Here is a 288358-nt window from a genome sequence, read left to right on the forward strand (position 1 = left end):
TTAAAAAAATGTTGTTTGCAGTATTTTTGGTAGCAACCGCTACGTGGAGCTTTCGCTTGCGCGTAAATTATAAAATACTGCTAAAAATTATTTTAGAAAGCAATGCCGGTAACATTAGCGAAAGCAGCATGTTGCTAAACTTTTTTCAGGCGCAATTGCACATTTCAACGAGTGCTGAAAACATTAGGAATGAATAAAATAACAAAAAAAAAAAAAAACATTTGACCTGCCCTTTAGGTAATTCAACATTTTTAGACAGACCCTGCGTTTTTTTGCCAATTTTTAGAACAAAATTAAACATTTGTAAAGCAAAATCTAACTACTAAAAATTAAAGCATTCAATAAGTAGCGATGAAACTGAATAGAGAGCGAATGTTTAATCAAATTACAAAAAAACAACAAATACTTGTTAACACTTTCTATAGGCATAGTGCAATCTAATTATAAATAACTTAATAAAATGTGTTTTACACAAGAAAGAGAACTGTTTTCGCCGTTCAAAATATGGTTTACACAAGAAACTGAAATAAAATATTCGCTTTTGAGAACTTTTTTCGCCGCCCGAAATTTTCAACCAAAGCGCCTTATATCAATCGCGCTACTCTCTTCTTACTACTCATATTATCAAGACTCTTCGGCCCATTTCTCCACCTTAGCTATTTATGTTTTTTCATGCATCTTCTTTTAATTCGCTCTCCACTTTTGCTAGCTAGATAACTTAATAGTTTTCTTTTTTCTTTAACATCCATCCGCTTAATGCGCTTAAATACAAAGTAATTAGAAAGTAAAGTAAACCATACAAAGACAGATACAATCGACATTTAAATTATTGTATGTATTAGTTTGCTCTCTCTTGTTTTACTTCATGTTGCTTTCTTGCTTTACCTTAAAATTACGCCCAATATACCCTAAACATTCTCATTTTTTTTAACTTTTATTCTTTTAGCCCCATCTCCAACCGCCATCCTCGTAGATACGCCCACCCACCCATATCGTCCTTCACCACCATCATCACCATCATACTCCTTGCTACGTGTTGTTTGTTTGTTTGTGGTTTGTGTGTTTTTGCTAAGCTTAATCATTCTTTACGTTTGACGATTTTCTTCCAGCGCTTGCGTTTTGTCATACGAAATCCAACTCGGAGCGAGTCTTGTACATTTTACGCTCCATAGTGCGTTCGAACCACTTTTTAATCTCCGCCACGATCAACACCGACGACGTGAGCGAGACTAAAAAGAGTATATCGTAGGCGGAGAGCGCTTCCGTTTGGAATACCATTTGTAACGGCGGAAAATAGATGACCAACATTTGTCCGATAATCGAGAAACCAACAGCGAGAAGGAACATTTTGTTCGTGCATAAGCCGATCTTGAAGACACTCTTCGTTGCCGAACGACTTGCCAATGCATTGAACATATCGAAAAAGACAAAGCATGTGAATGTCATGGTGGTGTCGCGTTTCGTTTTGCCCATTGTGCCGTCGGCCATTTCGCGCTGAAACACCCAAAGCGTGCCGAGCACAATGATGCTGGCGCTAAGCAACACATTCACAATCACCGATTTCGTAATCATAGGTTGTTTGACATTACGTGGCTTTTGCTTGAGTACATCGTGGTCAACCGGTTCGACGCCGAGCGATTGCGCTGGTGGTCCATCCATAATAATGTTAATCCAAAGGATTTGCATAGCGTTCAGTGGGTTGGCGATGCCCATAAGAGTAGCGAGTGCGATCAGCGAAAGAGCGGCGATCGAAGTACTCAGTTGGAAACGCACAAAATTGCGGATGTTGTAGAAGATTGCTTTGCCCTCCTCGATGGCGGCGCTGCGTTGCGGGAAGATATGGGAAAGTTGTCAGTAATTAATAAGAGATGTCAGGCATCATGATAAAGAAGTAAATGTGATTAGATAAGTGCTTGTTCAGTAAAAAAATGCATTGAAAGTGAAATTAGAAATTTTTTACAACAACGAAAATGCATTAAGGATGAGAATGGTTAATTGTTTATCTTCATGAATGGCGCATAAATTATTTCTTTGAAGCCGAAAATCGAATTGAGACCTGCGGCACTTAAGAAATATTGGAAATAAAGTCCTGTTAACTAACAATAGGCTAATTTTGAAATATTCTAAAAAAATGTTTTTTTAAATTAAAGTAAAACCAAAGTTATTTAGTTTTTCCCATTCCTTTTACTAGCAGCTGCAAGCCGCACAACGAAAACACATCAAAATGTCGGGCATTTGTTAGATGGAGGAAATGCGCCCCAACCTCAAGAAAAAAAAATTATAAAAATCCACGAATTTTTTCAATTCCTTAAAACTTTCAATTTAGTACCTTAAAATTTACTAAGCTATAAAACTCCATGCCAAAAATTATTGTATATTAGAAATTCTAAATAAAAACCGTAGAATTGAGATGAATAGTATTTTTGTAATTTTGTCTTTCATTTTAAAATTTGATTAATGTTTTTTGTTAAACAATGTGCTATACTTCTGTACAAAAACAATGAACATTCCAAAAAAAAATAAACAAAATAATCGAAACTTCTCAAAAAGATGATGTGCTATCGTGTCGCTGTCGCATCTACTAATATTTTGCCACCTTTAAAAGCTACTTACATTATGGTGTGGAAATCATCATTGACCAGTATCATATCGGCGGCTTCTTTGCAGACATCGGTGCCGTTTTTACCCATAGCTATGCCGATATCAGCCTTCTTCAGTGCGACGCCATCATTGACACCGTCGCCTGTCATGCCGACAATATTTCCAGTGCGTTGTAGTGATTTCACAATCGCCAGCTTATGACGTGGCGTGACGCGGTAGAAAACGCTCACATTATTGGCGACCTTGTCCAATTGGTGCTCATTAAGTTGATCCATCTCTTGACCGGAAAGCGTTTGCTGGTGAATTGTATCAATGCCAATAAGATTTGCTGTAAAAGGGAATCAAAAATTAATCTTCTATAGTATTATTTTAAAACATGGCGCTTATTCTGACTAAACTACAATATGTACAGATATGAAATATATATCAAAAGAAAGGTTTTGATGAGCATATTTCCGGAAAATTATAAAAATTAAAATTGGTTAATTTGTTCATGAAATATTTGCGTGTAAAGTTATCAAACTTTTCATAGCGATGTCTATGCAAAGCGGGATGACACACAAATATACGCATATATATGAGTATGTTTGCTTTGTTCAGCTCTCTTTCAGCATTGTATGGGCAAAGAACTCTTTAATCTTTTGCGCGATATTCACCAAAATGAGACGCCTTTTGGTGGGAAAATTATTATTCTGGGTGGAGACTTTAGGCAAGTTCTACGAAGTACGCGAACTGGCATAGTTGGTAATTGTTTAAAGCGTTGTTCTTTGTGGAAATTTTTTATATAATTTAAGCTCACAATCAATATGCGTAGTCAAGAACCCGACTATTGTAATTTTCTTTTGCGCATAGGACACGGCGAAGGGCAAGACAATGCATCCTGATCAAATTCTTTAAAAAAACGGAAACCTCATTGACTGGATTTTCCAACCAAATAATGGAATAATAGAAATCGATAATTTAAATGTCCATATTATGTCCAAAAAATGATCAATGTGCCATCATAAACTCGAGTATAGTCAATATGCTACCTGGTCAAGAGCGCACATATCTCAGCGCTGATACGATTGTTTCACAAGATTCACAAGATCAGGTAAGATTCCCTGTGGAGTTTTTACACTCCCTCAATTTTTGTGGAACTCCGCCGCATAAGCTTCAATTGAAAATTAGAACAGTGATAATGTTGATTCGCAATTTAAGCCCAGCAGAAGGATTGGTGAATGGCACACGACTTATCATAAAACAAATGCATTCGAATTTTTTACACGCGGAAGTGTTATGCGGAGAGGCTCAGGGAAGGCGATTTCTATTGCCTCGTATACATTTGCAGCCGAGCGAAACCACACTCCCTTTTACGTTGAAGCGCCGCCAATTTCCCATTATAATAGCCTTCGCCATAACAATAAATAAGGCTCAGGGGCAAACTTTATCAAGGGTGGGGCTTCATTTAAAGGAGGATTGCTTTGCTCACGGCCAACTTTATGTTGCGTTAAGCCGGGTTAGATCCTGGGAAAATATACGAGTTCAAATGGGCAATAACGAAAACTTGACGTTGAATGTAGTTTATAATGAAGTAATTAAAAAAAAAAATTCTGATTTAACAGAAAAAAATTTTAAAAATGTTATATGCATAACTTCTTACATATTACATATGAATAAAAATATACACTTTTCTAATCATCATAACTTTTAATATATAAAAGTGTCACATATGCTGTTTACTTTCCGTGGGAAAAAAGCCCACCCGATTTTCGGGGGTTACATACTAGTTACTTAAATTAAAATTAAGTAAATGCTTTAAAATTTAAATTTATAGGCATGTGAAAGGAAATGTTGGAGCTTTAAACATGTATTCTTTAATAACCATTAAAATGAATATTCAAAAATACTTATTTATCAAAAAAATGAAGAATGGTGCAGTGCAAGTGGGACAGTGACAATGACTCATCGACCTAAGTCTAGTTACACATAAAAGCTAACCGGATTTCTGCACTAGAAAGTAACAAATAAATACTGTTCAGCTACTGGCGACAGAATTTATTAAATCACCCTATATATTACCATAAGGGCTATTATGACGTACTTAAGATGCGCTTGCTAAATTTGAGCCCAATATTCCTAACATAAACCTAAGAAATGCTTAAAGCCCAATTAATAACAATCAACCTTTCACACGTCCTTTGAAAAATAAGAATATTTCACTATCTGTTTGTTTTTTTTTTCTTCTCAATAATTTGACCTCTTTCATGGCAGCTCGGCTATTCCTATTACTGCATACTTCTGAATACCCTCGAAGGTTTGCCAGTGACTACCGAGTGGCGAAAGTTATTTGAAAAAAAAAAACTCTTCTATTATTGAATGCTTCACACAGAGGAGGCATTGAGCATGGCACCAACCGAACGATAGTCACGAACAAGCTCTCTTATGGGCTCCCGCAATAAATAAATAATAAACTAGCCGTGTGCCGCGTATGTGTGTGTGAAGCTCAAAATAATTACTGTTCGCTCTATCCAACAACCGGCTGCTTCATATTTGCTTTCAACGTTTCTGACTTTTTCATTTACATTGCACTAGTTTCATTTCTGCGCTTTCATTTACTCATTAGCACCTGCCACAAGCAAGCAGCACCACCATTTCGTGCAGTTTTTCATTAACAACATTCTTTAATGAATGCCGCTCCATCTATGAACGTACGAATATATTTCATTGACTTTTAAAAGGGGGGTACAATTTTTCTGCCACTTCACATTGAACATTTAATATCTCCTTCATTTCTATGCTTCATCATGCGAGAGTTTCTCTGGCGTCTGTATTTCTTATCAGTTAATATGGCTCGCTTTTTTGCTCACTGCTTTTGTATTGCCGCCCGCAGCAAAGAAGTGCAACGCTCTCGGTGTACGTCTGTGTTGTCTATGAAGTTGGCACGCCGCAAGGAATGTGCAAGTGCACCGCACTCGGAGTTGCAGCTGAGCCCCGTGAGTCTGGCTGCAGGACGTTTGCCGCCTGATTACTGCCAGACTGACTGTTGGCTGCTCATTTTGTAGTTTTGCGATTGAAGTTTTCAGTTGTCCTCTTTTGCTTTTCTGTTTTTCACTATATTGCTTCATTTTTTATGCACTACCATTGCCGTTTCCGACGCTTTTCGTTGTTATCGGCATTGTGTCCGTGCATTTCCTTCTCGCCTGCTGTCGAATCAAAGCCATTGCAGTGGCTGCTATATGAATTTTAATTTTTACGTGATGCAACATTTCGATTGGGCGCTTGGCGAAGGAGAAGTAGGAATACGCCACCACACAAGGGCTTCGATGATGAGTGTTGCTCGTAGTTATGTACTTACAACGATTTTTCCTTTAAGAAGTAGTAAAATATTTCAGGCTTCACTAAAATCTTGCACGTGCTGAGTACAAAATATTTTCTTCATATTTGTGCGAAATGTATTTCGAGTGCAACGCGCATTTCTGCTGTCAGTTTGGCTTGCAGCTTCGTTTTCTTACTTTTTTAACTTGAATTGCTATGCTTTCTACTCTCTATAAACAGATACCTCACTCTATAAACAGATACCACCTCTCACTCAGCCCCTTGCACTACTTTAATAATGTGCCATCTTCATACAAACATAGAAACGCAGTTCATATTGCACTCACTGCTGCTCTATGCTTATACAGGCCTGCTTTGTTTTCCTTTTTTATTGCTTTACTTCATACTGGGGGTCCTGCTGTTTTTCGCAACACCGACAAGTTGAAAGTTCACGTTCACAAGTGCATGCGCACACAAGCAAGTGCACGCTGAAAAACAAATGCCCTGCAGGGAAAAGCCAAAATCAAGGGTTCTTTCAAAAGCGAAAAAACTAACTCTCTATACTGGAAAACAAAAGTTGTTGATTACAAAAGATGTTGATATTAGAAAATACAAATTTGAAGAAGTCAGCATATTCACCTATCTTGGCTACAAAGTGACAACAAATAATACAATGAGTCTTACATATGGGCATATGTATCACTTAAAAAACTTTTCAAATCAAAACTACTTAACAGACCTTACGAGCTGACACTAAATAAAACCGTAGTTCCACCGGTACTGTGCCTTGGAGCTGAAACATGAGCATTGAGTGAAAAGGTGAAGACAAAACTACAGGCATTTGAAAGGAAAGTTCACAGAAAAATATTTGGCGCAGCCAGAATTGCACAAGACGAATGGCGCATACGAAGGGGGAACTAATCAACGGTGTTACATTAAAGCGCAACGAAATCTATGGCTAAGCCACGTTATGAGATTGAAGAGTACAAGAGCCCAAAGGAAAATACTGGAGGCGAATGCATACACAAATAAAGCAAGAGGAAGACCCAGATGGCGATGGATAGATGATGTGAAAGAAGATCGGGAACAACTTAAACTGAGGAACTGGAAGGAAAAGACAATGGGCAGAGCACCATGGAGTTGTACTCTTCAGCAGGCCAAGTCTCACAAGAACTGTAGCGCCAAACGATGATGATAAATGAAATATCACCAAATCTCTAATTTTTTTGGTGGAGATAATCATCCGCATGAGTCGAAAATTCAAAGATTTATGAAAAAATTTCAAAAATTTGTTTCGAGGTTAGAACTGAACGTTCTGGTGAGAACATTGCTGCTGTAGCGCAAATGGTTTCTGAACAACCTTTAACATCGACATCTCAAAGTTCTCAACAATTAGGCATTCATGAATCGACGGTTTGACGGACTTCGGCTGGTAGTATTCTAGTACGAAAGGAGTATTTTTCCCTGTAGGGTACTCACAGAAATCAGCTCATACATACACACAAATATATGTTTACAAGCAGCTGGCGCTATTATGGCACTGCACTCATTCATACGATCCTTCCAATTCCTTGCCCTTTATGCCGGATGTGTAATCGCATTTCCTGTTATTGTCTGCCACACTGTCGAGTTACCTTAATTGTCTCACGCTCTTCTTATAAATCGGTTTGCGCGCTTGCTCTGCAAGTGATGCTGGTAATACAATAATTTTAAATGTTCGCACATTTTATTATTGAAACGCACTCATGGGCTTATATTTGCACTCATGTGGAAGGGTGAAAGTTCCTTTCTTGTTCTATTTTGTGCGCTTCAACCATTGCAATATTATTTGTGCCACAGCTGGTGGTAAGTGGCTTTTCTTTACTTAAATGTGGGTCTTAAGGCGTAAACTAAATATGTTCAATGGAAATTTTAAAGAGTGACAGAATTTTAAGGAAATTTTAATGTGATTTAAGAGTAGCCCAAATATATATTTGAGCTGATTTAAGGGGACTGTATGTTAATTTTAAAAAAAATGTATTGACTTTTTCATTTTAAATGATTGTAATGAAAATCAGAGAAAATATGGCCGTTTACAGGTATCTGTCCTCTTAAAACAAAAGCATGCAGAAGTCTTTTTTAGGATTTGAATTATTCAAACTGGTAGGCTTTAAAGGCAAGAGGATCAGTAAAATGCAACAGTTTTAACCTACACCGTTAGTTATTTCCCAGTGTGTGGATATAAGAAATTGTCACCGTACTTTTTATATAATATTTATTCCTTCCGCTCCATAGCGAAGCGTAGAGCCACGTACTTTGTATGGAAGAAAATGCGTGACCCTGTCAGCAAAATAGAAATTCTCAAAACTCAAAGGTGTTTTGGAGACACTTGCACTTCACTTTATTATACAAAAATTGAATGAACTGCATACCAAAAGTTATTCTAAAAATTCTGAATAAAAAATTTTAAATTTTGGTGAAAAATTGCAGGAATTTTCATAATTTTTGCACAAAGTTTGAGAAACTGGTTTTAATGGGTTTAGTTATACCATAAGATGGATTTTATAAATAAAATATTGGACACTAAATTAACAAACGTAAACAGGTCAAAATATCACACACCTACACTTTTTTATTGTCGATAAGTCTATGAACATGTGGCTACATAAAAAAAGTTAAATGCAGAAAGTTTATTGTTTAAGTGTGGAAAATAATTGTTTTAGCCCTAATTTTCAAACACTCCAGCTACTTACTGAGGTATTGGGCTTAAAATTATTTAGAGCTAAATTAATAAAATAAAAAAAATTGTCCGCTCAAAAGAAAAAATTAACAAAAAATGCTGGAAAATGGATTTGTGGTATGTATTGGAGGTGCCCGCTAAAGAGAGGTGTCCATTTGAAGAGGGTAGACTGTATAATATACGACTATACTGTGCCATAAAAATCAATTTTTTTTTGGTTTGCACGACAAATTTCATATGCACAAGAAACTATAGATTTCATGTATGAATGCTCAAGCGAATCTTTCATTACTATTATCCAGCGATTACAAAATAAAGTGTTGCGCAAGATTGTCAATGTTCCATGCTATGTGAGAAACCTCGACCTTCATCGCGATTTTAGTATGCTACTCGTCACTGACGTGGCGAAAAAGTATGCCATTGCTCATAGACAACGCCTAAGTGCACATGTCAACGCTGAAGCATTGAATTTGGTCCAGCCAAGTACTCGTCGTCGGCGGCTCAAGCGTAAAACAGTTTTAGAACAAATGAGCTTCCAGTAGCAGTTGTACCTTATATATTTATACATTCATTCTGAACTTATAAATAATGAGGCATCTTAGCTTTCCTTTCCTTTATTTGCTCGAAAAAAGTGCTCGTTAGTATTTTTATGTTGTACTAGTTGTAATATCTAAACGTTATTCTGCTTATGATTTAATATTCGTTAATAATACAAAAATTATTAAAAAAAAAATAAAAAAAAAAATTTAAAAAAATTAAACAAGTGCAAAAAAACTTTAGTTCCTTTTTTTTAATATAATTAATTTGAGGGAAATAAGTTGCCAAATAATTCAAATGAAATGTAGTATACAATACATTTACTATCTAACAGAATATTTAATTTAAATGTTAAAGATGTTGCAGCCTAAGCTCAATCCAAATCCAATCAGGATATAAAGTTATGGCAACTTAGTTTCTCTCAAAAAATGTATCCCTTTCATCACCCTCTACTTTTTCGTGTTCGATTCCAAAATGAGTATAATTCGGCAAGAAATTCCTCTCTATTTGTGAAACAACATCAAGACGCACGCCAATAATAGGAGGAGAGCTCGGCCAAACACCAAACAGAAGTGTACGCGCCATTTATTTAATTATTTTTATTAAAGGTTTACAGAAAAAATTGGCTTGGCCAACAAGTGACTTTGTAGTTGACACTTGACACGAAATATTAAAAAAAAAAATTTATTTATTACCCGATTCGCTTCAACTAATTTCAAACATTCATTGCTGTGCACGCTAAGTATTTTCTAGTATTCAATAAAAACTAATTTCATCGCATTTCAAATTCACATTCCCTTACGTGCGCTTTCTTACTTTTCAACCAACCTACCTGTAGAATACGTATAGTATAATAATAATAATAATATCTCCTTTATTCTAAGGTTTCATTGCACTTTTGTTCATCAACCTTATCGGACAAAGCAGTTGCACCGCTTTGAACAAAAAAAGAGAAATTTTGTTAACGATCTTGGCTTCAACTGAAATTAGGGATGACATATCGTCTATTTAGCAGTTGCATGGTTCGCGTATCGGGTATCTTTTTAATGATATCATTAAAAAAACGCTAGGAATCACTCTGTGCTTTTTTTTTATTAAAAAATTAAATACTTTTTTAGCGACTGTGAAGACAGCCATTCACTCAGCCACTTGTACGTCCTTCGTATAATCACTCAAGTGGAAATTTAAGATCGTTAAAATATTTAAAATTCCGCTACTTATCATTAAAACCAAACAGACATTCGAATTAAGTGAATGAAATTAAAATTTCACGCACAATTAACTTAAATAATAAAAACAAAAGCAAAGATGAAAATGTTTATTTGATTAAACTCCAGACAATAAGCGTGTAAATGTATTTGTGTGCATGTATGTGCAAACACTTACAAATGTATGCACATGCACGAATGTTCATTTTAATGAGTCGGTACTTTGGCAACAAAACGACAAATCAGCAGAATTCGATAGCCACTGGAAATTCGGCTGGGCGTTAAGGGTCCCTGCCACACCCCACAAAAGAGCTAAGGGCATTTAGCAACAGAACAGAACATAAATTAACTCTTTGCGTGTTCATTCTCTAGTTGTTTAATGATTTTAATTGTTTCCGTTGCGAAACCATCAGCTTCATTTATACAGCAGCAATATTTCAGCAATTTCAATTTCAATTGCAACAGCGAGTAAATTATGCAACAATTGGCAGTCATTGTGTTGTTGTGTGCCTTTGTGTGACAAATGCAACGGCATTTATTACCGCTGCAGCTGCGTTCGTTCTATATTGCGTCGAAAATTTTGGAGGACAGCAAGCCGCAAAATGCCATGAACAAACGAAGCAGCAGTGAATGGAAGAATGAGTGAGTAAAGCCATGCATTTTCAATGGCAATCACTTCTTCTAGGAAATGAGCATGAAAATCATAAATTCATATTATCCATTTGTTTGCAATTGCCAAGTCGACTCAACCGGTTGGCAGCATTTCATAATGGAAAATCAACAGAAGACCATGAAAGCGTAAAAAATACTTGCAAAATAAATAAATAAAATTAAAAAAAGAACAAACGATAGTGTTTGTCATCTAACGTTACTCAATATTGGTAAAACGTGACTGGCTACTTCAATTTTAATTCACAAAATTTCGAAATATTATTTGGACTACCGCCGAGGAGAGAAATCCATTCAAAAATCGAGTTCAACAACTATGTCCAGAAAAAAGCGAAAAAAAAACATTGGCGTGGAAGTGTATTTTGGCGGAAGGGAATTGCTTTAAAAGTAGGAAAATTTTAATAAATATTTGCCGCGTTCATTTCTGTAAGGTGCTTGGCCGAGCTGCTTGTCCTATTTGTGGTGTGCGTCTCGATGTGGTTCCACAAATTAAGCTACTCCGAACGGCAAATGGTTTTTATTAGGAGCTTTGTCATGGCAAAAATACCTTCGAAGGTTCGCCATTGCTTGCCGAGGGGCGGCCGCTAATAGAAAAAACTTTTTCTATTATTTTATATTTCATGTTTTGAACGTCCGCACTGGCGAATGGTAGTCACGCACCAACCCATTCGGCTTTGGCGGCCGCCTATGTCTAGAATTTGTCCAGAAAAAAGAGAAAGCATTGACTTGAAAGTGATTTTATCAAAGGGGAATTATTTTAAGAGGAACACAATTTTAGATCATTTAAAACGTTCCGAGTTTTTTTCGCTTTATTTCAACAAAAAAATGCCAGTTTTTTACGATAACTTTTTGCCAAACTAATTTCCTAATTTTGCATTACAGAATTCCTCATCGCACTTGGTAAAAACCACATTTTTTACAAGTCTCTTTTGAGGTGAGCAATGTACCACAACAACATTTTGCAAATACTTGAGAAGCGCATCAACGCTTGGATCACTGTTCCCACGACAGTCGGCTCGACGTTAAGGGAAAGACCCGAATTGATATCCGGCAAACGACTGTCACTCCAGCAGCATTCAATGTACAAGTATTGGGACTGTTATGCTGCTACAACAACAAGGTCTAGATCATAAGACGAATTGAATACAACCCCAAACAAACTTTCAAAGCTGCTGTGTATGTCTGTCGTCTTACTGGGAAGTAGCAACCAATTATTATTCACTAATTCCGTCCAGTTCTGGTCCATTGCCTATCTGATCAGTTAATGGTAATAGAGGTTCGAATCGAGTGTTTGACTTGATTAAAGCCACACATAACGGATGGTTCCCTTTCGATTCCGCCAAACACACAGCAGAACCTAATAAAAATTTAATGTTATTTTTAATCTTTTAGAATTAAGCTCAAACACTGTAAAATAACTTGTGATTGTGTGTTTGATAAGTAAATAAATAAATATTGGCCACATCTTCTGAATTTTCTCCGCCGCGAGAAAATCGGATTAGTAGGCCCTCTAGGTGAGAACCAAGCTTCCTATTTTCATTAAGAAAACCTTCTCTTTCTCTGCTTATGTGAGCCACATTAGGTTCCTTATAGAATAGGAATAAACCTAAAAAACAATTCTTTGCGGCTTTGATGGCATTCTCAGAAGGAAATTTCGGTTGTTTATCGATTGATTTTAATAACCTTTCAAAGCCTCTCAACACAATTTCGAAATACTTATCATGAAATCGATCTAAAAAGATTATTTCGATATGAAAATTGTATCTTTTTGAATTTATACTTTTTTTATTACACAAGAAAATATATTAAATTAATTTAAAATTTAAATTGGAATTATAAGCAGGTCATGGTTGAAAGTGATAATATTTCCATGGCCTCTAAAATAGCAAACGCTCAAAATAGTACCTACTAAATTTTCCTCGATACCTGCTCTATCTGCTCTACTTCGGCGTGTATGAAACTTTAACCACCCCTTTTCATCAAAACATCTCGCTATCCTTCACCTTCAAAAGCACCTTGAAATAAATTCATTTCATGTATTGTAAATACCGAAAACAGTTAACACTCCAACAACATTCATTGTGTAGGAACTAATGTTTCAACAACGAACTTCAATTTCAATACAAAAGCATAAAAGCAATTTAGGAATCCTTGTTAATCCTTTAACTACAACTCAGGACTATTCTTTGTGTACTTTCCACTCAATAAAGTTCATAGTAGATTTTCGATAACACTTAGCATGTAAATAAATAGCACGAAAAAAGTTGGGCAAATGCGCGCAATATCTTATTCGAAAACAAACGTCATTGTCCTTGTGCGAAAGCGTCGAAAGGCACAAGGACATTTGCATTAATTCGCCCGTATAAACAATGAGCATCACAGAGAAAGCGTTGCATGCGACGGACGGAAGTGCGAGAGCTGCGCGGCCGGAAGGTACCTCTTCTGCGCACTAAAAATTCGCACGAGCACACAATAGAGGCTGCAGCAGCAAGAGAAAATCAACTAATGATGATTATCATAATCATAATGAAGAGGCGCTAGCTGAGGGGTGAGGAAGTGAATTGTAGTGAATGAAATGTGTGAACGGGCATAACTTTTCTTTACTTTGCAGCTTTGAAAAAAATACAAGTATTAAAAAGCATATAATAGTAGAAAAAATTGACAATTGACTTGCGCAAGTACGAGAAAATAGGTAAACGTAGAGATGGAGTGCTGTGGTGGAGGAATGCGCAAACAACAACTGGGGTACTGAAGAAATGAATGAAAAAAGTCAACACTTGAAAAAGTGCGAGAATGAATGAAGAAATTAAAAATACAGCATTTGAAGATTGAAAAGGCGCTAGAGAGGCAAAATTGCATTAGCTAACGCTGAGCGCATGAAAACTGCTGTGTTATTTTTATGTGCAAAAAAATATAACTTAAACGACGAGGATCGAGCAGAGTCGCAGGCGATAGGTGAGAGGCGCATATAATCTTTGCTTTTCGCTCGGAAACATTTTCGTTTAACTAACATCTTTCGAAAAAAGCATTTCCATTTAAATTTTAAAAATTTGGAGAAAATAATAGGACTATGAATAAGTTCGTGCGGTTTTAACTTGATTATTATTCCATCGATCCACATTTCCAAACATTCATTGGAGAGCTACTGTCGTAAGGCACAAACGTCAGTATAAGTTTTTTATTTGAAGCGTAAACAACAATATTTTTACCACACTTGAAAATGTCGAATTTCGTGCCAAATAATGTGTTTTTGCGGGGAATTCTTCTTCATTATTTTAATATGAAGAAAAAAGCAGCCGAAAGTCATCGTATCTTGGTGGAAGTTTATGGTGAGCATGCTCTATCTGAGCGAACGTGCCAGAAGTGGTTTGCACGCTTTAAAAGTGGTGATTTTGGCTTGGAAGACGAAGAACGCGAGGGTGCGCCGCCAAAGTTCATGGATACCGAATTGGAGGAATTGCTCGATCAAGATCCGGCTCAAACGCAAGAAGAGGTTGCAAAAACTTTGGGAGTTGATCAATCAACCATTTCCAAACGTTTAAAAGCCATGGGAATGATCCGAAAGGTAGGCCATTGGGTGCCGTATGAATTGAAGCCAAGAGACGTTGAACGCCGTTTTATGGCATGCGAACAACTGCTTCAACGGCACAAAAGAAAGGGTTTTTTGCATCGAATTGTGACTGGCGATGAAAAGTGGGTCCATTACGACAATCCAAAACGTCGGGCAACGTATGGATACCCTGGCCATGCTTCAACATCGACGTCGGCGCAGAATATTCATGGCCTGAAGGTTATGCTGTGTATCTGGTGGGACCAGCTGGGTGTTGTGTATTATGAGCTACTGAAACCGAATGAAACGATTACGGGGGATGTCTACCGACGACAATTGATGCGTTTGAGCCGAGCACTGCGAGAAAAACGGCCGCAATACGCCGATAGACACGACAAAGTTATTTTGCAACATGACAATGCTCGGCCACATGTTGCACAAGTGGTCAAAACATACTTAGAAACGCTCAAATGGGATGTCCTACCCCACCCGCCGTATAGTCCAGACCTTGCGCCATCCGATTACTATCTCTTCCGATCGATGCAACATGGCCTGGCTGACCAGCACTTCCGTAATTACGATGAAGTCAAAAAATGGATCGATTCGTGGATTGCGGCAAAACCGACCGAATTTTTCACAAAGGGAATCCGTGAATTGCCAGAAAGATGGGAAAAAGTAGTAGTAAGCGATGGACAATATTTTGAATATTAAATTTGTAACCATTTTACGTCAATAAAGTTTCAAATTTCGAAAAAAACCGCACGAACTTATTCATAGTCCTATTATCTTTAATTAATATAAATTTACAAATAATGAAAATGCAATCTTAGCAGAGCTTGCGCCTTCCAAACAAATTTCACACTTCGGATTTTCTCAAGTACTACAAAATTACACCAAAGATACCACTTTATCAAGATGCGCCACTGGAAATATGCACACATATACATGCATATGCACATACATACATATGAAAGTCTACACATACATATGCGAATGCTACACCCAGCTGCATCGTATGCAAGGGTATGAATATAACCCAGCAGAACTTTGATGCAAAAACAAACATAAACAAGACAACAAAATAAATAAATAAACAAACAAACGTGGGAAAAAAGAAAATGTATGAATGTATGTGTAGTAAAAGGCAGAAAACGTAGCAATAGAACTATGTATGTTTCAGTAAAACGGGGTGGAAGAACAGCTTGTTTCATAGCAATCAGTTGCCGACGTTGAAGTGCAAAAAGCTACAAGAAAATAAAAACACAATAGCCAGGCTTTGTCTATAAAAAAGAGTGGCATACAAACTTTTAATTTTCTTTGCGTTAGACACAGGCGACAATACCCATGGGTAGTGCGTTAGAGATGCAGTAAACTGTGAGAAAATGTGTAGCTTTGGAAGCATAAGACTAAAATTTAGGATGAATGACAGATAAGCATACAGGTAAAAGGGGTTGCTACTAAAAACTGTGGTACACTTCAGGCACGTATTGGGGTCCAGTCCATTCTGGAACTTTGGCTTACATAGTTTGCTAGCCTTCACTGCGCGTGCATTCTCTTCTAGTTGGCAAAGTTTTGCAGTGGCGCCAGCTAATTTGTAAGTCATAAAGCAGATGTCGCCAGCGTAGTCTGGCCTACTAAGTTTCTGGTTTAGCCTCCATTGCAGTCCTTCTGGAACTTCTGCAGTTATGGGTTTTAAGACGCCATCAAGAACTGTTAAAAAACAAAAGCGGCGATAAGAGGTTGATAATGTCGATAATTTTGTCAGGAACGCCGCAGTCTTGAAACGAACTCCATATAGCGACCCGAGAAATGGTGCAAAGGTGCAGTCAATGAACATCTTTAGATACAATCTTTTGTTTTCGATAAAGAATTAAAAATCGAAGAGATGTACAGAAAGTGACCCCTAAGCATTAGGTACAGGGTGCGCCATCTTTTATGTCGGTATGAAAACATTGAATAACTTTGAAAAAATACACTGATTTGTATAAGTGAGGTATTTTTATTTGGTTTGGTTATTTACAATTTATTAAAACTATTTTTTGAATCCAATATCAATCAAGTGACCGCCTTTATTAGCAATCACAAATTACGATCTTTTTCCTGCGTTTGTCATCACCTTGTCAAGCATTTCGGCACGAATTTTTGCCTTAAGCTGGTTAATAGTCTGCGGCTTGTTGGCGTAAACCTTACTTTTCAGATAACCCCACAAAAAGAAGTCCGGCGGGGTTAAGTCAGGTGATTTGGGGGGCCAGTCGATGTCGGCTCTTTTTGACACTAGACGTCCCGGGAATTTTCGTTGCAGAAATTAAATTGTTGCATTCGCAGTGTGGCATGGCGCACCGTCTTGTTGAAACCAGTAACCGTCTAAACCTTTCTCACGCATTTGCGTGCAGACATAATAACCCAACATCCATCGATATCGATTTTCATCGACTGTTCCGTTTTCACGGTAAAAATATGGCGCAATGATGGTTTTGGCGTAAATGTCGGCCCAAACAGTTACTTTCGGGTTATGCAATGGCATTTCATAGATTCTCAGTTCCCCAAATGCGCCAATTTTGTTTATTCACGCTGCCAGAGAGGTGAAAATGTGCCTCGTTAGTCATTAAAATTTGCTTCCAAAAATTGGGTTCAGTGTCAAAAATTCGAGCGACTGTTTGGCCGTATTCCAAGCGACGTGAATGGTTTGTCGGCAAGATTCTTTGTGTCAATTGCACTTCATACGGAAACAAATTTAAATCATCCTTTAAAATGCGCCGCATTGTAGTTTTACTGACGCCGATACGATACTGTTGGCTCCTGGGCAACGCTCTCCCTCACTGTTTCAACAAATTCATTGGAACAACTTGATCGTTCATGAACGGCATGTTGACGATCGCCTACTGTCCCCTGCTCAAAAAAATTCGACACCAAACGACGAATAGTATAGTCAGACGGTGCCTGTTTGCCGCGATACCTTTTGCGATATGCGCGTTGCGTTAGAACAATAGAACGACTATTTTCGATGTATAGCGTCACTATTTCAGCGCGTTGTTTCGGTGTTAAGCGATCCATGGTTGACGTATTGAAACATGTATGTTGAAGTCGATCGGTTGGTAAATTACAAAGTTATTCAGCGTTTACATACCGGCATAAAAGATGGCGCACCCTGTAGTATTTATTTTTACCAAGTAAAAATAATTTTCGTCAATCTCTTTTACAAGAATTTTCATTGGTGGGGAGAATATAGTCATTCCAGGGCATGATTGGGTTAAAATGTATTTAGTTTTCAACTTAAATTGATGTTTAAAGGATAGTTGGTACTTTCTGGAACTTTCTCTACGGCCACATTTCTAACTTCAAATTTTTGGATGTTAAAAATTACGAGAACTGTTCGAAGCATTCAAAGAGAATATCCCATGATTTGGACCTAAATATAGTATTCTTATTTCTATTTTTGTGTTTTTTATATTTGTTTTTAATTTTTGTTTTATTTTGTCAAACTCCTTATTTTTGCTTTGTCTACAATTCCGACTTTATTTACAACTCAAGTTTGTGTATTTTCGTTCTTAAATTGGTAGTAAATAAATAAGTAGCTATTTACCACCCACAAATATTTGAGCAACCATTTACAAAAATATCTACAACCAGGAAGGAACTACAATTGCTTACACCACAAACAATAACAACAAATTGTTGTCTGACAGTGCAGCAGTTTTGAAAAAAGTAATTAAAATACCTAATCATACTTAAAAGTGAAGAGGGAAAGATAGACGAAATACGAAAAACACGCAGCAATTACAGCTCGAGGCAACAACAAGAACAAAGTGAACGACTACGATGACGAAGACGTGTTAATCACATGACAAAACAATACACAATGCAATAGACACTGTAACAATGCGCAGTGACGTAACAGGGGGGAAGACAAATGCCGGAGGGAGCTGCAAAGTTCCACTAACAAAAGACAAACAAAAGTGGTATTTGAAGGAAATAGAGTGGCAAATTGCAGGCAAACAGAGAAATATGCAATGGCAAATAAACAAATTGCAGTAGGAACAGCAGGCGGTGAACGAGGAGAAGGGAAGCAAGTGGGCAGTTAATGTAAGTAGAATAACAAATATGAAGCAAGGACAAGCACGCCGGTACAAATACAGCAATAAGACACTGAATTGGGCCTCCTCAACGCGGCTATGTTGCATGCGACATACTGTGACGGGCTACAAGTTGGTGTGTGGAGATGTAGCGGGTCAGTGCGGTTTGTGGGCTTAACAGTTATGTCAATGGGGAATTTCAAGTGGTTTTAAAGCGAATGACAAGGAGATAATTTTGCAATCAGTTCAAAGATTCTGCGAATGGGAATTAAATGCTAGAGGGAAATAGTCAGTGGAGGAATGCGTGCAAGCAAAGATGGCAGAAAAGTGCGGTTTTTAGCTCGCTTTGATGTTAAAAATATTGACTTCCTCTTTGAATGCAGAAAAAGTAGTTTGAGTACTTTTTAACTTTCAGCAATTACTTTTTGAAAGAAAACTTGCATAGCTGATTTTAATTATCTGAAAGAAAATTAGTTGTAAAACTTGCTTGCAAGTTGCTATTGTTGCATCAGCAGAATCTAAAATATGCTTCAAAAAAGTATCTTATCAATTTTGGGGTTGACGGAGCCGGTTGTGTGTTAGAACGCCTCAAATTGAAGCTAAAACGAGAGAAAAAGTAATAGATTCCTAAGTACGAGGGGTGCCTTTTATATGTCGGGATTAGAGAACAAAAACAAATTTTAATCATCGAAAATCAATTTATTGTTTTTCAAAATATTCTCCATGAAGATCTATACACTTTTGCATGCGTTTGAACCAATTATCGAAGCACTTTTGCCACTCTGAATGAGGTACCTCGAAAAACGTTGACCTCTCAGTTTGTTTTTTACGTACGGGAATAAAAAGAAGTCATTCGGTGCCAAGTCAGGACTATATGGCAGATGACCCATTAATTCGATGTTTCGGGTGCTCAAAAATGCAGTTGTTTGAGCCGATGTGTAAGAGCTCGCATTGTCCTAGTGAAGAGTGATCCGTCTTTGGTGATTGGTTTTCCTAATTTCTTGGAAGACAACTGGCAAACAAATGGTTGTTTACCACTCAGAATTTACTGTTCTGCATTGTTATAGTGGTACAGTTGCGACATGTCCAGTTTTTCTGAAAAAACAGGCGACCATTTGCTTGGAAGTGCTTCGTGCGCGAACAACTTTTGTTGGATTTGGCTCATCTTGAAACACCCATACAGTCGACTGCTGTTTACTTTCGGGCTCATACGCGTAAATCCATGATTCATCACCTGTCACGATGTCATAGACGTGTTTCGAAGCCCCGCCATCGTATTTTTTGAGCATTTCCTTCGCCCAATCGACACGAGCCTCTTTCTGAGCGATTGACAAATTGTGTGGGATCCAACGCGAACAAATTTTTTTGACAGTCAAATGTTTATGCAATATTGAATGTATGCTGGTCCCACTAATGCCTAAGATTGTCTCAATCTCACGATAGGTCACATGACGATCTTGCAATATCAGTTTGCGCACAGCATCAATGGTTTTCGGAACAACAACTGATTTTGGACGACCTTCACGAAATTCGTCTTGGAGTGAACTACGACCACGATTGAATTCACCATACCATCGATAAACACTGGTCCTTGATGGAGCTTCATCGCCAAAAAATGAACTAAATTCATCCATGCAATGTTGCTGAGTTAATCCACGTCGAAAGTTGTAAAAAATAATCGCACGAAAATGTTCACGATTTAATTCCATTTTTGGACCGAGATCTTTTAAGTTACTGTAAACAAACAACAAACAACAGCGCTATTTGTGCTGGTATTTCAAAACGTTCTGAGTACGTAAAAGCCAAAAAATGTCAAACTTTGTGATACAGCTGTCAGTTGCCAGATTGCAACACCAGGGTTGCCAAATCCCAAAATATAAAAGGCACCCCTTGTATCACCAAGACAAGGAAAAATAATTGTAGAAGGCGGCCAAAAAAATGTGTACTACTAATGGACCTGAAACAGTATCGAATGCAAGAGCAAGGCAATGGTTCAAATGATTTCGTTTTAAAAGTACGGACGTCCATGAGCCAAACTCTGTTTAGCCAATTGTCGAAAATATATGTAGGGACAACCATTTTTATAAAGCTGGTCTCTAAAAGAAGCTCAACGTAAAATCCTCCTGCTTTCAAGTTGATGGCAACTCAAGATAGAAAATGGGTGATGCTGGGGAACAAGAATAAAAAATATCTTGCTTAAATTAAGTTTCAAACGATCGCCAAGTCCGGATTAAAGGTCAAGCAGGTTTTGCTGTTAGTTTAGTGGAATTGAAAGGTCATGCACTACGAGCTGCTCTCCTACGGTCAAACACTCAATTTGATCTTTTACAGTCAGCAATTGATCTGCAGCTGATAGGCGACAAAGCGGTCAGAGTAAGCGAATTCCATGAAGATAATACAGCTTTGACACAGCTAACGAGCAATAAACTGTGAGAGCTTGTATAGGAGGTTCGTTCATATACGTCCATTGAATTTTGTTACAACAAAGTGCAAGTTTGAAATCTTTGAAATTGCTTAAAATTTTTGATTTTGACAAAAATTAATGCATGTACACAGGAGGTGTTCCACGGTTTCCTCTTCTTCAATGCCTTACAATTAGATAATGCCCTGTTAATGCCCCTATCGTAATTCTCATATCCTGTCTTCTAAGATTCAGTAGTAATTTCGTGCGGCCGTGGTTTCATTCTGGCCAAGTTTGTCTGCTGGCAAAAAGGTGATTGCCTCCTACGGAGAGTAGCAGCATCGATATAGTGTCTATCTATTAATAATTTGCACGTAGCTAAGGGAATCGATATTAGAATGAATGCCCTGCTCTATCAAGGGAGAGAATGTCAACCCTAGACAGGCCGCTATTCGAGAGTCTCGAACAACTGTCTGGCTTAGATGCCAACAAGGTAATAAGATTCTCAAACCACACAGTTTGTCATGCTGTAAATAACCGTTAAACAAGTTGCTAACGAGGATGTGAATTCTGGATAAATCACCACTTCAGCCAACCAACCAACCAAGGGAATCGGAATTAATACATTACCTGGGTGAAAATATCGCGTTGCACCTTCCGTTGCAAGGTCATCTGCCTTACACTTACCTTCTACATTTCTATGGCTCCGCACCCAAATCAGGTATATTTTAAAATGTTGTCATAGCTCGCATAATAATTTGTGGCATTCAGCATTTTTGTCGAGTGTTCTACTGACTCTGACGATTTCAGAGCTGCCTGATTATCCGGCTGGTAGTCAGAGGTATATTTTTTCAAAGCAGTAAGCCCTCTCATATGGCGATAACTTCTGCCTGAAAGACACTGCAGAGATAAGACAAACGAAAGGATGCACTGATGTCCAGCTTTTCAGTGTAAAATCTACCTGTTCAACAGGCTTAGATCCATCAGTCTGTATATTTGACTCTATTTTCGTCATCTACCGTACCATTGTCCCAGTCCTCTTTAGAAGGAAATATTTTGGTAAAGAGTTTATTAAAGTGGAGCTGAACACTTTTGCAGAAATCTGTAGTAGCTGGAATAGTGGAAAACTTTTCAATATAGTCCAATAACCTGCATTGATTATTTTTAGGAGGACGAGTTCCCTGAGTCTCAATGCTGACCTGGCAGCTCAGTAGTTGCTTACCATTTAAGTCAATTGGCAATAAGTATAAAATTACGTTTGGTACTTCTGTAGGAGTGGTTCTAAGAGCTCCACTTGTACATAAGATTGCTGCTCTTTGAATGCGAACCAATCTGTTTACAATAGCATACCTATCAAGTGCCGGCCACTCTACTCATATTCCGTAAAGTACAATAGGTCTTACAACTGCTGAATACAACCAGTGTACTATTTTCGGAGAAAAACCGCAATTATTATTAAAGCCATGCATACAAATGTACAGGCAGACTGAGCCAACTAACTTCCTGACCACACTCAGCTCTAAGTCCTCCCTGTTTGACTGTTGTTTCAGAGAGATACCAGCAACACAGAAATGTGAGCGTACGACCTTAATATAATACTCTGAAAGGATTAATACCAATGTTTGCGCACACACAGGTCCTGTTGATTTACGAGTTACCATAGGCAACTAGTTGCACTACTTATTATTGCTGTGTAGGTATATTAAACATAACAAAGGTAGTGAGTTAAGTGAATTTGAGTGCATATGAACTTCATCAAGCCAACTTTTCCCTCTACCAGATTGTGAAATTGCACACAAAAATGTGTATGTGTATGTGTGTGCAAATGTATGAGTATAAATTGCAAGAGGAAGGTAGAAATTACAAATGGGATTTCCAACGTCAGAGGTTGAAATACGCGAAAATAGACAGGAAGCTCGAAATTAGATAAGTGCATATGCATACATACACAATTACGTGTATATGTACAGCTATTTTTGTTTTTACAGTTATCTTCTGACTTTTGCGAAAATTCACCATAGATTCTGTGGCATAAAACTTTGGTAACTAAAATAAAACAGCGAATTTGCTGGGATAAGAAGAGGATTTATAAAAACAACTGGGTAGAAGAGTACACAGAAGTAAAATTACCAACAACGAGCTGTCGCTTCTTGTGGTTTATATGTCATATGTTTGTATGTATGTGGGTACTTGCTTGCAAGAAAAATGGAGCTTGCCTTTCGTTAGCAGCAACTACTCGCAACAAAAACAAACACCTTATGCAACAGCAGCAACTGTCAACAACAATTTGGCAAATGGAAAAGTTGTGCGAGTACCTATATTGGAGTGCTTTATTTTTCGACCATCTTGTAAGAAACTTTGTATTTAGAGGGTCTCTTACTTTGCTTCTACTGCTAAGCGAGTGCCTTCCAGAGAGAGCGAGACTGCAGGGTGCCTTGGGGCAAGCCGGTAAAGGTAAGCGACGCCTGCCACACTACTGTTTCGGTTTAAAGCGGCGAAGAAAGAAAAATAATAAAGAAAAAAATTAAAAGAAAAAATTAAAAAAATAAATATTAAAAAAAAATAGCAAACAAAACAAGAGCGCTTTAGCGCCGTCACAGATAGCGTGGATTATAGTACTTGCTTTTCATTTTTGTCCATCTTTTTATACTTTTTGCTTCTGCTCTCTCATGCGTTTTCTTGTGCCACGAAGCGCATAATAGCTTCATAGCTGCTACTGCTGCTGTAACCTAGTTACTTTTGTTTTTGTAATGCACATTGGAATTCACTTTTTTACGCGGCTAAACTTGGTAATTTATTTGCATTTTGTTTATCAAAGCCGCTTCTCAACTTGCGAAGGTGCGTAATGGCAGACAAAGCAGCTGCAAGGATGATGTGCACGTAAAATAAAAATAGCATGCTTTTAGGCGCTCTTACCTGTTTATGCATGCAATTGCTGCAAGTTGAAGTTTTCTTTTTGTTCACATGCAAATATGCATTTGGGCTTTGCGATTTATCGGAGTGCCATTTCTGAATGCAAGCCGATTTGCTATTGAATTATTAGACGCTGCTGCAAAGATTCACATGCAAATGCATGCACACACACATGCAGGCACACAAATACCATCCACAAATAGCGTAATTTATGCATTTGTGAATTATTGTTTGACTATTTTCTTGCCGCAAATCGCATACATCACAACAAAATTTTCTCGCTTGCGGTTTTAACGCTGCTTGCGGTCTCTGCTACCCATTAATTCTAGTTTTAGGGGATATTTTGCTTGCCAGTCACATAATGCGGTTTAGCACGAACAACCAAACAAGCGAGCAAGCAGGCAATAGTTGGATTAAGTACATACCCAAATGCATTTATGGGCACAAACTAGCTTCTCCTCAAGCAAATAGTTAAATGCATGCATACTCACATATATATATGTGTGCACTCGTATGTATGGATGTATGAATGTACATAGGTATGTATGTTTGTAGAAAATTGTTAGCATTCAGCACGTAATCAGTGCACATCATGACATTGGGTGATACAATTTTAGTGTCTGCCTGCCTATAAGGAATTATAGTAGCACTCAAATTATATGTACCCATATACGTGCATATGTATGTGTGGCTAAGTATCTCAGCTTGCACATACAGACGTTGTGTTTTGTCTTGTTCACCGCATTCGCTTGCTTCACTAACGTAGCGGTAAAAGTTCATTCGAAATTTCACAGATTTTAAGTAGATTTTAGGTCGGTGGTTTATGTTTTCCAGGTCATTTCAGCTGAGGGCAATTTAAATATAGCCGCATGCCTACATTTGTAGTGGTTTGGTTGACACGCTGGGAAAACTTACTAATGACGTCAATTGAAATTGATTAAATTTCTTACGTACATATAGTATGTCGTTTACCTATAGATTATTAATAACAGTATATACACGCTGACAGCAGGGGACATGTTTTGTGCATTCCACAAACAATTTGAAGCAAAAAATGTGGCACTTGCAACACAATAATAATATTAATAATAAAGTGTTATTTCCAGTTATTGTAAGACGGAGTTAAATCCTTAGATAAACCAAATTCTTCTCTGAAATCGCTGTGGCATTTTCTAGGAAACTCGGCAATTAAAATTTACAACTTTGTTTTGAAATTTTGATTAAAAAAATAAAAAATTTAAATAAGAAACAAAAATTAAAAAAAAAAATTTAAATAAAAAAAAAATTTATAAAAAAATATTACTTATTAAAAAATAAATTTAAAAAATAATTAAAAAATTTAAATAAGAAAAAAAAAATTAAAAAAAAAAAAATTTAAATTTAAAACAACTACAATAAAATTCAAAATGGTTTGGCAATCTTTAGTTTATTTGTGTCGTACCATTTGTGACATTTATTTCTTATAGAAAATCCCTTTCAAATGTTGGCCGCAACTGCGCCATAATTCGGCCATCCGTAAGCACTATTTTAATGACTCGCCGAAAGACTTAGGAAAGAGGAAAGAGTAGGGCAGCTGATAAGGGGTGCTGAAATGATTCCACCTCATCCCCCGGACATATTCTGCAGAAAGGACTTGAAGCAATCCCAAGAGTCACTGCATCATTACCTCACAGACAATGTCCGGTAACGATGCATACCAGATTCGCGAGCTGCGGCTTTGTTAACATTAGAAGTTCCCTCGAGCGCCCCCGATCTACCTGTGGCCAGAAGGATCTCACGACTTTGCACGTTTGCGCATTAGCCCAGCGATCCCTGAGTTGACGCGAGCATGTCTTTCTAGGAATAGACCACAGGTTCTCCCCAATCCTCTCGTTTTGCGATGAAACCGTCTCGAGGGTCCCCCCACTCGTACTAGTTACTAAAATAGTTGCAATTCCTATCCAAAAGGGCTTCCGGGCCCTGGTGCGCTACCACGCAATGGGGTGGCTACAACGATGTTGCTCGAAATGGCCTACAGGTTGCATTCCAGTACATAATCTTAAAAAGCGTGGGGCTGGTAATAAATAAGTGGGACCGGAATAGTTCGCGACCTCTAGTAATCAATTACACTAAAGGACAATGTACAGAGTACAGAGTGACGAGTAACAGAGTAATCAAATAAGAGAACGAACTTCCCACGGTTTGGCAGAATAAGAAAATGGTGCGCATTGGCCTTGCTTGAACTTCAACTTATAAAGGCCAACGAGATCTCCACGAAGTCGACAGCTTGTGTGAGGGCTCTTTAAATAAATATTGGCACCGGAACGCTACCCATATACCTGCAGGCCTAGAATCGTGGCAAAATCATACTTGACTGGGTTATTTTGAAGTCGCAAGCTGCGCAAAATAACAGCACTTCTTTCCCAATGATACTTAGAGTAGCGCATGGAGTCTATGTAGAAGCTGGAAGCTCTGCTGATCTTTACGTAAATCTTCATGTGAAATGGCTATCTGTATGAGCTTAGTGATGTACATACATAACTAGCGCGATACCCGATTGGAAAAAATTCGTTTTTTTTGTAATAATCAATAGTCTACCCACTTTCAGTGGCAGGGGAAAGCTACGTCTTCTCTTAGTTGAAAAAACCATTTCAAATTCTCTTGAGCAGAGTTTTTGACTTGCTTTACTCTCAACAGAGAGAGCAAAGCAGTAGGTTGTTGAACTCGCCAAAACTCGATTAGACCATAAAACAAGCAATAACGGTACTAGAAATAGTAAACATTGATTTTATACCCTCTGAGCTTTAATATTTGCATATTTTGTAAGCAGCAAATGAACCCAGATGCACAACACATAGAAAAAAATGAGAGCTTAGACGAAATGAGCTGAATATATTAAGCTAAAATATTTTATCAATAAAAATGCTGCTGTTTTAAGCTCTTAATGGTAGCTTCGGTATACATTTTTTTTTTGTTTTTTGGTTTTTTTTGGTTGAATATTTTAAAGGTAGGCGCCCAGATTCTTTTTCTATGCCAATGTAAATAAGTACATTAGCAATCAGTGTCTATGCGAAAAATCAATAAATTGCGAATTTAATGAGTGGCCTTGAGCTTCAGAAGCTTGAAAAAAAAATATTATCATTTGAATTGTGCATAAGCACTTAAGCCACCAAATCACGAATTGGGTACGAGATCGTGATATTCGTTGGTACATTGATACATGGCACCAACAACAGCAACAGCTTAGAATTTAAATGCGATAAAGCGCAAATTAATAGCGGTTTTGCAACAACACATTAACGAAAATTTAAACGCATTAAAAATCTATTTAAAGCTTAAAGATTTTCAGTGAGTAGAAGGGGGCCAGAGCAAATGGAATTTTAGCAATTCAAACTGCAGACACACAGGCTGGTGGGGAGGCTATGCAAGCACCGGCAACGAGACAAAGTAGACAACTGGCGATAGAATGCGGCGATAGTTTAGCTACGAAGAAAATAAAGCACATAAGCATAGAGCTGCTATCGGAGCAGAGTATGGCAACTACAGCAAGCAAGGCAGTTAAAGAGGGAACGAAGCGTCTCAGTTATGTATGCACACACACGTACATAGTTCACAACACGATTTGACATTGTGAAAATTGCGAAAATGTAGTTGAGTGTCAAGCCAAAGTTTAATGGTCTGCTATAATTCATTTCGCTTGGGCGACAGACATGCGCTCACACATATGTACATACATATGTACATTATTTAAAGATGTGCAAGTATGTGTTAGAATGTAAAAATATGCTTATATGAGTATGTATGTTATGTATGTGTGTAGGTAAGAGAGCTCAATTTGCTCGTACGAAAACGATTTGTCTGTAGGTACTTCTGCCATGCCATTGCACATATGTACGTGTATGTGTGGTGGACAGTAACGATTGATAAATACTTGTGGCTACAAAAAGGAGGTTCTGACTAGCTCCCTTTCGGTTAATTAATTCAACCACTAACCACTGTATAAAATGCGGGGAAGTTGCAGAGCCGGCGCAGAACGAGAACATTGTCTGATGGCAACTGTAGACACTCACACGAATGAATGCAGAAGCCTTACCGCAAATATGTGAGGAGTAAAGTAACTCGCTGATTACCTTGAAACTATGAAAAACTGATGTGCATAAAAATGAGAACCAAATTCTCTAACAATGAAGCGATAAGCGAAGAGAAAACCAAAATCTAGCAAATAATAAAAAATCAATGAGCTAGAAATTGCTACAGAAGCCAAAGAAAAAAGCACTAATAAAGGCGAACGAGTAAGTAGAGATGCAGACCTTATACTTGGCCAGAGTAAACACTAGAAAGCAGCAGCACGTTTATACAAATTGACGATTGCTCTTTGCCACGTCAGTTGCGATTATATTTGTGCACTCAGCGTCTTTAGCAAACAATGAAATTAAATTTTCGTAGCATGCACTCAGGCGCATGTACATGCACACACTTCTGGAAAATACGAAGTTTTCAGCAAACAAAACTTTCGTTACAGTTAATTTAAACTTCGCAACTAACAAAATCTGCTACAACTTAATTTGCATTTTGTGTCAAGTGGGACTTACTCGGCTAAAGGTCGAGCACATCTTCTGTTCCATTTGCTATGTAACTGAGTACTGGAGTTTAGGACGGCTAAGCAAACAATTGCAGCAGCTTTCTGTTTGTTTATTTCATTTATTGCATTTATATGCATTTGTTTCTGGTTCTCTTCGGGTTGCTAATCGAGCGTTACATTAGGCTGGATCTTGTATGAATCGTGCAAACACTAACTCATCTCGTCTTTAAGTCAGTATTTATTCCCACCTACTTCCCTACTATGCAAGAGACCTAATGGCGACTCTGATTTCTTAAAGAATTTCTGAGAAAGAAAACAGTTGCAATAGGAATTGCAGTGCAGTGCTGAGTAACAGGATAAAGAAATATATCTATACTATAAAGGTGAATGTCTGTACGTTGTCCACGCATCACTACGAAACGACAACACCAAATGACGTAAAAATTTTTATACATTCATATTTTCACCCAGTGAAGGTTATAGGCATGTCTTTATGATGGAACTCCCTTCCCACAGCCCCCAGGCTGCGCCACTACTCTCATTCGTCACTAATAATCGAATATTTGCTTAAATTTAATCTGTCATTAATAAAAAATTATTTTCCATGAAATTATTGTTTGTAATTCTTTTATATGCATATCCTAAATTCCTCAAAACTACTCCTACGCGAGCGGGGCCGCGGGTTAAGGCTAGTATTATATATAAGTCGGACCTTACTTACTTAGGTGGCCATAACAACCCGTTACCGAGTTACGGCCGACCTCACTAGCTCTCTCCAGGCGCCTCTGCTCCGCGCGCGACTTCTCCAATTCTGTACACCAAGCGAGCATAGGGTTTCCTCCACCTGGTCTTTCCGCCGGAGCAATAGTCTTTCTCTGCGTCGGCTCCCTTGGACTTCCCCCTCGAACACCTTCTTTGCTAGAACTTCTTCATCCATACGCACGACATGCCCCAGCCAACGCAGGCGTTGGATGGCGATGCGTTGAACTACGTCAATGTCGGCGTAGAGCTCATACAGCTCGTGGTTCATTCTTCAAAGGTAGTCTTCGCCAACGCTCACAGGACCGAAGATCTTACGAAGAACTTTTCTCTCGAACACCCCAAGAGCGGCTGCATCGCTTTGTGACACTACCCATGCCTCTGCGCCATAATGCAACACGGGTATGAAGAGCGTCTTGTAAAGTGTCAGTTTGGTCATGCGAGAGAGGGCTCGACTACTCAATTGCTCACTTAGCCCATAGTAACACCTACTAGCAAGAGTGATTCTCCGTTTGATCTCCAGGCTGATAAGGTCGTTATTCAAAGCAAAAATGGCATGCTTTTCTTTGGACTTATACCAAAAATTATAGTATGAAACTACTTCGGATCCCCTTGTGAATGTTAGAGTACCCTAAATGCGGAGATGCTATACCACTATTTTGCTGTAGCGGAAGATGCATTCGAAGCTACCAAATCTGAAGCTATTAAACAGAAATGCACACATAGATGGTGCTAGCTACAAATATGTAGATATAAAGTCACAACAATAGGTGAGACTGGTGTAACAGCAATCTGTGGCAGAGAACGCCTGCAAAGCTAGCAGGTATATACCTACGAAACGGGAATTCACACATAAGTATTTAGAAGGCGGTAGTTAATATATATGAAATTCTCAAATGCGTAACCACTTTATTCTAGGCTTTAATCTCTGCTAGTGTAAATCAGTTTACAAATTTACAAGTGTTCATTTTATGCTTTGTTAATTACACCGAATCTTGTGCTTTCAAATCGCGATATGCGAGCAGCATTGGAATTTGCATTTGTATTTTTTAATGTATCTTTGTTTTGCAACGCTATCGAAAACAATTACTTGTATTGAGCTGTTCCTTACTACAGAAATGTCCAGAATATAAGGAAAAGGCAATGCAAAGAGGCTCAAGACACACACCGCAATTAGGAGCTCGACCAAACACCCAAAATGGCTTCTCTTGATTATAACGCTCCGTCACGTCGTCGAAGCGTCCTGGGGCAATAGTGTTATGCTGAGTTGGAAAACCGTACTCCATGCAGTTTATTCAACAGACTGAGCTTTATCACATTATCATTTGTATTTTTGTATAAGAACACACTTTCAGAGCAGCTCTTCGTTTCTTATGTAAATATGGAAATTATGCCTCGGGGAGTTTGGTTTAGAATACAAAAAAAACCTTTCGTGAGGGGCCGAAAAACATGCAAATTGCCTGAAATTTGGATATAGGTAGCTTTTCTCTACCTTACTGGTACCTTATAATAGCTAATAGAATAACTTATTTTGTGTTATCACCATCATGCTTCAATGTTCTCCCATTCTTAGTGCCTTAAGCGCCGTAAGACACCAATACATGTGGGGTTTCATACATTTCGGCACAATAGTTTGTTTATTTTCTGTACTGACGGCGAATCTTTATGTCTATCCCTATCTCTGCCCGCAAGGTCCAGGTCGGTAGAGAAATTCCAGCAAGCAGAACGTTCTAACTCGATGGTTGAACGGTAATCGAAATGGGACCAGTCACGAAAATGGCGTTGGATGCTTAGGGTGACCCCACGGATTAACGAGTAGATTTGTCGCAAACACGAGACGTTAGTTTTTTCTTGACCCACCTATTGCATCAGGTTCGCTAAGGAACGCGATGATATATCATCTGTGTGTTTCTAACGCTCAATAATCTAGTCCCACAAATGCTTGAGTAGGATGAAAAGTAGAGGGCGGTACAAGCTTTTGCAACACGAACTATTGTGGAACTTCGCATCATTGATTGGAGGCAAGAAGATTATGCTAGACGAACGCAGCAGCACGAACAACTGGCGTATTGATAAATTTTTTATTTTCTGCACTGACTTCGAATATAGATTATCTCTACCTTTATCTCAATCTATATCTTTATCCCTATATCTATCTCCATCTCTTCTCTATTTCTATCTCCGTCTCCTATCTCTATCTCTATTTCTATTATCTCAACCAAGAGGATCCTAAAGGTATGAAAAAATAAATAAATGCAAATTTTGCGAACCAATGTCTGGACATACTCTAATTGCTTGGTATCGCGCCATGCGGATGAGTACTGAATCTAGGAACTGTTATTGATAAGTTACAAAAAACACTCGTCGACTCGGGTATCTCGGTATATATTTCCAAGTTGAAATGTAAACTCTCCTCTTCATTTACCGTTGCCGAACAGCATAAACAATGTGCGAGATTGCGGGGTACTAAAACTTAGTATTGGAAAAAGATTGCTGAAACAAAGTCGCTATGGATTTCTGTATGTCTTTTTCTCCATTTTTGTTTTGAACACTCACATTTATTGTTTCTTTATACCCCTCTAAAATGTACAAAAGCAAAGCATCTGAACGCTTTTCCGAATACAAACGCCAGAATATGATTCACACCCTTTTACTAATACTCACTTAGCGCCTTTAACATCGTCCACCCCCTTCCAGTCTAAAGAACTTTCGGCCCTTGTCATCCTTGTCAGCCACCTCACTCAAGAGACCCCTTAAGTTGTTATATTCAGTAACACTCCCACCTCTGCGCCACATCTGCAACCCAATTCTACGCTCCTTAACCCAATTCCAAATAGTCATTGTATTCCTCATGCATTTGTCCCCTTTCTCTGTCAGTTCCGCATTTGCATCATAGTCGAATGCCAACATGGTTAATTAATTTCTTGGTATACCCAAGCGCTTCAACGCGTCAGCAGCGAATACACAAAAATGCATTTAATCTTCTCTAGTCACAACTGTAGTTGAAGCCTTCAAAAACCTTCTCACACTCACAGCATGAAAAAATCGTGTGCTGGGTGCTTTGCTCACTAGCAGCAGTGGGAACACAAGCGTGTGCACAAATTTGTCATTTTCCACATTTAGAAATGAGAGACTCGTGAAGGTCCAAACTTCGGGATGAGCGGACGATTGCCATCTACAAATTTGGCAACATTAAGTTTGTTGAAAGAAATTTCGGAACACACAAGCAGAAAGTCATCATTTCCCCCTTTGCTATTTGGGGAAAATCATTTAAAAGGATTGGTGAGGAGGATTGGCAGTGTTTATTGTAGCTTTAATGATTTTGGTGACATTATGGTTACTTACAACATCGCACTGGCGTCAGTCTCAACGACAGATGCTGATAAGTAAAGTTTACCAACAACGCAAATTTGTGTACATACTTTTGGGCTCAAGGCCGTACATATCACACAAATTTTTTAAAGCCGAACATATTTGAGATTTTTGCTAGATAATTGCACAAATTCTCTGCCTTATTTCGATTTAGAGCAACTTTTTTTTTGTTTGGAAGGCTAAATGAAAACTAAAACTTGGGCAGTACAGAAGAAAAGAAATTAATATGATTGGCAATAAGTTGAGGATTATATACAGGATTCAAATACATACATAGAGAATAAATGTCCTTTACATACACATATATGAATTAATATAAGATTCACGCATGTCCTTTTCCACAAATAAAACGCAAAATTTGTTAATTTCACTCACCAATTGCCATGGCTGTCTCTTGTGCATCTCCAGTTACCATCTTGACACGCACACCGCTTTGCATCAGCATCTCAATGGATTCGCGCACCAATGGTCTCGGCGGGTCAGTGATACCCACTAGACCACAATAGATTAGATCCTGTAGGCTGCGTCCTTTGGCCAATGCCAGCACACGCAAACCCTTTCGCCCGATTTCGTAGGCCTCCGCTAGGAATTCCGCTTCATTTTGCTTTGTCAACGGCACTGTCTGCGTGCCAAACATGTATTTCGTGCACTGCGGTAACAGCATTTCTAACGCCCCCTTGGCGAAGAAAATTTCCTCCTTGTTATTATTGTATTTGTGTATGCACTTGACAGCCATCATTTTCTGTTCGGAGGAGAATGGATACTCTTGTATGCGCACATAGTTTTCCGCTGTGGCATACATGCCGTTTTTCATGGCAACAGCGATAAGTGCACCCTCTGTGGGCTGGCCGAGCAGTGTGCCATTTTGTATGTAGGCGTTATTGCAGACCGCACCTATTTCGAGCAAGTTGGTGATGTTTGCCTTAGCCATTTCAACATTATTGCAATTGCGTATATGTATCTCGCCTTGGTCATTGTAACCGGCACCAGTGACATCGGCCATGTAACCGTCTGATGTGATGATGACAGTCGCTGTCATCTCATTTTTCGTCAACGTACCCGTTTTGTCCGAACAAATGACATTCACGCAACCGAGCGTCTCTACGGTAGGCAATTTTTTGACGATAGCATTTCGTTTGGCCATACGCATCACACCGAGTGCCAACGTGACTGTAACCACAATGGGTAGACCTTCCGGTATGGCCGCTACTGCCAGGGAAACGCTGATATTGAACATTTCGGTTAGTGGTTTGCCCTGCAACCAGCCCAACAACATAATCACGCCAATGATGAGAAACGAATAGAAACTCAATTGTGCGCCGAGTATGTCCATCGATTTCTGTAGCGGTGTTTTCGGCGCCTCCTCGGCTTGCATCATCTTGAAGACCTCGCCAAACTCGCTGCGCTCACCAGTGCTCACCACAATACCTTTGCCGTTGCCACAACGCACCAGCGTGCCCATAAAAGCCACATTCTTCATATTCGTGTGATCTTTATTGGTCGCGCTGCTCAATATGAGTTCTGTGCTCTTGCGCCCCGGCTCTGTTTCACCGGTGAAACTCGATTCATCGATCGATAGATCAATCGCTTCGAAAAGTCGAATGTCGGCTGGTACACGATCGCCCACATTCAAATACACCACATCGCCGGGCACTAGCTCACGCGCCAAAAACGTATCGAGTCGTCCTTCTCGCAGGCAATGGCACTCGGGTGGCACCAGCTTCTTCAACTCTTCCAAACTCTTCTCCGATCGATACTCCTGTATGAAAGCGACCGTTACCACAATGATAATGGCTATCGTTATGCTGACAGCATCGTCGTACTGTTTCATTATCACCGAAACCAGCGCACTACCCAAAAGCAGCAGAATGAGCGGATTCTTGAACTGTTCAATATATTTCTTCCATGTGGGATCCTCTTCATTCACATTCAATTCATTGTGACCTATAATTTTCGAACGATATTTGGCCTCGGTCCATTTGAGGCCGGTACGTGTGTCGACCTGTAGACGGCCGGCCACCTCGGAGGCGCTGTACGTTGATGACTCGGACGTTGTCAGCAACATTTCGGGCGTTAGGGTTGAACCCGTCTGAAATTTTGTCAAAAAATAGATAAGAAATTATTATGAAGGAAACAGATTGCGATCAAAGAAAAGCAACACAAGATACTATTTTGAAATGATACTCATAAAGAAATTTATTTTCAACACAGAACTAAATAGTAGGTACGAATTAGTAATACGAGCAAAGACTTATAATAAAATGGCCATATATAACTACATAGATCATAAAATCTTTGATTGGTTCAATGCGGAAAAAGACCAAGAGATACATCCGCAATACAAAACAAAGACCGTAAATCACTTTGGGAGGTAACTTGAAAGTTTGGTGATCATTTTCTTGGAATGGAGTTGGACTAATAGTGAGAATAAATGGCAGCATGGATAAAGTTACTTATCTGGATATTGTCAAAAATACGATGGAGCCATATTTCTTTGAGTCCTCTTGGTTATTCATGGATGATAACGACCCCAGATAAGCAAAAGTGCTGAAAAATTGATTTCCCAAAGAAAAAATTAGAGTTCTGGATTGACCAGCACAAGACCACAATCTTAAATTCATTCAAAATCTATAGAGCGTTATTAAGGTTAAAATTGGGCAAAAAATAAATTCTAAATGGCAGTAAACTATGGCAAGGATTACAGGAAGCTTGGAACTCAATTACTTTGGAGAGCTGCCAAAAGTTACTAGAAAGCTTACCTCACAACTGTGGAGCAGTTTAAAAAAATGGATATTCAACAAAATACTAAACAGGTAAGTATTAAAATAAACAAACTTAACCAATCTGAAATAACTAATTTCTATTTTTGTAGCAGTTCGATAAAAGAGCACTATTTCTGTGACCCGTTCAAAATGTGATATATTCCGATATTTCGAGCTTCTTATAATTGTAGATATTCAATTATTATTTATTTATTTACTTTTTTTTTATTATACTTAAATATAAGAATGAATTTGTGCAAAATTAACTGTTTTACTGTACTAGGTCATCCAGTAAAAATTACCATCATAATTTGTTATTGTGGAAAAGTGCACAATTTCTCTGTCCATAGTCAGTGTACAGTGACATAGATAAGCACAAGGAGTTTATTTCCGCAAAAATTTTGCAAAATTTCATTAGAAAGGAAGAGTTGAAGGTAAGATTATGGAGATATTCGAATTTTTCCACCCTAAAATTATGCGATTTTCCCTAAATTCCGACATGGGCCCTGTATAATTTTAACTTTAACAAAATAAAAATTAAAATCTTTTTTTGCTTTACATATATCACAAAACCACAATCACTTGCGTTCAGAGCAATGCAGCTGCGCAACCTCGTTTTGTTAGGTTATAATAGTTTTAATCCACTTTGTTGATTAAATTTGCTATAAACAACTCAAATGTATTTGTAAAACTCAATATGCAAAGTGACTCCGCTAACTTCGCGGTATATACAGTCAGCGTCGAAATAAAGTGTACAGCGCATATTGATAAGTTTTGATTATTTTTTTGTTTTTGTAATTTCAATAATTTTTTTATAAAAATATAATTCATGGCACAACAACTACCATATAAAGCAAGGTTCCAAACTTTTTATAAAATTTAGCAAACTTTCGTCAAAGCTTCAAACATTTTACTCTTTTTGCAATTTTTAGAAAATTCGTGTATGCAGTTTTATAGCTCATTGAATTTTGATACAATAAAGTGCAAGTTTCAAATGGTTCAAAAATCGTGTTGATTTTTGACAATTTTTTCGGCTGACGGTGTTGGGTGTTTTCTTCCGAATAAAAAAATGTAGGCGTTAAATAGGGAAAATGCGCAAGACCGCGTCCGAAAAAAATTCTGAAAAATCAATGTGATTTTTAATCTACGTGAAACGTGCACTTTCTTATTTCAAAATTCAATAGTCTATAAAACTACATACATACCCGAAATTTTTGTAAAAATTCTGAGCAAAAAGTTTAAAGTATAAAAAAAATTTGGCAAATTTTATACAAAGTACGAAACTTAGCTTAGCATGTTAGTTGTTGTGATATGAATTATATTTTTATAAAAAATTAATTGAAATTACAAAACCTTATCAATATGTGTTGCCCACTTTATTTTGACACTGCCGGTATGTATTCAAAATTATTTACGTACAAGCTCTTCGCTGAATTTTAATATTCATTGCATGCAATGTTGGTTTGCATATTTGTTTGCATATACACTAGGCCGGGTCGATTTGTGGGGAGGCAAAAAAATCGCCCATTGCTCTGTGAAAATCATATTCTAGGGATCAAAATAAGAAACTTTGCCGAAGGAACCATACCTCTAAAACGAATTCTGATGTCCCCCAATTTGGGTCGAACTATTGATATTTTGAAATGATTGTATGGGGAACCCCCCATGGGAGTTCCAGGGGGTGTGCCACTGGTATGGGTGGATCGGCCGTCCAAAGTTAGTGGGGGTCGGTCATACATTTGGACTCGATTGGAGCACTCTAAATGGGTCAAAGTGGGATTTTTCGTTCGACCCAAATTGGAGGACATCAGAATTCGTTTTAGAGGTATGGTTCCTTCGGCAAAGTTTCTTATTTTGATCCCTAGAATACGATTTTCGCAGGGCAATGAGCGATTTTTAAATCGTCCCGCCCTAATGCATATATATATATTTGTATATATATATGAATATACCTATACGTCATTACACATTTCCTAGTAACTTTGCTTAACAATGAAACCAACAGCGGTCGAACCGAAGAATCTTATAATTGCCTGCTCATACTCTCTCAAAGCTGCTGCTGCTGCTGATGATGATTATGAGGCCACGTAGTACACATAGAGGCATGACGTATATGTAGTTACAAGTTTATTTAAATATAAATACAAACATACATGAACATGCGCTTTGGCTGAGCAACAAATAATCGAACAAGTACGAATATGTTGACGGCGTCAGCTTCAAAAGCGTCACGTGAAACTGACAAATGGTTGTTGCTGTTTTTAGATAGTAAGGCTCACTGGCTGGCGACTGGCATTGGCGTTTTGTAAGCCACTGCACAGACATTAGCTGGATGGCTGGCCAACTTGTGCGAATTGGGTGGCTGAGTTGCCTGCCTGGCTGCCTGGATGGACATGACAGTCACATGTCAACGCTGCATTGTACAATACAAATTTTGATGAGTGGCAAAATGATGATGGTAATAATGATGTTGGCAAATTAGCTGGAGAAGGCAAGCTTAATCGTAAGCGCGCATATGAATTAGTTCTTACACAAATACATATATATGTGTATGTATGTAACAAAAGTTCTTTGCAGTCTGAAATGCAGAAGACGAACGTGAAGGCAAGTCCACCCACTTGGAAACGCCAAGCGAAAGAGGTAAGAACTCACTGCCACAAGCTGTGCACACGAAATTGAGAAAAATTAATGAAATCAGCGCATGTGCATGTAATTGAGCTCATGTATGTGTATATATATGTATATATTTGTAAGTATGTATGTATATATTTAGTACATAAGTATCAGTTCAACATTGTATTTGTGGTGGAGTGCAAGCAGTACTCGTTAGTAATTAGTTTTTAGCTGGTTAAGCGGTAAGGGCACCGCGTATAAAGTGTCCAGATAACAAGAATTGGAAAATCAATTCTTTGGTTGGTCACACCGGACTGGCCTTTTTTCGTCCTGTTCAAGGATTAATTTTAATAGGTAGAAAATTGAATTTAAGGGGGTATTCTAGTCTAGAGGCCCGAATTTCGAGCATTTTTTGACGATGAATAAAAAAAAAGCTATTGATATTTGAACGATAAATTTTTTTATCATTTATTTATTCATATATTAGGAGCACACAAAATAAATTTGAAAAAAAAAATGAGTTTTCATGGAGTTATGCGTCCTTGAAGTGGAAGGGGGGAAAAAAAGGCAGTGTCCCCGTCGTCACGATTTCTACCCTTGTGGTCATCTGAAAAAAAAAAAATACAAATTCTTAATTAATATGAATGTCATTATCGTATGAACCAGAAAAAACGGGAAAAAATTTTTTTCCCATAAAATGGCAGCTACTCAAAAAATTGAGGTCGATTTTTCTCTTATTTTTAAGCTTTCTCGAATTGTTTACACATATTAAAAAATTGAAATTTCCAGTTTTTCGAGCTTCATACGATAGAGATATATTTAAGGAATATTCATGACAAATTTCAAGCAAATCGGTTGATTAGAACTTGAGATATCGTGCCGACCGTATCGAAAGAAGTAGTTTCGAGAAAAACACGTTTGAAGTTCGCCGTCCGCTCAAACCAGTTTAGCTGCCACGTCACTAAAATAGTTGTAGCTTCGAAAATAATTCGAATTTTGAAAAATCCTTTTAGGGAGATATTTTTGAATAGTTAAACTATCAAATTTTGAAAAAAAAAAATTTTCGATTTTTTCAAATTTCTAGACTAGAATACCCCCTTAAAGAAGCTACCTGGAAGCTCAAGTCGTTAGAAATAATAGAAAGAAAAATTCTGGCCAGACGCGCGGGCCCAACGGAGAATTAAGCTGCATTCATGCCACTTGTGTACGAAATAGCACAGCATTCAAATGGCCAGATCGAATTTTCTGGCAATGCTGTAAGCGATCGGGCCAATTTTTAATAATTCACTTTCATACCCATCACACACATTCAAGTCCGCACCGGTGGAATTTGTCGAAAGCTTCTGCTACCTCAGCTGCTCTATCACACAGAGCAGATGAAGATGCCAACTGCAGGCTAAGCAAAGAAAAGCCGGCGTTACAGTATGGGCGTGTGCGCAGACCTCTAGGCGCACTAAACTGCAAATATTCAGCTCATGTGTGAAGTCAGTGTTGTTGTACGGAAGTGAAACATGACTGGTGGTCTCCAACACCAGCACACAGAGGGTACAAACAAACGCTTCCACATCATCTGTAGAATATTTTGGCCGAACACCATCAGGAACGACGCGCTGTGGAGATCAACGAATGAGCAGCCCATCCTATGACAAATCTAATACAGAAAGTGGCGATGGATAGGTTACACGTTTAGAAAACCGCCAGATAGCATCACGATAATGACATTGAACTGGAACCCGCAAGGCAGCAGAGGTTGCGGTCGGCCAAAGATTACTTCGAGAAGGTCGATGCTACGCGACATCACAAGGAACGGCGCAAAAATAAGCGCCCAGAATCGTGTACGATAGAAGGGTATTGTCGAAGTCCTATGCGGAGTGAAGAAGAATGTAGAAAAGGTATCCCTCTGCCTGAAACTTCGTTTAGCACAAAGTTTTTAATTAAATAGTTTCAATAAAATAAAATTGTTCTAACTTATCTCGCTAATGTGGCGTTAATATATTCCATACACATTTCTAATTATATGTAATAATTTTTCCCGGAATCCCTTTTACTGGTTTCTCATCAAAATAATAATAATTCATTTAAGATTCCAATTACTTTGTTGAAAATACCGGTGATATTATTATTATGTAAATTATTATAGCTGTTGCTGTCGCATGATTTCTCCACGTCTTTTAAAAGCTGTTCAACCGACTACAAATACATTTAATTAATTTATTACATCCCAATGAATGCAAAAGATGATTTATACATATACAGGGTGCGTACAGTATTTGAGGGCAACTGGCGAGTAAAACCGATTGCCTTTAATTGTGAACAAAACTTAATGAAACTTCGGAATTTTTTAAACAGCATTAACTTTTTGTCGGAAAGCAATAGAAGGTGGTATCTGACTACTAACTGTAGGGTTTCGAAAGCGCTATGGCCAAGACTGAATATTAAAAGGACAAAATTTCTGCTTGGATTCAAGCATTGGATGTACCTCACAATGACTTCTGCAGGAGTTGAAGAGATGAAGAAGAATTTGAGTCGTTATAAAACCTCCTCTGTGAATGTCCTGCACTTCAAAGAAGTCGTGTTAAATATCTTGGGGATTACTTCTTTGAATATCTGAAAAATTTGCAAAATGTCTCATTGGAGCGACTATTTACCTTCTTAAGAAGATCTAAGTGGTTTAAGCAACTTAGTTAGGGGATGTAAATCAAATGCAGATACCCCAATGGGCCTTAGGGGCACCGAGTGTCTTGCCTTAAAAAAGCAACCTCACTACCTAACCTAACTTTTTATATGCATATCCATAAATTCATTCAAAAAAATGTCCATTAGCAGCAATAGTATTATCGATCTGTGTTCGGTAACGATTGAATGCCCGAATCAAATGCCCCATATTCATATTCACCATAACGGTATTAATTGCAGCCTTCAAAGATGAAACTGCAGTACGTAGTACATAGTAATCCAGGGAAATAAGATCTGTGAAGTTAAGCGGCTCTAAGTTAGGTGTTCTTAGGCGCTGCAGGATGTTTAATTATGTTTAGAAGGGGTTTTGATTGAATAACTTGCATAAAGAAGGATTTATACCGGAGATCTTCATGGACAACTCGACGGCTTCATGAACAACTCGCATGACTGACAAGCTGCACGAAAAACGGTTTCAGTTAAGTTAAAGTACAAAAGAGCCCTAGCCAAAGAATACTTTTAGAGCCGAAGCGTTTGTATCCATTCAGAGAACATGACTCAGGCGACGAAGCCGCTGGATCTTTTTTCGCTGCGCTATGTCTATGTCGTCGTAAAACTCATACAGCTCATTGTTCTTTCACCTACGATACCAACGTCGCAGAATCTCTCAAACACTCCAGGGAAACCCATTACCCCATGGAAATGTAAAAAAAAAATCTGCAACGACCAACTGCTACTTCGAATTATTGTTCGAAATTGATTTATTCCGTGACCAAATCGTACTTGGTACGGCCAAGTCAAGAGGTCATGTAATGTGTTTTTTCGGTGCGTGGCACGGTGTGGTCGGACCAGAAGAACAGTGATATTAGATAAGTTAGTTTAAGTGCTCACAATTGGTTGTTTTAATGTAATATTTTCTGAGTTGCTTCTTGATATCTAATTTGTATCCCTAAACAGCATTGCAGCAGAAATTGCAATTGCAATAAATATTATTTCCCAGATTTTTTTCACTTACTGCTTATTTATGCATAAATTTACGCTTCAAGCCTCATCTCTTTTGGTGAATCAAATGATTTCTTTGCAGTTCTGCCATCGGGTAGCGAAGTACCGAGCTAATAAGCTGTTAAATTGACTGAAGTTATAATAACAGCGGTTGTTCCTCGATAGGAAATGGCAATCCTTCAAATGTACGAGTATTTTTGCAAAAGCAGTTCATAAATGGCGGATAGTCGTTGACGGCGTCAAATTAATTACAGAGCCCCATATTTGGCTCAAAGTAAAGAAGTCCTCCACAAATACAGGAAGTAATGAAGCAAAAGCAAAGCTCGGAAATGGAAGTTTACACCTCATAAATTAAAGCGAAATAATATTTACGCCGAACTTGAGATAAGTGGAAAATTTGCTATTCAAAGGCCGTACTGGGGTTTTTGTTTTTCTTTTGGCATAAAAAATAGTATCACTAGTACCAAATTGCCCTGGCTAATTTTTTTCAGTCAAACTTCTATAACTCCCCCAGTTTTCTTCCGGTTTGCTTGAAATTTTTGCACAAAATTACCGAAGCCTTAACATTTTAATATGCAATCGGTAAGAAAAAAAACGGTCAAATAAGCCTAAAGCCTCACAGTACCAAGCTGCCCTTGCTAAATTCTTTCAGTCAAAGTTCTATAACTCCTTCAGTTTTCCGCTGATTTGCTTGATGTTTCAATGCAATATTTAGAAAATATAAAAAGTAGTTAGGTCATAACTCAAAACTCTGAAAAGTAATAGCATTTGGACATAAATTATTTTCAACAAATCTTTGAAATAAAATTTGTTTCAATCAACACCAAAATGCTTCAAACCTAGAGAAGTAGTAAAAAAAATATAAAAAATTACGATACAACGGCGACGCCTTTTATCTTCTCTTTGCAGTTTAACCACCATCATTACAATTTTTTACTATCAGACTTGATCGAAAATCTTTTATTGGTCGTAAGTGTGTTGCAACCCTCATTTACACCTAACTAACTTTTATGAGCCTCTATGCACGAGCCCGTATAACATTTCAATACTTAATACTTGAATATCATAAGCAACAATCCAGTATTTCCCAGTAAAGATAGCGCCAATTTTCTGATAAAAACAATTGCATTTAAAACAGGTTTTTCAAGAACGTGATTTGCAAGCCACGCAAATGCGGCATGCAATTTTAGTTGTATGAAATTTTTTTATTATGATATGTTATTGTGGATTAGACGGTGGATGCGTGTACAATTACTGGGTAGCATTTAATAACTGAATGGAAAAGCATGTTGTTGCTTTCGCATTTGAGATGTTACTCGTATTGTGAAGCTTGAATGGAAATTAAAACGAGATTATACAACTATAAAATTTATGAAAAATTTATTGCAAGGGTAAAAAGGGCACGGAAGATCATCTTTTTTATGCTACGAATTTTAGAAAGGTATGCAAAAACGATATGCAAATATGTTGAGCAAAAATTTATTATTAATGGCTGTTAGAAATTCCAGTTGAAATCTTTGATGTATTATAAAGAGCGGTCAAATAAATGAAATAGAAGAAAATGTATGGTTTCGAAAGTATAACAAAATGAATGCTTAGAGAAGTTTTTTTGTTTTTTGTTGTTTTGAAGAATAAACGGTGCATCATTATGGGTGTTTTTTAAGAGCTTGAGAACTTAAAATATTAATACAAAGCAGAAATATTGTTGGAATTAATATTTTTTAATTTTTTTTTATTATGATCTGGCACTTATAATTTCATGGCACTTATTTTTTGTTTTTGATATGCGGCATATTTCTGCCGTGGTTACATGGGCCACTCGATGAGTCTTATTTTTGACTACTCTTTCCTTCTAAATCTGGCCATATGGCTTTAATGGTGGATTAAATATTGTGATAAGCCGATTGTTAAGCCCGCTGCATGGCAACTTGCGCCGTCTTGCTGGAACCAAACGCCGTCGCTGTTTAGTTGATTCGTTTTTGGAAACAAAAATTCAATAAACGCACTAACGGCAGCTCTTTCCCCATTACGAAAGAAATAAAGGCCGATAGACAGACTTTTTTTCCAAGTAAATTTCCACAACTTAAAAGTGTAGTTCTGAGGTTAAACGATTCATAATTGCTTGTTAATCCTTATTATAATCCCTAATTATTTTTATTTATCCGTATTCATTTGATTTTATTTATTAAAAAAAAAGAAAAACAAAAATTATTTACTTTTCGCCAGGGCAAATATAGATATTTTTATATTTTTTTATAATATTATTTGCTTTATTTCATAGTAGAAAAGTTCAACTATTTTCTTACGTTGTTATAAAACAGCAAGAAAAGTAACCAAAATTTTCTTTTGGTTCAAACGCAAAGGAAATTTATGAACGAATGTTGAAAGTGTACAAGGACTTTGGTACAGTAGAAAGATGAGTTGCTGAATTTAAACATGGTCGGACAAGCCTTGACGACGATCCACGTCAAGGACGTCCAAACACAGCAAAACCGCCAGAAATCGTAGAAAAAATACAGGAAATCGTATTGGAACATCGTCGAGTGGCTCAAAAAGATTTAGTAAAAGTCCAAAGATCTCATTGGGCAGTATAAGCACTATTTTTACTGAAGTATTGTGCTTCAGAGAGCTGGGTGCACAATGGGTGCAAAACGATGGAAACAAAACGCATTCGAATGCGACTTCCTCAGTAACACTTAGAGTTCTTTGGAAAGGATAAAGCGGATTTTGTGCATCGATTCAGCACTACGAATATGACTTGGGTCTATCACCATGATCCTAATCCAAAACAAGAGGTTAAAGAGTTGTGTGAGGCTGGTTCTTCTACTCCGAAACGACTTCGTGTACAGATATTGACCAAGAAGTTGTTAGCATCAGTTTTTTCAAATGCGAAAAGAATTTTTTTCGCGGATTACTTGCTAACTGGTAGAACAAAAAATTCTGAAAATTATTGTAACCTTTTAGAAACGCGTAGTTAAACATTCGGGAATAAAAGCACAGTTTGCAAAATAAAAAAAATTATGTTTCTTCCGAACAATACGCCGAGCCGCAAAAGCATTTTGACAATGTCTAAAGTCTATGAATTAAAGTTTGAATTGTGAAAGTATCCACCGTATTCAGCAGATTTGGCATCTACTGTATTCCATCTGTTCGTAGACCTAAAAAATGCATACGTGGAAAGCGGTTTTCATCGAAAACTTAGGGCATAACAGCCGTGGACGCGTATTTTACAGCTCTTCCAGATTCGCACTTCAGGGATGAGATTCATCAATTGGAATGTGGTTGTGACAAGTGTATTAATGTAATAAAAGGGCGACTATACTGAATAGAAAAGTATATTTCAAATTGTGCTTTTCTCATATTTGATTATAACAAAATTTTGTTCACTCTCCATTCACCGATAGCCTAAACATCGAAGCCCATTAACCTCAAAGTGCCAAACAGTGTATTTTGTGCACAGTTACACAATTTGGCACTTACAAATATATGCAAATGCACATAATACAGTTTTCATACTGCATTTGTATGTATGTATATATGTTTGTCTATACATACACACTTGTATTTTTAGAACGTTCATTAAGTGCAAACAAAAGGCGTTGTATTTTCGTACCAAACCAAACAAACTGTCTAAAGCTGAAGTTATACAAATAGTCAAAAGCATATTTGTGCATGCGTGTATGTACGTATGCGTGTATGTATGTATCCCAGTTCCAGTATCTGAAAAATATTCTAGCATTCGAATCACACGCTGTGTAGTTGGCCATTTGGGCCAGAATGAGTTCAAACCTGTTGCCAGTTCACCAACTTCGTGCGAAGTACCTGGCAAACAAAGACCTCTCATAAATAACATACAGACATACCTACATATTTTCTTAGTAGTATTTGGAGCACACGAGACAGCTATGTCTGCCCATGTATGTATGTAAGTATATTAAGCAACTAAATTTTTCGTGTACGTCTGTTTGCACATTTGCGATGCTTAGCATAGAAATGTGTCTAAAATTTTTTATTATTTATTGTAATTCCAGTAAATGTTCAGGAAAGTAAGTTTTAATAGGTAAACAAAAAAACAACAAACGAACATTTGACGCAAAATCGAACTAATTTCAAAACAAATATGAACTAAAAAAAATTAAAAATAAAAATTTAAAAATTGTGTTCTGCCTCTGAACAAAAATTTATTTCCCTTACAATATTTACACACATTTTGCTACGAAATTCCAGAGAATTCTTTTTACATCTCTCGTTTAATTAATTTCAGGCGCAACAAAATTCTAATAACTCGTAGTAAAAATTAATTGATAAGCACCAACAATTCGTTACGTGCAATTTTATAATATACTAGTGTGTGTAAATATGTATGCACATATCTAAGCTTGCATTTATTTGCTAATCGATAATAGTTTATATGAAAACAATGGCAAATTAATTCGCTAGAATAAGCAAAATGAATAACTAACAATTTAATTATAACGACAAGGTGTGGAAATTTTAATCAAAAAGAGAAATTTCCTTTGAACTGTATTAGTAATAAAAGCTGAAAATTTGTAATTATCTGCAGCCATGAAATTAACTTTTTTATACGAGTGTGCAGACACTTCATACAAATTTACTGCTTTTGGTATGAAGCTGCAGATGATTTGCGAAATTGAGATATTTTATCGCCATTTCATTCAACAAAACAAAACAAAATTAAAAACAAAACATTAAAAATTAAAAAACATTTTCCAACAAATTTCCAAAAAAAAAATTTTTCTTTTTTAATATTCAAAAAATAAAAAATTTAAATCGAAAAAATTCAAAAAGAAAAATTTTTAACAAATTTTCAAAAAAAAAAAAAATGTCTAACAAAATAAAAAACAAACTGCTTAAAATATGGGAAAATACATGTATCTATATTATGAAATTAACACTTTTATACGAGTTCGCAGACACTTCATACAAATTTATTACTTTTGGTATGAAGCTGCAGATGATTTGAGAAATTGTGATATTTGATCACCGTTTCATTCAAATTTCGAAAAAAAAATTCCGAAAAAAATTAAGAAAGAAAAAATTTAAAAAAAAAAATTCTAATAAATTTACAAAAACAAAAATTTTTAAATATTCAAAAAATAAAAAATTCAAAACAAGTTTTACAAACAAATTCTAACAAGTTTTCAAAAAAAGTTGTTTTTGTCGCATTGCTTAAAATATGGGAAATTACATGAATCTATGAAATTAACACTTCTATATGAGGGTGCAGACACTTTATACAAATGTGTTACTTTTGGGATGAAGCCGGAGATCATATCGTCCCCTTAGTATAACAATAGCCTATGTGCTCATAGGCTATTATTTTTTTATTGAATTTTTGAATTCTCCATCGTCGATTTTATATGTGGCCAAAATTTTGTCAAATTCTAGTTCCACAAAGTGGGTCAAAACGTCAGTCAAAAAATAATAAATATTTACAGACATAACGAGATTTGAGTGAGAGCTACTTTCGACAAAAAGTTTGAAAACATCAAAAAATGTATAGGCTATTTTAATACTAAGGGGACGATATGTGACAATTGATCGACGTTAAAATCATTTCATTTGATTCATACTGTTTTTTTTTTTTCAAAAATTAAAAAAAAAAAAAAATTCCAAAACAAAAAATTAAAAAAGAATTTCGAAAAAAAAATTAAAAAAAAAAATTAAAAAAAAATTTTATTTTGTGGGATTTCTTAAAAGCGGAGAAAAATTCCTAAATACGAAGATCGTTTGAAAAGTCCGTGCAAAGTCAGAGCGGCTACACTACTGGCGCCTACCGAGGCTATGTTTAGTTATCAAAATGGCATCTTTTGTGCTAATCGGGTCTGGGCTGTGTCACTCAGACAACACTTCCACCACCTCCACCAGCACTACCTACAAACTTTGTGCTAAATTAAATTAAATTTTGAATCACTCATCTAATTTCCACCAAAATTTGATTTCTTTATTTTGTTTGTTTTTTATGTTTAGTTTCAGCCAGATCGGTAAATTTCTTTGTATTTGGCATTCACTTGAATTGAGGAAGTCGAGTGATTTTCCTTTTAATTCACGACAAATCACCAGCTCACGGACAAATCACCCACACGTAGCAGCTGTGGTCGCAAATGAAATGGAAATAGGGTTCTAAACCGTTTCACAAGACACCTATTCTTCAGACGTGGTTCACTTGGATCCCTCGCGTCCCTCGAACTACTATTTGTTCCCCAATTTGTAGAAGTGGTTGCCGGGAAAGAGGTTTTATTCAAGCGAGGAGAGGATTGCAAACACGAATGGCTAGATTTGCAAACTAGAACAGCGTTGGACTTAGTGTGTAAGTCTAAAATGATCCTATGTCGAAAAGTAAAAAAAGTTTACCCCACGCGATTAAGTAGTTTTAATTTTTGCACGGACTTTTCAAACGAACCTCGTACATACTTGTTTTGTATTTTTGTAACGGTTCCTCATAGTCGGCCGGCCTCATATATACTCTAACCTACTTACGGGCCAATTTGAAAAAAAAACAAATTTTTTTGTAATTGGATATTTTTTTTAATATAACTTACTGATTTCTTTTGTTTAATTAAGTGATTTTTTTTAATTTGGTGATTTTTTTAAACTTAAAGATTTTTTTAATTTAATGAATATTTGGAATAGTAATTTTTTTAACTTAATGATTTTTTAATTTAATATTCTTTTTGTTTTAGTGATTTTTTAACTTAAAATCTTTTTTAATATAGTTTAGTGATTTTTTAACTTAATGATTTTTTTAATTTAGTGATTTTTTTTTTTACTTAACGATTTTTTTATTTCAGTGATTTTTTTAACTTAAACTTTTTTTAATTTAGTGATTTTTTAACTTAATGACTTTTTAAATTTAGTTATTGTTTTTTAACTTAACGATTTTTTTTAATGTAATGATGTTTTTAAACTTAAAGATTTTTGAATTTCATGATTTTTTCAACTTAAAAATTTTTTTACTTTAATGATTTTTTTTACTCAATGATTTTTTTAATTTAATGAATTTTGATTTAATTTACAAATTATATAATCAAAGGATTTATTTATTTCACATTTTCGAAAAAGAAGTTTCGCAAAATATACTAATTTTTTTTAGTTATTACAGTGATCTAACTCCTTTGGCACTCTGTGTTTTTTTTTTGTTTACCCTAATACCCTTTATTTCCTTATTTTACCTTGTATTTATTTCCTCCCATGTCATTTGCACGATGAATTTTTCATATTTCTACGTTAATTTAGATTTTCACATTAATTTTCTCGTGTTTTTTCGTTATCGTGCACTCAATATACGTGACTGTTAAATAAGTAGTATTTGTTTTTTTGATTTTTTTTCCGAACGGGACTATTAAACTTGCCAATGCCAGTAAGAGAAGTCATACATTGTATATTGATGTTGTATGGTCCCGGCAACAAATATGAAGTCGATTGACGTATCAAGCGAATTTTCCCTTTATTTGAAATTCTAAGCCGGCATTCTTGCATCAACTGGGACTATTGATGGCCTAAAGCAACTAAATCTGGTTAATAACATTGCTGATTGAAAAATCCCCAACCGCCAAGGTTTCTTCGGTAGTCATGCAAAGTGTGCCCGAAAGAGTCAAAGAGTTTCGAATGTCTGCTTTATATGGAAGAAAGTTCTCAACATTGTAAAAACAAAAAAATAAAAATTATACGGTCAAGACATCCGAAAATACGGCTGTGTGGTTATGGATGATGAAATATGCGTAAAAGTATACTTTAAGCAGATTCAGGGCGCTGAGTTGTATACTGTAACGAAGCGAGTCCCAGATTCCTTTAAGCTAAAAATATTGGGCAAGTGCCACAAAAAATGTTTGGTTTGCCAGACCATCTGCCAGTGTGGTATGAAAAGCAAAACGATTATTACCACGGGCGCTAAAAATCAAGAAATTTATATGAAGATGTGTTTGCAAAAACGTTGGCTTGCCGTTCATAAGACAACATTCAAACTCAGTTCTGTTCAGGCACGATTTAGCATCGTGTCATTATAGCCGTCTTGCCATGAGCTAGTATGAATATCACGAGGTAAATATTGTTCAAAAGGACCACAACCCACCAAACTGTCCGCAATTGTGACCTATTCGAAAATATTGAGCAATCGTTAAAAAAATTGTTAAAAACAAAAATTAAAAATGAGCAGCAGTTTAAAATGAATTGGCAGAGAGCGGCAGATACCGCAACAAAAACTGATGTCTATTGCCTAGTGAGAGGTGTCAAATCTAAATGTTGCCATTTTCTTCATAACAAAGAGAATTGATACGAGTTGATTACGAGTGATTTGTTTAACTTAGTACGATTAATAAAGAGAAAATGAAATAAAAATTGTTTTAACCGACCAATATTTTGCGTGTCCATATATATATGTAGATATATGTATATTAGGATATCCAAAAAAAATATTAAATGTCCAAATATCCAAAAAAATTGGAGCCTCCTAGGACCATTTTTCTTTTTTTTCACATAATATTTACTCTTGCCGGCAACGCTTTGAAAATTACAATTAGATTCCAATGGGGAAAATTCATTTTTCCATTACTTTGGTATAAAATGATTAGGTAGGTAGCTCGCGTGGCTGTCGTAATGACACACTTAGACCTGCCGTAGATCCATTGTGGTACCACTGGAGCTTAGCTTTACACCATGGCTTCCTTTCTAAACCATTTTGCAGCTTTTATAAACGAGCTTCGTTAGTTTTATATGCATGTGTAATAACCGCTACATCTGTTAAGGATGCACTACCAAGACTGCGAAACCTCCTTCTGGGCTTCACACTCACATAGGAGGTGTCTGACTGTTTCCTCTTTTCCTATAAAACGATAACAAACCGATATTATTTAATCACCTCCAGTATTTTCTCTTTACAAGTGTCCACAAAATTATAGGAATTTAATAGCAGTTTCCAAAACGTTGGCGGCGCGGGCAAATATTAAATAAAAATAAATAAAAAATAGGTGTTAAATTTTTTCGGTCATAGAACAAATTTAGGAAAAATACAATATTTTTTTTGTTTTGTTTTTGGCTATCATAATGTATGTATAAGTATATTATTATTAAAAAATATACAATATAAACTTAAGCGCTTCTAGCACACCAGCTAATATATGTAGGAATGTACTCGTATTTCCAAATATCGTTCACAAACTTGATGCCCAAAAATTGGCAAACTTACACCGAAATATTCAATCTCCTCTTCAAGACGTTTCATTTTCACTTTTTTTAATTCAATTTGAAAGTGCTTTTGTAATATGCAATATTTTCGCTATTACATATATTAATATGTTAATATTTTATTTTTTATATATTTTTTAGATAACTATAGTTATCAAATCCTTTCATTTACGTATCACTATTTCTTTTATATATTTTTTGTAACTTGTTTTAGTATTATTCATTTGCCCATTTTATTTTCCACTAAAAATTATATCGCCACGGCGTTAAATTTTATTATCGCATCAAACACTAACACTACTGTATATTTACAAACATTTCGCTTCATCAAACTTCCGGGTTAATTTAATTTCAGCACAAATTACGCGAGTACAAATTTAGATAGCACAGCGCCAACAAAGGTGTAATATCAATTATTAACGTTATCTTAAAAAAAAAATTAAAAATTGCAGTCGTCTTCACGCTGCTCGTTCGCATCGCTAGGTTTTGCTATGTCAAAAGATTTTTAAATACTAAAAGAATTACAAGTCGTGTGTTCAGTATATAACCAATGAAGCAAACCATCAGTCAACAGACTGAGCAGCGGCGAATCGCACACTCAACAAGCCAGTTAAGAAACGCTGGGGCTAACCACACGTTTAGCGAAAAATGTAAATATGTGCAATAGATGTTTTTGTTGTTTTTTTTTTATTTTTTTTGTTTTTGCTTTTAGTACCTACCATCAATAGTAAGTGCCACCTCATTACAATATTTCGTGGATACATTTTTACATACAAATTGGAATACTGAGAAGCTTAGCCAGAGCACTCGTACATAAGTATTTCTCGAACTATGTACATACATGCATATGCACAGATACATATGCATATATAATTCTATAAAGTAGCTAACAAGGCACTTAAATAAGCTAATATTTTCAGGAGAATAACTAAAAGCTGCTGCTATCTATTAATGGATATAAATTTTCATAGCTCAGTGAATAGGTGCAGCAATTAAAAATAATAACGGAGTGAGAAGGGTGAAGCTACTCAATGAATTGAACAATTAAGCGACCGATTGAAACTTTTGCAGGCCACAAAAATCCATTCCAATTGCGATATCTAAGTGCTAGGACGTATGCTGTCAAAAAAGTACGGGAAATCGATCATTTAAAAAACCTGTACTTTAAGAAATTGTCAGAATTCAACAAAAAGGGTCAGAAGAAGCAATAAAGAGCATCTGTATATTAAAAGGCAGTTGAGAGAAAAAATTTCTCGAAAAGGTAAGGTTAAGTTAAGTTAGGTAGTGTTGGCTGATCTGTAAAAACATCTCATTTAGACCTCTAGGGTATAGTGTGTTACTAGTGCTATGTATTTGTAGTCGAAGACATTATTTTATGCAATTCTTAATACACGTCTTCGCGAGTTTTAGCAAGCCGTTCAACCTTACGTTAGCAATATCTTTCAAGAATGAAAAATATGTTGATCCTACGCGACATTTGTCGAATTCCACATAGAGCAGGGTAGTGACAAAGTAAATGTTCCAAAGTACACATAGCATTCGCTTCGTTGCTTGCGTTACACGGATCGCTCTAGACTAATCACTGCGTGATGTGGAGTGACACAGTTTCCCGTCAGTACTCCTAACAAAATATTTTGCAACCTTTTTAGAGAGCGATAAAAAAAAGGTTTGTAGTTTTCGTGTTCCAATTCCTTAGCATAATTTTGGCAGTTTTGTACAAGGTTGAGCGTTTCCACAGAGACTGCGTTTTCAGCGCTAGTTCCTCATTCAGTTCCGTTTTCAGAAAGGAGAGTGATGGGTATATGGCCGACGTGCTTAATCTCGACAAGCGAATATCTGCTTTAGCGAGCTCATCGGTTCTCTCATTTCCTCCTATTCCTTTGTCTCTTGGTATCAAGTAAATAGAGACCTGCACATTTCGGCAGAATTCATCCAATTTGGATCTGCATGGTTGAAAGCATTACGAGTTAGTCCAAGAAGCCATAATTGCTTTAAGAGCCGCTTTGCCATCAATGAAAATGTTTAACCGAGTATTAAGAGGAGTTAATTCCAGAGCCAATTCAGCTGCTTTTGTTACAGCATGAAATATACTACAATAATTAGGGAGTCTGAAAGACTTTTGGAGATCAAATTGCGAACAAAAGACTGACGCTCCTATCCCTTCCACTAATTTGAAAAGAAGTTATATAAATGGTATCTTTCTGCCATCCATTTTGCTCGAAAAGGTAAAATTTCGGATCACTAAACTAACGCCCATTTTACCAAGTAATCATCGTAAAAGAATTTCTGGCCAAGAACCCACTTTATTCACCTGATTCTTACTTCCAATTCGATGGCATAAAACTCAATTTTGAATTATTTTTTTTTACAATTGTATTATTTCTTTGCATGTGGGTGCTATTGCTGAAGATGCCGATTTCGAAAATTAAATAATAAAATGTAATTAATAATAAATTTCGCGGTACTTTTTGCACAGAATGTATACTTAAGTGCATTTTCTTAAGTGGAGCAGCGAGTGTTGAACTTTTGGCAAATAAATAATATTTTTTCCTTTGAAACGCTATCTTGTATGTATGCATGTATGGCTATGTGTGTTATCAGCTTTCAAAAGATATAATTGCTTGTACCTGCATTAGCCAGAATCTGATAACTACTCAAAATTTCCAAAGTATGAGTCAAATATTTATCTCAGCCCAAGAATCAGCCGGCACTTCGCAGATAAATGGCTAAACACAAAAGGGATATTCACACAGATCTCATTAATTTGGCAGTTTCTTAAATGGTAGTTCAGTAAAATATTCTACAAGTGAACGCGTCTTTTTCTTTTGCCTCATTCCAATTCAGTTTTGTAACAGCTGATTGTTATTTTGACTATTGCCTTAATGGCCAAGCCAGCCACCACAGCAGTTCGTTACGTAGCTATTGCTAATTATGCATCTAAATTGCAAAAACAAAATATACGTGAATTGAAAGTAACAAGCTCAGTGTGAATACCCATAATAAAACACTAATATCCTCATAATGGGCCAAAAACAAAAATAAAGATAAGCACAACAACTCAATTAAAAACGCTTAAGTAATGATGAGCTTCAAATCAGAAAAAGAGAGAGAAAGGCAGATCGCAATCAATGCGACTACAATAGAGAAAGAGTGACGTCGAAGGTTCCGCTCTCTCGCCTGTAAGCAATGTGAATGCAGGAGTGTAGCCAGATTGGGTTGATAAATTCTTAATTCTTATATTTTTTAAAGTTGCAGTAACGCAAAGTTAAAGTGGTTCTTTGTTGTTCTTGTTCTTGCAATAGCATACACGTTCCTCATAAATATTTGGAGAACGCTGCTGGAATGACAGTCCTTGGCTGGATATAAAGCTGGGTCGTTACCGGTAACATAGAACCAATTGCGATGGAAACGACTAGTTCTTTGTAGGCGCCCTTGCATTCGCTATTGATCTCCCTAACTAATTTAGCAGTTATATGGTATATATATTCTATATTCAATTTGGGAGCCTCAATTAAAAAAAATGTTGGCCTATTCCAATAAGTTCATCAAATAAGAACGCGGAATATACTCATCAGTTAAACAAATATTTTTTGTTTTCGTTGAAATAGCACAAAGCATTCCCCATACATTTTTGGGAAACGCTACTGAAGTGAAAGCCAGATATAACACATAGACTGAAAAGTCCCTGGCCTAACACGTAGATGGCACAAGTTTTATTGCATTCACCTCTTTTCCATTTAGTACTAATCTTAAAAAGACAGCTGCTAAAACTTCATCATATTCCATATTCATCATTAGTTTGTGAGTTATTGTGCTAAGAGTGACACTACTTGCGTTATTTTCAAAACAATAGATCAACAAACATTCGTGTTTTAATTTTACATTGCTTCTTGATGAAATAAAATACCGTTCAAGCGAATCAATGACTTTAAAAGTGTTATGGGGACTCCGCTCCATCAGAAACAACAATAAAACGATGGTTTGCTGATTTCAAACGTGGTCGTAGAGACACGGATGATGCACAATGCAGTGAACGTCCAAATGAGGCGGTAACAGCAGAAAATATCAAAAAAATCCACAAAATCGTTTTGAATGATCCAAAAATTACATTAAGAGAGTTAGCTGACTTCATAGAGATATCAAAAGAATGCGTTAGTTTTATATTGCATGAGCATTTGACTATGAGAAAGCTCTGTTCAAAGTAGGTGCCGCGTTTGCTCACTGTTTTGTTTCATCAAGACCACAAACCGCGTCTGAGTGGTATTGAAATGTTAGATCGGCGCTGGAATGATTACGTTCTTCTTAATGAAAGTAAATTAAACTAATTTTGAACAAACAAAAAAGCCATTTTCTCTGTTAGGCCCGATACTTTTCAACTCATGCGTTATATAACAATACCCATTTGTCTACCAACTAAAAATTTTTCTTTCCGCCTGCATTTTCTCGTTCGTAAGTTACTTCCATAAATATTGATTTGATATCTGTTGAACAGATACATTTGCGCTTAAAAAAATATGAGTGTTGTCTGACTTTTAAGTCATACATTAGGGAAAGTAAAACACCTCCTGTGTTATACAAGTCAAAAAATATTTCCAAATTCTGAAAGAGCCTGAGGAATTTCTCAAAATCATCAACTTTTGTCTTTAAATTTCACAATAAAATACTTGATTATTATAAAAAAATGTTGTTTAGATATAATTGAGATTAAACTAACTAAATAAAGTAGGTAACATTGTACAGCTGTTCGTGTGATTAAGTGGTAGTCGTTTCAATTGCGTAAATAACAATCGCAAACATCAAGAGATATCATAAAAACCTTGAGGAATATATGGTGTCTATTACGATTTCCAAAGTCATATTGCCTTTGGTCATTGATATTTATTTTTTTGGATTTTTTTCCTTCAAAAGATCTGGCAATGCTACCAGCAAATAGAGGCACTAGGGGAATACAAAATCAGTTCTACTCTTTTTATGTCAAGAGACTTTCGACAAGTAAATAGATACGTATATTAATGAATGTATGTATGTATGTATGTACCTTCAGCTACTACTTTACCATACAGATCTAAAGTGTGAATGCCTAGCCATTTGTGAATCAGAATTAACTGATAAAGAGCCGGTGGTGCGATTTTCTTATTTATGACATTAAATTGGTTTGCTCAACAGTAGCCCTAACAAGCAAAATGAAACTTTCACTTCACAAGTGTGCATTTAAAGCGGAGAGAGCAGATTTAGCATTCATAATTTATTAACAAAATAATAATATTGTTGACATGATTAAATTGAACGTGCTCTCGAAAAACCTAGTAAATATTTACTATCAAATACTTATTATTGTTGGATTCTTAGAGTGTTAGATTATTGCTAATCAGTATCGCAAGTTAAGATTGCGGCCACCTTGTCATGGTCATGGTTACTTAAATCCAAACAAACTGAATCGTCTAGACCCTGATCTGCTCACAAACAAGGCAGTGAGGTTAACTGAACAAAAATGTGCGTATGAGGGCTGTCTGTGCAAGCAGACACTCGACCCTAAAAAAGAGGCAATACATTGGCTCACTCAGTAACAGCAGTCAGTGACTTGTGCGGAGACGTATGACTTGATGTGTACACAAGAATGTAGCTATGTATGCATGTGTGTTTGTTTAGAGAGCGCAAGTAAAATTACAATAGAAACAAATATATATTCTGCCAGACACAATAAATACAGATTTAGAGATATATGTACATACACACATAAGTGTATATACTTATAAATAAAAATGTTGTAAATCACTCACAAATTCGTAGCTTTTTTCAGACGTTTTTCCAATGAGTTTTCTTTTTCTTTTCTTATTCACAATGCTTCACATAAAAATTACAAGTCAAGAAAAAGCTTCACCGGCCAAACAATTACTGAATCACACGTCACGCGATCTTTCTTCTGCTTCTTTTTAATGCACTACAGAATATCACAATGCGCGTACTTCTATCTGTGCGTATAAATGAAATTGTAACAACAGTACACGTCGACGTTGCCAAACAAACTTGCGTACAGAAAAATTAAAATCAATTACTTAGTATCCATAGCATGCGACAAGAAATGAAAAACTGTCTATTTTAATGAACTGTCAAAGCGCAGAAAGCGCCAAAAATGAGTGTGAGTCTTGAGCTCAATAACAAAATATCTGAGTGTAGTGAAAATTAAAAAATAGTGTGGAGAGGTGCGAGAGAGAGAGAGCAATACAGAGAGAGCGGGACTGAGAGAGTGAGAAAACTCGCATTGTTTGTTTAATAGCACAGTGGGTTAAGCACATATAATTAGCACGCTTCTGTTTCCACTTCGCAGCTAGTTTTTGGAGATCAATTTATAGCCAAGAAAAACTTGCGTAACTAACATTGGATGGTGCCCACATTCGAAACCCTCTGTGGGTACGAAACAATAAAAAGTTATGGAAATTATTTTTTATAATCGCGATCGCCCCTCGGCTAGCAATGGCAGAAGCCATTTGTCATTCGAAGGTGTCGTAGAACTGCAGGTTCCCCCATTTGTGGAACAACAACAAAACGCAAACCACAAATTGGAGGCATATTATATACCATATATACAGTTTTAAGCAGACTCCGATCCGCAGATATTTTATGAGCAGTCTTTTCATGGGAGAAATATACTCGAAGATTTTCCATTGCCTGCCGAGGGATGATCGGTATTAGAAACAACTTTTTCTTTATTGTTTCATTCACATAGATTCGAACCTAAGACATAATTTATTTACATTATACAAAATTCGCCGCTAAAGTGTGGACTTTATTGATATTTTAATTTATTTCCTAACTTGACAGTAATTCAAGCCTTAGGGGGAGAAATACCTTAAAATACAAACTGATCTACTGTGCACAGTACTCGTGCATACGAGCGTCATATCACCCCTAATGTAAACTTATTAAATGGAGGGCAAATATTGGCATTTTTGGAGCAAAAGAAACGCGTACACAAAATGATAGCGCGTGGCAAATTCCGAGAGAGAGAGCGATCGCTAGAGAACCCCATCATGAGAAAAAATGCTGGTACACATCGTGAGAGAAACGCGTATGTGTTTTGAGAAACTTATCTTTCTCACAGCAGTTTGTGCAAGCCACAAAGTTTGTGCAAACTCTTCGCCAGCCAATTATCTCTCTTTGCTTGTTTTTTTCTTGTACTTGTATTCCTAAAAATGACTCAGTCATAATGTTTACCTAGAACTTGTGTGGCATCGTTGTCGCAGTCGTGGCATGGCGCAAAAACCAGTCCCACCGGCTGTGGTGGTTCAAAGAACATTTTGTCGTGTTTGCCGGTGTTAAACCGTGTTCGCGTCGATGTAAATGCGGGTGTGTGTATAGGAATGCGTGTAACAGCAAGCCAGGCAAATCTCAACCAGCGATACAAAGTGCAAAATAACATGTTTTAGCAGATTCAACGCATTAGCATTGGCTTTGGGTCAAGTTTAATTGCTTATGTTGTTTGTTGTTGCTGCACACAGCATTAGTTGTGGTTGATATCGTTTTTCTTGTTGTTGTTGGTATTGCTATTGGCACGCATATCGCGTAATGCAAATTATGAGAAGGCATTCAAATGGAAAACAAATAAATTATTTATTAGTAGAGTGGAAATGCCGGCAAATTTAGGAATAAAATTTCAAGCCGACTCTTTACTAGCATTACTTTCTATTAAATGGATGAAAATATAAATGCACTGCATGCAAATGGTTTCGTATGTTGCATGCCAGTTGCAATTGAAATAATTACTTACAATGGCTTTCAATCAGCTCGCATACCCGGTTTGGTATTTTTGTAATTCTCGCGCGTGCCTGAAACGTTTAGCTCGTTCCGGATGCGGTCGTTCGTCAACTGTGTACAGAACAGCTTAATTAAATTTGCACTCAATTTTTTATAGGGCAGCAAACAAATTGCTTGCAATGCTTGCATGTGTGAGTCAAGTGCAATTTGGCACGCAATTGAAATATGCTTTAATAGAAAATAACTATAATTTACTATCGATTAGTTGAGGTCAGATCTCTTTCCATAGTTTGAATTTTATATTAATTTCAATGCAGTTGCTCGTTAAGATATCATCCGAATTTTTGCCGCTTTGGTGATGTTTTGCATTGTAGTGCATTGAAATAATTTATTCGTGCTGAATACACGACAAGGTTGATAAAAAAGTGTGTTCAATATACAGGGTGCGTAGGGCATTTGAGGACAACTTGAGAGTGAAACTAATTAGCTTTTATTTTGAACAAAATTTAATGAAACTTCACGAATTTTTTACACAACATTCCCTTTTTGTCATTCAATAAAATTGCCATTCTCGATTTGAGTCCGGAAATTGTTCATGGATTTTTTCAGCCATCCATTCTTGTGTCGCCATCGCTTTGTGTGCAGGAGCAGAGTCTTGCTGAAAGATGCCACCACATACACTATTAGTCTAGGATTTTGCTACTGTCGCTAGAACCTCGATATATGTAGCAGAATTCACTGGAAATCTTTAAGTAAAGAAGTGTGGTGGCATGGCATGTCCCTTGTTGTTCACAGCAACTAAAACTATAACAGTGTCTGGAAACTTTGTATGCAGGACAACAGGAATCTCTGTAAGATTGGTACATAGCCATGTATCATTATAGTCATTTCTGCGGTTGGTCTTTTAGTCTTAGTCGACATTTTTTTCTTCAGACAAAAAATCATAACATCTCACGAGCTTCAGGATGTTTAATTTTGTTTAGAAGGCGTTTTGATCGGATAACTCACTGTTCTCGTATTTGGTCCATCATAAACTGTCTTTGCGCATAACGTGGGATTTATATCGGAGATCTTCATGAACAACTTGACGGATAAAGCCCTCACAAATATTAATCTCCCTCCCAACTGCCCTCTTTGATTTTGAAGGGCCCTCGTCAATTATGGCTTGCACTTGTTGAATAAATTCTACAGATCGGACAGTGTCAAAACAGAGTCTGTATAGCCGCCTGTGTTGCCAATTCACGCCGAATCTTATGAACTAATGAACGGGCGCACTTAAGATAGTTAGAGATTTCTAACCAGGAGTGATTTGCACATATAGCGACGATAATTGCATGTCTCTTTATTTCTTGAGTTAAGTTGTAGTCATTCATGTCTTACCTGAAAAAAGAGCAAATAGAAAATTAGTGATGTTGGGAAGAAATAGCTACATATATGCATGTCCTCAAGCACCGTATGGACAGAAACATATACCAATTTTTTTTCGACATCGTTCCCATCAGATTGTGATCTTACATAAAAAGATAGGACAAAAGTCTTTTACAGCATAGTCGTAAAGTAAATTTCAAGCCCCCCAAATTTTAAAACAAGTCACCTTTAATTAATTCGAAGTAATGTGAAGATACATACGGCCTTGAAATCCGACGCAGAATCTCTCTTGCCAACAAGTGCTGCTTGTGGACTCAGAAACCAATTGAGTAGTAAAGTCCTCTCTCAACAAACAAAATTAACTCTCTATTGAGCTCTTATCCAGCCCGTCCTATCGTTTGACGCAGAAGCTTGGACGATGACAATAACCGATGAGGTGTCCTTTGGAGTGTTTGAGAGAAAAATTCTGCGGAAGATTTTTAGGCTTTTGCACGTTGGTGACGACGAATATCCCAGGCGATGGAACGATAAGCTGTATGAGCTTTACGACGACATAGACATGGTGCAGCGAATAAAGATCCAGCGGCTACGTTGGTTGGGTCAATTTCGTGTCGTCGACTACTCTGTTTAGTATAAAGTTTCTGATGCTATATTTTTTTGCATCATTCTGTCAAAAGTAAGTGACTCTGCTTAGAGAGACTACCGCTTCACCACATCACTCGCCACTACGTTTTTTGGGCCTTTTAGAAATTTGAAGCCTTAATATTGTATACTCAAAGTCTGCACTAATAAGAAAGACATTCTGCTTTTTTTTTTCATTTCTCACTCAACAAATATCCTTATGCCGTTTCCTTTATGCTGGATGTATGTATGTATATACACACTTCTACTTCTTAACAACTTTTTTCTGCATTTCTAATGATTATTATATTTTCTCCGTAAATTTAACTTTAAACCCTTGTACTTTTTTACTTTGCCAGCTTCTTTACGTTTTTTCAGCTTACGGTCTCTACATTATTTGCTCATATTTCACTTATTTACCCATTCAAAAGAGGATTCACAACCACTTCAGTCGCATCTCTGTGTATATCTCGCATGCAACTCATCTACTCAAGTGCTTTCAGCCTTGTCTGATCTCTCGTTTTTACTCCCAATGAAAAAGAAACTTTTTGCTCATTATCGATGCGGAGCGGATCAAAACTCCCACTTTTGGTATTCTTAACTACCTACCAGCACATTAGAGGCAAGTTTTGTTCAGCTGCAGCAGTAGAACTTTAACGACAAACAGCCTTTACCCATATCCAATGTTTGCTCACAAGAATACAATTTTTTCTGCTACGCATACTCAAATATCCAGTATTCTTTTATTTTTTTTTTGTCTTTTGTCAATTTGTACTCCTCTTTCGCCGTTGCACTTTGCACTCTCAGTCAGCTTAGCGTAACGAGTCAGCAACGGACTGCTTGCTACGGTGAAGGCGCGTCTATTTGTTAGACACTTCCTCCTTTCATATATGTAAAACGCGTTTCTCGTTGGATCGTGTCGCGCTCTGCGTAGACGTAGCATCCTTTTCTCTGTATTCTTCTACTTTGCTTTGCGGTGCTGCGACATTTGCGCTCGGCAAACAAAAAATGTATCAACCAAGACATAGTATTAGAGGAAACGTACTTGTACTTCGCTTGCTGTGTCCCGATAGTGGGCTATGTGTTTGTACATTGCCAGCTTGGCTTGACTGGCGTGTCGTGAAGTGCACTGAAGTGTAAGTGTGAAAAATGACATTTTTCAATGGCACACTTGTTCCCCCTTCCAGCTTTCGACAGCCTGCCGCTTCCTGCAACACACACACAATTTGCAATAAATGTTCCATCGTTGTCTTTGACTGCTGCTGTTGAAACTTTCAACTTTCGAGGAATATCGCTAAAAATGACAAAGCTCCGCTTTATGTCCCATTAGTTCGCCAGCAAAGCAGATACGGACTATTTGTCAATTTAGTGGGACAGCACGAACAAATTTTGATGATGGATGCGTTGTTGAGTGTCGCTTTTAGGTGGGCGTCAGAGAGGGGCGTTGGGGATGAGCAAAAAAGTTTAAATTGTACACAAAAAGAGGCACTAGGAGAAGCATTCGTGCAGCTTCAAAGAAATTACACAAAATTGGTTTAGTTGATGAATTTAGTTGCCAAATGAGTATATTTTTATTCTGGCATATTGAAGTGTGTGAAGTAGCTGTTATATTTTGGTTTTTATTAGTTGCATAAGTAGATAACATGGCTGTGAATTCTAAAAATATGATTACTTTTCAAGATAAGTAAGTTTTTTAAACTGTAATATTCGATAGAAAAAGCAGATAGGTTGAGTCCATCCCATAACTTGGGCAATTTCTGGTTTACATAATATTCATATACGTTTCAGAGCTCCAGTTGCTTTGAAAATCTGTTTTTGAACTTAGTTCTACTTTCTTCTTTCGTTAGTTGGCCAAAGTTTTATTGGACACGTCGAGTTAACCTTCACCAGTATCACATAACAACCCAAAGGGCAGATGTCTTCGAAAATCAATTGTCTTCATCCAATCAAAGGGTCTGAGTAAACAGTGCACCAAGCGGTCCCTTTTTGTGGTTGGAGTGGTGTTTCGTGAAAAATACGAAGACTGTTGGGTATTTTTTTTATGTCTTTAGAATTAGGAAACGCATCCCTCAGCTGCAACATTCTCTGAATGTTTGCCATATATACCATTGATGATTGGCTGATAGCTGTTGAACCATCTGAATTTCGTTTGAAAACATCTTCAAATCTTTGATCACATTTTTTTGCATGGATCGCTGAGTAATGGTCAAATACATACCGATGTTTTTAACGGACATTTTTCGACCCGATTCATCACAGTTTGACATTTACCAAGTGGCCAGCTTCTGTAAGGATGTCGAAGTTAAGCTACAAGATGTCGAGTTAAGTGAGTTAAAACCACTGACCAATTATAGCACATTAAAAAAAATGTATATACTAGCGGCTTAGATCCCTTCTACTTTAAGAGAGAAGTCGTATAATCTTTCCATAAGGTAATAGCTTTTCTGTACTTATTTCATTTTCGGCTGACCTCAGACACATCAAACAGGTAGCAGTAGAAGTTTAGTTCTTCCTTTTCCAAACTCGATAATGAAACAAAGCGATAGAGTCTGGGGGTGTACGAGGGCAAAACGAAGTACTTCCTGTCGTCAAACAAACAGTCGACGCACTCGTGTATCGGCACCCATGACACTGTTGACAGTTATGATTTCGGGGTTGTAAGAGACTTCGTTTATCTAAGAACAAGAGCACTATCACCGCTAACAATGTCGGCCTTGAAATCTAACGGAGAATCTCTCTGGCCAACAAGTGCTACTTTGGACTAAGTAAGCTCGTCCTATTGCATGGCACAGAAGCTTGTACGATGACAATATCTGATGAAACGTCACTTGGAGAGAGATTCTGCAGATGATTATGAAGAGGAAAGCCTACTCTGCTTTGGAAAGATCACATGGAGGAGGACTTAGCTTCACTTAGTGTGTCGCCAACTGGCGCCGGTTAGTATGAGAAAGAAACGACTGGCGCGCTTTGTAAAACTCGGCCAAAATCGCTTAAACTGCAATCGCGCCAGTCACGATTCACTTTATTTGTTTATTTGGTTTTTAAACTGTCAAATTGTTTTTGAGTTACTCTTAGCTATGAATCTTTGTTTATAGATTTGGACCCTTGAGATACCACAAGGTATTACTTCTTTGTTCTTGTTTTTTTTACATCCTACCTGCTTAATGTGCCATGGACTGACCTAACAACGTTCTTGACAGCGGGAAGCTTTCTCTTATTCGGGTAAGTTTCCGTAGAATGCTCTCAGAGTGCAGATTTTCACTTGTCCACTTTTTCTTTTGCATTTCAGTGTGAAACTTATGGCGCTAGACGTTTGTTGCTTTTGCGTAGAGATGTTGCAAGATCTTTCAAGTTTGTCAGTCTACCAATATTTTCGCAAACCGAATTCAATGAGCTTCAAATTTCCGTTTCTTGGGTCAACAAATTATTTTATTTTTCCAAGTATGGTTTATCTCATTCGAGGAGTGGTAAGACTCTAAGATATAATAAAATACTCGTGAAATTTTTATAGATTTAAGTAAATTTTCCTCGTCCGATGAATGACACTGAGGTTGGTCAAAATAACTATATCCGGGGGTTGAAATAAGCCGAAGTTTCCTTCATTAAGAGACCAGACCATACAGGTGTGTCCTACAAATCTGAGTACTTTTCTCGCAAGTGATTCTGGTAAGCCAGATCCCATTTTTTATCACAAATGCCTCATATCCAAACTTTACTTAGATTAGTCCCCTTAATCTTCACATGAGTAGCAAACGTTGCCCAGAAGTGCGTACATGAACTTAAAAATTAGAGTAATGCTTCCTAAAGCCTCTGTAACTATAATTAAATTCCAATTTCAGCTGCGCTAACACACATTCCACATCTTCCTAAGGAAAAGTCGATTTGTGTAGCATACATGAAAACCCAATCAACTATTGTGAGCGCAAATTATCACATTTGTCCCTTCTAATTGCGACTTTCATAAAGCGAAAAGGCTTGAAAGTGCATCATCGCAAGTATGGTATTATGGACTAAGACTGACCAACGCCTGGTGAACCAATCCAAAAACGAACTGGCGCACCAATCAATGAAGCATTCAAGCAAATATAATCAGACTAAAAGCAAATAAAGTAAATGGGGGAGAAATTATGTAGAGGCAACAACTTGTTCACGGCACACAAATGCCCGAACAACTAAACTCATTCCAACTCCACACAGCAGCTGTTGCCACAATTTCAATTCAGAAAGTTTGCAATTACATTAGAAGTGGCAAAGTAGAAGAGAAGAGGAAAACAGAAAACAAAAAAAAAAAATCGGAAACAAAAAACACCAACTAGTGCAGTTATCCACTACTTTCTAACTATTCAGTAATTTTTAAACTGTCCACCACTTTGATCCCAACAGCCAACGCCAGCGCCATCTGTGACAGCCGCCTCGGCAGCATGTTTTCATTTGGAGCACAAGCAGATAATCAATGGAGATACATTGAAGTATTTAGTAGCAGTAACCGACAACAGAATGTAAACGCTCACACACACACACACACACACTCATAAATGTCATGAGCTCATACAAATAAAAGTGCACTCAAAATCTTTGTAAACGACTGCACTATTTTGTTAAAAGCACACATATGAAAATTTGCCAGCGTTGAAGCAACACGGGGAAGCTAAACTGCTGTCACCACAATCACCACCAGATGTGCATGTGCTTGTGCACCTAGCCAACCGGAAGTCGAACCACATCGAATTTTAGCTGTGCACAAAAAAATGTGCTAATGCATGTGTGTATACAATAGTTTGAGTGGATTGGTGCATGAAAAGAATGCAAGTGTGTGCGCGAAATGTATAATCCTGCAGAGAAAACTGAAATTGGTGAAACAAATTTCTGATTTAGAACTTGTGCGATCTCTTCTTGAATCACTTTGGGAGGCATATATGTTCTACTCCATAAACAATCACAGCTTACTCAATAAATAAAATCAAAAAAAATAAAGAAAAATAAAAATCAAATCTCCGCTATCTTAATTATCTCATGTCGCACGAGGGTCGGTCCACGAAGGCAATGAAATCTCACCCATTGCGGCTTTCAGTACGGCCTCCTCGTCATGAGAGATAAAGGAAGTTTCAAGGAAAACTCGAAATTAGGCCTTTTCGGCTCCCTCCATCCGATTCCCTCACATCAAAAAAAAATCGGAGACTGGCAACGCGTTCTTTTCGGCTCCCTCCAGTCATTTACTTCCATCACATACACATTCAATTTAATCACATATGTACTATACATACATATGTATATATTTCATTTGAGCAAATAATTAGTTTCTTAGCCCTCACAGGGAAACATATTACTTTAGTACATTCAATTTGTAAACTTGTTGTTAGTTTCTTATAAAAGAAAGATTCAATAAATAAAGAAAATGAAAAAATAAGAATTAGGAATGCAGTTTTCGTTTCGAACTGCTACTTCCGATCCTTTATTTAAAATTTTTCAGGGGCCCAAAACCGAAAATAGCTAGTCCTGAAAAATACCGCTCCTGGCATCTATTATAGCAATATTTGTTTCTTCGAAAATTGAGAATACCAAAGTCATGGATGACTCATATCGCGCTATCAGTTGCTGAGCTGATGTAAATGCAGAGTATTGTTTATATTTTTTTGTTTATAAAAAACTTTTACTTGCTATTCTCTTTTCTCTTCTTTTCATGTTTACATTGCCCTGACCTAAATTTAATTTTTATTTACAAAAAACTCTGACACCTGCCACTCCCCAAGTAGTACTAAAACGATATTATGACACCTCCAACGGGCAGAAATCTACAGGTAACCAGAGTTGTTGATGTAACGCAGAAGATTGATATGACTTAGGTTGGAGCACTGTCGAGTAAGCTGTAGCTGTCCAACCCGGACATTTACAGGGAAGTGCTCAACAGTCTCCTTCTCTGAAAGCTTCTGCAATAGGGGCAAACCTAGCTTTTCCGCGCGTGTGCCGATCGTTCAATGATCGGTAAACAAAAGTACAAGTTAGGAAATTGAATGCCGTGGAGTTCCCAGGACTTTCTGAATCCTCCGTCTATTGTAATGGGGTCAAAGGGTTTTCGAAATAGCACATGAAGAAATGGAGCTCCATCTTTTCTGCGCTTTCCTAAGAAATAAGTTGTGCAATAATCCTTTAACGACAGTTAGTGGGATGCCAAAGATCAGGGAGATCTCTGAAACCACTTCAGTCCCCTTCATGGCAAACTTATCAGCAATTTCATTCCCCTCCATGTTCATATGTCCTGGAACCCAGATCAGAGAAATGTTACTTGCACTCCCAAGATATTTGATCTCCATTTGGGCTCTGCTCGCTTGACGAAAAAATTGCACGTGAAAGCAACAATAAAGTTATCGAGCGAGATTCGCCGCTAGCTAGCATAACCGTAGCTCATAAAACTGGTTTAAGTTACTATTTTCAATGCTGCCAACTTTCTTTGCTGTTATTAGACAAGTCTCATTATACTGTGTTCAGACACGGCAACTTTTGTTGTGGCAACTCATAACTTTTGGTAGAGCGGTCGACGAGGAAAAGAGAGGAGACCTGTTGCACGGGCTCGGGCAACACGCTTTGTGTTCTCGTTCTTCTCAATATTATTGACTGTAGACTAAAAACAAAGGCAAATGCAAGCAACTCCATCAGTCGTGTTTGAACGCAGTCTTACTAATACTCATGAAATGATTCCAAACATTGTATCGATACACAGTTACTTCATCGATTCGCCATTCGTTAACTAGACATCTCGACACTAAATTGATGATTACTTTCAATGGTCAATTTCTATGAAATTAGCGATCGAGACAGCAAATTGAATGGCACTTCGTGCTATGAAATATTTTAAGCCATATATTGCCAACAAATATGAAGCAATGGGCTGTCATTTTGCATGTTTGACGGCCAATAGGTAGTTTTTTCTAAATTCAAAAGTAGAATTTAGTAGATTTTCCTGCAGGGAATATATTTCTACATATCCATGTGCTTGCACGGAAATTCAGTGAAAACGCAAGCTATGCATTACTCGTAAAATTTTCAACACTTTTCCGCCACATTAAAAGTTGTTTGAAAAGCATTTGAACGGGTGGGAAAAGTTGCAAAGATTTCGGCAATGGTTTGAGTGTTTGTGTGTGTGTGTGTGTGTGTGTGTGTGTGTGTGTGTGTGTGTGTGAGCGGCAAATGAGCAGGATGCGCAAATATGCGTACAAACTTTCGATGGCTCACTTCACTTTAGCCACACATGTGTTGGCCAATAATCGAACGAGCGAACATTCATTTGGCTGCTCACCACCACACACACACGAACACTCATCCGTTGTAGCCAAGCAATGGCGTTGAAATTTATGACAATGCAGTAACAGTTGGTGTCGATTAAGCGGCGCTGGTTGCGGCTTCAGCGTGACTAAAACTGCAATAAAGCATATAACTTTGAAAGTGTGTGAATTTTAATGCGTTTTTCGAAAATGCTGGTCGCATAGATTGTAATGCATTGATATCGCGTTTAAGCTGTGTAGTAAGCTTTTCGGGATATTGATAATATTTGGATAACGTTTAGCTTAAAATGCAAAATTACTTGGTAACTGAGAAAGTTTATGAGTTGAGGTCAGGAGGGCTGTTTAGTAACGTTAGTTTTAACAGTAAGCAAAATTAAATTTTAAATTTAAAAATAATTGATAAAATCACAGAAATAATCGAAAGCACCGCCCAGAAGCTAAAGATCGACCATAAAATAGTTTTAACCCATTTCTGGAAAGCTCGATTAAAAAATAATTTGGGTGAAAAACCAATTAACACCTAAAAGAATGATGGATCAAATTTCCATTTTGAAGCCTTGGCCAAAGGGCATGAAGTCGACCCATTTCTTAAACGGATGGTGACAGGCAATGAGAAATGGGTCACATACGACGATATTGTGTGAAAACGGTAGTGATCAAAGCGTAATGAGGCAGCTCAAACGGTGCCCAAACCAGGACTAACGACCAGAAAGGTTCTACTGAGCACTTGAAAGGAATCATTTATTATGAGTATGGCCAAACACTGAACTCAGATCACTACTGTCAACAACTGGACCGTTTGAACCTAGCGATGAACCAGAAACGGCCAGAATTGACCAACAGAAGAGATGTTTTGTTCACTCAGGACAACGCAAAGCCACACACGTTTGTAGGGACTCGCCAAAAATTCCGGGAGCTTCATTGGGAAGCTTTAATGTATCCACCATATAGTCCACAACTGGCACCAAGCAATTACCATCTTTTTCTCGCATTGCATCATCCTGAGCGATAAGAAATTGGTATCAAGAGAAGATTGTGAAAATCGACTACTGAAGTTTTTCGCTAATAAGGAACAAGACGTCCATGAGAGAGGCATTATGAAGTTACCTTTAAAATGACAATAAATTATACAACATAACGGTGGATATTCGATCCAAATCGGACAATGCGAAACATCTTAAATAAAGTTTTGAATTTTACAGAAAAATAATTATCAAAACGGCGCTTCAGTGCTACTTGAGGAGTGCCAGACTTCAACCATTTCACCTACCCACCTACACAAAAATAATGAATCTAGGGCAAAGTCTTAAACTATATTAATATTTTTTTGAGATTCGGCAGAATTACGTATAGAGAGATTCCATGTCAAGTGATTCAAATATTTTGGGCATGGACTTTAATTTTTTCTGAATATCGGTTTATTCGTAGACAAAAGTATATTAATTTGAAAATTTTTGTATGAAGTTTTTTCAAATCAAATATCTTTGATACCTTTTAACATTTTTATAATTTTTTGTTTGTTTGAGCGATTAAATTTACTTAAAAAAATTTTTTTTTTTGTTATTTGGGAAAAATACAGAAGAGAGAATGAAATACTGACAAACAACGGAATGCGCCAAAATGTGAAGAAACCCGAAAACCTGCATCTAACATTCGGCGAAGAGGAAAGAGATCAACGAGAGGTCCCGTATTAATGGGCAAGAGAGAAATAGCATTTTAAAAAATTTTTTTGGAAAAATATTTTGTTTCTGCTATTTGTGAAAAAAGAGAATATACTTAAAAAAAAATTTTTTTTTTCAAAATTTTTAGAAAAACATTTGGTTTTTGTCATTTGTGATAAGCTACGTGACAAACTACAGCAGAGAACTAAAATAGCATTTTAAAAAATTTTGAAGAAGAGAAGAATATACTCGTATTTAAAAAAAAATTTATATTCAAAATTTTTGGAAGAATATTTGGTTTTTGCCATTTGTGAAAACTACAGCAGAAGAGAAGAATATACTTAAAAAAAAATTGTATATTCAAAATTTCTGAAAAAAATATTTGGTTTTTTATCATCTGTGAAAAACACGCCCTGAAATTTGTTTGCCTGGAAACGCAAATTTAATCATACACATTTTTTTTGAAAAAGTTTTTTACAAAATAAAAAAAAATGTGTAGTGATGAAAATCTTTATATTGACCTTTAAGCACTGCACTGCTTGTCTGTTTGTATGCTCCAGCTTTCTAGTGCACCAGTGTCAAATATGACTGACGTACGATGCCAATTGCAGTATTTATAAATCCTCCGACAGGGTGATTAATTTTGCGCCGCTTGTATAATGTTGATGAACAGGTTGTGAACGCAGCCACTTGTTTAAATAAAATATACTTAACAGTTTTTTCCACTGCGAGCACTTAATATTTTTCTAAAGCTCTGACCAGTTCACTGCTGTTGCTGTTAGCTGAAGCATTTCTAAATTAATGCGCCTGATTTCACTTTTATGAATGTTTCCTATTTTTGGCCTTTCTTTTCAAAAAGTGTATTTGTTTTTGAAGTCTAAACTAATTTCCTGTTATCTTATTTTGTATACCTGATTTCAAACCTGTTGTTCAAACCGCTTTTGTTTTCTTATTTTCTTATCACTAAGAAATTATCAAAAAAGGTGTACGTAATAGGTATCCATATTTTTTTGTTTGTTTTCTTACCTTCTTCTTGTTTAGCAATAGCCGTAAATAAACTCAATTGAAGTTTGGATCAATAGTAATTAAATCGCATTTCCTTTGCTGGGTTCAACCTCATTTCGTTTTTGTTGTAAAAAAGATAGTTCAGAAGATTATAAAAACGGAAAATCCTTTTTTGCCTACATTGTTTTTGAGTCGTGATGAAATGTAAAAGTGGAATGGGAGAACATAAACATGGAGCGGGGTAGCGCACATACAGGTGGAAGGAGGTGGAAATAGCTTCAACGCCATTTCAAAATCAACAAACTACACCCTTGTAAGCTCAGTACTACGCGGCAAATATTCGGTGAAATAAACCAGCAATATTCGGTAGACGGTACGCAGAGTTCCTCAAAAAACCAAATAAGAGTCTCAAAAGGTGGTATACAAATCATCAGTTGATTCAGGCAGTCTTGATGAAAGAATAAGCAGCAATAGTGACATGCAACAAACGACGTTTTCTTACGCGTCTCTCCCTCTCTATCTTTGTCCTGTTCCAATTTGGAGTCGACCCTCCTTGTCCTCATGCAGCAGATACATCTGCCTTTCGTCGTCCCATCATGAAAGTGCTGTTTTTTGGTGCAATTTTCATATCTTCTCATAACTTGATGTCTTTCACTTTGTCCACGCGCGTTTTTTTTTTGTTGCCCAGCGAAACGTTTTCATTTCCGCCAAGTGCATCTACTGGTTGTGCTTATCTTGCATTGTACAACATTCCGACCCGTACATCATTACTGGTCTCATGCAGGTTTTGTACACCTTTCCCTTAATCGCAAATGGCATTTTCCTGACACATAAGACGCCCAGCAGGCTGCGCCACTTTAAACAGGCCGCATTAAATCTGTGTGCTACATCTTCCTTTCTGTTTCCATTTTCACTCAGGATCGATGTTAGGTACTTGAAACTTGTTGCTACTGTTATTGATTGCCCATTAATACGGGGACCTCGCGTTGAGGGGACCTCCTCTTCGCCGAATGTTAGATGCAGGTTTTCGCCGATTTAGTGGTGATTTTGTGGTACATAGCTTGAATTAGGTTGATGTATTGTTCCGGTATTCCTTTGGCTCTTAAGGATAGTCATACTAATTGCCTATTCGGTATCTGTTGTTGACTTATTTCTGTCATGTTTTCAATGCGACCCTTTCCCATGCTCTGGTATGCTCTGTAAAGATCCCTGTGACGTAGTAGCCAAAGTTACTTTCACAATTTTCCTTTGGATGGGCAAGCCTTGTATCCTATCATCCTTCAGTGCTATGCATTTTCTTCTATATAACGAATTTTCAAATTTTTTTACAACAGAGTCAGGCTAAAAGCTGAACCAGGAGTAAGCTGCACGAAAGTCCAGCATCACGCGACTGTATTTTTGTTTGAACTGAAGGTCACCTCAAGTCCAATAATCTATTGCCACTAATAGGTCCTATATAGCGCGCATTGCTCCATCTAGGATTTTGCACTTTAAGTTCATTAGAAGGAAAAATTTTAAAATTTGTTGAATAAAAAAAAACAAAAAATCACCCACGCCCCATATAGAATGCAGCGAACTGAATACTTCGAAAAATACATTCGTCGAATACTAAAAATGCTCCAATACGCCATTCAACGAAAAACTGAAGAGCTGAATTCATTCGGAGCATTTTCATGCACTCACTGAATATTTTATGGCAGGATTTGCATACTTACATTCACGTACACACATCCACGCACACACCCATTTACATATATAGTGCGTTACTGTTGAGAATGGTCAAGAATAGGCAATCCGTGTTGTGGGTGGTTCCAGTGGTAGTTGGAGAGTTTATCGGGGAAGGAAGTGTGTGTGCGCGTAGAACATTTGCGGTCCAGATATTGCAGCTGCTCATGTGTGAAGCAGCAGGTGACCATAGTAGTCCGTGCATGGTTGCTGCTGCATTCAACCGTGATGCGGATTTTCAAACAGTGAGCAGAGGAGAGAGCGAAGCGCAGTGGTTAGCGGTAAACCGACTCGAAAACGCACAATTGGATCGTGAATCGGTCTTACGTTTGCGAATACAATTGAAATGATTGCTTCGAATAAAAACACTGATGCAAGAAGAGAAGAGGAAATATGGCAGTAGGAAAATGTAGGAAGTAGGAAATAAAATTAAATTAAATAAGGTAAGTAGTGACGTGAATAAAAAATGTGTATGTGAATGTGAACAGAACTAAAAAATATTTTTTCAGCAGACAAACCACAAACGACAAAAAAATGTGAGTAAGAAAAGTCATTTACTGCAAAAGAGTTTATCAAAAAACGTAAAACGTCATGCGCTTATTGCTTTACAGCACTCAAATTTTTATCGCATAAATTTTTTTTTTTTGTTTTGAATGTGGCAGTGAATTTTAATTTAAATGCCGTTGAAAAATGCAATATTGCGATGAACTTTAAAATAAAAGCGAAAAATTAAAGAAAACAAATGAATAATAAAATTAAATTGCTGCCATTTTAAGTGACGCGCAATGCTGCTCGCCATAAATCATTGCCGTTCTTTATGCGCCAAAATTCCATAAAAATGCCAAAAATGCAAAAAGCGCACAAAAACAATTTGCCAGTTGCAAAGCGAAAGCGAAAAGAGCAAACTATTGTAAATATTATGAACTGCAAGCTTATGACGCGAAATCACAAAAACAATTAAACAAATTACAGAAATAAGAAAAAAGCAAAAAATAGAGTTGAAATTAAAAAATAACGCAAAAGAAGCAAAGTTATGACAAATGAAGGTATTTTAATAATTTCCGTAATGGAAAAGCGCGCATGGTGAGAAAAAGTCAAATACAGGCAAGCTTGCCGCCATTTGTGGGGGGAAGAGAAAGGAGTTGCAGTACTTGGCTGTTGGGAATGCCATTGCAAGAGAATGCAAAAATTAGCATACGAATAGTCAAATGCGAGGTGTGACAATTAAGTTTCGGGCATATAATTATAAATCGGAAAGATTTGTATAAGATTTTGGGAAAAGCATTCTAACTAAGTCGCACACAAAACTATGGAGAAAATATTTTTAATGGTAGCCCAAGAATGATAGAAACTAGATTGTGCCCATCAGAGAGTGCTTTTATATACCCAAAATGCGAACATTTTTAAGTTTGATTTTTGTTTCTCTTTTTTATTTAAGAGGGTACATGGGTTTCGTTGGGTAAAAGAAGACCTATTTTCAATAATGTTTTTCTATGTAAAAAATTATTTATTTAATTCAAACCTTTTTCTGTCTTATAGAAACATATTTAAAGAACGATTTCTGAAATTTGCAAAAACAAAAATGAAAACTCCTCTATTGTGACGTCATTTCCGGTGACCCCTCGAAAAAAAGATGCGTCCGCGTTGTCAGCATAACTCCTAACAGAATCATCAAAAATGAAAAAAACAAACATAAGTGTTTTAGTTAAGACCATACACTCGTGCTTGAACGAAGGAAACAAAAAAGGAAAAATTTGAATTTTGGCAGACATTTTTCCAAAAAAATGAAAATTTCGGTCAAATTTGCTTGACATTTTTTTTTTTTTTTAATTAGTTGTAATTGAAAAAACAAAGCAAAATCCTTCGTCCAAGCACCAGAAAATTGTATAAGTCAAAAAAAGTCGATTGAACCCACGAAACCCATGTAACCCCTTAAAGTTATCGAAACTTTAAGTTTAAAAGAAAAAAAACTCTATCAATAAACAAAAGAAGTTTAAAAGAGGCCACTCTGAGAAGAGATTAGTGCTAATGAAAATTTGTTGATTCTTATAAAATTTGATATTTTGAAAGTGCAAATTTAATTTTTTGCTCCTTTCGGGGCTACGCAAAAATATTAAATATTTTTCTCTCAACTCTTCTTAACATTGAAAACCTTTTTCCACATTTTAAAAAGCGTTTGAATTTACTGAATGCGTAACCATAGTGGTGTAATCGTTTCTTCCGGTCCTCAATCCTTAGTGGGACATAGGGCATCAAGAGGTGTATTCACTGTGAAAATAAGCAACAAAATACCAGAAAATACTGAAAAAACCATAACGACATTTTTACAACAAGAGTACCTTATCTTGTTACATAACCTCAAATATAGCAAAAAAGTTCTCTTAACAAAAAACTCCTAAATTAAATTGTACGTAACCATAACACATTTATTTAAAAAAAAAACAACGCACATTTTAAAGAGATTTGGTCACGCATACAAAATTCTTTAAGTAATTCAATAAAATTTTGGTATATTATTTTCTTGAAATGGGCATTTTAGTGCGTTTTTATATCCAATGCTAGGCAACACTGCAGTAACAAGAAAGAGATTTGACTGCTGAAACGAGAAGAACACCAACAATAACCGCAATCGGGGGCAATGCGACCAGATGTTAAAAAAAAGTAAAGCTAAATAAAACTGAGTGATTTATTGAACTAATTATTAAAAAATGTATATTTTCCAAAACTATAAACATTGCAGGCGGCCGCCGTAGCCGAATGGGTTTGTGCGTGATTACCATTCGGAATTCACAGAGAGAACGTTGGTTCGAATCTCGGTGAAACACCAAAATTAAGAAAAACATTTTTCTAATAGCAGGCGCCCCTCGGCAGGCAATGGTGTATTTCTGCCATGAAAAAGCTTCTCATAAAAATATCTGCCGTTCGGAGTAGGCTTGAAACTGTAGGTCCCTCCATTTGTGGAACAACATCAAGACGCACACCACCAATAGGAGGAGGAGCTCGGCCAAACACCCAAAAAGGGTGTAACGCGCCTATATATATAAACATTGCATTTTAATTAGAACAGGTTAGAAAAATGTCTTGAAGAAAGAACTAAAACCCCGAAACTAAATAACAAAAAAAAGCTAAATCAAGTTACGAAAATTGTAATCTGGCCATACTGGTGCTAAGACGGCGTCACTCATTGTCAAATTCGCTGAGAGCAAAGTAACGGTACCACGATAGGCGCCATCTCATTATTCTCTTCATCATAAGTGTAGCCATCTCTCAGCGAATTTGACGAAACCAGAAGATTTCGGCTAACGACAAGATCGTGGTAAGACGGCTCCACTCATTGTCAAATTCGCTGAGAGCAAAGTAACGGTACCACGATAGGCGCCATCTCATTATTCTCTTCATCATAAGTGTAGCCATCTCTCAGCGAATTTGACGAAACCAGAAGATTTCGGCTAACGACAAGATCGTGCTAAGGATATTCGAAAAAAAATCTACACATCCTTCGCTCATGTTGGTTCGTTGCTATCTGAAAGGTTCGTGCAGAATTCGGCTGGCGAATCCCCTCGTTACGTGGCAGCCGAAGTTCACCTCACAATTTTGTTTTTCACCATAGTTATTGGCCGAACCTGGCGCATCTATCATCCTCGGTACGCACCCGTAACTTTATTCCCCAAGTTGAAGTCGCTCCTCAAGGAATTTCGTGTGAGTAATGTTAGAGTCGTGGAGAGTTATAGGTAGACTATTGTAAAGCATGCAATTTAGAAAAGTTACAATTTGGAAAGGGTTATTCTAACTCACGTCTATTACGTTGACGAAGTGAGCTCAAAAATTCTAAATGTAGCCAATTCGAAAGGTGACCTTCCATGCCAGCATACCAACGGCTGAACTAAGTTTAAGTTGAAAGAACGTGCATGCACTGCCCTGACGATGTCAATTGCTAATGGCAATGACGGTAACGAGAATGAGCAGAACAAAAAAATTAATAAAAAATTCCCTTAACACCATATACGAATAAACGTGGCAAAAAACACTAATACGTAGCTTGTAGCAGTTATTAAAAAAAAAGTTCCAACAGCTGTCAGTGTCAGCGCATAATTGAAAAGACAGACAAATGCACCAGCGGAATTCATATTTTATTGTTACATAGAAAAACGGAAATACCAACGCAAAAATGGCCGCTAAAAATGTAGGTGGGTACTGAAATTGTGCAGCATTGCAAAAAAAGCACTTAGTTCATAGAATTAAAAATATATGTACGCAGAGATGTAACAAAAACTGGCGACGAGCAAAGTGAAGTGCTAACAAATGTTTGCATAATTCATAGGACTTTAAAGTATAATGCGGGCAAATGAGTTATGACACACAGAGCTGCAATATACCTACAGCAGTAAAAATGAGAAGGACAAGTTTAAAGTGCGACAAAAAAACTGAAAGGTGTAAAGCACGACATGGTAGTAGAGGCAGAGAGAAAAAGTGAAAGAGTGGGTGAGACGTGAAACTAACGACTGAAAAACTGCGCAAAGGAATATGGCATAGTTTGGTAGTGCCACCTGCAGCGCAGCATTTAAAATGTAACAAATGAGCGTCGTTACTTTTATGATGGTGGCAAATTATCAACACTTAAAGAAATTTATCAAATACACAGGCGGTCACAAACATTTAAAACAGATTTCCATGCAAGCGGACTACTGAAAGCAACACTGCTTAGCTAAAAAATCAAGTGGCGTCTATATCTCAAATTTAAAAATAAAAGGTATTCTTGGTATAAGGTTGTTTATCGTATTATTCAGTCATTGAAGTCAAACCGTTCGAATAATAAGTATTTATTTCTAGTGATTTGAGCGCGTTATATCTCACGTGAAGGTGATCTGAATGGCCACCAAGATCGTAGAACTTTGCCTCATGCATTTTTTCTTGAAAGTGGTTTCTGAAGTGGCTTATACATGCCAATTAGTCGGCCGATGTCCTCAAAGTCAACATAAACCTGGCCGCTGCTCAAATTCAGCCAGATATTTGCAGCGGTTATTAAAAATGTAACCTATTGAATGCATGGCATGCAACATTAGGGCATAGCACCATAGAGGGAAGGTATGTGCAATTTGAAGAGAACCTTCGTTGGAAAGAAAGGGAACGAAAGAAATGAGGTGAGAAAAATCTGGTTTGAGGCTGGCGACCCCTTATCAGTCTTAAATCATATTGTCAGGAATCCAACAATACTCAGCGTAAATAAGGGTCCGTCCTTATCAATACAAGACCGTATTCAGGCAGCTAACAGGGCATACCTTGGCCATATCAAACTTATGAAGTCTTGCTAGGGAACAAAAGCTCCAGATCTACAAAACTGCAATAAGACCGGTTCTCGCCTACGGCTGTGAAACGTGGGTTCTTAAAGTTAATGACGTGAATTTACTGATGCGATTTGAAATAAAAATTCTCAGAAAAATGTTCGGTCCTATCCGATTAGAAGACTGTATACGGTATAACCACGAGCTCAGTGATTTAATCGCGGAACGAAATGTAACGTCCTAAGAATGAGCAGCGAAAGAGCGACCAAAAAAAATGTTTGAAGCAAATCCTGAAGGAGCAAGAAGGAGAGGCGAACCAAGGCGACAATGAATGCAAGACGTAGAAGATGACAAACGTAAGATGAGAATCTCCCATCATAGAGCGAAAGCGCGCTATCGAAAAGAATGGAGACGTATTTTAGAGGAGGCAATGGTCCACCCCGGACTGTAATGCCAATATGATGATGAACATAAAGGCATATGGGATGTGGTTTTTTTAGAAAAAGAAAGTAATTTCATCAATATCTTATACGAATCTTATTTTATTTCATTTCGATCCGCTCTTATTGAAAAAACCTCATACTTATCTGAATCGCATATTAAAATAACAGGCAGTCAAGTGCGTAGGCATCGTGCCACCCTAGGGATGTTGCTGTCAGCACATAAGGGTTAAATTTGTATTTAATGATGCAGAAAATGTGTAAATTACTACCGACTTTAGCAATGTCAGTAAAGAAAGCGCTCCTTAATTGAGGTAGTTCAAGAAGAACGAGGAAAGTAAAATAAAAGTAGACTTGCAACAAAAGCAGGTAATAGTGCAGAGTGGATTATGGGCGAAGAAGGTAAGGAGAACAACATCGTAAATTATGTCGAATGTGTAGCCGTGAATGTGGAATTAAAAGAGTTCACTAAGCAGGGAAAAAGATATAGAGGTTAAAGGGAGTAGAATGGAGTAAAATGCAGAACAAATGCGTGAGTGATAATGAAATGAGCAAAAGTAATTAAATGAGCGCATTAGAAAAATAAAAGGGTAAAAACAAAAAATTATTTTAATAATAAAATATAGTAAAGCAGCAGAAGTTGTAAGAACTTTCAAAAATAATAACTGCTTTTATGTACACTTAGTTTGGAGCATTTGAACACACCACCTTTCAGATTCAACTCTATGCTCAATTTTGAGTGGATTTTTAATATTTTTTTTTTTTTTTAATTTTTATTTTATTTTATTTTATTTTATTTTATTTTATTTTTTTTAATTTTTTTATTGCATCCCAAAAAAGGAGTGTTTTACATTAATTGGCGACAGCTTAGCTGCAATTTATTTTATTTTATTTTATTTTATTTTTATTTTATTTTATTTTATTTTATTTTATTTTATTTTATTTTATTTTAATTTATTTTATTTTATTTTATTTTATTTTATTTTATTTTATTTTATTTTATTTTATTTTACTTTTATTTTATTTTATTTTATTTTATTTTATTTTATTTTATTTTATTTTATTTTACTTTTATTTTATTTTATTTTATTTTATTTTATTTTATTTTATTTTATTTTATTTTATTTTATTTTATTTTATTTTATTTTATTTTATTTTAATTTATTTTATTTTATTTTATTTTATTTTATTTTATTTTATTTTATTTTATTTTATTTTATTTTATTTTACTTTTATTTTATTTTATTTTATTTTATTATTATTTTTTTTTTCATTTTATTTGTTTAGTTATTTTCGACATTATCGTCAATTCTTCTTAAAATTTGTTTATTTGTAGACTTAAGTCATGATTCAATAATAAAATATTGTGTTTGACAATTGATTTCGGATGCTACTAACCCATTAATGCAATTTGGAAGCTGGAGACAAGGGGGCATAAGTTTATTCCTTTTCTGAAAAGGTAGTAAAAAATTGAAAAAGGTCGAGAAGAATAGAATATTTTGCTTTTTTATGAGTGATAATTATTTATATTTTTAACTTAACCATTCCCGTAGATTTGTCAAAAATATATTGAAAATGCATGTGAAGTTCATCTATAATTTCTGAAATTTTGGTACGTTTCACAAGTGCTTTGACAACCGTCGTCTTAAAAACTATAAGTTTCCCCGCGAAAAATATATTCTTCATATAATTCTCAGAAGAATCCATGTACGAATTCGGAATATTGGCTGAGCCATATCGCTCATTGTTTAATCTGCCGCTCAGAAGTATTTGACTGATATTGGATGCGAATTTATTCAGTTTAACATTTCGTTCTATAAGATTGGTCAATTTTGTTTTCAGGTGAAATACAAAACAATCAGAATATGAGCTAAATCAAATTTTTTTAAAATAAAACTACACATTTTAAAGAACAGAGTAATCTGTTTGCGTAGAGTCGTCAATCAAAGGATTGGCCGTCTCGGGCTCATTCCAGCAATGCAAAATTTCGATAGTTCTCGGAAGAGCATCACTAGAACACTTCGCCCTCGTCCGATCTAACCCGATCTCGAAATCCGTTGACTGGATCAGGCAACGTTGTGCATTTAACTTTCTGGAGTCAGTTCAAGGCCAAACATAGAGTATTTACCAAAAAAGAACAGAAAAAATTGATAATATACGTTTTTGTGGTTGAGTTCGATTTCGTAAATCATTTGACCTTGTGGGGGTCAGTTCAAGGTCAAACGTAAAATATTTGCAAAGAAAAGTCTCAAAAAATTGATAATATACATTTTTTGAGCAGAGTTCGATTTCATTGTTCATTTGACCTTGTGGGGTCAGTTCAGGTTTTAGCGATAATAGCGATGGTGAGGATTGTACAAATCAATTTTCACCACAGTAAGGCGGCCTCAGCCGCACTCATCCTCCGTCTCGCAGAAAGAGAAGAGGACATCGTGCTCATCCAAGAACCATGGGTCGTAAAAGATCGGGTTTGCGGTTTGAGCAGCAGAGAGTACAAATTGGTCTATGTCACTGACAAAGGTAAACCCAGGTCGTGCATACTAGCAAAGAAATGTATTAATGTAATAGGGCTATGAATAAGTTCGTGCGGTTTTTTTTCGAAATTTGAAACTTTATTGACGTAAAATGGTTACAAATTTAATATTCAAAATATTGTCCATCGCTTACTACTACTTTTTCCCATCTTTCTGGCAATTCACGGATTCCCTTTGTGAAAAATTCGGTCGGTTTTGCCGCAATCCACGAATCGATCCATTTTTTGGCTTCATCGTAATTACGGAAGTGCTGGTCAGCCAGGCCATGTTGCATCGATCGGAAGAGATAGTAATCGGATGGCGCAAGGTCTGGACTATACGGCGGGTGGGGTAGGACATCCCATTTGAGCGTTTCTAAGTATGTTTTGACCACTTGTGCAACATGTGGCCGAGCATTGTCATGTTGCAAAATAACTTTGTCGTGTCTATCGGCGTATTGCGGCCGTTTTTCTCGCAGTGCTCGGCTCAAACGCATCAATTGTCGTCGGTAGACATCCCCCGTAATCGTTTCATTCGGTTTCAGTAGCTCATAATACACAACACCCAGCTGGTCCCACCAGATACACAGCATAACCTTCAGGCCATGAATATTCTGCGCCGACGTCGATGTTGAAGCATGGCCAGGGTATCCATACGTTGCCCGACGTTTTGGATTGTCGTAATGGACCCACTTTTCATCGCCAGTCACAATTCGATGCAAAAAACCCTTTCTTTTGTGCCGTTGAAGCAGTTGTTCGCATGCCATAAAACGGCGTTCAACGTCTCTTGGCTTCAATTCATACGGCACCCAATGGCCTACCTTTCGGATCATTCCCATGGCTTTTAAACGTTTGGAAATGGTTGATTGATCAACTCCCAAAGTTTTTGCAACCTCTTCTTGCGTTTGAGCCGGATCTTGATCGAGCAATTCCTCCAATTCGGTATCCATGAACTTTGGCGGCGCACCCTCGCGTTCTTCGTCTTCCAAGCCAAAATCACCACTTTTAAAGCGTGCAAACCACTTCTGGCACGTTCGCTCAGATAGAGCATGCTCACCATAAACTTCCACCAAGATACGATGACTTTCGGCTGCTTTTTTCTTCATATTAAAATAATGAAGAAGAATTCCCCGCAAAAACACATTATTTGGCACGAAATTCGACATTTTCAAGTGTGGTAAAAATATTGTTGTTTACGCTTCAAATAAAAAACTTATACTGACGTTTGTGCCTTACGACAGTAGCTCTCCAATGAATGTTTGGAAATGTGGATCGATGGAATAATAATCAAGTTACGCCATCTGTTGTAAAACCGCACGAACTTATTCATAGTCCTATTATATTTACTAATACAATTTAGCGATGCGGATAACGTAATCACGGCAGTGGAGTCCTGCGGAAGGACGATATGGCTTGCCTCATCTTATATGGCACACGACGCGGAGCAACCACCTCCATCACAACTCATAAGAGACGCAGTTCATGAAGCATCGAGATGTGGCACCCCATTCATACTGGGAGCAGATGCTAATGCACATCATCATGTCTGGGGCAGTTCAGACACAAACGTACGTGGTGAGTACATCTTTGAATTCATTATGTGTAACAATCTTTATATTAGTAACATAGGGGATACCCCTACTTTTGTAACAACTACGAGAAGTGAAGTTCTAGACATCACGTGTGTCAATGAACGAGGGTCCCAAATTTTAAAGGATTGGAGAGTGTCTACAGACAACTCCTTCTCAGATCATAGGTACTTAACGTACACCATTTCATTGCCAACTAAGCAGTTCAAGCCGGTTATAAACCGCAGACGCACAAACTGGGGGATGTTTGAATCCACGTTATCTAGCAATCTCCCAGCAGCGACATACACAATTAACTCCGAGCCACAGCTCGACTCAGTGGTTGATGGGCTGACTTCAGCATTTCAGCAAGCTGCGAAAGCAGCATGTCCTCAGAGAACAAGAAGAGGAAAACCGAAACCTCCATGGTGGTCCACTGATATAGCAAACCTCAGAAGGGAATGCAGAACTATGTATAACGAAGCGAGGAGAACCAACTCGTGGGACAGATACAAAGAATGCCAGCGTAGATTTAAGTGTGCCATAAGAGCAGCAAAAACGGCGTCTTGGAGAGACTTCTGTCAAAAGATAGAAAGCGTTTCGGAGACCAGTAGACTCCGGAAAGTAGTATCAACAAGTCCCAGTAACCCTAGCTACCTCATAAGAGAGAATGGCAACTGGACAACCAGCAGTGAAGAAACACTAGAATTACTAATGCAGACCCACTTTCCAGGTTGTCTCTGCAACGAAGACAGTACCCACCCTATAGTTCACTACGAGAACCCCCCAACAGATTTCATAACGGAGGACAACATAAAACTTGCCATTGGCAGCTTCAAACCTTACAAATCACCGGGACCTGATGGAATCATTCCCGCTGACTTGCAACACACAAAAGATATGATTGCACCTACACTCGCCTTAATCTTTGAGGCAGCGATACGTCTTAACTATATCCCCAAGAAATGGGCAGAAGTAAAAGTGGTATTCATTCCCAAAGGAGGGAAAACCACACATACGAAACCGAAGGACTTCAGGCCAATCAGCCTATCATCCTTTTTGTTAAAATCTTTAGAGCGGTTGCTAGATGTGCATATCAAAGGAAGGATTAGCGACAAACTATCACCTTCCCAGCATGCATACAGCAAAGGCAAATCAGTGGAAACAGCGCTCCATGAGCTAGTTCACACAGTCGAGAAATCACTTCACTACAAAAAATTTACCATCGCTGCCTTTCTAGACATCGAGGGTGCCTTCAATAACATATATCCGGAAGCAATTACCACTTCGCTAACGGAAATGGGAGTAAGCAATGCAATAGTCTCGTTTATAGAACGAATGCTAACTGGGCGAACGATAAACGCAAATTTAGGTGACACATTTGTTAAAAAATTTCCGGTCAGGGGTACACCCCATGGTGGGGTAATTTCTCCACTTCTGTGGAACCTAACTGTCAACAATCTTCTACAAGAACTGGAAAAAATTGGAGGTAAAATAATAGCATATGCCGATGATATTGTAATAGCAATCTCGGGGAAACACCTTCCAACATTATGTGACCTCCAACAAAGATCTCTCAACAGACTATCACTTTGGTGTAAAAGTCGAGGACTAGAGGTAAATCCGGAAAAAACGGATCTGATACTTTTTAGTAGGAAACACAAAACACCTACTCTTCAACAAATATTCCTAGGAGGGAAACCACTTAGAGTAATAGAAAGGGCAAAGTATCTAGGACTTATACTAGATAGGAAGCTAAATTGGGGGCTCACAGTCGCAGACAGAGCACGAAAAGCTATGACCGCAATGTACTCCTGCGGAAGGCTCATTGGGAAGAAATGGGGATTGGAACCCAGAATGATACATTGGCTCTACACAGCAGTGGTTAGGTCAATTCTCTACTACGGTATAGTAATATGGCGGGATGCCCTTCAGAAGGGTGTGAACATTAAGAAACTTGACAAGGTGCAAAGACTATCATCTGTTCTGATAACCGGTGCCATGTCAACCACACCATCGAAAGCATTATATGCGACACTAAACCTCCTTCCGGTAGATCTGCAGGCAATATATAACGCACGCAGTGCGGCAATAAGGCTGAACACTCTAAACAAGTGGTCAAACACGGATTATGGCCACGGTAAAATCCTGGCTGGCACTCTGGGGCTTCCCGAATTGGTGGACTATGCACTCCCGCCTATACTTGCCATTACATCGTTTACGACCCTCCTACGCTCAAGGGAAGAGTGGGAACGGGACGACGTGAGACAGGGCGAGTCCATCCATGTTTACACAGATGGCTCAAAGCTCGAGGGCAGGGTAGGCGGAGGTGTATATTCTGAACATCTGGGGATCTCCTTTAGTTTTCGGCTCCCCGACTACTGTAGTGTCTTTCAGGCTGAACTGATGGCAATAATAAAAGCCGCGACACTGATACAGTGTGATGCGATATCCGGAAATGATATCTACATTTTCACTGATAGCCAAGCGGCGATAAAATCCCTCACAAAACAGTCGACAACCTCCAAGGTAGCCATGAAATGCCGCACATCTCTTAACGAGATGGCTGAGTCATTTCACTTAAAGGTAACATGGGTTCCTGGCCATCGCGACATTGAGGGTAACTGTAGAGCCGATGAACTAGCAAGACTCGGCACTAAACTGTCTGACGAGCACATAGATAATGACATAGGGATACCCTTACAAACATGTAAGCTACACATCCTTGAAGAAATTGTAAAGAAAGCAAACGAAAGATGGCGAAATGAAGCAACCTGCAAAATCGCCCGTCAACTTTGGCCAACTCTAAATGCTAACCGCACAGAATCTCTGCTAAGCCAAAATAAACACAGTCTTACCACATTGAGCTCAGTCATAACGGGGCACTGCCTAATAGGCAGACACGCCCAAAGGATGGGTGTGCAAACACATGACTTCTGTAGAAGTTGTCAAGATGAGGACGAGGAAGAGACAATCTCGCACCTACTATGTCACTGCCCTGCTCTATCCAGGCGGAGGTTTACTATTCTGGGTAGACAATTTTTTAATGAGCTAGAAGACCTCAGTACTATAGAAATCAGAGATATTTTAAAATTTTTGAAAAACACACACTGGTTTTAGGAGAGATAGGGACAAGCTCCCCACGCGGCATCACAATGGGCTATGAGCCTGAGTGTGTCCCACAGGACAACCGCTTCAACCTAACCTAACCTATTAATAGCTGAACCTATGCTCAGTTAACGATAATGAATAAAATTAAAACTTATTGAATAAAACAATACAGCTTTTATCACATAAAATCTTGCAACAAATTTCAGCAACAACGAAAAGTTGTACAAAAAGCCTAAACCTCAAGTTATAAAATCGCGATCGATCATACGAAGAAGCTACATAAAAACACTCAAACTCATTAACGAATAAGCAAAATGCACTAAAAAGGCAGCGACGATAGTTACTTTCTTTAGCAACTTTAGTACTCGCATATTTAAGTATGCATCCATTAAATTTGTATACAAAGTAATGGACAGCTGCTCACTTTGTAAAATGCGCAAGGACTTTGCTTTCCTTTTAAGTGTGGAAAAAACTAGCGGCGCTAAGTGCGATTTGATGGCATTTTAAGTAACAAAAATATGTATTGTTGATGGGACTTAAAGTTGTGATCAAAAAACTTTGCCATAGGTAAGTAGTCTGTCGTGGCACCATCTCCGAAGCAGAGTGAGTAAGTACGTGACAAGTATTTATTTGCTACTCTGGTCATTAAATACCAGGTAATGAGGACATTTCTTCCAACATTTCTGACGATTTATACTACTTGATGGGCAATGGTTAGAAAACTTTTGCTGTTTTTCTGCTGTCGAAGTCGCTTGGGGGAAAAATCATTTGCCGTTTATAGACGTAAATCTCTGAGTCCCCCCTTTGTATATAAGTATGGTATACATATCAGAGGCAAAAATGTAAAATAATCAAAAATCGATATTAAAATTAATATCAGAAATTAAAAAAATTTACTTACAAATACGTTTTACTATACTCGCATATCTCCGTTGGAGAATTCAGTCAGTCATATGGCCACCGAAAGTGTAATCGACAATATGCTAAGCAGGAAGGAAACGTGGGAAATCATCACACTCCGGATGAGAAAGCGGGACCTGGACGCAGGTACACAAGCATAGATGTTTTAATGAGAAAAATGGTACGCCCTTCTGAAGTAATACGAAAGCGGTTTCAGGGAGGGCGAAGGTTTCAAACGAGGGGAGGTTTTTAGTCCCTAACATACCACTGCTGGGACGGCAGCAAAACTCCTCATCCTACTACCGACAGCCACGCACCCAGTTTGTTAAGATAACGAAATTCGCGTAAATCTATTGAAAAATCATTCGCCGTCGTATCACTAAGTTAAGCGAAATAACCTAAAAAACCGGAATACTTTAAATGTCCCTTGATGCCTTGAAGATTTCCTGCCAACTTTGGTAAAATTTCTCGATCCCTTTGTGAGACTTGATGACCTGGAGCCAAATGCGGACAAGAATTAGGTAAGGTATAAGTATGCTGTCGATACAGTGCTGGGAAAGATCAATACCACGAAATGTATAAACAAAGAGAAATGTAGCATGTATTTATTTTCCCGCTAGATGGCGCATTTCTCGCTATATTTGGGTCGTCTGGAGTCTACCTTTTTTAGTCTCCTTTTAGGCTTTTACACTTCGTCCAACACTGACTGATATTTCAGTTTTTCCTACCACAAAATACCCTCCGAAATAGTTTGGCATGATTCAGATAAAAAATTGATGAAGATCACGCAAAAATAATGTATTTCTTTTTCTCCAAACTATTGGGTTGGGAAATAAGTTTTTAGCGTTTTTATATTTTCTTTTATTTTACAGTGATTTGTTGTTCAATAGAACTCTTTCTGCTCTACAAAACTATGTTAATTGCATTTTTGAGTTACTTAATTTCTTATTAGTTTTGAGGCTTAAAAATTGAATACCCAGGAGGCAAAAGTCAACACTTTCGACACCTGCTCATCTTTGCTTCTCATCGAGGTCAAAAAGCTGCCGAAGCAGCCCACGACATTTGCGAGGTGCATGGAGAAGGTGTCATAGGCGATTCTATCGCACGGAAATGGTTTGCAAAGTTCAAAAATGTCGGCTTTGACGGCGATGACACAACCCGCAGCGGAAGGCCTTCTGAATTCGATGAAGAAAGTCTCAAATCACTTTTGAACAAGAACGGCCACCAACCAGTCGTGAAGTGGCGGAACAAATGGACTGCGATCATAAAACGATTCCCAATCACCTTCATTCGATGGGAGCTCAACGAAAAAAACAAAGAAGTCACCTTCAAATTGCTTCTCAGCATCTGAGCAACACGTGGTCACAAACAACGCATTTTGTTCCGAATCGTCACGGAATATGAGAAATGGTGCCTGCACATCAATATGAAGCAACGAAAAGATCCTAATGTGTGTTTGGTGGGACTGGGAGAGCGTGATTCACTGCTCTAAAAGAATTCCACGGTCAACAAGGAGCTCTACATTGCCCAGCTACACCGCGTAAATGAAGCTGTTCGACTGAAAACACCTGATCGACACGGTCAAACTATACTCCTTCGTGACAAGGTCAGGCCCCATGTTACACAAGTCGTCAAAGCCGCACTCCAAGAGCTCGAATGGGAGGTCCTTCAGCATCCGCCGTATTCTCCGGACCTTGCACTGACCGATTACCATATTTTCTACTCCCTGTCAAACCTTATGAAGGGCGTTATGTTCTATGACAAAGAGGTCCTTAAAAACTGGCTCGACTACTTCTTTGACACCAGACCAGGCGATTTTGGGGCGGAATGGCATTAATATTTTGGTCGAGTCGTGGGAAGAGATTGTAAGCAGCAACGGCGAGTATATAATTGATTAACTTATTGATATAATTATTGTTTTTTGTTTAAATAAACGTCTTCGGTAAAAGCGCTATGAACTTATTCCTCAATCTAGTACTTTTGAAATTTTGAATTTCACTAACAGTGATTTCTGCTTAACAATTTATTTTATTTATTAGGAAACTAACAATAAACCAGAATTTATTTATTATTGTTATTTTATTTTTATTTATTTTTTTTATGTATTTTTTTTTTTTATTTATTTTTTTTTTTGAGAGAACTGCATCTTCGGTCCGGCCATATTTTGTTTAAAAATGGTTAGCTTTGCAAGATGAATATGTTTTTCTGCTCGAGCTGCATGCAGCAAAGGATTAGTTGTGTGGTTGTTGATGATAGCCTGCCCAGAAAATATTTTCGCACTAAGAAATCTTTGTAATAAATGTAATGAAAGTTGAGTGCGATATGTGAAGTTTATAAATTTCGTACAATTCTTGTACTTCCTTAAGAAACCCTATTTGGTAAAATAGAACGAAAATGTAATATTTCAAATAACACAGAGATAAGCTTAAGAAAACAAAAATACAAGTAAGACGAAAGAATTTCATGTATGCGTATACATAAAAACGTTACATAATCCCATTTACGTTATTTTACTGCAATTTGTTATGTGCGTGCGTGTGAGGACGTGCATCGAGGTCTCAACCCATTCACAGATACACGCAAGAAGACATAGTGACCAGCTACTTAAATTAAATTACAAATGCCATTGTAAAGGAAGAATGTCGAGGAAGTAACGAAAATAAGTGCGCAAATCCCTGTACGTAGTCAAAGGCGAAGCGAGTTAAGGTTTTTATAACAAACAAAAAGAAAAACACAAACAAAGAACAAAAACGCAAAGCAGATAATAGAGAAAAAAATATAAATATTAACAGACAGCGGTGGGTGTTCGTACAACGAATGACAGCAACGTGTCAGGCACCTTTCACTGCCAAGAACAAAAGGCGCGCAAGAAAGAAGTGCAAGGGAAGTTTGACAGCAAGGCAGCGTTGCATTCTGCTACGCTGACTACGTTGAGCTGCCTTCGGAGCTGTCTTCTTGCCGCAACGTAGACTGCTTGTCTGTGGCACAATGATTGGTTGTCAGAGCAGCAACACGCACACACCCGCATATCTACCTAAATATATACTCGTATTTATTCATACATGCGAGCGTGTAAGCACGAGCGCATCACTGCATATACCGCAAGTGTAGTATGTACATGACAAGCGCTGATAAAACTACATCCTACGTGCAATCCAAGCGCCACTACGTATATACATATCGACTAACGCATATGTGGACAACACTGATACTGAAACACTTTAAGTGGATTGATTATGGAGCACAGCACTCAGAGAGGAGGAGACACAAAGCAGTTACTCCATTTATATCAGTTGACGGCTCTGCGACGCAATGACACAACAAAAAAACAGCAGGCATACCTACCAACCTCGCTTTATTTCCCCTACTCGGAGACTTTCCCGACTAGACAGCATTGCCTTAGCGCTGGTGTTCCTACAGCACTGGGTGCATGCACTTGCATATGTATACGGTAGAAATGTGTGTGTATGTATGTATGTATGTTGGGCTGTTATCTTGCATATATTTGGCTATATGAACCAATGACTGGCTCTCCGGTTAAACCATTGTAATGGATGTGCTGCATTTTATGTTCAATTTTCTTTAACCCACAGTGACATAAAAGTAAATATTTGCGTCGACAAAGATTTATATCAACGCATTATTTATATTTCACTGCCAATGCGCTCAGTGCAAATATAAAACATAGAAGACTCGATTCGTCTCGATTCGTAGCAGCAGTGGATTTTTGGTAGGAATGGCTTGGTGGAAAGAGAAGTACTTAAATGACTTGAGGGAATTGAAGAGTTATTTACAAGTAGGGAAAATATTTAAATTTAACTTATTTCCATTGACAATACTTCTCTCAGATATTCGAAGAAATAGATGAATAGAATAGAATATATTCCTTACCTAATGGATAAAGCAAACTAGAGGTAGATAGACCGAAATTAGGCTACATAAGCCGCAAGGAAATATTCATACAAGAAACTTAAGCTCGGATAAGTGAGATGAATTTGGATCTTATGGGATATTGCAAAATTCAGCTAGAATGGTTCGATCAAGGGAATTTGGCGGAGATAAAGATTACTGCCGGGGGTAGAAACAAATTCATGACGTCGAGCAAGCATGCCAGGCAGATCTGGTAGAACCGACAGGCCATACAAACAAACCAGGCCGATCATCGAACATAAATATCAGATCAAACAAAATGTGAACAACCTTTGGATAGTGTAATGATGACAGACGTATGCAAAGGTAAAGACAGCAGGGAGAGATATGCTGCTCAAGTCATAATCGTCAATGGCACAGACTAGCGTTTGAAAATGCTTTCATGTTTTTTTTTAAGTTAGTACAATAATAAATCATTTAACAAATGATTGCTTGCCAGAGCTAGCAACAAAAGCCTTCAGCTGTTGACCACGAACATTTTCAAGGCCAAGAGTTTTGCGAATTAAGATCAAAAAAACCGAAGTTGAACTGTCGATTTACTGCCAAGATAGTAGCAGCGCGAGAGCGAAGCAACAGCAAGAGGAAAATCACAAATTTCGACTATTGATTTTGCTGTCGGTTTGTGTTCGTTTACATTTTTGAACAGTTTTCAATGGCTCAGACAAATTTATGTGAAGGGAACTTATACCAGAGTAATAGCACCAACAGTGGATTTTGAACGACTTTCGCGAAATTTGTCCGGTAACAAAGTGCGACCACGATTTAAGCACGTAGAATCAACGAGCGTGGTGGCTCGACATAGTGAACCCTCATCAAAAGTCGAAGTGAGTTGATAGGCACACAGCTGTTGGTTTTATCCACATCAAAAGCCATAAAAAATCAGCGCATGAAAAATTTCCCGAATCAATTATATTTTTTGACTAAAATGAATATCTCAAGTACGTGAAACAACACAAATATCACTAACGTGAAAAAAAATTTCTGAATGCGTTGACCATTAAAAATGTTAAGCTTCATATTGACAATGCCAGATTTGGTCATCCACACTAAGAAAACTTAAGTAGCAATTTACGTAGAAGGTCTTTATCTGATGTGACTTACCCAAAACAGTCCTTCACATATTGGAGGAGGAGCTCGCCAAAACCCTCCATAAAGAGTGCGGGCACCTATGTCTATAAAATCGAAGAGTTCATCGTCCCATTGCAACTCATATGAAAGCTATGATACTTAATCCGCCTGGAGCCTAAGGAAAAGCTATGAAGTTAACGGCCCGTTATACAAAGGAGTCATTAAATTAAATTACCAGAGAATTAGAGTTCAAGAAGATGAGAACATGAGAATCCCTCTCACTAAGTAGGAAAGAAATATTAAAAGCCAACAGATTTCTCACCGCAATGCAAGTTCGTTCACCCCACGTATTGCTTTAAAGACTAGTCTGAGCTTAGGATTTGTACGGTATCATAGATCGCGGCCGATTGCGGAACTATTGTCAGTAGCCACCTCAACCCAGCCTGAAAATTGAAATTTGAATTGGTCAAGCCAAGGAGCACCAAGAGATTTGGTGGCGCCTAAAACACTCAGGCTAAAAAGCCAATTGTATTTAGAGCTCTGGAAAGAGGACAGATGGTCCAGGGAGAAAGGAGAAAAGTATCAGAGAAAGAGATAGGAACGAATAGAGATAGAGATAGACTTTGGATTTTGGCATGCGCCACGTAAAAAAAAATTTCCTGTAAAGAAAGTTACGATTTTCTTTTTGCAATATTCGTAATAACTTTATTTAAAACGGCTTTATTCTAGAAGGTTTCTGAACGTGAACTTTGGAAAAAAATTCTCAATATTGTATGCAAAAAAGTTATGAAAAGTCAACGCGATTTTTGAACGATTTCCAAAATTTTCTTATGTTTCTGATATTTCGTTCAAACATTTTTTAAATTTGTTATTTGCGAATTTTGCACAAAGTTTGGACCTTTGATTGATAAAGTTTTTGTCGTAGACCGATTTATATTTTTTGTCAAAAGTTAACAAAACAAAGTTCAGCAAGAAAAATAGTGCAAACATTGTAAAAAGAGAAAGCGACTTAATTGTGTGAGCGCCAGTGTAGTTACATAAGAATAGGAATCTTGAAGTGGACTAAATTTTTTAAGAAAAACATTTTCATCTCAGTGGCTTCACAAAACGTTCAACCAAAGTAACTGAAGCAATCGAATTATCTATGCCCGCATAATTCACTTTTTCCTATATTACATTATCACTTGCAATCAGCAATCAACTGATTGCCATGCCTCAATTTGTTTGCAACCTTTGACTATAATATTCATCAGTAAAAAAAAAAGCAAAATGCTCCTGCTCTTCCTCACCCTATAACTTGAGCAAATATTCTCTACGAAATCGTTTGCAACCACTCACGTATGCACAGAATATTTGCTTGCGGCACAACCTTGATAAATTTTACTTTTCTGATTTCTGCATACTGATTTCGATGACCTGAATTTTTGTTTTATTAGCTCGTTTAATTTCTTATTTCTTTTAGTGACATTTTCTGTCTGTCGCCGGCAAAACGTGAGTGATGTCGTATTGATGTATAGAAAGGAGATAATGCAAACACTTACTTGTGTAACCTATACACCTGCAACATAGAGTGGGAGTTTGTTTTACGCCAGCTGGTGTGCACCTACAGAATAAGTAAATATTTAAATATGTCATGAGCGCCTACAGCGACCTTTCTTGTGCTTCTCGCAATCTGTAGGGTGGCCCACTTTTTTAGATTACCCTTACAATTGCCATCTTGTTCTGTTCTTCATTTTTTTTCGAAATTTTCGATGGCATTTTAGTATAGCCCGGGAATTTTTTGGTTCAGGATTTTGAAATTAGAAAAAATTGAAAAACAGTATTTATTAAAAAATAATAATAATAATTCCACGTACACTTCTGTTAAGTGTTTGGCCGAGTTCTTCCTTCTATTTGTGGCGTGCGTTTTGATACTGTTTCACAAATGGAGGGAACTACAGTTTTAAGCCGAGTCCGAACGGCAAATGGTTTTTTGTGAGGAGCTTTTTCCATGCAATATTACAATCTGATGTTGTTATTGATTTTTTCGCAACTTTTTATAACATTTTTGCCAAGTGTCCGTATTCGTTTGTTCTCTTGATGCACCCCTCGACTCTTTGACGAAATTTTCAAACAAATTTTGATATGCTGCCGACTCAGGTTTATCAAAGGCGCGTCAAATATCCTTATTGCGTGAGGTAATCGTTTCAATTTTATTTAAATACAACTCTGATACAAAAAAGAAGTTCGAAGATGTTCAATTGTAGAATCTTAGTGGCCAATTCACAAGGCCTAGGCTTAATTAGGAACCATTTCCCCATTCGCAAAAATTTCCCCGTTTCAGTAGTGTATTTTCAGATTTTCTGCGCGCTATGCAACCATGGAATTTTTCTAGACCAACTCCGCTACATTCGCACCGGCAATAACGCTGAGTGTGCGAAAGGAAAAACTATGCCGGTAAAATCAATATTTGCCTATCCTAATAGGGCACCCAGTATAAACCATATCAATACCCGTAAGCTCTCACCCAACGTTTGTTGGTTTATAACCAGCTATCGAAAGTCCTTTTTATCACCCCACACCCTTACGTCCACCTCATTTTTATCCAATCATCATCAAAAATATTAAATAAATCGACATTTCTTTGACATTTTTCCTTTTTTCTCTTGTCATTCAATTGTACTGGTGTGTGCATACATACTTACATACATATATATTTATACATAAGTGCTAGATATTTTCACAAAAATAAAAATAAGACAGTTACGGTAAAATATAAAATAAGTGATTCTACAGAAGTGGTTAACATTCAACGAATCATTCGGCTCTGCACTTCCAAATGCATTTAGGTTATTTTTTTATTTACTTTTACTTTTATTTCTATTTTTATTCCACTTTATTGCATTTATTATGATGAAAAATTTAACACTCAAATTCAGTTGGAATTCATAGTTTTCAATATTTAATATTTATGAACAAAATGGGATTGACAATGGCATTACGAGTGTAAATAAATAAAAGGCATGCCCGTAGGTGACAGTTTGAGTTATTATTCGTATGGCAATCGAAAAGGATCATATATTTGTTTTTGTATAGTGATAATGGGATTAAATGCTATTATTTGAACATCTGTGCGATGCTAAGTTAAAAATAGTTCATTGAAAATGTGTGCAAAAAAATATACCTCGAGTGAAATATGGGAGATATGAAATTTGCTCTACTAATGCATAAATATTTGTCTCGCATTTGCTGCTTTGTGAGTGAACGTTAAATTTAAGTAAAATAACCAAAAATAGATAAGTGAACTGTGTTGTTAAAAAATTTCATTTCTTTCAATGCTGCCGGTATAGAAACTTTAATTATCTTCAATCTAATAAATTTTGAAATATTCTAAGCGATGCTCGTACTTATGTAACTCTTTTTACCACTAGTTTACACAATTTCAAAATAAGAACTCACAATAAATTCACAACAAAAACAATCACTCGACAACTTCAAAGAGGTTTTTGATGATATCCAAGAACAGTTTCGCAATAGCAGGCGAATACACCAGAACCCAAGCATTGGTCAAGACAGTGGATTTCGCGTCAGTAATCGTAACAAACACATTGAGAAAGCCACCAGATAGCATCATGAGAAAGGCACTGGACTGGAACCCGCAAGGGAGCAGAGGTCGCGGTCGACCAAAAAGCACTTGGAGAAGGTCGATGCTGCGCGAACTAGCAAATGCCGACATCTCATGGGACGGTACAAAAACAACAGAACAAAACCGTGTACTATGGAAGAGTCTTGTCGAGGCCCTATGCTCCCAAGAGGAGTGAACAAGGAGAAAAAAATAAAAATCGAAACAAACGAAAGCCAAGTTGGGTCTTCCGACTAACAAGTTCAATAGCATTTAATAAATTTAAAAAAATATATATATTTGAAACAAAAAAAAATAAATAAATAAGAGAATATTAATAAATAAAAAAGGCTAAACTATCAGCGGCTCATATTATGCAGTACTGATCGAACAGATGTCGATTTGGGGCAAATATAACCTCATTTGGCGAGGTAAAAAGTTCTCTTCCACTTGAGTGTCACTACTTATATATATATATATATAATTGGCGCGTACACCCTTTTTGGGTGTTTGGCCGAGCTCCTCCTCGTATTTTTGATGTGCGCCTTGATGTTGTTCCACAAATGGAGGGGCCTACAGTTTCAAGCCGACTCCGAGCGGCAAATGGTTTTTATGAGGAGCTTTTTCATGGCAGAAATACACTCGGAGGTTTGCCATTGCCTGCCGAGGGGCGACCGCTATTAGAAAAATGTTTTTCTTAATTTGGTGTTTTCACCGAGATTCGAACCGACGTTCTCTCTGTAAATTCGGAATGGTAATCACGCACCAACCCATTCGGCTACGGAGGCCCACTACTTTACTCAGGCAAAATTTCATTAAATGGGTTTCGAACTGCTCTCTCACCAGCATTTCCTGTTTCCCAGTATGAAGAAATAGTTTAATGGCAAGATATTTGGGAAGAATGCTTATTTTGAGTTCTGAAAGAACTATTTTATGTGGACGGCATCAACAAATTAAGGGGTTATACGCAGTTATGACTTTCAAAAAAATCGATTTTTTTTTATTGCATTTTTGTAATGTACATATATTCAAAAGTATACGCACGAAATTTGAAGTAGATCTAAGCAATACTTTCGGAGTTATACCTAAATATGTAGAGATGCCTCGGCACGTTTTAAGGTAGGTATTGAAACTTTAAACGTGTTTTTTCAAAACGGCATTTTTCAAGTCGGTGTACACGATATCTCGAAAACGGCTTGTTTGATCGGTCAACCGTTTTAACTCAATCTTTAAAGATACATTTTCTAGTAATTAATCGTTCCTTTTGTAAATCTGATACTTATTTTCCATTTTATAATCAATTTACGGCCAAATTTTAACGTAAAAATCGAAATCATTTCTTTTAAAAGCTGCCATTTTGTGAAAATTCACTATTTTAATTAGCCGAACGATTAATTACTAGATAATCTAATATATTAACAAAATTTTTTTGGTTTTTTGATTTCAGATAATCCAATCCTGAGTTACGATGTACACCGTAAATCGTCTTTTTTTAAAGGAGGTTCCAGAAATCGCCTGCAGCGCGCTCTATAATCAACATTTTCATAAATAAAAAATTTTGATACGTTCTTGAAGGATGCTTTTATAACCGCCAAAAATTTTCAAATTAAAATATTCTGAAGTTTCTTCAGGATAAATCCTTGACAACCCGTCTTTTATTTGCTTCATAACTGCGTATAACCCCTTAAGGAAACAATGGAGAAAGTGTAACGAGCTGAAAGTGAATTAACTTTCATTTACTTTATTTTCCTTATTGCAGTTTTTAAGTACTTACCCATCCTCGTAGTAATTATGTTATCCCTGCAGCCCGCGAAAATTAATGAATTAAAAATATATATTTATTTACATTTTCCCTTAATTTTCATATGATGATGGCTGTTCGGAAGCAGCATTAAAATGCATGTCCGTTTCTCAATTTGAGAGGTAACATCGAGGCACACATCACAAATTTGAAGAGAAATGAAATAATGGTATTAAAAAATTGCGTGAACCGTCGCAGTAACAAAGCCTCTGCATAAATAAACGCTATTGGTCAGTTTAGTAAGAAAGTTAGAGAAACTTTCCATCACAATAGAGAAATGACTCCACGACTTTCGTGATCCGAAGCGAGGACTTGCAATTAATTTCTCAGATAGCCAAGGAGCCGAGCCATCAAGCCCACTTCATTCAACTTCATTCCATACAAAACAGCTAAGTAGTTCGATAGCGTCATTCAACTTCTGGCAGAAAAACGCCATAATGATGCTTTACTGGGTATTTCGCCTTTGCAGTATCGGAGGCAGTATAGTTTCCGATGAGCTGGCAAGAGGAAGTTCGGCTTTTTGAAACCGAAAGTTCGGTGTCACCATAACTGGTAATTAGAGCGGAGTAGGCAGTGGGTCGCAATAAGAGGCGGCCCAGACAGATAACAGATCTCAGACAGGCATAACTATTTGGTTTTCTCTTCAGTAGAAATGATTTTAAGTTGGAAGAGTTTACATCAGGTAGCTCACTAGTTGCCTAAGCGGTTACAATGGACGACGTTATCACAATCGAGTACGTTTTACAGTTAGATCTATTCAGACAAATTGCTGGTTTTTTCTTCAGAATGATAACACGCGCGGGCATTTTTTTTTTTTTTTTTTGTGAATACCCGGCGTTGACCCGGCTGCAGTGATGGGCAATAATTAATTAATTTTTAAATCAACTTAAATAATTTCAATTATCTTTTTTCTGCTGAGAGAGGAATGATTAGAGCTGCATATAGTACTTCATTCTGTCATCAATACCGGTCAAAATATACTCCGACAAAACCAAAAAAACAAAAATTATTTTATGTATAGCAAATAACTGTTTAAGATACCTTTGGTTCAGGCATATTCTTGAATAGGGTTCTTATCTGTCTAAAAAGTAAAAACAAAAAAATGTAAATCAAATGAAATAACAAAATTTAAATCAAATGAAATAACCCTAGTCGTCAAATGAAATATTACAAAATGGGACCAACTAGAGCTCACAATCTGGGATCCCGAAATTTTCGGATCTCGTGTCTTCGAAATATCGGGGTTGGCTCGTAAATCCCGGGATTGGCTTGTACTAAAACCAGATCCCGGTACTACTTCAAAGAAAGCACGAAATTACGGGGTCGGAATTTCGGGATCTTGGGGCTCAATACAACTTTTTCAAAACGATTAAAGAATTTTCCACAATTAAAATTAATAAATTCTTAATTATCCTTACAATTAAAATTTGTTCTTGCTGTTGTCCGGCAGAGATAGCAGCATTTCAGTTTTCGCATAACCGCATTAGGTGTTCGGAAGAAGATTTTAACATTCGTTTGGGAGGCTGCAGAGGCTAGCAACCTGAGCTAGAAGAAGTAAAAACGGCTTTTAAATAGAAGTGCTCTTTCCGTATGTTACACGCAAATTTGTATTTTAAAATTAAAATCTAATCACTTCTAATCAAACTGGAGAGCGTAGTCCATTCTGGATTATCACAACCTTTTCTAGTTTGAAACGACCGATGAATATTAATTTACCAAATGACAAGTCAGGTATGCAAGCAAACATAATTGCTTTAAAGTGTATATGGAAAACGCATAAATAACTTTTACTTGGCAATAGTGTTGCCATATTTTCATTATAAATTTACTTTATGCCATAACGAAAACTTCGTCCTTGCACATCGTACACTTATCAGTATCGAAAACTTTTAGCAACAACTTTTGAAGCCAAGCAACCACTACGAAGTTAAATATTTTCATACACGTATACATGCACACAGGCATACATGCGCGTATATGTTACTATAAGCGGATTTTCTTGTATGCCGCACTGTAGACGAAATGGATTGGACGAAGCAACAAATGATCGGCAACACAATTCAACTGGATGTGGCATAAATATTAATATGGCAAAACCGGCGGACATTAGCATGCAGATGCAGACCACTGCAAGTATAAAAGGCTACAATAACAACTACAAGGCTACAATAGCAACAATAAAGAGACTAATGGAGTTATTTTGAAGGAGCGGAGTTAGGTGAGAAATTAAGTTTAAATTAAGGCGGCGGGCGCAAGAGAACAAATAGATAGACAAGCAACTGATAGGAAAGTCGTTTATGTACATCTGTAGTCGCAGACATGCAAATAAATGAAATGTAGAGATAAATTAAGTCGCATATGTATGGATATGTATGTATGTATGTATGAATGGATATGTATGCGCACAAATATATATTCACTCGCACGCAAATATCAACCCATCTTAAATATTCATATCTGTACCTAGACGAGCATACACACACAATCAAATGCAAATTGGCAGTCAAACACAATTTCGTAGTCGGTATGCGCGCACACAAACACACGCAAGCAAATATTGCACTGGTCGCAGGCAACTTTGTAATTTCATATGTATGCATGGGTGTGTGTGTGCGAAATAGCATTTGTTTTCACTTAAATTGCATACCAATTTCACCAGCAACTTTCCGCTACTTCCGCCATCACATGAGAACGATTTTTTCTTGCTTTTATTTTTTAATTTTCCAGTAAATATTATTTCGCATTTTCCTGTTTTGCATTCGATTTGTTGCATTCCCGTTGCGCGCGCGTTGCATGCCTTTCATATTATACATTTATTACTTGTAACTCAATATATTGCAGCAAAAATTTTCAGGCGCGCACTTTCACACATACACACACACATTTATATGGAATACAATGCGCAATAAATTGCATTTTCCGGCCGCTAGGGGGTGCACAATGTTGTGCCACGCTTCGTTGGCTCGCCAAAATAAATGTGTAAAAATATTAAAGTGCAGGAGTGCTAAATGGATTTGATTATGCATTGCACGCGTCGTGATTTCAATTTCAGTTCTAACTGAACTTTTGCAAACGAGCAGAGGACAATAGTGGCGCACATAGAATGGGTAATGCATGGAATTTAGGTCACTTTTTGGCTGTGATAAAACTTGGCGGAGTGGAAGTAACGTTTTCCGCATAAACAAACAATTTTTTTGGAATGTAATTCTGATATTTAAACTTACACTTTAGGGATATAGAAAAATCCTACGAAAAGTCATAAAACTGCACAGATTTTGCAATAAAAAATGGAATGAATGTCATGGGTTTTAGAAAAATTTTCCTTATATGTGGTTACTAGTCAAAAAGCTCCCCTCCGAAGAGATCAAACGCTTCTGAGCAAAACATGTTATTAAATTATTAAACAGAGGGAATAATTTTGATTAAAATACCGTAAGAAACTTCTAATTTGTAGCAGGGAAAATAATCATAGTGCGAAATTTAGCGCACAGGTTGTATTACAATATAATTTTTCCAAGCATATTTTCTGTTGGAATGTTTTGAAAACCAAGCGATATCTGGTGAGCACCAATATGCTTGCCTTTTATGTATCAGATGTCTGGAGAACAGACTGATCACGAAAACTCAATTTGCGATACCTTTGCGCTACGTATTTTCTAGAGATTTTTTTTTTATAGAGGGTGACCAGCTAGCAAAGAAAGGGTTCAGTATATGTTGATTTTGAACGATGACTGTGTTGCGGTTGCGTTAACCGCTTTATGCTGTTGATGTGGCTCATCAGATTTTTAATGTCAAGGCCTGCTATATCAAAAGGCGTAACAAAGAAGTAAGAGTCAAGATGTCTAAATCTTAGCCCCGTGAGATCAGGGCAGCTAATAAGAAGATGCTGAGATGATTCCACCTTATCCTCCATGCAGCTAACGCAAAAGGGACTCGAGGTAATTCCAAGTATCGCAGCATGCACACCTCACAGATAGTGTCCTATGAGAAAACCCACAAAGTTCGAGAGCTGAGATTTTGTCAACCTCAGAAGATGAAGTTTGTGTACTTTCCCAGCGCTCGCTGAGTTTACACGAATTTCATCTTTCCAGTAGCAGACCGCAGGTGATCATGAGGATCCCAATCCTCTCCCTTCGTGGGGAAATCATCTCACATGTCCCTTGTCTGGCCAGCTCACCTGCCTCACAGTTTCCCGCAATGTCGCTGTGACCAGAAACCCAAATGAGAATTATATCAAAGAATTCGAATGCAATCGAAAGTGAAGCCAGTCATTCCCTGATCAGCTTCGAATACACCATCAATGATCCGAGGGCCCTAACTGCCGCTTGGATATCGGAGTATATATTTACTTCCTTAACAGTTAGTGCGCATGTGAGTAGCCAAGCAGCTGCTTCTTTGATTGCGGCTACCTCTGCTTGGAAAATACTGCAGTAATGCGGTAAGCTGAATTTGAGCCTGATGGGGAGCTAACCAGGCCCCAAGTTAACCCTCCGTTCCCTTCTCCCTTGAAGAACTAAGCGACGGTGTACCTTGATCCGCCGACAGGAGGATAAACCCAAAGTTTCTTAGGATACTTGAGTGTACATAAGTGAGCCTTCAGCTCGAACCTCTCAGTCTGATTGCGGTACGTGCAGGTACCAGTAATTCGAAATGGCCCACTGATCAGAGAACTGCAAGCGGTGGTATTTTTCTGACTTGCGATCCACTCACAAAAAAAGCGGTATCAATATGTACGACCAACGCAAACTAAGCGGTGTTTGCGCTGAGCAGAACCGCAACAGAGCAGTAAATGTTCTATGTATATCGTTTGTACATCCGAGTCTTTCTTTGTTCAGTCTTTGCTTCGTTTATAACTACCGCTTGTGTGATCACTTCGGCTATGCGGTGCTGCATATGACCGCTACCGAATGACAAAAGTACTGAAAACACCGCCTGCACAAATAGATCATAACACACAAGCAAAAGAGTACCGCTAAAAAATATCGATGCCATCGCGCGTTCACCCAATACATAAATGATTAGCACTCGAAAGAGTCCACTTTCTTATTTATGTTTTTTTATCTTTGTTTTCGTCGGCAGTGCATTATCACTCTACTTGCAGATATGTATGTATATATAAATGTGCATGTGATTATATGTTTATTTTTAAAAGATTTATAATGGCGGAGAATTCAAATTTTATTGCTGAGAAAATTTCTTTATATCTTTATATATAAGTATCTTTAGAAGTAAGTTAAAAGAAAAATTATTATTTGTTTTTGTACGATAAGTAATTTGTAAAAGAATGAATTTGGTTTTCAATTTTTATTTTAAAGTTCATTTTATTTTCTGTCATAATTAATAGTAATATACAATAATATAATAAAATAATATCACTGCTTCAATAAAGAAAAAACTTTTCATTTAAAAATACTGCTACATATGTATTTATAAAAATCCTTTTTTTCCGTGCGCTGCTATGAATTATACTGCAGACAATCTCACTATTTGCAAGGGATGACGACGCGGTGTTTGCGGTGTTTTCCTCATTTGACAGAGTTCACACGTCACACCGCTTAGCCGAAGTTGAATATACGATTGCTTTCAAATCTAACACCCGAGTATACGAGATATTCATACACTCAGCAATCGCGGTAATAGCGGTATTGATCAGCACACACACCGCTCTTTTGCTTTCCGCTCAAATGCGTGAAGTTTTTCTGAAAATGTACTGTGAAGATCGAGCAAAAAGAGAGCAGTTTTTGCATTTGACCGTCATGGAAATGAATGCTTCAGCTCAAATCACTTGCCGTTTGAGTATGAGTAGTGGTCTTGAAATTTTATTTGTGGAATTTTTGCGTTTCAGTTACAGAAAAACAGAGTATTGAAGCGGTGTGCAAGCAGTAGCAGTACACCGCTGCAGTTCTCTGCCACTGATGCCAATGAGTGCAGTCCTTTGAACTCTCTGTAGCTCCTTTGCTGATGTCGTCCTCTCTAGTGAGATCCACACGACTATGATTCTATATAACAAAACTGGCTTTATAATGGTATTATAGAGTCAAAATACAACTCCAGGCGAGAGGTCTTATCTTTTGCCGATAGCGCCCATGCAACCATAGAAGGCGATTTTTGTTGGGCTTCCACGTAAGCACACATAATATCTTTCTGTCGTTAGGGTTTTGTATCTAGCAGCGAAAAGTTTTGAGTTTCTTACTAACTCCGTGGCAGTTATTCTAAGGGCGAGGTACTCAGGCACTTTCGAGTAGTAAGAAGGACCTGAACTGAAGAAACTTATCCAGGGGCATGAGGTAGATAATGTCAACAATAAATATTTATGACACTAATAATATTATTATTATTAAATGAGCATGGAGTGAGTTGAATCATAGAGAGAGTATAAATATTTAAAATCACTTTTTGAAAATTTAGTACTTTGGACCTTTATGTTCTTTGAAAAATTTAATTTTTGAGAAACTGGAAAACTGGGTATGCAGGTTTATAATATAGGATCTATAGCTTCATATGTATGTACAATTTTTCCTAGATACAAGAAAAAGTTTATTTTTATCAAACGCTGATGTTGGCCTTAAAAAGATCGACATGAATTGGTTTTATAAAAAAAGCTTTTCCCAGCGAAATAATATAATTATTTTATATAAAAATTGTGTGACTACCTTTTTGTATGAAACTATTTGTTATTAAATATCCACACATACATAAGCATTCTGCGCACCTGTCAAATTAAAACCATATTTTCTCACCAAATGCGTAACTGTCTCACTAAGGTTTCTCAAAAAGCTGTGAGCACCACAGCTAAAGAATGGTTAATATCGATTTCATGCACAACTTCATAATAAAAGCAACAGGAAGCCTTTTCTCTACATTGCATATTCTCTTCTTTCCACCAGTCACATACGACTTCCTTTTCCTGTTTTCTCCGTCACTGCAAACCTTTCTCAAGTGTAAATAAAATAAAAGTCTCATTCAATTCACTTAGATAAGTGTTTGGAAAGAATGTTGGTTTTGTAAAACATGCTGCACGTGTGTGTGTATGCGTGTGCTTGTGGTGAAAAGCAGTGAAGAAGAACAACATTATAGAAAAAAAGAAAAACTAACAAGTGCTTTGTGAAAACTTTTAAGCAGACAAGGAGAGGCAAGCAAGTACTTTGGCAAGTGGTATAAGTGGAAATTAAGGCGGAAAATTAGTATTTTTGGATTGAGCGACTTGGTGTCGTTGCAAAGGCGTCTAACTTATGAAAATATTATTATATATAAAAAGTGTATTCATATACTAAAAGGACAATAAATAAGAGAAAGATATAGCTTCGTTTTCAGTATGAAAGGATGACCCACAGAACCATCCAAATATGAGGTGGCAAGTAAAGGTCTAACCAAAATAAAATAAGCATCTCCATCTAGGCATACGCTTATGCACCTTCACTATCACTATCCCATTCTAACTCCAACTCAAATTGGCTGCAGCGCAAACTTGTTCGCAAGCATCTCACTTTATGTGCACCTGGCGCTCGGCAAACTTTTCAGCTTGTCTCTTTATATAACGATCCATCAAAGTTGGTTACACTTTTTCGCATGTATTTTTATTAAAGATTATACTTAGAAACTAACTTACGCAGTGGTTATATATGCCAGTATTTGGCTTTGCAAAAAAGTAAGTCAACTTAGAGGAGTTGCAAGAGGAGATGCATATAAATAAACACAACAAACCATGGAAGTGAAGAAAAGACTATATTTAAATGAAGTGAAAAACAGACACAAAATTTAATTTATATTTAAAAGCAAATAGGAGGAAATGTGAGTATCAGCCATATTCAACTGCTAATAATTTACTCATTTCATGCAGAGTAACCTCAGCTATTACAAACAAATTTTCTGTGGTTCGGATAGTACCTAGGAGCTTCTGGTTGCTAATCAGTTACCAATGCAAAGATGCACTCCAATATAAGGTTCAGCATACACTTATTTTTTACAAAAATAATAAACTACTAACAAAAATATCTGCATTAGAGGCTGTAACTAATTGAAGTTGCTCATACGCCCTGATATACTAAATAATCACTCGTTAGCCGCTCAGTATGCTATAATCGGCGGCATGGCAAGCAACAACAATGACTGCTCATACTGCAACTTTGTTGTAATTTTTCAACTATCACTGTTGGATGATATTGGAAAAACTACCTCCAAAGTGCTCACCATTTATATAGCATATTAGAAGCGCTATACTCCCCCTCACTTTTGTTTTCGATTTGATAGGTGTGGAGATTGACTCCCGATCGCTACTAGAGAAAATTAATTTCAATATGCCTCAGCGAAGCTTACGAAATCATGACATTTTCTGCCTAAAGATGGTTAGAACTAAGTATGCTTCCCACATATTGGCCTAACTTTTTAAAAGGTTATATGTATAAATCGATAGAAAATTAAATTTTAGAAAGCTACCTGGAAGTTCAAGCCGTTAGCTATAATAGAAATATGTTAAATTTACGCCCAAAGTCGAAAAGACATTTTTCCAGGTCTGGCCAGACCTGATAGTCCAACGGAGAATTAAAATGTAATAAGTAATTTATAAGTTCAATTTATTTTCCTTTGAATCTGGTTTTCAGAGTGTGTAAGAAATTGTGCATTTTTAGAGTATTAAATGAATAAATTTATTAATGAATAAATATATGTTTCGATTATACAGGCATGGAATAAATAACATTTTTTTCGGGACATCTCAAATTCAATGGCATCTAGCGGTTCCATCTATAGTTAAAAACCATCTGGATGATCTTAATAAGTACTAAAGGAAAACTTGACCAAAATCGATGAAGTGGTTTGAGAGGAGAAGAATTACAAAGAAGCAACTCTAGCTAAGAACCATCCAGTTGACCCCAGTAAGTGCTAAACTTAAGTTCAATCGAAGTTGGGAGGGAAAGAATTACAAAGAAGCAACTAAAGCTAAAAACCTTCACCCCAGTAAATGCTAAAGTAAGACTTAATCGAAATCGGTCCAGCCGTTTGGGAGAAGAAGAATTACAAATACTTTTTTCATGAAATCTACTTAGCAGAAGAGGTCAAAGTATATTAGGTTTAAATATAAAACAATTGAAAACAAACAAGCAATATTTTACCTCTTGCTCAATGCTCATAAGAATGTTTCAAAGTGTTTACTTGTATACGAGCATATATGAATAATAAAATATATATTTCCTAGTGAGACTTAATATTAGTTTGGAGAAAAAGAAATCCATTAATTTCTCGGTAGATGGCTGTAGTGATCGATATCTCTTACAGTATCGATGAAACAAATTAAAGTTTATGGTCGTTGTGAAGGTGACATTTCCCATTACACAAATTCCTTTTTGATCGTTCCAGTCAGTTATGAGTTACCGGGTGTTAACAATGAAAGTATACAAGGAGAAAATTCGTGAAACGAGTGGAACAATTTATTTTCAAACAAATCAAAGCTGCTAGATAAGTCGATTATCTGATATCTTTTGAAAACAAAATCAAATATGCAAAATTTTCCATGAAATATCAGCATACTGAGATTTTGTGATTGCATGCCGTTCAAACGCCAGAAGTTTTTACTACAACAGTCACTCGTAAAATCATCAACAGAGATCCGCATGCAATACTGCTTGACCTGCTTCATAGATGTCAATATCCCAGCAGTTGCGTTTCTACCAATTTAATAACATTTTCATTCAACTTTATGTAGTATTCATACACAATTCCTTCAATTCTTCTTCTTATCTTTCAACTCACATCGGTTTATTAAGCAGTAATTTTGTGTTATGGCCATAGGAAGCAGAGTTCAATTTGAATTTAAAATAACAATAAAAGTGAATTGCAATTTAATAACAAATTTCATTCAAAAGCAAATTTCATTCAATAACAAATAACCAAAAATGTCGGGCGCAAGTCAAAGCAATACCAAATCAAAATTTATGTCTGCAAATGAAGTGCAAGCGTAGCCATCACTTCCAATCCCATACATATTTATTTTTAGAATTCCTAATCGAATACAATATTCTTTGTACGTTTGTGATACGGCATTTATTTTGAGGTAAATGACCGGAAAGCTGTTGCGCTGGTAACTGGCGTTTATGCCACAACCAAATGAATGCATTTGACCATGCAATCACAATACCAGTAAGCAGTGCAAACCACAAACAGCGGCAATAGAAGAGCTGGCAGTCGCACATATACACAGAGGTTGCGGCCACAAATACACAACGAATGCACACTACATCCATGGCTTAGGCAACACACCAACACTCCATCGGAAGCTAAGCTAAACCAAGCGGGCATAAATTGTATTTTAGGCGAGCGTAAGGCAGCCGCCAAGGTAGTGGCATGAGTAGTGATGTACAAGTGTGTGTGTATGTTATTTACATATGTATGTATATAGTTAGGTGTTTTGCAACTTTCAACGACCACCAGCACCTTCACCAGCAGCGCTAAAATGTCGGGTGACCTGGCAATGGTTTAAACCACACCCTGTCACAAGACTGTCAGTGTGCCATAAATCACACTTTGGTTGCCCTGCCACCTCACACTAATACACTTACATACTCACAAACAACGAAAAATCCACAAGCAAGCCTATTTACATACGTGCGCACAAGCATGCATTTCAGGGTGTTGCATTATGCATTATTCATTGAGTGCTCAAAAGTGAGTTGATGTGCTAGATTTTATGTAGTTTAGTAGTTGGTCAGGTGATAGGGTCGAATTGCGCTGGTGCAGTTGTATGTTTATGAAGGAGTGCTGGCTAGTATTTTAAGTGCAATAAAATGCTGTGTTGGTGCATGCACATACATACACATACACTTGTAAGTCAAAAGTGATGGGTTTCAGCTGCACACATACATGTATAGCTGTGTGAATATCTGTTAAAGGCTTTTAATATTTATAAAACAGTACTCAATGCACTCTTAACCCAGAAGAAGTCAATTAGTACTGAAAACCTAACTGCTATGAACCTCTCAAGGTTGCACTACCACAGAGCACAACTACAACACACTACCACAAGTACATGCGCATATAAGAATTTAAGAGAAGAAGTTGCTATATAAAGATTAACAGAACTACACTTTGATATTTACTATTTTTATTATATTTTTAGGGAGTTTGAGTAGTGTGCGTGTAGATTAAATAGCCTCTTCAATAAATGCTTAGTAAAAGGGTATTTTTTTAATTATTTCTTTTTGTTGCTTGTAACATTTACGCATACTTCAAGGCTCCACGTGTGCTTACATGCATTTACTTGCCATCTTTTAGTAAATTTTTGTATCGAAAGTTTGAAAATTTCTATAGCGTATTTTAGGTTAGACTGAACACAATTAGCTCTCTAGGGAATATATTGAGATACCAAACTCATACTCGTTTTATAAACTTTTTAAACTGAAAAAAAAAAAAAATCACAGAATCTAGAGAAATTTAACACAACAGCGTTTGAACCTCCTTACCCTTAACAACGTCATTACCTATGAGATGGAGTTCCTTACCGGCACCTGCTAGCATAAAAGCCTCTGATCTCGTTCATTATTAGAGTGCCACAGATCGGCCTCAGTCAAGTCTAACCACAAAGTAACTCTTTATTATCAAAGTACTCGTACTAACACAGTGCCACCTATAATTTTTAGTTAATACTTAGCCACTTAGCTAAGCAAATTTCGACAGAAATTCTAAGAAACTACCTCAAATATACTTTGTAAGGTTAGCTCTGAAGCTTTTCTATTCCAAGAAACATACAGGAATGATCCCAGAGAATCTATTAGCATCCAAGCAGCAGGAATATGAACTTGTGTGAGCTGTGGATATTAAATATGAAACAAACCCTGAAAAAAAATTTTTTTTTTGACTTCATGCGCATTTACATTTTATCACTTTCAGTAAGCACAACTCTATTTCTTCACCATTCCATTAAAATTTGTCATCGTTCAAAACAGCAGTGGAAACCTACCTCCGCTATTTAATTTAGATCCTTTCTCTTTTGTTTAATGTCGATTTCACCTTAAGAACCAAACACAAGTCTGAAGGGACAGAAAATGGGAAAAAGGCAGATAGTCTAACACTGGCATCCTGTATTTATCTAGAAAAGTTCGCTAAAAAAATTCAAAATGAGCGCGCACATTTTCTTGCTCTGTTGTTACACTTCCAGCAAAATCAAAAACAGCAACAACTCTAATTTTAACGAAATGTATGACTATACTGATTTTTTACACAAACGGGAAAGAAAAGTTGCCACGAGTGGTCGAAATATCGCATTTCTATTAATTCGGTCGCAGGTGTATATAGAGTCCATGATACCTTATACTTTTAGCTGACATAAATCAAATTGTGCTCACACAAGCTCCTTCAATGTCCATCACCCCAAATTTCAACAGAGGCTGCTACAATTTACTCGCACTCTCAATCTACGCAAAAGTTGCGTATACGCCACGTTGCCTAGAAACGCATATTTGCCAAATAACTAATTGTCTCCAATCGTTAATGCCTGTACTATAACTGTTAACAGTATACAATTACAATCACCTGAATTTACAAATAACTTTACGTTGTTACATACATACCTACTCATATATATGTATGTATGCAGAATAAATATGGAATTCAATTAAGTGCATAAGCAGCACTCATACCGTGTACCTGCGTGCGCTTGCGACGTCTGGTATGGTAAATAGCACTTTGAAATTATTTGAGCATCACATACACGCAATAAATATGTATGCAAATATATAAATGTGTGTGCATAATCAGTAATAGTAGCAATAGCACCAAAAAGAACGCTTACAAAACTAATAAAGCGTTAGCAATAATTTCAATTTGGTTAATGGTAATAACTTAATTAACTTGTAAGCCATAAAGGTAATTAAATTTTACAAAAAAAAATTCACATTTAATGCAAATTCATTATTTGCTGAAGCTAATGGCTAAACCGGAATTTTGTTAATTTCCATTATCGCATTTTGTTATTTAATATTACCCGCATGATAATCAAAAAAATTAATGAAAAATAGTTAGTAAAAACCACTTAGCGTTAATTAAAGCAATATTTTGCGTGATAACAATTAATCATGAAAACAAATGTATTTTCGGAGAATAGTTTGCAAATAACAAATAAATTTGTATCTCATATAATTTTTAATTTATTTAGATGAATGACTAAAGGATTATACAAAAAGCTTGAAACCCCGATAAATATTACAGATATCAGATTCAGTGAAATAAAAATGAAAAATGTGCCTGGAATTCAGGCAAAAAAAAAATTTCTACGCAATATGAGATAAGCAATAAATTTGCTCTCATGCATGTAGAAGCTTTCTGTTAATGGCGTTTATGAGCTTTCATTCGGGATGCAATAATACTCATTAAATATGAAGATGGGTTGAAAATTAATGCGCCTATGCAAAAAATGCGGCCGCCGTAGCCGAATGGATTGGTGCTTGACTACCATTCGGAATTCCCAGAGAGAACGTAGGTTCAATTCTCTTCGTGAAACACCAAAATTGAGAAAACGTTTTTTCTAATAGCGGACGCCCCTCGGAAGGCAATGGCAAATTTTCGAGTGTATTTCTGCCATGAAAAAGCTCTTCATAAAAAATATCTGCTGTTCGGAGTCGGCTTGAAACTGTAAGTCCCTCCAGAAGGAGGAGCTCGGCCAAACACCCAGAAAGGGTGCACGCGCCAATTATATATACCTATATATATATATATAAAGGGTGATTTTTTAGCTATTATCTTTTTAAACAGTTGGTTTAAACAGCTGATGCACATTTCGTGTTTTGTTTCACTGTCAAACATCTTGAGTTTGGTCTATAATTTAACCATGAATCGTCTTACAAACGAACAACGCTTGCAAATCATTGAATGTTATTATAAAAATACGTGTTCTGTTAAGAAAGTTTAAAGTCGAAAAATTGTGTTCAACGACGAACTCATTTTTGGATCAATGGGTATGTAAATAAGCAGAATTGTCGATTTTGGAGTAAAGATCAGCCAGAAGAATTGCAAGAGCTGCCCATATATCCAGAAAAGATCACAGTTTTGTGCGGTTCAAAGATGCTGCGAATCGCAACGTAACTGTGAATGGTGAGCGCTACCCTGAAATGATATCCAACTTTTTTTGTCAAAAATGTCTTTGACATGTGGTTTCAGCAAGACGGTGCCACATGCCACACAGCACGCGTAACAATGGACTTGTTGAGAGGCGAGTTCGGTGAACATTTTATTTCACGTGCGGGACCTGTCAATTGGCCACCCAGATCGTGCGATATAACGCCTTTAGATTATTTTTTGTGGGACTATGTTAAAGCTCATGTCTATTCAGACAAGCCTGCTTCAATTAACGCATTGGAAGACAACATTAAAGCATTTATATTTGAGATACCGGCCGAAACATTGGAAAGAGTATGCCAAAATTGGACTAAGCGGATGGACCATTTGAAGCGCAGTCGCGGTCAACATTTGCATGAAATAATCTACAAATATTAAATTATATGGACTGTACTATCGATTTAAATAAAAATGTCATGCATTTTTCTGAATTTCACGTGTGTTTTTTTGAAAAACTTTACTATAGCTCTTAAAAAATCACCCTTTATATGCAAAGAAATTGTAATGGATGATTAATAAGTAAACGAGTGGAGGGTACTATTTCAGTTCTTAAAAATTACGAATGTAGACATTCAACGAAGTGGTGCTTACAGCTGAAAACAAACCCAATCGTGGAACCTTTTCAAATGCCAGTTACGGGTAAACACCTGTATTGAAGGCTTTTGTGTCGTCGGTAGCTCCCACTGAAATTTTCTAACAAATATAAATAATGGATTTTTTTTCCATCAAACTTATATTTCCACAGAATATTTTAGTTCTTAAATATCAATCTAGAGAACATTTTGCACTTTACTTAACAATTGGGTAACATTGACCCGTGAAAAGTGGAGATAAGATGTCAAAATATTCTACAAGAATGATGCTCATGAAATATTACTATGGAGCAGCATATCTATATATATAAAAAGAAGTTACATTTCCTTGAAGTTTGATTGAAATCGGTGCAGCCGTTCCTGAGTTATGACATTTTATGTGAGTAATGGTTTCCTCTCATACGAAATGCCTGTATGGGAAAAACAACAACATATACACAGCCGCTTATGAGCGTTTCTGTTGTACTGTTGTGGTTGTAAGTGTATTATGTTAATATTAATTTGCTGTCGTTGGAATTCGGTTGACAGTTCTCTTATGTGCTTTGAGTTCTTTTATATCGTGCTCTCATTGCGAACAGACATACTTTTGGAGGGTGTTAACCATGTGTTTGTTTTAACCACGTACACACATTGAACTTTGAATTAAATTTATTTTTATATATTTTCGTCCAAAATGACTTGAAATAATTTTCAATGTTTTGCTTTTACATTCAATTAGTAATATACTGTACTGAAAGAATGCCACGTGCAAGACGAGCAAACCTTGGCAGACGTTCACGTCAATCAAATGCTACAGCGTTAAATCGAAGATCACAAAGTGAAGAAGATCGTGTTCGACGAAATGAAGTGGAAACACAAAGACACAAATGGAGAAATCAGTCGGTTAATAGTGAAGCACCAAGAAACCGTCGTGGGCGTACGTCCGTTTATGATATACGTCAAATCGAACGCGCGGCTTTCAATTTCGATGCCACCATTGATTACAGCATGCATGCCTACATTGGCCAAATGAAAATAGAATGTATACATTGCAAAGCAACTAAATTCAGAAACGAAACGCCTGGTATGTGCTGTGCTGGTGGGAAAGTCAAATTGCCGGTGCTAGAACTTCCGCCAGAACCTTTGCATTCATTGGTTTTTGGCAATTCCCCAACGTCGAAGCGTTTCCTCTTAAACATTAAAAAATACAATTCATGCTTTCAAATGACATCTTTGGAGCTACAAATATTATAAGAGATGGATTTATGCCGACGTTTAAGTTTTTTACTTCGTTTGGAATAAACAATATCATATTTAATTTATGTGCCGTTCCTGTGTTCGATGTTTTTAGAAATTCAGATCCGTTATCTACATATATTTCTCGAACTTTACAGAATCTAGGTCAAATATACCATAGAGCTGGGTCTTTGCTACCATTCCCAGATGGTGACCATCAATTTTTGCAAATATATTTTATTGGTGATGAGAATCGTGAATTAGATCAGCGCTGTGCAATTTCGATGAATACGAGAAGATCAATCGTGAATGAATTGCAAACAATGTTCCATCAACACAATGAATTGGTGAATTTGTTCAAAGTGGCACTCGATCTGATGCCCACCGATGGCCCCAAAATCATAATAAAAGCCGATAAAACACCAATTTGGGAGCACGCCAGACGATTCAATGTCTCAACGATTGATGAAGTAGCCATTGTTGTGGTTGGTGAACAGTTTCGGCCACGAGATATTGTTTTTATCGTAGAAATGAGCAATTACAACGTATTTCAGACCTCCATCGCTGTTATGATGCATTGCCCCCATTTTGTTTTGAAGAGGGGACGATGGCTATCATATCAACATACCAATGACAAATCCAACAACTGGTACATACAAATTTTATTTTTGTTTAAATATGATTTTTAAATAATTTTCATACGCTAATTAAATTTTGCATTGCAGGTCAAAAATCAACGAAAACCGTCAGTGCGATGAATTTTTATTCGTATCGATTGAGGATTCGCCCTCAAGAAAACAATTTTATTTTGCGATGCAATCAACTTTCGCACACACACAAATCAAATCTTTTTAGCAATCAATTTTTTATCGAATTGCAAGTCATTTTGGACGAAAATATAATAAAAAATTAAATGCTCCAGGAGGAACTGGAAAAATATTTTTAACTTTATTTATTTTAGCATAATTTATTTAGCGTAAAAAATTGAAATGGAAATTAAAGAATCAAAGTTTAATTACAAGTTCTTATCGGCTCTTTCACCTTACCTGTATATAGGTGACCACCACAATCAAATTTTAAAAAAGTACAGAAAAGGCTATTGTGACATCTTTCGAGAGTATGTTGAATGAAAAAAATCAACTAATTAAACTGTTTTAACATTTTACGAGTTCTAGAAAGAAAACTTAATATGAAAATTTTCTTGCGATATAAAAAAAACATTTTATGTATGGTGGTGCGAAGCTTACTGGGTAATGCTAGTTATAATAATATTTTTATCAGAAAGCGACCAATACTGTTTAGATTTTTTCGATCAAAATTAAGAAATTTTGAGCCACTTTAAAAAACTGAGTCGTCTGCACTTCAACTTTGTTCTAGAAAAGTGGGAATAGATTCCCGATTATATGGTCATTTTTTCCGCAAATGCTTTTAGGCAGTGGGATCATCTAAATAAATGTTTAGCAACCAATTTCGTTATTTCAAAAGTATAAAAATGTAACTGGCTAAAGTTAGTAAATTCTAAGCAACAATAAAATAAAATTCAAGTGAGTGTATCAAAGCCAAAGGTTTAACTACAAATTCAATCAAATATCTTTCCACTCAATTGTCAGCAAGTGTACCACCTCATTTTGCTTGACACTCCACTTCTTTCCAAAAAAAAAACAATCATCCAACTATAATCCAATAAACCACAACAAGAATTTGAATTACCGAAGCACCGCGACAAACCCCCCTGCACGTGCCTAGCAAGCTCGGAAATGAGAAATGGAGCAATGCCTCCACCGGCAAAAGCGCAAATTCCTCATACGCAGCGAATGAGCAGCAAAAAGAGGTAGCACTCAGAGTTGACGCATGCATTTTCAATAAAAGCTGCTTAGGAACGGGAAAAAAGTGACATAAAGAGGAAATAAAAGCGTAACGAAAAAAATGGAAAATGAGAACGAAAAATGGGTAAAATGCAACAATCCATGCTCTCAGACAACTGCGTGAGTACATTGTCAAAACTATGCGCATTTGTGACTTCACGCAAGCTAAGCCAAATAAATAAATAAAAGTCACTAAAATGGTTAGCGAACAAAGGGTGCATATGTAAGTGTGTATGTATATAAAATAGTTTTCACCGCTTTTGTGCCACAAACAAGTTTGAAAAGCGGCAAGCCATTGCGTGCATAGTTTGAAAATCACTTGTAGTGCGCACACACACCAGCACACAAATTCACTTGCCAATAAAGCATGCGAGAAACATACAACTATATATTTGTAGCACACTTTTCAGGGCATATATAAAGGGTTTTCAAATAAGAGATGTTATTTTGATATTCAAAGAAAAATGCTATTTTTTAATACAAAGGATCGAATGTTTATTTCATTATAAAGACAAAGGTATGCCGTTAATAGTGGAAAATAAAATCAGGCAAATAACCACCACGACCACGCTTACAGGACAATATCCTTTTCATGAAATTTTCCATAACCGAATTGCAAAGTGGCAGCCCTTTGTCCTCGATAGCCTCACGAATTCCATATTTGAGGTCTTGAATCGCCCCTGGGCTGTTGGCGTAGACCTTCTCTTTCACGTGGCCCCAAAGAAAAAAGTCACAAGGTGTTAAATCCCAAGATCTTGGTGGCCAATTGGGATCACCTCTTCGAGAGATAACAAGGTCCGGAAACTTTTCCCGTAAAAGATCAATGGTTTCGTTGCTTGTTAGGCACAAAGCGCCGTCTTGTTGAAAATAAACGTTGTCCAGTTCAATACCATCCAATGCTGGCCATAAAAAATCGTTAATCATCTCTCGATAGCGCAATCCATTCATTCATAACACCTGTTATTGGAAAACCCTTTATTTGCATGGCATTTGCTCTTTTGCATTTGATGCAGTATTTGTCACACCGACACAACACACACACGACCACTGTGTTGCGCAGTTGAAAAACTGCTGCCCATCACTTGCCGTCAATGCTAACATTGGCTCAACATTTTGCCTACCCGCAATGTTTTCCATTTGACCTCGTTTACACGCCCATTTGCATTGACCACTCAAGAAGCATAAATATTGGTTTTTATACGGCACCCTAACTAGCCTGAGTTGTTTGCTTAACACCGCATACACGCACGGAAGCTTTGGAATATTTATATTGAACGGAGTCAGAAAATATGCGTTATTGGGGGAGAGTTCGTTGCATTCGAAGTGAAAAATATAAATAAATTTTCTTCTATACTGACAATGTAAAATACAGGGAGTTAAAAAGCTATAGCCTGAAGACCTATTGGCATGCTTTGGCGATTCATTTGTATCTTATTTAATTCTAATAACTTTTTTAATGAAAATATAACTCACTCAATACTTAAATCATATAAATTCAAGTCTCAAACTTTGTACAAATAAAAAAAACATCAATAAATTTTCATAAAAACCTCAAACTTGTTAAGCAGAATTTCTGGAATAATTTCGAGTATGCAGAGATGCAATTTATTGAATTTTGGTATAATAAAGTGCACACTTGAAGTGACTCAAAATTCGCGTTGATTTTTGTCAATTTTTTTACTGCCGGTCTTGCTCCTTTCCTCCATATAACGAATGCTCGATCAAACAAATGTAAGGTTCTTCCGAACTATTATTTCAATAAATTGCACTGGTGAGGCATTGAATAATCTCTCTTTTTACCTCTTCAACTGTTGAAATTGATTTCATTGGCACGCAACGATCATATTTGAGATTCAGAAAACAATTTTTATGGCTTTTTGTGTGACTGATTGGTTATCATGCACGTCGGATTCGGAGGTGTAAAATTTATGTTTACATGGGAATAGAATGTTCGATCCCTTCATGATCCTAGAAACTTAAAGCAGCTCGTAAAGGGGTTTCAAAAGTGATTTCTTACTAGTAATAAGCCGCAAAATCATAGTTTGAAGGGAAACCCATTAACGAAAGACCATATGCGAGATCCTATGTTATGTTTAGGACAAAAGGAATTGATAATGATGACAAACCCTTTGTTTGGCTTCCTAGTATCCTTTGATGAATCAACTGATATGCCTGATGAATTTCATCACAGCTTTCAAAGCAATATCTGCCTCCGTATTTAGAATATCTAAGAAAAAACGATAGAGAAACCTTATGCAACGGCTCTGGGAGTGTTCCAGAGAGAGATTCTGCGGCGAATTTATGGATCTTTGCGCGATGTCGACGGCAAATATTGCAGGCGATGGAACGATGAACTTTAAGAGCTGTACGCAAACATGAGCAGAAAGCAGCGATTTAGCACTCAGCGGCTCCGTTGGCTAGGTCATGTCGTACGTGTGGAGACAAACACTCCGGCTCTGAAAGTAGTCGATATGATGACAGAGGGTAATAGCAGACAATGAAGAAGGTTTTCAGTGCATTGGAAGCAGCTTTGAAAGATAGATATTAAAAGTTAAGTGAAGTGAAGAAGATAGTAAAAGATAAACGAAGAAGAACTTCGCATTACTTGGCATTTTCTAATTGGCGTCGATTGGCTTTGTTGAACTGGACCAAAATCACTTAGACGATTACTGCGTCAATAAAGAAAAGAAGAACAAAGGTGTTCACAAATACGAAAGCCTAAAAAATGAAAAATTGGTTCTTCCACCTGCCCGCTCTTGCAGCTTCTTCATCATTTCCATAAAAGGCTTAAAAAATGAAAAAATTCAGCTTTTTCAACATCTTCGAAAATGAACCCCCACCTTTTCTCTATTAGGTAACGCCCTACAAAGACTCCGATTACAGTATCTGTATAATTCACTTGGGCATTGCACAGCTGTGGACGTAAGAGACAGACAACAAAGAAATAAATAATACTCATTACACTAATAAAAGAGATGCACGCCTCACAATCAGATCTGTGCGTATTTGTTGCATGTAAAAGCAATTTAAAGTCAGTTAGTAAAATTCCTATTTAATTACTGCCTGCATGCATCAGTGCCAATAAGATCCACTGATTCCCAACTCATTTGAACCACATTGAATTTTTCCACGCAATTAATCGTAAGCTACTGCATACTTAAGCAACTTACACATAGATATTCAGACTCATACGAGTGCGAATACTCAAAAGAGTGCGAAGCGTATGGAGAAACTTGAGTTAGTAGGTGGCAAGCGGCAAGTGGCAAAGAAGTTGCTTACGAGAGGGAATGCTGAACACGACTCTACTGCAGGCAGCCACTTTCAACTGAATTGCATAACAATGAAAAAAAAAAAAAAACTAAAACAGAAAAATAAAAATAAAAATAAAAAGAAGCAAACGAACTCCCACGCGCGCTTTTGAATGGGCAAAAACAAAACCGATCAAACAAAGTTGAATAAACTCAAGGGAAATTGCAGAAAACAAAGAAGAGAGAAAAAATTATGAAAAACATGCATGAAGGGAGCTAAACTTTATAAGTTACAACAAATGGCAACTAGGGAAAGCAACATAGCCAAGGAACTTGGGGGAATAGAAAGCTGAGGTCAACGCAGCCAATCGCAACTGATGGCGCAGCCATGGATGGAAAAGTGAAATTACAAGTATAATGCAACAAGTGACTTAATTACCAGCACAGGAAAATTACGTAGAAGACTTAAGCGAAATGAAAAATAAGTTGAAAAAAATGTAAAACAAGAAATATCTCATTTAATATGAGGAAAATGAAAAAAAAATGTTGTGAAGAATAAAGCAAAAAAATGCAATAAAAGTGAAACACAAAGTAATTGCATTGGTAGTCGACAGGTAAAGTAACAGAGTTAGAAAAATCAACGCAAAAACATGTCCGTTAGTGGAATGGAAAACTAACAAAATTAGCGTTGCCTTCAATTAAACGCACGACGCGCTAGCACCTCAAATTATGCAGGACACAATTTATTATATGTACAATAGCAACTACTAAACTTAATAGGCCAGCAATGCAGAAAGGTAACGGAGCGCAACTGTACATTATTCAAGCATCATTTTACTTGCGACGCTCTCTGCAATAAAGTAAAGCGACAGCGCACTAATAAACTTTGAAAAGGCGAGCGCTCCGGCGAATTTGTGGGCCAGTCGTCAGTCGCCAGTCTTTGGCATCAATTAATTTATGCAGATACACTAAAACGGCGCTTAAATGACGCGCAAATTATAGAGTGAAAAAAAGCAAAATTATTCTGCTAACGGTTTATTTGCATTTTTCCAAAGTTAGCGCACCTGCTGCAATGAAAGAACAAGTTTTGTTCTCTTCACGTGCACCTTAATTTTGCTTTTCTTATTATTCCTGCATCCTTAATATTTTCTTATTACTTCTCATATTACATTTTACATACTAATTAATTTCATGCGCTCCGTTAAGCATTTTATTTTTGATTTTGCTTTATTTTATTTTTTTCACTTCGATAAGTTTGCAACTTCGCTTTTGACTATCTTGACTTGTCAGCTATTCAAGTTGCATTCATTAATTTCCGTCCATTGTGGCATGGCATATACAAAAAACAATGCACACACATCCACATCAAGTGTTTGTAATGGGTGGTTGCCCTCTCAGAAGCATTTCTCAAGAAAGATAGCAGCCAAACTTTGCTACTCCGCTGCTTTTAATGCATTTTAGCATCGTTTATCATACAAATTTTGAAAATTACAAATGGCGTTATTGTAAGGGTCTTTCGTTCAACGAGCGTGTCGTTAAAATTGACCCAAAGTTGTCAAACTCACGTGTGTTTCTTCGCGATGATTAATGACTACGATTTCTTAGAACCTTTACCAAAATTGCAAAAATTATTATTTCTTTTTTCCATTTCTTTCACTTAGTTTTTCATTTCATTCTTTTTCTTTACATTCTTTTTATTTTTTATTCTTTATATTTTGTTTTTTCGTTGATAAAATATACCTGCCTACATTTTACAGGATACTTGCCGATGCCCGCAAATGCGTCTGCTTGGCTTATAACCGAGAAGACAAATAGTTTTCTGCCTTAAAGTATCCTTTGACGTTGGCCTGTTTTCGTTTTCTCAGCAATCCATCAAACAAAAATTTGCAAATTAGGAAACTACGGCAATGAATAAGTAATTTAAGTGGCCAGAAAGATTAGTTGTTAGTTGAGGAAACGACCCTAAGAGTAAGTTCCACTAAACGAGATGTGAGTAATGTCTAGGCCCTGAACTCTTTCGAATATGAATTGACGACTTCATGAGGTCGACCTATAGAAGGCGTTGGCCTGAATTGGACTCCTGCAGAGTAACAAAGTTCTTTGTGAAAAAACAGGAAGACAAAAAACGGAATTAGCGACATTTCTCCTAAAACTTAGTAAGAAAAACCTGAAAGTTTTGGTGTGCGTAATTAGAAGGCACAACACCTGTGGTCAGCATCAGAGAACTGCACCGGCTCAGTGTAAAACATTCATACGCTTCGCTTGAACAAAAAAACAGGCCTTTGAGTTCAAACGATCGAACTTGTTCAAATAAGTTATTGTCATTGTTCATTTCAGCTCAATCAAATCATGGGCTGCGTTTTAGCTGTCCGATGTTATCACCAATCGTCTTCATAGCAGCCGTTTCGGGTATTTGCTCGTTCGGCTGTACATTCTTTTTTTGAGCAAGAATAAAAGGGCTATAGAGCCAAATGAGCCGGTTTGAACACGTATGATCCCGCATGAGTTTTTGCTTGTAACTAACGATAGCAAAGTAAAAGCAAAATTTTAAAGCAAAAACACTATATTTTCATATTTGTTTTTTTTTTTTCTTAAAACTTATAATAAAACACGAAAGAAAATAATGTAAATAAGGAAACATTGCTGAAACCAACTAATCCTTTCAAATACGAAACGCAATTTACAGCGTACATTGTACGCCAACGCTCGTTTGCTCGAACATGTGCTATTTACAATAATGACAATTACTTCTTTGAACAAGTTTGATCGTTTGAACGCAAAGGCCGATGCTAATTTCATTCAATGCTGCTTTTTGTTCAATGATTAGATTTGAGCCGAAGACATTAGATCATACGTGTTGACTGAGCTGAACTACGCGTTCGTCTGCATGAGCTGACTGCACTTGACCAAATATTTTGGTTCAATTGACTGAATGTGAACAAGAAATTTAGCGTATGAACAACTCAAGAAAACAGTGAGCCATGCAGGTCTCTGGTCAGCATATGGCTATCATGGGAATCGTTGAAGACCCAATATGCCTATCCTGTCTGGAGAATGAAGCATTTTCTCTGTAGCTGTGTGACGTTTTCAAAAGTCAGACTTAGGCTGTTGGATTGCAATGCACTGAGTATGAATAAAGCTCATACTCTTCTTCTTCCGGATCTCTTAAGATTCATCAATGAATTCAAAAGATTTGCGGAAGAGTGACCTCAAACCAATTTTGCAGTCTTAATATTATTATTAGGCATTGCGCACTGCGACCAACAGGGATCTATTGTGCAAAGCCTGCTGAGCCACCCTATATTTTAAGGCATTTTAAAAATGTTAGCACGTTTTGAGGTTTATCGGTCCATAATTTATTCGAAGTCATGGCAATACCAGCAATGTGGTGTAGCCGTTTTCTGCCTAGTGTAGGACATTTACAAAGGATGTATTCTGAGTTTTTAGAATTTGTAGATGATGATCTCAGAGAGACCAATTTTATTTAAGTGGTATCTCAGGCCTGTTAGAAGTCTGCTCTGCTGAGTGAAAGCAGCTTATCAGAAATTCCTGTGCCCGGCGTCAGGAATTGTTTTGCTTGCCGCTGTTCAAGGAACTTCTTCTCCTCCCACCTCCTGACCTGAGAAGTTCATTTATGTGGCTCTTTGTAAGTCCATAGAGAGACACACGACCAATTTTTCCATACTGTGTCTATCCTGTCTCGCTATTTTTTCTACTGCAATCTATCTGGTTGTAGTACAATGGTCATCCTGATTGAGTGCTTGGACTCATATAAACCCCTGCAAGTCTTAGCTAATCTATGTATAGTAAAGCTACTCGTAAGGTAGGTTTCTAGCCCTTTTTTTCTGGCATAAGTTGACCTTAATGTTGCCTTTCGAGCATCAAAGTACTTTAGTCTTATTTTTTTTATCTTAAGATGGGTCGAATAACAACCTTAATGAAACACTTTGCTCTTTATTAGGGGATTTCCGCTCATAGTCCAGCCCCTTAATATATCGGACCCCCTTTATCTTCAGCTGCTGTAGCAAAATATAGTAGTTCTACGTATCGACTTATAACAAACCTCTGCCTTTTATTGACCCAGCGCCGAAAAAAAAATTATCCGTACGATATGCGGGCTGGATGTCGGCTGGGCAGGAGGAAGGCATTAATTATATAATTTAGCATTAATATATATAATCTTGAGATATCTTTAGGTACTCACAGATATAACTAGTCATATGCCCTCGTTATGATCACTAACCTGGAAGAAAAAGAATGTTTGTATGTATAGAATTTAATTTTTTAGCGGTTTACTTATAAAAATATCAATAAATAAAATATAAAATTACTCATTAAACAGATTTTCTTTTTCTTCCAAAACTTAATAACGTAATTAGCGCTAGAAAAAGGTGAAAAAATTTGAATAAAAAAATGGAGATTTTATAATAAAGCAATCAAAGAACGCGAGCGCTGAAAATATTTAATCTCGCCGTTCACCACACACAAGTAGAACATCAAAGGATACTCTAATATTGGAACCTTTTTCCACCCATTCCATTATCTCTGCTCTAACTAACCTCTAACCTAATTGAAGAAACGCTATTTTTCTTTCATTAATGAATCCCCTAACAAAAGAACGCAGCAACCGCGAACGCAGCCAAACGGAAAAAATTACAAGAAAAAACACCAGAGCAAACAATAGAAGAAAACAAAAAAACTGCTGGAAATAATTATGCGTGCTTTCTTGCTTCATTTGTCAGCCTTTAGCGGAAATTATGCGAGAACAGAAAAAATTAGGCAAATATAAATGTAAAAGGAAAATGTGGCATGCAGAAGTAAAGCTAAAAACGGAAATTAAGTGGCCACAAGAGCACTTAACGGTGAATGAAAATTAGTGCACGCCACATATACCAGGAGAAAATGAATAAAAAAAAAAACAGAAAAAACAAAGTGTGTCGTGCCCAGTGCAAAAATATTGGTGTGAAAATATAAAAAATGAAAAACCAAAGATTGCTCCAGAAAAATATGCGGCTGCTTAAACCAACACACGGCACTGAGTGATAAAGCGTGAGGGAAAATCTGGAGTAAATGAGGGTAAATGCATACATTTGCCATGAAATATAAGTCCCATTAATTGCTTTAAAGCACGTAGGAAGTTGCACTTTGTGGATTTGTCTTAATTCCAACCAACCAATTTTTGTTTTTTGTTTTTTTTTTTGTATTTTCTATTTCTTGCACATCCCTCAAACTGTCTGTTGCAACCATTGCATACCTGTTCCAATAATATCGCTTTAAGCTCTTCCCCATCCTCCCATTCTTCATTTAGAATTAGTTCACTTGCAGCGTCTTCAATAGTTTTACTGGTACTAGGTTTTTCTTCTTCTCTTCTAGACTCCTTAAAATGCCTAAAAACACTTTCGGAAGTTATATTTTTGTCTGCAAATGTTTCCTTTCCCTCCAATAGTTTAACATCAGTTGAGGTACTAGCAAAATTTGGCTGCCCAATATTCTCCGTGGAGCTTGCAGTGTCCAGTATTCGCTTACTATGCAGCTTCAGCGCGGTCGAGGATCGCTTGGACATGCTGAAACTATTTTAGCGATATACTTCGCTCCAGTTGAGAAGTGAGCGGAGCGGGCCGCCTGCAGCGCGAATTTCTGTCGCTTTTCTAGAGGAGAGGTTGAAGATATTATTTTTAACGAAAAGTTTAATTTACTTTTTACAATAAATTTTTCGAACTTTCAATTTTTAAATGTGTGTAGAAAAATTAGAATTAATATGACAAACCTTCAAGAAGAAAAAGAAAATCTGACTTCGAACCGGTAGATGAAAACAAAACTTAAATGAAAAATAATAAGTGGAGTAGGAAAACCAAGTCTCAGTAGGAAATAAATTCGATGGTCTAGCAAAAGTTTCTATTCCGCTTTATTACTACGAGCCTTGACTAGAGCTTATTGTCAAAGTAATTTTTGCTTCTGTTTTTTAGCATCACAATCGACAAGAGAATACAAACTCCATTGCACTCACTTATCAGGCTTTTTAAATCTGATTTAAGGCTATTGAACTGGCCTTACAAAATTACGCATTATACATCTAAAGTCCTACCAATTCCTTGCTGGGGATCGGAATCGTGCACAATAATGAATAAAGCAAAAACAAACTCCAAGTATTTGAGAGACAAATTTTGAGGCAAACCTTCGAAGCAGTCAGAGACAAGGGCGAATGACGTATTAAATGGAACCATGAACTGGACCAACTTGTAAGAAGAGAAAATTGTGTACGGTTCATGAAAGCTCAAAGTCAAAGATGGCTAGGCCATACGATGAGAATGAACTTCATGAGAGCTCAATGAAAATAATTGACGCTTTTACTTGCACCGAAAGCAAGAGGCAGACGAAGATCAAGATGGATTGACGAACTAGAAGACGAGCTGAGGAAACTCAAGGTCAACAACTGGAACGAATCAGCCAAGGATCGGGTGAAATGTCGATATTTTGTACAGCAGGCCAAAGCTCACACAGAGCTGTAGCGCCAAATGATGATGGCATGAGTGGTGACTAGAAACTGCTGAAGTCCGACATGCCAGAACCAATGTGCGTGACGAAAATAATTTGGATACCCACACTCCTTAGAAGCGATATTCTTTAGCGTATTCCATGATATTTAATCCAGACTGAAGAGATAAAAGATGTCTACAACTCAAAAAATGATGGACCATGTTCTGATTTTATGTGCCTCAGGCTTCGACTACTTTTATAGTAGCGCTTCAATTCTTCTTAAAAATGTCAGCAAAAAGTATATAATATTAGGTGCGCAACTTTTTTGATTAAAATACAACTTTATTTTGAAAAAAATGGTTACAAGTGGCTACAACTTCTTCCCATCTTTCTGGTAGATCTCGTATACCGTCGCGGTGAAACTGTTCACCTTTGGAGGCTATCTACGGATCAAGCCATTTTTTGATGTCTTCATATGAATGGAACTGCTGGTCAGCTAAACCATGGGCCATCGATTGGAACAGGTGATAATCGGACGGCGCAATATCTGGAGAATATGGCGGGTGGGGTAGGATTTCCCATTTTAGTGTTTCCAAGTAGGTTTTCAGTGTTTCCAAGTAGGTTTTAACGGGTTTGGCAAGGTGAGGCCGAGCGTTGTCATGCTGTAGAATCACTTTTTCTTGCCTCTCCGCGTATTGCGCCCGCTTCTCGCGCAGTGCATCAATTGAAGTCGATACCGATCCCCAGTGATGGTTTCGCTTGTTTTAAAAGTTCATAAAAAATAACATCTACTTGGTCCCACCAAATACATAGCATAACATTCGCAGCGTGAATATTCGGCCGAGGCGACGACGTAGAAGCATGACCGGACAGTCCCCATGACTTTCTTTTCTTTGGATTGCTGTAATGAACTCATTTTTCATCGTCACGATGCAATGAAGAAAACCCTTCCTTTTTTGCCGCTGGAGCAGTAGTTCACAGACGAAAAAACGACGTTCAACATCCCTTGGTTTTAACTCATAAGGAACCCAAGTGCCCTGTTTCTAAATCATTGTCAAAGCATGCAATCGCTTGGAAATGGATTGGTGGGTGACTCCTAATACTGAAGCAAGCTCTTCTTGCGTTTGGCACGGATGTTCATTGAGCAATGCCTCCAATTCAGCTTCTTCGAAGGTTTTTGGCCTTTCTTCACGCGGACGGTCGTCAGCATTAAAATGACCGCCTTTGAAGCGACGGTACCAATCTCGGCACGTTGTTCCATTTAAAGCAGCATCTCCATAAACTTTTTGTAGCTCTCGATGCGCTTCATCCGCCGTTTTTTTTTCGAATAAGAGGGGAGAGTCAGCACTTCCCGCAAATGACGATTATTCGGCACAAAATCAGGCATTTCCACAAAACCAAAAGTGTATAGTATGATACCATAACAAAAGCACTAATGTGTCGAGGCAGTTTGTTTAGCATATGTCTAAGCTTTGTTTATGCCGTTTAGGTTATGTTAGAATCGACTAGCACACACTGCTGGCGGCATATATTGACAAACAGCGAGAACTTTAGTTATCAAGGAATATACAACATACTTTCATTTATTGAAGACAGCGCCGCACGAAGTGATGTTCATTTTGAAAGCAAGCCAAATTTGGATAGCAGAAAAGGAAATTACAATCTCTCTCTCCTAGAGCTCTTTTCAATAAGAATGTTATATTAACTACGATACTAAAAGCTTGACACACTTGACACTTATATAAACCACCAAAGAGTGCTGCCAGTCACATAAAAACCATATATTCGCATACTTCGCTCCAAATATTCATAAATGCAGCCTTTCCGTGCATCAAAAATATTACGAAAGTTGCTTTTTTAACTCGCCATATTTGATGAGACAGCTTTCAATTAATCCATTTGCACTACACTCATCCATACGACAACATCACTTCATTGCTTTCGCGCGTTAATCGTATCAGCAGGCATGCAATTTTAATTAACTTCATAATTAAATTCGGCTTTCAATAATTTCATTAATGTAAGCACTCCTGCTCTGGCATTTTATCTTACACTCATAATACCAGGGTACATATGCTCACTGAATGCAGCTCGCATCTTCGTCTTCATTACAGCGTCAATCTCGTTGGATTACATACGAACATTTTTCTTGCGATTACAGTTTGCTGGAAATATTTGAAGACAGCGCATGCGATGTACATAAATGTGAAACGTCTTCATATCGCATAATGGATTACATGCATTAATAAAGTAAGGCAACACTTTGTAAAAATAAAATAAAAATTGATTTAAATTCTCAACATAAATTCTCACAATGAATGGATTACATGCATAAATAAAGTAAGGTAACACTTTGTAAAAATAAAATAAAAATTGATTTAAATTCTCAACATGAATGAAACGTCTTCTTATCGCATAATGGATTACATGCATTAATAAAGTAAGGTAACACTTTGTAAAAAAAAAATAAAAATTGATTTAAATTCTCAACAACTTCATGTGAGGAAGTGAACGAGCATTTGAGTGGAATGTCATACACTTGAAAGCTTATCAAATAATGATAAAGTAAATTTTGAATGATATCGTTCTTCAGTGTCTCTAAAGTAAATAAAGCTCATGAGAAACTTTAGAGCAGTGCTGACACCTGCTAAACTAACAAGTGCTCTTGAAAAGGCCTCTCAAGTAGTAGCAAAATTCCTTCTCAGACAGAGTAGGAGTGAGCTACAAGCCCTAATACGACTTATTATGGAGCACAGTCTATCTGAACGGCATATGGTAACCATAGGCATTATCTACGACCATAGCATTTCTCTGCCAGATATATTGGCGGCCACCGTAGCCGAATGTGTATGAACATCAAATAATAGAAAATGTTTTTCTAAAGAGGTCACCCCCCGGCAGCCAATGGCAAACCTTCCAGTGTATTTCTAACATGAAAAGGCTTTTGCCATTTTGAGTCGGCTTAAAACTGTAGGGCCGTCCTTTTGTGGAACAACATCAAACAAATAAGAGGAAGAGCTCGGTCAGATACCTAGAAGTGTACGCGCCAATTATTTAGATAATTTTTTTATTTTCTCTGCCACTGTCCACCTTTAGCCAGACTTAAATGATCCATTTTTGGGTCAGATGTACTGAAAATGGATGAATCACATCATCTTTCTCTTGATACGGGAAAACTTTCCGTAATTCTTTTTCATCCCATGCCCAAAGTAAATCATAAATTGAGACTGGACAAAGAATATATATATATATACAGGGTTGGCCATATTAAACTGACCCATTGAGTAACCCTATAACTTTTTACTGTAATTTCAGATCAGCTAATGACATACCGCGTTGGAAGCGTCAGTCGAAGGAGATTTATACCATGAAACAGTACACCCCAATAGAACGCGCTGAAATTGTTCAGCTGTACATTCAAAATTCCTTCTCGATTGTAAAAACGCAACGTGCGTGGAGAAAAAAAAATAAAGTGAAAAGTGCGCCGTCAAAGAACGCAATCAAGCAAATGCATAAACGATTTTTGTCTTCCGGCACTGTGGCTAATACCCGACGTCCAAATAAAAAACGGCCAAGACGATCTAACGAAAATATCGCGGCCGTACGAGCCAGTATCGAGTCATCGCCGCGAACGTCAGGTAATCGTCGTTCTGCTCAGTTGGACATCCCTCGGACCACTCTACGACGTATCATTCGTTTGGATTTGGGGATATTCCCGTACAAAATACAACTAAATCAACAACTGTTGCCGGCCGATAAGCCTCGTCGCTTGGAATATGCCAATTTTGTCGTCCGAATGGCCCAAACTGATGAGGATTTTTGGCATCAAATCATTATGAGTGATGAGGCCCATTTCTCCTTGAACGGAACCGTAAATAAGCAAAATTGCCGTTTCTACGCCACTGAAAACCCTCAAATTATTGAAGAGGTACCTCTCCACGACCAAAAAGTTACAGTCTGGTGTGGCATTTGCGCTGATATGGTCATTGGGCCGTTCTTCTTTGAAAATGGTCAACACCAACCATTGACCGTCAATCAAGAGCGTTATCGGGCCATGATAACCGATTTTGTGATGCCGATTGTTCGTGAAAATGGTATGGAGCACTTCTGGTTTCAGCAAGATGGCGCACCACCACACACAGCACGAGCCACCGTCAACTTATTGAAGACTTTGTTCCCTGGCCGTTTGATATCAAAAAGCGGCGATTTTGACTGGCCGCCACGATCACCGGATTTGACGCCACCGGACTTTTTTCTTTGGGGCTATTTGAAATCTAAGGTTTACGTCAACAAGCCAAAGACACTAGGCGCACTTAAGGCCAATATCCGACGGGAAATAGCCGCCATATCGGCCGAGACGCTGGCCAAAACTATGGAAAACGCCGAAAAACGGGCACATTACGCTATACGAGCTAAGGGCGACCACTTGCGCGATATCATATTCAAAAAGTGATGTAAACGAATCTCCTTGAACTAAATTAAATGTTTTTCACAATGAAACACAAAAAAATGTTTCTTTTTCCATATTTTTTTAATAATCACATGGGTCAGTTTAATATGGCCAACCCTGTATATATAATTGGCGTGTACACTTCTGTTAGGTGTTTGGCCGAGCTCCTCCTCCTATTTGTGGTGTGCGTCTTTATGTTGTTCCACAAATGGAGGGACCTACAGTTTCAAGCCGACTCCGAACGGCAGATATTTTTATGAGGAGCTTTTTCATGACAGAAGTACACTCGGAGGTTTGCCATTGTCTGCCGAGGGGCGACCGCTATTAGAAAAATGTTTTTCTTAATTTTGGTGTTTCACCGAGATTCGAACGCAAAGAATACTGAACTATTTAACATAACACTTAGAACAGACTTCAACTTCAGTTGGGTTCTTCTTCATTAAAAAATTACGTCAATGAGCTCGCCGTGAGTTAGGCAGAAAATATAGTCGTTAATTGAAAGTCAGAATTGGTAAACGGGAATATTTATCTCCATTTTCTACTAGAATTGAATCATATATAGCATCTGGCGTCAATTCACAAAATTACTAGATTTGATGTAATAAGCACTGATCTATAGGTACGGGCGCTAGAACATCGCTTACTGCAAAAGCTGTAGGCTTGAAAATGGACCAAGAATAGTAGTAGAAGTAAGCAGAAGATCACTCTTGGAGCATCTGATTACAAATATCTGCAGGAGTTGCCCAGCCATAGCCAACAAAACATTCGCAATTATGTCAAGTGTGATGACGACACGGCCATTTGGGCACTGGGATATCAGAACAGTGGTTTACCAACCGCTTAACCCGACATAAACAAACTTTTTACTTTTTCAAATTATTTGCTCTTTGCGGACACAAATTATTTGCTCTGTTAAGGACACAGTGGATGTCCACAAGCTTTAACTCGACTTGAGCAATCTTCATCGTTGGAGCATCGCGTCTGTCTTTCAATATTAAAAAAGGTTTTCATTTAACATTTTCGAGGTGTCAGTACATTTTAACAGATCCTGCATTATTTCTCATAATTCACTACTTATACAAAGCAGAGAGTTTAAGGATCTTGGAGTTTTCTAGCTTCCCACTTAAGGGATGGAATTCATGCATTCGAATCTCGTGTACTGATATCCAGGAGTCTCCCTACTGAATAATAAAGTGCATTTCAAACCATAAAATTGAGATTTTTTTATCGAATCGCAAAACTTATTGAACAGCCTAGTATTTCGTAAATTTAAAAAATTAACAAACAGATGACTGGTGTCTTAAAAATGGTAAAATACAGCATATATGAGAGAGATTTGTATGTGCTTTTCATGCTTTCAATTTCTGCGATTGCCATTTGCAGAAATTCGTCTCACTGCTTTACTTTTTTCGTATGTGCATCCAATGTATGCCTTCATTCTCATGCTTGCATGTGTACATATATGCGTATATGTGTGTGTAAAAGTACTCAAAAATGTATACGCAGTCATATTATCACATTGCATAAGCATATCATTCACCAGCTTTATAATTGCAAGTAGGTATAGCACACACATACACACATATTTACGTACATATGCACCTCTACTGTACACCGCGGCGTATACGTTATCTGCATTTCGACAATCAGTTTTACGAGCACTCGTGGTACATCATCATTTCAGGCGCTCAACCATTCCATGCGTGTGTATGTATGTGTGTGTGTGTGAAAAAATATAATTTATCTGCTGACATATTTTTGTTTTTGTTGCTTTCTGTGTTTCACCGACGTTGTTACTATTATTGCTATTGTATGTTGTGCCGCTGTTATATGGCGTAATTACATTATTTATTACAACTTTAGACATTAACGACAACACACTATTGTTATGCGTTGAGTATGATGATGAAAAGGAAGAAGATGAGCATTTACGACGACAGAGATGTGGGGAATGTGTTATGGTATAAATGCCGGTATGTTTATATACAAACCCAGCTGGAAATTAGTTTTGAGATAACGTTTGCATATATATACATAAATATATTGTATTAAAGCTAATGAAGAAATGAAATGAAAATTGTCGAAAATGGGCGTACCTGTATCCATACGCGTAAGAGAATCAAGCAATAAAAAATCACTAAAACAAATGACAGAAATTGTCATGACAATGCACCAGCTATGCCAAGAGAAATTACATATCCAACAGAAAATTTTGTATGTAAGTATATTTGGAATCCCTTTCGTACAATACTTCGTAAATGTACCAATGTTTACTACAATTTTCAGCTGGGTACCCATTCGAAGTCACATACAAAGTATGCATATACATACATACACGTAAGCGCATTATAAATAAGCTTCGCTGCATAAATAAAAATATTCACATACTTGTGCTATAAACACAAAAACATAAAATTAAGCGCTTGTCAGCAAAACAAGCCTGCATCAGCAGTTTTGTCTGCTGACGCTTGTAAAGTGCACACTTCGTCTGCTTGTAGTCTGCCATTTACGCTTTTTGCACTCTCTCTCTCCCTCTGTCTCTCAATAATGTTGTTTTATAATTCTTCCTTCTGTTTTCTACACAAGTATCTACTTAAATGTACTACGCCTGCTCTCTGCCTCTCTTACCAGCCAATGCATATTTCAATTTATTTATAATAATTCAATGATACTTCTAAATGGAAGCAGCTTATTTTGTATTTTCCATGAATATTTCGTAAAAAAATATATATCTGTATATGCAAATTACGCCAAAAAATATGCAACTTTTATGTATGAGTATCGCACTTAAATTCAGCTGTAATGTTTGAATTGAGAGAGAGAAATTTGGAGTCATTCAATGAGTGTGGGATTTTTTGAGAATTCTTAGGTTGATTTAACTGACTGCCTTATTCGTACTTAGTACCAAGGCTTCGATGGAAACTTAACATTCTTTGAAGCCTCTAATTAAAGATAACTCCTTTTTAATTGATTCATAATCTTTTTTTTTATAAAGTTCGTTATATCTATTAGAGTCCAGTTGTGAAGAGCAGCGCTATCCAGTGAAATACGCTCCACAAACAATGCTATGATATTTGATATTGTTGTTAAATTGAATTGTTGAATTGTTGTTGATTCAGTATTTTTACTAAAATAATCCAAATAAGCGACTAGCGCCGATTTACTACCACTTCTCTCGTGTGAAGCCTTGTTGTTGTTACTTTTTTGAGTCAGGTTTGTTCCGTCAGATCCTAGTAACAAACAGCAATAACAGCAAACTTTTTATTTCTTGCTCTAGCTACACCTGGAGATTCGCATGAATACTGTTGATTTTTTATAATTTTTTTTTTTTGGCCATGTTGCGCATGTTTGTCCATATAAAAAATGCAAGCCATTTTTGATTTTTTTTTATGAAGAATACGCAACACCTTCGGGAAAAAAATTATCGAAAATCGAAAAGAATTTTTAACCATTTTAACCTCACATTTTATTGTATAATATATTAGGTTTATTTTATTCACTACTTCTCAGCTCGACTAACTTAACAATAAACTTTGCATGTGGAAGCAACAACAAAGTTATCGAGCTCTTGCCGTTAGCGAGTATGATTATATACAGCTGCGGTCAAAATCTTAGTAGTGCACATACGAAAAATGGAATGGGTTAAAAAAGTGCGTGTAATCGCTTTTATAAAAAATTTTATTTTTTCCCTCTTATAGCCCAAATGTCAAACACAACAAATCACTAAAAAAAATCCAACGTTTATCCTATTTCAGTAAGGTAAAATTATATTTAGAAAAACTGCAGCGAATTTTGAGCGGTCAAAAACTTAGTAGTGTAACAAATTGTAAGAAAAATGTTGACAAAACTTTTATATAATGGTGATTTTATTTTGATTTTTACATAGGGTTCTGTTTAGTATTTAAATTAGTATTTTGTTGCATGACTCTTATTCTTTAGAATTGCAGCACAACGGCGTTGCATTGAGTCAACAAGTTTTTGGCACCTTTCAATCGAAATCGACCCCCATACGCTCTTTACAGTTTCCCATATTTGCTTATTACATGAGTGCTTCCGTTGGGCTACTGCCTCCTTCACATCAACCCACAAACTTTCAATGGGGTTTATGTCCGTTGACTGTGGCGGTCATTCCATTACGTTGATCTGACTCTCCTCAAACCATCTTTTAGCAACTTTGCACGTGTGTTTGGTGTCACTGTCTCGCTGGAACGTCCAAACAAGTGGCATTTCTTCTCTGGCATATGGCAGCATGATGTTCTTGAGTATATCAACATACGAAGCGCCAGTTATCATTTCCTTAACCCAATGAATGGGTCTCACGCCTAGTCAAGAAAAGCATGCCCAGACCATAATGCTAGAACCACCATGCTTTATTGTTTTTGTTGTATACTTTGGCTGATATTCGGTGTTTGGTGGTCGTCTTACATATTGGCGCGATCCCTTTCCACCATACAAGACAATCTTCGACTCGTCCGACCATAAAATGTTGCGCCATTTGGTCGAACGCCAATTTATATGTTCTTTGGTGAATCGAAGTCTCTTTTCTACATGCGGTTTTGTCAACAACGGTACTTTTCTTGGACTGTAGGCACTCAGGTCGTGCTCATGCAAACGCCGACGAACAGTTCCAACGCTCAAAGATATTTTTAGGGCATCTTTTATCTCAGTAGCAGCCGCAAATGGAAACTGTTTTGAGTATCTGACGATAGACTTAATTTCTCTTGCCGACATTGCTAGCTTTCTTCCACGCTTTTTGTCACTTGGTTTGTACTTGATGACATTCCGTACCATTCTGGTGAGCAACCAATAATATTTTGCACTTCCACATAAGTTTTTCCATCAGCAATTAATTTTTTTATGGGGGCGCGTTTCTCTGGTGTGCAATTTTTCCTTCTGGACATTACTGAATGAGGAATAATAAAAATTTGGGCATTAGCTACAGAATATCAATTAAATAAACTTATCTCACCGGTTTTTTTTTTATTTTCACAAAGATAGTCGCGATAATATTAAATTTTCACACACTTTTACACCTACTACTAAGATTTTGATTGACTAAAACGCCGTTGCAACTAAAATTGCATGCAAAATTAACGAAACCAAGAGGTTAAGTTTAAGAAGTGATTGCATAACTTGAAGACGACTTCTTAATCTAACGGATTCCGAAAGTGGATGGCGAAAAATTGTTGTGATAAAACAAAACGTGGCCACTTATATATAATGAGCCATAAGCTACTACTCATTAAACTGCTACAGCTCACTATCTCATGCAATTTTAGGCAGCTGTATTTCAGCGTTACCAAAGAGAAAAGAAGAGGCCTAATATTACAATTTACTGGGCTATTAAACCGCGCACCCAATTTTTTTATTTAATTTTTTCAAAATTCTGATTCGAAAATTTCAAACTAAGAAAAAAAAAAAAAATTTGGCGAATTTTTATTTATCTTGAACTACGTTTGAATCTTGAGTTAGCATGAGCTTTTTTATATCATAAACAATAATTTTATAAATAGAAATTTACATAAAAAAAACCAAAAATCGTCAAAATGCTAAGCCGCTATAAATTTTTCGCGGATTGTACAAGTGATAATCTGGAAACTTTTCAACAGCAAATGTTTCAGCGCAGCTGCTTATTAAAATTACATTCTAATTTAAGCCTTTCATTAGTGGAATCCTTTTCCAAAACCTTACCCACATTTCTTTACATTTACAATACTCCACCTTGAACTTCAAAATTAACTTACTGCTTTTGCTTCTGCCTCTTCTTTGATAATCTCATTAAACAGTAAATTATTCAAGCCTTAATTTAAATGATTAAACAATTACACAGAAACTCTTCTGCATTCAATTCTGCATACCAGACGCACCTGAGGAATCTACAAACCTTCAACCACAAAACAAATCAACACTCACGGCAAATTCAGTGAAATTTTCACAGAATTTATATTACCTTTGTAAATAAAATATGGGCGTATGGATGTAGTTGTGTATATGTAGGTCTAACGGAAAAGCTAAATACATACACATACATATAATGAGCGAGCAACTGACTAAGCCAGATAAAGAAAATATTTGTGTATGTATGTGACTAAATGAGCATAACAAACTCCAAATTATACAAAATAATTACACAAACGCACGTTTCCGCTTCATTAAAGGGAGGAAAGCAAATAAACATTTGAATAAGGAATTGAAAAGTTTTTGTTGTCAAACCTGGTGGTGGTGTGTAGTAATTTTGACTAGCAGTGTTGTTATTTTAGGTTGGGGAAATTTGGAAAAATGTCTCGGTATATTTGTATTGTAGTTGTAGATATACGGAAAACAACAGCTGTGGGTAATGTTGCTTAGCAATGGCAAATGCAGGCAAAAGAAGAATAATAGACTTTCACAATTAGCAATGATTTCCTCAGTACTTAAGAGAAAAGCACACATATTTACATATACCATAACTGTACATAGTGCAGTTCCATTTACAAATCGCCATGGCAACATCTGTTAGTGCCACTCTTAATCGTTCGTATATACAGCTACAGTTTCTAATTACGTGAGTGCTGTGCAGTGTCAAGCTGATAGATTGTGTGACTGACACGAATATCCGCCTTCCGAAAATAGTCGTGCTCTCCCTCACTTTCCGCTCTCTTGCACTCACTCAATTCAATAACATTCCGGTTTGTGGGATTGATTGCATTCGGTGACAATATCAAAAACCGCAATGCCACACCTTAAAGCTGAATATTCGCTTAAATGTGCATACGTACATACATATTTATATGTCGAGCTGCTGTTTGTATATATGTAAACATATAGGGAATGTATACATAGTAAGAGCACTACGAAATGAAAATATTCCGACTATTTTGAGGAACACAAACGCAAAGGAAAGCAAATAATGAAGGGAAGGAAGCAATCGTTTTCAATTTAACTTCCTTTTCGTTTGGCTTTTGACTTTGTTGTATTGACATATTGAGCATACTCATCATCATCATTTATACACAAGGAGGTTAACGCACCCCTTCCTACACAATGTTCCTCCAAAGATGTCGTTCTTGAGCTTTTGAATTCCCAAATCTTTCAAATGATTTCTAAGGTCAGCAGGATTACGGATAACGTGGCCTAGCCATCTTATGCGCTGTACTTTAACAAATCGCACAGCTGCCTCTTTCTGATTAAGATCGTTTAATTCCGAGTTATACCGGATGCTATAGCTACCGGCATTCATTAGCAAAATTGTTCGTTAGCAACCTGTGCGCAGTCAGCAACCTTCAGAGTCCACACCTCACCTCCAAACGCTAAAATTGGTCGAATGAGGGTTTTGTACATAGTTAACTTTGTGGTTTTAGTCAAGAGTCGAGGCTCGAACAAACCAAGATTGGCATAATACGCTTTATTGGCGACGTTGATGCTATCTCTGACTGCAGGAGTTGAATCACCGCTACATGTAAACATAACTCCTAGCTATTTGCTGCACTGCTTCAAAACTTTGGGCTCCCACAAGACGACTTTATGTCGGAATAAGCTTCCTCGACTTCAACAAAAATTAAATATTGCTCTCGTTTACGATTTTATTAACTTGGCGAGTTGCCAAACTCTATGCAACATCTAATTTTTTAAATATGTAATACAAAATTCGAAGCACTTCGTGTATGAAATTGTCCTATGCAACCAGGTCTGTCAGAACGCTGCCGTAACCGAATGGGCTGATGCATAACTGTCATTCGGTAGTGGTCGATTTCGTAACCTCGGGCATAAAATATCAAATGATAAGAAAAGCGGAAGATAGTTTCATATGTAGAAGTCCTCGCAAGTGGGGAAAGTTACTGATCGCCATTCACTTGGCAGTGGCCAGGACGATTCCCAGCACATATGGTTGAAGCAGCTAACAACTTCCGGGATTAGTCCAAGTATCCTCAGGGTAGCTTCCAAATACCCGTTCGGGAGTGAGCCAACGTGAGAAGATGAAGCATCCCAGGATAGTTGGTTGTACGCTGGATTTGGGGCCGGTCACTTAAAAAATCCTCCAATGAAAACATGTACAAGTCCTCAGATGAGAACTAAAGATTACGATTTGAGGGCTTCATCTGGAATATCCGGTCCCTTAATGGAGAAGGTCCCTCTGCCCGGCTGGTTGATGTCCTCGTGAGAGTAAAGGCTGACATCACTGTCATGCAAGAGATGCGATGCACGGGACAAGGCAAGAAAAACATAGGACTTTGCGACGTCTACTACAGCTGCCATGTAAAAGAGCGCAAATTCGGTGTCGGATTTGTTGTGGGAGAGAGACTTTGTCGCCAAGTACTGGCGTTCCCTTCGGTGGACGAGCGTCTCGCAATAATCCGCAGCAAAGCCCGATTCTTTAACATCTCGCTCATTTGCGTACCTATGAGCACTGCCCCCACCCCGACATAAAAATCGTGCTTTTCGACTTTAACGCCAAGGTGGCCAAGGAGGGATTTTTTGGTCCCACAGTCGAAAAATTCAGCCTGCACAACGAAACATCCGGAACAGAGGCTGATAACGAACAGAGGCTGATTGACTTCGCCGGGGCCCGAAACATACCAGTCTGCAGCACCAGATTCCAGCATAAAAAGATACACCAAGCTACCTGGTTGTCTCCTAATCGAAAAACGCGAAACCAGAACGATCATTTTGTGATAGATGGAAGACACGCTTCTAATGTTTTAGATCTATATATGATCTGAGGACCCAACATCGACTCGGATCATTACCTTTTTGCAGGCAAACTACGCACACACCTCTGTGCAGCAAAAAACGTACATCTACCTAAGCAAAGAATGTTCAACATCGAAAAGCTGCAATCACAACAGAAAGCTCGAAGATTCACCAATCGACTCTCACTCCCCCTCTAAGAGAGTACTGCCCAACAAACCGGCATGCACGAGCAATGGAGCAACATTTCTCGTCCACTACGTACCGCCGCCGAAGAAGAAATCGGCTATAAAACTGCAAAAATCCTAGAAATTCTGGTTAAGATCATCATCTCAACACCTTCTTCCCAGCTGGCAAAGATTTAGACATCTGCGCTCTCATTTTCTCGCTACGCCTGCGGATATAGCGGGTCTAAATATCACCAATTTGGTGAAGTTCATCAGTAACTTGTTGCGGCTAATTACGAACGCAAATCAGCCACCGTCGGCGCCGTCGTAAAATGCATGGTCATCATCGTCCCTAATCCCAAGGCTCCTTCTTCCTTCCCTTCTCCTTTCTCCTCTCCCGTGTATGGCAACACAACGGACGAATTTTAAATATTCGTTCAAGTGTGCCCTAAGCTAGGGCAGCCATTTAACCTAACCTAACCGGTTAAGATGTTGGAAGTTTTGATGAAATTTTGAAAACTTTCAAACAATTTTATACAAAGTTTGAAACTTTGCTTGATATTGGTTTTGTTGTAATATGAAGAATATTTAAACAAAAAATACTAGTGCTTACGTACTAACCGCTATTAAGTAAGGAGCAAACATACGAGGGTCGTTTGAAAAGTCCGTGTACAGTTGGATAAATTGCACTACTGGCGCATATCGTGGTTGTGTTTAGTTAATAGCATCTCTTGGAAGAACACTCGCCAAGTTTCACTTGTCTATTTCTTTGTATTTGGCGTTCCTTTGAATCGAGGAAGTCGAGTGATTTTCTTTTTCCTTCACGACAATGTACCAGCTCACGCCTCAGCGATGGAGGGTTCCAACTCGGAAATGGAAATAGGGTTCCAACTCCTTTCACGTCCCCTCATATTCTCTCGACTTGGCCCCCTGGGATTTCTCGAACTACGGTACGCTCCCCAATTCGAAGAAAGATTTTATTCAAACGAGGAGGTGATTGCAGAAACGAATCGCTATTTTACAGACTTGGACAAATCGTATTATTAGGAAGAGATTAACAAACTAGAACAGCGATGGGCGAAGTGTTTAAGCCTAAAATTATTCTATAGCGAAAAATATAAAAAAGGTTTACCCCAAACAATTAAGTAGTTTTTGTTTTTGCACGGACTTTTCAAACGATGCTCGTGCATACATATTTAGTTGCGTCAGTGCTGAGAATTCAAAAATTCAAAGCAAATTAATGGTCGCTTCCAAGGGGATATTTAGAAACCTCTCAGCTTACTAGCAAGCCAAACAACTAAATACCTCTTGAGGTCACATAATAGAGCTCTCTAAACAAAGTAATTACTCGTAAATTACCAAAATTATTAGACTTACTTAGACTTTAAATTTTGTATAAAATTTTAATTGATATTTATGATGACACTCACTCGTAGCACAAAAGCGGGTGGCTTACGAAAACAAGCAGCTAATAACGATTTAGCTAAGAACCATCAACACCAGACAAACCACCATTAAGTCAATGAAAATGACTCGTAAGTCGTTGTTTCACGTTTTCACAAACACATAAAAAGCACTCCCACACACACAGACAAAGCTCACACAAATTCAATACAGTAAAGCAACAGAAACAATAATAATATCAATAAACCAAGGGAGGACGTAAAGCAGCGCATAACACGACTCTGTGGTTGTTATCAGCTACAACAACATCCATGTCAACATAAACGTCAGCTACGAAATTAATCTTCTCCGCTACTTTGTAGCCAGTGGTTTCAACTTCCACTTCTACTAAATACTTCTGCTTTAAACGTTTAATCTCCACAAATGTTTTGGTTATCCTTTAACATTTGAAAGCATCTTGTTTTCAGTTCATTCAAGTTCAGTTTAGTGCTTTTCAATCATGCTCGACTTAATTTTATCAACGGAAGTACACAAAGCTTAACCGAAATGTAGCCAATCATAAAAAGAAGAAGCAGACAATCATACATACGATCATGTGGCACACGCGTAGGTATCTACATAGAAACAAGTCTTGCATAAGATTTTAATCCCAAAGATATATGTATACATTGTCATAAAGCAGAAAGGAGAGGAGTAACATCCCAGCAGCTTACACCTACATTTTTTCTTGCGCAAAAAGCTTCGGACTAGGCTTCTATTATTCTGGTACATAATAGGCAAATGCCAGAAATCGCAAATCTTTGCCCACTGGTATTGTTTGTACGAACATTCTTTCTCTCTAATATGCCTAGCTTCACTTCGTCTGGTTTCTTCTATTTCCCCTTTGTGTGCATTCTTTCAATTTCGCTCCCATCCTCTTGATTTTTACATATATTTTTGGCTTATGCCTAACTCCGTTTCTTATCCTGCATTCCAGTCGAAGCAACATGAAATATTTTTCTCCTGTTTCCTATTTCATACCATTCCATAATGAAATTAAAAATAAAAAGTCACATCCAGGTAGATGCGACCTTAGTTGCCATAGCGCAGGCAACCAGGCAGTCTTTGTAGTGCCTATGTATGTGTGCACGTAAGCATGTGCGCTCGCCAGCTAGGGAAATTCGAAAACTCTCCTGAGGTCACTTTGATGCTGGTATTATGCATACATGGAATGACACAAAACAAAAGCCCACCGGGCATGGCCACTGTAGCTGAACGACGTTATGAGTCGAGTGCAGATATCAACAAGTCTGCCAAACGGATGTGCAAAATCCATAGCAATTAAAAATGTTTAATTCTCTGCAGATGGAGTTGAGTGTGGCTCTTGAATAGCAAATGGGATAAATATACAAACGTCCGAAGGCAATACAAAGATGTTGCACATGGACGAAAAACAAAAGTCGAGTTTAAGAAAATTGGAAATACAAAATTTCATGAACAAACAAAAAATGTTTTTTTCTGCTGAATAATTTATGCCAGAGTTTCCATACATACATATTAATATGATTTACAATGAAATAAAATTGCCGATGACTTGACCAACTTCCGGTCAGCGGTTACCGCGCAGGGACCAGAGTTAATAATCGCAATCAGCTCTACAGAAACCATTGACTGAATCAGCGATTATGCATGCAATGTAGAAGAAAAGACCGATGACCCAGTCTAGAACGCTGCAGAACCACAAAGTGCTTTCCAATTAGTCCAAACAGAAAACTGTCCAACTTTCTTCTAAAATGTGATAGAAAAGTCTTCCGGTTGATGGTCGATATTATTACAGGGCACAATCAATGGCGTCAGCTATGACCACCATTGGAATCATTGAGCATGCGATTTGCCTGTCTCGTTTAAAGGAGGCGGATAGCACTGAGCATTTCCCCTGTGAGTGTTCTGCGTTTGCTTAAGCACGAATTTTGGGTTCCGATGTCATAAGAAAGAGTAATATTCGTTGTCTCAATCTAGAGGATATTTTCAGATTTAGCAAAGAATCTGGAAAATGCTCACAGGACTAGCTGTAACTGTGTCTCACTTCTCTCTCTCTCTCTCTCTCTCTCTCTCTCTCTCTCTCTCTCTCTCTCTCTCTCTATTCTATCCTCCCTCTTTCTTTCTGCTACTTCTCTTCTTTACTCCTTGGCTATCTACCCTTTTGCTTTCCAGAGTTTTGAATACAATGAACTTTTCAGTCTGAGTGTTTAAGGAGTTAACTATCTCTTGGTGCTTCTTTGCTCGCCCTTTAAGCTTGTCTTGAGAGCATATTTTCTTTAGCGATTCTGATAGACTTTCGTAGAAATAAAAGCACGGCCAAGAGCAAAAAGAGGGATACATGTGTGTTTTTCGAAAAAGATAGTATTCCCTGAAATCCTTGAAATGTGTTTAAGCTAACCTACTATTCCAATTTGTAGTGTGGGTCTTTATGCTCCCTCAATTGTATGCTTCCCACGAATGGCAGATGATTTTTTATGCGAAGCTTTTTTATTGAAGAAATGTACTTGGATTTTCGCCATTTTGTTAGATAATTTGAAAAAAAAAAACAGAAAACAAAAATGTTAAATATTAGATTATGTAAAAAATTACACCATCGCCTTCGCTGCTTTGCCTCATTGTGCTCTTTTAGAATACAAGGTTACCTAGTTCCTCGAAATATCTTCACTGCTGACAGAAGTAATGTTTTCTGGTAAATTTTACTCACCACAACTGCATACAAATTGGCGGTAAACACAAATAATTGACCGCTTATCGCCCTTTCTCACCTTGATTGACTCCTTTTTCGAAGAATCAGCCTCAAACATGAGCCTTAACAGAATGCTTAACTGTTCATTGAAGTGTTGATTATCAGCAGTACACCAGAGCTGACGTATGTAACTATTCCCCCAAAAAGAAGATTCATCCATGAGAATTACGTTTTTCAAATTCTGTTCTGAATTTGCTTTAGCCCATGCACCCTTTTTTCAATATGTGATAGTGAGAGCAGCGATTTTTTTTTTAAATCAGCTCCGAAATTTAGGCAGTAAAATGGGTGTACCTCACAATGACTTCCGCAGGTGTTGAAGAGATGAAGCAGAATTTGAGTCGGCATAAAACCTCCTCTTCACTTCAAAGAACTTGTGGCAAATATATTGGCGATTATTTCACTGAAGACCTGGGAAATTTCCTAAATGTCTCACTGGAGGGAGAACCCTTTAAACTGCCGGATCACTGTAGTGTTTTTCAAGCGGAAATAAACACTATTCACTTACAATGATTAAAGATGAACAGAATATCATCAACGGATAGCTGCATTCTATCAGGCAGCCAAGCTGCCCTACAAACCCTGGATGCATTCCGAACAACATCAAGGAGTGTCTTACGTTGTCGCCAATCTCTTAATGAGATGGCCAAGCAATATCGTATAATCTTATGCTGGGTTCCAGGCCGCAGAGATATACCAGGGAACTGTAGGGGTAACCAACTTGCAAGAGAAGGTACCTGTATGTTAAACATAAGTAATTTTATGGAGGTCCCTCTCGCAACTTGTAAGCTTCTTATTAAGGACTCACTAATCAGTTCCGCAAATCAAAGACGGAATAGCGTTAACACTTGTGAAATTGCTAGGCAAATATGGCCAAGACTAAATCTACGTTATAAAATTGAGTAGACTTCAAATTGGGACCTTAGTAGGGGCCCTCGCGTCTCATAGGAAATCATGCAAGGAGACTAGGCGTTTACACGCATGATTTCTGTCGAATCTGCAGAAATGAGGAGGAGTTGGAAAGAATTCAACACCTTTTTGCACATGCCCAGCTCTAGCCAGAAGCAGGAACCGATATTTAAGATCCTACTTCTTAACGAATATAGATAATCTATACACTTTAGGTATCAACAACCTTTTACGCTTTGTCAAAAGCTCAGGATGGTTCAATATGTAAAGGGAAATATAGCCCAGCCCCCGCGGCTCCCAACGGACCCACTTCGTGGTCTGAGTGGCATCGTTGTCTCTATGTGCGATGCGGCTGCCAAATCTAACCGAACCTAACCTCACTGGAGGGACTGGTTACCTTCTTAAAAAGATCTAAGTGGTTTAAGCAACTTAGTTTGGAGATGGAAAGCAAATGCAGAGATCACAATGGGCCTTTAGGCCACCGAGTATGTTGTCTTAGTTCTTGTCTAACCTAACTTGCTAAGCTTGAACCTTGGCGGCCTCGCTTCCATTAGATAGACTGTACTCAAATATTTGGTGTGTTTTGTAAAAAAAAAAAATTTATAAAAAAATTAAATGAAAAAATTAAGTACAAAAATTCACAGTCACAACTTGATAATATATCGCGCTACTATTATTTTGACCGCCACTGTATGTGAGCAATACGATATGCACTGCTTCATATATTATTTGTGCATTTATTAATTTTTGCAAACGGATTATTTTAATAATTCTTACTAGCAGCTTATTGGTATTCAATTCAAAAACGGAAATACATTGCGGCCATTACCAGTATTTTGTTGTAGTAAATATTTTAAATATAAATTTTTTTACCTTGTCGTCGATGTTAAAAACTCTTATAACTCCACTACTGTAATTGCCTCTCTTTTAACTTTTAATTAAAACTCATGGCGGCGTGAAATACAAAATTTACATCTAAGCTAAAATACGCAATTTTACAAAGGAAAGTGAAATGAAAAAAAAATTATCGGAAGTCTGATTTAAAATAAATAAAATCTCTATCTGTTTGTGAACGATAAGCGCGATTTGCAGTTAATATTTATAACGCATACATATAAAGAGTTGCAAAAAAGTTTTTCAGAATAGCCAGCAGCTACCCACCAATACTTTGACAGTTGATCGCAGTTGAGCAGAGCTAGGCAGCGATAACTTTCTGGTGAAAAAAGCCACAAAACAAAGCACAAACACCTTTTTGTAATGTTTTCCGCCACATAGCATTATTCCTTATTCTCCGTGCCTTTTTTTTATTAACATAATTTTTCGCATATCTCTCGCTAATTTCACGGTTTGGCATTTAATGCCAAAACGCGCATCAGCTCAGCTGCATTCATAGCAAAAAAGTTGGCACTGCTGCATTACGCAGCCACTAATGAACACACAGCGCCACAATGAGCAAACAAACAAACACACAAATTGCAAAATCGCACAAATGCCAAAAGTAAGCAAAACCGTTATTATGTACATATCCTAGTATACAAGTTGAGATTGGTGAAAACGCGCATAAAAATGTACCAACAGCAAAAAACTTTTCCAATTAAGATTTATAAACCCGTAAAGCGTACAACGAAAATCAAAGCTGAAACATTTCTGCTTATGGCATGTGGCTCGCTGCATTGCAATTGTTGCAGGCGATTTTGTAAAACTATAAACACATTCTAAATCTCACAGCAGCCAAAATCTGAGAGTAGTAGAAGGTGTAGATATTGCAAGTCTTAGCGGTGCAACTTCAGGAGCAATTCAACGAGTGTAGCAGCCCAAGCGAATGCTGAAGATCAAGTAAGAGTACGCCTTGGGGAAGAAGGCTATTGCTGGCGTTCGAGTGGCAATGCTGCTGCCGTGAAATTCTATCTATTTTGCTGCTCTCGTTTATGTTTATTGTTGCTACACTTTTTTCAGACACTATCGTTTAATCGTCGAAAACCAACCGATTGTCCAGCGGCTCACTGAGCTAAGTCAAACAGCAGACGGGCAGATAGTCCATATTTCATGTACACTAGCAATTTGTTCTTTTCCCCATTCCATTGAGCGTAAATTTTCTCGCCACTTTCGCGCCACACATACGGCAAAATCTTACAACTTTGCATTGCAACTCGCTGAAATGAAATATCTGAAATATCCTTCAACCAACCGACTAACTACATAGTAGAGTACATAAAGCGCGCAATGTGTGAAAAAATTGCTAAAAATGCTGATGCGAACTATTGCATTCATGAATAAAATATACAAAAGAGCAATAGCTCCAAGGCTGTGCATACAGGCCAGGCAAACAATTTGGGAGCTCGTGTGTACGCGTGTGTATGAAAGTCAATGCAAGCAAAGCTGTTTGGTGTCACTTGGCACAGCGGCAACAAAAAAGGAACAGCAAAGCTGTCAGCACACCTAGAATTTCTACAGTTGCTCTTGAGTGGTATGTTGACGGAAAAAAGGTGTAAAAGTAACAAATTGCAAAATCATATTGTGGGCAAGTGGAATTCATAACATATTTTCAGGCGCCAAAAGCAGCTTTTGATTGTGCTGGCTTGTGTGTGTTTACGTAAAGGCAACCCTTCAGCAAAAAATTTAAACAGGCCACTATCGAACTAGTTACATCGCAACTGTATGCAAACTAGTGAAAAACTCATGTAGAGTGGGACCGTCGGTGCTTGGTAGTTGCGCTAGTAATTGTGGAAAACGAAATGTAAACGATGAATGATTATGACTACTGATGATTTGGTTTGTAGAATTCAAAAAAAAAATTGTGTTTGACTTAAGAATTTCAATAAATTACAACTTAGAAATGGTAATATTAATAAACTTGTCAAGAAATCGGCTTTAACAACCGCGCTGTTAGTTCTGCCTTTTCCACACTGGATACAGAAGCAAAGCGAATAGGTCTGATGGTGAATGAGGACAAAACGAAGAACCTCTTGTCATGTCACTGCTGGCAGTTATGACTTCGTTTATTTAGCTACCAGCATTACCGACGATAACAATGCCAGCCTTGAAATCCACCATAGAATCTATCTTTCCAATAAGAGCTACTTAGTCCAAAGTAGGCAATTAAGTAGTAAAGTCCTCTCTCGATAAACAAAACGAACACTCTACAAGGTTTTCATTATGACCGTCCTATCGTATGGCGCAGAAGCTTGGACGATGACAATATCCGATGAAGCGTCACTTGGAATGTTTGAGAGAACGATTATTCTACGGAAGATTTTTGGACCTTTGCGCGTTGCTGATAACGATGGAACGACGAGACATTGCACGGCGAATAAGGATCCAGCTGGGTTCTGTCGTCCAAATGGATACAAACACTTCGACTCTGAGAGTGTTCGATGCGGTACCAGATGGAAGTAGAGAAAGATGAAAGCCTCCTCTGTGTTGCAAAGAACAGGTGGAGAAGGACTAGGCTTCACTTGATTTGTCCAACTGGCACCGGTTAGCAAGATAAAGAATCGGCTGGTGCGCTCTGTTAAACACGGCCAAAATCGTGTAAGAGGTTATCGCGCTAATCAATAAGAAGAAGTCAAAAAATCGATCCCAGGAAAAAGTAAAGCCATTTTAGTAAAAATGCTACCAAACTTTTTGAAATTTTTTTTTTTTTTGCTTCTCTTTAGCCTTTCAAACTAAAACGGGCGGCCGCCGTAGCCGAATGGGTTGGTGCGTGATTACCATTCGGAATTCACAGAGCGGTCGTTGGTTCGAATCTCGATGAAAGCAAAATTAATAAAAACATTTTTCTAATAGCGGTCGCCCCTCGGCAGGCAATGGCAAACCTCCGAGTGTATTTCTGCCATGAAAAAGCTCCTCATAAAAATATCTGCCGTTCGGAGTCGGCTTGAAACTGTAGGTCCCTCCATTTGTGAAACAACATCAAGACGCACACCACAAATAGGAGGAGGAGCTCGGCCAAACACCTAACAGAAGTGTACGCGCCAATTATTTATTTATTTTTTAAAACGAAACAGCTGATTCAATTTAAAGGTCATTGTAGAAAATCACACAAAATAGTCCAAAATAAAAATTATTCATGCGACAGAATTCCATTTTTTCTCCATCTCTCCTTTAAGTATTATAAATATTCAATGAATACTTACAGATAAAGCACAGCAGTAAATGGCACATTATTTGCCATTCCGAAGAATTGAAGCCAAGACCCGCTGAATGTCACCAAATAATGTGGGAGCTCGCGCTGCTAAATATTCGCTTCCTGCAACATTTATCATAATAAGCTGTCCTGCGGCTGATAATTTTCATTTCATATCAACGCATACAACTATTCAATTGTAAGCACTCCGAGAAGTTAGAGCAGTACCAGTACCCTTGCCGTGCTCTAATAGACTAGTTTAGAACTAGTTCTATTCCAATGTGTTTTATTGCAGATGTGCTGTTAAAAATCTGTTTCAAAACATAATTTTTCGTACAATGTATGCAAAAGCAAATAAATCGTTCCATATGCAAAGGAGCTAAATGAAAGTTATTTCTCTAGGAAATACCTCAGCTCAAGGTATAACTCAAACATAAATACATACATACACACATGTAGATATACCCGTCATTGCTTGCTACCAGCATATTTTCTTCATTCGCTATATTTGTTGGTATTTTGCACATTTTTCCATTAGGAATGTGCAGATATACGCTGAGGATGAAAACGTGCATCTGCATTCCAATCGCGTTTATCTCTCACATGAAGGTCGAGTGCTTGTGCAGCTGCATATTAAAGCTTCAAAAGCAAAGGCTTTTTTCATAAAATTTGTTATTTTCGAAATTTTTAGTATAGAATTTACTACTCCAGTTGGGCTTGTAAAACATAAAAGAACTCACTCTCTTTTGTGCTGTTGATCCATTTCATAGGATAGCTGATAAATTAAAGCCTGAAACACTAATTGTTTGCGGTAATCATGACAAATAAATAAATATATGATTGGTTGTCCTTTATTTAATATTAATTCTTATAAAAGTAAAATACTTTACATATGGAGTTTTCATGTTATACATGTATGCATCTGGATGGTCTGAATATCGCTCGAGCTCTTCATACCTCCTCCATGATATAAAACAGATTCCATAAAACTCATCTACTTTTCAGGGGTGACATAAAATTTCACGTACCTTAATTTGTAGTGCAGCATCAACATGAGCAGACTGTTGTCGACACACATACATATAAATATATATTTATATTCAGAAAATGTTCTTTGTTTTATTTTTGCAAACCTTGGAAACTCCCTTGCATTCTAACTGACTCTTTCAATAATTTCCTTAATAGTTATCCCGTTTAATTCACTTCCACACCTTCTTAACTATCTTATACACCTACTTTCCTGACCCACCACACTTTTCTCACCTGCTGTTATACTTATTTTCTCAGTCCCGTTTACTGCTATATACTGTGCTGCATATCAGTTTACTTTCTGTTCCAAAGGATATCTCAAAAACTCAAAAATAATTCTTTATTTCCTACTTTTCAATGGAGCCAAAAATGTAGGAAATTATATTTCCTGCCTTGCTTGCTTTTATGTTACTATAACTCCTCGCTTACAAACACCTATTCAGCGCGAACACTCGTACTACACGTCGCATTCAAAACTTCACACACACTCAATAAACCATCCGCCGCCCTCTGCATTGGTCAGCACTCAAAAGACTACTCAACTGCATACTCATCATCCACTTTTGCAAGTTGTTACTGTCGCTGTTAACGACACTACCGTTGCTGCTCATTTCAAGTCCAATTGAATTTCTGTTTATTCTAGAAATGACAACTGCCAACTTCATGACAGCAAAGTGGCTGTCGTCAACTAGCATTTATGGATGCCTAGTAGTACAGCAGTGGAGTTTTTAGCTAAAAGTAATTTTACGGAATTTTTAATTTTTGAGGGAGAGATAGTTATAGAGATTATAATGGTTTCTTAAAAAACAACCAATGATTTGTTTTATTATTAAAAACCCATTAAGAATGGGGAAAACGAAAATTATTGTAAATTATCCAAATTTCACTATTTTTAACAAATATGTTTTTCTGCGAAATGTTTATTCTCTCTCTTCGAAGTGGCTGCCCTAGCAGCATTTATTTTGCATGACAAACAGGCAACAAGTCCTGAGATCGATCGACTTCCCTATATGCATATAAAATAGCAAAAAACAAAGGATTAACAATAGTCCTCTTCCCATGTGAGATAAATACCTAGACCTAACGCTTAAACTCGTTTCAAGAATATATGCGCCAGTCTCTTGCGTGTATTACTACAGCGGATCTTTCATTACAATGAAAACATTACTTTACCAGAGCTGATTAGGAAGACTTTCAGCGCTTTAAATGAGCAACGGATCTTATTATTGAAGTAATTTACACTTGTAAGTGAAGACCTTTACGCAAAATTATGTGAGGTTCTCAATTCCTGTGAACGTCGGCGAGTCTGCTGATTACACTCATTTCGAACCGAAGTAGAGATATTTTCAGTGCTTCGACCGTTGCATTGTCTGACTGGCACAGAAAAATTCAATAGTGAATATTAGATTTTGACTCGAATTTATGCACTATAGATCATTCACGCCTATCCAGTGGAGCGATAATTACTACTTCGTGAACTTCACCGCGACAAAAATGTATGCCTTGAACGAAATTGCCATATCTGAAAACAAATAATCAGTGTACCTTTGAACACAAATTTGAAAATGTTTATATCTATCTTGAGAATCACTGGCAATCTTTTTTTAACTAATGCGCTAACACCCTTTTTGGGTGTTTGGCAGAGCTGCTCCTCCTATTTGTGACGTGCGTCTTGATGTTGTTCCACAAATGGAGGGACCTACAGTTTCAAGCCGACTCCGAACGAAGTTTTCCTTAATTTTGGAATCTCACTGAAAGATTCGAACCTTCGTTCTCTCTGAGTTCCGAATGATAGTCACCCACCAACCCATTCGGCTATGGCGGTCTCTTTTTTACTTGCTGTTGTATTTATTATTCTTTGGCTTTCTATCTTGCACATCTCTACTTTAAACGTGTCTTTGTCTTGTATGTAGCACCCATTTTTGCAAGGCTATCTAAAAAATAAAGAAAACGATTTACAAGACTAACTGTAAAGCGTCAGCTTTTCCTCCGCCAGTTCTCGCTTGTCACCTGTCACCAGTCAAGCAACCACGGAATAATATGCCATACAATCTAGCAATCTATGGCATGGCAGCCGGTTGAGTAGTTAAATTTTAGTAGTAACGTAAGCATGGGAGGACTGAAGGAGCATTCATTGGAGATGTGAACAAACTTTGTAACTTTTTTAACCTTTTAAAAATATTAAATAAGTTCAATATATTTATTACAATATATATGATAAACTTATTCTCAAGATTGAGTTCTCTTCCTTTTAGGTTTTTTCGCTAAAATGTATAATAAAAAATATATCTAAATTCGTTACATAATTGCACGTAATTAAAATTTGTCTGCTTTCCCTCCAACAATTTTTGGGCATGACTTTATTGACATGCGGATTTTTAAATTTTAATGTTTAATCCTACGCAAAATCCCCTTCTGTCCTTCTGTCGATCGCTACCTTTATCAATGTCAATTTAAGCTGCAGAGAATTTAATAAGCGCACCTATCAGCAACCTGAACAGGGCGCAGACTACTCGCACACACCCAATCACATGCAGCACCTCATGGCTTCAATAAAAAGCAGTGCAACTCGCGTGTACACAACGCGATAAGACTGAATTGGGTGTCGGTCGACCGCGAAAAGGATACCACAAAAGGGATTTAAAATACAAAAACAGGCACAGAAGGAGAACAAAGCATGAGTAATCAAAAAACAAAAAGTGCAATGCTATCAATATGTAGTACAGCACTATTTGCTACGAACTGGCACCACTGTACGATCTGCTGCCACCTGAATGTGTGGGTTGCTGACCAACATAACGACAAACAAACATATTGGAGCACAATAACTGCATTACAAAAACGTCTCTGTGCTGTGACATAACGACAGTTTTGCCTGTTGTACTGCGGTAACAAGAATATATACTTTTTCACACCCAAAGTGTGTTACGACTAACAAAAATATGTTGCAAGGTGTGTATGGAGACCTATCGGCAGGAAAGGGTGAAGAAATGTTGTGATGGTTAGATAACGAAAAAGTGACAGCAAAATACAGGTATGTAATGCTCATGTGTCTTTTTATGCCCCCCTTGAGCCAACATTGTCGCCATTAAACAGTGGTACTCATCTCTCTCATGTCTCTCACTAAGAATCACCGACTAGTCGTATGAGTAACATCATATGGATATACAGTGGAATTGTGCTACTTTTTCTAAAAATTTACAACACACCAAGGTACACTATAGCTATTTTGTTGATGCCCCTGAAGCATGAGTACGAATGAGCGATAGATAGACAGAGTGCACAAGGCAAGCCCAAGCGCTTGTATGGCAACGCCTAGTTTTAGCAGCAAATGGGTTTAATGGCGTAACACCGGTACGAATAGCTTTTCAATTAAAGCACAAATTCAATGAAAAAAAAACGATAAAAGCGCTTTATTACACTGAGGCACCTACTGAGCCGAGCAGTTTGCAGTGGCTTAATAGTTTTTGTGTAACACCAGCCAAATGGGACCAGCAGCCGTGAGTGATTTCCACATCTATGTAAGTTGTGTCCTTGGGTTTCTGAGGACGGTGGAAATACGAGTAGCTGAGTGATAGGATTAATGGGTATTTGCGAAACGACTGTGCGCAAGAATTACAAGAAATAAACAGAGGTAGCAATAAATACGTAATTGAAGTAGATGCGAAGAAAAAATTGACTGAAAGAAGTGCACAATTGGAAAGGCTTATACTATAAAATATAATGGAAGAAATTAAATTGCACTAAAAATCATTTATACCATGAAGCAATCTATTTTGCATATATAAATGATGCTTTCCATTTCAATTCAACCGGGCTATTCGGGTCATGTTCTTCGATTTGGATGTAACTTAAATATGTTGCTCTCTGGTCGAAATAATGAGACACGTATTTTTTTGTTCGCCCGAAAAAAATTTTTTTCAAGAGTTATCGGCAATTTTGTTTTTCGCCTCAAACTCGATTTTTTTTAATTATATAAGAAAAAAATTTTTTTAAATGCCCATAACTTAGTCAAAAATGAACCGATTTTAATAATTCTGGGTTCAAAATGATCGTAATTACTTACACAAGCGACTTCATGTAGAAACAATTGCAAAAAAGTAGTTGAAAATTTTTTATTTAGCAAAAAAGAAAAAAAATTGAAATTTTTTCAAAATTCAATATTTCAAAAAGTGTATTTTTTTTTTTTTATAACTTTTTCCAAATCAAAAAAACATCTCAAACTTTAATTGAGCTGCATGCCTAGTAGCTAAAATGAGTTGTTTTTGAGTAATGAATTTTTGAGTAAACACCCTGTTTCGCACTTTTTGTTTTTTGCAAAATAAAAAATTTTCAACTACTTTTTTGCAACTATTTCTAAATGAAGTCGCTCGTGTAAGTAATTACGATTATTTTGAACCCAGAATCATTCAAATCGGCTTATTTTTGACTAAGTTATGAGCAATTAAAAAAAAATGTCTTATATAGATTCTTTCCATTTCAATTCAAAAGGGCTATTCGGGACATGTTCTTCGATTTCGATGTAACTTAAATATGTTGCTCTCTGGTCGAAATAATGAGACACGTATTTTTTTGTTCGCCCGAAAAAAATTGTTTTCAAGAGTTATCGGCAATTTTGTTTTTCGCCTCAAACTCGATTTTTTTTAATTATATAAGAAAAAATTTTTTTTAATTGCTCATAACTTAGTCAAAAATGAACCGATTTTAATAATTTTGGGTTCAAAATGATCGTCATTACTTACACGAGTGATTTCATGTAGAAATAGTTGCAAAAAAGTAGTTAAAAATTTTTTATTTTGCAAAAAACAAAAAGTGCGAAACAGGGTGTTTACTCAAAAATTCATTACTCAAAAACAACTCATTTTAGCTACTAGGCATGCAGCTCAATTAAAGTTTGAGATGTTTTTTTGATTTGGAAAAAGTTATAAAAAAAAAAAAAATACACTTTTTGAAATATTGAATTTTGAAAAAATTTCAATTTTTTTTCTTTTTTGCTAAATAAAAAATTTTCAACTACTTTTTTGCAATTGTTTCTACATGAAGTCGCTTGTGTAAGTAATTACGATCATTTTGAACCCAGAATTATTAAAATCGGTTCATTTTTGACTAAGTTATGGGCATTTAAAAAAAATTTTTTCTTATATAATTAAAAAAAATCGAGTTTGAGGCGAAAAACAAAATTGCCGATAACTCTTGAAAACAATTTTTTCGGGCGAACAAAAAAATACGTGTCTCATTATTTCGACCAGAGAGCAACATATTTAAGTTACATTGAAATCGAAGAACATGACCCGAATAGCCCGGTTGAATTGAAATGGAAAGCATCAAATATAATTAGCGCTTACACCATGTTTTGGGTGTTGATCCAAGCTATCTAATTGGTGAAGTATTTGGATACTGTTTTACCAACTTGAGAGCAAAAAAAAAAGATTTATCGGTGCAAAGATCACGATGACTCAATGAATAGGCAGCCTAGGAGAACACTCGAGTTCACTACAGAATACAATCAATATTTTAAGTTTTGCACCACTTAACACATAGATGGTGCTAGTTTTATTTTATAAAAGAGATGAATTTTTCAGTTAGTACTGCCTTAAAAAGACAGCTGTTAAAACTGACTTGACTTTGACTTTAAGCCTGTTCGTAGAGACACCGATAATACACAACACAGTGAAAGTCCAAATGAGGCGGTAACACCAGAAAACGTCAAAAAAAATCCACAAAATCGTTTTTAATGATCGAAAAGTGAAGTCCCGTGAGTTATCTGACATCGTAAAGATATCAATGAGCATTTGACTATGAGAAACCCCTGTTCAAAGTGGGTGCCGCGTTTGCTCAGTGCTGACCAAAAACAAGAACGTGTTGATGATTCTGATCAGTATTTGACCATGTTTATGCGTAATAAAATTACATTTTTGCATCGATATGTATCAACTGATAAAACATAGATCCCTCACAGATGTGCGTGGTGTAATAGACATCGACTACCTTGAATATGAATCAATAGCGAATATTATACAGCGCCATTCGAGCATTTGAAGCCGAAATTGCAAAGAGATGTCCGTATATGGCAATGAAAAAAAATTTGTTTTATCAAGACAACACACCGTATCTCAAGTCAATAAAAACAATAGCAAAACTACGTGAATTGAACTTCGAATTGCTCCCACATCCATCGTATTCGCCAGATTTAGCTCCCAGTCACTACTGACTGTTCGCTGACCTAAGAAAAATGCTCGCCAGTAACAAATTTTGCTCGAGTGAAGAGGTTATCGCTGAAACTGAGGCCTCTTTTGAGGTAAAAGATAAATCGTTCTACAAAAGTGGTATTGAAATGTTAGAGCGGGGTGGAACAGTTGCGTTGCTCGTGACGGAAATTATGTTGATGAATAAAGCTAATTTTAAACAAAAAAAATGTGTTTTCTTTGTTAGGCTCGGGACTTTTCAGCCCATGTGTTATACCTAATAACTTTTTACGCATCAAAAAAGTCCTTTCACACACGCAAATGATTTATTTCTCAAAAATGTACACAAAATTTAGACTATGTTTGCGAATGTCCACTATTGAAAATAATTAGCTTTAATAGCCTTATATAGAATGTATCAAACCCCTCAAAAGTTTCGCTCCATAAATTATAGGTTGTAAATAAATTCCCTTTGACACTCTTATAAAATTTTGATTACTGCAATATCAGCATCAACTCTCGCTCTATCGCATTAATGAGCCGCTATTCAGCCTGTCAAACAGTTATGACAATTTTGACAATGTCGTGTCATTTATAACGACACAGTCTATAATAAACGCCTTTCCGATGCATTAACATGAATAGAGAAAAGCGTTCGTACAACGAATGTGAGTACAGCCGCAATATATGTGCATACACTCAGAAAAAATTCCCTCCCTAAAATAAAGAAAACCATTCTTTATTTTGAACTCTTCCAAATTCATTAAATTTTATCGCTTTTGAGTATTTTTTCTTTTAAATGACTATAAATGTGTTTGAAACATAAACCCGTAGTCCTCATTTTGATGTTACATTCTTCTTTGTTATTTTTTACTTTACTTACAATTATCTTATCGAATGCTCATTGCTTTTACGAACATACGTAGTTGATTGTTTATTTTCTTCGTGATTATATATTTTGTCGTGCAATGGATGAATTAATAGAAATTTTAATTGAGTTGGAAGGCGAACCGTTTTTGAACGTGTTTATTGGTAAGTTTATGGATATTTTGTTTTGCTCATTTTAGTTATTGCTAATCATTTCAATTATAGAAAGCGGTCTAACTAAGGAATCATTGAAGCTCCTAAAGCCAAGCCATTTGGATACATTGATCGACACATCGCAGTTTGGACCAAGGGTAATTTTTGAGCATAATCTGCTCAATTGGCAAGCGCAACAGGTATTTTGTTATTTTGTGCATATACACACATACAGATATGCATGCAAAAATTCATAATCTTCGTTTTACTTCACTAGGGAATAAAAACACAAGCCATTCACACTGAGGCATGCGCTTTATTGGCAAATGAATATCGTGGCGAGGTAAATGTTTTTTTTATTACTTTTACTTTAGTTATTTATTTATTTTAAATATACATTTCTGTACTTCATATAAGGAATCTTTTGAAGCAATACTCAGTAAGTCGGCGGGTGGATCACAAATCCTGCAATACTATTCGCAAAAAAAGTGTCTCACTCCAAAGTATAGGAAACTTCTAGCTGCAACAGTTGCAAATTATTTTATTTCTGCTGAAGTACATCCAAACCCTAAAACATTTGAAGCTTTCGCCAATAAAATTGTGGATTTATTTACGAGTGAATCTAAAGTCTGATCACAACCTAAAATTTTTATTAAAAAAAAGTTTTCTAACCTCGATTTCATTTACACAGGATATATATTACATTCATAAGAAAGGAAAAAAGCCAGGTGGATCTCTGTATGCTAAGTACCACAGTGTATTATTGAAACTTAGACGGGATGGTCTTATTTCCAAAAGAGATGTAGAACCAACAACAAAAGGAACGGAGATTAATTCTTGCGTAACAGGTACATATATCGTCGTTGCGAAAGCAATACCGCGTATATCCAATATACAAAACTACATAAGTGGTGAAGGAAGAGAAAACTGATTTTTTACAAAAGTATAGCTCAATTTTTTAACTGAACTTATAATTTATTAATATTATGACAGAGATCAATATACAAATAGTAATTCTGCAAAAGAGTGTACGTGAAACTTCAGTTTCTTTGGTCAATTCGTTTTGGTTTTATGCAGTTTTGCAATCGCAACGACGATATGGCTTTCTTAACTCATGAGTATATTTTGGTTTAATTTAAATTTTAAATGAGAGATTATTAAATATTATAATCTGCGTTTAATGTAACCTTTATTTAATAAAAAAATTACATTTAGATTGCATTCAAGAAAAATCATGGTTAAAGTATAACGTTGAACCATTCGATGAAGTTCAACTAAAATGGGAAGCGACTTTTGCTGTGCGACGACAAATGCTACAAAAAGATGCCAATTTAAATACAATTTTAGAAGAAAGGCCTCAGTATAAGCAGAGTTTTGGACATTTAATGGTATAATTCGTGAGTTTTATTTACATAAAAAATAATTTATTGTTCTTCATTCCTATCTTAGATAGAACTGGATTTTAAGAAGCTGTACCACGAAAAGCAAAATTTGTTATTTGTTAGTTTTTTTAATGAATTTTTCCAGTTTGTGTTTCAAAAATAAAAAACTAAAACCAAATTTTTTGCATTTTTATTCAATATTTAAAACATTTCATAATCTGAAAATTCAGGTAGATTTTTTAAAATTGAGAAAAAAGCTATTTTTCTTTTAGTAAATTTTTACTAGAAACAAAATAACAGTTTCCCTAATTCCAGGAAATTTTTTTCTCTGAAATGAGTAATATTTTTATTTTCTTTTAGCAAAATATTATCTATTTCAAACATAAAATTTATTACAAATATAAAAACAAATTCCTTAAATCGGGAAAGTTTTTCTCGAAAGCATGTAAACATTTTTTCTTCATTTTGAGAAAATATCAGATACTGAAAAGAGGATGCCTTTTCATAGGCGCCAAATCATTCCCATATTTCCTCATTTCAATAGTTGTTTTAACTTGAACCGAAGAAGTTTTTTTTTTGAGTGTAGATACATAAAAAAGGAAATTAGAAAGTTATATGGAAAAATAAACAACGCCTACGCATGCATACAAACATTTACAAACTTACAAACTTGCAAATGCCTGGCAATAAACGCTGATACTTGCAAATGCATATTCATTTCGAAAATACCATCTTTAATTGTCATCATCTGCCACAGTGACAACGAATGAAGAGAGTTGATGGGTAACACCACAAACACTTGCACAGATAAAGTTGTCATAACTGACAGCAGGATGGAAGGAAATTGAGCAGAGTCGTGTGTGGAGAGTGGAGAGAGTGTGAGCGGTGGCATGTGTGGAAGGCAAGAGAGTGAGCATGCAGAAAAATTGTGTGTGATGTGAGGTAACTAATGCATATTAGACATATCTGCGTGGAGTGTGTGTGCGTGCATGTAGTGCGTATGGGGAGACGTGTGCTTGTACATATACTAACAGTCATCATCATGAATATTGCCATGCTTTTCTCATTGGATTTGTGTTTTTGCTACACATCCGTATTTGTTCGTAAGCATGTACTCGCATGTATCTGTTTATTAAATATAACAAATATCCTTTTCATTCGATATTGCAATATCAAGTTTATCAAATTCTCAAAGCAATTCACACAAAAACAATTCCCATACATTCAAAGCTACACACGAGCTAAAGAAATTCTATTTAAACGGCTCTTAAGTGGATTGAAGACTAACGGGGAGAGATGAAAAGTATATTAACTTGCAAAGAAATATGAAATTTCAATCAAGCAAAATTAGTTTTCGATATACATACATAGATACTTGCATTAAAATTTAAGACGCTCCAAAAGGAGCTTTCAATTTGAATTGCATGCCATTTGTCATGTTTTAAAGGGCTGTTTTATTTAGAAGGATTGAATAAAAACGGATGGATGTCCGATTGATTAGAGCATTGAGAATATTCTTTTTAAAATTGATGGAAATTATCAAGGAGACAATGCGTGGAGGTTTTTTTTTTGTGTCGGGACGGACTAGCAAGTGCAGCACTCAGACACAATTAAATCCATTGTACTGCACTCGGGTTCTCTTTTTAATTTTCTCTAAATCTACTCGATCTCTGAAGATCTTGTAGTGCCAAGGAGCCAATCTGGTCGCTTCTCAACACAAGGCGGGGCAGACGCACAGAAAGTGGTCCGCCGTCTCATCTTCCTCTCCACATGCTAGGCAGAGTGCACTGTCTGAGATGCCCACCTTTTCCATGTGCTTTGCCCATAGAAAGTGGCCCGTCATCAGTCAAACCACCCTCTTACAGTCCCCTCTGCTTAGTGACAGGAGGAACTGCGACAGTCAGTCGGGCATGGCAGGTAGCATATGTTTTGTCCATCTGTAGCCTCTCTCAGACTGCCACTGCTTGTGGGTTACAGTAACCCGTTTTCTAACCGTAACTTTGATGGCTGCAGAAGGGAGTGGCAGAACGAGCTCCTGGCCAAAAAAGTTGGCCTTAGAGCCCAGCCTGGCTAAAGAGTCAGAGAGCTCGTTTCCCGCGATACCCACGTGTTCCGGGACCCAAGTTAGCATCAACTATTATTATGTCTACGATATAGTTCGGCCTGGATTTACAGGACTCGATTACCCTTGAAGTAGTTGGGGGGCTGTCTAAGGCCATGAGCGCAGCTTGGCTGTCGCCTGAAACACAGATGCATGCATTCCAAGAGCAAAGTGCAGTTTTGTCCCGCTGGATTCTACGTAGACCCCAGAGACGGAGCCGTGCACGGTCCTAGAGCCATCCGTGAAAATGCGAAAACAGTGTTTGCCGGGTGCATTTTCTGAGTTTGAGCCTCTGGCCACCACACTATATCTCTTCTCAAGCACGACTCTGGATGGCATGGAGTCAAGTGGCATGGGAAGGACCGTTGGATCGAAGTTCATGCCTACTCTCTTGCCCAGTGCCGTACAGACGCCGTACCAGTTCCAATGGTGCTTCAGCCTACAGATGACCTTCAAGGTCTCTCCTTGGATAAAAATATCAAGTAGTGGTAGACTAATCAGCGCATCTAATGCCGAGTCTGAAGTAGTCGGAAAAGATCCGACGCAACAGATGGCCACATTGTGTTGTAGTCCCGATAAGGTCCTCCTGACTCCCACGAGAGAAAGTCTACTCATCCAGACCACTGATGCATAGGTGATAATTGGTGTTATCATAGCCGTGGACTACTATTGTGCGTGGGGGTAGTGTTGTAAAATGTAAAGTAAAATCTGGCAACTCGCATTTAAAATCTTGTTGTTCTGTATCAATTTAAAGATTATGCTCAAATATCATAGTCTAAAAAATTTCAAAACTCGCATTTCTTGAACCACGGTCATACTAGAGTTAGAAATACAAAAAATTCAAATTAGTTTAAGTACAGGGGAGTCATTCTGGTGAACTAAATGGTTTTTCCATATTTGGCTACTCAAGAAACCTAAGGAGAATGATATAGAAAAACTGCCTAAGTTTTGCGAGGAAATACTTTATTTTTCTTTCATCCGAAAATATTTACAAAAAGGCTTTACTCCAGCTGCTATTCGAGACAAAGATTTGCAAATATATGAAAAAGTATCAGTGCGTGACACTATTTTTGGGATGTGAGAAATTTTTTTAAGAACGATTACATCGCGTGAGTATATGAAAATCTTCAAAGTGCTCGACCCATGGAGGTCAGAAGTTTGTTTGGTGGTCACATTAATTTTTCATGTTTGTGACCAATATTTCTTCGAAAAATTTGTAATAGCGTTTAAAATATCAATCTGAGCAAAATATAGTGTTCCGAGTTATGAAATCTTCTATACTATAAAGGTGAATGTCTGTACGTTGTCCGCGCATCACTACGAAATGACAACACCGAATGACGTAAAAATTTTTATACTTTCATATTTTCACTAAATGAAGGTTATAGGCATGTTTTTATGATGGAACTCCCTTCCCACAGCCCCCAGGCCGCGCCACCACTCTCATTTGTCACTAATTATCGAATATTTGCTTAAATTTAATTTAAAAAATCTTAGTTTTTCCTATTTTCCACTGTTTATAGCACACTCTAGACTTCATAATCCGCATAAGCTGTTCAACTATGACCCAAATGCAAAGTTCAAAAACGGTTTGAGATAGAAAATTAATAGAAATAATTTTGCTTGATATTTTTCTGATTGGTTCTTTTCATTTTATTCAACGAGGCATAGGAACGGATGCCGGGTATTGTAATATTATGGTCATTAATAAAAAATTATTTTCTATGAAATTATTGTTTGTAATTCTTTTATATACATATCCCAAATCCCTCAAAACTACTCCTACGCGAGCGGGACCGCGAGTTAAAGCTAGTAATAAAATAAATCAAGAGAGGTTTTTTTGAAAAATATTTTAACTCATAGTTTTCCATAGGGGATCATTCGGGCTATTTGCTTTACAAGTACCTAATATGCTTTTGGATGAAAAGGGTATACAAATATATTCCTTCAAGATTTCCACTATGGGTCTTTCCTCACAAAAACCTCACGCGATTAATAAAAAGCGAAACTGGTCACCTGAGCCATTTGGAAGATATTATACTTTATATAATATAAAATTGTAATTTGGCTGAAAGTGGAGAATGACTTAACATCAATTTTTAAGGGCGAATCGAACATTTTCAATGGCTCAAGTACTAAAAAAGCAATTACTTTTCAAAAATGCATTATTTTTATCAATTAAATAGTACTTTTTTCAACAGAAATGTGGCTTTGATTATCAGTACTAAAAAAATTTACAAAAACTAGAGGTTTATGCAATATTTGAATAAAAAAGTTATCAAAAATGTGCGGCCTAAGTTTATCCTTTCTTGCCGCAGCCGAAGCCGAAGTTCGTCATTCTCTACTACTTACAAATTAAGTTTGCTCTTACTGAAACACCCTATATTTTCGATCTCTAATAAAGCAATATGAAAACCAATTCAACAAATTGACCAAATATTGTGGCCTTTTGTGGTTTTAAGTATTAATAGAAAGCATTGGAAAGCAAATAACTGAATGACTTCTTCCTTAACTTAAATATATACATATGTATGTGTTTGTAAGCGTATTGAATAATTACACAGCAATATTTCAGACAGAAACATCAAATTATTCTAAGAAGTTCTACCCTCTTTTGTAAGAGAAAAAAATGTTTATATAAAATTTCTATTTGAAATCAAAAATGTAACTTCCAGTCCAACTTTGACATGCACTCAAATTTCTTTGTATGGAAAATTAATGGCATTTACGTTAATGAAAAATTCTCATATTTTGATAGCACAAGCGCTTGCTATCCCTTGCTTGATTCTCTTGAAACGGCAGAAGAAAAAGTAAAAACCAAAAACAAAAATACGCAACCAAAACTAACCAAACCGAGCTAAACTAAACAAAAGTTCACCGCAAACAAAGGCGCAAATGTGAGCAGCAAAAAGTACTCATAGCATAAAGCAAATGATGAAATGAAAATACACACAATAACCACACACTTAACCCCCAGCCATACACCACTGAAAATATGGACACGCACGCTCGGCCAGCCAACACAAAACTTTGTCTATACCTTCAATACACAAAAAGTAGCACACAATATGGCTGTATAACTGTCACTGGCACGATGTACGACTAAGTAGACTGATTATGAATGGATGTATAAGTGAGTTGGTGGGTGTATATTTGTGAGTTGGTGCTTGTGGAAGATACAGTGCGGCCATTATTTATTCTCATAATTTCATTGAATACCATTAATTGGTTGAGAGGCAATTTTAATAAATGCTCGAGTTGAAAACAACCATCACTCCGCTCTTTTGAATGCTGACGACAACAGCGGCAATAAGCAGGAAGTGTTGCCTGCTACTTACTGCAAGTGAACAGGCATCAGCACCAATGCATAGTGTAACGCTCAGTGAGTGGCCAAAGAGTTTCATTGTTTGTCTTTCAATGGTTGGAAGTGGCTGTCGTTGGACTGTTAGTCTGATAGCGCTGCCTGGCTAGGACGGGGGGTGCCTAACTAGGTGTACTTGTACATGGCTGTCAACAGGATGACTGGTCTGCTTGCATACTGATAACTTTAGTGGGAAAATGAACATCCTTTTCATTCAACATGCAAGTGCCGAGCACACACACACACACGCACCTTTAGCACATGCATACTCGTTGGAAAACTGTACGTAGAAAATGTTTTATATGCGCCGGCGTGGCATGATAAATAATTTATGCTTTGTACGCTTTTTGCTTTGTCATTATTGTATGCAGGGGTAAACTATTTAAAAATGTGGAAATTGTGAGAGAAAATTTAAATTAAAAATAGCTACAATTTTGCATAACTTAGTTTGAAGTAAATTTGTAGAGAATAAACATGAAATATGTAGAAATTTGTAGAAAGCCAGATTTACGTGAAAATTGTATTGCTATGTACAACATTTACTGAATTGGAGGAGTGCTAAGAAGCTTCAACAAAGCAGCTCAGCACATCTGCTGCACCGTATTCTAAGTCCTTATCAATTAATCCTGACAACCAATGTGTAACCCAAAGCTGTGTAATGTACTCGTACATATTCTTACATAGATTTGTAGATACCCTTACTTGTACTCTTCCTACTCGCCAACGCTTCACTAGCTCTCTGCTCAATAATACAGCCCAATCTCGTGTCCTTAATGCTCTATTTCGAGCTTTTTTCGCCTCGCTCATCAACTTGTATGCGTGTACTACGGCTAATGCCCGTCAAGGGCGGGTCTAAGGTCGTTCGTCATGGACAATGCGTTGGCAACAACTGCGTGAGGGCATGTTGCAACTACCACAACTAGGAGCGGCTAAGTAATAAGCACATTTTGGTACTCGTATATATACGAAAAATATATTGTAAGAATTCCAGAAACGGCATCAGCAGCAGCTTGCTATTTATTTACGGCGTTGTTGGCCTGATACTATTCAATCTTCCTGCTTGAACTTCAAGTGGGAATAATTTAAAGTGCGTAATCGGATTACAAGCTAACTGCATATTGTACTGACATTTGCTGCGTGGGACGTGCAATAGGAAGCAGAAAGCACAAAATGGCGGAAAAAATGGCACAACAAAGTCATTTTTCAAATAGCTGAATGGGCCATTAGTTACGGTCATGTTGTGGTGTGGTTCTGTTTGCTTCTCGTTACTATTTTAAATTTTTTTCTGTTTAACATTTTGTGCGATAAATGTTTTCGTGTAGGGTAAATATGTTGCGGGTAGACAAAATTTAAGTATTGGTGTATACCTCCTGACGTTCGTAGTTTCAGTACTTTTCGTTTCATGGCCACATTGCAATGAGTTGGAATTTTTTCTTTTTATTTCTGTTTTTTTCAGATTGTGTTAGTTTTTTCATTATATGCGCATACATACATATATACAGTATACCTATATACCTACACTTAGCTTTTATTTTATTATATTTTATTCTGTGAGTTTTTCTTTTTATTTCAATTTATTTCTGCTCTGGCTGAGCTAGTAACTGCGCTAGAGCTGTCAAACGCCACCCTTTGCCAATCAAAACATCTTTAGCATCGATGGTATTTAATGGAACAGCGCCACATTCCTTTAGGAGAAAATAGAGCAAAGAACGAACATAAAATAAAGTAAAGCAAAATTAAAAAAAAAAAAGGCACAAAAGCAGAGTGAACAAAGCAAAATAAAGCATAGGAATTCTTGCCTTTAAAGCGAGTTTGATGGAAGAGACGATTGCGTTCTGGATATTGCGCTACCACTGTGGTTTGACATTTGACAGCCTGTGGTTCTCATCGTTACGTCATAAACGAAAGAAATATAATTAAAGATAATAAAAAATAAAGAATTTGTCATAAAGCTCCAGCATAAATTTTCATAAAGGCGAATTATTCGCTGGTCTAACTTTTTGAACTTAATTAAAACAAGCATTTTTCTTAAAATAATCCAGTTAAAGCGCATGGATCTCTTCAGACCTCGAGTAGTCGCAAATAATCTGCAGAATTCTTATTTTTGCTTCAAAAACCAGGTATGCTGATCTTTTAAGAGTTAAGAAGAAGAATAGCACAAGTTAAACGCGAAACAATCTGGACTGATCCGCGTGGGGGAGTAGCGAATTTTAGGGATCGTTTTGAGGAGTTAGAACAATAATTTGCGTAGCAGAAGCGGAAGAAGATAATTGTCAGAAAATTTTACGACAAAATATCAACGAATCATGCAAATACTGCTGCATCCGTACAATAACTGTGAGTAAGCAAAGTAATAACATTTTTAAATATTTTCCTCCTCAACATCCGAAAGGAAAGAAGAGAATAAAGAGTATTTACATGAAAAAGTGTCACTTTGTTTCAGCTAAGATATTTAACCTTCGTTTCTGACGCGTCTTTTGACACAATTTTAAATTGAAGTATATTTAGCTCAACTAAAGGGTTTTCCAATAAGAGGTGTTATTCCCGTAAAAGATCAATGGTTTCGTTATATGTGTGGCTCGCAGCGCCGTCGCCGTCTTGTTGAAAATAAACGTTGTCCAGATCAATACCATCCGATTCCGGTCATACAAAATCGTTAATCATCTCTCGATAGCGCAATCCATTCACTGTAACTGTTGCTCCAGCTTCATTTTCGAAAAAATAAGGTCCAATGAGTTCGGCGGACCATAAACCGCACCAAACAGTCACACATTCAGGATAGATAGGCTTTTCAGCAATAACTTTTGGATTTTCTGAGCCCCAGATCCGACAATTTTGCTTGTTGACGAAGCCACCGGGTGGAAATGGGCATTTCAACGACCCAATCAGCAAAGACACGACGTTGTTGATGATCGGCCGGCTTGAATTATTGTGCTAAATGGGCTTTATAAGCCTTAAGAACCAAATCTTTATGCAAAATACGGTGTAATGATGTTTGTGGAATGCCTAATTCCAAAGAACGACGAGGAATGGACAAACCTGGGTTTTCTTCAAGACTTTCGGCTACAGCAGCAATATTTTCGGCTGTTCTTAAGCGACGTGCACGAGTTTTATTCTTCACATCACTAATTTGTCCCATCAGCTCGAATTTTTTCACCAATTTTTGTATTGCCGTTCGACAAGGTGCTTCACGCTGACCCAAAAATGTTCGAGTTTTACGAACCGTTTTCACCATTTTTATAATGAATTTTAATAATTTCAATGCGTTGTTTAAGCGTGTATCACTCCATTTTTATTAATGGCGTAGTTTCTACTTGTCAAATATCAAAAAATGACAGCTTCAAAAGTGACATCTACCGAAATAGTGGGCTATTCAAACTAACACTTTGTATTGGAAAACCCTTTATTTGTATTCAAATTAACTTTGGGTTTCGTATCAACGAGAATCATTTGCAATCTTTGAATATAATATTAACGATTTTTCCAGCCGGTAGATGTCACTGTAAGGCCACGAAAAAAATTTATACAACGACTCATTCGTGACAAAAAATTTACAACGCTTGAAGGTAAAAGTTGCGAGGAAGCGGCCTAGGGTAAAACTCATCTGTACTCCGTTGGCGAGCGACAATTAAAAGAAATAAACGGGAATCGTAAAATCCAACCTATGTTTTTTCACTTTTTTACACTACTCTGCTGTTCTTTTCCATTTTCCCGCTAATTAAATTTTAAGGCTCATCGCTGATGGGATTCTCTATAGCACGCAATCGTTGCAAAATCGCCGATTGACTTAAGTTCATGACCCCACTAGAATTGTGTGTCCGCATGTATGTATGTATTTAGTTCGAACTGCTTAACTCAAAATAACCCAGATATGAAAAGCAGAATTATCAAACTTGTATCAACAAAACCATAGAAATTGACAAGCGGGCAAACAAAAGCGTTTACAAAAACAATTCATACGCGCATAACCAATATTTCATAATCTAGGGCAAGAGGAAACTGTGACGCCCACTTTCGTAGGACCTCTTTTATTAAACGTTTCAATAAACAAACAAGCTAACACTTAAGTAGAAACACCCAACCACAGACTACGTGCAATGAAAATATGAAGCAGAGTGCAAACGGCACCCTGTCATGTAACAAAATTTCATTAATTGTAGGGCAGACAAAATGTTGCTGTTGATGGGCAAGACCGCAATGTAATATACGTACCCAGTTGTAAGCAGTGTTGTAAAACATTTTAGACACGAAAGTAAACCAACATGCAAATAAGCCACAAATGTGTAAATAAAGAAAGAAGGGCCTGCGTGCAAGCATGGCAAGTATTTTCAAGTCAATATTTTGTATATATATATAAACTCACTATGCAGACTGTATGTAGCAACATGCCAAATATTGCCTACATTAGGGCACATAAGCTAGACGCGTGTCTATAGAGCAAGAAAAGATGTATTTTTGTAAATAAATTAAATCAGCATTCGAAATGCTAGCAAACGGATATTTGATGGAACGCGCAGATAAACCAAGTATTCACATGGCTGACAGTATGCAAAGCATTTTCAGCAGAAGAAAGCAAGGGTGGCGCAACATACTGGCATTCAAAATGGCAGGCAGTGCTCATGAAAGTGATAGTCCTTTAGGAATTTTTCGAGCGAAAACTGCCGAAATATAAGGTGGTTTACGCTACTGACTCTTTTGAAATTTCTGGAGTTGGAAAATGCCATTTGATACCCAATGGAATTTTCTAAGGAATATTCAAAGAATTGCTTTGGGAAAGTTATTTCAACAATCCACTTAAGAATCATGAAATGGCTTAGCTCTGACAAAATGATTGTAAAACTATATTCAAATCAATTAAAATACGGATTTTACTGTTTTTTGCGGAAATTTACTTTGAAAATTAATTTTTTTGCGATATGATTAAGTGATTAAGGAGGAGACTATCGTAGAAAATTCAAATAAATTCCTTTGCTTAAAAGATGTTTTTATAACTTAAACAAGATTTGAGCAAAAGATTAATGAAGCAAAGTGTCTAAATACTTTTATCGCAGTCCATCTCAGTCCGAAGCGTGCCATTTCGAAATTTTTTTAGCGAAGCGCCTTTTTCTATACATTTTTCAAGTCAGCTGCTGAACTCGTAATTCAATTAAGTTTGACCGATTGAGTCGAATAAATTTTGACCAATTGATTTGAAATTTAAATTGCGTCTTCACAATTGATTTCTGCATGAAAACCGGATGGAATTTAGCGTCATATTATTTATGAACAAATTTCAGATTTTTAAGTAAATAAAAAAAATTTTAAATATTAAGAAAAAAATTGTAATTTAGAAAACTAAAAAACAATTTTATTTTTAATTAAAAAATGTGAAAACGTTTACAAAAATTGAAACAAAAATATAAAAATTAAAAAATATTTCTTAGTTCCCAAAATGTACTGCCGGTACGACCACCCAGTTCGCACTCACAGTTTATCATCATATTATTTATGAACAAATTTCAGATTTTTAAATAAATAAATAAAATTTAAATTTAAAAAATTTTAAAATTCATCATATTATTTATGAACAAATTTTAGATTTTTAAATAAATACAATAAATAATATTTAAATTTTAAAAATTTTAAAATATTAAAAAAAAAATTTTAATTTAAAAAAATTTAAAATATCAAGAAAAAAATTTTAATTTAAAAAACTAAAAAACAATTTACTTTTAATTAAAAAATGTGAAAACGTTTAAAAAAATTAAAAAAAAGTAAAAAAAAAACAAATAGTAATCAAAAAATGCTTACCTTATCTGCCGGTTATGCGACCCCGCTTCCTTCAGGAAAAAAATTGAAAAAATTATTTATATATTAAAAAAGAACCACTTCTTTCTTTCACTTCAAACAACAAATACAACGTTTTTTTAGTGATACGGGAGTGAAAAAGTAAGCAGCTTTACCAATCTCCTTCTTTGAAATCACGCACTGGTTGATTCCGTAGCCGCCGCGCACGCAAAAACAGCCGCAAATCAAAGATGTAATCTTTTCTGACCTTCGCTACAGGAAGATATAGTGTCTGGAGATTGCCGATAACTACACCATCTGATAAATAACTAATAAATAAGTTGGTAACGAGGAAGCGCTAGTTGGGTTCTGGACGAATCACCACTTAAACCAACCAACTAACCAACACCATCTGATTTACCTTGTCTTCATTTCATAAGAAAGCTCACATTGGAATTACTTTCGCATGCGCATATTACTTATGGCTAAATGTATGCAGTGATTAACGTTGGTAAATTTCCTTTCCAAGCGAAAACGTGACGCAAATACGAGATAAATAATTAAGGAATTTTAACGAAAAATAACTGGCATACGCTGGAGGTTTATTATGGATTAAAGCTTAAAATAAATTTTTTTTCCAAAATCAATTATATTCAAATTCCAATCGCTTCACTACTTTCAAGATTCTCATGAAAATTTCGTACTTTGAAAATCATACCTACGACTAATAAGTGTTTTATAAGTAAATGTCAGTTTTTTTGTAAACAAAATAAAATGAGAGGAAAATTACTTCAATATTCTTGTATTTGGTTCTAAACTGGAAATGTAATTTTTCCGCGATCTTCCCCTTCATCTTTCTCAAATTTATATTTCATTTTTAAATTTTCCTTTAAGCAGTACTCGTCTGTTACTGTCATTCGCACATCTACTAGCATTGACTTCTTGCAGCTTTATCAGTATTTCATTTCAATATTTGTGAATGGCATGCTAAAACGCAGCGAACGTTAATAATAGCACTAAAAGAAATTGCGGCAGTAACAATACGAAATTACGCCTCGACTACATATAAATTAAATTAAAATTACCAAAAATGACATTCATCTTGTAGCAAGGCATAATAACAATAAACAAGTAAAAGCAAAACCACAAAAGTAGGCATAACAAAGCGTCAGTTAGAGGCCGCAGGATATTTACGAGTCCAGCCACAAATAAATAACATCCCGAAGAGGGGAGTTGGTTGATGTATAGGTAGGCCGCTTTTGTGCATGTACTGAAGTGGGGATGAAGACGCGCATGAGATAATTTTATGTGCACAAAAATTGGTATGGCAAATTATAATTTTTTCTTTCATTCCCTAACACTGTTCGCCTACATTCATTTATCGCTGTTTTTTTTTTCTTTACATTTTTCCCCTACTTTTCATTTGTTGTTCCTTCAACGCCATCACGCACTTGTATGTATTGTGCGCGCAATTTAATGTTGGTACAGCCACTTAGCTGTTGCTTGCTGTTACTCAGCGGTTTTGACAGCAAATTTTATGTTTCAACGAAATGTTGCCAAAATTTCGCAGAAATGCGAACGACAGCAACAATAGAGTGGCGGAGATGCAGTGGCGGAGCAAGCAAGTGGCGTCTTTTTTAAGTTAACTCACTGAAATGCCAACTGCTTTGGTTGTACGAGTATGCTGGCTAGGCTGGTAGTTCGGTTCGGCGGGTTCATTGTTATTTCGTGGTATCGTTGAGGTTTGCGTGTTGTTTGTGGTTTTATGTGGATTGTGTGGTTGCTGCTGCTGTTGCTACTACTGCTGCTGACAGAACGAAATATGCAAAAGTGCAAATTAAAAAAGGAATGGAAAGCAAAAATAATTTCTCTGTAATGGTAACGCACAGGACAGTGAACACTATAATGAGTCAGCGCATTGCTCAACAACCGCTTGACGCCTGACGCATGACGCCCGCTGCTACTTGCCATTTAATGTTGCTGTCGCTGACAATGATGATGTTGATGATGTGCGACCACTAACGTCAGTTTGCACTCACAACGTAAATGCATCAAGTCATTAGGGGATATTAAAAATTTTAACGAGTCATGAGAGAAATTAAGAAGAAAGAAAAAATAAATCATTTAAATCATTATACAGCATTAAATATTTTTGTTATTGACTTGTGACTTAAATTATTCCATAGTATAAAGCATGAAGAAGAAAGGAGGAGAAAGACGTACCCCTCAAATAGGGTTAGAGTGCTCCTCCTTAAAATTCACGGTTGCATGCGCAATGCATTCATTATGAGCGTTTGAATATTTAATACTCATACGCCCTGGCGCGTCAAAAAATTAAATTGATAAAAGTTTAATTTCAATCAATAACCACTGAATTTTTCAGTATGGACAGCAAATATTTTGCTATTTCTAATGTCTAAGCAAACGTTTAATATTTTATTTTGTCAGTGAATTTTTATTTTTCAAAACCAATTGTTAACCAGCCCCAATGAGGCGAATCATTATATGCCATTTAATAATTTTATAACAAAAATTATCGCAAAACACAAATTGATACAGCAATTCTATGTACATAGTAAGCCACGCTTTCTCATTTAATTACAGGCTGGCTACGGGCTGGCTGTAAAAAATTAAAAAACCATTTTGTTTATTTTTTTTAATGAAGCAGCATGGAAATTCATCAAAATGCGATGTCTCTTTTTTTTTTGTCCGACTATATAATTATAATCAGTCTCTGCGCTTGCTTCGAGTGATTTTTGAACAAAAAGCGTATAGGCGTTCCTCAAATCGTTTAACCCCTGCGCTTGAGCAAGCGAACTTCGACGCACTAAGCGGGTAACAGCACTGGCCGCGGAGTTCTTCACTACCAAAATTTGAGCGCCTCGATTTTTTGTAACAATAAACGCCTCATAGCAGCACTTGGCTGCGTTAAGCGTATAGAAATATGGAAATAACGGGGAAGATAAGCATCGCAAAAAAGGACAACTGCTACGCGAATAATACATATCTACGCACATATGGGCTCGCATGCACACGCATATGTGTTTGACGTGATAATCAGCATAATAAAATGTGAATTAGCAAGTTTTCACCGCAACACGCGGACTTTCGCATCAATGCGCATAATTAATTTCAAACAAGAAAAATAAAAAAATTTAACATTAACACAAAACGCAAATTAAAAACTTCAACACATCACATCAGCGTATGGCCATGCCATATATGTATTTTAATGCAGCTGATGTAGCAGGTTCTAAAACGCTCGATGCTCCTGCGATGCCCATTAGTCGCAGCGCTTGCGGTTTGCAGCTGGCGCTCAGCCAATTACATAAGCAAATTATTATACATACATATGTGTGTGCGTGTGTGGATGTGTTTGCTTTTCAACAAAGTTTTTATTTGAGTTAAAAACAAACACGCACAAGCACAACTTCGACTACAATTATTGCTGCGAAAGGATTGGGCGCCAGGCGAGCAGGCGAGCAACTTACGCCAAGTATCACAAATCAACGCCAACATAATTAAATAAACCGTAAAATCATTTAATTTAACATTTAACAGCTTCCGCTTAATTTAAGCGCGCTCGCTTATGTTTCTTCTTTTTTCTCCATTTAAAATCAGGCAGGAACCTATCCATATGTATGTAGTATAGTCGTACAACGAAGCGTCTGCTTGTCTGCGCTTATTCTGTGCTAGCCAACGATAGCAGAAGTTGCGCGCGAAGTCAATGATGCCAACACTGAAATCAGATGTACATCATCGCTCTGGCATATTTGTAGACAGGGCATCTGCTGCACTTTTCCAACGCATAACTCAAAGTTAGTTTCAAAAGTCAACAAACGAATCAAATTTAATTTCAAATAATTATATATATATGTGTATACGTATTTAAGCCAGCTAAGCACACTAATGAATGCATGAAAGTATTGTTTGAAAATCATTTGTACTCCTATAGCAATTTATGGATAAACAAAAAGTTCTTACTGCGAATCCAGCAGAAAACTACCAAAGTTGGCATACCAACTTTAAGTAACGAAAGATAATTTATGTGCACAGCATTATTTTACCTTTTATTCACGAAAGACTAAACTTTTTTAATGTAAATCTTTTTAAAATGCATTCATTTATACATAAATACATGCGGTGGTTATGGAGAATAGTTGGGTGTGGCTCTGTCAAAACTTCTCTTCTTTAAAGTACCACGCCTGGCGTTAAATTACATAGTGAATGGTTTGATGCCAGCTCCCTCGTTCAAGGGAAAGAAGCAATGGGTCTTTCTTCAGCTGCATGAGAACTATCAATATCGGTAACTATTATTTGACACCTGTTAATGTCAAATTGTGTTGGCATTTCTGTGCAGTAAAGTTTGGAAAGTAATCATGAATCGTTTAATGCCAAAACGCTCACAAATTGTAGGAATTTACTTAGCAAAACATAAATCTAGGCACGAAGTTCATAGAGCACCGACGGCATCATCGGTCCTTATTTCTTTCGAAATGAGGAGGGAGCACCTGTGTTGGGGTGAAAGGTGTGCGCTATTGAGCCATATAGACTGAATTTTTGTTTCCAAAAATTAATCAGCTAAACATCGACGAAATTTAATTTCAATAAAATGGCGCAACTTGTCATACATATCGCTTAACAATCAATTTTTTGCTATATTCAAGCTACCATCGACGCCATACAACCAGATTTATTGGAAAAAGTAGTCAGAAAATGCACTGATCGAATGGACTATGTAACTTGTAGTCGCATACCCGAAACGTTTTCATTTATTTCGTTTTATTAAATTAAAAAACAAATATTTTTGTCTTTATTCATTTTACATTTTTTTCATATTATTTTATTTAATTTTATATTATTTTTTTCATTTTATTTAATTTTATTTTTTTACTATACTTTTTATTTAATTTTATATTAGTTTTTACATTTTATTTAATTTTCTTTTTTTACTATACTTTTTATTTAATTTCATTTTATTTTTTTATAATTTACTTTTATTTCAAATATTTCTTTTATTTTACTTAGTTTTCCTTTATATTAATTAATTTTACTTTATTTTTTTTAATTCCTTTCATTTAATTTTAATTTAATTAAATTATATTTTTTTATTTATTATTTTTTTCTATTTTAATTCATATTAATTATTTTTTTAAATTAATTTTACTTTTATATTCTTTTATTACTTTTCTTTATTTTTCTTCCTTCATTTACACTACTAAAGGGTGATATTTAAGAGCTATAGGAAAGTTTTTCAAAAAAATATATATTAATTTAATGTTTGAAGTTTATTTCATGCAAAACCGCGACTGCGCTTCAAATGGTCCATCCGCTTAGTCCAATTTTGGCATACTCTTTCCAATGTTTCGGCCGGTATCTCACATATAAATGCTTTAATGTTGTCTTCCAATGCGTTAATTGAAGCAGGCTTGTCTGAATAGACATGCGCTTTAACATAGCCCCACAAAAAATAATATAAAGGCGTTATATCGCACGATCTGGGTGGCCAATTGACAGGTGCCGAACGTGAAATAAAATGTTCACCGAACTCGCCTTTCAACAAGTACATTGTTACGAGTGCTGTGTAGCATGTGGCACCGTCTTGCTGAAACCACATGTCATGCAAGTCAAGCTCTTGCATGGGCAAAAAAAAGTTGGTAGCGCACGGTAGCACTCACCATTCACAGTAACACTACGAACGGCGACGAATCGATAATTGATGGTCATCATTAACACTGGCCGATACAGCTGCGATATTTTCTTCAGTTCGCACTCTACGTAAGCGTGTTGGTGGTTTGATGTCTAATAATGTGAACTTGGTTCTAAATTTAGCCACAATAGCTCGAATAGCCACTTCAGGGGGTCGATTAAACTGACCATAAAATGGAAGAAGCGCGCGATAAACTTTCTTAACAGAACACGCATTTTTATAATAAAATTCAATGATTTGCAAGCGTAGGTCGTTTGTAAGACGATTTATGGTTAAATTATAGACCAAACTGAAGATATTTGGCAGTGAAACAAAACACGAAACGTGCGTCAGCTGTTTAAACAAACTGTTTAAAAAGATAATAGCTAAAAAATCACCCGTGACATTTTATATCCTCTTATTTTACTTTATTTGTTATTTCATTTCACTTAATTATAGTTTTTAATATTTATTTTGTATTTATTTTATATTAGCTTAGTATTTTATTTTTTATTGTATATTATTTTATTTGTTATTGTATAATTTTATATTTTTACTAGCTGCACCCGGCGCGCGTTGCTACGCTAGCAACTAAAATAAATTAAAAAATAATAATTTTAAAGAAAAATCGGCACATAAATATTCAATTCATTCTAAACCATTTTATTGATTTTGTTTATTTCGAAAAAAATCGGTTGAACGGGGCAGAAGTTGCTACTCTGCAGCGCCACCTGATGGAAAAATACATATATGTATATACCAATTTTTATAATAATCGGTCCAGTAGTTTTTGAGTTCATCGAGGCCATACAGACAAACATTCATTTTTATATATAAAGATTTATATTTATTTATAATTTTTCTTTATTTATTATTTTTATTTTATGTTACTTTACTTTCTATTTCATTTCATTTTATTTTTTTTATTTTCCCCCCCTTACATTTTGTTTTTCTTAATCTTACTATTTTTTATTTTATTTTTGTTTCTTCTTTCCTTTTATTTATTTATTTTGTCAATTTTATTTTATTCAAAAATAAAAATAAAAAGTTGCCATTTTTCTCGCCTTCAACTCTTTTAACTCTACCCCATACAAAATCTACATACTCAAACATCAAAGAGTTCTTGCATTTACACAAGTTATACGAGTATACAAACATACTCATAGGCATATCATTTTTCCCCATCATACCAACTAAAATTCACTTTTTCAGCACAAATTTAGTTAACCAATTTACTCATTCACAGCATAACACACAAGTCTTCAAGATTTTCGATTGTAATGAAACGGGTTCCAATCCGCCCATTTGCAAATACATACCCATACATGCATACTAGTACATACCTATATGCAAGTAAGTAAACGAATACTAGTACGCTTTTTTACCACAGATATAGCGCAGCGGAATTTTTGCCAGCAATGGAATTTCTTCATAAGAAAGCAGAAATGTAGTGCATGTATGAGTGTGAGTTGTGGTATGTGCTAAAAGAAGGGGATATTTTAAGGATCACAAGTTTGAGGGAGGAAGTGTATAAATATTTCTGGCAAAATATTTTGGTGAAAAGTTCAACAAAAACTGCCACATGAATGAACTTGGCAAAGGATATGGAAAAGTTTTCACTTTTTACATGCACACAGGCAAATAAACTTAGTCAGATGCATCTATCACAAATACGTGTGTGGATGTGTGTGCGCTTGTATATGAGAAAAGTTTTCATAACAGGATGCATTGATAGGGGACGCTTACTATAAAGCAAATGCCTTATGGGCTAAAAAGGGCCTTGAAAATTTGTATCACTAAAAACTTCTAGTAATAGGATCAAAAATTTGTAATTAAGTAGGGGAAAATGAGAGCAAAGGAGAAAATTATTTAAAACGGCACTCTCTCTAGTGCTACTTGTAGTGTACCCGTGGTACTCTTGCCATATAGGGTAAAATGAGGGGAGGGAGAATATTATATAAAACAATGAATACTGTATGATCTAAAGAGAGAGCATAAGAGCTTAAATTTAGTGCTAAAATAACTTTTTACGCTTCATTTAAAAAATTTTTAACTGCATCTGGCCATCTAGCGATTAATAGTAATTGCATATAGCATTTCTAAAATTTCATTTACCATAATTGCATAATAAATGCTCAAGCTAGAACTTGCATCAATGTCTTAGCGGCTAACTAAATAAGTTTGTTACTTGTTCTCAAGTATAATCGCACCTGAATCGCACTATACACGTCACTACCACACAAATGTCCTTTCAATCATCACAGTTTATAATTTTCTTTCTCATTTTCTATCGATCAATCTCATACTACAAACATACCTACACGCCTACATACAAACGAGTACATATTTTATAAGTTTCTACCCTTAAGTTATTAAGGAAACTTACTTTACAAGTTTTCCATTAAGTTGCGCCAAAGACGGATACTCATTTATCCATTAGTATTTATGTGTAAATATGTATATTTGTACATGTTTGTTTTGTACACACATACATATGTATGCTCAAATTTTGCCACCACTAAAAATTCAGTCGAATCGATTGATTTTTTTACTTCTCGCAGTGAATATTACATTTACAAGGTGACATTGACCAATCATGCGACAGCGAAGGACTTAAATCCACGTCAATCAATTGTGTTATTTCTATTTATGATGGATCCTGACAGCCACAACATGACAACATGACCAGTACTTCCGTTTACTGGTTATGGTTTTGGCTTGCATGTTTTTTTTTCTTATTTTTTCTGTTATTTTTTTCGATTACATTTTTGTTTTACTGGGAAACTACGAGTTGCTATTTTATTGTTTTTGAACAGGCACTACAGACTTGAGATACGAAATTATTTGGCTAACCTTTATGACCGACATAATAGCTTGACCAAGTCTTGGTGTTGTTTTGCTTTGAAATGGTAACTATATAATAGGTAACTAATTTCTAAATGCGTGCTTTTACCTTCTTGAATCAGGGTTCCTTATGTATATCTTATTCGAAATCGAAATAACCACAACTCATATAAATTCATATGTTATTGGCGGGTAAATTTATTTTTATGTGTTTCCCCAGCTTCTCCTTCCACTAACTTTGTACGTCGTGACGTTGCCATACAAATAGAAAGGCCTGTGGTTTAATGTGTAGCTTTTTATGGAAATTTACAATTGCCTACCGTAGAGTGACTAACCTGCTCCGTTCTCCATTCTTTGATGTTTCATGTCCATCGAGTTTGGGCAAGGAGCAAAGTACACTAACACTAAAGCGTCACCAATCAAAAGCTCAGCTCATAAAATAGCTCTTTTGATAAATGCAAATTTTAAACAGCCCAAAGAAAAGAGGCAGATTAAGTATTTCTTCCTTGAAGATAATACCAATAAAATAAAATACAAATACATTCGAATCCATGCTAAGTAACTGATCTGTAAGTTTGAAGGTTTTAAGTCTGTTTCGACTGTTCCGGTGTCTACCTACATTTTGCAAGAATGTTCGGCTCCAATGAAAATTAAATCAAATCAAATTTAAAAATTTAACTATTTTCTGGCATTTAAGTTAAATTTTGAGCTTTGGTGTATTAAGAGACTCATAGTACAATTTAGTGAAAAATACATTTGGGGTATATCTTATACTGTTATAGTACCGTTAAGTACCTGTTAAGTACCGTTTATCTTTTCCTACAAAAGAGGCAAACAAGCCCATGTTTTGAACAGTTAAAAAATATTCCCCGTTTTTCTCTACACAGAACTGCTGAAGACATGTTAAACTTTGACGTTTAGCTGTAAATTTACAAATGGAGTACACACTTTTTTTACTCCTATGCCACGAAACAGCAAAATGATAGAAAAAGATGTTTCTAATAGCGGTCGCCCCTCGGCAGGCAATAGCAAACCTGCGAGAGAGTTTCTGCCATGAAAAATATTCTCATAAAAAATATCTGCCGTTTGGAATCGGCTTGAAACTTTAGATCCCTCCATTTGTGAAGCAACATCAAGACGCACGCCCCACATAGGAGGAGGAGATCGGCCAAACCCCAAAAAAATGGTGTAAGCGCCAATTATTTATTTATTTGATTTTTATACCACAAAACAAGTTCGATTTTGACGTATAGTGTAAACATTGTGCTAATTATATTCGATCATTAGATAATCAACGTTTGACATTGAATATGTACATAAGTTTCGTTACAAAATCAAATTCCCAGGTCATTTGAGTCAATTTATACAATTTTCAAAACCCCATTGCTCGTTCTCTTCTTATTGCAAAAAGCAAAAACAAATACGAGTATCCTACAATCTTACTGAATCCTTAAATGTGCTAACCACAGAAAGGCGGCATTAATTATTCATTTTATATTCATTTTCGATTTGTCTAATTTTTCATTGATTCGTTTTCACTTACCTCGATTATACTATCGCTGCCCAAACCAACAGCAACACCGCCTCGTACTTTTCGTTCGCCACAGATGGCTGACGTGTTCACACGCACACCTGCTGTTCCACCGCTACCAACATCCGTACGCTTTCCCGCACTACTGCCGCCACCTCCCGCAGCTGTTGCTATTACAATGTCGTCCTCTTCGTCGTCGTAAACGTGACCCTCCGCTGCTGTTGTAGCTACTCCTCTTAGGTCGCCAGTTGTTGCGACACGTTCGTCGTCGTCGGTGTCGTCTACCAAACCAATGCCAGCGGCTAAATTGAAATCATCCGAAGCGTCTGCATCCACGTCCAATTGCTCTTGGAAACTTAAATCTAAATCTTGGGGTAATTTTGCATATTTGTTGTGACTTTTCATTTTCCAAACACGACGACACGATGTGTTGATGTGTGGACTTATTTGTTGATTTTAAGCCAGCGACAATGGCACAAAAGGGGGTCAGTTAGAATGTGGATGAGTCATGCGAGCGGCAAGGTAAGTTCAAGGGAGAAATGTAATGTTGCTTTTAAAAGTTTTTTTTCTAGGTTTTTGTTGTTTGAAATTTCAACTGAAAATCGGATTAGGAAAGAAGGTTTCCGTTCTTTTACACACTTTTCCAGTTATTTTGTTATATCATTTTTTTATTAATTTATTTTTTACTTCTTTTTTTCGCGCAAAGGACACTCAGACACAAATATGTTTGTGCGCTGCTATGCTGCTACTCACTTAAATAATGACAGCACTGCATTGGCATACGCTGCTGGTGTGGAGAGAAAGAAATGAGCCCAATCGATTTTTTGTCGCGTTTAATTTGCTGCGCTTTTGCTGTTTTCACATTAACTACGAGTTTATTTTTTCTTTCATTACTTTCAATTCACATACATACACACGTATTTTTGTTTTGCAATTGAAAATCCAACAGGTTACGCCACCGAACACTTCTTCCTCACCTTCACTATTTCACTAATTTACTATGCAATTGGCAGCACTGCCTTTAATCCATCAATTGTTCTTTGAATGTGCATTAACAACAATGCCGACTGGCATTTGCAGTCAATATGCTGCAATAGTGTTTCCGGCGGAAGAAAGTCTACGAGGCAGCGCTTACAATGGCTGACGATTGCAACAAAAATCACAGGCGCCAGCAATTCAAGGACGCATAAGAGGTGACGCTGCTGTGGCACTAACAAAAGCCAAAACTAAAATCGCACATGCCGTCGCAGTGCAGCCATGTAGACAATGAAGTCGCAGTTGGCGTCGCTGCGGCTGTCGTTGCTGCACTTGCGGCAAGATTTTACGCCTCAACGCTGCTCTAAAGCGATTAGGAAACTGCAAAGTCGTTCTTGTGTGCAAGCGTGGCACGGCGTTGAATGAATGAAGTACAAGTCGGTTTCACGGAAATACTTTCACTGCCAAATGGGGAGTTGATGGGCGGTGATACCTATATATGTATATGCATGCAAGTATGTACGCGACACACAAAAATGTCAGCAGAAATTGGAGCAGTGCATTTCTGCGCGTGTAATTAATTGGAACGATTTGAGTGCATAACGCGTCACTTGTAACAAATCAATGTTTTCCTTTTTGCTAGCTTTCTTACAAACATATATATGCATAAATTAGAGTTTTGTAGTATGTGCAACTAACAATTTTTTCATTTTTTTTGCAAACCGGAAGTGTTCCACCATTTCTTATTAGCAGTCACGGCACCATTTTTCTCACTTGAAATGGATTTTTCTCCAACTAGATTGGGGTCGTATGTGTGTTTTTTTCTCACTTTGCCAACTTTATGACCGCAATCACAAAATCACCAGCCACTCGCCTCAACGTCTCAAACACATTTGACAACTGAATTGCTTTTGCGACAGCAACGACAACAGTGTTTGGAGCCGCCAATTGCAATTTTCCCCATTGTTGCGATTTTCTTTTGCCGATTTTCCCACTAGAAATGTCAAAATGTGACAAACAGAAAATACACGACTACAACAAAAGCACAGACGGTCGTCTCCTTTTCGCGCATGGCTATTGCAACAATTCGTTGAATTTGCAACGCATTCGTTCATGGATTGGATTTTCTTTTCATTGCGCTTTGGTGAATGCATTCGCCTTGCTCTAATTGGCATTGTAATGTTGTTCGTACATATTTACGATTGTTTGTAATAGATTTTGATAGAAATATGCGCAGTTATTTTATAAAGTTTAGCATTGCCAGCATAAATAGATAACCGTTATGCGTTCTTGAACAAATTTTAAAATTATTTTTTCAATAAAAAACTGGCCGTTATAGTGAACCCTTCTTGTTGTGAACCTTTGGTTACAAGAGCGCATAGTCCAGGGTATGCCTTCAGGCTTTTCCGTGTTTAATCAATAGCACCCACATTTTGTAATGGAAGGTCTTTCTATTGTTAAGGATATGTGTAAACATATAAAAAAGGCTGCAGACAGTTAGTTAATTAGCAGAGTCCCGAATTACCGACTCACATGTTTTAGGATGTCTTGGAGATCGAGTGTTCCTGCTCGAGTCAAAGCTTGAAACGAAGAATCGACCATCGATCGATGGATGAGCCTTCAACCAAGGTCTGACGGCGCTCTGGGTGTCCCCCTATGACGAAAAATACAACAACAACGTTCCAACATTATATGATGGAATTGCTCCCTATAAAGGACCACAACCAGTTTAAGCAGCTCCTGTAGAGATGCTATAGAACTCACCATCAGTTCAAATTACGTGAATGCTCAGAATTTTTAAGTTTGGAAATCTTAATTGTCCAGTACAATGAAGCATGTTTTGCACTTACATGAACTTCTTGAAATCATATTGTAAGATTTTACTTAAGTTTTTCACAGCAGCTATAGCCAATATTTAAACAAGTGCGTGCATGATGAGGTGCTCCAAACATGTGAAAGTGGAGCGCGAAATCTTAATTAGCTCAAGAAAAAGCGTACACTATACAACTTAAGGCAAGATCGAAAAGCATTTCCAAAACCACCTGATCTACAATGCAAACCTGGAGAGAATATCATCGTAATATTATTATTGGAAGGACACTTTGGTATCGTTCCGCCGAAAGAAAGCAACTACCACAAAATTAAAGGTCTATCTTACCACGATTTCCATCCATACAGCAACTAACTCCATTTCGATCTCGATTCATACAAAACTAGGTTACACATTGCAAAAATCTAACTCCTTATGCCCTACCTCTTACCCTATACATCTGGCACGTTTGGCTGCAACTAAAGAAAACCACGCGCTTTTTGGGCCTTAAACTGGAAGTGTCAAATGGTGATGAAGAACAAACAACCAATTTATGGGCAAAATCTCACCACAACAGCCACCCCCACAACAAAGTTAAATGAGTAGCACTGCCCGACCTCATTTGAAAGTAAACTCCAGGAGTGTACCCTGCCCTGGTATACAGATAGCTCAAACATACCAGAAGACATGGCCGCAAAACCAATTACTCTGTGCCGATGGGTATTTTTCCAAGCATCTTCCAAGCGGAGTTGCATGCCATCTGTCTAAGTGCAGAGATTAACTTAAACAGGAACTTCCGAAATGAGCGAATTTCCATTCTCAGCGATAGTCAGGCGGCACTCAAGGCTTTGTCATCATGTCCTCACTGTGGCTGTGTTCGTAAATGCGACATGACTTGCAGCATAAGCATCAGTGGCAACACTGCAAGTTTGACATTTGATACTTCTTATACAATTTTTGACAATTTGCAAATACGTTTGTTTGCATTTTTGAACGCGTATAAAACTAATAAGGAAATTTTGCTGAATCTAACACTAGACGAAATTTGTGAGCAAAGAAAAGATAGATTTTCTTTAAATTTAAGAAAAAGAAGGCTATTGAAGTCAAAGAGAAAAATGTTTAGGTACAAAACTTCGTCGAAGTCCCCAAAATACCTCCAGGATGTTGCTTCTCTACCGGAAGAATTATTTCTTTTCTTAATGCGCTTGTACGTTACCAAGAGATTTAAGAATTTTCTCTGCGCTGTGGTGCTGTCCAGTCTTATATTGGGATTTACATTTTTAACTTCGGTCACAACTTTCTTCCACAATACATTATTTTTCCTTCTACCCGATTTAAACTCGTTCTCCATATTCAACCGTGCTCTCAGCAATAACTGTGCCTCCGCATTACTGAGATTTTCACTAAAAGTTTAAAAATAAAAATTCATACAATTATTATTAACATAGTTTAACTACATTTCAATACAAAAATTAAAATAAAACAGTTTTGCACTTACTTTTCATCAGACATCGTAGTTAAATGCAGTAAACAATTTTTTGATAGAAATTATGAGTGACAACTGATAGAATTGTTGTCTTTTTGAACGCTTGATTATTGCAGTGCTGCCATATTGGCATTTCTTAACGTTCTGTTTGTTATGCAATTGTAGTTTGAGCGTCATGTTGCATTTACGAACACAGCCTGTTCATTGAGTGTATCGAGAAAATGAATCTGTTAGATACGCACAATCGCATACAGCTAATTTGGGTCCCAGAACATAGCAGGGAACGAAGTAGCGGACCCATTTGCCAGAGAGGATGCGGCCGCACCATTAACAGAACCCGAGCCCCGTCCTTGCTATGGGACAACACAGGAGGTTAGCTCAAACCAAACTATAGGTCTACGCCAGGGGAAATCCCAACCCGCAGGGGGTAAGGATAAACTAAGAACGCTCACAGGCCTCTGCCGACGGTCATCTGCACATCATTGGGATATGCTCCACTAACTCTTGTCGCTTCTTTGACGAGTCTGAGGAGGCGCCAATGCCCCTTCTTCTTGAATGCAGCACTATAGGGCATAGAAGGTTGAGACATCTCGGCCATTCGCAGCCGGAAGAAAAGCGCATACGCTCAGTCCAACCCACTCTATCTTAAGTTTAATAAGGAGACTCGGTCGAGTGCGTATGAGGTACTGTGATGAGTAGAAAAGTAGAGGGCACAAAAGGCGATGAGGTCGTAGTACAAACCTCCAGTAAATTAAAATCTAAATATAAAATCTCCCCCCAGCACGGTTTTTGCTACAACTCGAATGAAAGTACATATTTTCCAGTATTTTTTTTTTGTTTTGGAAAGTAATCGGTTTTTTGTAGAATTTATTTGTTGTTGTTTTGTTTGTTGTTCTCAGCTTCTGAATTTAGTTAAGAATTTGTTTATTTTTCTTTTATGTTGTTGTTGATTTGTTCTTTAAAAAGTTTAGCTTAGGTTAATAATCTTATAAAGGAAAGCATCGTAATAGCTACCACCAGTCATACCTCTGTTTTCTTGTTTCACATATTCGTTAAGTTTCTTTTCGCACAATGTTGTAGTTATTTTCAGAATTTCAAAAATTTTAGATTGTTTGGTTTTTCCTTACTGATATTGAATGGGGTGTAAATGTAAGGGTTTTGTAATGGTTTTTCACGAGTATATAAAGAAAATGTTTATGAACGTAAATACTGCATTTTGCATGCTTTTATAATGAGCACTTTTTTTAATACAATAGATAACCAATGAGTTACAATATTTTTTTGTTTCTTTTTGTTTTTGTTTCGTAAACTTTCTTTGATCTCCCATCGCCATATTTCAACTATATAATAGTAAATGTAGATGTAAATATAAATACTGTCAACTTAGCAATAGAAACACGCAATATCCTCATAAATATCAAATGCATTATATAACTGTGTGCATACATTTTTGTTGCATGTACATATGTATGCTACCAATGCATGTGCAAGTGTGTTTGTATGTATATAGTACAATTACAACTTACATAGAGTGATTTTTTAAATATTTTTTTTAAACATATAGAGTACATGTTAAATTACAGAAACACGCAGGGTTGTACATTAAATCCTTTTCAAGTTAAACACAAAGGCTGTCACTTAAGAGTAAAAAATTTAACGAAAAATTAAATTAAGTAAAAATAAAATAAAACATAAAACAATAAAAATAAGTTCTTATAATATAGAAATTTGTAATGATTTTTTTCGTTTTTTTTTTGTTGCTGATTTAATGTTATTTGAGATGCTCTTAAATTTTTTGTTTGTTTGTTATGTATACGATAAATTACTAAATGCATTAAGTACAATTACTGGCAACCCAAGAATGTTGTTGCGTCGTCAAGTTGTTAAGTAGTCCGCTATAAATCCCGTTGACTTTTGAAGCCAACAAAATTGTGCTCAAATTATTTTTAATTTTACTTTACTACGTTACTATTTGTTTGTGGTTTGTTTGTTGTTGCTTTCGCTATTTCCATCTTATTTGCTAAAAGTATATGTAACTAGACTTAGAATACGTTAAAAACGTTTCGAAAATATCAAAGTAGGTATCAAAAAATGGCAAGCGTTCTGCAACAAATGCTAGAAACAAAAATAAATGATTGAGTAATATTCATATTGCAGCGCAAGTAACTTTTGTTGTTGTAGTAATGCATTTTTTCCACCATTTGCAATCGCAAAAACATAAAAATAGTTCAAAGTTGTTCCGAGTATTCGATCCATGATGTCAAATACAAGAGTTTGCGCCGCATATACCCCTTTAGTACAGACATACATATTCTCTAAAAAATAATATCCTATTTCTCTTTGCTACGACACAGCTTCAAAAAACTATGGTTGTTGTTGATGTTGTTGCTCTTGCAATTGATGTAATAATTGTTGTTTCGTTTCGGCTTTAACCGTTTTGTAACGACCTTTCTCCTCTGTATTTTCGGGCGGTTCACACTCGAATGACGCCATCGAAAGTGTGTTCTCATTCAAAACACTGCTAGTCTGCAGATATGCAATCACATTTGGCAGCTGCTCAAATGGACAAGTGACCTTCTTCCATTCATTGAACTCCATCACCTGTTTGGCGAGTTGTGAACATTTTTCAAAATTGATATGATTGTTTGGCAAACTGTAGGTGAAAGAGAAAAGCGAAAATTCAATTTTAGAGTGTTTGAGAAAAAGTAACTTTTCGAGAAAGACTAACTCATATACGCCTATGGCCAAACACCCTCTTAAAAACCCTCTCAAAAACTCTCTTAAGTGGTCTAGTGTTCTACATATGATGCCAAAATAATAATAAAAGTTTCGAGAAAAATGTGTACACATAAAACTCTACCTAAGCAAACATTTTCTTCTAAATTTTAAGCCGACTCCAAGGCGCATTCATTAAAGGTGGCGGCACTAGACCAACAACACTGTTCTGTGCGTTTGATTGGCAAAGCAAAGTATTGAGAAACTAGAAAGTAAATAATGAGTTCGCCTTGTTTTATTCTGAGCTGACAGCAACATGGACACGGCGAAGGAAAAAAACAACTCAGCTGATTTACCAACACCACCTTTAATAGATTCGCTTTGGCCGACTCCGAACGGCAAATATTTGTTATGAGAAGCTTTTCATGGCAGAAATACACTCGGAGGTTTGCCATTGCCTGTCGAGGGGCGACCGCTATTAGAAAAAAATTTCTCATTTGGGTGTTTCTTGCACGAAGATTCATATGCATAAATATACTTAGTCCTGTCACAAGTTAAGTCCGTTATAGATATAAAATTATAATACTTGTTTAAATAAGTTAGTTTTATGAAAAGAAAACTTTTAAATTTTCATTCGAAATGGTCACCATTTGCTTTGACCCAAGCCTTCAAACGATTAGGCCATTCAGCTATTGTAGCACTCACAGTTTCCATGGATATTGGCGTCACTACTCGAAGCAAGAATTGTTTGAGACTCTTCAAATTTCTGTAAGGTCTTCGACAGGTCATGTTCTCTATTTCTGACCACAAACTGTAGTCCAATGGATTTTGATCTGGACGTCCAGACGGCTAATCTTCTGCGGCTATGAACCCAGAAATTTGGAATATTGTTTTTTAGCCACTGTTGTGAGGTTTTTGCCTTATGTGCTAGAGCGGAATCTTGCTGGAAGATCCAAAGCTCTCCATTGCAGACAGTACTGGTTCGAAAGGCCTTCTAAGATATCCTCCTGGCGCACTTTTGCCCCGGTTTTAACCCCTTTTTCAAATATGAAGAGATGTAACGCCCTTAGAAGACACGCCTCACCAAACCATTACGGAGGCTGGATAGTGGCTACGCTGAACCCTTAAAACAAACTTCTTTGGCGTCTTTAAAAGTTTTAGCAACGATTTTGTCGTTTTGCTTATTAAAAAATTCTTTAACAGTGAAAATTTTCTCATCTATGAAACGCGACAAAAGATGACCAGTTGAGCGACGGAAGGCCACGAAACTGAGTATAATTTATGAATGGACAATGCATGCGAACAAAAGCCAAAAAATAACGGAAATTTTTTCTGCCAATTTTGTCTCGTCGTATGCCAAAGGCGAATTTACTGAAGGTGGTGTTGGTAAATCAGCGGATTTGTTTTTTTCTTTCACCGTGTCCATGTGGCTGTTAACTCAGAATAAAACAAGGCGAATTTCATATTTGTTTTCTAGTTTCCCAATACTTTGCTTTGACAATCAAACGTACAGACCATTGTAGTTGGTCTAGTGCCACCACCTTTAATGAATGCGCCTTGCCGTATGCATTGTAAAATTTGTTACAGAATTTATGGCAAGAGTAACAATATGCCGACGCTCAAAAATATTTGCATATTTAAAATTTCGACAAAGCCCCACTCTACCTAAGATTTTATTTTTTTCCGTAGTTTCTTACTTACCGATTCGAACAGCCTTCGTTTAAAAAATATAAATCCTTAACGAATAAACTAAAAAATGGAATGATTATGCGTTCACGTTCTTCGGTAGCGCCTTCGGAACGCCACATGGCGGCTTTAAGTGTTGAGCGATAACTATTGAAATTCGATGTAGGATCCATTTGATGTTCCAGCACAGAGAATTTTGCAGATTGCACTTTTGACCACTTGGCGTAAAAGAAATATAAATATAGATTTTTTTAGTTACATGTAGACCAGTTATATGTAAATAAATAGATAAAAAAAATGTTCGTAAAGAGGACATCTCGTCTAGTATTTTTTTAAACGATGTACTTCTATTACATGACCGAAAACAGTACGGCAGAATGCAGTAGGGGAATTTGTGGTAGTCTTGCACAAAAGTTTATGAGAAAAACTTTACAATGGCATTTTTTTGCCGTTTATCATGCAAAAATATGCTACTAACCGAATTACCAGTAATGCCGAACGATTTTTGCTCTTTTTAAAGCTGGCCAGAGGACCCCGAAGTGCAAGAAATAAAAAACATCAATTTTCGAAATAATGCATTCCACTTAATTTTTTTTTTTTTTTGTTTTCAATTAAAGCGAAACAAATTACGAATTTAATGCATACATAGCAATACGATTTCGGCAAAGAGAAAAATTAGTCTACTTGTAATTGTAAAAATCTTATTGAGTGAAGTTACAACCAACCAACGTTACAATGACCAGTCTTCAAAACTGCAAACAAAGTAGCGAATACTTAGTCAGTGCTCTCCTGCATGCTGAACTAAGTCGAGTTACAAATTGTTGCCCTCCTTCTAATTTTAACAATCTAATTCAGTCTATCAACAAAATCGTATTTCTAACAACTTGATAATATTATTCGTTCTTTAATTTTTACTATAAGAATAAGGGCCTCTTACCGTTTTCTTAAGCCTCGATATTGGCGCTAAATTCAAACCAGCTATAATCGCCATCAAACTGTTAAAGTTGCCTATGTTGAAGCACTCCCGCGCCGTCTCAATCCAGAATTCGATAATACGTACACGCTGCTTCTTCTTCGGGTACTAAAATATCGTATGCGACAAAGTTAAAACAAGTTGCAAGCCAATTGAAATGAAAAATTCTAATGCACACACACACATACATTGGCACATTCATTTATACCTTTACAATCTCTGTTGCAGTCAGGTAGCTCAGCCGGTTAAACCACTCCACGTACGATTCCAAATTGCGTGTTTTTTTCATATCATTCAACGTTGTAGAGTCAATGTTCGTCGAGTTCTTAGCAGCATTCGTTGAAGTAGCCGCTGTCGACTTGCCATCAATGGTATGTTGATATTCCTTGGCGAAAGCTTGTACAAATTCCTCCGGGCCAATGTGCGAGAGTCGCTCGAGTTCGATGGCTGTCAGCTGATGCGCCAACTGTGCACAACTCGGACAGATATCCATGATTCCATGCACTTCATGTGTGTTATTACCATCTATGGTCGCTGCTACAGCTGCCACCGCACCAGAGCCCAGTGAATTTGAATTGTTCGTGGTTGTTTGTTTGTTTGTGTCTGCGATGCTGCTGGTATGAAGCGTGTGACTTTTTACACAACCCACCAATGAGTTGTGCGTACTGCTTTGATTGGCAGCAGTGGCGGACGCCGCTGCCGATGTATTGTAGTGCGGTAGTTGTTGGTGATTGCTGCCTGTAGTGAGATCTGTAGCTGCCATCGCTTGCAATGTCGCCTCGTATTGCTCTAGCACTGTGAGGCGATGCACTAACAACTGTAAAATTCGTGACACCCTTCTACCGAGCGCATTATCAATATAGACACATTTGCGCGCCAAAATGCGTACTTGCTGCATCAGGCGTTCATCTCGAAAATCATACGGAAAAGTCTCAATCCACTCGGCAAGCAAACGTATACAATTTTGTGCGCTTAACTGTATGGCGGTACGCTGTTTTAGATGGCCATCGACAATCACATTCACTTCATTATGACCAACTGCTGGCAGCAATATAGCAGCATTATTAGCAATTTTGCGTTGCATTAATGGCGACGCTGATGCTGCTACAGCCAAGTGACTGAAATGTGCCTCGTCGACAACATCTACCCCATGTGGCTGATTTTGCTGTTGCTCCTGCTGCTGTTTTTGCTGTTGGCGTTCCCATGTTTGAGAAATCTGCGCAAGTAATTCATGCGGCCGCACAAATAGACGCGCGCTGAGCAAAAAAGCGAATATAAAATTCTGTTCCGGATAGTAATCGCTGGTAGGCACCATATGTGTGATGAGCGCTTCTAAACTAGCCGAAACCAAATGCCCATCCTCGGTATACACCAACAAATCACTTCGTCCATCATTCAGCACCACATTGCCGGCATCCGATGCTGATGTCGCATCACGAAACTGAATCTGCGGACTTTCATAATGAAGCTTACGAAACGGTTGTCGCTGTATTCCGGTAAGACAGGAACCATCACGCCGATGTGAAGCAATACGTTCGTTGTTGTTGGACTGCTTAATTATATCGCTTTTGTCTGGCAGTGTGTTGGCTGAAGCTAAGATAGTCGACGACGTTGACGATGCAGATGACGCTTTTGTCTCATTTTTATGGCTACTAATTGACTTTGCTGGATTCGTATTGGCACTACTACTGCTGCTACTGTTATTGCTACTGCTGCTGCGCCCATTACTTGTACTGCTGGCGCTAGCGCTGCTGCTCTTTATGACGTTATTCGGCATTGGCAATTTAAATGGTGCAGGCTTTTGAAATTCTTCTGTTCGATGCGCCGTATAGAATTGCGTAGCTAGACGCAAAGCGCAGGACTTGAATCAATCGCATTCAGAGCACAAAGTTTTGAAATCGATGTGCTGGAATAAGAGAAGAAAATTTAGCACAATTATTTTTTATGCAATTATTCAAAGCGAATACGACAGTTATAACAAAAAAGCTATAGTAAAAGTTCGCATCTGCCTCTTTGGTTACTTATTAGGGAAAGCTGCTGGAAAAATCCTTTTGTGAGCAAGAATGCAAGGTAATATATATATACTGAATATATTAAGTTCTTCCGTATTATGAACCTTTAAACTATGTGCGCCAATAGGAGAGGACTACGGCAAAATAACTGAATTAATGTTTTTCTCCACAAGTTTCTCAAATTTTAAATCTAGCCTATGTGCCTTGAAATTTTATTTATGTACATTAAATGCATTTTCACTGCTGTAGAGTATTTTTTCAACATCCATTCTGAGTTAAATTTTATAGACAGCTTTTTTAAGTATCACTATGAGATCTAAGTAATTTTATTTAATTGCGTGCCATATGTTACCATTTAATTTGAAAATAAGTTAATCTTTTCTTTTAGTTTGCTATGCGTAGTAGTATCAACAATCACATAAATCTATCCGTCGCAGTATCACTAACACAATATTTTTCTGTTTAAGTCCTACAGAAAACAGCATATTGCCAACACCCTATCCAAGTAATTCTAATTCAATTCTTCTATAAAACGCAACCCAATGAATGCAAGACAGCATGCCACACACCTATGTATACCACCCGTTGCATACCACTACCTACCTAAGCTCTAGGCCACAAAATCCACGAACACTATGAGAATTTATCTTGCCGCAAAGGGTCTATATGTCAACTCACTTTCCACCAAATTGACCACCATGTCGCCCTTTGGTCTGCGCTTATAACTAGACTGTTTCCAACCATCACTTTAAAAAATATCAATAAAAGCGGCACATATAACGAAAGCATGGAAATTGATTTTTACCTTTTGTGTGTAAGCTTGTATATGTGTGTATTTACGACGTATTTTGAAGTGGGGGGTTGGGCAAGAGTAGCCTGCCGGTTTATACTTCCCTTATACTTTCTTCGGTACCACTTCTGCCCAGCTCGATTATTTATAATGCATTAAGAAATTCGCAGGTTGTGCTGCTGCTGCGCAAATAATTTTTAGTTATGTTCTACAAATATCCGGCACACCCATATTGGATTACAGGATAATTATTTTCCTTCCGCGTACTCAGAATCGTCTAATATCTTGCGCAGCGATATAAGCACTAAAGTAAATAGTGGAAATATGGCAATAAAATTGGCATAGCACAAATAGGTATTTTATTACAAATCACCTTTCACCATAACTGCATAGCACAAACAGGATATAGAGCTAACAATCACTGGCCAATGGCCCGCTTTCTTTTTTGTCCGCTTTTGCTTTGTTATGTTGCATAGAATTTGACTGTCCGCTGTTGTGTTCGTAGATTTTACTGCAATTTTGCGACAATATACACAAATATTGTTACATAGTTCAAAATACACGCACTCACCTGGATGCAGCCTCACCCTTCGCACTCATGTATGCGGCAGACTGCTTGACTGCGTTTTAAACGACCGTACGAGCGACCAGCCAAATCAGCCTACTTGACCTCACCCGTCTTTTTTCGTTTTTTTTTTATTTAAGCTCAACAATTTTCAGTATGGTCAGCGCTTTTGATGCTACCGTGTGTTGCCACCACCCCTTTACCTTGGATTCGCAATCGTTCGCACTTTTTCAGCGCAATTACACTTTTATTTATTTATTTGTTTTTGCTTTCTAGTCCACTTGATTTCAATTATAGCAGTTGCATTAATTTTTTTTTTTTTTTTTAAATATTTTTTCTTCAAATAATAGTTTCATATGAACTCGTGCCGGGGCTGCATATCCCCTTCTAGGTAATATTCCTCGAAATCTGTCGGCGACGACGATAGTTTCTACTTTCCTTGCAGTCCCAATTTACCAAATCAATTCCCTCCCCTTTTTCACACATACTCACAACTACACGAAAAAACTCTTTCGCCCGACGCAGTAGCGGCCAATAATGCGTAAGAGCATACGGGCGTCCTCTATTTCTTCACCGCATGCAGAAAATGTTTTTTATTTGATTTTTCTACTTAGAAAAGCAACTAAAAGAAATTTTTCTTTTATGTTTGATTGCAATTTTCTGATGTTCGACGAGTTTTCTTGTGTATTTTTTTACCCTTTTGCCACACACCGCTGTTTGTTTTGTTTATGCGTTTCTCTATGTGGCGTTCAACCATTTTCACAGTGTTGCCAAGGTTTAGATTTTAAAACATACCAAATCGGTTGGAATTCGCGTATTTTGCTATACTCGTATTACGAGCTGAAGATACATATGCAATTTTATTAAAAAAATATAATCGAAGTCTGTATAAGGCAAGAATATAGTCTATATTTATCTTAGTATTACATATTATAGGATGCATAGTAAGAATTTCTGTTTTGATATATTCTTTCTATACAACAAAGCGAGAATTGAATTAAATGTTGTAAAGTTAGTGTTTTATGAGTACTTTCACCGACAGCGGTTTTTACGAAACAACACGAGCTTAAGTCTCGCCCAAGTCGTGGTAGACTTTCCCCAAAAATATATGAGGCGAATGTTTTATACTGTCAAAGCAATAAAAACTTTCTTAACGGATAAGTGCAAAACATTTACTTTTGCGAAACCGTAAGTGGCTTATTTAATTCACGTAACATTATCATTTCCGCTTAAAATTTATTTATTTTAGATAATTGAACTTGAATGATGAAAATCTACTTTTATTTTTACAGTGTTCAGATACATGAAAAAACGAAAGAGTAGGCTTTGACACATTGAGCGGCCACATTTTTCGATTTCCTAAAACCTCTATATTTAGAGTGAAGAGTAAGTCCTGGCAGCACTGCATCTACATTTAGCAGCGAATGTCAATAAGAAGTGAGTGCAAAAATTAGTAAAAGATCGGATTATATATAAGTCTATTACCTTTTTTTCAAATAAGCAAAATAATATGGCAAAATTAAAGTATATTACGTACACGCATTATACATATGGGTTGGGGAAAAAGTAATGTCGTATTTTGTCAATTGAGCGCGACATTTAAACATATCTTGCGATGTACTTATTGCATCGGGTCACACTAAACGGCGATTTGAAGACGACAATCTGTACTACAAGTGTCTCTTTGACAGTGTTGTGATCGTACGTTTCAGTCTTAAGTTATAGCGCGTCAAAGATGAAGTCCACCAAGCAAGAAATTCGTCATATTTTACGTTTTTACTACCTTAGAAGTAAAAATGCAACTTAGGCGACGACAAAAACTTGTGAAGTTTATGGGCCTGTTACTATAACGATTCGCACAGCACAGCGTTGGTTCGATCGATTTCGTTCTGGTGTAGTAGATGTCGAAGATGCACCCTTTACTGGTAGGCCAATCGTCGTAGGGACTGATAAAATCGTTGAAATTATCCAAAGAGACCGGCATGTGAGCATTCGCTCGATTAGTCAGAAACTAGGTGTAGACCACAAAACCGTGTGGAACCATTTGCTGAAGATTGGATTCCAAAAAAAGCTGGATGTTTGGGTGCCACACGTGTTGACGCAAAAAAATCTCTTGGACCGAATCAACGCTTGCGATTCTCTGCTAAAACGGACCGAACTTTACCCCTTTTTTGAAGCGGATGTTGACTGGCGATGAAAAGTGGATCACGTACGACAACGCCAAGCGAAAAAGATCGTGGTCGAGAAGCGGCGAGTCGGCCCAAACCATCAACAAGCCCGGATTGACCGCCAGGGAAGTTTTGCTGTGTGTTTGGTGGGATTGGAAGGGAATTATCCACTATGAGCTGCTCAACTATAGCCAGACCCTCGGTCCTCTACTGTAAGCAACTTGTCCGTTTGAAGCAGGCGATTGACCAGAAGCGGCCACAATTGGTCAATAGGAATGGTGTTGTGTTCTACCAGAGCAATGCTCGTCCTCACACACCTTTGATGACCCGTCAGAAGCTACGGTAGCTCGAATGGGATGTCCTATCGCACCCACCATTTAGTCCGGACCTGGCACCAACAGACTATCATCTCTTCCGGTCCATGCAAAACGCCCTTGGTGATACCAAGTTGGCCTCAAAAGAGGCTTGCGAAAACTGGTTGTCTGAGTTTTTTGCTCCTCGTTGGGTTTTATAAAGGGGGGATAATGAAGTTGCCTTCTAAATGGCCAGTTTGCCAACAAAACGGGGCATATTTGACTTGAATCGGATAATTCTAAGTACGTTAAATAAAGCGTCATATTTCGATCACAAATGCGACACTTCTTTTTCCCCAACACAATATATATAGGGTCAGGTTTTGAATTCGTATTCCTTACGCTCAAAAAATCATACTATATATTTTATTGGAAAAGTAAAGCACATTGCTATGCAATATCAACATATTTGGAGTTTCGTTTAAATAATGTATCGAACATATAACTTCATGTATTTTAATATCATTGTACAATAGTTATCTTGCTGTTCTTAACAACTAAGGAACTTTTTTTTTTCAATACTGCTTGCATATATGTACATGTGAAGGTGTATGCATTTGTGTACTTTAATTATTGAATAAAAATTGGTTATTTTACGTATAAGCTAATTAACTTCTTACTAATTTTTTTGTTTAAATTTTTAGTTGCCCTAAGTTTTTTCGCTCTCCTCCTCTTCACTCCCCATCACGTGTAAATCCAAATCAAACCATCATGTTTGCGTGTACGTTGACTGAAAACCACCAATTAAATCGCTCTCCTGTCCACCAAAGAGATCTCCAAGTAACATATCACATGTCTGTGTATGCTGCGTTTGGTACAGATTACTAAAAGCTCCATCCTCAGTATCGCCGTTAGTTGTACGTGATTCAAGCAAACACTGTGTAAAACTAGTTTGTGTTTCTGTGGACACTAGCAACTCATCATAGGCGCAGCGTGTGCATGTGCCTGCAGTTGATGTGCTATATTGTGTTGCAACTTCATCGGGCGTTGCTGCCTCGGCAGTGACATCAGAAAAGCTGGACCAATTTGTTTGTGTTTGTATGTCGGTAAATCCAAGCAAAGAATCTGCAAAAAGATCACCGTATGTCTGTGTGTACGTATGTGTCGAGGGAGGAAGCAACTGAGCAGGTGGTAAAGAGGAATTCATCGTAGGAGCTGTGGTGTTGTAAGTATAATGACGTAATGTGCTTATCATTTGACTTTCAGTTTGTGTCTCTATATGCCGTGGTTCTGGTGTGTCAGCGAACGATTGCGTATTCACTGAAACATGTTTTTCGTTTAACATTTCTCCGTTTATTGTAATATTTTTATCCAGATTATTGCTCTTAACAACACATTTTGGTGGTGTGGCTTCTGATAAAACATAGTAATTATAAATCGAGTTTTGTCGAAATAACTGCACGTCCTTACCTTCGGTTTGTGTTTCTTGGTCGTTATATTTTGTTTGTGTCTCATTTATCGACCTTTTCCGCTGTGATATTTTCTTTATTTCAGTGGTTCGGACATCACGCACCTTATGCCCCTTTCGTTTTCCGTGCGTCAGTAATGCCTCCATAGTGCTATATTCCCATCCACACTCTTTGCAAGCATAGTTAATTCCACACATCTTTTCCACATGCAACTTCAGCTGATTGCCGGTGATGAAAGCCTTTCCACATTGGTCACAAATATTGGTTTTGGCTATATGACTTTTTTGATAATGCTGACGCAAGTATTTTAATGTTTTAAAGTGCATTTTACTAGTATGCATTTCGTGATATGTGCACTCCAATTGGGGGCAATGAAAAGCACACTCTTTCCCCTTGAGGTCAAATCTCTTAACTGGTTGTTTGCCATGATGACGCTTCATGTGCATATCCAAATTGCCAACATTTGTGAAAGTGGAGCCGCAATCCGGATGTGGGCATAGAATTTTACGAGTTGGTAAGAGCTCTTGCTCTGTAGGAGTAAAGTGCACAATTTCCATTGTAATGAAAAAATCGTTAAACAAAATTGTTTATATTGTTTTTAATTGTTGCAAACAGCTGATTTTGTTTATTCACTTCTTCTTTCAAGTTATTTAATTCACAATGGTGATATTCGAATGGTTAGGAGGCTGTCACAATGCTCAAATTAAGGGAACGAAATTTTATAAGTAGGGGATCTTTATTTTACGATAATGTCAGAAAACGTATATAATAATCTTATTTTGGAAACATATTTGTAGATGAAGTATGACTACTGGAGAATAGTAGATGAGTATTATCTGTTTATTATTTAACTTAATTAATAAATGTATTTAGAATGTGTTCAATCACAAACATGTGTAACAGCATTGGAACAAAATGTATTATTGGAATTATGGTGTGGACCATAAAGCTAACGGCAAATAGTAGAATTCACCTGCTTCACATACTCCTATTAACAATGGATTTAAAAACTGACCTTTTCCACATCATTCACAATGACATTTGTTATACGCTGAAAAATACCACATCACACAAATCTGGCACCTTCGGCTGAAGGGCCTTTCAGATTGCGGAAAATTAACAATTCTTGAAAATTTCTGTAAACTTTTAAAAAGAATCAAGTCTTTTTCCAATTTTTCGTTTATTATAGCCGTGTAATAGTGCAGATTTATATGTGAAGACTAACTGCATAACAAATATAGTAAGTAAATGTGCAATAACTGCAGGCAGTGGTAGGAGAAGTTGAACAAAGAAGAAAAATACCATTGCAACTGAAAGGAAAAAAAACTGCAGACGGGGACAACGGCGAACAAAGTAACGTAGCAGCGGCAATAGCAGAATTGCACAAAATATAAACGAATTATGGCAAAAGAAAACGATGAGGTGCAACATAACAACAACAACAGCTGTAGTAATAGCGGCAGAAACAACAACGGTATGGATTCACTCCCCGCCAGTGTAGGTGTGACGACGTCGAATGTTACAGAAGCAACAGCAGCGCGGACAGATTTTGTTGCAGAGATGGCAGTGGGCAACGTAACGGCCGCCGATGGCAAGGGCAAGGCCAACAGCGCAGACGGGGGTGATTGTGCCATTGGCAGCTCTAGAAGCAATCAGTTTGTGACGTCCACGACCTCTTTCATGCGTGGCAAACTTAATGATCTGGTAGCGGACCTGTGTATTAACGGGCCAATGGGAAGCAACGACAACAACAGTGGTTATGGTGACTACACAAATGAGCGTTCAAATAGCAGTGGTACAACAGCCCATGTAGAAGGTAAGGGAGTCTGATTATCTCTTAGCCGCCAAGTGCAACTACACTCCTTTTCCCCTTTAATAGCTGGAACGCAACAAACAAACTTGGGTTCTACATGGGAGCCTGTTAGCAGCAGTTCCAACACACAACCTGTGACACAGCCACATGCACCACCAACACAGAATACATCTTCATTTTCTTTCAAACATTTCCTGAGTAGCGGACCGCCACTAACGGCTCCTTCCAGCACTGTTACTGTCACAACACTGGATGCCCCAACGTCTAATAACGTGAATGGCACTCAGAGCAATAATGCGAACGGGTCGTCAAATAACGGTGCTACAATTCAAACTTCAACTGGCGCACGCCCGAAAGTTCCTCAGTCAGCTTCCCTTTCAAGCACGTCAATATCGTCATTAATGACTGGCAGCAATGTTGCTTCATCGTCAACTACTGGCGGAGGGCAACCAGAGGGTGGCAATTCATTTAGTGCATCAGCTACAAAAATGAAACGTTCCCCACGATTTTCGTCGTTTGACTCGCAAGCTTGTCTTGCAGAGTATGTGACGGTGGGTGCGGATCCGGAAATTGAAGGTATGGTAAGCACAGGTACGAGTGGCGTGAGGACTGCAGGAGTTGGAGCCAATGCAAATTCGGGATTTAGGCTTTACCCAGAGAGTAGTGGTAGCTTCTATTTCATTATTATTATTTTTTTAATATTTAATTTATTAATGATTTTCAGATTTTTTCTCATCGTCCACGCGCGTTAGCCGCGGAATGGGTGATGGTGGTACAGGCGTAGGCGGTGGCATAAATAGCACAGGCGAATACGATAGGCACCAATATGTGCCACGTTCTTATTCCAATTATGAAATGCCTATGTCGTCCTCATCATCTTCGCCACGTCGACGTCCAGGAGTTGCAAACATCAATAGCGGCGGTGGTGGTACGAGGGAGGCGCGACCCACACGTCTGGCCTTAAACACAAATTCGTCCAAATCGAAAGTGAATTTGCCACTCGGCGACCTGAGTAGTGGCGCCTGTGGCGGCCCCTCTACGGCCGCCGCACCACCGGTTACCCGTCCACTGCCCAGCAATGCAGGTGAATTTCCCAACGCTGTGCTACCTGACTTTGTGCAGGATCATTGGCTTGAGTCATGGTATGCACACGACATGCATCTGGATTCACCGCCTAATTCGCCGATACGCGATTTTAGTGATGTTGATGTAGCAGGCGGGGCGGTTGGTGGTGGTGGTGGTGGCGGTGTAAATGATGTAAGCGGCGGCATAGGCATACCCGGTCCCTCGCCTGTGTATGGCAGCGGAGGTGCTTGTGGTGGCGGAGGTGGTGCAACTGCTGAGGCTACCGCTAGCAATGCAAAAATGCTGCCCGATTTTCTCTCTGATGGACCAATAATACATTCTTCGCAGCGGCTAGCTGATGTGGCTGTCGGCTTGCCATCGAATTCCATAGGCTCGCCAGACGACCCGCCGATCTCGTCTCAGCTATCAAGGCTGCGTATCGAAAATGAGCGCTTGCAGCGGGAATTGAATGATTCGCGTATAGCACTGAACGAGCAGGCACGGCGTGCAAACGATTTGGAGCGTCAGTTGCATGCGCGTGAACTGCAACAACAACATCTTCAGCAACAGCAACAACAACAAAAACGCGTTGGGGAGGTGACAACAACTGAGCGTGTTGAGGGGTTGGCGGAGAAAAGTAAACGCACGCGAGCGACAACATCGACGCCAGGGGTTACGGCGCTGAAACAGCAAGTGACACAATTGACGGTGGGTTCACATTTGTTAATGAACAATGTGTCTTCATTTTGTTTTTTGTTATATTATAAATTTTGTCTTTGATGCAACAGTTGGAATTGGAAGCGCTGCGTCGTGAAAATGAGACATTGCGTGAAGAGGGCGCTGTAGGTGGCTTCAATGTTCCATGCTGTGATCGTTCACGTCCATTTGCGACGGATGCTAGTGGTGGCGCGGCTGTTGGCGCAGAAGCGGGTGTGCGTGGCGCTGTTGGTCGACCGTCCAGAACACAACAAATATCAAGGGATTTGCTTAGAGCTGCAACAAATGCAGAAAATAATCTAAGGTAATAATAAATCGTTGTCAAACAATTTTCGTTCACTTTCTAAGCTTTATTATAATGTTTAAAATTTTTCGTTCTCAGGCAACTACTCGCTGGCGTAGATAATTTACGGCAAATGGCTGCTGATATTGAAAACTCTGAACTTCGGTTGGGCTACGATGTCAGTCCCGATCTCTTTTCAGATTTTCTAGACGATTGTGATGATTATGAGAACTACTCGGATGGACCTACATTGTAATTATGTATGCAATTTTGGTTTGATTTGACATTTTCATCGGTTATTCTATGATACCATTAAACAAAAAATCAAATATTTTCATCTGGCCGTAAAATTGAATCGTTCAACTCAACTATACAATATAAAATATAATCATGAATGGCATTACTAAAAACTGCGGTTAACTTAATCTAAAATAAAACAAACAAAAATTACGCAAACACTCTGATGCATAGAGTATAAAGAGAGAATCATTCATGTTCACTACATATAAATATACATATGCATACTCGTATACACAAAAATTTGTTGTAATATGTTGCTTAATTTTTATAATTTTCTCACTTTGCGATTCCTTCTGTACGGTATTTATTGATTTTTTTTTTCTAGAAACTTTCATTGTAAGCAATTCAGTAAATAAATGCCTTTTTGCCTTCACGCAGGGGAAAGCAAAATTATTATCGCGCGCACACATACATAAACAAGGGAAATATAATCGAGCGTAACTGCTACAATAAACACTATTTAATAATAATAAGATTTAAAGCAGTATAAAAGTGAAAACTGAAATATGAAATAGACGAAAAGCGGAATGTAGAGTTAATTTAAGCTAAAGAGGAGGTAATGACAGCAAATATTAAGTTGTAAAATATTACAAATAGCTCCATACATGCAATACCATTCACTACCACTAACAACAGCAATAAAAATATCGAACTTTTTATCTGATTCGATTATGTTTATCCTCATGAAATTTTAATTTCATTGATTTGCTTTTCTTAACCACCACGACTAAATATTTTTTTTTTTTTGTTTTTTTGCTGTGCAAAATTAAAATTTTGATATGAAGCAAATGTTAACTACACAGAACTGTTATTGTACTGAGGGCAACCAAGTTTTTGCTTACATATGTATGTATGTGATGTATGTTCGTGATGAGTTGGAGTTCGTGCGCCCGTTGTAAATCCTTTATTGTAAAAAGCAAATAAACAACTAGTTTGAAACAATGAAAATATTAAAACTATACAAAAACACCTTAATCATTGTGCATACAAACATTTCGCTTACACAAAACGTACGTCGTATCACAATTGCGTAGGTGACGTACTACATGCAGCAAAATCCTATAAAAATTGATTAAAAAAATGCTTTCTCAAACCATTATTATATACATATCTTTGTTTAGTGGAACAACGCCAGAGCGCCTAAAAGTAGACTATACTACAACAACTTCGTTTTCTTATTAAAGTCTTCTTTTGATTGACTTGCGACTTTGGCGAATGTAACTGACAAAAATAATTTCTTAGTGCAACTTGACTTAGTTTTAGGCTGAAATTTCCGCTATTTTTAATTTAGTTTTGTTTGTACTGTTCAATCCTTTATTTAAACGTGTTTTACATCACGTAAATTTGTACCTTATGATTTTTATTTTTCTAATTTTTTATTTTTATTAGTTTTTTAGTTTCATAATTTTTTAAAATTTACTTATTAGTTACATGAAAAACGTATCTCGGCATATGCCAACAAGTCTACAGGAACTTTAAGTAAAATTTCACCAAAAATTAGAGCGAAATTCAAGTTTAAGCACCTGAAGCCGCGTTTGCATTTGCTGAATAACCATTTTGTGAGTCCTATATTCTTCCTTGAAGCTTTTCAATTTTTTTTTTCATGTAATTTGATCACAAATTTTTGTCATAAATTTGTAGTTTTACATATAAAATAATAATACCAAGATAAAGAGACATTAAATAAAAATTAAAAGTTCGAAACTTGCAAAAAAATGGATATTTTTCTTTTTCAACTAAGCAGTGGTAGAGAAAAATGCATGGTGCTGGGCTAACAGATCTCGTGACCCAGCTTGTACATATTTATACATATTGCATACAAACATGTGCACACATATATACTCAATTCAAATGCGTACAATCAAAGGCGAAAATGCAGCTAAAAATGGATTTTCCACTTTACGCACAATAACTGGTTTCGCATTTGCATCGACTGTGTGGCGCAGGTGTTGCAAGGGTGCGGGGGTGCGGAGGTGTGCAGGCAAAGGAGCAAACTTAGCTGCTATAACGAATGCAATTGGAACTACGACGAATTGGCGTGGATTAAGTTTGTTTATTATTTTTATTTTTGTTTGTGTGTAGATATGAGCTAAACATAGATTCATTTGAAAGTGGGCATGCATTTAGTTGACTTCATGCGTAGGTGCGTATGTACACAGGGTGCGTGTGAATGAAATGAATCGAAAATTGCTTTGACTAGAGGTCTGTTCATGAAGCAAATAATTTGTAACAGTTGTTTTGGTGTTCATGTATCCAAAAAACTTGCAAAGTAGGGGAAAGTGAGAGAGCAAAATGGCATTTCATTTTGAGGGGAAGTTGCAAGTTTTTACTGGATAAATTTTTACTTGTAAGAATTTACAAGTGGCAAAACAGCTGATCGCAAAGTAAAATTAAGCACGATTTCAAATTTGCGAATTGAGTCAAAATTCTAAATTTAAATAAAAATTGTGATTGACATGGAGAATGCAAGTTTAATTGAAGTCATATATTAAATAGGAATCGGCGAATTGTTTAGAGGTATGTACTTCTAAACCACGGCCTCTAGTCATCGTTACTACAGTAAGCCGTCGTACTGAGATCACAGTTCAACCCGAATGGTGCGGAAACCCCGAGCTTGACTTTTCACCTCTTCATAGTTCGATCCTAGGTTTTCCATAGAACGACACTATTGATGCCCTGTGTGAAGTGTATTATTCGAATATGAAGTGTAATATGCCATTAATGCATTTTTTACTACCTTGAGAGGGGGAGTATGGGGTTTCTTCGGTCAAAAAACAGTTGAAGAAAGTATTTGTTGGCAGTAGAAAGTCTATTGTGAAGAGAGTAGTCATAATGAAACTGATATCTCGAAGCTATGGAGCTATCAACTTTGAAACCATCATAAATGTTTCCAATGTTTCCAATAGTTTCTGCGTTGGACATCATAAGAGGAACTTAGGCCATACCTTTCAGGTTACTTATGACGATCATCTTATCTTTAGAGGTATGTACTTCTAAACCACGGCCTCCAGTCACCGTTACTACAGTAAGCCGTCGTATTGAGATCACAGTTCAACCCGAATGGTGCGGAAACCCCGAGCTTGACTTTTCACCTCTTCATAGTTCGATCCCAGGTTTTCCATAAAACGACACTTTTGATGCCCTGTGTGAAGTGTATAATTCGAATATGAAGTGTAATATGCCATTAATGCATTTTTTACTACCTTGAGAGGGGGAGTTAAATATGGGGTTTCTTCGGTCAAAAAACAGTTGAAGAAAGTATCTGTTGGCAGTAGAAAGTCTATTGTGAAGAGAGTAGTCATAATGAACCTGATATCCCGAAGCTATGGAGCTATCAACTTTGAAACCATCATAAATGTTACCAATGTTTCTAATAGTTTCTGCGTTGGACATCATAAGGGGAACTTAGGCCATACCTTTCTGGTTACTTATGACGCTCTTCTTATCTTTAGTATGACTCTGAAACATGAATAAGGCACTGAAACATGAATAAGGCATTGACTCGTTCCCACGTCAGTCGGTTCTACGTAAACGGAACGACCCGGATTTATATCCGGCCAAGGACTGTCACGTCAGCAGCATTCCTCGTATATGCACGGGGAATTTTTATCCTGCTTCAACAATAACAATAGAAAATTATTGACCCCGTGGGAGACAGGTACCGAGCAACTAGTTTGGGTCTATGAAACTGCACCATGTCCATTGGCTTGACAAAGAAAGAGCTGGTGTGAGGGACAGAATAGCGACATCGCGCCAACCAAAGTGATCGCAAGATGCTTGAACGCGAGGATAAATGAAATGCTGTTAAAAGATCCGTTGAAGGCGTATTACGGAGAAAAAATATAGACCCGGACAAAGTACAATAGAGTGAATCCTCGAACAGAGACATAAAAAGACGAGCCTATAGTGTGGAGCTGGCTACAAGCATGGTGGACCCAAAGGTAGGCGAATAGAACTGATCCATTTCATGGGCGTCGCTCTGGGCCCTCTCGAAGTAATGCAGAGAGTAGTCCCGGAAGGGTGTCTCCCCAGAAGGAGAGGAGGGACACTCCACTCGACTCAGTAAGCCACGTTCGCTATAAGTGCGAAGACAATTTAGAGGCTTACCTCCCCTACCAAGGAAAACAAGGAAGTCCGAGAACGCAATGGAATTACTAAGTTCAAAAGGAGCTTGGTAATTAAATAAAGTAGAAAGACCTGGAGACGTGGTTTCGAAACTGTTATAGAGCACTTTAGAAGATATATCAAAAAGACCGTCTTAATGGGAAGCTGACTTTTTCAATTCTGCCTAGATTTTCAAGTCTAAGCTGCCTGTTGAACAAATGTGGTATTACTTCGACCAAGCATGACACTTATACTCAGCGTTTATGAGAGTTTGTGGATATTTTAACGCTTGAGTTGGTGTAGAAGCCTTCTAATATAAGGCGGCGCGAATTTAACTCTCCGGGCACCCGGGTTGGCCAGACTGGGTTTTCCAACTTTGGATGTGAATTTAATATATTTCTATTGTAGCTAACGACTTAAGCTTCCAGGTAGTTTCTTAAATTTTAATTTTCTATCGATGTATGTGCACAACCCTTTAAAAAGGATCCTTGAACAGGTCGAACAAAGGCCAAACCCGGATGCCCAATCGAAGGCTTTAAAAAAGGTGTGCCTGTCGGAAAATTTATAATTTTTGCAAGTGGTATCGTAGGTCCATCATAATTGACGTTTGTGAACTAGACAGTCGCAGTAAGACAGAAAATAGAGCGCTTAAAGGTCACTTTAAATATATTTGTTTCTTTATATAATAAAAAAGTTATTCAAAAATAAAGTTGAATGATTAACTTCGCGCCAGAAATGCACTCGGAAGTTTGCGTTTGCTTGTCGACGAGGCGAGCGCTATTAGAAACAATTTTTTCTTGGACTTTCGACCCGGAACCAACTTCGCTACGGTGACCGCTAAACAAAAAGTTGCCCCGTCGAATATAACCCTTTAGATTACGAGGTGCTAGATTATCGAGGAAGAGTCACGTTAGAAGGATTAACTAGACTTGCTAAAATATTGTGATGGGTGGTACAATGGGTTTTTTCAGCCTTCGAGCCTTTCTTACCTAACCTAATACTCGTATAATATAAACATGTAGAAAAATGCATGAAGTGAAGAATACAGGCGATTGCCCATTTCGCGGTCTCGCTACTCGACTTACCTCTAATTTGTTTTCGTTCTAATTTGCAAAGCCACAAAAGTAAGAGTCACATATTAAATACCGACTGGCACACTTCCGGAACTGACCTGCCCGTAGCATTGTTAGTAAATATTCTCAGCGTACACACATTCGCGCTGTGTACTTATACGTTAATCAGTGTCAATAAGTATTGTTGTCTTTAAGATTTCTGTTATCACAGGGACCCTGTTCAGCGCACGAGCGCGAGCGCATACATCTGGATGTGTGTATGTGCGCATTTACGCGACCGCAATGCAATTCTACACTCACCGCAGATCGTGAAATGTTCAAGCCGGGCGCCTATTCAAATATTTTCCGCATGCTGTACGGCGCACAGCGCTGAAGCCGCAAAACCATAGGCAGCACCTGCACACTCCCAAACAAACATGCATGCACTCATACTCCTATATAAGAAATTACACACGCACAAAAGTGATGTGCGCCTGAAAGTGTGCATATATGCAAGTATTTACATACGTATGTATGTATGTAAATATATATTTTATCAGTTGCTAGTTCTGATTGTAGTTCGGTTCGTAGACTTCACACTCGCCACACTCCTGACGTCAAATCTCCCGAAATAGGCGCGGCGCCGCTGCCAACACTTGTTGGTTGCTGGATGTGTGGTTCGATGTTCGTTGGCAGCCAGCCGCTCGCCGGTCACTGCGCTGGTGTATGTGCCTGACTTCCAAGTGGCGTTCAATAATATCAAACTTTTAGTAGCGTTGTTGTCACCATTTGGAGCAGTTCACTTGTGAATACTTTATTGTGGACTATTTGCTTTTTGGTGTTCGCTGGTTCCCTTTTTGTGCAGTGGCGTTGAACTGTTTGTGTGATTTATTTATTTGATTGAAAGTTCGTATTGCATTTTATGTAAATAAATAAAAGAAAAAGAAACAGTGAACTCGCGTATGAATTAACTTTTCATTAATCAACATAAATTGAAGTACAGCAGCGAAAGGCATCTAAGCGGTGGAAAATCAACGGTGTTTTATAAAGTGAATTTCGGAGTCACAAGTCAGTTGTGCCATAGTACAATAGCACGAATAATGATGTCCAAGAGCCCTTTGGGTGAGTTAGTATTTGGAATATATATATTTTTAACGAAATATCATATTTATTTTTTTAATATTTTTCATACTTTTTACAGTAATTTTTTAATTTATTTTATTTTTAGTGAATACCGAATTTATTTTTTCAATATTTTTTCTTACTTTCTACAGTAATTTTTCAATTTTTTTTTATTTTTAAGTAATATTTTTCAAATTCTTTTTATGAACTCCTAACTTATCAATTCCAAGCTTATCAAATCTCCTTTCTTCTTATCAAGTCCTATTTTTATATCTTCAATATAACTGCATAGGAATGTGGCCTCCAGATTGTTTGCTCTACTTATTTTAAAATTTCATAATTACATGTTTTTTGCTTTTTCGTGAAAGTAAGGGCACTAAGTAAAATGTGCGTCTCTCTAATCAGCGGGTCTCGAAAGAATACAAAAAATGAATGAAATGCTTTTGAAATTGTTAAGTGAAGTGAATTTAAAGGCTTTGGCTACTGCAGAGTCAGGAAAAAAACGAAATACTTTTTTGGATATTTTACAGCGAATCAATGGCATAAATAAAAATTCTGAAAAAGATCCTTTATAACACTTATGACACTACAACTACAAACATATTTTTTGCTACTAAACTTTTCTTCGACGAAGTTTTTTTCAAATACGCTCGACCGGATCAACTGCACCTGAAATCCATTGTTTAGCGTAAACATTTTTTTAATAATACTTCTTAATTTTTTTATATATCGATTTTTGTTAAAATAGATCGTTAAAAAAATGGTCAAAACTAAAAAAAACTTTTTTATAAAAAACATATATAATAAAAAAATATTAAAAAATAGTCTCAAATAACCAAAATATATTTTAAAACTTAAATGAAAAAAAAAAAATTGAAAACATAATCCGTGAAGAATGTAATCAATATTTAAAAGAAGTCTTTTGAAATTGGCGCTTACACCCTTTCTGGGTGTTTGGCCGAGCTCCTCCTCTAATTTGTGTTGTGCGTCTTGATGTTGTTCCACAAATGGAGGGACCTACAGTTTCAAGCCGACACCGAACGGCAGATATTTTTATGAGGTGCTTTTTCGTGGCAAAAATTCACTCGGAAGTTTGCCATTGCTTGCCGAGTGGCGACCGCTATTAGAAAAAACCAAGGTGGATTTAATAAGGTGACAGCATTCACCCAGCTGAATTTTTCGCCGTAGGTATGGCTTACGTCAAAATGATATGCTTTGTTTGTATGTATTGGTATGTTTACATTCGTATGTTTACATTTGCTTGCTGATTTTGACATGATGCTTGCACCAAACGCAACAACAAATACATGTAGGGTTTTACTTATATGTGTTTGCTGTCACCTGTAATAAATTCGCCTTGGAAAAAACTTTTTCTATTATTTGATGTTCATACACGGAGATTCGAACCTACATTCTCTCCGAATTCCAACCCATTCGGCTATGGCGGCCGCGTTCTGAAACACTTTTATAAATAAATTATAATAATAAAAAAAATATTTAAAAATATTCCATGCGAAGGCAACCAATATTTAAAAAGAGTCTTCTGAAACACTTTTATAAAAGCAAAAAAACAAAAACAAAATATTGAAAAAAATCTAAATTAAAAGAATCTTCCGAAACTTTTATAAAAGTAAACAAAAAAACATTTTGGAAAAACAAAATTCGTGCAGAATTTACAATTTCAAGTCAATCGGCCAAGATTTGTTCGAGTTGAGAGTCCAGCCAACTTGAAAAATGCATTTTCGACAAAATAAACACATTTGAAGTATTCGGTACAAAATTCGAAACAAAAATATTTCTAAGTAGATTTTTCCTTTCCGAACCCCTCGAGCATGCCATTTTTCAGTTATTGGGTGCATCTTTTTCTTAAATAGATTTTTTTGAAATATCCATAGCGGCCTCACACCTTAGATTATTTACATTTTTATCGTTTTCTTATTAAATAAATAAAAATATTTAGTGAGTTCTTAATGTATGTATGCATGTATGTATTGCACATACAGACAGCAAGTCAATTTAAAGTAAACATTTTGTTAACAGTGATCGCCCCTTTGCACACAGTGACACACCTCTAAGTGCCATGGACACAGACTTCTCAAAAAAACCATCTGATACCGCAAGTGGAATAAGTTCATTTATAGGAAAGCACCAACACGACATCAAAAATTAAACGAAAAGCTTGCCTTTCAATCAAGTACGCGCCTGTTCCTCATATTATCTTAAATTTGTAAGCAGTCTACTTTTTTCAATAGAAATAAATTTAAAAAAAATTGTTAAGAACTGCTCTACGACTGATCTTCAGTTGCTTAGTATTGTGCGCCAAAATATTGTTTATGAAAATATAACCGAGAAAACCACATTTTGTAAATTTTAAATTATTTTTTTTTTTGTCACAAATAGTCATAAAATCATACCATATTAATCAACTATACTTATTATATGAAAAATATTCAAAAATCTAAAAATATTTTCGAAAAATAATTTCTCCAACTTCTGTTTATCTAATACTTTTTGTATTGCGAAGAATATCAGCTGCAATCCATTTATTGGTTATTCCACTTATCATTTCTATGGCAAAAGTCATGATTTTTAAATTAAAATAATTAATACTGGTGCTACTCGGTTTCCGCCGGTTCAGCCTGTGAAAATAAACGCGTTCTATGGCAAGCGTGACTTCGACATTTCATTTTGCTTTCATGTTATTTTACCGAAGGGCTTGACGCAATTGTAGACATTTAAGAAATGAAGAGCAAGAACGCAAATACAGAAAACACGGAGTGTAGTTGGCACAGAGACTCTATTCGGCAACCTTGAATCACACAAGTATTAAGTAAGTTAAACAATAATGAGTCCATATGCTGTAATAATTGAAATAAAACTTTAATCAAATGGGCTTCAACTCTTAAGCTCAATTTTACTGTCTTTGATGACTGCAAACTTAGTAGAAAAAGCTTTTTCTTAATTTAGTAGTTAAATGTAAAAATTTTTGTAAAATTGGAAATTAGGCATAGCCATAATTCGACAGAAAATATCCGCCAGCTGACTTGTCAAACTTTTTCCTAGATGATATATTATTGGTGGAACCAAGATTTTGCTTTATTTTTTTGGGTATTTTTCTTAAAATTGGGCATAATTTTTACTGCAATAATACAATCAATTTTAATAAAGCACAAACGGTCAAGTATATCTGATTGAAGCTTTCGTTTGTTTTTTGAAAGATTCTAAGTTGTAAGATTTAAGGCAATGCTTTTACCTCTACCTTAAAAGTTTGCGTAGCATAAACTTAATTGAATACAGAAACGAACATGAATGAGTCCCACAGATACTTAAAACATTGAATTCTGTAAAAATGTTATAGTATTCTTCCCACTAAGTTGTATACCTTTCATGCAAGCAATGCATGTAGGTCGGAATTTTTATATTCGCAACTGTGCATTACTACATAATTAATTTTATATATATCAATTAAAGGTGCTATGCAAATGCATCTACGTCTAATAATAAATTATTTATAAGGCCAATTATACAAATTTTATTTATTATCGGAACGCAAGTAAAATCTTAACTCACCAATACACAAGAAGAATAAAAGCATAGCATCATTAAATGCGTAGTTTATACCTAGCATAGACTATAAATAGTATCAAAACAACAAAAATAAGCGGTATCATTTCTTATCATATGTACACAAAAAGTAATAAAATAATGGTGCATATCAGCAAGTATATTAGTGTGGCATAGTCCAGTGTGTAGGCAAATAATTTGTGACGGGACGAGTGTCATCAAAAGCTGATTTGGTACTCTACATAAGGCATTGTTCGACTTAGATAAGAGAGTTAACAATAATCTAAGTCGAAGTATACGGGATGAAAGTTCAGAATGAAAAACAATAAAATAATATAAAAAATAAATAAATTTAATTTAAATATTTATATATATTATATATTTTATTTATATATAGTCCAATAGTCAAAAGTAAAATAAAATAAATTAAAATAAATCAATAAAAAAAAAAAATAAACAAAAAAATTAGGTCTCAAGAAGACGATAACGATATGCTTCTTAGAAATATTAACTATAACTTATAGCCAGCGGTTAATTTTTCTAATTTTAATGGGGCATCAAAAATATATTTTTTTATATTAGGCGTAGTAAAAATAAAATAAAATAATTCATTTGTCGTCCCGGTGGTATCGTATAGCTTCGGAATTGTAAAATGGTCGTCTACTGAAATAGAAAATCTACAACGAATAATACGCACAATTATGACTAAATACAAGTCACGTCATCCAAAAAGCTCTGTCGTTCGAATGATGCTACCTAGAAAAGCGGGCAGCAGGGGACAGATTTATGTTGGAGCACTGCATGACAAACGTAACTTAAATATAAGAGCATACTTCCAACATAGGTCCTTCCAATCCGATCTGCACAAGGCCGCAATTGCTGCGGATGATAATTACACCCCACTTCGGGTGAATCAATCCTACGAAATCAGGAACGCAACCACAATAGATGAAAAAATCCAAAAATGGTATGAATGGCTGTCCACGGCGTATATCGAAAAGACTTGCTGAGCCCACATGTCGACCAAAAATTGTCGCACTTATGGCTTACCAACAGGGCGATATTTGCCGAAACGGAGTGTACCATTTCGCCATACAAGATGGTGTGATTCCAACTAGAAATTACATTAAATATGTAATGCGAGATCCAAATGCCGCTGCAGACAGATGTCGAAGATGCAATAGTCGGAGTGAGACATTAGACCACGTGCTAGCGGGATGCACCACACTGGCAAACTCTATGTACCTGAAGAGACACAATGACATCGCGAAAATAAGCCATCTACTTCATATACACCCCAGAACCTGTTCAAGAAGACTCCAACTACCTTCTATATTATGACCGAACAATTTTAACAAATGTCACAAGAGAGGCCAGATATTTTCCTGATTGATAAATCTCAAACGAGTGGTTATATATGTAGTTGATATTGCTGTTCCTCTAAATAAAAACATGCAAAAAACATATGCGGAAAAAATATTCAAATATTCGGACTTAGGCATTGATGTCAAACGCCAGTGGAAGCTAAGGAATGTGCACATACTACCAATTAACATCTCAGCCCACGCACTAGTGCATAAAAACTTAGCAGACAACGTGAAAACTCTTCAACTCCCAGAATATTTAATTTTCGACATGCAGAATGGAGCTTTACTCAATTCTTGTCATATTGTCCGAAACTTTTTACAGTAAACGTTTTTCTTGTTTGTAAAATTGTTAACTATTCTATATAATATTTATAAACATTTATTTAATTGTAATCTTTGCACCTGTTATAAACTATTGGCTGGCAGCAAAGCTGTCGCCAATTAATGTAAATCACTTCTTTCTTGGGATGCAATAAAAAAAAATAAAATAAAGTAAAATAAAATAAACTGAATTAAAATTAATCAATTTGGAAAGAAAAACACAAAAAAAAAAATTAATTGAAAGAACAAATTAAATATATTAAATCTATATATATAAAAATTCAGCCGTTTTTTGCGTTGTGATAAACTTTACGGAGAATGGCTCAACCGATTTTAACCAAACTTTGCCACATTGAAGAGACACATGTAGAGAAGGTTCGTGTTTTGAAATTTTAAAAATCGGATGCCAGGGTCTCGAGGAATAGGCCAAAACGTGGACCCGGGTAACCCTAGGATGTGTTTGTACAATATGGGTAGCAAATGGAAGCTGTTGATGATTTCTATAGTATAGAGTATTTTTCTTACCGTTCCGTGACTAGGGTCTCGAGATATAGGCCAAAACGTATAAGTCACAAAATAATGGCCGACCATGAATTAAATGATGAAACAAGAAAAAAACAAAGAACACTTTTCATTTATATTTTTCTTTCACCCAGCGAAGAGGGTGAGGGTCCGCTAGTAAAATAATAAAACAATAAATTAAAACTCTTCCACAAGAGTCCTTCCACCACCAACTGGACCAAATCAAGTACATAGCGGCTGACATGAATCGTTGGAGAACATTTATGTTCGCCCTACGTATTGACTAAGACTGATATAATATGCATTATGACATTTTTCTTAAATATTAGTTAGTTTTTCTTAAATATTTAAAATAGTAATAATAATTAAATATATTAAAGTTTTTCTTAAATACTTTCTTTTATTTTCAATTGAGAATATCTTTTATGTCTATGCATAATTTATCAAGGAATAAAAAAAAAATAAATCCCAAGAAGGAGATGTGGTGCTTCTTCGAAACCTTAGCTATAATTTTTAGCAACGCCTTTATTTTTCTAATTTTGATAGTACAATTTTACCATTTGCCATTAGATGCCTCCAGTGAGTAATTTCTCATGAAGTGCACATAGAAATGTATCTCGCATCGGGTTATATTATGCGGCGACATAAATTTGTCTTTGTCGCAAAATTCCAAAAAGATAAAATATATTAAAATCGTTGAATTCTTCAGTATCAAGCTGAATGGGCGACTCAAAGTAAAGCGAAAAATACTCCGAACTTTTTACTTGGCTTAATAATTACTTTATAAATATTAAAATAAATAAATATTGCAATAACTTTTTTTTTTTTAATTTCTATATTAAATTTTTTAGAAGATAACTGATATACAAATACATGCTTTGCTAAGTATCTTTTTCATCTTTAAATTTCCGAATACTTTACCTTGTAATTTCTAATTGCATTGAAGATTTTTTTGTTCAAAATAAAATTTTCACTCATTAATAGATTCGTTCGATAAACAGATTTTTGTCAATTTTTTTTTTTTTGTTGACTGTGCTTTTTGTTCCATAACAAAAAATTTGAGCATTTACGTCAGCCTATTCCATGCTAGGCTCACTTTACGAAAAATTTCCATTGAAAGCAATAACTGTACATTTATGCCAGTTGCTTCATCCATTGGCCACTTGCTAGCGCTTGGCGAAAAGAACAGGTTTTTTGTATAGAACAAAAGGCTTGACAAAATGATCAAAAATCACCGGTATTTTGTAGTCCCTTGAAATTTGCATTTTCTTATTTTAAAATTCAATGAGCTATAAAACTGCATACCCAGAAAAATTTTGACAATTCTGCTTTGAAAGTTAAAAGTTCGCTACATTTTGTACATAAAATTGTAAAAATGTAGTTGTGTGCTTATAACTTTGTAACGGGGTGTATATGAGGTACGAATTAATAGTTGTTGGGGCAAGTATATTTGAGTATATTAACAAACAAGAAAGATAGACAATTTAAAAGTTTAATTAAAGCAAACAAATTAAATATTCAAGAATATTTGTCCGACTTATTTGTCGAATGTTTTCCTTTATGCACTTTTGGTTGTAAACTCAGAATCAATCAGCTGTTCATGAAATTTGCCCGTTTATGCGTTTTGTGGATTTATGTAATAAATTTGTGTTATTGTGGGAAATTTATAAATAAAAAAAATTTAATAATAATTAATACTGGAATACGATTAAAACGAACTTAATATGAAACCGTACATGTGTAGCGCCTCTCTCACAGTCTTAATAAACGTATTCGATTTCCTATCAGCTTCGTTGGTGGCGGCTTGTAAAGCAAATATTTATGAAATTTGAGCGGATAGCTCAATGAAATATGGAATAGCCTAGGCAGACTCACTTCACTGCTGATAAGATAAATGAATAAATATCGTACGGAAAGCTTCCTACTATTAAATTAACACTTTATCTTGAGCATTGTTTGTACTGTAATTCTATTTAGATTCATTTGGGATCATAATGATAGACATTTATGATTTGAATATTTGCATAGGAGTAATGAGATGCGAGAAGGAGGAGCTCCATTATTTTATCTTTACTGGGAATCTTCTGCTCGAATATATTTGTGTTAGTGAACAATCTCGTTTATGAGACAAAACGTCGCTAAATACCGCGATTAGAATTACAACTTGAACTTGATTTGTAATAGCCTGCCTTATCAGCTAAAATATTTGCAATGTGCTTGTTCTTGTTGTTTTTTTAATGCATCAGTTGAGTGCAACTAGCAAATGGAAGTTAGAAAACTTAATTAAAACTGAATTTGAAAATGTATTGGGTGATTTTTTAAGAGCTATAGGAAAGTTTTTCAAAAAAACACACGTAAAATTCAGAAAAATGCATGACATTTTTATTTAAATCGATATCTACTACAGTCCATACAATTTTATGTTTGAAGATTATTTCATGCAAATGTTGACCGCGACTGCGCTTCAAATGGTCCATCCGCTTAGTCCAGTTTTGGCATACTCTTTCCAATGTTTCGGCCGGTATCTCACATATAAATGCTTTAATGTTGCCTTCCAATGCGTTAATTGGAGCAGGCTTGTCTGAATAGACATGAGCTTTAACATAGCCCCACCAAAAATAATCTAAAGACGTTATATCGCACGATCTGGGTGGCCTATTCACAGGTCCCGAACGTGAAATAAAATGTTCACCGAACTCGCCTCTCAACAAGTACATTGTTACGCGTGCTGTGTAGCATGTGGCACCGTCTTGCTGAAACCACATGTCAAAGAGGTCAAGCTCTTGCATTTTGGGCAAAAAAAAGTTGGATATCATTTCACGGTAGCGCTCACCATTCACAGTTGCCTTACGATTCGCAGCATCTTTGAAGAAGTACAGTTCAATGATACCTCCAGCCCATAAACCCCACCAAACTGTGACCTTTTCTGGATACATTGGTAGCTCTTGCAATTCTTCTGGCTGATCTTCAATCCAAAATCGACAATTCGGCTTATTTACGTACCCATTGATCCAAAAATGAGCTTCGTCGCTGAACACAATTTTTGGATAAAAAAGTGGATCTTAAACTTTCTTAACAGAACATGCATTTTTATAATAAAATTCAATGATTTGCAAGCGTTGTTCGTTTGTAAGACGATTCATGGTTAAATTATAGACCAAACTGAAGATGTTTGACAGTGAAACAAAACACAAAACGTGCGTCAGCTGTTTAAAAAGCTAATAGCTAAAAAATCACCCGTTATTATTGCATATTAATAAAGTTGTACCAGAAATGTGTTCGCAGTGTGTGATGAGCCTTACTTTTTCTCAAACTGTATACTAGCCGAATACTCCTACATCAAAATTTTGTATTATGTAAATATACAAGCATCTTTGCTTTATGTTGAAGGTCAAATGTAATAAAACTTTTAATATAAAAAAAGATTTTATCCCCTAGCTTCCATCCTTATTACCTTTACTAGAGTCATTTCTCTATATGAAAAAATTCTTTCCAGATCGCAAAAGGACTGTTCAACCATAAATACTGCTGCTATCCTTTTTCACTAAAGCCTACGAGTATTTGCAGGCATTTTCTCCTATAATTTTGTATGCATTTTGTATTTTTTTCTTGTGCCACTTCCAGGTCGCATTTTATTATACCAAAATTGCAAGGGCTGTAAAACTCCATACGAAAAATTATTCCAAAAATACTATTGTATTTTATCAAAAAAATTTGAAATTTTGAGGAAAATTTGCAGAATTTTCACAGTTTTTGCACAAAATGTAAAAAACGATTTACTTTTATATGGTTTTTGTTGTATAATGAGTTAAACTTTTATAAAAACTAGTATACACTAAATGAACAAAAGTAAAATAACCAAAACTAGTCAAAATATCGCACACCCATTTTATTGTCCATTGGTTATGTCATTTCACTGAAAGCCTGCGCCGTGCATATAAAGTTCAATTTCGCCAGAGCATAGGCACTTCTTTACCTGCTTGAAACTTGATTTGAATACTATTCAAATACGTCAATTGAGTGCATTCGCACCCAACCTTTCAACTTACCCGCATTTGCATTCAATTTGCTTATGTATGCAAGTAGATTATTGCACTCGAATGCCCATGATCGTGATCGTGCATTGCCTTCATGGCGACTATTACTTGAAAGAGGCTTAATTTGTAGCGGTTTTTGAAAACTCTTACATGAATGTATATGTATAAGTCTAAGTACATATGTATGTATGTATATGCAAAGTGAAATTATGTAAATTAATGCTGCTGGTGGGCGGAGATGCAAAAAAAATAGCTAATCTAGGCAATAATTATTTTATATAAAATGTTTACAAACAAAGGCGAAAACCACGTGACTGCGGTAGTCAATTCTCATTAATCAGTTTTAATTGGAGGCAATACATACTTGCATACATATTTGAATAGTTGATATTAAATGTGCGGCGCATATGGTTTGATCAGGGTAGGACTAGATTCGAATTACACTGTGCAGCACAAAAAAAGAAAGCAATATCCGGCACGAAAACTGGTACGAACGAATGCATGCGAGCCACAAAACAAAGTTCTCCAAGGAGGTTTGCAATTTTAGCTTGTATAAAGAAGTAAGCGAAAAGAGGGGAGAGCAAACGGAAGCGTTCGATTCAGACTTAAGACGGCGTAGCTTTAACAAATCTCAAGTAATGGTGATACAATTTTTTTAGAAATTTTGATCACAGATGTGGCAAGCTAATAAAGAAAAAAAAAACAGAACTCAAATCAGTTGACTTTTGATGAGTTTGGACAATGTTACAATATAAATTTTCTTAAAAATTGATTTATTTTTCAGCTTGAGTGTAGAAAGTAAAATGAAAAACAAAAATTTTAAATAAATACATTTTTTTTCTTTTTAACATTTCTTTCATTAATTAATGTCATTAATTTTTTAGGATGAAATATACTTTAAAAAACAATTTTTTGTAAAAATTTGATTTGTTGTTAAAAACTTTTTTGTACAAAATTTAAATTCTTTATTAAATATTTAACTTTTTTGGAACAAATTAAAAAAAAAATTTAAAAAATTTAATTTGTTTTATTTTTGATAATTTTAGATTTTTTGGTTAAAACTTTTTTTTCTGAAAACTTGAAAAAAATTTAAAATTTTTGTTAAATAATTAACGTTTTTGGAAAAGATTAAAAAAAAAAATTTGGAAAAAAATTAAGTTTTTTTTGGTAATATATTTAGATTGTTTTTTAAAACTTTTTTTTCTGAAAACTTGAAAAAAAATCGTAAAATATTTAATTTTTTTGTAATAATTTTAAATTTTTTTTCTGAAAATTGGTTAATTTTTAGGATCGAGTATAGTAAGCAAACTGAACAAATAACCTTTTAAAATAAATGAAGTTGAGAATAGTTAATTTTTTTTCTTAAAATTTTTATAATTTTTTTTTAGGTTGATATAAGCTTTAAACACAATATTTTTGGAGAAAGATTTGATTTTTTGTTAATTTTTTTTCTAAAAATGTGAAAAAATTAAAAAAAAAATGTGTAAAAAATTAAATTTTTTTTTTAATTTTTTGTTGCAATAAAAATTAAATTTTTTTGTTTAAAATGTTTAAGACAATTTTGTTGTTGTAATTTTTGAAAAACAATCTCTCTTCAAGTTTTCCAATCAATGCAGTTTTCATAACGGTATTTGATGAGGTACATAGTCACAAATGATAACCGATTACTTGATTGGAGTACTTCGGTGTAAGGCTTTGTATTCGGAAATTTCAAATAATGAGTAAAAATGCGGAAATGCGGCGTTGGTCGGAATCACTTGTCTAATTAATTGTAACAATTTTATAGTTTCTTCCTATAGAAAAAGAGAGAATTTAAAAAAGCACCGTATAACTCATTGGGAAAGAGATCTAAAAGATCGCTATGCAACGCCTTACTGCGAGTAACCATTCCCTTACGCTGAAAAGTCTTTTAAAAAATTTCAATCACTTCCTGCACCAGTAAAAGTAGGATTTTCTTTTAAGATGCAATACTTTTATATCACGTGAACCTTTTGAAATCCATTATTGGCTCGAGTGGACATATAATTTCTTTCGTATGTATTACAAAAATAATTTTATCCTAACTTAGGTGCATCCACAATAACTAATAACGAACTAAAATTGAGCTATCAGCCCCAGTTACATATTTAAGCTTTTTTTGCAATTTCTATAGTCTACTATAATTTACAACACCGCGAAAACACTGCTCAATAACACTAATTCCTTAAAACGTTTTTTCGTTTTCCATTTCACAGTCCAAACAGCACGTTTGGTGCGTCATGGCTTCCAAAAACGGTCCGCCTCAACACTTCATTCCAAAGCCTCACCAGCTGTCTTGCCAGAGATACAAAGCGAAATGCCCGACTGTGACTATCAACCACCCCAATATACAGGTCCAAGTTACGCGAAAATATTGGAGATACGTCAAAAGCATATCACACCCAACATTACGCCACATTTCAAGAAGCCACTGCTGATACACAGCGGGCACATGCAGTGGTTGTTCGATCATGAGGGTCGTCGTTACCTGGATATGTTTGGCGGAATTGTTACGGTTTCCGTGGGACATTGCCATCCGTAAGTAGCTCCAAAGTTCTTAATTTTTGCTCTTTCTACTTTTCTGTTCATTCAACTCAAATAGCAAAGTCAACCGCGCTTTGGAGCAACAGATCAACACACTCTGGCACACGACAAACATTTACATGCACCCGAAATTACATGAATATGCCGAACGTTTGACGGCCAAGTTTCCTGGCGATCTCAAGACCGTGTGCTTTGTAAACTCGGGCTCGGAGGCGAATGACCTTGCAATGCTCATCGCACGCATGCACACAGGCAACCAGGACATTATTACATTCCGCAATGCCTATCATGGCATGTCACCCTACACGATGGGACTGACAGCGCTTTCAACATGGCGATTTCCGCTACCTGGCGTCAGCAATGGCATACATCACGTGATGAACCCCGATCCATATATGGGCATTTGGGGTGGTGCCGCATGTCGCGATTCGCCAATACAAACTGATCGTAAGTGCGATTGCTTGCAGGAGACTGGCTGTTTGGCCGGCGCTCGTTATTATGAACAACTGGAGGAGGTCTTCAAGTATTCATTGCCACGCGGACGTGTGGCCGCCATGTTTGCCGAGTCCATACAGGGTGTTGGCGGTACTGTGCAATATCCCAAAGGTTATATCAAAAAGGCGGCAGAATTGGTGAGGGCCAACGGCGGCTTGTTTATTGCCGATGAGGTGCAAACCGGTTTCGGACGCACCGGTGAACATTTCTGGGGATTTGAGGGTCACGACTTCATACCGGACATAGTTACTATGGCGAAGGGTGAGTTAAGCCAAATTGCGAAGCTTAATTATATATAATTAAATTAAATGTTTTAATATCAAACACACAGGCATTGGCAACGGCTTTCCGTTAGCTGCCGTGGTGACTACGCCTAAAATTGCTGCGGTATTGGGTCAAGCGCTGCATTTCAATACCTACGGCGGCAATCCAATGGCCAGCACTGTAGGTATCTCTGTGTTGGACGTTATTGAAGAGGAGCAACTGCAGAAGAACTCGTTGGAAGTGGGCACTTACTTCTTGCAGAGCTTGGCGGGTTTGCGTGATCGCTTTGAAATGATTGGTGATGTGCGGGGAAAAGGGTTGATGATTGGCGTTGAATTAGTATCGGAACGCGCTACGAAGACGCCGCTAAGCGCACCGCATGTATCGGAAATCTGGGAGACCTGTAAGGATATGGGTGTGCTCTTCGGACGTGGCGGTCTAAATGGCAATGTGAGTATAAGCATTTGAAATTATATAGAATTTTTAGGCGACTCAACTACATAGGAATTTAGAGATAGCACTTAAGGAAAAACTCGGCTTTTGTAAGATTTTTGATGCAATTCTTTTTTAATTTAATCGCACTTTAAGTATAAAAAGCTTCAGTTTAACCAACATATGTACATATTCGTTCATGCTAACCACACCCCTATTTTCTATCCCATCACAACTTTCTCTTTCCCTTTATCTTTTTCAGGTACTCCGTATTAAACCGCCAATGTGTATTACGAAATCGGATGTTAAATTTGCTGTGGATACTTTAGCGAGCGCCATGAGCGAAGTTTTGAATAGGAATCAATAGATGATGAGTGCTCAAATCCTTCGAATGACTAAATACCCTTTTTGCATATATTTTATTTTCAAGACTATTCTTTCGGCCTTTTGGATGAAAACTAGACAATTAAAAGCATTCAATTAGTTTACCTGTGTGCTCATACCTAGTCCTGTTCGAGGTATTTAACTACTCGTCTGCCGCGCACTATCGTCCATCGTTCCTATTCGTTCCTACAGCGCACGTTCGTTACAGCCAAGAAGCACACATCCTAAATGTAGGCTAATTCGCACAAAGCTTTAGGTGTCAAATTCTAACATTTTTCAGCAGTGCTTAACTATTCAGTTCCTAGGGCCAAGCAGAAGTGACGAGAGTTTATTTATTCTTTAATCCAAAGTGATGCTAGAGCCACAAAGACGTTGCCGATGACTTATATTCTTCAATAGAAAACATCACTAAATTTTACCTGTTAAATTCCAATAAAAAAAGTGCTGCCCTAATTTTTTTGAAAGCGTATTCAATGTATAGTATAGGGTAATGTAATTATTTAATTTGGTGATTTTTCTATTTTAATTCAAGAAAATAGTATTTGCGTGTAAGTAAAATTCATACACAATAGAAGCTATTTCATAAAAAAGTTTTCTTTTTTTTCTTTTAATTAAAGAAAAATATATATATAACTTATTTGTAAACTTTTTGGCACATATGCACATAAATCAACTAAATTTGGCTTTGGAATTGTAGAGTTATTATAGCCTAGACAGACGGTGGCGTTCATTGGGATTAACGACATAATTCGGAATTATCTGACAACTAAATTTATTGACAACTAAACTTAATTCTCTTAATTTAAGCTGATTAGAAGAATTTTCGATGGCAACATTGACGAAAAATTACAGTTAATGTCTATTGTGAATGAAAAATAATGAAACTTTTAAAGAGAAGAACAAGAAAGACTATATACAATGCAAGTTTTGCACTAACACATTTGAAATTATTTGTTTCGATATTTCGGAGCAGTTTGATAAACTGCAACTTAAGATTTTTCTGAAATAAATAATTATTTCTTAGTAGCAGAGCAGCTAATGCTCGTGTATTTGTTGCTGCGGTCCATCTTTTACTCACAACCCTATCCAATAAGCAAATCAGCTGTTCACTATCAACCGTCTGTCATACTACAATTTTAACCAGAATACACTGCGCCGGTTATCACGATTAATGCCGTCGTCTGTCTACGCTATTAAGCGCCTGTGTGCGAAGTCTACTTTTAGGTGATGACTTTTATGTCACAACCTTTTCATTTATTCTATTTTGAAAATATATAAGTCTTTGAAGTGTTCAATTTTATTTTTATCTACTTGCATTTATAGTTTTTAAGGCTTTCTACGTCGCTTGAATATCTATTTTACAAAATACTTAATTGAAATATTAGGTTTCATAGATACATACGTTAAAAGTAAGATTTAGGTCAGAAATTAAAATGAAAATTAAAGAAATGTTGAAGTGTTCAATTTTATTTTTACCAGCCTGCATTTATAGTTTTTAAGGCTTTCTACGTCGCTTGCATATATATATTTATTTTATAAAAATTTGGTGGAAATATTGAATTTTATGCATAAAACGTGAGCTTCAGAAATTAATGGGACTTGTGCATTAAAGGCGAGCTTTTGCTTATAATTTTTTACGCATAAAAATTATCTAAGTCGATCTCAAACATTTGCATTTACATTCAACCTCCAACTGTGAGATCGAGCTACTACTCACGCTTTATGTAAAAGGTCCATTTATTTTGTAATATGTTGTAAGAAATGTTATAGAAATATCTTCATATGTTAATATTGTATAATTGGTTTTGAAAAGGTGTTTTATTAAAAAAAAATTTATAAAACAAAAAATTTTATAAACAAAAAATTTATAAAAAAAAAATTTTATTAAAAAAAAATTTTATAAAAAAAAAATATATGAAAAAAAACATTTATTAAAAACAGTTCGTGTAGCGTAGTATACATAACAGAACTGAAACTTTTAAGGCACACAAAGAAAGAGGGAGAGACCCGAGAGAGAATGAGAGAGAGAGAGAGAATGAGAGAGAGAGAGAGAGAGAATGAGAGCGAGAGAGAAAGAATATATATCTAAATAAATTCACAACATTTGCAGAGAATACAAATAGACAAAATTTATAAAAAACGGAAAAGGGTCGATCGTTGTAGGTAAACGTCGGACACAAACCGTGGCAACAACGCGCACTACTCCGAGCGTTTATCACCCGCACAAGCGCAGCGATTCCAGGACCGCAGCAACGGCACAAATTACCGCAAGGCAATACCAATAAATCCGACGCCGGAATGGATAACACTTTCTAGTACGCACAAGCACTACCCAGGAAACGGAAATAAGCGCCAAAAAGTTGGCAGTATTATTTCTCACTAGAACTTAGCAACCACAAGGAAAACTCAGGAAAAATAGCCGAATAGCTCTTTCTCTTCTTTTCCTCTACGTTATATCTTTTTTCTCTCTCGCGGAACGAAAATGCCCGAAACGTTGCATGGCCTTGAAAGCTTACTCTTCATTCTCGCTCGTCCATCGACGACTAAGAAGTTTCACTTCAAAAAATATTTTATAAAAACAAATTATGAAAAATAAAATTTATAAAAAAAATATTTTATAAACAAAATTAAAAATTAAATAAAGTCATATAAAAAAATTAAAATATACAATTTTTTATTAGATGCAATATTTTGTCACATACATACTTACGCATCTACGGTTTAACCCTAATATTTCGTCATTTGGCTATCCGTAAACACCAATTTTGAATGACTCGCTGGAGGACTTCGGTCGTTATCTCGTGAACAACTTTAGTAACGTTGGCTTCCAATGCCTCAATGGAAGTTGGTTTATCCACAAAGAATTTAGACTTAACATACCTCCACAAATAAAAGTTCAAAGGTGGCCAATCGTGGTGGCTAATCCACTGTTTCGAGATGAGAGATAAATTGCTCACCGAAACGACGACGCAGTAAATCCAAAATTCCACGGGTTGTATGGCAAGTAGCGCCGTCTTATTGAAACCAAATGTTGTGTAGATCACGAGCTTCAATTTCAGGCATCAAAAAGTTGTTCATCTTGGCGCGTTAGCGTTCGCCAATCACTTTTCAATTGGCGCCAGCTTCGTCTTTGAAGAAATATGGGCCGCTGATTCCTCCAGCCCATAGGCCGCACCAAACGGTTGTTTTCAATGGATGTAATGGCTGTTCGTGCATGGCTTCGGCTTGCTCCTCAGCCCATATACGAAAATTTTGCTTATTGACGTAGCCATTGAGCCAAAAATTGACTCATCACTGAACAAAATTCGGGCCATAAGTTGGCTTGAGCGCGCGATTGAACACTTTTCACAGAGCGTCGATTTTCGTAATACGATTCGTACGATTTGTAAACGTTGTTGAGGCTTAAATCTTTCCATGACAAAAGTCAATGAATACTGAAAAAACTGTATTTAGTTTCCCAGTAATCACGCGTGATCTGTAAAAAAAAACACTATTCGAAAAAGTATCTCCAATCTAAATACCCTTTATGCAAATTATAACCTCACTTTTAAGGTGTAATTAACAAATTAGCCACGAAGGTATTATCACATTTTTATCACTATCCTCCCTCTCCTGCCATGTAGATTCTTTTAGAATATCACTGCAAAACCTTTCATAAATAGAAGTTGTTTTATTTATTTTTCTTAAAATTCCATGCTCATAATTTCCAATTCACAAAACGCCTTTTTGCACCTAGAAATAAATTACTTCTGAACGCTAACAAAGCAAACAAAAAAAAAAAAATAATAATAATAATGCTAATTTATATTTTCCTCACCTTCTCCACCCTCCTTAGGTGCTCAGCATTCGACCGCCACTCTGCGTCACCTACGACGATGTCGACTTGGCATTAAATGTTTTAGAGACTGTTTGCAACCAACATCTGGAGAAAAGATTACGCAATTGGCGCAGAAATGTATAAAGACGGCGGAGAATGCGGCGGGTCTACTCTAAACGAATTTATCCGATATATCCGGCCTAGGACTACACTCCAGCAGCATTCCACAAGGCGCATGTTTTGAAGAACATTCATGCAGTTACAACAATGGCAACAACATGCTGATTATACTGAATTATTAGAAGTGCTCTCTGAACGTACAAAATTTATATGAACATAGTTTTTTTTATATTTTAAACCGACTAAAAAGCTTCGTCGCATTTTGAACAACTTTTTATAAAAATTTTATATTTTAAATTTAACAAGCTTTTACACGTATTTTATAATTTTTTAAAATAAGTTTATATATGAAAAGTAGGTAGAATTAATCAAATTAAAACAAAAACATATTTCACGTGGCCACCAGCTAAGAATTGCGCATTGCATTTTTTTTCTTAAAATCTCTAAAATATCCATAATTAAAGGGACAGATACCTGTAAACGGCCATATTTTCCCTGATTTTCATTAAAATTATTTAAAATGAAGAAGTCAATATATTTTTTTTCAAATTTGGTATACAGTTTATTTAAACATTAAAAAAATATATCTATATATATATATTATTTTTTTAATTTTAATCATTTAAAATGGCAAATGTAGACTCAATTTTTCCAGGAAGTTCGCAGCAGGGCTTCTCAATCGGCGGGCATTGTAGCAATGGCGTCAGTGATATACAAAAAACAAAAAATTGTTTTGTTTATTAATGTCCTAATTTCTATATGAATTAAAAATTAAATGAAAAAAAAAATCGCGGAATAAAATGCTTAAAAAAAATGAATTTTGGGGCGAATTTTTCTATAACTTTTGCTTCGAAAAAATTATTTTTTCGAAAAATTTTCGAAAACTTTAAATTCACATAGAAAGTAATATCATAAAAAAGATGTGTGCGAAATTTCAGGGAGATCGGTCTATAACTTTTCGAGTTATCGTGTACGTCAATTCGAAAAATATAGTATTGAAAAAAAAACGCGTCTAAAGTCGGCAACGTAACTATACCCCTCCCAGCGCTCGAACGCAAAGAATAGAGTCGTCACGGTTGACGATCTATAATATTACATAAGAAATACTTAAATTTACGTTCTATATTCTTAAAGGATTATATTATATTAACATTTTATGAAAAAAAAAATAAATTTTTTTTTTCGAAATTTTACAGGTATCTGTCCCCTTAAATCTACTTCAGAAAATTTTTAACATGAAATAAATTTGGTATCTTCGCGATGTGGGCGCAATTAATAAAACAATCCCTGTTAGGCTGACAAGATTTCACATTTATTTTGTTCAACACTACAACTTAGAATAAATCGGTTTAAAGTCCATATGTAAATATATATGGAATCTGGTACATATACGCGTAGTCTATTACAAAATTGCTTTAGCAAGCTAACAACGGCCTAGAACAGGAATAAACATATGTATATCATATCAAACAACCTACTTACAACAATAATTCTAATGTACATACATACATATATTTACAAGAAGTTGATATGCAGCATAAACTACGTTATAAGAATCAGTTTCACATAGCAAGTTTAACTCTGCTATGTCTGAGGACCGGTCTTTCAGTGCAAGTTTAATAGTTAGATTTAGTAGCTACGAAAAGAAGCTTATAAATAGAATGTAAATAATTGTAAAAAACAAGCAGTATACTAAACTAGGTTTACAGTTATTATATAACTCGAATAAGTACATATGTACATATACATACATTTGTATCCTTACTAATAGCGCAGTTAACTTTTTGCTCTATACACGAAAAAAAAGGTTTTTTTTCTCAATTACAAAAGCGAGCGTGAAAGCGTGCGCGGAGCTTATTAAAACTGATTAGTGCGAAATTGTCATTAGATTTAGGCACAGTTTGGTTGTTTTTATAAACTCAGACCGTTTTTATTTTTATAAGATACAGAGAATACAAGCGAGATTGACAGTTTTTATTAATTATGTGCATACATATGTATGTACGTATGTATAAAAAATATGTAAACAATTCGAATATAATATCTACAAAAAATAAAAAAAATTGCATATGTACATATGTAAAGGGTGTTTTTTAAGAGCTTCAGAGCTTAAAGCGATAATGCAAAACAAAAATATTGGAATGAACTTATTTTATTATAAACTGGCAGATAATTTCATGGCATTTATTTTTTCAATATGATTGCATGGTCCATTCGATCAGTTCAATTCTTGACTACTTTTTTCAATAAATCTGAATAATAAATGTAAAAGAGTTTAATCAGCAAAAATGCGACGCAAACGATGGTCATTTAGCTTCAATTCTCACATTACGTAAAATTTTCCATGTAGTCGGAGCACAAAGCCTAACAAGTTGAGAATGATGAGGAATCGAGAGTACGGCGTTTTCTTAAATACTTTTCTTTATGCACTTTGCGTACACATTTATTTTCATCAAAGTAAATTTCCACAACTTGGAAGCGCTGCTCTCGAGTTAAACGATTCGTGAGACCTGCCAAACCTTACTGAAGAGAAATGCCAACACAATTTGCCATGCTCAGCTGTCAAACCATAGTTGTCGTTATTGATAGTTCTCATGCAGCTAAAAAAACACCCGATATACATGAATTTCTTAAATAGTAAATTAACTATACATAAATGTGCCCTTTTGACAAAACAACATAAGTCCACTTAGCACTTTCAACCAATCAAACAATGAATTTCTGTACTCAATTATTTTAATGATATTTACCGTCAGCGCCAAAAGCAAGTGCACACCATTTATTCATACGTTTTGACTATTTATTTATTTATTTAGTACTTTTAATTTATTTATTTTGCACTTTTCATTTAAAATAAATATATTGATACTACAATGAAGAACCATATAAAGGAAAGTTTTTCAAGTTTGTATAAAAATCGTGAAAATTCGGCAAATTTTCATCAAATCTATTCCAACTTTTTACACAGAATTTTTAGAAAAATTTCAGGTATGCAGTTTTATAGAACATTCAATTTCCCCAACATAAAGCGCAAATTTCAAGTGATTCAAAAATCGCGTTGATTTTTGAGATTTTTTCTGCTGACGGTGCTGCGTGTATTCTTCCATATAAAAAAATGTGGAGAAAATGCACAAGACCGCGAGCAAAAAAAAATTCTGAAAAATCCGTGTGACTTTTTAGCTACTTGAAACTTGCACATTACCCGAATTTAATGAGCTATAAGATTGCATACTTGAAATTGCAAATAAAAATTCTGCTTAAAAAGTTTGAAATTTGGATGTAAATTTGTCGAATTTTTATAAATGTTGAACAAAGATTGAAACGTTGCATTAGGCGGTTTTCGTAGTATGGTGAACTATATTTTTGTACAAAATTATTTAAAATTTAAAAAAAAATAGTTAAAGCTTGCTGCCAATATACAGCAGTCTTCTTACACCCTTTTTAGGTGTTTGGCCAAGCGCTTCTTCCTATTTCTGGCGTGCGTCTTGCTGTTGGTTCACAATTTTTTATATAATTAGATAATTTAAAAATTAATTATTCACAGCTGTGAATGCACATGAATTTTGTAGCATAAAATTGTTCCAAGAAAGTTCAGATTTTTTTGCTCCAAAAGCAAAACTGTTTAAGTCAAAGAGTTGAGTTTGTCAAAAGTTCAGGAATTTAACAACTATCGGATAGTTTGAAAAGCACTTGTTAATTGCATAAATGCTTAGAGAGTACAATTGTAAATGTAAATAAATGTATTCCAGAATTTACCAGTTAATACTTGAAATATGTTTGTACATCTAATCATGTAACAAAACATTTATTTTAAATTATAGTTCTTTTAATTAAAAATGTAATAATAAGTAATAATTATTTTATATTATAAATTTATTTTCACATTAATCTTACTTAAATTTGGCTTTTCATTTACATGTACAAGTTTCTATACATAACTTCAATTTTTAATTTAAAAAACATTCCCTTCTTTTCATTCCTTTTCATTTTTTGTATTACAATTTTTATGTGTCTGCATTTTTAAATGAAAAATAAACTGTCTATTTAAGTTAATTTTTTTCGTTTTTATTTAAATTCATTAAAAACAAAGAGAGCAAAAATTTATAAAATAGTCTTTTTTTATATGTATAGTGAGCGTTTAGCGTTTTCAACAAACGTCTATGGAAGTTTGCCTGTATGCAACTATGTATGTAACATATCATATATTCGTACTATGTATAATATATATAATATGAAGTTGGCAATAGCCAGCCTTGATTACGAGTTTTAATTGAGCATTTCAAATTCATTCATATTGCAATGAATACTGCTCGGCATCTATAAAAGGAAACAATACGAGTAACAGTCCTTCTTTTCACATCACAACAATCACACATCTATTTCTATCAGTTTGCCTTGGTTGCTGAGATCGGCGAGCAGTGTTTGAGCCAACTCTTTACGCGCCTTTTGTATGACCCACATCATGAGCGTAACACCGCAGATGACCTGAAAAGAAAGTGATAATTTAGTTAGAAAAATACTTAAGAAGGGCATACGCATATGATTAAATAAAAATATTATAAAAACTCCCAAAAAAAAAAAAAATTATAACATTAAGACAATTATTGAGATATTCCAGCTACACATTTCAAATAAAATCATTCCAACGCCAATTTTTATTGTTATTACATACAGAACTATTAAATACAGTGGTGTGCAATGAAATAGAGTCACTCTTAACCAGAGCTTACACCATTAACTGTTGCTTACAGACAACAGATTTTCAAAATCTTTATTTTTTTTTATAAACTTTACTTTTTGAAGTGAAACTTCTTAGGCGTCGATGGACGAGCAAGAATGGAGATTAAGATTTCAAGGTCATGCAACGTTTTGGGCATTTTCGTTCCGCGAGAGAGAAAAAAGATATAACGTAGAGGAAAAGGAGAGAGAGAGAGCTCCACCTTATATATATCTAAGATACCCTTTAGGCTATTTTTCCAGAGTTTTTCTTTGAGGTTGCTGATTTTTAGTGAGAAATAACACTGCCCACTTTTTGGCGCTTGTTTGTTGGTGCAAGCTTGTAGGAAATATATTTTTGGTGCCTACTTTTTCTTACCTACCTTTTAGCGCTTATTTCCGTTTCCTGGCTAATGCTTGTGCGTACTATAAAGTGCTATTCATTCCGGCGTTGGATTTATTGGTATTGCCTTGCGGTAATTTGTGCCGTTGCTGCGGTCCTGGAATCGTTGCGTTTGTGCGTGGCGTTGTTGCCACGGTTTGTGTCCGGCGTTTACCTACACCGGTCGACCCTTCTCCGTTTTTTGTAAATTTTGTCTATTTGTATTATCTGCAAATGTTGTGAACTTATTTTGATATATATTCTTTCTCTCTCTCTCTCATTCTCTTTCCTCTTTCTTTGTCTGCCTCGAAAGTTTCACTTCTGTTATGTGTCCTACGCTACACGCACTTTTTTTATTCTTATGCAGTGAAATATGCTTAAAATTTTTTTTAAAATTAATTCATAAAAAAAATTATAAAAAGGGAAATTCTTCAAACTGTTTTGTTTTATCTATAAATAAAAAACGCCAAACGTCGCGAATTCATTTACACAAGAGTAAAGCCATGTCAAGTGATCCTCGAAAATTTCACTAAGTCACGGATTTTAGGGCAAGATGTCTCATTGTGTAGTCAAAGTCATGTTAACGCTGTTCTATAAATATTTCGCGCAAATTCCAATTTTAGCAATAGTTATTAACAATCAAAGTTTTAAGCAAGATTAAATTAAAAAATTAATTACTCCGAAACTACAATAGATAATGGCGTGAAATTTTGCATACCGTTCAAGTATTGTCTGTACTATTTTTCAAGTGTTAATAACTCTTTTTATTGTGACAAATAGATAAATAAATAATAGCTTTTTGTAACCAGTTGCATTTTTTTATGTTTTCTTCACGCTGTTAAACAATCGGACTTACGGATAATTGTGCGGAAAACGCTTACCTTCAATAATCTGAAAATAGAATTTTGTACTTTTACTCCATTTCCGAGATATTGGCTGTTTTGTAACTTGATGCGCTCGACGGTGGCATTGCTGCCATCGGCTGATCGGTCGCGCGGTGGCTTGAGGACCGCGCAAACTGAAGCAGCGTGCACGTATGAACATGGACAGGATTTATTGCCTATTGACTGAATTCGACACTGCTTTGTGACAGTTCGATTTAAGTGGTGACTGGTGACAGAGCATATTTGCATATTTCAATATTATGGTAATTATTGTTCGACCGAGCGTATGCTCTAATCTGTTTATGAAAAAAGGCCATAATTGTGTCCGACGCAATTTATTTTTGGTGACATCTAAGTGGAATGATAAATTTGAAAAATATATTGGTCAATATGTTTGTAAAATGTGTCGCAAAGAATTATATCAGGGTGCGAAAACTACTGTGAACGCACTAGATGAACATTGTCAGAACTGTCTGCTGTTGCAAACAAGATTTGAATTTCGATTGAAAATTATTTCGTTTCAGAGTGAATGGATGTTTGCTTGTATAATGTGCATTTCGTTAGATATTTACATACTTTCCAAATTTTTTGTCTTTTATTGCTGTTTTTAACCTCAAAGGACAATTGAATGAATTTATAACAATAACTTATGAATAAAAACGCTTCAATTTTTAATGTGAAAGTTAATAAAACATTTAAAATTGCTGACTCCGCTAGAGTAAATCGCCACGTTTCTTTTTTCAATCCTACTCAAAGTACAGAAAGTGAGACGTCGGATAGCTCTATAGATCTTTTGACGATTCGGAGGATGAAAATTTCGAAATAAAGAACATTGATCATTCTTTCAAATTCGATAAAGTGAACAAAATTCTGCAAGAACTAGGCGAACCACCTATTAAAAAAAAAGGTATTCTGATTTATGCGATAAGGAACTCAAAGAAATTGTTGCAGGCGTCATTAATTCCGGAAAAGGAACAGAAAATGCAGAATTAAAAAATCAGAAAAAAACAGAAAATCCATACTCAGCTTTTGTGAAAAATATTAAAGACGCTTTGCTTGAAAAGAACAGTATCAACCATAAAATTCAAATACTCACAACAATTCCAGACAATTGGACCGTGAAAAAAATTTGCGATACATTTTCTGTTTCAAAAAGAATGGCATCGAAATCTAAAAAATTGAGAAGAAAAAATGGCTTTGCATCTGTGCCAGCTAAAAAACGTGGAAAAAAATTTCAGACTTGTCTGTCGAAAAAGTGCGTAATTTCTACTTGTCTGATTATTCAAGTAGACTGTTACCTGGAATAAAAGACTGCAAAACTGTTTTTAATAACGGTAAAAAAACAAAAGAAAAAAAAAATTGTTACTTTTTAATCTGAATGATCTACACAAACAATTTAGAATAGAATACCTTGAGACATTAATTGGTCTATCAAAATTCAAAGAACTTCGGCCTCGCGAATGCATTGTCGCTGGGCAAAGTGGGACGCAAAGTGTTTGCGTTTGTAAAACGCATCAGAATGTGGCTTTGAAAATGTATGAAATCAGGCATGAATTAAAAAAGTGTAAAGTAAATTTCAAGGAGAATATGGGCGATTTGATAAAACAGTGTGTCTGCGAAAAATTCGAATTCAGTCAATAGGCAATAAATCCTGTCCATGTTCAAACGTGCACGCTGCTTCAGTTTGCGCGGTCCTCAAGCCACCGCGCGACCGATCAGCCGATGGCAGCAATGCCACCGTCGAGCGCATCAAGTTACAAAACAGCCAATACCTCGGAAATGGAGTAAAAGTACAAAATTCTATTTTCAGATTATTGAAGGTAAGCGTTTTCCGCAAAATTATCCGTAAGTCCGATTGTTTAACAGCGTGAAGAAAACATAAAAAAATGCAACTGATTACAAAAAGCTATTATTTATTTATCTATTTGTCACAATAAAAAGAGTTATTAACACTTGAAAAATAGTACAGACAATACTTGAACGGTATGCAAAATTTCACGCCATTATCTATTGTAGTTTCGGAGTAATTAATTTTTTAATTTAATCTTGCTTAAAACTTTGATTGTTAATAACTATTGATAAAATTGGAATTTGCGCGAAATATTTATAGAACAGCGTTAACATGACTTTGACTACACAATGAGACATCTTGCCCTAAAATCCGTGACTTAGTGAAATTTTCGAGGATCACTTGACATGGCTTTACTCACAAGGGCGTGTGCTCTGAAAAATATCTTGGTGTTAGTCAGTCAAGTTGTTGTTGTTGCAGCAGCATAAACATTTCCTATATATACACGGGGACTGACTACACAGCCAGTCATCGTTAGCTTCAATACAATACTTAGTGGGGTGGTCGTTATTTTCGATAACAGCTAAGCAAGGCCTACATATAAAGGGTCTTTCAAAAGTGACCCCACGATATCATTACTGGATAATTCCTAGACTGTACCTTTTTTTATGTCATCTTTGAGGTTTGCCAAGTAGACAGGTGTACACTTTTATTATTATTAATTATTGAAATTTATTAAGAAAATTCTGAATCTTTAAGAACAAAATATCTCAAATTTTTTAATTTTTTTTTTGGTGGAAATAATCATCCGTAGGAGTTGACAATTCAAAGGTTGGTGGAAAAACTTTCCGAAGCTGACTGTGTCGATAATAGAAAAGGGGCAAGCGGTGCAAAAACTGGACGCTTTGTTGAGAATATTGCTGCTGTTGCGCAAGGTGTTGCTGAACAACCTGCAACATGGATACCTCGACATTCTCAACAACCAGATATTCACGAATCGACTGTTTGGCGGATTTTACCTGTAGTGAAGACTCATGGAGGGCATTTAAATGATGCTATTTTTTCACATATATTAATTGCTAAGAGGCGTATTTTGAATAAAAATTGTGAAACGTTAAACAATCTAAGTTTTTACATGTTTTGATTTAAAACAACATCTATGAGCGTCTCTTGCATTACCCTTTACATTGACTCAACAGTTTGTGGCACGTGTTGTTTTGAATATTCTTCCATGTGCTTAACGCGCGCTTGCTTGTTTACACAGTATGCAGACTACTAACTACTAATCCAAAAATTGCAAAATAACAATTGCATTGCATGTGATCAATAACGTTTGATTAGTTACTGGACTTTATAAAGCAATTAAAGTATTGAAATTCAATTCATCAATGAGTGTCTGGCTCTATTTCAATGTGCTTCACTGTACAACTACATTCTTAATTATTATAATACATTAGAAATCTACACCGCTTCGCTCAGCGACCAATATCAATAAATAATAATGAGTTTTGTGTAGTAGGTATATTTGCAGGCGTAGCAAACAAACAGCGAACAAAACAGTTTGAGAAGAACTGTAAAGCATGAGTTTTCAAATTGTTTTGTTAATTTGAATAAATACTCGTTCAGGAGAATTGCTGAGCAGTACTAGCAACCGAGTAAAGAAATTGGCGTATATTTTGAAAGTATTTTTTTTTATTGTTTGGTTTCGGTGCCAATGCTCTGGCCCGATTTCCACAAATTGCCCCTACAAAGTGCTACATGTACAAATTTCTGCTGTCAGTGGCATGCATTAAAATCTTAGATTTATTGCTTTCAAACAAATACTTTCTGAACACCGCAAATTTTTTTGCAATGAAAAAATCACAAAGTAAACAATTTTAAGCCAGCTGCTTTAAATGGATTTGTCTCTCAACCACGAAATCTATATTGTGAACACCGGGTGGTGCTGTGCCTCCAGGGGAGACAACATTTTAATTCGTCCTTTCTCCTAAATTTTTGCTGTAATGCTGTAAATCATAAAATTACCAAATCTCTTAGAACTCCGCAACTGTTTGACACATATGCACAAAATTTGCTACATAGAAGTCATAAATTATTTTTGGTAGAGGTATAAAAAAGAGAATGAAAAATGTAAACCACGTCGTAAGTTAAATAATAGAACAAAAATATTTTTATTTGTATATAATTTTAAAGGAAAATATGAGCACACCCCAATATCCGTATAATTGTAGAGCTCAATTCAACGCACTTACCTCAAGACCAAAGCTAATGTAACCCGTCAACGGCGGTCCATGGCTACTAAGCACTTCTTGCATTGACCTCAGTGTTGATCCCAAATATGTATTAATTATCTGCGCCGGCATGAGCCCTATGAGCGAGGCCGTGTGATAAGCACGTGGATTAACGGCACTGACCTACAAAAATGAAAGTAAAAGTTGAAGACGGGTGCAAAAGAAATTAGCTATAAAAATATATTTAAATTTTATATGTATCTATGGAAGGCATGGCAAACACGAAAAGAAAAAAACAAGGACAAGGAATACTTTTACCAAACCAAAACACCTGCCGCCAACTAAAATTTATTAAAAAATAAAAGGCGTGCATGTAGTATGTACATATGTACATACGTTCCGCTAGTGGAGCAGGCAAAGAGAGATTTTGATATGCACTAAGATACAGAGAACGTTCTCTGTAAGATGTGTGATAAATGAAAAAACGTATACCATAGCACACACACACACGCGTACGGCACAAACAAGACAATTTTGAGAATTTCGGCAAAACACATTTACAAGTATTATTATTATTATTATTATTTATTAAAATATAATTAAAATTATAGATTAATCTAAGATAAAAGCTTTAGCTACCAGGGCTATCGGCTTATGCATTTACAAGTATTCGAATTGTCTCTAATGCATGCGCATTGACAAATTGAGAAATATGGACGAATCAGCGGCAAAGATAACTAAATGCGAAACTCTTTTTCTCGTAAGAGCGCTGTTAAAATGTGCATTTTTTAGGACATTCAAACACTCTTTGGCAAAGCGAATGAAAATAGTCTAGGCAGATTTATTACAGGTGATAACATCCGCCCAGCTGATTTTTTCGCTGTAGATTTTAATTTGTTTTGTTTACTGCGTGTTTACTTTGCCATTTGTGTACATCGAGAATGTATAGTTGAATATTCCAAAAATATCTAAAGTGAAATATTACAAAAAAAACATGAAAGTGTATTGGGCTAGAAAAAAGTTAAGCGTAGTAAAGTATTTTTTTTTGGCGTTCCTGGAGGGGAACCAAAACGACAAGTGTGGAGAAGAGAATGCTGATTTTGAAGTGATAGAATTCAAAAGTCAAAAACAAAACACACGTACAGTTTGTCAAGAATATCTTTGGATAGTGAAGAAAAATTTTAAATTTTAGCTTTGATCGAGAGCTCCAACAACAAATAAAAAAGCAAACAAAAAATGTATACACACATTCCATTACTGTACTTGTCTACGACTATTAGGCGCCAACAATTATTAAATAAACACACACATTACAAAAACAACAACAAAAAAGATGTTTACTCTATTTAAACAGTGTCAAAAAAATTTGCATAACTGATGAAAACAACAAAAATTGCAGTTATTTTCCGCGAATTTCATTAATTTGGGTTTTTTTTTGCAAATGGGATGGAATGTGAAGGGGGTAAGAAATTATTTAGCTATAAAGTGATTGTCTTCAGTGCTACAAGTGATCTCAGATTTGAATAAAAAAAAATGCTAGGAAAACGAGTCTCAAAAAATATTATTCAATTAGTGTATTTCAATCACTACAAAGACAAATCAGCCAGAGAAATCGCCGATATGTTCTCCCTCAAAATTAGAACTGTATATAATATCATAAACCGTGCTGAAAATGAAGAAAGACTCGAGTTGAAAGGATCTACAGGCAGGCTAAAAAAAGTGACGCAGCGAATTGAACGTAAAATTATTAAAACTATTTATAATAGTCCGTAAAGCAGTACAAGAGGATTAGCTCTTCAAGTGGAAAAAGACTACGGGTTAAGAGTTTCTCATGAAACAGTTCGAAAAGTGTTACAAAAACACAAATATTCTTCAAGAGTGGTTAGGAAAAAACCCCTGTTGTCAGCACAAAACGTTGATAAAAGATTGCAATTTGCCGCCTAGCACATATAACTTCCCACAGAGTACAAATAAAAGTAGGAAAAAGATCGTCAACTAATAAAACTGAATTAATAAGAGTCATCAGAGAAGAGTGGGGAAAAATACCATTGGAATATGATATTCCGAAACTAATTAAATCAATGCGAAGTCGCCTTCAAGCGGTAATTGATACCCAAGGAGGACATACAAAATATTAACCCCAAAAGACTGCATTTTTTGTTGTTTTCATCAGTTATGCAAAGATTTTTTTGACACTTTTTAAATAGAGTAAACATCTTTTTTGTTGTTGTTTTTGTAATGTGTGTGTTTATTTAATAACTGTTGGCGCCTAATAGTCGTAGACAAGTACAGTAATGGAATGTGTGTTTACATTTTTTGTTTGCTTTTTTATTTGTTGTTGGAATTCTCGATCAAAGCTAAAATTTTAAATCTTACTTCACTATCCAAAGATATTCTTGACAAACTGTATGTCTTTACATACATATATGCGAATGCCATCACCTGTAATAAATTCGCCTTGAATACAGCGATAACAAAGTGCAATTGGCGATAATGAGGACTTCATGATAATGAATTTATAATGAGTGATAATGATAATATGAATAATTATAAGATGTCTTGTAGGGAACTATCAATCACATTGCAAATTATTGAGTATGCAACTGGTGTTTATGGCTATAAAAAAATTTAAATGCTTTCGGTTGTCATAAAAGCGAATTTCAACGTATTTTTACTCTTATGAATTATAATAAAAAAAAATTATGCATTCATAGAATGCCTCAAAAGATGAGGAGTTCTTTTGGTATGGAATATGTGCGCTATACGAAAGATGGGGGAAAAAGTGGTAAACGTCTGACAGTAACTCACAACGCAAATATCTGAACTTTTTTTTTTGAAGAGGAATCAATTTTATGCAAAAACACGGCGACACCAATACAATTACAATGAAATAAATAAACTGAAAATAATAATAAGCAAAGCAAGCTCAATTGAATTTATATAAGATAAAAATCCATAGAAAAAAAAAATAAAATAAAATAAAGAAAAAAAAGTAAAAAAAATAAAGAAAAAAATAATAAAAAATATATTATAAAGAAAAAAATAGTAAAAAAGTAATGAAAATAAAATAAATTAAATTAAACTGTAGCGAAAAACAAAGCAAAATAAAAATAAATTCAATTAAAGTAAAATAAAATAAAATGAGGCAAAATTAAACGTCAGAAAAGTGCCCTAAAGCCACCATTTTGTTTTGCATGAATGAATTTTATTTTGGTCTATTTATTTCTACAATCTACAATTTATTAAAAAGATCTTCGAAAGATTTTTTTGTATATGTGGATGAATAATTTTAGTGACTATTTCCACTGTGCGAACGACAGACTTTTTGGAGTATGAGTACCTTACCAAAAATCAAGCACAAAATTAGTGGACGAATGCTTTCAGCTGATGGAAATTTGAAGTAGTCGGTGGTTGCCATAATGAAATACAATCGATCCGTTGCAGAGAGATGTTGGCAAAAGGCCATAGACCACAGGCTTACATATGTAGGTGGAGATTATTGGCAATGCAATTTAATGAGTACTTACAAGGAAAAGAAAGCAGCGCTGTAATGCAGCGAAAAAGAGATATACAAGTATAACTGCAGTTTTGAAAGGAATTTCTTTGCAAATACACGAAAAAGCGGGCATACAAATTAACTTAACCCTCCATTGGACACCCGGCTCTAGTCAGACTGGCTTTTTCGATCTCGGACGTGAATTTAACATATTTCTATTATAGATAACAACTTGAGCTTCCAGGTCGATTCCTAAAATTTAATTTTCTATCAGGACGGAAAAAGGCAAGTCCCGGGTGCCCAACGGAAGGTTTTAAAAAAATGTTAAAGACTTTGGCTACTCAACAATTTCATTTAATCCAACTTAGAAACTCGATTCCATAGTCCAGGCCAAAAAACGAAATATTACAAGAGGTGAAGATTACAAAAGAGGTCCAATGTGGGCATAATAAACATGGAAAACCATGTGAAATAAGGTGGTCAAAAACGCCCGCTACCTTTCCAATGCCAACGAAATGGTCTAACCTGAAATCACTCAAACGTTGTTGAACGACAAAAATGAATGCTACAAGTATTTGCTAACAGGCAATGATGAATTCCCAAGTATATTTCAGGCATGAAATCACAAAAAACATCTGACATTTCAAGGCTTACAAAAACAAGCTGTGAATATACCAGTTACCAGTTATAAATAGATTTCTATACATACATTTGTACACGCATACAATTGACGTTCTGACATGTATTAACACATACAAATACACTTCCATAAAGCTTTTACGAGTAACTGCACAATAAAATCATTACTTTCACAATCTACGAAAAGTTTTGGGTTCCTTGAGCAAAAATACAATAAATGTTGATGTTTAATTTATTATCAATTCACTTGTAAGTATGTGAATATGAGACATTGTATCCAAGCGTCAAATTATCTTAAAAAAAAAAAAAATAAATAAAAAAACTAATTTTAAAAAGTAAAAAAATAAAAAAAAATAGTTACGTTTACAGTTCGTGCAATCAGCAAAGCGTAAAAAGCATAAAAAACTTAGTAAACTCGCTTCGTTCTACTTTTATTTCGTTTATTTATGCATTAGAGCTCAACTTTATTGTATTTATTTTTATTTTTTGCTTTTGAGAATTTAGGCAATAGCAACAATTCAAGTTTCACTTAGGCAAAACGTGTTTAAACATTTTAAATCAAATACGTACTGGCTTTGCCTCACAGGCTGTTTGCGTAACTAACTGCAATTTAATGGCGGTAAATACTGGATCTACAGTGTAATGTAATAATCATTGGTTCACTAGCAATTTATGACAAATGCAGACATACACAAATGTACATACGGATATCGGTGAAAAAGATTAGCTAAATTACATAGTAGCAGTTCGAACTTCGAAGTGTAATTTGTTTTATTTTCGATTTTAACTACCCATCTACTTAAATATGGCAAGCAAAGAAAGTTTTCCCCGACAAACACAAGCACAAACATAAGTACTACAACATACTATATGTCCATTTAACTTTAGGATAATAGCCATTTAAGCTATTGCATAATAACAGGTTAAAATTGTCGGGGGAAATCGATTGGACTTGTTAATTCCAGCAATTTGGTTTAAGCCTACAAATAGGTATCTAATAAACTCGCCTCCTGCACTATCTTCCGCACTGGGGCAGGACTTCTTAATATGAGTTAATAAATAAGTAAAAAAATAACATGTGGATTTCCTCCTTACATAAATACATACATATGAGTATATTATCATGCCGATAGTTAGTAATTCACCCTTCAGCCCTTTCTGGCTGCCTTCGAACGATAAATAATAGTCATAAAATATTAATATTGCGACTGCCGTAGTCGAGTGGGTTTGTGCGTGATTACTAGGGCAACCAATAAATTGCTCTCGAAAAAGCTTCTTAACGCTTAAAACTGGCGCTAAAGGTAATCAGACAGGCAAAAACCATAAAACTGTTACGCGATCATTTACGACGACACTTCAAAATCAATGAGGGCCCTTGCACGGTAGCTTAATGTTTCTGAGGGTGTTATCTGTGGAGTGTCCATGAAGATCTCCGATATAAATCCTATGTTATGCGCAGAAGACAGTTTATGTCGGAGCAAACACGAGTTATCCGATCAAAACGGCTTATAAACAAAATTAAACACCCTGAAGTGCGTGGAATGTTAAGGTTTTTTCTGATGAAAAAAATTGTGACCAAGACCAAAAGATCAACCGCAAGAACTGAGTTACTTTAATATTAGCCCCGGGAAAGCAGGGCAGCTAGGGAGAAGGTACAGAGATCATTCCATCACATCCTCCATACAGCTGATGCAAAAAGGACTCAAGGACTTATGACGAGTCGCACAGCATGCATACCTCGCAGAAAATGTTCCGTAAAGGCACCCACAAAATTCGAAAGCTCAGGTTCTGTTAACCTCAAAAGATCTCTGGGGGGCCCACAATCCGCGCGTGGCCAGAAAGATTTCGCGACTTTAGAAGTTTGTGTACTTGCCCAGCGCTGGTTGAGTTGTCGCAAAGCCTTCAGCTTGGAGTACACTGCAGGTGTGCGGTAACCTGAACTTGAGTCTGATGGGGAGCTCTGCGCAGAATACTCCGCCATCAATCCTTCGCTTCCTCCCCGACATACTCAAAATGTATAGGAATGCGCTGCATGTGAAGAACTCCCTCCAGATACTAACCACCAATACATTTGCATGTCTACTCGATTACAAAACTTGGCAATTCCTAGGCAGGGTGTAATAAAAACGTTCCGGTGTTATAATAACTGAAAAATATTTGACTACGAATCATTACTTGTTTGCTGGCACGAAACAATAATGCGAAATAGTCATGGTTCTGCATTCATTAGGAGTGCACCTGCTCGGAGCACGTACCTTTCTCTTCACGCTTGCTCTTACCCACAAATGCGTTCATGTATATATGCATGAATATAAATTAAAATATGAGTTGAAGCGAACAAAATTAAAAAAAAAATCGAATTTATTGTTTTAAGTTAAACAAAGCATTGAAATATGGGCACAAGAATTACGAACACATATAAACTTTTTTATTGCCAACACACGTTAAATTATGACTAGCCGCAGAAGCTCGCATTCATACAGCAATAACGAAAATATAGAAAAAAAATATTCCACAAAAATATACAGTTGTTGGATTACCACAGTATCCACCACTCCCCACAAAAATTTTGCTTATGGTTGAAATTGATGGAAAACGGCTGGTAGGCGTGCACACATACACACATGTATGTATGTATGTTTGAATTTCATATGTGAATATGCATTTTTTACATTAATCTATATTTTTTTCGTGTTTTTAAATGCGCTTTTACTTGCAAAAGTCATAGAGGAAAAACAAGAACATTTCATTAGAACTTACCGCAAATATCGTATTTTGCAAGCCAAATGGAATGGGCGTTAAGCGTGTGAATAACACCACTCTGAATGCTTTTGGTCCAGAAATTACGCGCAGTATAGCACGACCAGTCTCGTTTTTTATTATTCTGAAAATAAAAAGTAAAATAAAACAAACAAATTATCAATGTAGGAAAGTTGCTTTTAGTTCGAGTCGATTGAAGTATTTTTCATGTGATAATTTGCTTCTTGAATTCAAGAATATAAACAAACAAAAGATTAAAAATAGCAAATGAAAACATAATAAAAACAGTCTGCAAAAGCAAACTAAAACTGCGGCCGAAGAGGTTTGCTTACTCTAATTTTATTTAACCTTTCCCATTTCCGTGTGTAGCAGGCGTCATAAAGAATGAATAAATGAGAAATTCTAAAACTATAAATTTACTTTCCAAATTGAATAAATAATAAGAAATCGACTGTAAAGGATGCACGTAATGGCTACATAAATACACGCATGCAAACAAGGAAAAGTACAGATTGGTTGAAAATTATTGAAAGAAAAAAGTGAGAGCGACAACTATTGACTAGTGTGGAATTAAAATTTTAATTAATAACGAAATAAAAACAATGATTTAATTTGTTGTTTGAGCGCAGAAAATAAAAATATGACATTTACAGTGAATAAGAAAAATATTTAAAATTAAACAATAATTTAAAAAATCTAAAAAAATTGAAAAAATGTCTTTGCCATGCTTTACACATAATTCTCTTTTTACACAATAGATATGCTCCCAATAAATTGGTGTAAAAAAAAGAGGTTGTCTGTAAAGTCGGTTTACTGACGATAGTTTAACGTGACAACGTCATAGAAAATATTGATGGAATGGTTGCAATTTTCAAAACAAAATTTTAATTTTATTCGTTTGATAGATATTTTGTATGGATATAGAGGAGGAGGTAAATGGAATTGCAATGGAATAGGTCAAGTTACATTTACACAAACGTGAAAAATGACGAAACATTTATCAAATTCATGAGAGATATCTTCAATTTTGATTGTGCATCAGACGTTAATAAGTCAACAACACTAAGAGGCACCATCATCGATTTGCCTTTTTCAAGACACATTACACTCGAAACACTCCCTTTCATTTCCTACTTTTTCTATCATCGTCCTATTCTCAACAGAGAAATGGTTCATTACCTTGCACACAGGAAGAAGGCATATGCAAATACAAGTATGTGAATTGATATACCTACATATGCGCATATACATACATATTATATATATGCTCACTCAAGTAGGACAGAGCCAGATGTCGAACGTTGCCGAACGCGGGGGCCGATTGTGCTCTTTGTCGTTCGTTCCGCGCTCTCGCTTGCAGTTCAAGCACATTAGCTTACATTGCTTGCGTACGGAATAAATTCGTATATTTGATATGTCCATATGACTTGTACGCACCTTTACATATAGATTTGTTCTTTTTGAAAATTGCGCGAAATTGTATATGTATATGCATGTTTATATACATATATTAGTATACAACATATCTTATAAGGTATGTGGTAAATATTACCATACATTTTTTCCCTCATATATAATAAAAAAATTAATAATAATAACAACAGGTATTATTAACAAACTTGGTTTTATTTTAAATTCTTCAAGTAAATCAAATTAATAATAATCAATAAGAAGGCATATGCAAATACAAATACGTGAATTTATATATGTACATATGCCCATATACATAGATATATACGCTCACTTAAGTAGGAGAGAGCAAGATGTCGAACGTTACCGTTCGTTTGCTTTGTTCGTTCCGCGCTTTCGCTTGCAGTTTATTCAAGGTAACGGCAATGAGCAAGGTAACGACAAATGAGCAAGGTAACGAAAAATGAGCAAAGAAACACTAATGGGCAAGGTAACGACACATTTTTTCGTGCGTGCAGCCGGCTAAATCGAATTATAAGACGTTATCACGTCAAAAATATCGTACAGAGAGAATTAGGTGAAAACAATTTAAAAAAATTCTTATTAGAGTGTTTGGGTGTTTCTTTAAAAGCGTGTAAAACGGAAGCGAAAATATATTTTTTTATTTTTTGTTTTCAGACTTAATAGACTTTTTCATAGTAAAAAATATCAGTTGCAACTATCTACAAGTAGAAGAAAGCGCTGATTTAAACTCTGATCACTCACCAATTGTATTTACTTTAAGCGAATACTTAATATAAAAAATAAACAAACCAACACTCGTGAATCATAAAACCGACTAGCAAAGTTTTAAGTTAATTCTAAAGGAAAATATAAATCTGAATGCTTCCATAAAATCGAGAAAGAAATTAGACGAAGAAATCGAAAAATATATCAAAATTATCCAACAAGCGGCCTGGCAATGCACACCGGAAATAAAAAGAAGACTTAAAGGAAATAGTTATCCGCGGGAGATTTTAATGCTAATAAAAAATAAATAATAAATAAAAGATTGAGAAGAAAATGGCAACAAACCAGAGCACCACAAGACAAAGCCAAACTCAATAAACTCTCTACACAACTAAAAGAAGAAATAAAACAACTTAAAAATGACTCCATTAGAGATGCTCTAGAAAATTTAACGAGCGATAAACGTACGGACTATTCACTTTGGAAGGCAACTAAAACCTTGAAAAGGCTTATTATGCATTCTCCACCAATAAAAAATTGTGATGGCAGCTGGGCCAGATGTAACGAACGAAAAGCTGAGAGATTTGCCGAATATCTTCAAAATATTTTTCATCCTAACGAATGAGATGAGTTAGAAAATATACCTCGACTAAAAATCGATAAAATCCCCTTGACTTCCTTTAAAGAGGTAAAGGACACTATTAAAAATAAAATAGATAGCAAAAAAGCACCCGGTTATGACCTTATAACAGGGAAAATATTAAAAGAATTGCCCAATAATGCTATTGTCAAATTGACACATTTGATTAATGCTGCATTTCGTTTAGAATATGTACCGCAACAATGGAAAATAGCGAAAGTTATTATCCTTCCAAAACCAAGAAAGCCACCACATGATGTGACATCATACCGACCAATATCGTTGTTACCAATTTTATCTAAGCTTTTTGAAAAAATCTTGCTAAAAAGATTAAAACCATTGTTAGATGCAAAATGCTTTGTACCAAACCATCAATTTGGTTTTCGAAATGAGCACTCAACGATTGATCAAGTACACCGCATTACTCATGTAATTGAAAAATCACTGGAAGAAAAACAAATCTGTTCTGCGGTATTCCTGGATGTATCGCAAGCTTTTGATAAAGTATGGCATGAGGGACTAATCCATAAACTTCAAGCAGTTCTACTAATCCAGTACTCAAACATTTTAAAATCCTACTTAACGAGCAGATACTTTAGAATAAAGCAATCAGATGTCTATTCAGAACTGAAAGATATTAATGCAGGTGTCCCGCAAGGCAGTGTACTCGGGCCAGTTTTGTATCTCTTGTATATTAACGATATACCCACATGCAGCAATACAACAACTGCAACATTTGCCGATGATACTGCAGTATTAGCAACTGATGAAAAACACTTAGAAGCAATTCAGAAGTTACAAGCATCAGTAAATGCAATTCAAAATTGGACCAAAAAATGGCGTGTCAAGTTAAACGAAACCAAGTCTGTGCATGTTGACTTCACTAATAGAAATATAAATTATAAACCAATATTTATCAATAATACGGCAATACCGCATGCAAATACGGCAAAATATCTAGGAATGACCTTAGATGCTAAGCTGAGATGGAAAGCACATGTCCAGAAAAAACACGAGGAGTTAATTCTTAAATACAAGAAAATGTATTTGCTGTTAGGCCGACATTCTAAACTCTCTATTTATAACAAAATACTTTTATACAACCAAATACTGAAACCAGTGTGGTCATATGGCATACAGCTCTGGGGCTGCACCAGTAAAATCAACATAAACATCATTCAACGATTCCAAAATAAAGTATTACGCGACATCGTTAGAGCGCCGTGGTACATTCGTAATTGCAATCTACATAAGGATCTTAATATAGACACCATTACGGATATCATAAAATAATTCGCAAATAAACATAAAGAGAGACTTCAGCAGCACATCAATGATGAAGCAGCCAAACTACTTGTAACTGATGACCTCACGAGAAGACGAAAAAGGACGAAACCGCATGATCTCTTTTCATAAAATTTTGTCTTTACTTGAGATGTTTTAATTTAATTAAATATATGTAAAATGAATTGCTTATTAGTTTTGTTAACTAGATTGCAATAGTAGTAAAATAAAAAAAAATAAAAAGTATTTTATTTTTTGATCCATTGTTAAAACATAGTTCCTTCCAAAAAAAGGTATGTCGCTGGCGACACAGGTTCCGCGACTCACAGGTGTCTGAAATCAAAAAGACAAAAAGGTTGTTGTTCAGTATGAATGTCGTTATCGTGTGAACTACGATCTTTAAAAAAATTAAATTTGACAAAATGGCGGGCGTTCAAAGATGAAAAATCGTTTTTTGACCCTTTATTTTGACATTAAAGGTCCGAAAAAAATACTAAACAATTTTTTCCCCGAATCATCGTAGTTCACATGATAACGACATCAATTCTACCTCATTTAAATTTTATTTCACCAAAATCGGCTGTGTCCATTGTCCATGTGAAGACCATTTTTTGAAGGCTGACACATTTTTGAACGAACCAGGTGTGGCAAAAAAAAATTTTATTTTTAACAATGGATCAAAAAATAAAATATGCAAACAAAATAAAAAAATCTTTTTTCGTTTCCGTTTTACACGCCCAAAAAATACCATTGCAAAGGAGGCGAGGGCCTTAAGAATTTATTTCGTGCCTACAAATTTTAATTTATTAAATACATTATAAGAAATAAATTATTAAACGGCGGGGGCAAAATCTATCGAGTCTCAGAGACTTTTCCTGAGACTTATTTAAATGCTTCGTACATGCGTCGAAAAATCTCACTCTATTTGCTCTATGAGATTCAAGAAAAATTCATAAAATAGTGAAAATCGTGTTAAAACAAAACAGTTCTTGTAAAAAAAATTGTTTTTTCATTTTAACTCGTGTTAAATCCAATTCGTTTAAAAAGAGAATTGGGTGTATTTTTTAAAACAATTTAAACTTTAAAATTGCAAATAAAAGGCTATTTTATTTCGCTCAATAAGTAGTAAAATGTATTTTGAGAAATTTGTTTTATTACCCAAGACTTCAAAAAACAAAATCAGCTCCTTTATCGAGGGCAAAAAAAAAACTATACAGTAACTATTAATTAAAACTAATACAATAACTAGTACTTTGTTCGGTCACCCTTGGCACTAATACAGCTTCCGGTTTTTTTGCCGGAGATTTTTATAACATCGAGTGGTATATTTTATCTTATAACTTGAAAGCGATCTTTTTGTTGGCTACAGCTTTAAAGTTTAAGTGACTCTAGAAATAATGCATAGCAAATATAAAACCCTTTAGAGTACCTATATTTTTTTCGGATCACTGTTTCTTTATGCCATTTCAATATCTCATCTTTCATTTGAACACACACAAGATTGTATTTCGATCTGTGAATGCATTTCTTGTTTACATTGCATTTAAAGTTGACGTGTCAGTGTACATTTTTGCAATGCGAAGATATTCGTTGCAATGATACATTTTGCTCCTTCATTACCACTGCCTATCGATGGGTTTTAGCGCTTAAACGTAGTTATAGGTATAGTACAAGTATTGAAGATGAACCGCGTAGTGGACGTCCGAAAAGTGCAGCCACATCATAAATCATTACGTAGGCGTATGAAACTCTTTATGAAGATCCAAGTTTGAGTAAGCGTGAAATTGCTTATAACTAAGTTAAATGAGTACTCCAAATTTTACATACAGAATAATATACATAAAAGCTATTCGGAAAGTTACTGCCGCAGTCGTTAATAATTCAATAAAAAGCTATCGAAAAGAATTTTTCAGAGCTTCCGGAAAATCATTACAAATATGATATAAAAATATTGGAGAATCATTGGAGTATGTCTTTTGAAGCTGAGAGAGATTATATTGAATAGAAAAAATAGTTGCATCTAAAATTTCGTGTTCTTTAATTCGAGCTTTCTTATTTTTCAATCAACCTGTATATACCTTGAAAGAACTTTGACAATTTAAGTAATTAACTAGCCATAACAAATCGAATAATTATATTATTTATTTTTATTTTCTGAACATTTCATATATTAAATACATTTTTTATTATTATTATTGTGGCTATTTCATCCCGAAGTTCGTCCATCATTTGACAAACTAAGTGCTTCACTTTTCGTGATTTGTTGTGCTTCATCATTTTCGCCCTATCAACGATCTAATCAAATTTTATTTTTAACAATTTTTTTTCTAATGAACAATCATGAGGTTGTCAATTCCTCTCACATTTTTTGGGTATAAAAAGAGAGCCGTACGGTTTCGTTTGCCCTTATTTAAACCCAAAACAAAAATATTGAAAGCATTCGCATACGTGTTACTATTACAAAAAAAAATTTTTGTATAAATTAGTCTCCAATCCATTTCTTCATCCAATCCATTCATTCAATTCTTGTGGGAATGCATTGCATCATTGAGTAAGTAATAATTTGTACGAGTCACAAACATGGACAAAAATTATTTTACATGTGGGATGGAAAAACTGGCAATATTGTGTATAGGGTGGGCCATGTAAAATTTGCTTTTTGAATCGGCTATAAAAAAAAATTACTCAATATTTTTTCAAACTTTTTTTTTTTTATTTTGAAGATTGAACATTGTCATTTATGAATAAAAAATAATATCGTTCAAATGACTGTCACGACTGGTTTTATAGTAGGCCATTCGATCAACCCAATTTTTAAGCACACTTTCGATTGTTTGGGCTCCAATTTCATGAATAGCAACTTCGATTTCGTGCTTTAAAGCATCAATCGTCTCTGGATGATCCGCAAAGCATTTGTCCTTGACGGCTCCCCACAAAAGATATTCCAACGGGCTTTAATCATAGCTTCGAGGCGTCCAATTGATATCGGAATTCAAAAACGGTAGCCAAAAGTTCGAGTGTAACTTTGGCAGTGTGACCGTCCTGTTGAAACCAAATGTCGTCCGTGCCATCCTCTTCTATTTTTGGAAACAAAAACTCGTTGAGCATGTCACGGTAACGCTCGCCATTTACTGTAACCGCGGAAGAAGAAGAAGACTCACCACTTTGGAAATAGGTTTTCAATATTTCCCAATTTTGTTCAAGCGTATAGCGTCTCATTTCGTAAATGTCAAACCTTTAAGTAAATTATGAACACATTTGACATGTCATTTGTGTTACCATTCTCAAAGAAATAGGTGGTTCAAAAAGCAAACGCTATATGGCCCACCCGTTATTAGCTGCTGGAGTGACAGTCCTTGGATATAAATCCGGGTCGTTTCGGTAACGTAGAACCGACTGTCGTGGAAACGTGTATTAGGAAATATTTTGATTTGCCTATTTTTTTATTTTTATAGAATTTTTATTTATTTTTGTTTTACTTACAATAATATAAAATATTTTATAGTGCTTTATAAAAGTAATATTTTATTTTAATATTTGTGCCACAAAAAGTAGATAATTTCATACTTATTACTTAATTACTGCTTATACATATACATATATTATTATGCATGTATGTGCACAAGTTTAAGCACTTATATATAGCGATAGTGCCAGATTACTAATTGATTATTAAATCCAGCTCATTTTCCCAATATGTCAATCAATACTACATATTTGCTGCTGCTTGGAAGTCATAGACCTCAGTTCAAGTGTCTTCCCACAAAGCGAACGCCCCACACACCGATTATTAATTGATTGCAATAAAAAAAGAAGGTACAGAGGGTTGATACACGCACAACGATTAAGCAGCACAAGTACTAGGGTGTGCAACATTTTTTGCGGCTCGTGATACGAATTTCATTGTTATTAAATTCCACTCCTTAGCGTTTCCTAGTTTTTTTTTATTCAGAAACCAAATTGGATGACTAATTTTGCGCCACTTTTCATAATGACAGTGAAATATGATTTAAGTTCTCTTATATTAAAACAAAAAAAAACACACTTTACCTATCCTTTTCGGTACGTATTTTTTTCAAAGTTTTTTTTTTCAAAGTCTTTTCAAGTGTTAAGCTCGCGAATGATTGATCGCGTGCCTTTGTAGATTTTCACATAAATCTATTAAAGTGAAGTGTTAAATGCTCATAGACATGTCATAGCGATTTAGAAAATGGTTAAATAGATAACCGTTGTTCTATGTAGGTATAATACAACAAAGGTGCCGAAGCTCTAACTAAATAACGATAACGTTTTGTTGATTGTGTGTGGAGGAATAAGGTGATCTAATATTTAGAATGATAATAAATTACTAAGAACCATGAATTATGGTATATATATAATTTATAGGCTTGAATAACAGAATGAACTTTTAAAACCATAAAGAAAGATATTTGTGACTCCGTTGAATAGCAAACTTGGTGGTTGAGGCCAAAATATTTCGGATGAAGCCCGAAAATTATTGCAATATGGGCCTATTGTGGAGCTATTGGAATAATTTAATTAAGATAAAAAATGAACACGTGGCACTACGCGACCAACTCGCAGACAGATAATTTTTTTTAAGCATATGAACATAGTATGAACGGGAGAAAAAAACAACTGTAGCAAAATAACCAAAATCTGCAGATTTTATATATTCTTTGCATATAGAATGCGATTATGAATGCTGCATGCTCCTTAATTTAGATTTCCAAGATTTATAACAGAAGGAACAGCATACATAAATTATCAAGTTACTGCAGATATTTATATAAGTAATATCTTAACTTTAAGCGACTCCCTAGCAGTCCAATGATTGTGTTTCATTCGTGCTTTCTATCGCCAAGATAAAAATTAATAAGGAGTGAGTACAAACGGTTATTCATATCACATTGTTTCTGATGGGAGGGCCTGTATTTATGGATAACCGTTCAATCGATTTTTCTTGATAATATCGAGTTAACATATCTACAAATATAAGTTTTTACTGATATTCAGTCGGCTATCGAATCTCTCAAAACAAAAAATTGTGATAAGATTAGTGACGACAAACTTGATAGGATTCGTAGGATATTCCTTTAAAAATTATCGACTATGATGTCAAATAGATCAAATAGCACTAAATTAATGCTAGACTTAAACGGGCCTAACAGGTTAAAAATGTTTGATGTCAAATTCGTGTGCGATAATAATAAAGTTTGCAAAATTCCTATAGGTTTCACATTTCCATTAGACAAAAATGATGAGTTCTCGTTAGCGTTATCAACAAAAATGGCGGCTAAAGTCTATTGTTTTGTATGGTAATTGTGCGCGTTTTCTGGCCAGATACACTGCTGGTCTTAGGTTAGACGCACGTTTAGTTGCATACAACTTTGCTTCATATTTATTTATTAAAAGACGATAGAAAAGAAGTTGATATGCAAAAACATTTCTTATTTAATGATACTTTAAATATAATATTCAAATGATTATACAAATTTAACAAAATTGTGTTTTTCAAACATTTTCTTAAAGCTACTCAAAATAAGGTGAATTTATCTTGGTCATTAGAATAGACGCACTTTGGCTTTTTAATTTTTATAAGAAAAGTATTTGGATTTTAACTTAAATTACTATTTGATTTATTTGAAATAAAAAAATATATAATTTCAGTAATGAGTACTGCCTCCTTTGTTAGTAATAACTTCATAAATCCGGTCCTTCATAGAATGATACAAGGAATCTATGTAGTTCGAGGAAATCTCGCTCCAAGCGCGTTTAATATCTGCAGTTAATGTTTCCTTATCTGCGTATTGCTTTCTTCCTTCGTATACCTTCCGTGTTAGCCAGCCCCAAACATTTTCAATTACGTTAAGATCTGGAGAATATGGTGGCCAGGTCATGATATTAACGTTTTGACTCGAAATAAAAGATTTGACTACTCGAGAGTTATGAATAGGAGCATTGTCTTGTTAAAAAAAATCCAAGGAATTGGTCCAAAAGATCTTTTAATTTTGGAAATACGGGCTCCAACAATGTTTTAAAGCGATCGCCGTTCATATTTTGATCGATAAAAATCAAGTCAATTGTTCCATAAAAGGTGATAGCACCCCACATCCTTATTCCCCCTTCTCGGCTATGGTGGCGACTTAAATATAGCTCATCTTTCCGCAAATCGTGATAATAATATTGAAATCCATCAGGGTCATATAAATTAAAACCTTTTTCATCAGTAAATACAACTGAACGCCAATCATTTAGTCGAGTGTCAGATTGGACAGTCCACGTCATGTATTCTTTCGCGAATTGAAGCCGGTTTTCTTTGAGTATTGAATTCAAAGGCGGTTTTTTCTTGATTTTTAGACGCTTCAGGTGTTCTGCATTTCTGATCGTACGCTGAACAGTTGATAGGCTAGCTTTTACACCGGCCAACTCCTTGATCTTAGCAGCAGATTTAGTCGAATTCGAAGCAATTCTAACAATTTGGCGTACTGCTTGTTTTGATAGTGCCTTTTTTCCCCCTTTGAAGTTATTTCCATATGCCTCTGGATCCTTCAAATATCTGTCAACAGTTCTGGAGCTGCGATTTATTTGTTTGGCAATGTTCCGATTGGACAGTCCTTGCGAGTGAAGAAAGTCTACTTTTTGACGTTGCAATAAGCTCATAACAGCAGCTTTTCCCATTTTTTTCTTCAAATGTAGCTCGAAAACACTTTATTTGTTTATTTTTGATATTTTTTCAATACGAAAGTTTACACTTGCCCACGCAATACGAAGAAATTTAAGCTGCGTCTAATTCAATGACCAACCGAAAACACGTGTGATTGCCATAGAAATTTCTATAATCTCCGATTGCACAGTTATTTTTCCGCAAATCAACCAGCTGTCAGCATTTTTTTTTCGAACAAGATTCGCACTTTGATAAGAAAAGCATTTTGGACAATTAGAACAAGCATGATAATAAATAATTGATTTGTTTAAAAAAACGATGGTGCGTCTAACCTAAGACCAGCAGTGTTCAAGACTATCCGACGGCGAAAGTGGAAATGTATCGGTCCCACACTGCAAAAACCATATGGAGGTATCACAAAAGCAGCCCTAGACTAATGGAAGCAGAAACACTACAAACAGGTCGCACTTAGCGACAAAAAAAATTCCTTGCTTTATATAAATATAATTTTAGCTTGCAATTCGACTACGGCGGTCGTCACATGAGTATTAGCTTAAGTAAAAGATCTGAATTGGTTTCTTCAGTTAGCCATGCTGAACGGCAATTCAAAGGTGGCATTACGCTTCATAACGCATTACGCTTTGTCAGCTGTGTGTTTTGTAATGACAGTTTTGACTAGCAACCGATTTATGAAACCTATTTTTCACACATAACGGAAGATGAAGGTCACTGTGATAAAAATGTTTAACTTGAATGAAGTTTACACATTGTCAGATCATAAAAAAACTAAGGTATATAAAACTGTTATTCGCCTTTTATTTTATTGTACGCCTCCGTTTTTATTTGGAACTACTACTTTACAGGTTATAAGTTATCAATATAATGCCACCGTGTGATAATTTTTTTCATGGGAAACAATAATCCAATAAATTCATAAATGCTCCTAAGATATGCGAATGGAATAAAGGGAATTAGCTACTGATAAGATTTTTGTGGTATAACATTCGGCTCTTCAGATTTTTTAGATGTTAACGGAAAATTTTCACAATAAGTTGCCATTCATACGAGTTCTACGATAGAGTTGACATTCTATAGGACACATTTATGTTTTAAGTCCTGCTTAGTTCATATACAACTACAAATATATATACGTACAGGTGCATATGCACTTGAGACTGATTCAAGCCAGTGCTTGTTTAGAGTAGCACAGAATCACTCAGGTTGAAACTAGTTTACTAGTTAATTCAAGCACTTGACCTGCTGTGAGTAGCGAAATAAATTAGAATAGTCTAAATAGAATAATTTATTATATCCTTCACTCACTTTCGCAAGAGGGGCGGTGATTTTCAATAGTATGGAATTACCCATCAACAAAGTATTTTATGTGTTGGCCAGTTCGTACTTTATTTCATTTAATTTCTTGTTGATTGTAATTGACGGACAGACATAGTAATAACATCGCTTGATAGACAAATGATTGTGGTAAACAAGAATTGTGTGCTCATTGATTGAAGTTGAGTGTGAGGGGGAACTACTGCCACGCACATTGAGCACCACGTAATTTAGTATGTTTTTCAACTTATGTAAATAGATGCATTACGAAGTAAGCGAAGTACCTCGTACCTCATGTGATGTTTGGGCAATTGAAAGTTGATATGTGTGTAAGGAAGGGGATAGATAGGCTATGCAAGGGAAAGGCTGAAACATGATTTTACAGCGAGTAGACTAATACAAATATTCCCCAAAGTGATTATTTGATACTTTTCAAACAAAATTGCTACTGATTATTTAGTTTAATCGGAAAACGAGTAAAAGCCAAAGAAGCGACTTAGGTAACTATAAGTAGTTTACAGTTAGAAACGATAAAATGGGAAATTTAATGACAAAAAATAATTATTTATAGTATATTTAGGGTAAGTTTTATGGAAAACACAAACATTTTTAAAGAATCTCAGCTTCTAATTCTTCTACCGGCTTTTTCACGTGATGGTAAATTTTCCGTCCGTTAACTTTTTTGCGTTTTCTGCTCTTTTCGAGACAATTTTCGCTTAAGGTCATGACTTGGTTTGATGGCTAATTTTGTTAACAAACACAACTATGTAATATGAACAGGCAGTCAGGTCATCTTTGATTTTTCCACGCTGTTAAAACTGGGTTATCTTTGATAAATATAATTTATGTATTTATTTAAATGTATCTATGTAATATACTACATAGGCACATGTAAAAACGGTTTTATTTATATAAAGTGGTAATATATTTACTACTTTTCGGTGCCCTTAGCTAGTAGCTATAAACCATTCGGCCTTAAGAATAAATTGCGCCATTTTTCCTATTTAAATTTATTGAGTAGGTTATTTTTTAAACTTGAACTGACCTTCAATTTGACCCCGAATGAACAACGACTTTAAACTAAGCCCTAAAAATGTGTATACCTTCTGCTCAATTATGAACGAGACGTTATCAATAAAACGGTCCGCGGATGACATATGGCAAAAATAAATTTTTTGTTGGATGGTAGGACTGTTATAAGCTTACATGGCAAATTTCAGCGTGATATGTCACATAGTTTGTTTTCTGTGCTATTGTAAACAAGTCAAGCTCGAGTGTGTTCTTCGAATTCTCTTTTATGACTTCAATTGTCTCAAAATGTTTTCCACGGAGCGGCAACTTGAGCTTGGGAAACAGGAAAAAGTCACATGGAGCCATATCAGGCGAATACGGTGCTTGCGGAACGATATTAACATTATTTTTGTTCAAATAATCGCGAACAAGACGTGATGTGTGAGCTGGTGCATTATAGTGATGCAAGAACCATGACTTGTTGTCCCACAATTCCTTCCTTTTAAGACGAATGTTCTCGCGCAAACGCTTTAAAACGTCTAAATAATATTCAGCGTTAACCGATTTTGCGATTTGTGCGATTTTCAAGCACAATTTCCTTTACTTTTCCGATGTTTACGTCGTTTACTGGTGTTGCTGGACGACGTTCATGAGGCAAGTTTTCAACCGATGTACGGCCCTCTTTGAACGATTTGTACCACTGGAAAACACGTGCACGCGATAGAGCAGAGTCCCCATAGGTTGTCTGCAACATTTTTAAGGCGTCTGAAGCCGAAATTTTGTTGGAATAACAAAATTTCAAACAAATTCTTTGTTCAACTTGAATTTCCATCGTTAAATTCGAAGAACACACTCGAGCTTGACTTGTTTACAGTAGCACAGAAAACAAACTATGTGACATATGACGCTGAAATTTGCCATGTAAGCTTATAACAGTCCTACCAAAAAACAAAAAATTTATTTTTGCCATATGTCATCCGCGAACCGTTTTATTGATAACGTCTCGTTCATATTTGAGCAGAAGTAGATTGTTTTCGATTTTTTTTTCTGGTGAATATTCAACGTAGGCGGCCGCCGTAGCCGAATGGGTTAGTGCGCGACTACCATTCGGAATTCACAGAGAGAACGTCGGTTCGAATCTCGGTGAAAGCACCAAAATTAAGAAAAACATTTTTCTAATAGCGGTCGCCTCTCGGCAGGCAATGGCAAACCTCCGAGTGTATTTCTGCCATGAAAAAGCTCCTCACAAAAAATATCTGCCGTTCGGAGTGGGCTTGAAACTGTAGGTCCCTCCATTTGTGTAACAACATCAAGGCGCACACCACAAATACGAGGAGGAGTTCGGCCAAACACCCAAAAAGGGTGTACGCGCCAATTATATATCGCACTTGTTACGTTAAAGCGTAACAACTCAAAATTTCCAAATTTTAGTTTTTTGCAAGAAAACAATGTACAGTGGTCATCTCTACCCACTGTAAAAATCGTTCAGTGGTTTGTCTAGTCTTTCGTTAAAAAACCCGTTATGACTCTCTCTTTGTTTTCAGAATTACTTCTTTTGTTTCAACTAAAGAGTTACATTTTTAGTTGTCTCCAAGTGTTTGAACAAATTTGTGTCACATAAAGTGTAACATTTTGAATTGTGCCTGTTTACAACCAAACGGTTTGTTTAAGTTTGTTTAAGTTACAGTTTAAGTTAAGAGACAACTCAAAATAACACCACTAAGTGTATAAAAAAATTTTAGGAAAAGAGTAACAACTCAAAAATTTGTTATTTTAGCGCAACTACTACACAAATAAGAATAAAACAACTGTTATATTGTTTTTAATGATATTTTCGTGCAATTAAATTTTTTTTCCTTGTAATATATTATTAATATTTACGGAAAGAGTTTTCGTCTCTACTGAAAATATTCAGATTTTGAGTTGTTACGTTTTAACGTAACAAGTGCGATCTATATTCAACGTTTGACCTTGAACTGACCTTCAATTTTACCCCGCAAAGTCAAATGGACAAGGAGTTCGAACTCAACCCTAAAAAAGTAGATATCATTTTTTTTAAATTTTTCTGGTGAAGATCACCATTTTTGTAAAATTCTATTATGGCTTAATTACTTAAGTTAACAAAAATTGCTCATAATGAATATTTGGTTAAATATATGTATGTATGTATGTAAATACTCACTTATGAATCGGTATGCGATGACGTAAATTGCGAATAACCAAATTAGAAACGGCGACACCGATGTTTGCACCTACTATCACAATTAAGGCACCCTTTAACGCTCCAAACAAGTAACCGGAAGTTAGCATAAGCACAAAATAACCCACCACTATCGGAAAGCTAACCAAAACAAACAACGCTATCAATATGGCGACTATAATCCAGGGGTTTTGCATTTCGATCCACAATAGAAGTTGTTTTGTATAATCGCGTGTTAGATATGCGAATATCAGAAACGCCGAAAATGCTATTAGCAACAACAGAAGTCCCACAAAGCATTTCCGGTTGTGACTTATGCGGTTTAAAAACGGGTTACGCGCCTTACTCGTACTACAAACACTTCGTCGGGCGCTGGGTGCACTGTTGGTACTGCTACCACCGACACCGACACCGTCACCAGCATCAGTTCCGAATGGCATTAGCAGATCGTTTTCATCAGGAAGATCGACGATCGCATCGTCGTCGTAGTTGTTAGGTATATTGGATGTAAAATCATTATTGGGTGCTGCAGCTGCGTAAAGTGTCACCCTGTAATTGTTAGTGCCTATATCGTCGTCCGTAAGACTGGTAGCAATACGGCCATTCATGCTATCCCGTTTAAGTACGGTCGACTTTGAACGCGTGACACCACAATAACTATTACTTTTATGCAACGCTTTTGGCGGAAATGTGTTGGAATTGGCTCCTATTCGAGAAGTGCTCTCCATCAGCAGATTTTCCTCATCGAAAAAGAGCGCAGGTGTTCGAGTTGGAGTGCTGTTAGTTGTGTAGGAGTCATTGGCTTGTCTATGTCCGGCTTCTTTTTGCTCCTCTTCATCGCTTTCAGCTGCGCTACCAAGTCTCGACGATGCCGTCGTGTGGGGAAAGTAGTATGTGGTTTTGTTATTGTTGTTGCTTTGATGAAGTGACCATTGCAGCCGGTCACTTGATGTATTCGCGTTAAGGTTCAAGGTCGCATTCATTTCGAATTTATTTGTTTTTGAACGAACTTACATATGTACATATGTTTGAATGTTTACGTTAAAGCAAGAGATTCATTTCGGATATGCTTTCGAAGACTGTATTTCGTTGAGCAAAAAAGTACGTGCATAAAAAAGAAAACAAATTTTTTATGTGTGTTTCACAAATACCACGCCTGCTTTATGCGAATTGCTGGCATCCAATTGGTTTTATTTATAAAACGAAAGGGTGTCAATTTGAACATTTCACACATTTTTGCGAAAATTTCGATCAAATATATATACACATATATAACGGCATTCGCAACCTCTATTAGCGAACGCACACACCCGCTCAAACACAAAGTAGTATAATTCTATAAATTGATTTTCACACTGCGCTTGCGGGGGCCCATACATTTGGTACCGCGCGAGACGGCCCTGAAGTTGATGTTTTTATATTTGATGTCTTTTATTTTGCTCTTCACGCCAGTCTTTCTTTCGTCACAATTCGTGAGCAGAAACACTTAAATTCACTTTCTTTTCAGTGTGCAGCAGCAGCAAGGAAATATATTTATATGTTTGTAAAATACGCGTATGTACATATGTACACCGTGTGTATGCATATACACAGCAATTCAAGTCGGACCACGGGCTGGTTTTGTTGGTTGTTATGATTTTTTTTAACTGATTTTGCAATGCAGCATTGCCACAAAAAACAGCATTCACTGGAGTTTTCCAATTACTGGAGTAAGACACACACTTTTATATATAATGTAATAAAATATTTACGCTTTCATAAGCAACTGAACTGTTCGTACAGGCAGTCTGGATGTGAAAGATATTTTCCAAATTAATATTTCAAATCTCTCGACACTCTATATGTAAGAATTCATTCTGGCTCCCTTTTGAACAGAAATTACGCGCACTTCATGAGTTATCTCTCATTGTGAGGAATATCTGCATGCATATGTATATATATTATTTTTGTCTGATCTACACTGACCTTTTCCCAAGTCACACAAAAGTGACTGAAGGATTTACTCACGCTAGGATCTAAAATATCTTCTTTTTTTAGTCTGCTTATTGGTATATGTATATGTACGCTCCTTTCTATAATTAGCATTATTCCAGTGTATTTAAAATATGTATAATTCTCAAGCCGCTTTACCTATATGTATCATTTAAATTTGCACATTTTTTAGTTGCTGCTACTTTCTGTTTTGACCATAATGTTATCACTTTTACTTGCTGTTTCCAATTAGATTTAAACCGCCACAATATTACCTGACATTATATTCACGTTCGATTTATTCAATCAACTGAATTTAACTTTCGCTGTTTGTTGTTGTGATTTTTAGCATTTTTCATGCGAATATGTGCACATAAACAACAAGTCAAACAGCTGTTTGGCTGTGTTCACAGCCTTGTACGACTGGTATTTATTTATTGTATTGAATTATCGTAATTGTGAAGCCCTGTTTACCAGTGGCATTTTTCTTTCATTCTCGTTTCGATTATATTCATTATTAACATTAACCTAACATAACTTAAAAATTTATTCTACAACTTAAAAATTTATTGACAATATCCCTTAATTATCTCACTTTCTTCATCTACAATAACCTCATGACAAAGTAATTACTTGCTCATAAATTATACTAAGTTTCGTAGCAAATTTCGTTTGTTAACAATGGAGTGGGGAGCTAAGGGAAAACGTATTGCAGTGATTGCATTACATAGCTTTGGTTAAAGTGCAGGTCAGATTTACGAGTTGGTAAAAAAATTTATATATCGCGAATGTTTGGTTACCGTACGATCAATCGTTTTTCCTAAACGATAGAAACAGAAGTGGTTGTCCTGGCGTGGTTCGAACCATTGCAGCCATAAAAGTCGTGCGAGAAAGAATTCGCAGAAATCCCCTTAGAAAGCAGAAAATAATGTCTAATAAAATTATTGTATCGACCAGTTCCATGTCAATACTAATTTGAGATGATCTCCACAGGAAAGCCTTTCGTTGCTCAATTGGTCATCTTTTGACAACGCGCCTGAAGAAAATTAAATTCAACAGATGCAAGCAGCTTCCCCGGTGGGACGTGTTCAATGGCCGTGAAAATATTATTTTCACAGATGAGAAAGTTTTCCCTGTTGAAGAAGTTTTTAACAAGCAAAACGACAAAATCTATGCTAAAACTTCTAAAAACGCAAAAAGTGTTGCCCCAAGGGTTCAGCGTGGCCACCATCCAGCCTCCGTTATGGTTTGGTGGGAGTGTATTGTAAAGACGTTACATCTTTTCATTTCTGGGGAAAAAGGGGTTAAGAGCGAGGCAAAATAATACCAGGAGGATTTCTTAGAAGTGTCGAAGCAGTACCGCATATAATGCAAAAGCCATCCAGCAGTTTCTAAATAACAGTATTCCTGGGTTCAGAGCTGCAGAAGATTGACCGTCTGGAAGCTGAGATCTAAATCCATTTGTATACAGTTTGTGGTCAGTCAATTTGGAGAATTTCAAACAATCTTTGGTTCGAGCAGTGACGTCAATATCCATGGAACCCGTCATGCTGCATTAGCTGAATGGCCTAATCGTTTAAAGGCTGGAGTCAAAGCAAATGGTGAACATTTCGAATGAAAATCTAAAAGGTTTTTTTTTAATATTTAAATAAATAAAATATACTTGTGGTATACTTATAGTTATAAGTAGTTGTAAAAGTACTTATGGTAGGACTTAGTACATATAAGAAATATTTTCACTCTGAAACAGCAATGTTCTAAATCACTAAATGCATTTTTAAAGCTAAGCACAAGCAGAGCATTAATTTAATGGTAATGAAACGGACCTGTATCTTCCAAAGCAACTTTGTTGTTTACATCATGATCAGCTGATTTTACGTACACATTTGTTACCGCTTTTATAATTAGTTTAGTTAATTTTGTAATTTATCACAGAAAATGTTCAAATTACGTTTGTCGCATTATGTTAATCAATCATTACGAAAGTTTGGTAAACCACAATCTTTTTTGGCTGCAATTTCAACAAGCCCCGTCGTGGAGACAGAAGGTGAATTAGCGCAAGCTTACAAGGTGGTGAATCAAGCAGCCCGCAAAATTCATTTTCCAAGTTACACATTAGAGCAACAGCAAGCCATTTTGGACATTGTGAATAACGATGACACGAAAGAGATTTTAAAGTAAAAAATTGTGTAAAATTTAGTAGAAAATTGATAGACGCCTAACCATTTATTTTAGTTACGATATAGCTAAAACGCGCGCTGCCAAATTGACAGCATGGAAAAAACGTAACGGACCAATGAAAAATGTAGAAGATATTCTATTGATAGAAGGTTTTAGTTTAAAGTTGGCCGAAAAATTCTACAAAAGTATGCTTGAGGAAAATATTCAGGTGGGTGGAGGTTAGTAGGCACCATTATTCAAATAAATAACTTCATTCATCTATGTACTCTTGTTCCCATCCTAGCCACACGTTCAGCACGACAACGTACCGCAAGCTTCATCACTCCAGTAATTGATGCTGAACATCGCTCGGAAATACGTTCCAGTGTTTCATTGCGTATCGGTGTATCCAGTGTAACTTGGACGCGTTTGGTACTGCCCACATTAGATAGTTCAAATGTACCTTGCTGTTTAACGCATTGGGAGCACCACGAAATCACAGAGAAGAAACTGCATTTGGGTGATTTAATACAACGATTATGGTATATCAATCATCTTATTCCGGATGCAGATTGTTATATTTTTGAAAATCCCCAAATGGCGCAAATGAGCAGCAATCCGGGTAGCGTAGATCAGCAAAATATTAACATACAAAAGTGCCAAGTAATTGCTGTATTAGCGTATGCATTATTTGCACGGGGAAGACGTGCGGAAGCGACTAAAGATGGGCATGAGAGTATTGATGAAGTAGACAAGAAGTCGGTAGTCCAACGGCCAAATGTTTTCTATATACGGCGCTTCTTGGCAGCGCGGTTATTCAGTCAACTAGTAGGTACCGAACGCGTTTCAACGGAGGAAACCATTTTGAATCTTATGCGCATACATTATAATGTAGATGATTTGTTTGAGGGTGAAGTTGAAAGTGGACAGCAAACCACAAATACGGCTGAGCAAAGATTATCACTTCGAGGAAATGTACAGTTTCCACTGACACATCGAGAAATGTTTTCACGCGCAGGACGTTATCAACGTGAATTTTTAGGGCAATCATTTTTACTTAATTTGGCATTCGTGCGATTGGTATTGCTACAAGATGAGAATAGTATAGCAGCCGTGACGCGTAATCAAAATAAAGGAGAAGCAGAAAGAACAAGCTGATGCGCTAAATGCAAATCAAAAAAGGGTTGTTTATATTGATATGCTTTGTTTCCACCTATAATAGTGATACAGGTTTTAACAATATTCCCCGTTAATACATAAATGCCACTTTGTGCAAAAACTTAAAAATTGTTGTTGTTGTCGTTGTAGCAGTACCTTTGCCCTGTTAGTGTTTCGTAATCACCGGTCGTCTTCGTCTAGTTTATCTAACGGTGGGCCCAGGAAACTAGCTGTTTCGACGGGTTGGGCCCAGAGGGAGAGGGGTGTTCGATGAGTGGGTTTAATGGGGCATGTGAAAAGGTGGTTAGTGTCGTGCGGGGTGCCTTCACATGCCTGACATATGTTTAGTATGTTGAGTTGTTCGTATGCGTTTCGCCACAGAATGTTTTGTATGGAAATGTTATATTGGAAATTATAGTTATATTAGTATTTTCTGTAATACTTCTAAACATAGGTAAAGTTAATATTAATTAATAGGATTGGTGGAATTATTTAAATTAACTATGGGTTGTTGCGTGACTATCATCCGGAAGTGCACAGCTTCGAATTTCCGACCAAGACACTAAATGAGAGAACGTGTTTTATAATAGCGGTCGCACTTCGGCAGGCAATGGAAAACCTCCGAGTGTGTTTCTGCCGTGAAGAAGCTCTTCATAAAAATCACCTGCCCTTCGGCTTAAAACTGTAGGTTCCTCTATTTGTGGAATAACATCCAAGCGCATAGTACAAATAGGAGTAGCGCGACAAACACCCAGAAACAAGTGTAAGAGCCAATTATATATATACATATAAATGTATATGATAATTTACGTAATCAATTTTTATTACTTTTATTTAAATAGCGGGATGAATATCCACAAATCGCCTAGGTATTTCGCCGTCTGTGAGATCACATATTCAACATGTTGCACTAAATGAAGCGAAGACGACATTCTCACGACACACAGTGCGGCCGATTCCCAAAAAGCTGGCCAAAAGTCGAAACAAAAGTTTCTAGATAGAGTTTTTTTGTCTTTGGGTTGGCTACAGTAATGCCTTGAGTAGTGAAAACCGTTCATAGCAACGTCCTGTACCCTAAGTATCCTCTGTATTTTCAGTCGCAACGTGGCCTTCGTTTGAGCATCGTATTACTGTCGATTAATAGTGAAAGTTGTACACATTTGAAAGATTTTGTAATGGAGTAAATTGAACAAAACCAAATGGAATCATCTTCGGAAGGTTAGTAAAATACGATAAATCTTTAGTACATATCAATACCTCGACACACAATTTTTAGCTGCAGCAATACGTAGATACATTTTTTGCAATTTTTTTTATAAAATTTGAGTTTTCAAACTGTATAGTAATACAACGCTGCTTTGAAACCTATTAAAGGTTACTCAAAAAAGTAATGGTTACTGAATAAAACAAGATTCAGCTGCTACCACTTGCTACCCCGAAAACATATAAATTTACATGCATCTTGATTATGTTTTTGAATATACGCTATTTCACGTGAGGGGGTGGCCAATAGGGGTGGAAGGGGGTGGATTTTCAAAATTTTAAGATCAAATTCGTAATCAGCGACCCTGAAAACATATAAATTAACATGCATCTTGATTATGTTCTTGAATATACGCTATTTCACGTGAGGGGGTGGCCAATAGGGGTGGAAGGGGGTGGATTTTCAAAATTTTAAGATCAAATTCGTAATCAGCGACCCTGAAAACATAAATTAACATGCATATTGATTATGTTCTAGAATATACGATATTTCACGTGAGGGGGTGGCCAATAGGGGTGGGAGGGGGTGGATTTTCAAAATTTTAAGATCAAATTCGTAATCAGCGACCCCGAAAACATATAAATTAACATGCATCTTGATTATGTTCTAGAATATACGCTATTTCACGTGAGGGGGTGGCCAATAGGGGTGGAAGGGGGTGGATTTTCAAAACTTTAAGATCAAATTCGTAATCAGCGACCCCGACAACCCCCGAGTAAGAAATTTTGAATCAATTACTTAATTTTTTGAGTTTTGGCCAGCTTTTCGGGAATCGGCCGCACTGTGCGTCTGTGAGATCACATATTCAATATGTTGCACTAAATAAAGATAAGACGACATTCTCACGACAGTCGGTTCTACGTAACCGGAACGGCTCGGATGTATATCCGGCCAAGGAATGTCACTTCAGCAGCATTCCTCGTATATGCATGGGGAATGTTAATGCTGCTACAACAATAACAACAAGAGAAGACGGAAGCCCCTATGTAGTTTGCTTATGAAATTCCTTAAAGTGGCAATTACTCCCATGTAAGCGACCTAATTCTTTCCTTTTGGATTTAGTTGTAAAAAGAAACCCAGATTATTTCTGCAGTATTCCTTTAGAAGTTTAAATTTGTTGCAGCAACCCGTTAGTTTTCATATTTTATTTTAAAGGTATGTTTTATTATACCATGGAAACCTTTTAAATGGGAAATCCGCGATTTCTATTTTTTTGTCTTAACACAGATTTTCAACATTAATAATGAAAAAAATAGCTAAATATTGCAATTAATATAACCTTTATCATTTTTAATTGCTTGATGTTGCTAAACATTTTCCGTTAGATTATAATGTTTCTAAACATATGCTTTTGATTTCATTTGTTTTTCTCATTCACATCGATTCCATTAGTTTGGCAGCACTGAAACCACTTCCAGCGAAAATCAAGAAAGTCACAAACGTGGAAGTTTGGAAATTCTTCATCGAAAAAAACACGTCAAAATTTAATCAAAGCAGAAAAGTCTTAAGAAATATTATCACATTTGTGCCACAACTTAAAAGTATTGATGTAAACTTAAAAAAAAGTATTAATATTGTATTCGAAAAGAGTAGTGACCTTGGTTCGCCTGAAGCACATTTCTCTAGTAGTGTCCTAGGAGAGCGCTGTGGAAAACAATTCGGTGGGCAATCAAATATTTGTGTGATCAAAGGTGCAATAATAATAAGCACCATGTCCAGTACAGCCGCAGGCCCTACCAAACAGGATATTGAGGCAGTGTTTCATCGCTTACGTGCCCAACCTGCCAATAAAGTAAGTTTTGCTACACTTGTGATAACTACACAAACAACAACGATTGACAAAAGGCAGTCTTTTAGTATTTAACTAGTTCCCTGAGAAAAGGTGTAGCGAACACGTAAACATGTTTGTATTAGGTTTTTAATACGTAAATGTAATGAATAATAGTGCTGAATAAAATAACTGTAAACATTTTAGTTAAATAATCGGTATGCACAACTCGTAACAGTTTTATAATTTAAACTAAAAATTCTCTCAATAGGTTTGCTTTGATTGCTCGGCAAAGGCACCCACTTGGTCTTCCGTCACATATGGAATTTTTATATGCATCGACTGCTCCGCAGTACATCGCAACTTGGGTGTCCACTTGACCTTTGTGCGCTCAACGAATTTAGACACAAACTGGACGTGGCTGCAATTGCGTCATATGCAACTTGGCGGCAACGCGAATGCAGCTCAGTTCTTCAGGCAACACAACTGTGTCACCACCGATGCCCAGCAGAAGTATAATTCGCGTGCGGCCCAATTGTATCGCGACAAATTGACGTCCCTGGCCCAACAAGCAATGAAAGTGCATGGCACAAAGGTATGCAAGAAACTCCACTCTTCACAGAGCTGTATATTTTTTGACTTAGAAATTGCAAGTTGTTGACTTTTCGTTATGGTTTCTTTAATTTAAAAAATAGTTCAGTTTTTCATGAATGCTTATACGGTTTCCTTTTATATCTAAAACTTAACGTTTAAATTTATTTTTCTAATGTTATGTTCACATAAATGTTTCTTCGTTTTACTAAATACTTCCATACATATAACACTATAATTCTCCAAACACTTATGTACGTACAAATATGTTCGCTGTTTGCTAATATTGCTTTGGGGCGCACAGCTGCATTTGGAAAATACTGTAGACAAGACGGAGGGGAATGAGTTGAAATCAACCAACGACGCCGAGGAAGATTTCTTCGCTGAATGCATTAATGATAACAATAAGAAAGCGCATTTCGAGAACAATAACAGTGAGCTGGAAACAAAGGTAAATTATATGTAAAGTGCATTGGCATATTAGAAAGTTTTTGTTTGCATTCTACCCCTGCTTAATTTTTGTTTGCTAAAATTAATGTATTTCGTTTTTGTGTATAAATGTCCCAAAAAATATATCTGTACATATCTAATTTTTTTTAGCTCGACATTCTAACAAAAGCTGCTACTCCGACGCCCTCTAATAACAAGACATCCGGTGAAGCCACTGGTGCAGGAGCTCCCAGCGTAGATTTTTTGAATTCTGTGGTACCATCGCCGGCTGTGACACCTTCGATAGGTGTGCGTAAGATACAGCCAAAGAAATCTGGTGTAAGTTGGTACTAATTGGACTTCTAAATTTTGTACATTTAATCACATATTTGGTGTTGCAGTTAGGCGCTCGCAAAGGAGGTCTCGGCGCCACCAAGGTTAAGACAAATTTTGCTGAAATCGAGCAACGGGCAAATTTGGCCAATCAGTGCAAGGAGGCGCCGGTAGTTTCTAATCCAAAATCTGCTGAAGAGGAGCTCGAGTCGGTAGCTAGCATGCGTCTGGCCTACAAGGATCTGTCGATACAGAAGACACGCGAAGAAGAGAAACTGAAATCGATTGACCCAGCTAAAGCAAAGCAGATGGAGCGCCTCGGCATGGGGTTCAGCCTACGCGGGTAAGGAGCAATCATTTGTCAAATTAAATATTGATTTTGTTAACACTTAACACTATTTTTCTACACTCAGCTCGGATGTTTCGCATTCAGCTTTAAGTGATATGGAAACTATACAGCAATCGATTGCACCCAAGACGGCACCATCACAAGTCAAGAGTTCTGGTATAGGAAATAGTGACGATATGGCTAATATTGATAGCGTTTTAGGCGAGTATTCGTTCGAACTATATATTGACAATGTTGGTGGCGGCGGTCGTGGCAATAGCGGCACCAAAAGTTCGAAATTGGATAAAAGTGAATTAGAAATGATGGGTTTTGAAACAATTGAACCAATCGGCGGTGGACATTCCAACATTACATCGATGTTCTCTGATGCTGATGGTGATGGTAAGCCAACAACGACTACAAAACTGTCACAGTCAGCCAGCAGCAGCGACAATGTGGCACGCAAAACTTTAGCTAAATCAAAATCGACGAGTGTTGATGATACTTCGGCACAACAGAAATTCGGCAGTGCTAAGGGCTTCGGTTCGGATCAGTTCTTTGCTTCAGATGCAAGTAAAACAGATAGGAGGAAAGCCAATTTGACGCGTTTCCAGAACTCTGATAGTATATCGTCGTCGGAATATTTCGGTGGCAGTAGAAACGGTCAAGAAAATCGGGGTGCGAGGGGTATGTGGAAAGCGAAATATTTAATGTAAATTTATATTTTTATATTTTCTTATTTCTTAGGCTACACAACTGGCGTCAACTTTCAGGCACCAGATTTAGATGATGTTAAGGAGAGTGTGCGGCAGGGTGTACATAAAGTTGCTGGACGTCTCAGCTCGCTCGCAAATGATGTTATGTCATCGATTCAAGACAAATATGGCTACTGATAGAAAATATCCAGGCATTCTGCGTTTACACGAGATTTCCATTTATTATGCATAATTAATGTTTACACACTTGAAAGCGATATGAAGCGTAAATTGCTGTTCGGCTTAATCGGAAACAAAAAAGAAAACTTTCAATTATATATATAAATAAACTCTCAATTATAGGCCTACAAAATTGCAACAAAAACAAAAACAAAAAAAAACGAAAGAATTAAAAATATATCTAAATATTATAAATAAATTAAAGCAAAGTAGTTGTTTTCTAAAACTGTCCAAAGACACTTGTAAACCTATGAATAGCTTATTTACAAACAACAAAAACAAAGAAAAAACTGAAACATTAAAATGCCATCAGAACGTAGTTAACTGGCGCCATTTGCATTTGCTTACTTAGCAGCCATTCTTATTGAGTGCTTAAATTCTTTTACCCCGACTTCACATTTTTTTCTATCTATCAATTAAATTGAATTTACTGATTGACTTTATCTTAAAATCTTCTCTCGCAAGTAAATAATAAATGGCGCTTTTTTCCAATGTTTGCTTGTAGCTGTTTTTGTGTATTCGAAAGAAATCCACAGGCATCGCTGCATTATAGAGAACACCAGTAGTGACTAAGAAGAAAACTCATACGCGTACATATTCAAAGATTATAGATTATACATAAGTGGTTTTAAATTTATGCTTATCCATTAAAGAAATATTATTTTCGTTATAGTTTCAATAGCCCATTCAATAGTTTAGACGTTATAAGATGAAATCTTCAAAAAAAAAAAAAAATTAAAAAATATATAAAATAACGGGGACACATTTTTGTAATACGGAAAATTAGTTGTTTTTTGTTTGATTTCTTTTGTCCAATATTTTATGATATTTTACTATACTAAACACATACATATGTACATACGTATATGATTGAATAAAATGCTTCTGAAATGTATGTAAATTAAACAAAATTTATTGTGGTTTCGATTACACGCAGGAAGATAAGCATTGAAATTTAACCCCACGCTGTGCACCCGAGAGAGATTTTTTCGACTTTGGATGTGAATTTTATATATTTCTATTGCAGCTAACGACTTGAGCTTCCAGGCAGCTTCTTAAAATTTAATTTTTTATCGATTTATTGATATAACTTTTTAAAAAGGATCCTTGAATAGGATGAAAAAGGCCAGAGGCGGCTGCCCAACCGAAGGTTTGAAAAAAGGTGTCCAACGGAGGGTTAAACAGTTAAAAGTGAAAACTTTAACGAATTGCGAAGAAAATGTTAACGCTTAAAACGATTGTTGTTGCATAAAACATGCCATAAACAATATTTGGAACGCTGCAATCAGAGCAATCGTTGTTGTTTTTGTAGCAGCTTACTAAACCCTGTCAGTGCGGTGTGGTCACCGGTAGTTATCGTCTAAATTATCAAATGGTAGACCCAGAAAACTGTTTGTCGACAGGTTGTGTCCAAAAGGGGAGAGAGGTGTAAGGTGAGTAGGTTTAATAGGGCATGTGAATAAGAGGTTAGTGTTGTTGTTGTTGTTGTTGGACGAGGAGTGCTGCTGGAGCGTCAGTCGTTGGCCGGATGTATGCATAGTAAATCCGGGATGTTCCGGCAATGTAGAACCGACATGCGGTGTGCCTTCACATGCTTGACATATATTGGGTATGTCGGGGTCGATTCTGAATAAGTAGGAGCTTAATTTCCTGAAAATAATTGGGCCAATGGTAGGTTAAAATAAATGGCTGCCGTTGCGAGGGTCCACTTGGACAAGGACTCAAAATTTGTCCGTTGTGATACCATATAGGGGGAGGGGAAAGGAGAAGGGAAGGGTTAGAGGATGACAACCAAGCGATTTTGTTTTTTTTCCTTGTTCACTCCACTCGGGAGCATAGGCCGTCGAGAAGGCTCAGTCTTGCGTTGGTTTCGTTAATCTATTTCAGTTCTGACAGGGCTGGTGATTAGCCTGCCGCTTCTAGTCCTAAGTAGTGGCAATGCTCACCTGTCGTTGCTTAGGAACAACGCCTTCTTACTGCTTGAAACGACATCCGTGTGTCACATTTTTCTGGCAGAAGGATCACACAGATGCAGTGCTGCCGGACGACCAAAAAAAAGTGAAGTGAAAGGTCGAAAAAAGTGAAGTATTTTCGAAAATTTCGAAGTGTTTAAAACTTTTTATGGACAATGAACCCCCTTAAATAAATTTATTTTAGTTATAGTTAGATATAATGATTTTTATTGACATTTGATTAAACTAAAGGCTTACAAATTCAGTTTATAAAAAATTGCATTTACATATACAATATGTATTAAAATAGTTATGGAGGTTGAATTAGTTTTAAAGGTTTTTTTCGAACATTTGGGGCTTTATTGTGAAAAAACGGTACAAAATATTTTATTTGAAGTATTGGCCATCGCTAGCTACAACTTTCGCCCATCTTTCGGGCAATTTCCGGATGCCGTTTCTCCAAAATTCTGGCCGCTGCTTGGCTATCCATGACTCAACCCATATTTTGGTAGCCTCGTACGAGGAGAACCGCTGGTCCGCCAAATCGAGACTCATATGCCGGAACAAATGATAATCGGAGGGAGCTATGTCTGGACTATACGGCGGGTGGGGTAACACTTCCCAGCCAAGCGTTCCAAGGTATTTTTTGACAGGTTGAGCAACATGCGGCCGAGCGTTGTCATGTTGCAAAATAACCTTGTCGTGTCTTTTTACCGTTTCCGGCCGTTTTTCTTTCAATGCCCGGCTTAAACGCATCAATTGCAGTCGGTAACGATCCCCCGTGATTGTTTCGCTCGGTTGGAGCAGCTCAAAATATACGACGCCGACCTGATCCCACCAAATGCAGAGCATGATTTTCTTGCCGTGAATATTCTGCTTGGCCGTCGACGTTGATGCGTGGCCGGGCAAACCCCATGATTTTTTGCGTTTTGGGTTATCGTAGTGGATCCATTTTTCGCCGCCAGTCACCACCCGATGCAAAAAACGCTTCCGATTTTGTTGCTCGATCAGCAATCCGCACGTAAAAAATCGCCGTTGGACGTCGCGCAGCTTCAACTCGTACAGGACCCAATGTCCTTGCTTTTGGATCATTCCCATCGCTTTTAGACGTTTGCAAACGGTTGATTTATCAACGCCCAATGATTTAGCAAGCTCTTCTTGGGTTTGGCACGAGTCCTCGTTTACCAATTCCCCCAATTCCGCGCCCTCGAACTTTTTGGGCTGGCCAAGACGCTCCTTGTCTTCGGTGTGAAAATCACCACTTTTGAATCGTCGAAACCAGTACTCACATGTTGAAATCGACGGAGTATGGTCTGGGTAGGCCTCCTGCAGCAATTCACGGGCTTGGGCTGTATTTTTTTTCAAATTGAAGCAGAAAAGCAAAGCTTCCCGCAAATTGCGTTTCGACGGCACGAAAGTTGACATACTCGGAGCACGAAAACACTGCGTCGTTTATACTTCAGCGAAATGACAGATACTGATAAACAAAGCCTAGGGATGAGGCTTTGTCATGAATATATATTCAGTATTGCCAACGCGATAAAGTGATAAATAGCGCCATCTGTGTGCCACCTTTAAAACTAATTCAACCTCCAATAATTTTAAGACCAATAAATTCACATGAATAAAGCCCTGGACTTCATATTACTACTGAAATAAAATGGACGTACAAATAATTTTTAATTTTTATATTAGATTTTATCTAATGACTATTCAAGTAAAAAAAATAAACATTTAAATGGTGATTATTTTATACTGAAAAAGAATATATGAGAATATTATGAGATGGAACCCAATTATTGATTTCGTTTGCAGTCACCATTTCTCTTACTAAAAGTAAGGAGTCCACTGTACCCACATCCAAACAATTTCTTCTAAATGATTTAATACTATTCATTCTTGAAAACACACGCTCAGGGGATGCGCTACTATGTGGAAGGCTTAGGATAGCACCAACAAAATCTTTTAAATTAGGGTACATTAAATCTCCTAAGCTGATTTTCATGCAAAACATTTGTTTCCAGAAACTCTCAAGACCTTCTTCGGACCGATTTTGTAGAATAAGTAACCTCCATTCACTTTCCAAAAGTTCTAGATGTTCATCATTTTCTACAAGATTTGGGAATAAAGTGGTTAACGGCATTAAACTAGAGCCTAAAGAAAGAGGGTTTAGAATTTTCACAGCATTCAGAATTGGGTTTTTAAAATCGATTCTACGTAAAATTTGCTTGCAGAGAATTATATAAAACTGTTTACAATTTTGCTGAATATCAATAGTTTGTGAATTTGTTAAATTCTGACTTTGTAAATACTCTGAGCTTTTTGTCCAAGATAAATATCTTTTAAAGGTTTAAATACACTTAGCTGATCAAAATTATCCACTGTTAACATATCAAAATTTAACAGGTTTAAGTCAACAAAATTACTTAAAATATTTTTGAAATAGAGGGTCAACATTTCCAGAGCTACGTGAAAGCGTGGAGTCTCTGACTGAAATTCTAAGTTAATTTTATTGATTTCTTTCAAAATGTATGCCAAAAAAACAAATAGCATTCATTCATATTTGTCAGTATGTTATTTGTCATATCATGGTTTTGTTCAAAATTTGTTAAGTCAAAATAATGAACTAAGGCTTTCCATTGTTCCAATACTCTGGACACGGCATTTTCCATAGACAACCAACGGGTATTAGATACTTTCAAAATTTTATGGTTTTCTAAATTGAAATAATTTTGAAATTCAACGAACTCTTTTTGCCTTTTACTGCTATAATTAAAAAATAGGTATATATCCCTCACAAGATTCTCGATTTTACTTGGAATGGCCTTAGCAGCTTTCGATGAACACAAATGCATAGAGTGGCAGATACATCCAATATCGCATTCAAGTGAGGATTTATATCTTTAAGGAGCCTCTGCACTTCATTTATTTGACCCATCATCACTGCATTGTCAGCTGCAAAGCCAATTAAGTTTGTTAAGGGAATTTTAAATCGTTCAAAAAAAAGCTTTAATTGATTCAAAAATTGTTTTGGAATCACTCTTATCAAGTTCGATTAAACTTAAAAAATGATCTCGAATTTTCCCGTTTTCTTTATCAAAATAGCGAACCACTAGAGCCAAACACTTTGCTGAACTTACATCTGTTGCTTCGTCTATTATAAGAGAGAATTTGTTATTTCTCAAACAATCGCTTATCTTTTCAACAAAATTTTTATGTAGTACATTTGTTACGGTTTCTTTTGCCTTTGTTCTACCACATTTCAGGCCTTTTATTACATTTGTATTGGCTGCAACACTTTTAATTAGTTCTATTAAAGGCGATATGAGGGTAAACGGTAAATCGTAAATGCACAAAAAAAGTATAATTTTTAATTCAGCTATCTTGATTGCATTTTTGGTAGCATAACACCTTTCTTTAACGTCGCTCAGCTTAATTTTATTTCGCAAAGCTGCTTGCCTTTTTTTATGACTTTCTCCTTCTCCGTGTCTTTTAATATTGGTTATGTTATTTGCAAGGATTTTTTTGCAAATCACGCAGTACGATTTACCTTCTTTAGTATCAAGCCATCTATGTAAATTTTTCCAATGTGGACGGAATTTTTGGACACATCTTCAAAGGCTGATCCATCTGATTCGTCAGAAGAGCTGATACTAATATAATATTAGAAATAATAGTTTTTGCAATCAAATTATTAACGACAACTTACACTGATTTACTAGACACTGGAATTGTTGGCTCCTTTCTTATTGCACCATATTGCGTGCCATCTGCTTTGACTAAAAAACTAATGCGTACAATTTAAGATATTTGTATCACACGTACATTTAAACAATGTTTTTTCTTATCGATCCATGATTTTACACCCAAGAAAACGAGAGTTACGATATGCTTTGCTATTAAAATTAAGGCACACTTTTTGAAACGAAAATACAATAATTTGAATGAAAACTTTTGTAAAACTATGAGGCACTTGTTTTCCGAGAAATAAATACTCCAAACCAAATGAAGACAAAACGTAAAATCAGTTGAAGCCACATAGCGGTATTTTTCGAATGTGTTTGTATGTATGCATACAAATGCACAACTTCTAATTAATTGACATTGCCAAGTCAAGCAAACAAAGCGAATAAAATGACAATCAGTCACAATAGTTAATTGGGTTTTCGAGCGTTCAGCAAATTTATGTTTACCCTATGAGTGGTAATTAATTTGAAATAGAAATATTTATGAATTGGGATATTGAAATAACAAAGTATTTAAAAAGTGAATTGTTTTTTTGTTGAAACTGGCAAAAAGGGAAGTGTTTTTTTGAACGAGGCAAAAAGTGAAGTATTTTTTCGAAAGAGGAAGTGGTGGAATATTTGGAAAAAAGCGAAGTAAAATCTTCCAAACGAAGTAAAAACGGCAGCACTGCACAGATGGTTGAGGACTTCGCTAAATTTAGTGTGTCTGCGCTATTACCGCGATTACCCGCATCCTCCTGTTGCAGTGGCAATTTACGTTCATATCAATCGCTTCAAGCTACTAATGAATTTCACCAGGTGTGTAATGCTTGAGCCAGTAATATTCGCAGGTGCAGCGAAAAAGTACGAGCCCAGACGTCTCAAACTATGTCCGACGAGAGTAGGACAGCTGAGAAGAAGCTGCGGAGATGTTTTCCCTCATCCTTCTGCAGAAAGGACTTGGAACAATCCCAAGTCTCACTGCATCGACACCTAGAGGACAATGTCCTACCTAGTTCGAGAGTTGCGGCTTTATTAGCTCTAGAAATTCCCTCGAGCGCTCTGATCTACCCGTGGGTTGATCAACACCCATGCCTTTCCTTTCTGTCCACTGCAGCCGATTGAAACTGCATAAAAAAATAATGAATCCGATGATAGAGTTTGTTGGATAGAGAGCAAGAGAATCACAGCGTTAAATTAAGCTAAATAGTTGCAATATCCGCCATGCGCCATGGAAAGCAGCATCTATTGAAATTAGAATTTGACAAATTCCATAAACTAATTGAGAATTACAGGCCAGCATTGCCCACGAATGAAAAAAATAGACACTTAATGTAGGCGAGCAAGTAATTCTTCACAACGATATTTCAGATTTTATTCTGATACTCAGATGTATGCTCAGTATTCTGCGATTAGGCACTATTTTTAGTTTGCAAGAGAAAATTCTTATGTTATTTCCCAAATTGGCTTCAAAGGTGAACAAAACGTGTTTTTAAGGATAAAAGATTTTTATTTGTCATTTTTTATGTTTTTTTTTTAAGGTCGTCATGTACAATTGGGCTAAGAAGTTTAAAACAAAAAATAAAAATTATATTTAGTTATAGAAACAATTTAAAGGGGTTTATAAGTAATTCGTTCTGGCATTACGTTTTCAAGTCATTTATGTTGCACTAGCGGTTATGGATTTTACAAAATTATTAAATTCTATTTCATTGTGAGATTTCTAGTGGCGTCTGCGTGCGGGCAAACGAGCGCGAGCTTGGTCGGGGTTGCCATAGGCGATGGCGTGGCTGGTAGCGGAGCCGCTCTCACCAGTGCTGAATGAGTTGGCAATAGCGATAGCACCACCGGTGGCGCCACCAAAGTCTACGGGGAAGAAGGTACCGGCAGGCAATGGCTTGGCGGCCTTCGAGCAACCGGCGCAACCAGCCTTAGCGGGCTTTTTGGCCACAGGACGACGAGCGGGAACTTTGGGAGCGACTGGTACGGGAGCGTAAGCATCATCGTCTTCCTCTACAACATCATCATCGTCCTGAACAGCAACAGCGTTATCGGCATCATCTTCGGATTCGGCAGCTTGTTCCAATTCAACGATGACCTTCTTCTTGGCGGGCAAGTAACCTTTACCTGGTTTGGCGGCAGCAAGGGGAACAACTGGAGCAATAGGTGCTGGAGCGGGCAAGCTCAAGCTCACATCAATACCCTTGGAAGCAGAGGCACCGCCTACAACAGGTACTTCGGATGCAGCAGCGCCGGAAAGACCAACGCTAACGGTAGCAGCATCAGCAGCGGAGCCAGGAGCAAATGGTTCGGGGCTTTCGACTTCACCAGCCAAATTGACCTCAACATCAGCGGCACCACCAACAGGAGCATCGTAACTGTATTCGCGGCCTTCCTTAGCATCATCATCGCTAGCCTCAGCGCTAGCAGGGTCCAAATCGACTTGCACGGTTATCTTATGTTGCTCTTCAGCAGATGCGGCAGGATAGGCTTCGGCAATAGAGTGAGCGACATGGGCACCAGCAGCGGCGACAGCATCATCTTGCACATCACCAGAGAAACTGGCAGCTTCGACGGGTCCAGCAGCGGCGGCAACACCATCAACGCCTGTGTGAATACAATCTTTATTGGGCGCTTAAGATATTCAATAAAATGTAGGGCAGGTGAAGGAAATATGAGTACGTGGGGTAGGCAAAAGCTATCTACTCACCTTGCAGATAAGTGCCAGTGGCGACAGAATCGCCGGCGACGAGCGCAGCGGCGGCTTGGTGAGAGCGAGCATTACCGTATGAGGGCTGGACGTAACGCATGAACATCATGCGTTGTGGAGCGGCATAGTACTGGGCCGCGGCAGGTTGTGGGTAGTAGGCCAATCCTGGAACAGTGGAAGGAGGTGGGAGAGTATGATAAATATGCCATATGCACGGTTGAGAGGATACACCCTATTATTATTGAAATACATATCTGGGATGGGTTTGACTTGAGCTGATATCAAACATTAAAGGCGGCTCTTTTTTGGTTGGTTTTATTAAAGTGGAAAATACAAGTTTTTGAAACTAGGAAAATATAGCGATTTTGAAGCTGGCAGTGATTTTTTGAAACTTATTTGAGTTGAGAAATTTACTAAAATTAATTAAATGAGATCGTTCGAGCAAAACAGTTTTTTGGTGTTTAAAAAATTGAGCTAAATAAATTCTTTTTCAATTATTTGCTCTTAAAAATTCGGATTTATTTGAAAAAGGAAATTAAATTAAATTAAAAGGAGTTAAAATTTGTGAAACTACTTTTCGAGTTTAAAAATTTGCTTTTAAAACATTTTCTTTAAGATTATCTCCCTGAGTCATTTTTTCAAAAGTTTAAATATTTACTGAATAAATACAAATAATTAAACCAATTCTTTATAAAATTTTTAAACATAATCACCGAACTAATTTTAATATAAAAATTTAGTTTTTTCTTCTAAATTTCCAATCACAATACCATTTTTTTATATTGTAAATATATTTGCCTAGTGTGTTTTTTGTCTAAAAGCTTTATTTTTGAAACTCTTCCTCGAGAAGTGGTATTTTTTACAAAAAAAAAATTTGTAACCAAAAATTTACATTTTTCTTCTAAATTTTCAATTTTCAATCATAATGCCAATTTTTCTTTTGATACTTTAAAAAAATTTGCCCAACGTTTTTCTTGCCTAAAAGTTGTCTTTATGAAACTCTTTCTTGAGAAGTGGATTTCTTTTACAAACACAGGGGATTTTTTTTACAAAAAAATTTTTTATCCAAAAATTTACTTTTCTTTTCTAATTTGCAATCCCAATACCATTTTTTGATATTTTTAAAAAATTTGCCTAACGCGTTGTTTGCTTAAAAACTTTATTTTTGAGAAGTGAAATTTTTTACAAACAATTTTTAATTCAAAAATTTATTTTTTTCTTCTAAATTTTCAATCACAACACCACTGTTTTTTGATCCTTTAAACATATTTGCTTAGCGCTTGTTTGCCTAAAAGTTTTCTTTTTAAAACTTCTTCTTGAGAAGTGTAATTTTTTCCAAAAAAATTTTGTATCCAAAAATTTACATTTTTCTTCTAAATTTTTAATCAAAATACCATTTTTGTTTTTTGTTTTTGATACTTTAAAAAAATTTGCCCGGCGTTTTTCTTGCCTAAAACTTTTTCTTGAGAAGCGGAATTTTTTTACAAAAAAAGTTTTAAATCCAAAAATCTACTTTTTTCTTCAAAATTTTCAATCACAATATTATATTTTTTTTATATTTTACTAGTCAAATTTTTCTACGAAACATACTTTTCTTGGCAGGCAATGCCTGGCTGCAGGCAACCAAACCGCAAACTACGATCAAAGCCAACGATGCGTGGAATTTCATTTTGAACACTTTTATGTTGTTGTTGTTGTTGTTGGATTGAAGATAAAGCACACACGAATGCGAAAACGATGACTTTTATCCTTAAAAAGAGCGACTTGATATTTTTTTTAAATGACTTAATGTTCACTTCACTCGTAAGACGCGAGAGACTGGAGCTAAACTTAGCAGTTAAGTTTCCACCAAAGAAGTGATGTCTTCCCAACGATTCGCGTTAGATTTATATACGAAAATGGGCCGTATGCGAAAGGTACGACATAGGCAACGCACCATAGTAGTAGTAGCAGTAGATGGACGAGCGTATGGCTGGCTGGACAGTGGGCGACAAATCAAAAATAAAAAAAAAACCATTAACCGAAATTGCACGCGATTTGTAGCCGAGCGGTTGCTTTGCTGTTTTTATTTTACAATTTTTCGTTAATTTTGTTTATATTTTAGCACGGTGGGTAGTGCAATTACGCTACGCCGCCACATGGAAGGACTATTTAGCATTCAGGTAATGTTCTCGCAGCTTAGCGTCGCGACACCGCCCGATCGCCACCCACCAATTCCATGCCTTACTCCGTGCCTTACTCCGTGCCCTATTACCGCCATTTCAGCCGCTGCTAGCTTGATTGCTAACCATACAACAAAAACAATGGTGTGTCGGCATACGCGCATGAGCACCGACAGATCCCAGTTTGTAGCGTCGGTTTTTGGTATTGCGGCGGCGCGTCTGCGCTATTAAGCGCATTGATTTTCGCATTCGCCGCACACTCGGCTGCGTCTCTAAGCTGCCGCCAACCTTGTGTTTCACTTTGATTTCTACAAAATTTGTGAAGATTTCATTAAAGTAAATTACCCATGTCCGCACGGAATTTATAATGTTTTTTTTTGGGATTTTGAGTGAGTGGTTTTTGTTTTACTTTTGTTGTTTCTGTGTTGTTTTATTAATTTAATATTTTTCCTTATTATAATAAGCCATTTTGCCCCTAAAATTAAAAATTTGCTTGCGTACCTAACACCTCCGAGATTGCCTTTCATTTTTGATAAAAAATTGTACGGGACTCAAACCGATAGCAAAATAATTTCGTTGGGATTTCCCAAAATTTCCATATGCCTGCAAATATGTGTTGAACAGATTTCGGGCGTGTTCTTAAATGTGAAATCAATAGGTATATACATACACACACATCCAAGTACATTTAAGCTTAAGGGCCAAAATGTTTTACAAGTGTTGCCGTTTGAATAATGGATGAGTTCTAGTCCAAAAAAAAAAAAATGTTATACGTAACGGAGGCTCGCGCTTGCTGTTTAAGCGTCAACATACGCACGTACAGATGTGCATCCATAGTAGCCGTAGATGATGTAATTTGTACGCCCTGCTACGTTGTAGGATTGTTGGTGTGTTCAGTAATATTTGAAGCATACTTTTGGGTTATCTGATTTCGTTTTAAAAGTGATTTATTAGGTAAATAATATAGGTTTATGGTTTTCGTGCTGATTTTTCGATAGCGACATGTTTATAAAATAGTTATGGCTTCAAATTATCATTCTTAGTAGCAGATTGAGCCGCTAAGCGATTTTTACCGATATCAATATTACTTTAAAGCAGTCGCCGAAGGAAAAAAAAAATAACCTGAGGTTGAGTGAGGCTAATTTAGACTACTGCCCTGAAACGAGGTGAATTTGAGGCCACACAAGTCCATTGCGACCCTCAACAACTTCTCCTAACTCAATCCTATCAATCGCGAAATGTTCTCAACCCCTTGGCGCGTCTAATGAATCCCAGGCTTTAAGTTAGGTTATGCCAGGGACTAAGTAAGCTTAGATGGGTTACTCTATAAAGAGGTTAGTTGGAGGTCACAAAGTGCCATTGTGGCTCTCAGAGAAAAGAAAGCTCTCTAATCCTTCTTCAAAAAAATCTTGAATTTGGCGGAAGTCACAAAGTTCCATTGTGCCTCTCCGAAAAAATGGAAGCTCTCTAATTCATCTCCGATAAAATCTCGACCTCTTATCGAGTCTAACGAATCCGTGGCTTATGATAGGTTATACTTAGTTAAGTAAGCTTAATGATGTAAGCTTAGATAGTCTGTTCTTTACAGAGGTCCATTTGAGGTCACAAATATGCGCTTAGGTTCTGAGAAAAACGCAGTTCTCCAATGTCCTATCTATCCCCAAACCATCTCGGCTACTTGGTGAATTTAGTCAGCTCTTCCACGACCCTACGTAGTTTTTCAAATGCAAAGTACTTTGTTTCTTTACTCTGTACCCGCTTATAGGTAATGAATGGAATGTTTTAATTAATGTACGTTTAGATTATTTGACGATATAATCTAACCAACAAAACTGCTGGATTTTTAGACCATGCAAATTGACATAGTAAATTGTGCCAAAGCGATTTAGTTCAGACATCTCCTTTTCTTCCTATAGACAACTCCTTTTCTTCCTGTCGAAAGCGGCTTTTAAAATCGGCCAAGAGATGGTGTGTGTCGTTTATCTTTTCATAAGAAAGTTGTATGCAACGTTTAGAGGGCTAGTTCCGCGATAGTTGACACAGAGGACCATCTTATATTTCAATCGACAGGAATTCATTTATCTGACCATATTTAGCTTAGGTGAAAAGAGTTCTTGTATTCTACTTATGTATACTTTGCTCACATTTGAGCCTGAATGAGCTATGCGTTACTCTATTAAACAACGATTGCAACCCGCTCTCGGTAGACTGAATTTAGGTTCCTGTTCTGAAAATGTGGTCGCCGATGCGATACCCAGACGGTTTCTTGATGATTTCAAAGGAGGATAGAATCTAAGCAGAACAATTTATTTGCACTCAGGAACCGGATCAAAAATGGTGCATGGCGTTGAGCTGTAGAATGACCAAACTCGTATTCAATTAGGGGTCAACTTTCTTACTGGGTATTGACGCACTGGTATCGATGGCAAAATTTTGGGTAAAACTCACAATGATTCCTGAAGAAACCTCAGACATGAAAATGAATTGCTTGAGCACAATTCTGAGTAGGATTGGTTGAGCCTAAAAGCTACAAAACATTTTCATTTTTAACAACTTCGATGGCTGGCTTTCATTGCCGCTTAAGGTTTGGTGTAGAAATTCATGATTTGGTATTCCTTATTCTGGCCTTCCGTTCCACACTGGAACTCTAGGAATTTATGATGATGATTCCTTATTGCGAGTCGTCACTGAGATATTGAGAGTTATTGGACAGTTCATCGAACACGAGTGGATGATAGACAAAGCAGAAAAAGGAATTTCTGCAGCTTAAAAAAGTTGCTTGGTGGAAGTTTTAAAAGAAAACAAAACATTTTTAATTGTGAATGCATTTCATTTTAAACTAAAATAATCAAATACACGACTATTAGCATGGGTTATATTGTATTTTTTTATATTTATATTTCCACCATTTGTCCCTCTTATTTCAATTTTGTTTTGCTTGGAGCAAGAAGGCATTAACCTCAATAAAATAAATACAATTTTTTTTTTACGCAAACAAGGTAGCCGAAGTAAAATATTTAGATGATTAAGCTGATAGAATTTGATTAATTGACAATTTAACGGACATTTGTTGACACTTTTTTTGCTTGAAACATACACAGAATGCTAAATGTTTGCGCGAAAGACAAATGAACTCATTTATCTAACTGTTTAGTACTATTTCAAAAAGGAGGGCAATCGACAGAACAAAAAAAGATTTTGTTTTTCAGATTTTGCATTGAACGTTACTTGATGGTTAAGAATATAATTTTATTATAAAGATAACATATCAAAAAAAGTGTAACTCTGTGCGTGAAAAAAATTATTTCGAATATAGTAAATATGAAAAGTATCAGGTCATTCCATAAGTTCGTGCGTTTTTTAAGGGTGGTTTTAAAAGTAATATAAAAAATGTTTAAAGTATTTATTAATTAATTTTATATTTTCCTTTATTATTTACAATGTCTTCCCAACGTTTAGGCAAATTTTTAATTCCCTGCTCAAAAAATTGTTTGTCCTTGGAGCCAAAATACGCTTCGATATCCCTTTTTAAAGCTTCTTTTGAGGAGTAGTTCTTGTTCCTCATATGGGGTTGAAGTCCAGGGAAAAGGTGATAATCACAAGATGCAATATCCGTAAAGTATGGTAGAAGTGGCATTAGCTCCCATCCGAGCTCGTTCAGCTTACCTAATGTTTGCCTTGCGGTATGAGGTTTTGCGTTGTCGTGGTGAAACAAAACTTTGCGTCTATTCACTAAAGACGGTCGATTTTTTTTAAGTGCCTCATTCAGGTTTGATAGCTGATGAGAATTATAATCAGCAGTTATCGTCTGGTTTGGTTCCAGAAGTTCATAATGAACAATACCGGCCATATCCCACCAAATAGACAGACGAATCTTCTTGGGGTGAAGGCCATCTCTAGGGGTCGGTTCTGGTGTTTCATTTTTATCTAACCATTGGCGTTTGCGAACAGGACTATTGTAAAGGACCCATTTCTCATCACCAGTAACGATACGGTTCAAAAAAATTTCATTTTCAAGCTGTGGCAGCAGCTGAGAACACACATTCACTCTCTGCTAAAGGTTGGCGACGGAAAGTCTATGCGGATCCCATTTTCCCAGCTTTGAAACCTTTCCCAACTAAACCAGGTGCCTGTGAACCATACAAGCGATGAATTTAACCTTTGAGCTATCATATCGGCAGCCAAATTTGGCTCAGCTTTCACGAGTTCGAGCAAGGCGTCGGAGTTAAAGACTTCAGGACGACCAGCGCGCGGGGCATCCTCCACGTGGAAGTTACCACTTCGGAATTTTGAAAATCACTTTTGCGCAGTCCTTACACTCTCGGTATCCTCTCCGTGAACAGTGGTTATTTCTGCAGCTGCAGTTATTGCATTTTTAGCACTTTTATAAAAAAAATACAAAATATGCCTCTTATACGCGTTCGAAGATTCGATTTTATTTTTTAACAACACGTGCTTCTATCCGCGATTAAAATCACTTGTTGAATGCACAATATATCAAAGAAAACATGAAGTTGAAAAAAAGCCAATGGAAGTATAATTTTGTAGTAAAATATTATAATTCAAAATTAAAAAAAAAAAACAAGTACAATTTTATGCAAAATTACAGCCTTTTTTCTTTTAAAAATCTTATTTTACTTATAAATTAAATAAAATATTATATATCATGATCTTAAAAGAGCTACTCATGCAATTTTATATTCAAACCTTCAAATAGGGCAACTTCATTTGTATTTTGTGTATAGGAAAACCAAAATAAAACAGATCTAATATCTTAAGCTCAAATGTCAGAAAAAGCACATTTGCTATGCATAAATGCTGCCATTTTCGAAACAATTTCACAATCTCTAAAGTCTGACCATAAACTTTATGAACTGTCGCGGGAAATGCAACCCTTACTCGAATTTAATGCCCTACATCCTAGATTAGCTTTTGATGAGTCAATCTTTATTTAATATTTTCAATAATAATTAGGTGGCAACACTACTCTAGGTTTAAAAAAATCGGTATTTCGGGCTTACACAATAAGTTACACAAAATGCATTCAATTTGTCCAATAATAGAGTATTTTTTCAAAAGCCACGTTTTATACAAAATTTGATTAGCCCATCGAGGCCCAAAATGAAACTGTAAGTCTTGATTACTTTTTTTTGCAATATACCTATTGTCTCACACTAAGCTAAAAGGATATTTATTTGAGAAAACGTATTAAAAAAATTTCACAAAATACAAAAAAAACCGTGTTTTGGAAATATTGCCTTGTCACGACCCTCAAACTCCAGTTTGCCGATAGAGAGATTTGTACGAAGTTCGAAAGTTATCGAGTGTCACGTAATTTTTAGGAGGCCTTCCTCTTCCTCTGCTACCACCAGCTGGTACCGCATCGAATACTTTCAAACCCGGAGCGTTTGCATCCATTCGGACGACATGACCCAGCCAGCGTAGCCGCTGGATCTTTATTTGCTGCGCTATGTCTATGTCGTCGTAAAGCTCATACAGCTCATCGTTCCATCGTCTGCGATATTCGCCGTTGCCAACGTGCAAAGGTCCAAAAATCTTACGCAGAATCTTTCTCTCGAACACTCCAAGCGTCGCTTCATCGGATGTTGTCATCGTCCAAGCTTCTGCGCCATACGTTAGGACGGGCATGATGAGAGTCTTGTAGAGTGTTAGTTTTGTTCGTCGAGAGAGGACTTTACTGCTCAGTTGCCTACTTAGTCCAAAGTAGCACTTGTTGGCAAGAGAGATTCTACGTTGGATTTCAAGGCTGACATTGTTATCGGTGATAGTGCTCTTGTTCTTAGATAAACGAAGTCTCTTACAACCCCGAAATCATAACTGTCAACAGTGTCGTGGGTGCCGATACACGAGTGCGTCGACTGTTTGTTTGACGACAGGAAGTACTTCGTTCTGTCCTCCTACACCACCAAACCCATTCGCTTTGCCTCTTTATCCAGTTTGGAGAACGCAGAACTAACAGCGCGGTTGTTAAGGCCGATGATATCGATATCATCGGCATACGCCAACAATTGTACGCTCTTATAAAATATTGTGCCTGAGCGATTAAGTTTTGCGGCTTGTACGATGCTCTCCAGCATCAGGTTAAAGAAGTCACACGACAGGGAGTCACCCTGTCTGAAACCTCGTTTGGTATCAAACGGCTCGGAGAGGTCCTTCCCAATTCTGACGGCGCTGCTGGTGTTGAGCAACGTCATCTTGCATAGCCGTATTAGTTTTGTGGGGATACCATACTTCAAGATGTTTCAGCATTAAAAATTATATCTGAAAATAAATTTTTGTCTCTTTTCCATACTTTCAACATATATCTTCCTACTCCGCAAATAAAAGCTTTTCTTCGGCTGCTGGTGTGGCGAATGTTGCCAAAGTGCGCTGAAACTGTCTAAAAGAAGACTCCATTGATATATTGCGATCTATTATCTAAATTTTAAATAATTTATATAAAAAATATCAAGCCAAGCCTCCTTGACCAGGTACTAAAAAATTATATAATAAACGCTTCCATTTTAAAGAAAAATATTTCAAAATCTTTATTGCTTGGAATTTTTGGGTAACTGAACCATACCAAGGCCATCTTGAGTTATATTCAAAAATTTCCATCATCCTAAAACATAACAATTATGGTTGTTTTTTTTTTGTTTTTTGTGGATGCAGCGATGAGTGATGTGTAAATGAGCTGAGCAGCTGCTATTTTAGTTTTTATTTTTAATTTGCAGGAATTCCCAGTGTACTAATTTTTTACGGCAGGCTAAGCGTTTTGGATTCATAGCGGCACGCTAATTGAATTTTTAAGTGACGAAAACAATTAGAGTACGAGTACAATAATTTTCGTATAAAAAGATATGTCAATTGCGGAGCGCTCAGCAGACAAGACAAAGCAATGAAGAGTGACATTTTCACGCCTTTGCATGCTACTGTTTTTTTTAAGCCACATTTTGACTATCGCCAATACCGTTGTTGGCTGTATGCGGCTACTCCTTCGAATTCTAATTTGCATTCCATTTAGCTACAGTACAGCTAATTCTGAATTTGAATTTGAATATTTTTCGCAGCGCATGTATTTCGAAGAATTTTTGCGAAAACTAAATTAACATAAACATATACATATATATATTTTTTTTAATTCCGTGCATGCCACCGGTTCTGTGTGAGTACCTACGCTTTTTTACACTTACTTGTAGTTTGGGCAGGCTTTCAAAAATAGTGATTTGAGCGCGCGCTTTTTGTTGTTAGAATTTATTCGAATTTACGCTAAGTAATTGTCGCAATGTTCGCGGCGGAGTGTTGATTTCGCGGTATGCTCAAAATGTAAGTTCCTTTCTTAATGTTATTTACGGATTTTTTTTAATATTTGTTTTTGTTGTGTTTTTGTTTTGCATATAATTTGCAATGGCTTTAATGAACGCGCGTTGGGAATTTTTTATAATTTTTTGGTTTTTTGGTTTTCTAAAATTTAATCTTTATATATTTCATGTTATTCGATTTGTGGGTCATTGTTATTCAATGAGAAAATTATGTATATATTTTGTTTTATATGCGGCATAATTTATTTATTTAAAAATGAAAAAAAAAAAAATATTAAATTAAAAATGCAGTTGTGAACACTAATGGGTTTATAGAATTTCGCATTCCAAACACCTTCTCCATCGTCAACTTTATGCATCCTTTGTTTCAAACTAAAATCCTAATGCGAGTAGGGGGCTATAAATTATTTTTTTCGTTTCTTGTTTACACTTAGTCATAAGATATGTATGCATAAGTACCTATGTAAACGTGTCTTGAATAGTTGTGAGACATATCCAAATAAGGAACGAAATAAGCCTAACATAGAATACAAAGTTCGATGGGAAATTCGATGAAATTAGTTAAGAAGAGCTGCTCTTCAACAGGTCCATGCAATGTTCAGGAAATACAAATTTTCCCAATTTCAATTCCACTCGTCCCTAAAACATCATAGTTTTTTGACGAATCAGTAAATTTTTTACAACGACACGGCACCAAAACTGCACAGCTCCTCGAAAAAGCTATGCCCAAAAAGTTGTTATCAGACTTTGAAGTAAAAAATTTTGTACAGTCGCTGCCTCTTTCATCATCTCCATCACTACAGCTCATAGAGAACGCGAATCTAACCATCACTGCCGTAAGTATTTTCGTGATTAACTGGATAGGATAAAATGCGTTCCTATAACCGCTTCAAGCTAGTGATGATTTTCACCAGATGCGTGATATTTAAACCTGCAATTAACTGGATGCTCGTTTTTAAAAATTTCATTAATTTCCCTGTTCTTCGTTGAATAAGTGCTGGCCAAAATTAGCTTGATACTCTGCATGAATGTAATGTAGCTCTCCTGCTTTTAGTATCTCTACTACTACTTTTTCGACACTTTGATTTGATCTTAGTTCTGTCTCAGACACTTTGTTCGAATATTCATTAGCATTGCAACGTCCCATACCTAGTTGATAAAGATGTTAAGCTGCAAGCAGAGCTAAAAAGATCTTCAAGTTGATCGCAACAGATCTTAAGGCTTCGGTACAAGTTTGAAAGTCGTCAATGAGAGCGAGTTTCGAGAGAGGCTGGTTCATCATGCATAATAACTTTACTAACTTGTGAAGCGCTAATATATATATATATGGGGCATTCTTCGCCAACCGGACACCCCCATCTGCCCAGAACAGTTTTTATAAAAAAAATTTTTCCCTATGCCGAAATAAAAGCTTATGTCATGTACTTTAATTTGTCATGTGGCACTTTTTAAATATTCAAGATGGACGACGAATATTGACAAATATGTTGGAAGCTTAACAAAAGATTCGAGTCTGCAGCACAGTACCAGAAATACTAAAAAGCCATTCCTTCCAAATCTCAAACAAAAAGGAAGTGATTATTAAAAGATTTTCCAATTCTCCAGAAGAAAAAAAAGTTTTACTGTGAAAAAAATCCTGTATTATGAAAAAAAAATTCCAATTTCAGCAATTTCCTTCAATATTTATATTCAGCAGCGAACCCAGAAACCCCCGAGCATCATGTCAATATTCGTCGTCCATCTTGAATATTTAAAAAGTGCCACATGACAAATTAAAGTACATGACATAAGCTTTTATTTCGGCATAGGGAAAAATTTTTTTTATAAAAACTGTTCTGGGCAGATGGGGGTGTCCGGTTGGCGAAGAATGCCCCATATATATATATATATAATTGGCGCGTACACCCTTTTTGGGGGTTTGGCCGAGCGCCTCCTCCTATTTGTGGTGTGCGTCTTGATGTTGTTCCACGACTCCGAAAGGCAGATATTTTTATGAGGAGCTTTTTTATGGCAGGTTTGCTATTGCCTGCCGAGGGGCGACCCCTATTAGAAAAATATTTTTATTAATTTTTGGTTTCACCGAGATTCGAACCAACGTTCTATCTGTGAATTCCGAATGGTAATCACGCACCAACCCATTCGGCTGCGGCGGTCCCTAATATCTCTGTTTAAAAAGACTGCAGTGATTTGAAAGAATATTAACTTCCCTCAAAAGAAAATTCTGGAAGAACATCCCATTCTTATATCCATTTTCAAACCGATTCGAAGGATTGAAACTCCTTCCGTTTTTAAATTTGCCCTCAAAGTTGATCACCAAGTTCTGATAGTCGCAAATGCTTTGCTCGATTCTCGTCCCCTTCCTCTGTATTGAAAATATATGATGCAGGGATATCGGACTTAATGCACATGGTAACGGAGAACTATTATGGGAATTATCTTCTTTTGAGCCATTCAACTTGAACAATGTAGAGTTCACAGTTTAGCTCAGTTAACCCTAGTTAAAGTCCCAGATAAAGTCCAATATGCTTGACTAAATGCCTGCAAAGTGGTTCCCATGCCTGTTTTAGCCATATTGCTTTCACTCGCTCAAAGGCTCTGGAGGTTTTATTAAACCTTCTGGCAGTTGATCTCTATAGCAAGCTACAGAATAGTTGCAGCGAGATTAAATTCGACATGAAAAATTCCATATACCACTCTCGAAGACTTGGAGAATGTTGGATTGTACCAGTTCTTTTTTTTATTTTAATACTAAGTTTTCCATAACAAGGATAGGAATAAGTATCGCGGAATTGATTATAAGTTGCTTTACCATCCTTACCTTAAAGCTCACTCATTCAAAATAATTCACTTGATACCTGCAGTGCCTTTCAGGCGCAATTTACAGCGATAAACGAAGCCAGATTTGGCTCAAATATACTTCCACAGCAACACTATAGCTGAGGATTAACTCTGAATATTACGCAGGCATTAAATTCATACAGTCAAATATATTTTCTCGAATGTAGCAATTTAATGTATAAGTAAGAAGGATATGAAAGACCGAATTGACGACACAAAAGGCGAGCATTGTATGGACCCATTGCTATCCCCTTATGCCCAGATGCTGCGGCTTGTGCGACCTACCAAACCACTTCCAAATGCTAATATTCTACATTTTCCTTACAAGTACCGACTTAGGCTGACAACTGTTGGAAAGGTCATGGAACCCACTTCTTTTGTAACCAGGCTGGCCGAGTGTCGAGAAACAGATATGAGTTGCTAATCTACATCAACCCCATTTTCTTATAGTGAAGTAGTAATTGGACAATGTAGAATGGTATTCCCAGGAAGGAGTACGGGCTTCCCATCAATTATTTATTATCAAGCCTGCAGACAAGGAGGAAGTGCAGAGTGTTGAACTCTACGTTTGTCATTATTCCGCGTAGTGAAGAGCTATTTGATAGGAGCGCTACATTTGAAAAATATGCTACTCAGAGGTTCAACCTTACAAGAAGGTAAAGAGAGAGCGAAATCAGAGCTCTCCCTTATGGTATACGTTTTTTTTTGTTGTTGTGGGTGAGGTGGGGTTCAAAATGGCTTCGCACTTACAGCGACCGTCGTCTACTGCATTGAGTGGTTTGATCACTAAAACAATTGCCTGTCCTGTTCTGTGGAGACTCCATTCCCGAAACTACTATCTGCAATACTTCGGAAGGGTCCAGAATGGTGTACATGAAATGGATCAGTTCTATTCACCCATGTCTGAGTCAACCATATTTGTAGGCAGCTTTATTCTGTAGGATCGTCTTCTTATGACTCTGTCTGTGACGCTACGCTTTGTTGTACTAAATCGAGACCTATCTTATTTTTCGTAATATCCCTTCAATGTACCTTTTAACCGCATTCCATCTGTCCTCACGTTCTAGCATTTTGCTGATTAATTTGGTCGGCGCGATGTCGCAAATTTGCTCCTTGAGAGCATCTCTTTCCACGAGCCAACTGTCGCAACTAAAGAACGTGTGTTCGGCGTCATTGCACGGGACGTCATGCAAGTGGGGTCTCTTACCCATGCGATATATACGTTTTCGAAAGTATCCGTGATCCGAGAGGAACTGAGTCATGAAAAAGTTAACTTCCCCGAAATTCCATGGAGCCCATTTGACTATTGCTGTAATGAGTTTCACCGTCCATCTGCTACTCGATTCATGCCCTTGCCACCGCTGCATGGTTTGACATCTCCGTTCAGCGGTGCTAGTGTTGGCGTGTTTTTTCTTGGAAAGCATCGCATCAATTCGCTCCCGGGCCATGAGGTCGACAGGTATCTCACCGCTGAATACAAATGAATACAAAAACTGCCACGCCTGAGACAGTGCGGCAGACTGAAGCAACTCTGAATGCCGCTGTCCACTGTACAGCCTCCAGTCCTTTGCCCTTGATTTGCTTGGTATACCTTAACCTAACCTAACTTAGGTGCTATTGTAATATTATAGTTATCAAGAGATATTTTCAAAGCACAGGTCGGTTTAGAAATTCTGAGTCATTCCCTACTGCCTAATGCTGCCTGTGTTCAATTGATGATCTCACATTCATAAATTATGCTTTCGTAAAAGGATCTGCAATTGTATAATTTGCTTGCGTAAATCTGATGTGCGTTCATTCTTCTAAGAATATCTACAC

The 288358-nt window shown here is 36.5% G+C and overlaps 11 protein-coding genes and 1 long non-coding RNA gene across 20 annotated transcripts; 6 read left to right on the plus strand and 6 right to left on the minus strand.

Annotated features, from left to right (window-relative positions):
* Positions 1 to 244: 244 nt before the first annotated feature.
* LOC128860579 (calcium-transporting ATPase type 2C member 1) lies at positions 245 to 123264 on the minus strand. 3 transcript variants are annotated; one of them, XM_054098187.1, is made up of 4 exons: positions 122824 to 123264; positions 33036 to 34749; positions 2614 to 2929; positions 245 to 1822 (listed from the first exon to the last, which is right to left on the minus strand). In XM_054098187.1, the coding sequence occupies exons 1-4, from the start codon at positions 123130 to 123132 to the stop codon at positions 1123 to 1125; spliced, it is 3039 nt and encodes a 1012-aa protein (XP_053954162.1). In that variant the 5' UTR covers positions 123133 to 123264; the 3' UTR covers positions 245 to 1122. The 3 variants fall into 3 exon arrangements, with proteins under 3 accessions (XP_053954162.1, XP_053954164.1, XP_053954163.1); XM_054098189.1 differs by lacking the exon at positions 122824 to 123264 and adding an exon at positions 56698 to 57002; XM_054098188.1 differs by lacking the exon at positions 122824 to 123264 and adding an exon at positions 50919 to 51704.
* Positions 123265 to 154694: 31430 nt separating this feature from the next.
* Positions 154695 to 156161, plus strand: LOC128861948 (uncharacterized). Its single transcript, XM_054100322.1, has 6 exons — positions 154695 to 154779; positions 154840 to 154967; positions 155045 to 155110; positions 155185 to 155394; positions 155459 to 155615; positions 155983 to 156161. The coding sequence occupies exons 1-6, from the start codon at positions 154716 to 154718 to the stop codon at positions 156159 to 156161; spliced, it is 804 nt and encodes a 267-aa protein (XP_053956297.1). The 5' UTR covers positions 154695 to 154715.
* Positions 156162 to 172515: 16354 nt separating this feature from the next.
* Positions 172516 to 179375, minus strand: LOC128860580 (uncharacterized). 2 transcript variants are annotated; one of them, XM_054098191.1, is made up of 2 exons: positions 179116 to 179375; positions 172516 to 178225 (listed from the first exon to the last, which is right to left on the minus strand). In XM_054098191.1, the coding sequence occupies exon 2, from the start codon at positions 177844 to 177846 to the stop codon at positions 177424 to 177426; it is 423 nt and encodes a 140-aa protein (XP_053954166.1). In that variant the 5' UTR covers positions 177847 to 178225; positions 179116 to 179375; the 3' UTR covers positions 172516 to 177423. The 2 variants fall into 2 exon arrangements, with proteins under 2 accessions (XP_053954166.1, XP_053954165.1); XM_054098190.1 differs by having other exon boundaries at positions 172516 to 178228.
* A 3417-nt stretch (positions 179376 to 182792) lies between these two features.
* LOC128860581 (ras-GEF domain-containing family member 1B-B) lies at positions 182793 to 191201 on the minus strand. Its single transcript, XM_054098192.1, has 7 exons — positions 190460 to 191201; positions 190262 to 190399; positions 189904 to 190192; positions 187295 to 188992; positions 187051 to 187194; positions 186129 to 186331; positions 182793 to 184365 (listed from the first exon to the last, which is right to left on the minus strand). Exons 4-7 carry the CDS (start codon positions 188861 to 188863, stop codon positions 184077 to 184079), a joined length of 2205 nt encoding a protein of 734 aa, XP_053954167.1. The 5' UTR covers positions 188864 to 188992; positions 189904 to 190192; positions 190262 to 190399; positions 190460 to 191201; the 3' UTR covers positions 182793 to 184076.
* A 2181-nt stretch (positions 191202 to 193382) lies between these two features.
* LOC128860582 (zinc finger protein 675) lies at positions 193383 to 195009 on the minus strand. Its single transcript, XM_054098193.1, has 2 exons — positions 194385 to 195009; positions 193383 to 194327 (listed from the first exon to the last, which is right to left on the minus strand). The coding sequence occupies exons 1-2, from the start codon at positions 194938 to 194940 to the stop codon at positions 193684 to 193686; spliced, it is 1200 nt and encodes a 399-aa protein (XP_053954168.1). The 5' UTR covers positions 194941 to 195009; the 3' UTR covers positions 193383 to 193683.
* Positions 195010 to 195436: 427 nt separating this feature from the next.
* LOC128860583 (mucin-5AC) lies at positions 195437 to 198954 on the plus strand. The gene is made up of 5 exons (XM_054098194.1): positions 195437 to 196199; positions 196263 to 196862; positions 196921 to 197969; positions 198050 to 198282; positions 198361 to 198954. Exons 1-5 carry the CDS (start codon positions 195785 to 195787, stop codon positions 198515 to 198517), a joined length of 2454 nt encoding a protein of 817 aa, XP_053954169.1. The 5' UTR covers positions 195437 to 195784; the 3' UTR covers positions 198518 to 198954.
* A 5521-nt stretch (positions 198955 to 204475) lies between these two features.
* LOC128860585 (alanine--glyoxylate aminotransferase 2, mitochondrial) lies at positions 204476 to 225438 on the plus strand. 3 transcript variants are annotated; one of them, XM_054098198.1, is made up of 5 exons: positions 204476 to 204839; positions 216894 to 217206; positions 217271 to 217968; positions 218039 to 218421; positions 222623 to 225438. In XM_054098198.1, the coding sequence occupies exons 1-5, from the start codon at positions 204818 to 204820 to the stop codon at positions 222746 to 222748; spliced, it is 1542 nt and encodes a 513-aa protein (XP_053954173.1). In that variant the 5' UTR covers positions 204476 to 204817; the 3' UTR covers positions 222749 to 225438. The 3 variants fall into 3 exon arrangements, with proteins under 3 accessions (XP_053954173.1, XP_053954172.1, XP_053954174.1); XM_054098197.1 differs by having other exon boundaries at positions 204477 to 204839; positions 216885 to 217206; XM_054098199.1 differs by lacking the exon at positions 222623 to 225438 and adding an exon at positions 218666 to 221416 and having other exon boundaries at positions 204477 to 204839; positions 216885 to 217206.
* Positions 224015 to 257192, minus strand: LOC128860586 (transmembrane protein 64). Of its 2 annotated transcripts, XM_054098200.1 has the most exons (5): positions 257025 to 257187; positions 254877 to 255973; positions 239622 to 239745; positions 232748 to 232909; positions 224015 to 227209 (listed from the first exon to the last, which is right to left on the minus strand). In XM_054098200.1, exons 2-5 carry the CDS (start codon positions 255875 to 255877, stop codon positions 227093 to 227095), a joined length of 1404 nt encoding a protein of 467 aa, XP_053954175.1. In that variant the 5' UTR covers positions 255878 to 255973; positions 257025 to 257187; the 3' UTR covers positions 224015 to 227092. The 2 variants fall into 2 exon arrangements, with proteins under 2 accessions (XP_053954175.1, XP_053954176.1); XM_054098201.1 differs by lacking the exon at positions 224015 to 227209 and adding an exon at positions 232014 to 232501 and having other exon boundaries at positions 254877 to 257192.
* LOC128860588 (uncharacterized) lies at positions 228904 to 231622 on the plus strand. The gene is made up of 2 exons (XR_008454261.1): positions 228904 to 230526; positions 231310 to 231622. It is a non-coding gene; the product is annotated as an uncharacterized LOC128860588 (long non-coding RNA).
* Positions 257193 to 258711: 1519 nt separating the features above from the next.
* On the plus strand, positions 258712 to 260312 carry LOC128860587 (uncharacterized). Its single transcript, XM_054098202.1, has 3 exons — positions 258712 to 259042; positions 259101 to 259264; positions 259330 to 260312. The coding sequence occupies exons 1-3, from the start codon at positions 258804 to 258806 to the stop codon at positions 260181 to 260183; spliced, it is 1257 nt and encodes a 418-aa protein (XP_053954177.1). The 5' UTR covers positions 258712 to 258803; the 3' UTR covers positions 260184 to 260312.
* Positions 260313 to 262840: 2528 nt separating this feature from the next.
* Positions 262841 to 266000, plus strand: LOC128860584 (ADP-ribosylation factor GTPase-activating protein 2). The gene is made up of 7 exons (XM_054098196.1): positions 262841 to 263239; positions 263487 to 263810; positions 264111 to 264257; positions 264407 to 264574; positions 264637 to 264911; positions 264982 to 265583; positions 265644 to 266000. The coding sequence occupies exons 1-7, from the start codon at positions 263159 to 263161 to the stop codon at positions 265787 to 265789; spliced, it is 1743 nt and encodes a 580-aa protein (XP_053954171.1). The 5' UTR covers positions 262841 to 263158; the 3' UTR covers positions 265790 to 266000.
* Positions 266001 to 273146: 7146 nt separating this feature from the next.
* Positions 273147 to 276060, minus strand: LOC128862229 (skin secretory protein xP2). 3 transcript variants are annotated; one of them, XM_054100737.1, is made up of 3 exons: positions 275809 to 276060; positions 274219 to 274383; positions 273147 to 274115 (listed from the first exon to the last, which is right to left on the minus strand). In XM_054100737.1, exons 1-3 carry the CDS (start codon positions 275885 to 275887, stop codon positions 273232 to 273234), a joined length of 1128 nt encoding a protein of 375 aa, XP_053956712.1. In that variant the 5' UTR covers positions 275888 to 276060; the 3' UTR covers positions 273147 to 273231. The 3 variants fall into 3 exon arrangements, with proteins under 3 accessions (XP_053956712.1, XP_053956711.1, XP_053956710.1); XM_054100736.1 differs by having other exon boundaries at positions 273147 to 274130; XM_054100735.1 differs by having other exon boundaries at positions 273147 to 274142.
* Positions 276061 to 288358: the final 12298 nt, after the last annotated feature.

Source organism: Anastrepha ludens, chromosome 4 (assembly GCF_028408465.1).
Source record: "Anastrepha ludens isolate Willacy chromosome 4, idAnaLude1.1, whole genome shotgun sequence".
In the NCBI taxonomy this organism is placed as follows: domain Eukaryota; kingdom Metazoa; phylum Arthropoda; class Insecta; order Diptera; family Tephritidae; genus Anastrepha; species Anastrepha ludens.

What these genes read in the sequence shown, in the direction of transcription:
- LOC128860580 (XM_054098191.1), bottom strand. Translation starts at nt 177,846, where the DNA reads ATGAAAAGTCACAACAAATATGCAAAATTACCCCAAGATTTAGATTTA.
- LOC128862229 (XM_054100735.1), bottom strand. Translation starts at nt 275,887, where the DNA reads ATGAAATTCCACGCATCGTTGGCTTTGATCGTAGTTTGCGGTTTGGTT. An exon ending in GGCATTGCCTGCCAAGAAAA is followed by an intron (nt 274,384 to 275,808) that starts GTATGTTTCGTA and finishes CCACTGTTCCAG; the next exon opens with GATTGGCCTACTACCCACAA. An exon ending in CACTGGCACTTATCTGCAAG is followed by an intron (nt 274,143 to 274,218) that starts GTGAGTAGATAG and finishes GAATATCTTAAG; the next exon opens with CGCCCAATAAAGATTGTATT.
- LOC128860584 (XM_054098196.1), top strand. Translation starts at nt 263,159, where the DNA reads ATGTCCAGTACAGCCGCAGGCCCTACCAAACAGGATATTGAGGCAGTG. An exon ending in TGAAAGTGCATGGCACAAAG is followed by an intron (nt 263,811 to 264,110) that starts GTATGCAAGAAA and finishes TGGGGCGCACAG; the next exon opens with CTGCATTTGGAAAATACTGT. An exon ending in ACAGTGAGCTGGAAACAAAG is followed by an intron (nt 264,258 to 264,406) that starts GTAAATTATATG and finishes AATTTTTTTTAG; the next exon opens with CTCGACATTCTAACAAAAGC.
- LOC128861948 (XM_054100322.1), top strand. Translation starts at nt 154,716, where the DNA reads ATGGATGAATTAATAGAAATTTTAATTGAGTTGGAAGGCGAACCGTTT. An exon ending in GTTTTTGAACGTGTTTATTG is followed by an intron (nt 154,780 to 154,839) that starts GTAAGTTTATGG and finishes TTTCAATTATAG; the next exon opens with AAAGCGGTCTAACTAAGGAA. An exon ending in GATTAATTCTTGCGTAACAG is followed by an intron (nt 155,616 to 155,982) that starts GTACATATATCG and finishes AATTACATTTAG; the next exon opens with ATTGCATTCAAGAAAAATCA.
- LOC128860583 (XM_054098194.1), top strand. Translation starts at nt 195,785, where the DNA reads ATGGCAAAAGAAAACGATGAGGTGCAACATAACAACAACAACAGCTGT. An exon ending in GCTTTACCCAGAGAGTAGTG is followed by an intron (nt 196,863 to 196,920) that starts GTAGCTTCTATT and finishes AATGATTTTCAG; the next exon opens with ATTTTTTCTCATCGTCCACG. An exon ending in AATGCAGAAAATAATCTAAG is followed by an intron (nt 198,283 to 198,360) that starts GTAATAATAAAT and finishes TTTCGTTCTCAG; the next exon opens with GCAACTACTCGCTGGCGTAG.
- LOC128860587 (XM_054098202.1), top strand. Translation starts at nt 258,804, where the DNA reads ATGTTCAAATTACGTTTGTCGCATTATGTTAATCAATCATTACGAAAG. An exon ending in GACACGAAAGAGATTTTAAA is followed by an intron (nt 259,043 to 259,100) that starts GTAAAAAATTGT and finishes CATTTATTTTAG; the next exon opens with TTACGATATAGCTAAAACGC. An exon ending in AAATATTCAGGTGGGTGGAG is followed by an intron (nt 259,265 to 259,329) that starts GTTAGTAGGCAC and finishes TTCCCATCCTAG; the next exon opens with CCACACGTTCAGCACGACAA.
- LOC128860586 (XM_054098200.1), bottom strand. Translation starts at nt 255,877, where the DNA reads ATGAATGCGACCTTGAACCTTAACGCGAATACATCAAGTGACCGGCTG. An exon ending in CATCGCATACCGATTCATAA is followed by an intron (nt 239,746 to 254,876) that starts GTGAGTATTTAC and finishes TTTTATTTTCAG; the next exon opens with AATAATAAAAAACGAGACTG. An exon ending in TGCAAAATACGATATTTGCG is followed by an intron (nt 232,910 to 239,621) that starts GTAAGTTCTAAT and finishes TCATTTTTGTAG; the next exon opens with GTCAGTGCCGTTAATCCACG.
- LOC128860579 (XM_054098187.1), bottom strand. Translation starts at nt 123,132, where the DNA reads ATGTCCAAGCGATCCTCGACCGCGCTGAAGCTGCATAGTAAGCGAATA. An exon ending in AGAGACAGCCATGGCAATTG is followed by an intron (nt 2,930 to 33,035) that starts GTGAGTGAAATT and finishes TCCCTTTTACAG; the next exon opens with CAAATCTTATTGGCATTGAT. An exon ending in GATGATTTCCACACCATAAT is followed by an intron (nt 1,823 to 2,613) that starts GTAAGTAGCTTT and finishes CCCGCAACGCAG; the next exon opens with CGCCGCCATCGAGGAGGGCA.
- LOC128860581 (XM_054098192.1), bottom strand. Translation starts at nt 188,863, where the DNA reads ATGCCGAATAACGTCATAAAGAGCAGCAGCGCTAGCGCCAGCAGTACA. An exon ending in TATCGAGGCTTAAGAAAACG is followed by an intron (nt 186,332 to 187,050) that starts GTAAGAGGCCCT and finishes TTTTACGCCAAG; the next exon opens with TGGTCAAAAGTGCAATCTGC. An exon ending in AACGAAGGCTGTTCGAATCG is followed by an intron (nt 184,366 to 186,128) that starts GTAAGTAAGAAA and finishes TTTCACCTACAG; the next exon opens with TTTGCCAAACAATCATATCA.
- LOC128860585 (XM_054098197.1), top strand. Translation starts at nt 204,818, where the DNA reads ATGATGTCCAAGAGCCCTTTGG. An exon ending in GATGTCCAAGAGCCCTTTGG is followed by an intron (nt 204,840 to 216,884) that starts GTGAGTTAGTAT and finishes TCCATTTCACAG; the next exon opens with TCCAAACAGCACGTTTGGTG. An exon ending in GTGGCGGTCTAAATGGCAAT is followed by an intron (nt 218,422 to 222,622) that starts GTGAGTATAAGC and finishes CACCCTCCTTAG; the next exon opens with GTGCTCAGCATTCGACCGCC.
- LOC128860582 (XM_054098193.1), bottom strand. Translation starts at nt 194,940, where the DNA reads ATGGAAATTGTGCACTTTACTCCTACAGAGCAAGAGCTCTTACCAACT. An exon ending in CCAAGAAACACAAACCGAAG is followed by an intron (nt 194,328 to 194,384) that starts GTAAGGACGTGC and finishes ATGTTTTATCAG; the next exon opens with AAGCCACACCACCAAAATGT.